The following is a 285,328-nucleotide window of genomic DNA, read 5'->3' as shown; positions in this document are numbered from 1 at the left end:
ATGGAGCGGCTGGAAATTGCAGAGTTCTCTGGTCGCCTTCCCTCATCCCGAGCTGTCACAGATATCACTCTTTGATATACTAGCGTCACCTCCAGCTCTCTCTCTCTCTCTCTCTCTCTTTCTCAGTGAAGTTCTGCTGCTCTGATAGTCTCTCGTTTCTGTTTAGCATGCCTTTATGTGTTTATCTCTTTACATGCTGTCATTTGTCATTTCATTCTGGCTTGTTTCACTTCCATACACTTAATGATTTTCTTCTTTCTGCATGGAAATGAATTGAGTGCATAAACATTGGACAATAAAATGCAACAGTCTGGTTTCGGATAAACAAATCCATTGATTTTCTCCCTAACAATAACATATAAAGCTTTCAGCACAGACCCACCGTGAGCTCTGAGGTGGTTAAATGATGAGATCCGGTCAGTGTGATTTTTAACTTGCAAAACATTCTACATGCTACACAATCCATCAGTCAGAATCACTAGCATCACAGAAATCACTGTAACTGATCTCAAAGTAAACCACTGCAAATGAGTCTCTCCAAACTCTCAAACAACTTACACAACTTTGTGTTTGATTTACAATATCCTTGAGTACATTACGGGACCACCCCACAGTGCCCAGACCCTCCATGCAACACTAGGCCGGTCCCAGGCCAGGCATTCAGAGCAACGTCAGGTTAAGTGGCCCTGCCGCTAATAAGGAAAATGAGTGGCATAAGTTTGATGAGAACATGGACCAGATCCTCCAAGTAACAGCTAGAGGAGATGCTGACCGGAGACTGCAGACAATGTGCTCAGTGATCATCAACATAGATGCTGAAAGATTTGGCTTGAAGGAGCAGCGCTCGACCAGCGGTACAGTGGAAACAAACTGTCGTGAGGAGAAGATCCGACAGTTGCGGCAGGAGCTCCGTGTGCTCAGAAATCAGTTCAAACAGGCAAAGGAGGAGGATAAGGCTGCCCTGGTTAGTTCAGAGTTAGTTCACTACCACCCGTCGAGCTGAGTGGCACAGAAAGAGGGGCAAGGAGAGAGCCCGCAAACGTGCAGTCTTCATCACAGATCCCTTCGGAGTCACTAGGAGACTCCTCGGGCAGAAGCATAGCAGTCGACTCACCAGCACTCTGAGCACCAGCACTGAGAGAGGTCCAAGGTCAAAGCACCTAAGACCAACTCAGCACCAGGTCCAAGTGGAGTGCCCTCTCTACAGGAGAGGTGGTCCCCAGACTCCTTCAGTGACTATGGAAAACCATCAAAGTCATCTGGAGGAGGGGAAAGTGGTGCAGCAGTGGAGACATGCAGATGTCTGGATTCCTAAGGAGGAGAACTCAAGCAAGATTGAACAGTTCAGGGTCATCTCACTCCTCAGTGTGGAGAAAAAGATATTTTTCAGTCTCGTTGCCCGACGCATGACAGAGTTCCTCCTGCAGAATGAGTACACTGACACCACTGTACAGAAAGATCGGATCCCAAAAGTGCCAGGCTGCATTGAGCACACAGCAGTCGAGAAGGCGACGGCGATCTGGACCTTGCCAACGCCTATGGGTCAATCCCGCACAAGCTGGTGGGAACATCACTGATCCGACACCATGTTCCAGACAAGATCAGGGACCTCATTCTGAACTATTATAACTGCTTTAGTTTGAGAGTCACCTCTGGATCAATAACATCTGCATTTCATAGGTTGGAGAAAGGAATAATCACAGGGTCTAAGTGATCTTGTTCGCCTTAGCCATGAATATGCTAGTTCAGTCAGCAGAGGAGGAATGCACTGACTGTGACCACAACATCTGTACCAGGCTGCAGATGGATCCTCCAAGGCCTTGAATGCCTCATCAGCTGGGCTCGAATGGACTTTAAACCAGCCAAGTCGCGATCTCTCGTGGTGAGGAAGGGAAACACAACCAACAAGTTCCGTTTCTCCCTGGGAGGAGTCCAAATTCCATCAATCACAGAGAAGCCAGTTAAGAGACCGGGAAAAGTCTTTAACAGCACACTTTGGGACACAGCCACACTTCATGAAACCGGAAAAGGGTTGCATACCTGGATTGCTGCAGTGGACAAGTCAGGGCTGACAGGAAAGTTTAAAGCCTGGATTTACCAGCATGGCATTCTGTCACGACTCCTCTGGCCACTGCTGGTTTACGTCGTCCCCCTAACCACCGTCGAGGGCTTTGAGAGGTAGATCAGCCACTCTCTGCGTAGGTGGTTGGGTCTCCCTCACAGCGTCAGCAGCACAGCTTTGTACGGGAGTAAGAACAAGCTACAACTCCCCTTCAGTAGCCTGTCGGAGGAGTTCATGGTTTCTTGAGCAAGAGATGTGCTGCTGTACAGAGAGGCCACTGACACCAAAGTCTCCTCGGCTGGTAGAGAGGTGAGGACGGGTAGGAAATGGAGAGCGCAGGAGGCAGTCGACCAGGCTGCGGCACAGTGTGCTGGTGGGGACAGTGGCGTCAGGACATGCAAGGCTTGGCTGTATCCAAAGACCTCAATACAACAAGGCCCAGGGAAAGGACAGGTGTCAACTGGTCCAAGAAGAAATCTGAGCAGGGTCGGAGGAAAGACGTATCAGTAGAATAGTGGGGATGCGACAACAAGGGGCGTGGACTTGATGGGAACAGGTGATGGACCGAAAGATCTCATTGTCTGGGTTGTGGAAAATGGAGCCACATCAGATCCAGTTCCTTATCCAGTCAGTCTACGCAGCTCAAACTCCCAGAAACCATCGCCATGACTACGCTTAGGCCTGACCTGGTCCTCCTTTCAGAATCATCAAGGCAGGTGATCCTACTGGAATTGACTGTGCCCTGGGAAGACTGAATGGAAGAGGTGTTTGAACAGAAGACAGAGTTGACAGATGAATGCCGTAGCAGGGGATGAAAGACCCGCTGCCTCCCCATCGAGGTTGGCTGCCGAGGGTTTGCCGGCCAGTTGCTCCGCAGGGCCTTAAGCTCCTGGGAATCAGGAACCAGAAAGCCATCAGGAACATCATGGATGCCACTGAGAAGGCATCTAGATGGCTGTGGATCAAAAGGGGTGATCCGTGGAAGCTACCTAGACACAAGTCGGGGACTGACCATCCCTGGCTGGGTCGCCTGGGCGAGGGTGTATGATGTCGAAAGACCTGGTTACATGGTTACATCATTTTATTTTATTTTTTTAAAAAGTCCCCTTGTGAAAAAGTGCTCTTAATTGTATTGAATCTGGCCAAAAAAAAAAAAACTGTACTTATAGATAATATAATATTAATGAAATAAAAGGCCACAAAAGTGTATCAGACTGTTTCTTAACACACTTAAGTAATTTTAAAAAGTGCACTTTGTAATAATTTCAAATTAAAGTTTTTACTTTAAATTTAGTTTAAAAATCCCTGAAGTTCAGTGAATTCCATTTAATATACATTTAAACATTACATTTTCATTTATTTGCAATTAACTGACTTTACATTCAGCACACACTCAAGTATATTCTTTTAGTATATTATTTAAGTATATTATTTTTACGTAATAAGTTCTATTTTTAAAAGTGAGCTTCTTTTTCACAAAGGTTGACAAATTTTCATAAAATCATTTTTATCTGAATCAGGTTGATTCGTCATTTATTCAGTAAACTATCATTAAACTAGTCTCTACACTGCAAGAAATTATGTTCTTCCTTACGTTTTTTTTGTTTGTTTTTTTTTGTCTCATTTTCCAGCACAAATGTCGAAACATTCTTAAATCAAGATACATTTACTGGAGAAGCAAAATGACTTCAAACAAGAACAAATATCTGTCACTAGGGTCAGAAAAATAATCGTAATTTAAAGGGAAAACAAAATTATTGTTCTGCATTGGCAAATATTTGTTCTTGTTTTAAGCACAAACTCACTTCATTTTGACACATTTAGGATATGTTCAGTCATTTCTCTTCTCCAGTAAATGTTTCTTGATTTAAGAATGTTTAGATATTTGTGGTGGAAAACAAGACAGAAACACTGAAGAAGAACATGATTATTTGCAGTGTGTTTCTGTACAGTGACACGTTTGAGAGTATTTTAGCATGACTGAATCTCTCTATTGTCCAATCAGCATCCAGGACTACAACTTTCCCTCATTAAAAGATCACTTCGCTTCAAATGTCTTTATAATGTTATTCATCCCAGAGTTGGTTGGTTTGGTCTCTCTCATGTTAAATGCCTATGGAGAAAGCAGGAGGCCGAAGCGCTGCAGAAGCTCGCTCACGTATTCATATTTGCTGGTTGTAGTCTCCCTAACCCTTAACCCTACATCCTCACATCCCGCTCTCAAACACTATCAGCCAGTCAAATGTCTGTGCCGTCCTCGCTTACTTCCCTAAACCTTCACCGCTCCCGGTCTCAGATCTTCTCTCGAGCCGAGTGCTAATCTGCTCATGTCTCATCATCGCTGACGGAGATTCGCCCCGTTTCTCTATTTCACGTCTTCAGTCCTGCTGGGATATTTATAATTCCTTTAACCACTCAAAGCTTTAAGCTCTTGAAACTTGAAATGGATTTCTTTAAAATCTTAATGTGTGAGTGCTGGAAAAACTTTCATGCCCTTATATTGTGTGTTATTCACTATGGTGTGCTTGACAGCTTGAGCGTTTGGATCAATTGTTTTTACCCATATAGATGGAGAGGCATTTTAGTTATAGTTACTGTATCCGAATCCATTTGTGTTCTGGGACTGGATGTGCTGCACCTTACCTCTTGAAGACCAGACTGCTTTCTCAACTACTATGTGTCTTAATCATTTAGTTGAAAATCTGAGATTTGTCTGACGAGCGTCATGGATCCTCACCTCCCTGCTCACAGAGCTGCTGAGCCAGAGCGTCCTTGAAGATGATCTGTCCTCGGTGCGTCGCTGTGGCCCTGAGGGACAACACACCCAGAGAAAGAGAGAAATATTAGGAGACGAGAGCCATAACCCCAAAGAAGATGAAGTGCTTCTGCTGGAAGTGGATTAAAGTTTTGAAATCGGGCCGTAGGTCTTCATGTCAGAGACGGCGATCAGAGGTCAAGAGGTCAGGAAGAGGACGAGGCTGATGGGAGCTGAATGTGCCGAGCATCTTTATACACGTGTCAAAAACGCAGTACAGGGATGATTTATACGTATGCGTCAAACCTACAGCGTTTGCTGTGTGTAGCTACGGCACTTCCTGATGGGCATCTTCTCAAAAGCATCACGTTATAGGGATGTTGCAGCCTTTTAAAGACCCTTTTTATTGCCTTTTTTCACCATCACATATTTTAGTAATCATCATAAATCATTCAAAAGCTTAAACATTCAAAATTCATCCTGTGAAACCGTTTTGAAATTGGACATTGCATTATCATGGCTCAATTTTTGTGATATTAACTTCAAATTTGGAACACAAATTGGTTAGACGTTTGACTTCGATTTTCTAGCAATTTTAGAGTCCAAATTATTTAGCAAAATACATATTTTGTAAAAATTAAAAAATGTTTTGTTCAGTGCATTTGCTTTACAGTAAACTTAAACTTCTATAACTTTTTTACATTTTAATTCTTTGAAGCTGTTTTCATTTCTGCAATAATCTGCTGAGAGCCTCTTGTAAAAGAGACCAACTTCAGGTCTGGATTTCGAAGCATTCGTGAACTACAACCATTTAAGTTCAGACCTGTGATCAAAAAGTGATGTGCTAAAAATTACAATAAAGGTGACTTTGAATGAATGTAATGGAGGCTGACTGCTGGAAGCTTCTAGAGAGAGAATCCTTTGGGTAAATATTTACACACACACACACACACACACACACACACACACACACACTTATCTATGTTTAATTATGTGTGACATGTGATGTATGTTTTTGAAGACGTATTTTGTGTAAGCATGGCTTTGACTGGGTGAAAATCATTTGATATCATAATCTTCTAATTGAACACAGCTCTGTTTATGAGAGATTCTTCCTCGAGCAAAAGTGTGTGAAATCAGTGTTAAAAGCACATGCACAAAAACACAAAGAGAGACAGGCTGGTGGACTTCATTTCATTCATCGTATTTCATTATTGTTTGAGAAAAAAATCAGAAATGCATTTAATTTTTTTTGAGTTTCCATCCGTCACTTTTCTTTCTCTGAGACGGCGGTCAGAATAAAGATGTGAATGTGTCTGGTGATGATTCTCTCCCCTTTATGTTTGTCATCAACCTTCATTTTTAATTTATTGCATTAAGCATTAATAAACAATAAATAGTTAGTAACAGAAGCTGGAGCGGAGCATGTGTATGTAATGCAGTCATATTAACAGCAGCTCTGGGCTTTAACATCATCTGTGATAAAGACCAGCTCTTACAGCTCAATCCTGTGACCCGCTGCTTTCTCCTCGGTCTGAAACTCTCGTCGAGAGACGCCGCGCCGCTGCTGATGGAGGTTTTGTGCTGCTTTCCTTTGCTTTTACACACATGAATAGCTGTTTGTTTTCAGGTCAAAGAGCTGCAAAGGTCGAGGTGTAGCTGCATTCACCCGCCTGCTGATCTGCCGTCTCCCACAGAACCTTATCTTACAGAAGGCTTGTGATTCAATTCAGTTCTGATCTCTATTCAGTTCAATTCAATATCGATTCATTTGGGTATATAACAGGTACAGTACATGTCCGTTTCTCTCAAGGAATAAAATGTCTCTCATCTGATGATGTAAACTATAGAGGAACCCTGTCAGTCACTGCATCATCACTGTAAAACATTATTTTCAGCTTTTTTCTTTTGTCAAATCAACTTAACATGATATTTTGAGTTTCTGTTGATTACACTGATCTCTTTCTTTGTATATCAATGAACTCAAAATTTTAAGGCAACTAGGTTATATATTTTAAGTTAAACCAACAATCATTTGTCATGTAATATTAAGGGTTAAATTTAACAACTGATTTGGATACGAAGATTTAAATTGCACATAAGGCCATTTTTTATAATAATAAAGTTATTATAACAACTTTTTATTAACATAATTTTGTTTCAACTCCAATTCATTGTTGAAATATAAACATTTAAACATGACTCTCAACTTGTTTTCATGGCGGATTTATTAAATATTACACATTAAATATTTAAGAATATTTAAAGTAAAAATATATGTAATCTAGTGCATATATTAATCAAAATGCTTATTTTTCTAGCTGACTATCGAGTTTACGATACATGATTGATCGATTACATGAGACGTGATTCATTTCAGGAAGTTCTTCTGTATCTTTCAACACCTTCTGATGTTCATTCATGTTTATCTACTGCTGTGACTGGCAGTACAGAGGAAGAGATGATCGGTTCAACAGCGATCCGTCACACCACAATAAAGAGACACTAAAACACATTATAAAATGAACAGAATTTGAAAGTTGAGACTTTGTTTTATATTACAAAGATTATTGTGAATATTGGCACAGCACAGACTAAAAGATCGATTCCTGGGATTTAAGAATCAATATCGGTTCATCAAAATGAGAATCGATTAAAATCAAGAAATCAATATTTTCACTCCAGCCCTAGTGAAATCTATAAAGAACATTCAAAATGCAAGACATGAACGAAAGGAAGTGAGGACAAGACTTCAAAATAAAGACACTTACAAATCGACAGTCTCATCAGCTCTAAGAATATGAAGTGCTTGAAACAATATAAATACTCATATGAAGTATTGCTTTAATCATAGTAAACCGTTAAAGAATGCAAATGTTTGAGTTTGAGTTTTGCTGGACTGTTGTTTCAGATTCAGTCTGACACCGAAAGCATTTATGGTTGTGAGGCATTTATGCTTCTGGTCTCATGAATAACCAAACAACATCTCATGAATAAATAACAAACTGCAAAAGGGGGAGATGAAGGACGCTGAAGGAAAAAAAAACAAAACAACAAAACCACATTCATCTTTCAGGGCTTGGTAAAGACAAATTTGGAAATGGGATTTATGAATAAAACATAGAGCATAATGAAGAGCAGGAGGTTACGTCGGAGTAAGGCACTTCAATATTTATGAAACGAGTCCCAGACGGCTTGTTCGCTAATATGGCAACATTAGAGGAAAACATGCAGTAATGTGGTTCATTTAATATGTTTAATGCTCTTACTCACGCTGCTCTGGTGTCAAGGAGGATTAAAATATGTTTAGTTATTTTCACGCATTCATGTTTGGTCTGGCATTAATAAACTGCCTCGCTTTTGTCATAGAAGCACTGCTGTAATACTGAAGAAGTGTGTTTATGATTTCAGGTGAGGACATTATTTCTATCAGCGATCGTTCAAACACCAGCTGACTCTGGCACTTAACTCATTTACAGGACTGACAACCAACTTCGCATCGAGTAAATCACTGAAGTGACTCAAGGACATCTGGGAGATCTGATGCGGTAGTTTACCGCGTCTTGCTGCAAATGTGATTTTCAAAGGCAGAGTGGAGAAAGTCAGTGGTGAATCAGTGTGCGTCTCTCCCAGATGGTTTATCATGGAGGACTTCATGTGTCAGTGAAGGAGTAGGTGTAGAGACAGAAACACAACCGTAGGAGTCAGAATCTGACCCTGTGAGTCCAGACAAAACCTGTATCTCCAGTTGCATTACTGTCTATTCCCACACTGTCTTAAAGAGGACCTATTGTCCATGTTCATCTTTCTCTAGTGTGTAATGTTGCTGTTTGAGCAGGAAAAAGGTGGGAGTTCTTCTCTATATCAGTGTCAGTGTTTCTGAAACACCTCCATTGTAGTCTTGAGTTTTCTTCACAATATTCCTCATTTAAATAATTCATACGCAGAATAAAGGGGCGGGGCCTGGTTGAGTTAGTTAGTAGTGTGTTGAAACTGGCGGTTACTGGTAAGGGGCGGGACATTTCCCAAACACCAATCACAACACACTGCTCCAGCCGACCAATCAGAGCACATTGTGCTTTTCAGAAGGAGGGGCTTCATAGAGACAGGAACTAAACAGAGCGTTACTGACAGACTGGGAAGAGAGGAGCTGAACAATGGAGAATATGAGGAAAATAATCAACATTCAAGCAGGAAAACCTGTTCTAGTAGAGCCCAAAAACTACATCAAGACTGTGTAAAAGGGTATAATATGGCGTCATATGGCACTGGAGCTTCTGTGTTTATAAATCAGTCATCACCGCCTTTAAACTTTACATCACATGACACTGCATTCAAGTTATACATTTAATCAGTTCATACATTCTCTGGATATTAAACCCATGATCTTGTCAGTACTAGTGCTCTAATATTTGAGCTACAGAAACTCATGATTAATAAGTGAACACCAGAACACTGACATATCCAGACATCCACAGCAAACATGAAGTGCTAAAGACCTGCGGACACACTGACACCTTCATTCACTCTCATATGGGTTAAACTAACCAGCGTGATCAGCCGTGCATGATGACTTCAGCGAGTCCACCGACCAAACACAGACAAGACTTCATTACATCTAATACTAGTCATTCAGATCTCAACCTCACGGAGACCTGGATCAGACCAGAGGACACGGACACACCTGCAGCTCACCTCACACCTAATTTCACTTTTTCACACACACCTCGTCTGACTGGAAGAAGTGCGGCTACTGGTCTGATTTGACCATCTCTGTGTGACAACAGCTCTTGAATCACATGCAATTTCTATCACCCGCCCTATTAAAATCTGTTTTGTAGGTGTTTATCGTCACCCAGGTCAGCTAGGTAACTTCTTGGAGGAGTTAGATGTGTTACACACACACACACACACACACACATATACACACATCAGCTGTTCCCATAAATAAGGCCACAGCATGTCAGTCGCTCACAGAAGCTTTTGGAAACAGGTTATTATGCTGAATGTTGTTATGTGATTACATGTTACTGTCGTCACGTCTGACAGCTAAACCATCCAAACCCCCTCTGACCTCACACACGATCACACACACGCGTGTGGAACGACACCTTATCACTCGTACATCCATGAAACATCTGCTGTTGAAAACCCTCAACATCGCACTGCTCTCTAATCGTGATTAATAACAGGAATTACATCCAGCGTCGGCGCCTGTTACACGTGCTCATTTTGCACATTTGGATTTAGCCTTTAAAATAATAGTTTAATTGCCTGATTGATTTCCTTTGTCGAGCTCCAGCTGCGACGGCTGACGAGTAATCAATCAGCAAGATGGAAAACAATATTTAGCCTCTTTTCCTCTCCTCTTATCTTATTTTGTCTGAAAGACATGAGAGTCTGAGCGCCTGCGTTGATCAAATTACAGCGTGTTGTCAAATGAATAGAGGGCGAGGAAGCGTTTGTTGTCGCGAGGAAGCGCTCCCTCGGCGCATGCTAATTTAATGAGCATTTAGAGGAGGCTTCCAGGGAGGTGTTGGCAAATTACCTGCTCATTATACCGGGTCATTGGAAGTCGTTTAAGTAAAGGTGAAAATGAAATGACCTTGACAACAGTTAAGAGCTAATTACAAACAAGAACATTAAGGCGGTCTGACTTCATTTGATGTCTGAAGTGACTGTTGTGTGTCTTTACAGCTGAACTAATGCTTTATATTGTACTGAAGCATGAACTCAGTGTAATGTTTTCAGACACTTAATTTCATGTTAATTGCAATTAAATGAAAATGTATTATAGTTTAAAATTATGCAATTAGCTGAACTTTAAGGTGCTTTTTTGACTCACTAAAGTACATCTTTATATGTAATTTCATAATAACTTCTATTGTCTTTGAAATATGGTTAAAGTTACTGCTGAATGTACTGACAAGCATTTATGGTCAACTACAATATATTTTAATGTGATTTCTATTGAAACTTGTATGTCATGTATATATTTGTAATTACGCATCTGTAATGGAGAAGTTTCAATTTAGTACATTTAAAGTGTATTAACTATAAACGTAACCATAAATTACAGTTTAACTAGTTAAAATTTTACATGTGATTTAGTATGTTAGTCAACACATCAACATAAGTGTACTTAAAGTATGACAAAAGATTATTAACTCTTTCCCCGCCAGTGTTTTTGATCATTTTCACAAAAGTTTCATATTTTGTTGCATGAATATTTGAATGGTCAATATATCAAAAGAAAGAACAGAGCCTCTGCTTTTAAACAAACAAACAAACAAACAAACAAACATTTTATTCTAGCTTCATGCATTCTTATTTTATCAACACTTGAATGTGGGTAAGTTTTTAAAAAGCAACATTCTGAACAAAAAGCTGAGAAAATCAAGTTTTTGTCAGTCTTCATCCGGATGGGATTCAGAGCGATGATCAAACACAGATGGAGCAGATCGAGTCCATAAACACCTCAAAGCTTCACAGTCGTTTCCTCTTCATAAAACAGTTTTGATTTATATACTGTTGAATGTTTGATGATCACATTATTTTACATGCTTTTATCACTTGTTTCTGCTTCTTCTTCGTCAGTGTTTTGATCTGGAGATTCTCTACTCTTTCAGCAGACGCGTGATAGCGCCCCCTACCGTATAACAGTGAAAATGTAGACTGAGAAAATTCAGTCAATGGCGGGGAAAGAGTTAAAACATAATGATTTAAAATGTACTTTAAAGTAAATATTTTAATTTGACATTATTACGAAGTGCACTTTTAAAAGTGTACTTAAGTGTGTTAAGAAACACTCGTTGAGTGTGCTCTCTTTAAGTGCACTTAAGTGCCCTTTTTGCCACTTTTCCATTTGCCACTTTTCAGTTGTTGACAGTGAATTTCACAGTTAAATGAATGTTCACTGGCTGTCGAGCTCATTGTGTCTTTGAACTTCCAGAATTAAACAATGGAAACTTTCGTTTGTTCAAACTGCCCTCCACCATTGTCTCTCGCCCCAGTTCACTCACATGGCATCTGGTATTTGTTTAAATAGTCAAAGACAGTATATATGATTGGCTCTTTCCAGGAAAGGGAAATAACAATACGCACACAGAACAAAACTGCTTTATATGATCCAGAAACACACAGCCTGCCCTGAACAGATGGTCCATCACAAACAGCCCGGACTCCATTCCATGTCAATTAATCGTAATAACAGAAATGCCTAAACACTCGCCGCCTCAGAAGCGACGTGGCTTTTTCCCATCATGGCTTCATGGCAGGGTAATGAATGACTGAACATTCGGCCTTGAATACTCAGAAATGCCCGACATATACTCTCAGAGTGACAAACGGCGGACAGACACGGACACACACGAGCACGGCACAGATCCTCTCCTGACCCGCGGCTGTCAACCCGCGGCCTCGCGCCACAGATTTGTGAGCGGCACGCCTGACGGGAAAAACTGTGAAGTGTGGCAGCGTACGGCCACATCATGAGTGCTGAAAAACGGCTCTTTAAATGAGTGTCTGTTCTCAAGGGTTTCGCTCTGAAAGCTTGTCCTGACAGAACAGCAGCAGAATTGACATGGTAGACGATCTGCGGCGCTGTTGCCATCTGTGTTCTCTGAGCACACCGCTATAGTTCACCGCTATAACGCCTGATTGTTGGCCTCCATATGAGCTCGCAATCGACATAGTTATCCTTGACATCAGGTTGTAGTGTATCTGCACAATCAGACATGAAGTGTTGAGTGCATCCATTCCTTAACATATTCATTTTCTTTGTGGATATTTTTGTACATCCCATTCATTGACAACCATAAAAACATATTAATCCTGCGATTCTGGAATTCCAGGCCAAAACATGCTGTTTTCACTGTGTAAATTAAACACAATTTGCATTAAAATGGTTATTTATATGCAGTATGTAAATATATATGACTGTATAGTTGTGGGGAAAACTAATACAGCGATAGTTCTTTCTTTCAGCATGTTTAGAGGTTATGGTCGGCCAACACAGAAACTTGTTGATTTGTGGAGCTTTTAGGCATGCTTTTGATAGGGTCTTTTTGTCTGCTTTGCATTTCTGAGAAGCAAGGACTTGCCCTTCTGTTGATCTGAAACTGATGCGTGTTTGGTTTCTGGAAGGTTTACATGTTTTATGCAAACACAATGAGGCGACCATTTCAGGACTCACTCACTCGTGAAGAATCTGCCTCGTGTCAGATGTGTTCCAGAGATTTCCTCATGCCTGAAATAGAGCCATGAGGTTTTGTTTTTCTCACATGCATGAGCTGTAGCTGTTGGAGGAGTGACTCACATGAAGTTGACGCAGCCTGTGCCGGGCGGAGGAGCGATCCAGATGAAGCTCAGGCTGGTGGAGGGCAGGTGACTGACGTGAGACGCCACCACACTGCACACGAACTGAGTCCCGAACTGTCTGTCCGACATCACGCCTGAGAAACACACACACACACACAACAATATCTGAGACATCAGCTCACCCTTAGTGAGAGAAAACCTCACAAATATTTGTGGAAATGGCATCAATACAATGCAGTATGGTTTACATGCAAACAAAAAGTAAGGTCAAGGTTTATTCAAGCTCAGCTGGAAGATTGGGAGAACTTATTATACCCTTTTACACACTCTTGATGTAGTTTTTGTGCTCTACTAGAACAGGTTTTCCTGCTTGAATGTTGATTATTTTCCTCATATTCTCCATTGTTCAGCTCCTCTCTTCCCAGTCTGTCAGTAACGCTCTGTTTAGTTCCTGTCTCTATGAAGCCCCTCCTTCTGAAAAGCACAATGTGCTCTGATTGGTCGGCTGGAGCAGTGAGTTGTGATTGGTGTTTGGGAAATGTCCCGCCCCTTACAATAACCGCCAGTTTCAACACACTACTAACTAACTCAACCAGGCCCTGCCCCTTTATTCTGCGTATGAATTATTTAAATGAGGAATATTGTGAAGAAAACTCAAGACTACAATGGAGGCGTTTCAGAAACACTGACACTGATATAGAGAAGAACTCCCGCCTTTTTCCTGCTCAAACAGCAACATTACACACTAGAGAAAGATGAACATGGGAAAAAGCAGAATAGGTTTTCTTTAACTACTGACCAATGCACAATTTGTACCAGCCAAATTTTGTCTATTTTAATAAAGTAACTCATTATGAATGTGAAACAAATGCACAAACCCTGCCAAGTACTTTTTTGAGTACTCAGACCAAAATGTGAGTAAAAAACATTGCAGTTCTCTTTGCATTCACACTGTCAGTGGTGTTTCTCTGCTACAGTTCCTTTCCTTTCCTTTCTGAAAAGTTTAAAAAGAAATATAGAATTTCAAAACACAACTGAGAATGAGAACATGCACTCGTAGAAGAAAATGTTCTATGCAGAATCTTAAAGGGTTCGTCAGGCACTTCATATAAAGAACCTTTCAGGTTCATTGTGTGAACAGCTTGTAATGACTTAAAAAACTAGACCTTCCCCAGCTTCCTAGTCCATATGAAAGCCTGTAGACTGATTTTGATGTGAAGACCTCGTGACGTTTTTGCCGAGAAAACTGAAAGAATGTGAATAGTGACAGTGCTCCCGAGAACCTCTCTAATGACACATGAAATGAATGCGTATACATTGTTAATGATAATGCTGAAAGAGCTGGGATGCGTTTCCCAAAGAGAACTATGGTCGCAAGTTCCGTCATTACAGATAGAGTTCAATGGGACTTACGACCATAGTTGGCTAACGATGCTCTCGAGAAACGCACCCCTGTTCTGTACTATAATGTCAGTGCAAAGAAAAGGGATTCATTCAATCTATAGTCTCACATAGCCAAATCTATAGTCTTGAATATACTTTATAATCAAACTATCATAACAGCGCAATTTTAATCACCTCATCTGTCGACATGATTACGGTGAATCTCAGAGCTGCTGCAAAAACATGTCCACATCGCTGTGATCAGACGCTTTAACTGCTGTTTTTTCATTTTTGTTGGGTGTTTAATGTTTATTTTGTTATTGAGAGCAAAGCGCACGCAGCACAGATTTACATATTCATCTCACCGTCGCTCTCAGCAGCGTTGACGGCGTCAGGATGTTCACTAACAGTAAACCACTGCAAAGGTATTTTCAACTTCTTTTTACTTCTAAGCAAACAATGAAAAAGAACTTCGTCATGAGTATATCAGGGTACACGTCTTTCGGTTCGGTACACATGTGAACCAACGAATACAGAGTTGTATAGCCAATTAACCACTATTAACCACCAATAATCGCAATAAGCTCTGTATTTTGTTACTTTCGATAAGAAACAAAGTCTCATCCCTCAAATTCTGTCCATTTTATCACGAAATTCAAACAATAAATGCCGTTTGACGCTCTTTGATGTGGCGTGACATGTCTGTAGAGGCGCCTCAGTTCAAACGGCAGCGCAGAGCGAGTGAACGCGAGCATCTCTTCCTCGTTAATACTAGTTACAGAATAAACATGAATGAACATCTGAAGGTATGTTGAAAGATACAGTACAACTTACTGAAACATCTCTCGTGTAATCGATCAATCAGTCACTGTGGAAAGACATCAATGAAACAGCTTGTAAACACTGTCATGAAGCATTTACCTCAGAAATGCCATTCAGAGTCACAGCTTGTTAGTTCGCCAGAGAAATTAACTCTTCCGCTACATATATGCACTATATTAGCTGATATATTCATTATATTTTACTTAACCTGTCTTGATTATTTAATGTATATGTTTAATGTATGTTTAAATAAATCTGTCATGAAAACAAGTTATGACGACCACTGTGTAAATGAATAGATTTTAACACTGAATTGGAGTAGAAACAGATTTTGAAGCTAATGCAAAAACTGCCTTATATGCAATTTACATGTCTGCATACAATTTTTATGTGAGTGTTGATTATTATATCTAAAAATAAATAGCAACTTAATTTAATAATCTGGGCTCTGGTGTTAACTATAATCTATAATATTACAGTAATGTGCAAGAAAGTATATATTATATAGCCTATATAGTTTACAGCATTAGCAGAGATAGATTTGTTATCCTTAAGAAAATTTTAATCATAATTTAATTTATTTAAAGACACAGTTTGTTCAGTAAACCACTGTTAAAAAAAAGAAGAAAAAGCAATTTTATGTTCAGTTTTATCTGAATCTGTACCGAAGTGTCATTTTTGTGTACCGTTACACCCCTAATATTCACTGAACGTTCTGCAATATAAGCCAGCTGGAAAACTTCCAGTGAAATGTCACTTGTTGGTGTATTGCGCATCAATAGTGTAATACTTAGTTTATAATCAGAATATAGTCACTTAAACAGTCATTAATTATTCAAACATAAGACAACATAAAACAAATGTACCTCAGTGTTCCTCGGCAAAATTCAATTCGACCATCAGTTTTCACACTTTTGTGTGAAAAAAAGCATCAACACTGTAAATAAAGGCTTTATTGTGCACTTTAGTTAGATTCATTGAATAAAATGTGAGTTTTCACAAATGTGCCAAAATCATTGATCTTGTGCTGCACCGACTGACAGCTTCAGTGATTATAGAGAGAGAGCGGTGCTCGCTTTCTGTGTAATTCATTCATGAGAAAAGTTATTGTTTTTCATTAGATTTTGTGAGAACTTCATACTTCACTTTGACAAAATGTATTTTTAAACCTAGAGATTTTATAATGTTTAATATTTATTCAAAAACGAAACTGAGTGAAAAACTATTACAGGAAATGGCTAATATGAGCCAATAAATGCTCCTCTGCTGCCATCTGATGGTTATTGTGGTAATTAATGTCTTTTTTTATTTTTATAAAAGATTTTCTATCAAATGTTGGATTTCCTACATCTTGAAACCTTCGGTTTTACAAATGGGGACAATCTCAGAAGGATGAACAAATAATGTTTTTGGTCATCACATTAAAATAACATTTGAAGAGCTGGAGAAATGTTGCGTGTCTATTTACAGACACTGTGTTTCTTATTCCAACGTTCCCATTAGCTTCGTCTTTATTGCAATCAATAAACTGGTTTATTGGCAAATTAAGTGTGATAACTGCATTAAAATATAAATACAACATTAACAAGGAAGTGGCCCTGTCGTGCCGCAAAATGAGAAAAAAACTAAAAAAAAATGTGTTTCTTAAATGCTAAAAGTTTGTATTTCTCATGTTGTGTAGGGTGGATGTGCTGTAGATGACTGATCTCGACAGGCGTTACTCACTTGAGGAGAAAAGTGATTGTTTCCATTTCATTGATGATGTTCAGAGTAAACTTCTCTCACAGGACTGAAATAATGGCACCAGTCAAAGGCATAAACAATGTGTGCATTTCCTTTCACATGCAGATAGAATACTAGAGAGCCGTCGGCCGTGATTAATGGCAGTCGGACGACCTGCGATCTCCCACGGCCACCCGCGCTCCAGCTGAAAGAGCGTTCTCCCTCACGTACACACAACATTACATGCTCTCCTCTCCGTTCTACAGACTCATATGAGATTTTCACTCCAAATGGCCTCTAAAACGAGAGGAAAGATGATTTGGCGCACAACAGATGGGCACGGGGTGGCACAGACTGGCACGCATGATGCTCACTGCTGCTCATTAAAATGCAGATTCATAATTTCAACTCAACACATATTAGTAGGATAAAGCACAATCTGACTGATCACCGTTAACCCGGACGACTCTGCCGTACATCAGGTCGAATCTATGTAACGAGACATTAACAAACATTTCACAGACTAGATTCCAACATGTGAAAATGAAACGCTTTCTGACACGTATGTGAGTGATCTCTAAACGGAAAGTGTTTAATAATATCAGTAGCATTATTTAGTGTGTTCGTAGTAATGGGACGTTTGGTCATCTATCAAGTGTCAGTTCAAGAAAAGAGTCTTTTCTCTCCATCTCTGACATATAGTTTCCACTCGCACAGTAGCGTCTCATCATCCATCTTAACAGCAGGGTATGAATATTTATTAATCAAACATACAGTATGTGAATGGGTGGGTTAGTGAGATCTAGACGTGTCTGGCCTAGACTTGCTTGCTAGAATCTGAGAAACACATATGAAGAGCACTTATGTTAAATAGTTGATATAGTGTTGCATTATATGGCCAAAAGTCACTTTGTTCCCCTGAGAAACTGACCTGAGGTCAGAAACTGGAGGTCCAGAAGCTTCTCAATCACTTGGCAACCTTTCCCTGCATTTCCATTGGTCCATTTCATAATCTGCCAATCATTCTATGCTGCCATTGTCATGGCGATGACAGAAGTGCTCTTTGTGTTGCCAGGAAGAAGCTGTGTGCCCGACTCTGAGACACAGGAGCCCGGGGCCGCGGGAGGGAGGAGGGCCGACACAATACACACACCATTACTGGCCAGAAGACAATTCGACCACCTGGGAGATCTGTGTGTGTGTGTGTGTGTGTGTGTGTGTGTGTGCGTCTATAATCACTGATCATATTCATTCGCTGCAGCATACATGACTGCTGACGCCCTTTACACTGCAGTTGTTTTGCTACTTTCTGAATGTTGAATTGTGGACTGGTTTGAAGGCCTTGGATCGGCACCAGACGCCCAGTGAGCGGCGATACTATAGAAATACAGCAGTCACTAACTACTGAAGCGCTTTCTGTGAAAGTCTTGTTGGCAGCAGCTCCAAAAAAAGCCTTTAATCTACAACACTGAACATTTACTTTCTCTGAACCTCGTAGTCTCTGATGCGTCATTAAGTACCATCACTGTTATTATTATTAATATACAAACAAACATAGACTAATCGCTGTACTACAGCTGTGACCCCTGACCCCTGACCCGAACCGGTGCTGGGTCAATCGTGATTTGTCTTTGCTTCAGAAATGATGTTGTGAAGCGTGTGGATCAATAGTTCATTATTCAACGATTAATTCGGGTCATCTAATGTCATTTGCTGATTTGTCTCGTTCTTTAAAGGTTCTTTATTGACATTGATGATTCCATGAAGAAGCTTTAAGGATTCATTCCACTAAAAGTTCTTTATATAGTGGGAAAAAAAAGGTTTCTTAGATTTTTTAAGTGTTCTTCACACTAAGAGAAATGGTTCTTTTGGAAACTGTTCACTGAAAGGCTCATTGAGGAATCGATGGTTCTGGTAGGTCAGCGGTCAGGAACCTGTGGCTCTTTGAGAAGAATCATGAGGTTCTCCAGGTCTCTCACACTTTACCAACAAACGATCGATAAAAAAAATTAACGTCTTTCCCAATCAGAGGCTCAAATACAAGTCAAGGTTCGAGTCGTTGCAAGTCAAGTCCTCTCTGATTATGTGATATCAAATTTGACTCGAGTCATGTGACTTTTAGACATCTTTTAGACATCATGACGTAAATGTAAAACTTTATTTTAGACAATCTACTTCAGTGTTTATTTCATTGACATTATTTTCATCATATTTTTCATCAACTACATTTTTTTCACTGATGAAAACGAGATGATAACTAAATAAAAACCAGGTTATGATGACAAAAACTATAATGAAAATCTATTGACCTTTTCGTCAACGAATAAGTAAAGAGCGAATTTAGTCGACTAAAACTAAAACAATTCAGATGACTAAAATATGACTAAAATGAAATCAAAATTAGGCAGCGTCTATTTACACTGAGTAAAAATAGCGATCTATTCTATTTGCACTATAAAAGTTGCAGTTCTTTGCAATAAGTGCAAATATTGTTAGATGATATTTATACTTGTAAACAGTGGCAGATACTCAGTGTTGTTGTACATTAACAGGATGCAATAATAACAAAGTGTAAATGATTATATTTATTAAAATTATTAAATGGATGCCGCCTTATTGGGACAATAAAGCCCTCCCTACTCCTACACCTAACCCTAACTGTGAAATACTTTATTATTAAACACTCGTTAGGCACTTTATTTCTTTTAAAATATTTTCTTCATTTTTATTGGAAATAAATGCCTTTCAGATCTGATATGTGATGGGGAAAGGGAGAAGAGCGAGTTTGACAAAAGGCGGATTCAAACTCGGGTTGAATGCGTCAAAAGCTGCTTCCCTGCACCATGCTCCCTACAGCCTACACCACTGCAGACACTGAGTAGTGAACGTCTTTTGTAATCTTGTGTGACCCAACCAGACATTAGTGGGCGGAGTTAGTGAATATAGCCTTTGCCAACAAGACAGGCTATTAACACTCAATGCAAACAGACACTCCGTCAAAAATGAACACTGTTCTACTAACTACAAGTAACTGTGCAACTACATGTAAACCAGCAGTCATTAGAGTTTTAGTAGACTGTTAGGTTAGGGTTAGTAGAATAAGTTGACATAGTTTCAAAGTTACTCAGCAGATATTAAGCAGACTGTGTACTAATACTCTAATGAGAGTTAGTTGACATGTAGTTGCAAAGTTACTTGTAGTTAGTAGAATGTCTGTGGACCATCGAAATAAAGTATAACCTAAATTTTCTCTCTTTACTACAAATCTTCTAAAAAATGTGGAAACTTTTAAATGGCTGGATACTTTGACGTCTAATTGATGACAGTAATATCTCAGTACTTCTTATGCTTGATTCTCTCTTCTTCTCTTTTCATTTCCACCTCTCGTCTCACTTTCATTCTCTCATTTCTCTCTCCATCATCTTTGTCTCTGCTTCAGAAACTGTGTTCTGCTTCTTTACGAGATTCAAGCCCTCCGTTAGTTTCCGTTCCCTCATATGCAGCTCAGAATGATCTTGCACTGGCGTTTCAGAAGGAATCACGAGCAGAATAAAGTTGAGATGAAAGACGGACGCAATGTCAAAAGTCTCCAGCGTGCCGGAGGGCCTGTTTCTCCACTGACGCAGCTGAAGCTCTTGTTCACGGGCTCTCCTGGGAGGCATTAGCACTAATTTGAAGTTTAATTTGACGTGACTCCTCGGCTAATCGTGCGAGCTTGAAATTAATTAATCTGACTTGACTTGTGCTAATTTGCGACGGCCACAACGCGGCGTTCCCTTCGGAGGCCGCAAACAAACACGAAGCGGCCTGGCTGGCGGAGACGTCCGAGGAGACGCAGAGCGGCGGAGACAGGTGGGACGCGGGCAGCCCTCGGAGAACGGCTCGCATCTGACGCTCGCTCGACACACATGCCCTCTGCACATGACAGCTTCATGCCAACAGCCGCCACTATATAATTAACAAATCAGGACGATGTTGCCAATAAGTGAAAAGTGTCTTTTTTCCAACAACATTTGGGTCAGTAGTGCCCCCATGGACGCCTTATATAAACTGGAGGACACGACTGCAACGGATGGGCTTTTAGAAGGAGAAATTTAAGGACGGTTTTGCTTTCAACAGAGCCTTTTAAAGCTCTCTGAGAGTGCACCTCATTCTCCTCTCCATTAGAAGCTGTTTTCAAGGGCTCTTCTTCTGTTATCCTCAGAGAACCTTTAAAAATTGATCAGAAAGTGAAAGTCCATCCTAGAAAACATGTAGGTCTTCACGACAATGAAAAATCACAAGAGAGGCGGAGGAGGGATAACTGTATTACCAGTGAACTGTGACCAGAACAAAACTGGAACCGACTCGAGCTGAATGTAGATCTGAATCAACTCATTTCATAATTGATGAACTTTACACAGTAACTGTGTAACTGAATTGAACTGAATAATGACACTACTGTCTTCTGTAGAGCTTTTGAATTTGTCTCATATTTGATGAAGTTTGATCGCTGATTCTGTCATTTTCCTGTATTCTGTTACTGTATAAAGTGCTATAGAAATAAAGCTTGACTTGATTTGACTGGATCAATACTGATTAACAGTGACTGCGTCTCGATCAACTCCCTAGTTCAGTAGATTAAGTCTCTAAATAGGGATCATTTGAATGCTGTCTCAATCACAAAATCCTTCACTTGCTCCCTAGAAAATCCCACAACGCACTGCAAAAACCAGGAAGCATCCATGTAAAAATTCTTGTCAGAGTATTGGCAAGGATTTTAAAATGAAGAGGTTATTGATATGACTGTGTGACACAGATGCAGTAGAACAGCAAAAATGAATAAATATCCACACTGAAGTAGTTGTATCATTAGTTTGTTCGGCATTATTGAGCTCAGAACATGACCTTTACTTCATAAACGTTATTTGAGGAGACAAAATGACTGGAGGACTATAGACCTTATTCACAGCAGCGCCATCTTTGATTTTTAACGTGAATGAAAGCGTTATAGACACACATCTCTTCAGTGCGTTGTACTGTTATTTAATGTGTTTTTGAATTGTTCTGCTGACGAAACATTGAAAAAATATCTTTCCAAGGAATTCCAGCAGACAAAAAAACTCCAGACAATATGAGCTGGACAATTTTAAGTGACCTAGAAGCTTTTTAGAAGCAGATTTTTACAGCTGATGCCATTGAAAACACAGTAAGTCTGTCCCTCACAGCCAAGCTTCATGACGCTGCTCTCAATAAGGTCTATAAGGGACTATAGAATCTAAAAATAATTCTGCATTTACACAAGAAATATGGAGCTGATACAAAAAATCTGGCTAAAACCGTAAAAGACAGGGTGATTGTTGGCTAAAAAGGGAGGCATTTGCATGAAAACACACCACAGCTGGTCTTTATACACATCTAGTTTATAAGCCCATTCCAGACGGCTCAACCTGGAAAAATATTCAGATAAACACTGCACAAATATGGGTGTGTTTAATAGGGTCACGACCTCTACATTCACAACATCTCTTAATAGTGGAAACATGAGATGCAGTGGAAATCAGATATATATCAGACAGCCTGTTCTACTGTGTTTCTTTAACTCCCAGCTGATCCCCGACTCAACATACAGCACTACAGTAATTACAGTACGTGTCAGATAACGGCTACACTAATGGACATGAGTATTATAGACTACAGTAGTGGCCAAAAGTGACGTCCAGAGGGTGTATTTGCTTTTAATGACCCTACGAGTTCAATTAAACCATCAAAATATGAGGAAAATATCCTATATATTTAAATATTCTAAATATGAGGGAAGAATAAAACACTTAAGTGTTTATCTGACAAAATTATTTGGCAAAAAAGGCAAACTACAGCTACAGGTTTTATTTTACTATTCAAAAAAACTGCACAGAAAAACAAAAATCTGAGAGAAAAAGCAAACATTGACTACAACATAATCAGTTATTAATATCTGGTTGCTTCTCTCTTGTTTTTGAACGTGTTCATAATTTCTCTGTATGACAGTCTGGACAAAAATTATGTCGCACAATTTGTTATGTTTCATTGTAATATTATCACAAATAAAACAATCGACTCTGAGCACAGCTACACAATATGACTACAACATCTTTAACACATTTATATTTGAATAAGTGTGAAGATGTCAGTTTTCCTCGGCTGGACGTCACTTTTGCCCACTACTGTATCTGTGTTTTACAGCGCTGTTACTGAGAGACATGTGTAAAATGTTCACCAGTGGGTGAGCGGTGGAGTGTGTGTGTGTGTGTGTGTGTGTGTGTGTGTGTGTGTGTGTGTGTAGCTGTCAGAGGAGTCAAAGAGCAGACTGATCACAGAGCTGCTGAGCTTTTGAAGTCTCTCAGGGACTGACAGCTCTTCAACCCCATGAGAGCACTAACACACACACACAAACTCACACACACACACACACACACACACACACACACACACACACACACACTCATACACACAATGTGAACTAAAAATGATGGCATAAAGCAGCATGCAAATGAAAGCAGCGCGAGAGAGTAAATACAGGAAACGGCACAAACACACACTCTGTTTTACTCCATTTTTTCTCCTTCATTTAATCCGCTCTATTAATACTTTTTTCCTCATTCTTTTGTTTCTTTTCACTGGATGTTATATTCATCCTTTCATAACAGATGGTGATTGGCTCGTTCATGATAATGACATTGAAACTACAGCCAAAGAAGCTGGAGTGTCTGAAACCTAAAGAGGAAATGTTGTGATTTCAAAAGCACAAAGTCCCTCCAGCGGGAGTTCTTCTCTATATCAGTGTCAGTGTTTCTGAAACACCTCCATTGTAGTCTTGAGTTTTCTTCACAATATTCCTCATTTAAATAATTCATACGCAGAATAAAGGGGCGGGGCCTGGTTGAGTTAGTTAGTAGTGTGTTGAAACTGGCGGTTACTGTAAGGGGCGGGACATTTCCCAAACACCAATCACAACACACTGCTCCAGCCGACCAATCAGAGCACATTGTGCTTTTCAGAAGGAGGGGCTTCATAGAGACAGGAACTAAACAGAGCGTTACTGACAGACTGGGAAGAGAGGAGCTGAACAATGGAGAATATGAGGAAAATAATCAACATTCAATCTAGTAGAGCCCAAAAACACAATCAAGAGTTTGAAGAGGGGCATAATAGGGCCTCTTTAACATTAATTTGGGTGTGAGGATCCACATATCAGACATTTTTATTCACATTTTATTTTATTTTATTTACATGTTTATTCAGTCAGTTACTCATTGGGCTCATTTGCATGAATGAATGAATGAATTAATCATTTAACACAACTAACTCATGACAGTCCAACTGCTTCATTCGATTAGTTCAATCTTTACGGTTAAAATCTTTTCACAATCATGCTTTTGGATAGCAATTCCTTCTGATGGATTTGAGTCATTACTAGTGAGTTGATCTTCACTTTAGAATTCATTATACATTATACATTATTCACATTAATTATGAACCTGTTATTCTAGTCTTCTGGGAGGTATGAAAAAAATAGTAGTTATTGATTAGGTAATAGTGAACAACTTCATTCAACTGAGTGCTATTACTTACTAATTTCGCAATGAGAGTTTCTTGTTAATTAATAGTAGTTATTAGAATGACAATATGGTGTTACTCATTAGTTTCTGTGTAGTTATTCATTAATGACGGGACAGTATTCTAAAGTGTCACCCAGAAAATATATGCAATTTTTTTAAAATGTCATCACAATAAACATTAAGGTCTTTCAAAGTTGTCTTTATTTATAGTAAGTAAACTAGTGAGTAATAAAATGTTTAAATGTTTGCTCTAAAATTTAAAATTCTTCTTTCATTTTATAGCTAATTTAGCTTTTGTTTATAGTGAAAAAGCCAAAAACAAAAAAATTTATTTTATCTACATTTTGGCTTATGTCTAAAGAAAATATTAAGTATATGGTCTTTATAATAAGTAATGCTTTTACTTTGTATTGATGTTTTTGTCTTTGGGAAAAAATATTTTTTGATTAATATTAAATCAAAATCCATAAATACAGTTTGAGCGGCTGGACTGGGATACAGCTCAACACATTCTGAAACCATTAACAACATACTGTCATTTGTCTCAAAAAAGCATAATTTACACTTCTTTTGAGAATTATAAACAAAAAAAGTGACACCAGGTTTAATTCTCCTGTTCTTGATGACTGCATGTGTCCATCTGACCTACATTAAAGTTAGGGTGAATCCAACCTCATCACATCACATCAGATGTCATTAATGAGGTATCAAAATATGACGTGTAAATGTAAAACTGAGTAAAAGTACGAGCACACAAACATCTGTTCCTTCAGTCCTGCGTTCATCAGACAGATGCAAACCGCTCTGACTTCTGTAATGAGCTTAATTTACATAGAAAGGAGGTGTATTTGCATGGAAACGAATGTCAATGATGTCATTTACATACTGAAGAGCAGATTCGCTCGTTGGCTTTCATTCACTCATTCAGTGGACGATTTCAGTGGCGTAATGTAGGGAACAGTCAATGAGGCGATTTCAGATAGTTCAGAAAAACACCAGGGTGTGAAATAATGACTTCATTTCCCTTTTTCCCTTTAAGTTTAGGAAACCCTAATAACAGAGAGTATACGGTCACTAAAAGATTTCTGAAGTGAAACTGAGAAATGGTTTGATGAGCTCAAGTTTAGTGTTTTGTTCTTCCCTCATATTAAGAATATTTAAAAAATATAAAATATTTTCCTCATATTTTAACGGCTTAATCAAACTTGTAGGGTCATTAAAAACAAAATTCCCTCCAGACATCACTTTTGGCCATGACTGTAACTCATACATTTGCATAAAATGCATGTTCTTCATTATAATTCATTAGATCATTATGGAATGCTGAGTTAAATGAACAGATTCCCTTTTGAGATTAATGAAATTTGGCATAAAAACTGCATTCAGTTAATTGATTTTTTGGTAAGTGGATGCTATAGTCACCTGGATGTCACCTACTACTGTTAATGCTCGGCTTATGAATATTAATAGATTACGTAGGCGGATGTTCCAGGAAGGTTACCTAACAACGTCACATAATCAATATTCATGAGTCCATGACATGATTTCATAACCAGCCCTCCGCTTTAAAACTCGCGTATTGAATGCTGGGTGTATTAATGTGCTGTTCTCAGTAAAAGAGATTGGGAAGAGTTTGCATTATGAAAAGCCAAGTGGAAAAGAAAGAAAATAAAACAGTGAGGAAGGCCTTTTAATTCTTTAAACTGCAAATAATCATCAGCCCATAACAAGATCCTGCAAGAATGTTTAAGCTCTTTAAGAAGTATTGTGAAATTGCAATAAAATACCTTTCTAAAATGTACATCCTCAATATGAGTTTTTTAGACTATCTGAAGCTGCTGAAGGTTCTTCTTCTCCCGCTCTAACCTCTCTCTTACCAAACAGACCCAGATTTAAGAATATAAAAGCCGATGTCATGTCCACATTACACAAGCTCTCTTTCAGACACAGAGGAGAATATCAGTCCTTCACGGATTCTCAGAAACATTAAGCAAGCTCTCAAACAATTCTCCAGTCCATCAAGCTGTCCTCCTCCCATGGATTCTGCACTTATCTAACAGATAATAAGACTCAAGTGGACTCGACCCCGGTTATGAGTATTCATTGATAGAATGTGACTTCTGTTAATCTATTCTTGCATATGTTAAATGCGTTCATTGAAGACTTACCGAAGCCGAAGGCTGGAGACGCGGGGATGGGAGACGACTGGACGGTGGTGGAGGTGTAGAGACCGGTGACCAGCAGCCCGTCGAAGTAGGTACTGGTCGAAATCGTCACTGCAGAGACACAGAGAGGAGAGACAAGTGTGAGAATTCACTGTTCAGTCAGATCTGACCACAAAACACTCATGAGATAATGAACGATCACAATTATGACAATCCCAGCTAACAGGGAACGTTCAGGCAAGGTTTTCTTAAAGTTATGATCCAGTAACATTATTAGAATGTTCGAGAACATAATAGAACCTAAATAGAATGTTCAGTTATCTTTAATAATGTTCTCAAAACATTAGCACAAAAACATTATTTATTCATCGTTCATAGAACGTTTTTTATCACAGAATAACAATTTTTAAATGCTACATGTTTCAGAACGTTCAGAGAACATTCAAAAAAACGATCCTTTAACGTTTGAAGAATGATAAAATAGAATGTTCCTTTAACATTCACATAACCAAGAAAAAACATCTACAAAACTGGACGTTTTGAACGTTCAGAGAACATTCAGAAATGACGTTTTCATAACTTAAAATGAATGTTTATAGAATATTTTTTTGTTAGCTGGGATGAAGTTAATTGTGAGTGGCTGATGGGAAAGAAGTGCTTGGCACTCATTGTAAGAAAACAATTTAACAGTTTTCCCATCTAAAAGATCAAACTCTATACAAGAGAATTAGATGATATTTGGACAAATTCACACACAGACAAAATGATGTTTTAAGATTCAACCAATGAAACATTTGGACTAGATGCTTCTCCACCAAATCACCAATGGGATCAATTTGGGTGAGAGAAAAAAAAAAAAAAATCTGAAAATGATTCTACTTTGATAAAAAAAAAAAAAAAAGTTTTGTCTGGGAAGGAAAGAGAAGCAGTGCCTCTGCCCCGGAAAATCCAGATTTGCACAAATAAACCAAGCAAAAATTACTAAAATTCTTCTAAACTAAGCAGTCCAACAGTCAAGAACAGCAGATGACGCTTCAGAGCAGCGCTGCATCTCTGTTCTCTGTCAGGTCCTATAGACAAAGAATACAGGATAATACATGAGAGAAAGCAACATCTCAATCACACTATGATTGGCTCATGAATGTGTTGATGTGATATGCCACCTATCATGCTCATAAATGGTCTGCAAAACAACACAAAAAGCATAAACTGGAAATGGAAGATGAATTTACATGTGTTCTTAAAAAGTCCACCATTCACCATTGTCATTGACCCTCCCACTCAGTCAGTCACAAGCGGATGGATGTGTAATCGCTCTGCACGGCAGACACACACACTTCCACTGTAAATGCATTACTCTATGTGTGTTTCTCATGGCTTTGTACAAACTGAGGAGCCAGACAAAATCATTGTCTGTAGTAATCAACAGGACGGCACAGATGTGGTCCAGAGACGCTGCATTGAAAATAACCCAGAATCTTCCTTGAGCAGTTTAGAGAGCAGATGTGAGTCCAGGCGGCGGCGGGGGCGAACGAACCAACGCAACACCTCACAGCACAGACGGCGGCTGTCAAAGAGCCACGTTAGAATGGTGAAGATGTCACCAAACACTGTGAGAAAACGCCTCTTAACTCTTTCCCCGTGAGCGTTTTATTTTGAAGTTGCCAGCATTTTTGATCATATTCACAAAACATTCATGGCCTCCAGAATATTTTGTTGAATGAATATGTAAACGGTCAATATATCAAAAGAAAGAACTCTGCTTTTGAACAACAACAAAACATTTATTGTAGCTTATTCATGCATTCTTTTTTTTTTATCAACACTTGAATGTAGGCAAGTTTCATTAAAAAATCTGGACTGGATTCAGAATGATGATCTAAACACAGATGGAGTAGATCAAATCCATCAACACCTCAAAGCTTCACAGTCGTTTCCTATTAATGGGTTCAACATTTCATTCAGTAACTTTAGGCAGTTTTGATTTATATGCTGTTTAATGTTTGATGATTGTGTTATTTTACATGAGCATCAGCAATGCTTCTATCGCTTGTTTCTGCTTCTTTCTAAAATTTGGGGGGTGGGGGGGCTATACGTCCCCAGCCATAGTGGCTGAGGCAAGCTCCCATTTCAAGGCCACAGAGGCCGATCTGCCCTGGTCCCGTGAACTGTCAGATCTGCCTTGGTCCCCTAAACCGCCGGCACTGCCCTGGTCACCTGCCTGTCCTACTACAACTCCAGGGCCTACCTTGACATTCTGCCTGAGTCTGTAGCAAACACACAACAGCAAATTAAAGAGCAGCTCGGTCTGTTTAGTTAAACTGAAAAGTTAAAAAGAGCTAATTATGCATTTTCACATTTTCACAACTTCATTTCTGTCAGAGTCTCAGTATTTCATGTTTTGTATTCTGTATGATTTAGTTTTCCTGTTCTAGTATCTGCTGTTAGTTTGTTAATTGGTTTTGTACTCCTCTGTTCCCTGCTTGCCAGTTTCCTTGATAACTAATTGATTGAGTATTCGTTTCAGGTGTTCATAATTTAGTTCCATTGTTTGAAATACGCTCAGTCTTAGTTCTCTCATTGTCTGGTGTTAGTCTAAGTTAGACATACAGTGGTTTCTTGTGATTCTCCTGTGCCTTCATCTTCCTTGGGGATTATATTAAAAAGTGTTTTGTTTGGACTCCCAGTCGATCAGTGACTTCTTACTACCACAGTACCGTGACAGAACACCAAACCAAGAAAGAGTAAGGATCTACATCAATGCCTTCTTTGATTATAGAGAAGCTGTGCTCTCCTTACCAACACGGCCGGAGGATTGAGGAGTATGTGCAAGAATTTGTTGATTTCTGCCATTTGTCATCATGCACTGAGGGTGAGTTAATGGACTTATTTTGGAGTGGACTGGACACAGAATTATGGCCATTCTTTCCTGTGGGAGATGCTAGCATGACGCTTGAGCAGTATCTTGATTTGGTGCTGAGGTGCTTTGGCTTGCATTACACGGTCGCCTTACACGTCATCCCAAGACCATTACAGCTCTCCTGGTACCAACCATCCTCACTCCAGAACCTGTCTCAGAATTCCTCCCAGATCTTCTTGAGTCCTTTTTAGAGTCCTCTCCAGATTCCACTCCAGCACATGAGCCCATTCCAGAATTAAATCCAGTTTGTGAGCCTTGTCCAGATCCTGCTCAACCCTCAGAGCTCAGTCAAAGATGTACATTAACCTCAGCCCAAAAGAGAAGGCTGAGGAAGAAGAAACAGTCTTCAGCACGTCCAGCCCATGAGCCCGCTCCAGTATGTTCTCCAGAGTCCACTCCAGAATGCTCTGCAGAGTCCGCTCCAGAAAGCTCTTCAGAAGCTGCCTCAGCCCCAGAGCTCAGCCCAGAAAGCGTTGCATTACACATAATGGCAATAGCATTTGTGTGTGTCTGGGCCACTCACACATCGGCTGCAGCCCCGGACCAGAGTCCAGTGATGGCTCCAGCCCCGGACCAGAGTCCAGTGATGGCTCCAGCCCCTGACCAGAGTCCAGTGATGGTTTCATCCCCGGACCAGAGTCCAGTGATGGCTCCAGCCCCTGACCAGAGTCCAGTGATGGCTCCAGCCCATGACCAGAGTCCAGTGATGGCTCCAGCCCCTGACCAGAGTCCAGTGATGGCTCCAGCCCCTGACCAGAGTCCAGTGATGGCTCCAGCCCCTGACCAGAGTCCAGTGATGGCTCCAGCCCCTGACCAGAGTCCAGTGATGGTTTCATCCCCGGACCAGAGTCCAGTGATGGCTCCAGCCCCTGACCACAGTCCAGTGATGGCTCCAGCCCCTGACCAGAGTCCAGTGATGGCTTCAGCCCCTGACCAGAGTCCAGTGATGGCTCCAGCCCCTGACCACAGTCCAGTGATGGCTCCAGCCCCTGACCAGAGTCCAGTGATGGCTTCAGCCCCTGACCAGAGTCCAGTGATGGCTCCAGCCCCTGACCACAGTCCAGTGATGGCTCCAGCCCCTGACCAGAGTCCAGTGATGGCTTCAGCCCCTGACCAGAGTCCAGTGATGGCTCCAGCCCCTGACCAGAGTCCAGTGATGGCTCCAGCCCCTGACCAGAGTCCAGTGATGGCTCCAGCCCCTGACCACAGTCCAGTGATGGCTTCAGCCCCTGACCAGAGTCCAGTGATGGCTCCAGCCCCTGACCACAGTCCAGTGATGGCTCCAGCCCCTGACCACAGTCCAGTGATGGTTTCAGCCCCTGACCACAGTCCAGTGATGGTTTCATCCCCGGACCACAGTCCAGTGATGGCTCCAGCCCCTGACCACACTCCAGTGATGGCTCCAGCCCCTGACCACAGTCCAGTGATGGCTCCAGCCCCTGACCAGAGTCCAGTGATGGCTTCAGCCCCTGACCAGTGTCCAGTGATGGCTCCAGCCCCTGACCAGAGTCCAGTGATGGCTCCAGCCCCTGACCACAGTCCAGTGATGGCTCCAGCCCCTGACCACAGTCCAGTGATGGCTCCAGCCCCTGACCACAGTCCAGTGATGGTTTCATCCCCTGACCAGAGTCCAGTGATGGCTCCAGCCCCGGACCAGAGTCCAGTGATGGCTCCAGCCCCTGATCAGAGTCCAGTGATGGTTTCATCCCCTGACCAGAGTCCAGTGATGGTTTCATCCCCTGACCAGAGTCCAGTGATGGCTCCAGCCCCTGACCAGAGTCCAGTGATGGCTTCAGCCCCTGACCAGAGTCCAGTGATGGCTCCAGCCCCAGCGCCCTGGTCACCTGCCTGTGTCCTACCACAACTCCAGGGGGTCACCCGCCCTCCCTCCCCGGTTGGACTTTAGGGTGTACTCACACTAGGCACGGTTGCCTTGAACCGAGCCCGAGCCCACTGTAAACCCAAATACGCCTGAATCAATTACATTAATTTAAAAGTGTACTATCCAAGTAGTAATAGAAGATGTATGCTGTTGTAATGATGACAGTAGCGCACACAAAAGTAGTAGCTGTTCCGTGCTCCGGCGCGGTTAGCGCTTACAGTGCATGCGAACCGTGCTCGAGCCCAACTGAACCGTGCTCTGGCCCACCTCTTCCAACCGCACACGGGCATAGAACGGAGCGCCTAGTGTGAGTACACCCTTATACAGCGCAAGGACGCGCCTTCCAGGAGGGGGGAGTACTGTAAGAGTCTCAGTCTGTATTTCATGTTTTGTATTCTGTATGATTTAGTTTTCCTGTTCTAGTATCTGCTGTTGGTTTGTTAATTGGTTTTGTACTCCTCTGTTCCCTGCTTGTCAGTTTTCTTGATAACTAATTGATTGAACATTCGTTTCAGGTGTTCATAATTTAGTTCCATTGTTTGGTCTCTCTACTTATACGCTCAGTCTTAGTTCTCTCATTGCCTGGTGTTAGTCTAAATTAGACATACAAAGTGGTTTCTTGTGATTCTCCTGTGTTTACCTTCATCTTCCTTGTGGATTATATTAAAAAGTGTTTTGTTTGGACTCCCAGTCGATCAGTGACTTCTTACTAACACAGTACCATGACAATTTCAATGTATGCAATGCATTTGATTTTATTTTGGCATTATAATGGCTTCACTGAAACCAGGCAGAGGATTTTTATTTTTGGATTGGGGGAGTAAATGATGAGTTATGTTATACTTTATTTATATGTGTTTTGAGCAACATGAACAAAAGAGCAGATGTGTTTGTGATTAATGTTCTGTAGGTTGGAGTCAAGAGCTCATGATTAGGTTGAAGATGGAGATTTTTGTGCAGTAAAAGATCTTTGTTCTCTGAAAAGATAGAGTACTTCATAACTGAGAGTGCACTCCTGAAGCTTGCTGGTAATTGTTGAGACAAGCATTTTTCTGACAAGAAATGTGGTACAAAACCACAAGCCAACAGCAGATCCGGTTGGAAAGCCTGCTGCTGGTTTAACCAACTGTTTGACACAATCCCAGGCAGACAGATCATGAAACAGTGAAAGAAAATCATCATCATTATTAATAATATTAGTTCTAGTATGATTATTTTATAAAAACAAATTACTAGAGACGCTCACCAATTTTTTCTTTATGAGTGCTTAAGGGAAAAGAGTGGTGTGCAAGTGTGTGTGTGTGAGCATGTGCGTGAGATAGTGTGTGTGAGTGTGTGTGTGTGTGTGTGAGTGAGAGAGAGAGAGAGAGAGAGAGAGAGAGAGAAAGAGAGTGAGAGAGAGAGAGATAGAAAGAGAGAGAGTGTGTGAGAGAATGTGTGTGTGTGTGTAGTTTGTCTAGACATGGATACACTCTGGATTAAAAACATATCCCTCGTTCCCGCCTCTCTTCCCACATGCCAGCTTCAATAATTCATCCTCTTACTGCCAGTGTAATATCTAGTCCTCTCACTCTCCATTTTTTTTTTTTTTTCCCTTTTTAACTACATTATTCCTTACCTCGCCTTCTGAACAAGTGCAACTCAGTATGTACAGATCAGCACAGAAGAGTACTGGCTTTATATTCAGTATACTCAGAATTATCAAGTCATGATATCAATGAAAGAAATACATAGTAAAGGCTGAAATAAACATTTTGTCATTGAAAGACAATTTCGTCCTTTTCAGAAGAAAAGAATATAGTGCACATAGTCGTATGGGCTGCTTTTAAGGTATTTTTATCCTTTATGGAGCTTAAAAGATGGAAAAGATTTATGCAAATGTAGTGAGTGAAAAACGAGGGAATCAATATTGGCAGAATCGGCAACTATTCAAGAAAACACAACAGCACGTTGACAAATTCAGAGCCCGAGTAGCATTTGCGCTCCTCACGAGACCCCTGAGGCTCAAAGCATCCGTCCCTCAAGAGCGCAGCGCTTTTCATGCAGGAGAAGCGTTTGAAGGCGGGTGGGAGTGCAACGCCAGCGATCGGGCCAAGAGGTTATTATGAGCAACAAACAGCGTGGTGGAGGAGGGAGAAAACAGGGATGGAGGGATGTCTGGAGAGGCCTGTGGAAAAAGAGTGATCGATGAAAATGAAAGACGTAAATAATTCAGAAATCCATCTGAAAGGGGAGCAGAAGCGGGGGAAGGGAGGAGAAAAGAGGAGAACCTGGTAAGAGTAACTCATAAAAACAGACGTATTCACCTGCGGGGGTTTGCATGCGCTTTGATGAGAACTCTTAACATTCACTCCACACCCGCACACACTCACACAACTCTCCCGATGAGCAATATTTGACTGTCTTTAGCAGAAAGAGACATGACGTGCCGTTGGGAGAGAGAGATGCGGAACATAGTAAATGAACTGAAACGTGCCTGCCATTTTCCTTCGCTCGCTCTTGTCCATGTCTTTGGTGCGATCTCTTTCGTCCATCCAGCCATTCTCTGCACATCATGCAATATAGATGGTGCGATGTGGTACGCCTCATTACCAACACTCACCGCAACGCTCCTATTCAAGTATTGATAAACCTTGGCTCTGGAAAGCATCCCTGGACATGCTGACATTAACAGAAGGGGCTGTTTTCTGTTGTAGAAGAATAACAAACAGAAGAGGAACGGCTGTATTGGGACGGCGTGAACACAGCGTTTCCTAAAAGCGTAGTACGAGAGGCCGTGAGTCGCTGAGGTTCAGCAGGTTCAGACTCCAGTGTGTGGTGCCGTCATCTGAGCAGCACCTGGTGGCACCCTGAACGGCAGACGTAGGAGCTGAAGAGCAGTTGGCAGGCCTGCGCATTACCTCACTCTTAGTTAACAGCATGGCAGTGGAACAACGCCTGCCAGTGTGCAATGAATATCAAACCTTCATGTGCATGGGCATTTGTATGCAACAGTCCAGTCCTTTTCATTTCAGCAAGTTTTACTTGTATGGCGCTAATAATATATTTAGATTCAAAGCAGGTACTTCCAGTGAGCAAGGCAATGGGACAGAAGAAGAAAAAAATGGAGCATGGGACAGAAACCTTGGGAGGAACCAGTCTACAGTCTTAGAAGAAGGGTTCCTTCATATATAGAACCTTCTAAGGGTTCCCATCATAGGATCATTTTATGGATTTAATTTAAGACATTCCTCCTTATATGGAATCTTTTTGGTATAAAGGGTTCTTTAAAATTGAGTCAAGAACCCTAGTACTAGCTCTATAGTTCTTGTTCTAGTTCGAGTTCTATAGAACCCCACTGAACCTTATTTTCTAAGAGTGTAGTCTGGAACCAGAGGATTTTGTCCAAAACCCAGATATCAGATCAGACTGGAGATGAGATGAAATGAAATGGCCATTTTGTTTCTGTATATCATAAAGATACACTCTTAAAAATAAAGGTTCTTTATTGGCATTGATGGTACCATGAAGAACCGTTAACATCCACAGAACCTTTCCATTGCACAAAATGTTCTTTATAATGGAAAAAGCTTATTTCGATTATTAAAATGTTCTTCACACTGAGAAAAAAAAAAAGGTTCTTCTATGTCAGTGTTTCCCAGCCCCACTCCTGGAGTCACACCAACGCTGCACATTTTCAAACTCTTTCCAATCAATCACACCTGATTCAACTCATCAGTTCATTAGACCTTAAATGAATGGGTCAGATAAGGGAGACATCTAATCTAGTGTTGGTGTGCCTCTAGGATCAGGGTTGTGAAAACCCCTTTTATTTCTAAGAGGTTCCTCCTCCACAGATTTAGTTCCAGCCATCAAAACCACAGTGCCGTACTTCCACCTCTGCGTAGGTCAGCAGGTACAGATGCTCGCACTATGAAAGAAGCGTAACCCTGTAGCCATCCGAGCCGCATTTGACATCCCACTGGAAACCTCATGTGCCCTTGAGAAGCCGGAAACGGCGAGAGGCCACCAGCAGCGGCTTGGGCCATCTGTTTCCCCGGCCGGGCCAGTATCAAAGAGACATTTCCCTGCCTCTCAGGCCGAACACTGCTGAACCGGCGCCGTGCGACCGAAGACACCGAGCTGCACCGTATCAATCAGCATCGGTGTGGAGTGTGTGACCGGTGTACGTGTGTCAGTGACAGCTGGATAGGACTTCTCAAACTGTGATGATTCTCTTGCGTAACCCTCTCGCGCCTCTCTGCCCTGCTGGCCGCGCCATCTGCTGTTGCGAGGCCCTGTTGCTGTCAAACACGCTCGATCGCTCTAACAAACATTAACAGGTCGGCTTCCTGATAACAGCTTCTTTTAATGATGCTCCTAACCTCTTGATAGAAGCTAACCTTTCTTTAAAATTCCCCCCAAAAATGCGGAACTGTAATTCTGATGTTTGCTGATTCCGTAAGGAAGCCTGATATAGATAAAACAGACTGCAGTTTTAAATTGTGCAACCTCTGATCTGGCTAATATCTCAGTTGAAACAGAGCAGGATTCTGCACATGTGACACTAATGAGAACGAGAATAAAACACTTCCTCAGATCCTTTGACCCAAGATAACAGCACTGAGTCTGAGACGGTTTCATTGGCTCTCTCACCACTGTGCGTCTTGTTATCTAATGGCTTGCAATAATATGTAAGCAACAAACTTGTTTTCCATTTCTTCAACTCTTGATGTACTACATGGCCAAAAGTACATGGAAACCCCCTTTGACTGTTCCAGTAAATTCATTCAATGACATTTTAGAGAATTTCGTGCTTCAGAATCTGTTAGTGGAGTCTATTCTTTTTGTTCTTTTCTAGCATATTAATGACCTTGTGCACAAAAAACATCCATAAAGAAACAGCGAGGAAGAACTTAACTGACCTGCACAAAGCATGAACCCCTACTGAAAACCTTTGATATGATCCAGGCCATCATCGAGTTTAACAGCACACACTGTTTCAGAGCAGCTTTGCAGAAATTCATAATGGTAATCTTTTCAATACATTTATGCCTTATAGTCCACACTGAGAATTTTATAGTGCTGGTCGAATGGATAGTCTACATTTAAGATACAATGTCAGAAAAAAATCAGCACCCTTAAATGCACACACTCTGGTGCATTTTAGTACCTTGTACTAAGTAACACGTACCTTTAGGGCACTACTATAAACCTTTATAAGGTACAAAGAGGCCTCAGTGACAGCTGTTGTGCCCCTGAAGGTACAATTTTTGCACATTTTTCCTAAAGGAGTGAACAGGTCGGTGCCTGACCCGACCGATGCTCTTGCTTCTTGAACATTTAATTTCAAAAGCACGACAAAAGCATGAATCCCTCCCTGTTCTCCAGGGAAAGCCTTCCACTATAAGATGAACACGAATGCAGGGATTTGCTCCCATTCATAGACAAGAGCTTCAGTGAGGTTTATTTTCTAAACTGAAAGGTCAAGAGTCAATAAGAAAAATTCTGACTAACATTTATTTGTGAAAGTGCACAGATGCACATTGGGAAATTAAAAACATGAACTGAGGGTGACCTGTGTTCTGTGTGGAATGTATGATAGCACAAAACACATTGATAGTTTTTCATCTATTCAAAAAGCAAGACGATCCGGTATGTGTGCTACTCGCATCAGTGACAGTTTTTAGTCACTGAAGTTTCATCCCTGTGAGATTTTCCATGTGTTTACGCTCCCACAGCGTGACACTGCGGGAAAGGGATTCTGGGACAGTGATAAGCAGAGAGCTCACTGCGTTCGAAATGAACTATGCAAATAAATCTACTCCAAGCCCTCTTTTAGAAAACCACCCAATCCATTTGCACCGCTATGTTGCTTTTCTCTTTTCTCGTGACTGAGAATGACAAAACTAACAACCATTTATGAGAGGGAAAAAATGACAGTTTTCAGGATTATTTGGTTCAGGATCTCTGCCAGCACAAGCTTGAATGCCTGAACTCAGCAAGATGACTGTAATCACTTCCATGTGCTGAAACACTGCAACAGATTACAGTCAAAACATTCAGAGCAATGACGCCTGACAGATGATAGATAGATAGATAGATAGATAGATAGATAGATAGATAGATAGATAGATAGAGTCATGTGAAAAAGAAAGGACACCCTTTAGAATTTATGTATCAGGTCATAATAAAAAATCATCTGGTCTTTAACAGGTCTTAAAATTAGGTAAATACAACCTCAGATGAACAACAACACATGATATATTACACTTTGTCGTTATTTATTTATTTAACAAATATAAAGCCAAGATGGAAAAGTCATGTATGACAAACTAAGTACACCCTATGATTCAGTTGCTTGTAGAGCCACTTTTAGCAGCAATAAGCTGAAGTAATCATTTTCTGTATGACTCTATCAGTCTCACATCATTCTGGAGGAATTTTGGCCCGCTCTTCTTTACAGCGATGCTTCAGTTCATTGAGGTTTGTGGGCATGTGTTTATGCACAGATCTCTGACGGTCCCGCCTAGGGCTGCAACAAACGATTATTTTGATAATCGATTAATCTAACGATTATTGGAACGATTAATTGACTAATCCTCAATTATTACACTGATTAATCAATATGCTTTGTTCGATTATTCAACTAGCAATTAGTTCAAATATTGAGTTATACTTTAACAAATAAATAAAATAAGGATATCTCTTCAGCTTTTAATGAATTTGTTAAAAAAAAATTCTGTTAAAATGACTGGTACTGTGTTTTATTAAGTCTGGGAATTGTAATAACTTTTTAATAAGTAAAAATATACAATATGTAATATTGTGCATATTTTTTTTGAAAATGCTCCTCTCTAGATTTCTTCTTTTTTATAACCATCGAGTTTATGGTCATTGAAAGGCTTTCCTGAGGTAAATGTAACTTTTTGTGACATATTTGTTTTCAAGCTGTTAATGACGTCTTTCTGCAGTAGAAACTCTGATTAAGTGATTATATTAGAGCTGGAATAATTTCAGTAAGTTGTACTGTATCTTTCAACATACTTTTTGATGTTCATTCATGTTTATTTCGTGCTGTAACAGCAGAAAAGAGGAAGAGATAATAGGTTCACGTGCTGCTTGACCTGAGGTGCTACAGCGATCTGTCACTCCACATTAAAGAGCGCCAAAACCACATGCATTGTTTGAATCCCGTAGTAAAATTGACAGAATTTAAAAGTTGAGACTTTGTTTTATATCAAAAGTCACCTGATCGGTCTCATCTGTCGGTGCGTTGTCTGTGTCCTCTTTGCTCTGCTATGTATCTTTCACCGTGTGAGAAAATGGATGTGTGGCGTGAGAACAGAGAACAGTGAGTTCAATGAGAGTTGGTGGCCCTGCATGACAGCATTTTTTGTAGTTATGCTAAACGTTATGTTTGTTATGTTTTATGCTATGTTAAACTCCCACATTTTACAGGTTAGCCTTCATTTGCACTATGCACTTCGAAGCACCGTGTCTTCTTCTATTGGATTCGGCCAGGGAGGGCTGCATTACAGTATTGCGCTACAGCGCCCCACTGGTCAAACCGCGTTATTGCAGGCCCTTAAATAGGTCATACGAGATCAAAAGACTATTCGACAACTAAAAAATATTTGTTGATAATTTTTTATTTTCGACGTTGTTGATAATGTCGACTAATCGTTTCAGCCCTAGTCCACAGCATTTCAGTCTGGATGAGGTCTGGACTTGGACAGCACCAATGCAACACCTTGATTCTTTTCTTTTTCAGCCATTCTGGTGTAGATTCGCTGGTGATCTTGTGATCACAAAATCATCAGCCCTCCACCAGCGTGATGGACAGTTGGGATGAGGTGTTTGTGCTGTGTTTGGTTTTCTGTGCATTATGGCCAAACATCTCCACTTTGGTCTTGTCTGTCCAAAGGACTTTGTTCCAGAAGTCTTATGGCTTGTTCCGATGCAACTTAGAAAAGCTTTCCCTTGGCAACCCTTCCAAACATGCCATACTTGTTCTGTCTTCTTCTAATTGTACTGCCATGAACTTTAACATTTAACATGTTAACTGAGGCCTGTAGAGTCTGAGATAGAGTGTTTTGTGAATTCTCTGAGCATTACATGGTCTGATCTTGGGGTGAATTTGCTGGGACGTCCACTCCTGGGAAGATTGGCAACTGTCTTGAATGTTTTCCACTTGTGAATAATCTTCCTCACTGTAGAATGATGGACTTCAAACTGTTTGGAAATGGGCATATAATCTTTCCCAGACTGATGGCAGCAACATTTGCTTCTCTAAGATCACTGCTGATGTCTTTCCTCCTTGGCATTGTGTTAACACACACCTGAAGGCTCCAGACCAGCAAACTGCCAGAACTTCTGCGTTTATAGAGGTGATCACGCTTGCTGATGATCAGTTAATCAAAGGCAAAGACTCCTAATGACTCTCTTCATCCCTATGGAAGCAGTGAAGGTGCCCTTAGTTTGTCACGCATGACTTCTCCATTTTGGCTTAGTTTTTTGTTAAATAAATAATGACACAGTGTAATATGTCATGTGGTGTTCTTGTTGTATTTACCTAATTTTAAGACCTGCCAAGGACCACATGAATTTTTATTATGTCCTGATACATAAAAGCATATCATTCAATATGGTGTACTTTATTTTTCACATGACTGTAGACAGACAGACAGATAAATGATAGATAGATTGATTTCATCCTACACCTGTTGATTAAACACTGTCTCTCACAGAAAACAGGAAATGTCTAGATGACGTCAGTCTCACTGTTCTCGACCCCGGACAGACCTCCACACACTGTGCCAGAACATTTCCTTCTCCAGAGCTTCAACTATTCCTCATGTACAGATAAAACTCACTAAACACCCAGAACACGTTTAAAATCTGTTCCATAAACACACTCAAAACCCACTGCGGAAACTACTGGGAATTTTATTGTGAAACATGAAGAAACTCAGCCCAGGGTTGTGTCATGCTTTTCTTTATCTTCGTGCCTGTTGAGCAGTCAGCACAAGGGACAACTGGAAACGTTCTCACATACGGTATGTGATCTGGACATGCTATGAAAGTCACCTGCATTACTTGACTGTAATACAATAACAAATTATACTTTAGGGAGAATTCTCAGTTATTTTCATAAAGCACCTGCGTGAACTCAACTTCCACTGACTGGTCAGCTATTTTCACAACTGGAAATGTTTAAAAAAAACTTGTTTCAGCGCAGTGGTTGACCAACAGATGAGTAGGCCGTTCTTCGCTGTTGATCGAATACATGGAGTAACGTGAACAGAAATGGCTTTCAGCTTCGCTCAGTGCACACAGACACCATTTACTCCTTTATTTTGTTCCATGGATCGCCCGAAATGGATGTTAAGACTAGGTGCAAACCAGATCTTTCAAATTACTAATTGGTTAATAACACATGCATCACTGATACAAACTATGTTAGGAATTTTCCAAAGGATCTACCTTGGGAAATATTCAGTTATAATATAAGTGCAGTGGAACATTTTCAGCGCATGCATCTCAAAAACGTGATTCCTGGGAGAGAAAAGATCTGTGTATGAAACAAAAGCACAAAGATGAAAGAGAATAGTAAATAGCTTTCACCTGCCTTGCTCTTGGCGCGGCCCTTCTTAGGTCTGATATTTCAAACTGCAGTTTTTATGAGCTCAACATTAGCACATTATCTATATTCTACTCATTCACAGAGATGCAAACATCAGCCACAGCTCAGTTATACCGACTGCTCTTCTCCAAAGAAGAAACTCTTTCTTTTGGTGTTTTGTAAGTAAGATCCACGAACACCAGGAGTTCTGCCACACTGTTCCCAAAAACCTCCAGCATATGGAAATAATGAGTTCTGTATGATTGATTGTTGTGTCACGATACAGAACGTCTGAAACACAGAGCTGAACTCAAGCGTTGAGTAATTCTTCATTAGGGGAGTTTGGAGGGACCCTCGAGTCGAAACACAAATCTGCCTTATTTATTTTATCTTGCCATTATTGTTTGACATCATTTCATTAATCCAGTTACTTATTTTTAAAGAAAATAGTCTTTATTAAAGACTATGTTATACTTTGACTACAATTTGTATAAATCTAATATGTTTAATCCTGTGTGTAACTAATTAATTACAATACACTTAATATGTAACATGTCTGCATCATATGTCATCTTTACTCATCAGTGACCTGTGTGTAAGTCGACTCATAACAATTAACAACGGTTTAAATGGATAATCTTGCACTAATACCTGAATTAATACTCAACACAAACAAATGATTAGTGAAGGCATGGACTAATCAAGAACCAACTACAACTGAAGTCTTATGGATTCATGTGTGAATAACATACATTTACATGCTATATCATTCATGCATTCAATAACATTTTGGAGTAAACTAAACCAAAAAGGCTCTATAAGAAAGAATTCAAATTATTTTGACATTGAATTGAACATGCATAATTTAATACTCACACACACACACACACACACAGTAAGCAAGCGGCCATCTGTCAGTCAGTCAGCACAGGTAGAGTCTCTCACACACTCATGTTAAATGATCCACACAGAAGCAGCAGCTCTTTGTTGCACTAATATAAATAATGTCAAAATCACACAATTACACTGCAGAATCTCTGACACATTACACCATCGCCATGGTATTTACAACATACCACCAGCCTTGTGAACACTGACCGGCTTGAAACGCGGTAATATCTGTTCAAAGTTAACTTGTGACACAAAACTCCCAGCTGTTCTGCTCTCTTACAGAGAAAATATGCATGAAAACACGGCATTTACTGAGTTCATATTTCAAAGCTTTGCACATAACTGAACCTTCACTAGGTATGTTCATTCATCAGTCTGAATGAATCTGATCTGACTTCAGTTTCTGATATCTCTGTTTATATGAACCCTAAACACTGAAATCAGATTCACAAATTATTGAGCATTATATGTCTAACCAACCCTAGACGATAACATCACCTATTGTGAGTATAACTGTCCTTTCCCTTGTAATCAATCTCATTATAAACAGATTATTTGGCTGTGTGTAAATGTAGCTACATATAACACAATAACAACACGTGACTTGAACTCACTATAAATCACAAACCAGATTTAATTACCATAACATGATCTGAGCTATTCTTGTCAATAAAGCAAACAAAGTAGAAGTGCAAATTACAATAACCACTCGCATTTCCTGCCATTGTTGTTTCACAAAGACTTTGGCCTCTTGGAGCGTCTTTTTGTCACTCGAGGTCAACAGCTCTCAGAGTAATGTTGACGACAGCTGTTTGAAGAGTTTGGATTGGTTTCGAGAGCTGGTTAAGGATGAGGATGATGGAGAGGCAGCAGAAGTTATTAGTGAGAAACGCAACTGTTGTCATTTGGCCACATTTGTCATGTAAACACATTTTCTGATCCCATCTTCTCTTCTTAAAGGATTAGTTCACTTTCAAATTAAAATTACCCCAAGCTTTACTCACCCTCAAGTCTTCCTATGTGTTTATGAATTGTAAAGTGTGGGGTAATTTTAATTTGAAAGGGAACTAATCCTTTAATGTCCTGTCACCTCCTCTCTGTCCTCTCAATAAAAGTGGCAAAAGCAGAAATAAAAGAAGAAAAAAGAAACGCATCTACTGATTTTAAACGGGTTGAAGCTTCAGCTTCACAGTTCTGTCTCTCGCTGTGGTTTAGTTGGCGTTGATCTGGCTGTGAAACGCGCTCAGATGCCTCTCAGCTGTGGTGAACGGCTGAATGTTATCAGCTGGAATGACAGGCTGCCCGAGGCTGCGATCACAGGACGAGGACGAGGAACATGTGAAATTACTGCACCAAATGAGAATCGCTGTTGTGCTTCTCCAGTCCCTCCCATTAAACTACACGTTTCTCTATGGCGACTCAACTCGTACATTCACAAACACTTCGACAACTGGGAGTTTTATAAAAGGCCCGTTCACACCAAGATCGATAACTATAACTGTTAGTACAGTTGTGCTGTGGATTCTTATATTATTTTAGAGTTAGAGCGACTAATAAAATTTTATAGTTATCGTCCTGGTCGAACCTTTAGTCTATTTTGTGTTAGGAAAAATCAATCAGGAAAACATACAGTGTTTTTAATGATTTTGATTGTGCTTTTCTAACTCGCTGGATTCAGTGAGATTTTGTCTTATATTTATATCATATGTTATAATTAAGCAATATTGCACAAGCAGGAGAGCTGTTTTCAGCTAATTGCAAATGTGAAATTGATTTCATACAACAGTTCAATAAACAAGAAGTTAATATTGTGAGATAATTTTAAACACAATATTGTACTATATTATTAATATTATATTAATACACATGCTCTATTTCTCAAATGAAAATAGTTCCAAACAAACCAGAACCACAGCAGAACAACAAACAGCCATGTTTCATCACTCAATGTATCCGCGGTTTTGAATGAATCAGATGAGTCAATGATCCAATTGCCCATTCAAAAAGACACTCACTTCTTTCCTGAATGAATCGGGTGAATGAATCAATCAGTGACTCACCAGCTCATTAATACTTGCACAGAGTAACTCACGGTGAACGACAGAGTTCATGTATTTCTATAGGTTTATAGGGGATTTTTGAAAGCAACTAAAAAGTAGTTAGTAACATGATTCATTTTCCATCAAATACTCAGTAATCTTTTTCGTCTACAATCACAATTGAGTATTTGTGTGAGTAACTTCCCCAACTTCACTCAAGCAAAAACAAATCAATAAAAACCAAAACAATCGCCCTGTGCTCAAGGACCCTCAAGAACATTTGCTCATTAGAGACTACTGGATCATTTAATTTCTAAATGCAAGAGTCTGAAATGGCTGCTTGGAAAAGCCGGGCACAGGCACTTACAGATGGCTTGCAGGTTTCTGTGCACACTGGCATCATTGTGGGCCATTTTGTATTGAGTTTAATGACTACCTGGCACAGCATTAGCATCTCTCTGGCATGTTAGACTGCCATCATCACTATCCAGGGTGAAGCCCATGGCCAGATGCAACGGATTAATTCTGAGCCGTGTTTCACTGTCACATTTGGAGCCAAACAGGCAGCCGTCAGCGCAGGCCCTGCCCATTAGCCAGCTATCACATTATGCAGAAAACCATCACAATGGGCTGCAAAACAATTCATGAATTATTGCTTCGTATTGGAAAGTATCTCGAGCGAATTCATTCGGTTCCACTGAGGAGAGTCATTTTTCTTTATCTAATGCCTCACAAATGTGCAGTCTGAACTTGTTCAATGTCAGAGAATGGGCTTTGTAATCTAAAATGCATTTTATAAAATTAAAACTGCTTTAACCTGGTATTAACATCCTCCTCAGGTGATCCAATCGCAAAATACGGATACACATGGTCCAAAACAATTTAAATGACGCACTTACGAAATCAGAGCCTCGTCCCTCAATTAAATCAGATCATGCTCGTCACATTTGAGACGCATGTTAAAGTTGGCATTAAAGGGAAGTTGCGCTGCTCTTTTCTTCTCTATTGTGCGGTATATCCGAGTGAAACGCTTCCCAAACAAGAACAAATGTAGGGCGGGGCTTGATTTTGTCTGTGGGGAGTTGATTGGATGGTTGTGGTTTGCTATTGGTGGATCTCATGTGAGTGACAGGTTACCCCGCCCTCATCAGAGAAGAGAAGAGATGCTGAAAGAGGGAGGAGAAGATATTCTGATTCAAAATTACCAGAAACATGAATTTAACACAATCATGATGTGCACCGATAAATCATTTAGAATAAACTCTGCAATATTCCATAAAAACAAGAATTCTCTTTTGATTTCATGGTGACTTTAATATTGTTTGTAAACAGGGCCTTGAACTTTACTGTTGACAGGTGGCAAACAAGCAATTCAAGAAGTTTTTTGTCTCAAGGATTTTCAATCTAACAAGTCAGCGCAAGACTTTTTAGTTATTTATTTATGGGGCTGCAAAAATTAATCTATAAAATCGATAATAGTCTATAATGTAAATAAACGGCAACAAATTTCATAATCGATTACTCGAGTCTGTGGAAAATGTCCGCCAGTCGAGTCACTTTAGTGAATAACGCATTTCTATGGACAGAACGCGTCTGAATTAAAGGACGCAGAGTGAGCTGCTGAGGGAAAACTGCGCAAACTCAGTTTTTCAAAACATGACAAAGTTTCATTCAAAGAAACTCATTACTAGCCCTGTCCGGTGCTTTAACCGTTGTGTGTGTGGTTTAAAGCGTTTGAGACATGTTTTACCCAGCATATAACTTACATTTGACGGTTATATCTTTACCTGTAAATGTCAGAAAGTCACTAGAGTGTTTTTCCATCTTCCTTTTTTCCATCGGCATGCGCATGCGCGTCAAACAGACCGAGCGCGAAAAAATGGGAGTCCGATTTAAAATGCTATGATTTAACACAAGTAATTGTTTTATCTGTTTAAAAGAACCCATAATCGATTACAGATTATCCAACTATCAAAATGATAAGTAGGCCTAGATGCAGCCCTAATAAAACACTATCAGTGTGTTTACAATAGTGAAAACAATCCAAATAAGATGGTCTATGGAGAGGTTACACTTAAAGGGATAGTTAACCCCCCCAAAAACGAAAATTCTGTCATCATTTAGGCCTTTCATCTTCAAACCACACATTAGGATATGAACAGATTTAATATGCTCTTATTCACATATAGAGCTCATTGAATATGGTAAATAGAAGCTCAAACTGCTTGGAAAAAAATGATGAAACAATATTATCTTCATTTGCAATCTTCATTTGCTTTCCAAACATGAAAAAAGACATACAGGTTTGGAACAGCATTTTTTAGATGAACTATCCCATCCAAAACACATGGCACCCTTGATACATTAAAAAAAACTTTATTTCTGCATGATTATAAACTAAGGAAAGTGTCTTGAATATGTGCCTGAAGTTATTGACTCCATCATTTGGATGTAAAGACAGTAATAAGTGCCTGATTAGAATGCAGTCAGTGCTTCATTAGACGTGTGGATGAACGGTGAAAAAGGAACGGAAATCACACTTTATCAGTTCACAAAAAGCATGTATCCTGCTGAAATGTAAATCTGATTTCCCATGGGACATTAGAGCATGTCAAACTGTGAGGTTATGGAGAGGCTCCACATCAGTGCTCTATTGTAAAGCTCATCAAAAAAAATGAGGTGCACATTAAAATCTCAGCATGCAAAGTGGACAGAGTGAACAATGGCAAGTTTTTCAGTATATTCAGAAGAGAGCTCAGTGATGATGACTTTAGTCCGACCGCTCAGAAACACAGCAGCAGCTCCGCTCCTTCTCATCTGTATGTGAGAAGAGCTGAAGTTTAACATGATTTTAATCTCATATAGATATAATACACATTGCCTTCTCTCACCTGCCAAGGATCTACCAAACCTCAGTTCACAACTGTGTTTTCAATAATAAGGCAATATTCTTGTTTACCTCTATTAACTGGCTTGTAGAGCAACATGTTTCACTGTGAACAAGCACTTCTGCTTTATTTGAGAAACAAACTCTGACTTTGATTTTGTCTCAAAACTCACGCGGATCACATGATTCAAGATGCAACTGGCCACAAGCCATGTGACCTCAGTCCTAATGAAATACAGCCTTCAGGGATAGGCTGTTTATATCAGAACTGAAGAGAAAACAACCAGCCACTCGTAGAGGGCAGATTCATGTCTTACGCCCTCAAACAGCTCTGTGTGATATCTTCTCATGTTTGGTGAATAAACTCTATAAAGATATTATCAATGTCTTTCACACTAATGCATGTTATTACAGTGTGTAATTGCATTTCTGTCTCTGTCTCAGTCTATCTTCTCAGCATGATTATTTCTGTATTTGTTTCCAGAATGTTGACACTCTATAAATTTGCAGCACTTTGGCTTTTTCTCTTTGTCTTTCAGCCCTTCCATCCCCATTAATCCCCCAGAATCCTCACGACCCCCGAACACACAAAGACGCCCGCGCACGGCTCGTGTGTGTGTTTGAGTGTGAACACGTCCCTGCAGATCTCACAGGTCTGGATAAGAAAGATAAAGCTGAGAACACAAGACCTCACGCTTCTGTTCTCACACAAAGAACAGAGGCTGGTCTTCAGAAGCATCAAAACAGGAGCAGAAACCAGAGTTGAGAGCGGATCAGGGCAGAAAGCAAGGCTCTCGAACGCTCTAAACAACTGCTTCAAGCACTGTGACAGTCTGCAGCAAAGACAGAAACACAGCTTTGTATTTACATTAGCAGAGTGTAATTGTTTTCTTTATAGGAATTCATTTGAGTTGCATGTAATTTGTTGAGTCTGATTTTCTCTCATATTCACATAAACTGTGTCTGTGCTGCACCTGTTGTGCTCTTGTGAGTTGTTTGTGTGAATCTTGCGGTTCTGGCCTCAGGATAAGCCACCCACACACGAGCGCCGGGATCACACAGACGGCACTGAAGAACCGAGAAAAGTGGAATAGAGCAGTTCGACTTCACGTCAATACTTGCACTCAGTTACATAAACACACACACAAGCATCTCACTCACATATACAGAGCTGGATCTATTTTCAAATGCAGCAACTGTGATTTTGCATCCATACCTATAATGAAATGCATTTTAAGCACTTTTTTCAGACACCTCTCCAGTGCAAAAAAGTGCAATTATTACCTTCACAAGCGATTATAAAAAAATGCTGTAGGATTTACTTTGAAACAATTTTCACGCAGCAACTGATAGTGAATTTCACAAGTAACAACAAAGTAACACATTAAGTTTAAGCTGAAATTTCAAAGTAGAAAGATTGAAATAGTTTTTTTTTTTTTTTTTTTTTTGTAAAGCATACTCCAGAAATAGTCCAGTGAACCCCTAAATTCCCTTTTGATTCAGTGATGTTATTTTTCGACTTCACATGAAGCACATATATTTCCCCTTTTATTCATGAAGTGCAAAGTATGACTGGCTATGGAGCGTAATGCATCATGATGGTTATTTGCCTCCTGTACTCACCCTGGTACTCCTGTCCCGGGACGTAGGCTGCGGGGCTCCCGTGGATCTGGAAGGTGAGCAGCACCTCTCCTCCTCCGTCGGCCCCCGCGGGCCCCTCCAGCTCACCGTGGTGAGTGCACAGGAAGAAGAAGGGATTGAAGCGCGGGTAGAAGCCGGCCGGAGCGCCTCCCAAATCCACGGCGCCGGCCGACACCAGCGCCAGCAGCAGGACGGCCTGAACCCTGAGCATCTCTGCTCCAGGTGCTCGAGGAGAGAGTGTGTGAGCGGGCAGGTGTGTGTGTGCGGTTCTCACAGGTGTGTGTGTGTCTGTCCTCCCTTCACACACGGGGAGTTCAGAGGCTGGTGTTCAGCCCCGCTCCGACACTTAAATAGCTCTCAACACTCCCTCCCTCCGCCTCACTCTCCTCCCACCTCCCCTCCCTCTCTCTCTCCCTCTCCCTCTCTCATACTCTATCAAAAAGCCTCTCGTCTGCTTCCTCCCTGCCTCGTTTCTGTCAATCATTCTAATATGTCTGTGTGTTAGTGATTTGTCTCTCTCTTTAGTGCTGTGTTTTGTCCAAGACAGCCTGCCTTTGTCTTTTTCTTCTCATCTCCCTCCATCCCCCAAAGCGGATTCCCTGCTTTTCCACCCAAAGATCACACCTCCTCCCTCCTCGCCTCCTCCTCGTCTCTCCCCCATCGTCTCTGATAGGACCCTCTCAAGCTCAGACGCCTCTTTGTGCTCAATTCACTCATTTTGTTTCTTTTTGTTTTGCGCTCTCTCAGCTCTCTTTCTCAATGTTTCCCTTAAAATCCGACCTTCTCATCTTGTCTGTGTCTCTCAAACACACACACACACTCAAACATACACACACACTCTCAAACACACACACACACACTCTCTCTCTCACACACACACACACTTCACACTTTCTCCATCTGTCTACTCTTGTCTACAACTAAATGATCCATCCATCTGAGACGTTGAAGATGAAAACGCTTGAATATGGATCAAAGATTTCATTGTGGAAAAGACAAATGCCATTACTTGTAACATTCATTATTTATTCATGCACTTGTCATGCAAAGTTCACAATAAGCAACTAAAATGACAAGGGAATTAAACTGAGAAACTCCCACTCTGCTGACCGAACACACCCAGACATCTGCTCAAGCTGAATACTCTATATTTCACCAAATAATTGTCAAGTAATAAAGATCAAAGTTTGCACAAAATTCTCCAGATTCATCCCATTCAGACAGTCGAGAGCTGCTGTTTATCAAACCTTTGATCTGTGACAAACAGAAACAAAAACCACAGGAAGACTTTTAAAGAATTCATTCATCTCTATTGTTTCCCAACAGACAAACACTAATGGAAAATATGGGTAGCCAGCCTGAAGTGTGCAACCACAGTGTTTAAGAAACGTTTTTTCTTTGTTATGCAAACTTTAAGGAAATATTCTATTTTGTCATTCTTCAAACATTATGGTATTACTAATAACCTTACTAATAACCTTACTAATAAAACTAACCTTACTAATGTTCTCTGAACGTTCTGAAACAAGTAGTAACATTTAAAAAATGTTGACTGCAGATATAGGGAGTGCTGATGATAGGATGTCAGTATTCAGGTGATTGTGAACGACAGGGTGAAGCTGGGTGACTCGGTGCTGATTGAGTGGCTGGTGATGTGGCAGATCCTGTGACAGTACCCCCCCTCCACCCCCCTCCACGGGTGGCTCCTGATGGCCGCAGGGTGCGACGACCTCTACAGGGACAACCTCGACCTCTGGGAGCAGGACGGTTGGGATGTTTGTTGTGGAACTGGGCTAGCAGAAAAGGATCCAGGATATCTTCACAGGCAACCCAGGAACGTTCCTCAGAGCCGTATCCTTCCCAGTCGATGAGATATTCCAGTCAGGCGCCCCGTCATTGGGAGTCAAGGATGGCATGAACTCGCTCTCTTCAAACCAATGGTTGACAGCTGGAACCTCTGAAGGTTCGCCAGACCAGGGGAACAGAGGTGGCTGGTAGCCAAGCATGCACTGAAAAGGTGTTAAACCCATGGTGGGTTGCCGTAGGGAGTTTTTGGCATACTCAGCCCAGGGGAGGAAACGGACCATGAAAGTCCTGGTGCTGGTGGCAGTAGGACCATAAGTATCTCCCAGTCTCCTGGATCTTGTGCTCAGTCTGGTCATTAGTTTGCGGATGGTATCCGGATGACAAGCTCACGGAAACTCTTGCCAAACTCGGGAAATGAATTGGGGACCTCTATCTGATACAATGTCATGGATCGTTGAGGTATAGGCAGTGGGACCAACTTTCTCTCCGGGAGCCTTTGCGGTGTGTTCGTTATGGTGCAGACTGAGCAATCCCTCACATATCGGGAGACATCCTGGGTCATGGATGGACCAGGATAGGGGGTGTGAGGAAGGCTTCTTTAAGGTGATGGAAGGCTTGTGTGGCTGGCTGGTTCCAGGACAGAGACTTGGGCTGATCTTTGAGTAGAGAAGTGAATGGTGAACTAATGAGGCTGAAATTATTGATGAAGCGTTGGTAGAAATTAACAAATCCGAGGAAGCGTTGTAACTCCTTAACTGAAGATGGTAAGGGCCAGTTTCAGATGGTCTCCACCTTCCTCTGGTCCATCTGGATCCCATACTGGTCCATGACATACCCCAGGAAAATGGATGGTGTCTGTGTGGAACTCGCATTTTTCTAGCTTGAGGTAGAAGTGGTGTTCTCTCAGCTTTTGGAGGACCTGCGTGACATATTGGCGATGTTCGGTCTGGTTCTGGGAGTAGATGAGAATATTGTTGATGTAGTTGATGACAAACTGGTGAAGGAACTCCCGGAACACCTCATTCATGTACCCCTGGAATACTGAGGGTGAGTTGGACAGTCCATACGGCATCACAAGATATTTATAGTGGCCTGAGGGTATTCAGAGGGCATCTCCACCTTGTGTTCGGTTTCAGGACGTTCCATGGAGGTAGCATTCAGGGAAATGATAGGAGGTGAAGTAGACATGCTCGGAACTGCAGGGCGAGATGGTCGCTTGGAGACATGAAGCAGGCAGTCCTGAAAACAGGAATCACCCCACTGAAGGATTTCCCCTGAATTCCACTTGACATGAGGAGTATGTTGAGACATGCACGGGCGTCCCAGGATGATGTCAGCAGTGGAACCTTCCAGCACCATGAACGTGACCCGTTCCTCATGGAGACATCCGATGCGGAGCATCACCGTGGGGGAGAAATGACGAATGCGACCACGACCCAGCGGTTTTCCGATGATGGTGCGTACTGTTAATTCCTGGGAGCAGAGTTTCCTCTTAAGGTTGAGCATCTGGAGTAATTGATGGGAGATGAAGTTCCCCGTGGAACCAGAATCAATGAGGGCTTGCGCTGAAACAGAGAGTTCAGGGGTTATAATTTGTACAGATGTGCATGAAAGAGGAGCAATCATGGGTGGAAGTTGAATCATACTCACCGCTGGGCATAATGGTGAATAGGGCAGTTGGTAATTATATGGCCTTCTCCCCCCGCAATACAGACAAAGCTGGTTGAAGACTCTTCTTTGACGCTCTGCATGAGTAAGATATTAAGAGTCGACCTGCAGAGGTTCAGGTGCTGGAAGGGCGACAGATGGAGCGGCGGGCAGAGGATGCAGAGCAGGTTCATCCAGAGAGCAGGCTGTCAGGCATTGGGAAATGCGAATGGCTTGTTGAATGAAACCCTCGCAACCCCTCTGCAATCCTCCGCCTCACCGGTGTATGTCGCTGGACGGGCCATGGGACCAGTCAGTGAAGAAGATGGTTTTGTGGGTTGAAATGATTGACAAACTGCATGGAGAATGGTTCGGAGTTCGGAGAATGGATCCGGCAGATGATCTCCGCTAGCTTCGGCGGTACGCTGCATCTCGTGGCTGGTCTTCTGTCACGGAACAGAAATAGGCAAGATAGGTAAGTAGCAGAACTGGTATCTTTATTAGCAGGTAGCGGAGAAGTAGCAAGAGAGAGGAATGGGTGAGTATATAGCAGTCTGGTAGTTTGGTCAAACTTAGCTTGCAGGTAACTGAGTTCTTTGTATTGCAGATGGAGCGGGTGAATGGAGATGGAGATGGCGTGGAACCGGACCATGGAAGATGACTGTGGGAGGCTGGTGAAGGACAACGGAAGACAGAGGACTGAAGAAGGCGAAGACAGGTCAGTATCTCAGGTAAGCAGAGCAGGTAGGTAGTCGGGTTAGTGTTGGGTAGCAACGACGAGACCAGACAACTGAGGTGTGGATAGTGACTGCAGATATAGAGTGCTGATGATAGGATGCAGGTGCAGCGTGTCAGTACTCAGGTGATTGTGAATGACAGGGTGGAGCTGAGTGATTCGGTGCTGATTGATTGGCTGGTGATGTGGCAGATCCTGTGACAGCCATCCAGTGTTAATAACTAATGGTAAATGAATCTGGCTCGATCCCACGACTCGGCTAAACCCCCATATAATGGCATAAACATGAATAGAATAGAAAAGAATAAAATAGAATAATAGAAAAGAAACAGAAATAGAAATAAAAATAAATAGAAATATAATAGAAATAGGAATATAATAGAAATAGAATAGAGTAGAGGGGAATGTGGAGGTGGAGGGATGCCTGAAGAATTGTCACATTGACAGCTGCTTATATAGTCTGGAGATGATGATTGACAGGACTGAATGATTAGGCTCCTCCCCAACCTACATTTATGATTTTACAGTAACATTTACATATGTGGCTTGAACAAACAGATCCATTAACCACCTGCTGAAGTGCTTTGCCTGATCGGATCTGTCTCGAATGCATTTCAGGAGGCATTTAAAAAAAAAATTCAGGATCAGGTTTTTTCATCCAGTCAGTGATAATGTGTGAAACGACCAAATGTAAACCGACCTGATGTCGAGTACTTGCAAATCACTCGTAAAAAACTGGCAGCCCATTAAACTGCTAATATTCTGCCTGAAGGTACACATTCACATTCAATGTCACCTCTTCAACATTGTGAGCAGACGTGATTATGCATGTCCTGTATTATGGAGACAGCACTAATACATAATCACAGACTATTGTCATCATTACAGAGAGGAAAAGAAAATGTTTAATCTGAATATTGTTCCAGAAGGAGCCGCCGTCTGACCCTCATGTGTCCAAGATCTAAATGAGGCCGGAACTAAACAACTGTGAGATGACAAACAATCAACAAGAGTTCGATTTTTCTGACTCTAGTGTTTTTATCTAGTCATCCATCCATATTAAAAGACAGTATGTCATTCTCGTCTAATTGTTATGAAGTTTCTCTCAGCCGAAGACAGCGCTATCGCTCTCCATTATGGAAACTAGGTCAGGGAGATCGAGATCTGGTCTTGGGAATGGAGAGGGGCGGTGGGGTGGACGAGGGCTTTGGGGCAGTAATTATTTTTATCTTCATTAAGTTCTACCTCAAGGTTGTAACAGAGCCTTTGACATCTGCAGTTTCCATCCGATCCCTCTGCCTCTGCTGCCATCTCTCTTCTGCCTGCCAAACGCCATCAGGAAGGAAAAGAGTTCGGGGGAAACGGAGAGATATGATTGTCAAGGACATGCAGTTACACACACACACACACACACACACACACACACACTCACACACACACACACACACACCCACACACACACACACACACTCACACACACACACACAGTTGTTAATTAATATGGTTCTGTCATTTATTTATGAAATTATAATTCAGTGTTAATGAATTGTTTACTGATATTACTATGATTAGCAATTTGTTGTGCAAAAATAAAATTAACCTGCAGTACAAAGTACAGATTTTAGCAGATCTTCAACCGATATGCAGTAACCAAGCAACACAAAATTGTGGCAAAAATGAATGAATAAATAGGTTTCACATGGTTGCTGAGGGCAACACTCGATGTTTAGCCTTGATTTCAGGTGTCCGAGCAGATAAAGAGTCTGAGGAAAGGTTAAACGGTTATTTGTAGACGGCTGTGGAAGTGTTAAATCACCTTTCCTGATCTGTGGCTCTTGTTCTGAAGGGCTCAAAGAAGAGTTCACATGCTTATTCACACAGAAAACCTTTCAAAAGGAAGGACCTTTTATCTGTCTTTTTCTTTTTATATCAGTGACATTGTAGAATATTTCAGGTTCAGTACAAGTTAAGCTCAATCAACAACATAAATGTTGATGATCGCATGTTAATATAAGAGGCAAAGGCATTGTTTTGGAATTAAATTGTCATGGTGACAACGTTGAAAAATTAGATATAATTTTAAAATTAGATATAACTACTTTTTTCACATTAAAATCATGTTAACACACATATTGTTCACATGGATGAACTATTGGATCAGTGAATGCTGACACTGGAATCGGCCACATTCACTTCTAATGTAAGTGTCTCACAACAAGTGGAAATTCGTGTTTGTGTTCAGCTGTCAATCATAAGCATGACGCCATCCTAAGACAAATATGGCCGCTTGTTGTTAATTAACATTACTCAGTGCTTACTTGTGGGATTAACTCTGTAACAAGGACACATTAAACAGGATCTATGACGCTTTTTCCCATCTTTCTCTAGTGTGTAATGTTGCTGTTTGAGCAGGAAAAAGGCGGGAGTTCTTCTCTATATCAGTGTCAGTGTTTCTGAAACGCCTCCATCTTGAGTTTTCTTCACAATATTCCTCATTTAAATAATTCATACGCAGAATAAAGGGGCGGGGCCTGGTTGAGTTAGTTAGTAGTGTGTTGAAACTGGCGGTTATGGTAAGGGGCGGGACATTTCCCAAACACCAATCACAACACACTGCTCCAGCCGACCAATCAGAGCACATTGTGCTTTTCAGAAGGAGGGGCTTCATAGAGACAGGAACTAAACAGAGCGTTACTGACAGACTGGGAAGAGAGGAGCTGAACAATGGAGAATATGAGGAAAATAACGTGGAGCTGCTGACTGATAGACTGACTGACGAAAGTGCCATTTATTTTCTCAGCAAGGACAAAATTAATGATTTATAAATTGATTTATCTTTATTGTCATTGTCAAAAAACAACGGAAATTAGCTAAGCAGCTCCATTAAATTAACAATAATAAATACAACATAAAAGCAATAAAAATAGCCCTAAAGACCTACTAGTAATAAAATAATAAAATACAAAAACGTGTAAATGTGTAAACGTGACTGATGACGCTGGCAATGCCATAAAGACGTTTCTGAAATCTGTTTTGTATAGCTTGATAAAACTCACACTCAGCAGTTTGTTGTCAGTAGGCCTATGATCAGGCTTGAAATCTGGAACAAATCAATTCAATGAAAAGACGCTCATTCATCGCCACCTACTGGTGTAAAGATGTAGACTATTGTAATGTATTATAACTGTTGTTAAAATGTTCTTCACACTAAGAAAAAAAATGGTTGTTTTAAGGAACTGTTCACTGAAAAAAAACTGTTCACACAAAAACTGTTCTTCTGTGGCATCGCTGTGAAAAACCCCTTTGGAACCTTTACTTTTGAGAGTGTAACCATAAATTTAGCCCAAGTCTTACAAATAATCATATAGATAGATAGATAGATAGAGATAGATAGATAGATAGATAGATAGATGATAGATAGATAGATAGATGATAGATAGATAGATAGATAGATAGATAGATAGATAGATAGATAGATAGATAGATAGATAGATAGATAGATAGATAGATAGATAGATAGATAGATAGATATGCATAATTTACCATTGATGACAGCCAATAAATGACAAAAACCCAAGGTGATATTGCGGCCAAGACACGAAGCAGAAGAACCATCACCAAGCGTTAATTTGCAAGCATCTCAAACTTCATCTCAGTTACTAAACAGATAATTAGATGGATTCTAGAGTCAGTGTGTTTCTGACTGTAATACAGCAGATGAAGAGCAATCAGAGCAGATCAGACTCACGGCCTCCTGCCATCTAGTGGCCGCTGAAGACACAGCAGTTTAACTGTATAATGAGTACAGAATCTGCTGTACATGCATGTAACTGCAGGCTAATAATATAAAGGTCGTGGGACAATTCAATATATGTTTGAGTTACAGTCGTGTCCAAAAGTGATGTCTGGAGGGAGTATTTGTTTTTAGTGATGTTACAAATCTGATTATATGAGGAAAATATTTGATATTTTTTAATATTCTAAATATGAGAGAAGAACAAAACACTGAACTTGGTTAAGATATTTATCTGACAAAATTATTTGGCAAAACAGGCAAACTACAGCTACAGGTTTATTTTACTATTCAAAAGAAATGCACAGAAAAACAAAAAGCTGAGAGGAAAAGCAAACATTGACTACAGCATAATCAGTTATTAATATTTGGTTGGTTCTCTCTTGTTTTTGCATGTGTTCATAATTTCTTTGTATGACAGCCTAGACAAAAATTATGTTGCACAATTTGTCATTATTATTACAAATAAAACAATCGACTCCAGGCACAGCTACACAACATCTTTAACACATTCTGAGTAAGGGTGCAGATGTCAGTTTCTCCACTGCTGTATAGAGCTGGAGTCTGTGGGGGTGTGTTGGGTCGAACACGCGCTGTTGGACGTGATGAACTCACACAGCTCTTGTTTTCTGCATCATTTGACAGAAGCAGTGAAATGGCTCTGGTCTGAATGGACTGACCACACATTCACTGGCCTGAAATCCTGCTAATCATCCCAGGGTTATCTGTCACCATCTGAAACTATAAATGTAAAGGTCAGCAGGTCAGATGCTACTGCCCCCTTCTGGAGTGCAAAAATCAATACATGATTAGAACCTCAATCCGGACCGAAAGAACTGCCAGCGATATTTCAATGATGATAGAGAAGGTTCACCATTGCCATATAGTTATAAATGTTGCCCCGATACTAAACCGACCAGCCATTCTTCATAGTTTTATTCCCATCTGACAGGCCATTATTTCAGAATCATAAAGAATAAATATTATTCATGTAAAAATGTCAGATTTTTTAATGTTCTAATGAGACGATGCTTCCATCATCAGAGGACTGAGTTATGATCGTGAACGTGAGCTTCTTCATTAGAAAACAAGGAACTGAGATCATGTTTTCAGACAGATGTTATTATAAAAGAGCCGGTTATGACTGTACCATCATAGAAGAGTACATATTAGGGATTTCATTTATGGTTCCATATATGGAAGGAAACTATACATTGATCTGGGAAATATACACACACTGATCAGCCACAACATTAAAACCACCTGCCTAATATCATCTGACCCAATATTTCACATTTCCTGACATTTATCCACCCGTTACACAACATTTTTACAATGCGACGTGTAACAGAGCGGATGTTTTAAGCTAATGAAGCCCATTACTAGCTGAAAAAAACAACATAGATTAACATTTAGGGATATATACATATATAATGTATGTAAGACTTTCATGTCCAGTATAAAGACACACAGCAGGGTGGACAGGTCATGTTTTACACTATTAGATATGTCTTCTAAAAATGAGAAAAGTTTATGATTGATTCTTACTTTGCTCTGAGTTGCTTTCCCTCCAAGGAAATGATGTCACTTCTAGTAAGTCATGTGATTTAGGGCATACACTTAAGATTTTAAAGGGCACGTAACACCAAAGTAACAGGGTGGACTGTAGGTTTGAGAAACTCATTACACATTTGAAAAAATAAATAAATAATAATAAATTGTGTTTTATGTCAAAGAGAATAAGTGAAAGTATACACTAATACTCAGAACTGCTAGTTTAGAAGTGCATGTAACCTTTATTTCAAAGTGAAGTTGAGAAAACATGACTGGGAACATGAGAATTTGCCTGTCAAGTGCTTCAAACAGTTGTTTAATTATATTTGGGTACTAATAATTATGAAGTTGTGTAAAACCATTTTGATGGTCCACTTCAGCCGTTCTACAAACTATGAGTAACTTTGCGACTACAACTCCGTATTAGTAGACTGTTAGTTTTGTGTTTGGGTTAGTAGAGTAAGTTGACTTGTAGTTGCAAAGTTACTTGTAGAACGTCAGAAGTGGACCATTGAAAGTGTGATACCTGAACTTGCATTAACTGGACATCCATTCATGGGAAAACCATGTGGCATGAAAGTTGATTAACATTGTTAATTATGCAGTATGTGTGCGTCCAGTCTCATGCTGAGAGACTCCAGTTCAGAGCAATGAGAGCCACACGAAAACACCCTTAAACAACAGATGACAGGGTTTAAGATCAACACATATTTAATGGGGCTCAGTTAAAAGAAGTGAACATTAAAACTTTCACACAGCGGTTTAAAGGCTCAGTAGCAGATGAGTGCCGTGTTTTGTCCATGTCTTTAGAAGATCACCACAGTCCGGCTGCAAACACACTCACAGCAATAGCAGTCACTGTGAGCAGAGCCGGATCGCCCGCGCCGCGCCCGCTGGAGTTACAGTAGTTCCGGCTGCAGCACGAGTACGTGAAGGTGACGTTGTTCCCGCGGACCACAGAAGTCTTGGATCGGGCGCAGTCGCTCCTGGTCATGCAGCCCTTGGAGAACAGGAGGGAGGCCCATCCGAAGCGTCCGTCGGCGGTGAAGCACAGCTGCTGCGGTGGACACTCGGACAGAGTGTGTTTACAGGTCTTGTTGAAGGACGTCAGAGGACAGAAGTAACACATGAGGTTTTCACAGAGAACGCCAGGCTGAAGACACAAAACCAAGAAAACCAGGCCTGAGATCCACTGAAAAACAGCTTTAGACTGCATTTTGTCCCGGAAAAACACACAAGTGCACTGCAGCAAACAGCTTCTCAAATGAGAATTCATGTGTGTGTGTTAAATAAGATAAACCAGGTGTGAGCTGTTGCCTTAATTGCTGCACAGATCAATCAGCTCAATCAGCACACGGCTCTGTGTAATCGGACGTGATGAAGGCTCTACACGAGCTGATCTCCAGAACATCTCAGTTCATCATGAGCTGGCTTATGTTCTCAGTTCTACAAAACATGATGTTTTGTTATTACCATCTGTAAACTGAAAGTGTGTGAACAATGCGATCGCTGTACAGATTTTACTTTCTGAAATCATGTCTGAATTCAACTACAATTGAATTTTGATTCTCATATCCACATTAGTGGCACCAACCAAATCAATCCAGTCTGACGGTTGTAACGCCATCAGATTAACAGTACGTTCACCAAACGAACGCATGCGCAGTCTTGGTTTAGAGTTAGGGACTTAAAAAAGAAAACAAAAGAGAGGAAATCCAATACAGAAAGTTTGCCAAAGTGTACAATTTTGAAACCTCTGATGAGGCGGAAGATCCAGGTCGTCCCGCACCGGCACTGGGGTTGGGAATCGAATTCCAATTCTGGAAACGGAAACTTGTTATAAAATTAAAATTTCTATTCCACTTGTTGACTGTGTGCACATTTGAATGTGATTTTAAACTATTCAAGCACAGGACTCGCCTCTCATATAGTGTGTGAATACTGAATTGAGTTCTCTTTAGCGTCTTCTTGTGCTTGAACGGACAAACACACAAAGATGTCAAAATATCTGAGTAAAGTCACTGATCTTGACTGAATAACTTTTGTCACTTTAAGGATTAATCTATATTTTATAAAAAGAATGGCGTTATTTTACATTTGATTATATATGATTTCTTGAACTTTTTTCAGTTGCTAATTTGTTTGTTCTTGTTTAATTGTCTTTAATAATGTTTAAAAAATATAGGCTATTAGTATTTGCAAAAACACACTAGATTGATATCTAAATGTTTGACTTTTGTAACTTTGTTTTACCTTATTGGAATCAATAAGAATGGGAATCACAAAAATTCAAATGATATGTACCCAACCCTAACGGCAGTGGTGCAACATTAGAATTTACCCAAAACTTTCACTTCTTAAACTAGAAATATCATGTGGGATCAGATGGAGAGATTAAAACACAATTTTACCCATTTACTAATTAAATATTGAACAAAAGGAACACTGTTACAGCAATTTGTAATCACTACATTTTGGTAAATTGGTGGTCAAGTCATCTGAATTTGTACGATCTGCTTAAACCGCACTGATGGTCAGGTTCAGAGTGGACCTTCATGCTTACTTAAAAAAAAAAAAAAAAAAAAAGTTTCCACAACTCATATTGTACAAATCCATATGAAATCACCTCTTAAAATACTTAGATTTTCTCATGAGATTGTCAGTGTAAAAGTAATTGTGAAAGTGTTTCCAATTTTCTTACCCACTTTAAAATGTTTAAAAGGAGTTGAAGACCGCATAGAAATTAACAAAACCAATTAAAATGTACAACATTTACACTGATGTCCCTCTGTGCTTCACATACAGAGTTTAGGGATGAGCTGTAGATGTCAAATCATTCATTTGTAGCAGATAAGTGGAAAAAAAATAATGTCAAACTCTGGATATTAATATTGCACAAACAGTTAAAACAACTGAAAAGTGGTAGTTAAATGAGAACAGCAAATATATTCCCAAATACTCCATCTTGAGAATTTCCCACATAATGGCAGTTTCAGCCTGAAGCACCAGCTGAACCAGACCACCATAACCAGTTTAAATGGTTTACCATTAAACCCAAGACATAGAGTGATAAAAATGGACTCAAACATGGTTTATTTTTTAACAAAGGTTCATCAGTTCCCTGACTGTAAACCAGCTGATAGAGGGAAGAAACGGCAGTCCGTTGCAGCCTTTCTGTATTAATAAAATCGTCACGTTATTAATACAAACCATCATGTGTGTGCGACATTGGTTTGTGTCTCACGCTCAATAAAACACACTTTCCAGTGTTTAGAGCATCACTCGTCCGGACAGTGAAGCGGGTCACCGGCAGTGATGTTGTCCGTCGGTCTGACGGTAACCCCGAACAGCTGCTTGAGACGGTTCCCCGGTGCGGGAGCTTCATTGCAGCGGTCGTGACAGCAGCACGCGTAGGTGATCTGATAGTCGAAGCCCATGAGAGTGACCGTGTGGTTGGAGCCGCACAGCTCCGGGGACACGCAGCCCTGGGCGGCCAGCACGGACACCGGACCGTAGCGCCTCCAGCCGGAGAAGCAGCGCTCGTGCGGCCTGCACTCCGTGGTCATGTTGGTGCAGCGGCCGCCTCTGGCCTGCAGGGGGCGATAGTAACACAGCAGGACGCCGCCGGAGCGACCCGACAGAACAAACACACCCACGAGACAGAGCGCGGAAGCCCGCAGGAGAGTCTGGAAGAAGCCGGACCTGGACGGAACACACAACAAATGTTTTATAGGTTTCTTTTAGTGCATTAAAATAAAAGTCAGTGAAGAATGAGGACTGAGACACTGGATCGAGGGAAACTAAAGGATGTTACAACAGTCACTTTAAAGTGAAATGACATGAGGAGGAAGTTGTGCTCGTCTTTTCTTCTCCATTGTGACATCTATGGAAGTTTGTTTCCGCCGCTGAATAAAAAAAGTACCGACGATTTTTAATCTCGCAATTGTGAGAGGAAAAAAAGTCAGAATTGTGAGATAAAAAGGTCGCAATTATCTTCTAAATTGTTTTATTTCGTGGTGGAATCAGTCTTTCAAATATATCCGACTGAAACGCTTCTCAAACAAGAACAAATGTAGGGCGGGGCTTGATTTTGTCTGTGGGGAATTGATTGGATGGTTTGACAGGTTGCCCCGCCCTCATCATCAGAGAAGAGAAGAGATGCTGAGGAGAAGATATTCTGATTCAAGATTACCAGAAACAAGAATTTAAAACAAGAATGATGTGCACCGATAAATCATTTAGAATAAACTCTGCAATATTCCATAAAAATAAGAATTGTCCAGTTTGATTTCATTTCAGCTGTAAAGAGAGTTACAGTTCACTGCACCTTAATTTCTGCTGCAGGAAGTAAATGGAAACACGTGATGATGATGATGATGAAATGACGCAGAACATGCAGACTTCACTGACTAGAAACTGATTAGTGAAGTTTTGATCAACACAGAGTTTAGACTGAGATTCACTGCATTTCTCATTTCTGAACACAATATTCACCTGCTGGGATGTGTTTCCATCGCCGCTGTGGGTCTGGGTCAGTCAGAGGAACAGAACAGCTGATTGATTCTTCAGTTTATTTGTAATTAGTTTAATTAATCATCAGGAAACCAGGTGCGGTAAATTGACTTGCTAGCAGAAATGTTCTTTGTTTTATGGCATGATAATTTGCGTTCAGTCTCATGTCATGTCCATGTTTTTTATTCGATCATGTGTGACATTTTTAATAGAAAGTGAGTTTATGTGATGGACAATCAAGAGAAGTAAGAGATGAAGAGCAGAAGCTGTTCTTACATTCACATCCGTTTAAAATGGTATAGAAATGCAATGCAAAGAATACACAGATCATATTTCTAACTGAAATGAATCTGGCTGGTTCTCAGAACTCGAAGCTCAGATCAGTGTGGATGAACACATTAAACTGTAACAAATAATACTTAGTAATTTATAGTTCATGTCAGGATGATTAATGAGCAATTTTAGCCCGAAACAATTGAACTGAACTGCAATAAAGTTCCGCGTTTAATATCAGGATGAATGTATTATTCTCATGATAGTCTCGTCTGAATTTGTAAGATCTTAATATATTAATGAATTTAGGCTGTCAGTGAAACAGAAGTTGGTCAGAATCAAGAGGAAAGCAGCATGTTGCTTTAAAGCTTCAGACCGGATGTGATGTTCTTCAGAGTCCATCTGAGGCTGAACCTGATCTAGAAATGAACTCTGACTCTGACTGACAGCTGTCTGCAGCTCCTCAGCCACTCTCTCATCACGGCCAGAGACTCACTTACAACAAAACAATTCTTCATCAACAAAACATGACCATCACCAAACAGTATTTGTGTTGCATTTCATGAATGAAATGGATGAGCTTCATTTCCCACCAATTTGTTTTCATGAATAGATTCACAACGGGTTTGAAATCCATTAAATCAATACACTATTTCATCACAGAGGTGTTTTATTAACATTAAATCAGAATCATCTTTGGTGACGAGTCTTTTCAGAGCGGCTCTTTTTTAATTATTGGAATGGCAATTTATCATATTTTAGCATTAAATAGGCAGAAATTGCTAAAGCAAGACATCGGAGAGCAAATAAAAGATTCAGGAAAAATCATGTTCATAAAGACTTATTTTTATTGGCAGTGGAAAATAAGTTTCAGTATTTTATTGAAATGAAAGAAATAAATAATACTGTGATAAAAATAGTTCATAAGTACTTAGACTGTACATTATTTCTATTACAGGACCAGAAGATTTGTTTAAATAAAGGACAATAAAAAGATAGTAACATGACTTTAATTGTACACAAGTGACTAAAGAATGTAAAATTACAAAATCGAGAAGACTGGGATATGATTCCAGCCTACGCCTCTGATATCATCCAAAAATGACAATTCCTACATAAAGGCCGATACATACGATATCAAAAAGGGTCACTGAAACAAAAGGAGTGGCTACAAATGTAAGGCTTGATTACAGTGAGAGAGATCAGGACTGAGCAGAGAGAGGCCACTGGAGGATTGGTCCGTCTGAGAATCACACACACACACGCATACACACACACACACTCTCTCTCACACACACACACACACACACACTCACTCACTCACAAACACCTATAATGCAGCACAAAGGGAATGAATAAACAGTGACTTTCAGCCAAATAGATGCTAGAGAATCCTGGCATCAGTATCACATCTGTAGAAAGATGTATTCAAAATAGCCCTCATAATTATTACAAAGTATGGCTTTTCCAAGGGTCTGATTTTGGTATCAGGATATAAAACACGTACCGACCCCGATATTCACACAATGCCATTGACACGGGCCACTTTCTCAGAATCAACAGGGAGAGAAGAGAAGATTAAGAGAGTTAAGATCAAACACACAAAGTACTTTTAGCTGGAAGATTTAAAACAAAATCAATAAGTAGCCAATACGATAAAAATACTCATGGAGAATGATAAAAATGAGATTATGCCTACAGACGTAAATGTACAAACTCTGGACTCGTGATATATAAATTACATCTAGAAGATTGAACTGGATTAGGACGCGTGAATTAAAAGGTGACCAAATAAAATCAAGCAAAAGTTGATATGAAACACTGCTGAATTAGTGAGACGTCCCTCTGGAGGAATAAATAGAAGAGTTGAAATCTAGAGTATAAACCCGCGGGACGCTAAGAGTTTGTGTTGATGGGATTACGGGTCTGTAACAGGGAAAATCCCAAAGGAATGCTGTGGAACTCCAGCCTGACGGGGCTCGTGCTCTTCTGCTGCGTCACCTGAGGAAGCAACGACAATCATCATCATCATCATCATCATCATCATCACAGGAAACAGACCCAGACAGGAAATACAGCAAGAATGAAACGCGGACTAACCAAAATCTTCTTAAAGAAACTTAAGATAAAGTCTAAGAATTTTGTTATTTATAGCAGATTCAACTTTCATGATTGAAGAATTCTGCAACATTGACGCAGTTATTGATCTATTTACATTATCGGTCACTTCAGAGTATTCCTGCACATCTCTAGTAATAGTATTAGAGCTGCACGATTAATCGCTAAAAGACCTCAATCTCGATTCAAACACACACGATCTTATTCCTAAATGACAGCGATTTGGCTCTGTCTATTAAAGCTTTGACAAGATCACAGCGAACATTCAGATCTGTGTTCTGATCCAGAGAGCCGTTGTCATGTAGAGATATGACACAGCTTCACAAACTGTTTTTTCAACCACTCAATGTCATTATTTCTGTCTTACAATAATTCAGATTATCACAGAAGCACCAGGATAAAAGTTTATAGATCAGATATAAACACTGATGTCTACGATAGTGATCAAAATAGAGTAAATCACCTTTCAAAAGTAAACTGATGCTTCACATAAAGATTGTTCAATGACATCGTTACACCAGTGTTTGAACCAAAATTGTGATTCTAAATTTACCCAGAATCGTGCAGCTCAATACATTATTTTTTATAATATCTGTCACGAGTGTTGTGCTGTAATGCTCAATATTAAAACTGGCATGAAATGGAAGTTGTGGTCCTCTTTTCTTCCCTATTGTGGCTTCTGAAACAAGATCAAATGTAGGGCGGAGCTTGATTCTGTCTGTGGGAAATTGATTGGATGGTTGGGGTTTGCTATTGGTGGATCTCGTGTGAGTGACAGGTAATCAGTAACCATGTTGTTGTTTATTGAGCAACACATTCTACACAGAGAACTGAAACTACATCGAGAAACAATCAGCTGTCATTAAAGCCTCAAACCTACAATCTGTGTTTGGTCAGTTGAATAACACTGAATGCAAAGCACTGAGCTCTGGGATATGGATCCACCAGTGGAATAATATGAAGAACTGGAGAACTCCATCATAGAAACGGGTCAGAATTCATGACTTTGAGTGCTGAGCAGAAAGAGCATGCAGCGCGTTTAAAGAGCATGTGTTGATGCTGAAGAGTACGGCCCGTTCATACAGCAACTGCACAGCTGGTGGTTTCTGGGCCACATAAGCAACAACATTCATTAGTGAAGTCAACTTTATGCAAATGAGCACCAACGAGACCAATGGGAGCTACCATGTATGCTGGCTTTAAATAATAATAATAAAAACAAAAGAGTTCCAGTTACTAGTGATGTGCCTGAAGCCAAATACTATGTTCGGAAAGGAAATGACGCATTCTACGGAGCCCCTAAAGGGACATGATGATGAGATGGGAGGAAAAAATATATTTCAATGCTTCTGCATTCTCTCGCAATTATATAGTTGGGTAATTATATTGTATTTAATTTGCAGGCATCAGGGAGCCGCTCTCAACATGTGGGGTATTGAAAACACTTGAATGTGTGCTTGCTTTTTTATTTTTAGCATTTACTGTGAATCGAAACTGAAAACGAACAGTGCTGCGATTTACTCTGAAACATGCAGCGCGTCAGACTATTAATTATAATAATTACATCACCACCGTTGAGATTTGATGATCGCTGTAAGCCATATCACATTCTCATAACCATTAACTGTCGAAATTCATAAAGTTACCGGGCAACTGGCGAATAACACCGTTTCAACAGCGCATTTTTAATCGCATTCGTCTGCGAGCTTGTGCAGCACTGACAGAAGTAATCAGTGCATGAAATAAATGTATTAGAAAACGTAATATTTTGCAGTTTATTTCATTTAGTATTTTGTTTAAGGCCATTTCACGATTTCAATCATCATACAGTAACCTCCCTGGTGTGACGTCATTTACAACAAAACCAAGTTTGTTTGGAGTTTGTTTTGGGAGTTAAACTACCATTGGTCTGTGGTGATGATGTAATAGGTGGGTGTGGCTGATGCTGAAGCTGTAATTCTAACAGAGCGACACAGACACTGTTTTTCATGTTTAATACTCCTTTAAAGCAGCAGCTTTACAATCTATTGTATAAAGTGCTGTATAAATAAACGTGATGTGATTGGAGTGCTGAACTGCAGAGCTGGTGCAAACTTCCACATGCTTTCTGAACTAATGTTTTCTTTTTGTTATTGAGAGGAAAGCGTGCAGCACATATTCATCTAAACGCCACTCTCAGCAGTGTGGGCAGCGTTAGGATGTTCGCTAACATAAAAGAACTTCGCTGTGAGTATATCAGGGCCTTCAGGCGTAGCATCATGAAGATGCTCTTGTGCTCAGATCATGAGAGTAATGGAGGCTCACCTGGTTGAGATCAGCAGGAGTATGTTCTGACTGCGGCCGAGTCCAGACGCTGAACTCCGCTCACACCGCCTGCAGCCGCCACACACACACACACACACACACACACACACACACACACACACACACACACACACGCATTAGTCACACGCACGGCAACATGTTAAACACACATATGCGCTGACGTAAACTACACACGTAACAAGCTGACTAGCAGAATCAAGCGCGCGGTGCATCGCTCACTCACGTACCGTCCAGCTGCGGTTTCTTGGCCAGCAGGGCGGTGTCTCCGGCGCTCACCCTGAAGCTCGCAGGCAGCGTGTCAGAGGCGCTCACGCTCATCCCACGCACGTCTTTGGGGCGAAACTTTTTCCTCCAGGACGGCGCGCGGCGGAAGTTCTTGTCGTCGTCCTGCGGAGGAACGGCTGTGATGTGAAGCGCTCAGATCTGATACGGCAGACTGATGAACCTGACTCAACTCACCTCTTCCAGTCTCCTCTCTGTTCCTGCGGCTATCAGGTGACCGTACTCGTGCTCCAGTAACGCTCTCGCCTGCGGACAGACAGCAGTCAACGGAGATTGAAAAACAATATATCGAAGGCAACAAGTCAAAGATTCTATTGTTTTGTCCGCTCTGACTGCACAGAACAGTCAACATAGAGCAAAACGAATGAGTTCAATGAATCAGTGAAACGGTGCACGTCTGACCTGTGTGCACTGCGTAGGGATCTGCAGAAGCAGAGCCAAGGCGTTGTGGTCGAAGGACTCGTCCAAGGCGATGAGCGCTCCATGAACACCGCTCTCCAGAAGGTTGCTGGAGTAGTCCTTTAAGCCGATGGCCTGAACCCAGCTGACCACGCGCTCGTTCGTCCACACCAGCACATCTGCACAGACACAAGCGTTAAAAGACACACACACGACCACACAGAGGGGGAAATAAAGGAGAAAACCAACATGCGCTCACCTTTGACTTCAACCTGTGACTCCTCACGTCTTCGCTCAAGGTCTTTTCTGTCGTAGTTCAGTCGTCTCAAACACATCACACCGCACTGAAAACTGTTCCTACAGAGAGAGAGAGAAACACAAACACACAGTGAGGACGAACCAGCCCTGAAAATACACCAGCAGGCTTCAGGAGGCAAATGCCATTCATTTTATAGATGCTTGTATGAATGGATGGATGGATAGATGGATGTATGGACAGATGTATGGATGGGTGCATGGATGTATGTAAGGATGTATGGATGCAAGCATGGGTGTATGCATGGATGGATGCATGAATGGATGCATGTATGGATGGATGGATGGATGGATGGATGTATGGATGGATGGATGGATGGATGGATGGATGCATGTATGGATGGATGCATGTATGGATGGATGAATGGATGATGTATGGATGAATGAATGCACGTATGGATGGATGGATGGATGAATGCATGGATGGATGCATGGATGCATGTATGGATGGATGAATGGATGTATGGATGCATGTATAGATGGATGGATGGATGTATGGATGTACGCATGGATGTATGGATGGACGGATGTATGCATGGATAGATGTATGCATGTATGGATGGATAGATGTATGCATGTATGAATGTATGGATGCATGTATAGATGGATGGATGGATGCATGGATGTATGGATGGACGGATGTATGCATGGATGGATGGATGCATGTATGGATGGATAGATGTATGCATGTATGGATGCATGTATAGATGGATGGATGGATGGATGGATGGATGGATGCATGGATGGACGTATGGATGGACGTATGGATGCATGTATAGATGTATGGATGGATGGATGGATGTATGGATGCATGTATAGATGTATGTATGGATGGATGGATGGATGTATAGATGTAATCAATGGATGCATGGATGTATGGATGGACGGATGTATGGATGCATGTATAGATGTATGGATGTATGCATGGATGGATGGATGGATGGATGAATGTATGGATGGATGCATGGATGGATGTATGTTTGAATGCATGTGTGTATGGATGAAACTACACTACTTACAATCCCATAGAGAGATCAACCAATCAGAAAAGCCACTGTTACCATGGAAACCACTCACTCTGACAAAGCACTGCAGAGCATGTAATGGAGTTGGTCCCCCTATATTCTCAAACTACTTGCATGTGTATAAAATATAGTATTAAAATATGGTAATAACTGCGGTTTTGGATTCAATTACAGCTGCTTTCACAAATTAAACTCATTACCATTCTCACATAAAACAGCTTCTTCCCCCGTTGTGTGGGGGTGGTTAAGGGTTGGGGTTTAATGTGTTTATGGCAAGGAGATATTGTTGTTGATCATCAGTGTATGTACCATTTATGTTGTCCTGACAAAATGGCAATAAAAAGATTGTGAGAAAACAGCTTCCTGTCTTTTTACCATTAAGATACTATTCATAAATCAGCACCCAAATACTGGAAACAACTGGAAAATTACCTTCATTTATCCTAGTTTTATTATACACGAGTAGTTCATCCTCTCATTAAAGGCATTAAGTCAATTAAATGTCATCTGGCTGGTTCGGTTCATGGCTTATAACACTTTATTAAAAAAAATTGAAAATTAAAGGGAAAAAAAGCAGCCCAGACTGGAAACTCTGACTGGAAAAATAAATGGACAGAGGCAAGAGACAACGAGCTGACCATGACTGACCTATGGAAACTGTCCACCATTTTGAGCTGACTGCGGAGGTCTTTTTTGGTCAGATGATCCAGCATACGAGCGTCTACCAGCGACTCCATGAAGTAACTGCGGTACTGAGGTAAGCCGAGGCTCGGCAGCCAGTCGTTACCAATCCATTCGTGGTTCATGTCGCCGTAGGCCAGAGTCTGAGAGCAAACAACACCCATTCAGTCCATTCAAGACCACAATGATGAAAATCAAATGCTACTTACCTAAAAGACACTTAATATTCAGTGATATTATTGATATGACTATCAGATGAGAAGAAAACTTGAACTGAATTGATCTAATAATGACTCTTGTCTTCTGTAGAGCTGCTTTATAGCTGAATTCAACTCATTTCATAAATGATAAACTTTACACAGTTATTGAACTGATCTGAAATATTGTATAAAGTGCTATAGAAATAAAGCTGACTTGACTAAAAATAAAAAATACATCAAGAACACCACCTCAGCACTGAATTCATACAGAAGCAGTGATGATGGATCAATCTCATGAGATTAGAGAAAGCTCCTCCTTTCCTAATATTAAACCATCATGAGATCCTGTTCTCAGTGTGATCCAGAAACACAGGCTGTTCAGAACGAGGGTTTCAAAGACCAAGACCAGCAAACGTTGCCTTAACATGATGAAGAACTGCAGTGAATCTCACGAAAGCCGTCGAGAGCACGTCCAGGTCACAAATCTCAGCAGATTCTCAAAGAGGCGCAAAAACAATTCTTTCATGTCAAAATGTAAGCTTAATTTTCCAAAAGCTAAATATTTCTGATTCATTTTGGTCCGATTGTGAAGTGAAACGTGACTTGAGCGTGTTCCTGACAGATCTCGAGATTCACCCGTTGTCCATTCCTGCATATGTGATTCATGTAAATAAAAATAAAGCCATCAAAAGAGAAAGGCAGAGATGTGTGTGTGTAAGAGGGTCAAACCTGGGCCCAGCCGCCCTCCTCGTCCTCCTGGTGTTAGCGGGTTAGCATGTGGAGCGAGGGGAGGCGAGTCATTATCAGAAGGTAAAATACAGTAAAACATCACTGCACACACACAACTATACCAGCTGACTGACCGTGAGCGGCGTGGCGGCCAAACTCTCCATCTCCTCATGCGTGAGCCAGACATTCCCAGAAGACTACATGATCCGTGAGTGAGGATGAGAAAACAAGTGAGGAAAGATGGAGTGAAAGAGGAAGAATGTGTTATTGAGCAGCAGAAACATTAGTGAAAGCGGTCACAAACATCCCATCAGGTGTTAATTTGTGAGGCATGCGAGAGAGAGAGAGAGAGAACAGACGTGTACTGCGGTGTGAACGTGTGTTCCAGTTCACAGCTACAGGAGGAGGTGTGAGTGTGAGTTTCCCTGACATCAGTGTGCTGCTGTAGCGCTTCAGATCAGATCATCTGTTCCTGTCTCACTCTTAACAGTAGCTCTTCTGCTGTTGGCGAATAACAGTGTCTACTCTAGTCCTCTGAAACCTGAGGAGTTCACATCAACATGCCTGAAACTCACTGAGGTAAAGAAAACCCAAATAACCCTTGACCAGGCAGCAGCTCCTCACTGCAGAACACGAGATCCAGATCCAGATCCAGGGGGTGGAGACGGGTAGGTTTAGGGATATGTAAAGTGGGAGGAGTTGGATCTGGATCTCGTGTTCTGCAGTGAGGACCATCTCCGACTAGGGCTGCTCGATTGAAAGAAAAATCCAACAGCATCTTTTCTTATAAAAACTGCGATTGCAATTTAAAATGAAACCAAAAAAAATTCCAGGTTTGCTGTGCTTGTTTGTAGGGATGCAGAATTTGGGCAAAATTTTGTCATTATATATCAATATGACTATAAAATAACAATAGTAACAATTCAAATAATAAAAAAAAATATATATATATATATATATATATAAATAAAAATTTCTTAATTTCTGTCTTAATTTCTCCACTTTCAAATGATAAACCAAAGTTTTATTTTGACATAAAACCGCAAGTCCTTAAAGCTTCTCTTTTGTTTTGTTTGTTTGTGAAGATGTTCGGCGCATGTTGTGTTTCCAGATGCACGTTAAATGACAAACTCAGAGCAAACGCAGATGCACTTCATGTGAATCGAGACGCTGAAAGCAGCAGATGCTGACGTGTAAGTGAACTCAGTGCCACGCTTCACTCTGAACACACAGCACTTATTTTATTTAACTTTTTTTTTTTTTTCCATCATGAAAATCCCTGTTATGCATCTCTTGAAAACACAGGTGAAGCAGCAGAAACAAGCGATAGAAGCATTGCTGACGCTCATGTAAAATAACACGATCATCAAACAAACTATTCAAAACTGCCTGACGTTACTGAATGAAATGAAGAGGAAACGACTGTGAAGCTTTGAGGTGTGGATGGACTCGATCTACTCCATCTGTGTTTGATCATCGCTCTGATGACAGTCTTTGTCTTTGACAAAAACATGATTTTCTCAGCTTCATGAGCGAAATGTTCCCCACATTCAAGTGTTGATAAAAAAAGAATGCATGAAGCTCAACTACATTTTTTTGTTTGTTTGTGATTATTTTTTGATTGTTTAAAAGCAGAGGCTCTGTTCTTTCTTTTGATATATTGACCATTCACATATTCACACAAAATATTCTGGGGGCCATGACAGTTTTGTGAATATGATCAAAAATGCTGTAATTTTTTTAGAATTTTTTTTCAGTCAATTGCAAATCGCAGTCATATCATATTATTTTCATTAATCGTGCAGCCCGACCCTCGACATTCGCCTACTTCAGTTTCTAAAAGCGCTAAGCTCGAGTGAGAAAGTTTTCATTGGTGTGTTGATGTCAGGCAGTATCTACTCTGATAATGCTGGAGGAACAAAACACTGACAGAATCATATTTAGCTTTAAAACCTGAGATGTGTTTGACAGTGTCAGATATCTGAACACCAGGCTGTTTCCTACCGTTCTGGAGGTAGGTGGCGCCGATGGGCTCGTGAGCGACATGATCTCCTGAATAGCAAGGCGTAGTTTGAGGCGGTGAAGAGGGTTGCTGATGCCAATCTCACGCTGAATCTCGGTGTCGGACAGGGCGGACATGATGGCACCGCTCTTCACATTGGCACGGCACGCTGCCACATACCATGCAGGCATCCCGACCCACAGCTGAGAGAAACACAACGACAGCGGTCGATGAGATCGACCAGACACACTCCATCATCTGGACAAGGGTGCTTTCCTTACTATCACACATCCTGTACTCGTCTCAGTTGTCATGCCAACACTAATCCATGATTTGTAAATGCACTGGAAATGTTTTCCGAACTGCTGTACCTCGAGCCACACGACGACGGTGGGTCCGTCCCACTGAGCGAACGGCAGACCCTGCCGACAGGCTTCCTCCAGCAGTTCATGTCTGAAAAAACAGAGGAAACATTATCAACATGCATGTAAGTGCAAAGAGCATGTTTTATGGGCCAAACATGGAAGAATGATAATATGCACTTATATGAAGCAGTTGTACGGTCAGCGAACAGCGCTTGTGAAGATGTGAGGAAACGGCAGCTGGATTAGCAGAAGAGTTTTGAGAGAAAGAATCCTTCATTTCCACCAACAAAACAACAATACATCGCCAGAACAACCAGGGATTCAACCATCTCAATGCCAATTCTGATCTCAAACGGTCAAAAAAAATGAAAATAAACACTGATTTGAACTGATTAACTACTTTATTTATATTATTTATTTATTTTTAATTCTAGAAGGGAGTGTAAATGAGATATTTTTGGGTGAATCAACCCTTTAAGGTTTCTTTCATGATAGAAGGTGAATCTTCAAACTGTTTGCACAAACAAACAAACAAATATATTCCTCTCACACACTCTGTAGTTCATTCTGTTCAGTTTCTGCTCCTCTAAATAATGTTTTCATCATGACAGAATGCAGAGAAAGTAGCATGATACCTGTGACACCTGACGATGTAAATGCTCTGAAAACAACACTATACTGCAGCAGGATTCCCATCCATACTGCACAGCATTACATTACACAGCTACTGAAGTGTTCAGATGAAAGGAGAATGCAGACAAACATGCATGACATCAAGCGTCTCACAGACATGCTGAAGAATGAAGAGAAGCTTTCGGTCCAGGACTCAACATGAATGAGGCTCTGACACCCTTCATAGTGAACTTCAACTAGTGTACTCAAACACAAGAGCCAGTTCCTCACTGTAAACGGGCCTTAAAGTCACCATGAAATCAAAAGAGAATCATGTTTTTATGGAATACTGCAGAGTTTATCCTAAATGATTTATCGGTGCACATCATGATTGTGTTAAATTCATGTTCCTGGTAATCTTGAATCAGAATCTCTTCTCTTCCTTGATGACGAGGGCGGAGCAACCTGTCACTCACATGAGATCCACCAATAGCAAACCACAACCATCCAATCAATTCCCCACAGACAAAATCAAGCCCCGCCCTACATTTGTTCTTGTTCCAGAAGCTTTTCACTCGGATATACGGCACAATAAAGGAAGAAAAGACTAGTGTAACTTCCATTTCATGACGACTATTTTTTTAGTGATACACTCTAGATACACTAGGCCAAAACTGAATCAGATTAACTTTCATTTTGAATAACTACAAATTTCTAAGAAAAAAAAGTGATTGCACCTCTTCCTTTGGCTGGCGTCAACACAATAAAAAATATATTCATAAAATACAGTATATCACAGGAGAGATTATTCCTTTTCTCGTGTCCTACATACACCTCACAGTCTCCACGTGAGCAGAGGAAACAGAGCGATTGTGTTTGTGTATGGAGACTGTTATGAAAGGTTTGAAGTTTTCTTCCTAACACTTCAGTGCTTTTGAGTTCAGATTTCTCTGCGAGAGAGTGATGCATAAATCTAGGAATTCTCCAATATAGTTATGAAACTTTTACCATCACCATCTGGACATCACCTCAACCAGCACCACAACCCACCCTGCGGTTAAAGGGCCAGACACAGCTGGAGAAACCATGTGTAATGTTGTAAAGGTCAGTATATGTTAGTAGTGCTGAAGCGCATCACAGCAAGCATGAGACGTGCAGGTGGTTTTCATGCTCCACACGGGTCCAAACATGATCAAGACGGTCTGCGGACACTTACCCTGAGTTTGGGCTATGAATGACATATGAAAGAGTGAATGAGGAGAGAGGAGGGAAAACAACCAGAATGAGCCACTGATGGGTAATGAGACATGAATCATAATGACATCAACACTCAAACAGATCGTCTGCTGCTGCGCCAGACACAAATGATCAAGGCCCCGATACACTTCAGGAGAGATCGAAGGAGGAACCGGTGTGATGTCATTTCGATAAAGTCAGGCTTTAATCATGTTTAATGCTGTAAAGCTGCTACTGTATAAAGTGCTGTATAAATAAACGAATCTCAGAGCTGGTGCAAACAGATCCACATCGCTCTGATCAGATGCTTTGATCAGATGAACTGCTGTTTTCTCATGTTTGTTGTGTTTATTTTGTTATTGATGGACGACATTGGGATGTTCCCTAACCCAAAAAAAAAACTTCACTGAGTATATCGGGGCCTTAACACCTCACATTCACATTTCATGGTGAGCAAAATTAAAGCGGTGTAGCGATGACTGAACGAATGCAGACATGATGGCAGGTCAGCGATGGTTTTGAGTGAAGATGATGAAGCACAATCTCAACCACTGAAGTAAAGCATCAGTTTTGTCTGGAGTCATTTCTATATGTGTTTTAAGTCATGTTTCCCTTCAGAAATGAATGATGAATGCTATTGACATGTCACTCACTTCTTCTGCAGTTTTCTGTTCTTCTCTGCAGGGCCGCCCAGTTTGCCGAGCGTCATGGCGTCCGGTGAGCCGCTTCCATCAGGTGTTCCTGCCGGCACTGATCAACACAAACACAAACCGACACAACTCGTCACATTCTCATGAGTGGAACGGCTCCACATGATTTATTTGTATCAGTGCAAGAACAGTGTGTGATTTGGTACAGAGTAATGAAGTCTGACTCTCTTGTTTTGCCGTTTTCTCACAACACGGCCCAGAAGGATCAAGTGTTGAGTGAGTGGCGGTGTGGGACGCATCAGGATGGATGAGTGTTTCATCTACACCTGATTTCTGACTAACTCCGTATGTGGTTTCCCTGATTCGATCACAAAACGTATTAGCCCAGTTTACGCCTGTTTTCAGTGCTGATTACAAACATGCATGTGAAAGCTACTATATAATGCTGAATATAATGTATGATAATTCTCATTTTACATTTACATTTTTATCAGTTCTTGCTTTCCCTGGGAATCGAACCCATGACCTCAGCGTTGTAATTAAGACTTTTCTTAAACCATTTAAGACTTTTTATGACCTTAAATTTGACAAAACTAAATGTAAGACGTTTTATGGACCCATGGGCCCTGATACGGATATGGCTGATGGCACACCTGGGACAGGAGACTCTTTTCCCACAGGATTGGGTCGACTCTTCTCCTTCTTTGCGAACAGACGGCCGATGGAGACCTTGATGCTTTTCTTCTTGGCGCCCTTGTTGAGCGAGTCCTGACTGCTGTTGCTGCTGCTGGGATTACTGCCCGCTCCGTCCTGCAGCCCGGCGCTGAACACACACACATACATTTCACACACATGTACACACAAACATGTCACACACACACACACACACACACGCACACACACGTCACACCTGACCCTGCATTAACACTGACTGTAACGATGATGAACGAGTGAGCATCACTGACCCGCGCACGTCTCTGATGTCCTCATGGCTGGCGGTGTGCAGCGCACCTTTATGGAGTCTGATGGAGGACGGGGTGGACGGAGGAGACGTCTCACATCTGATAGTGGCTTTATCGTCCTGAGCACACTGAACACACACACAAACATCAGTCAAATACGCAAACCTAAAACACTCAAACTAGGGCTGAATGAACTATCAATTTTGTAGCCAATTTTAAATTTGATGAAAATGTAAGGTATCAAATTTCTTTATAAAAGAAATGTAATGTATAAAACATGATTTGCTGTTATCTCAAACCAGTATGACTAAGTTTGTTGGGTTTTTTGGACCTTCAAAACATCTGTGTTGCACAGAACAAAGTTTGGAAACAAGTTTTGGGTCTGTCATTCTGGGTGAACTGTCCCTTTAAGGCCTCTGTGAGACACTGACGGTCATTCAGAATCATAATCTATGAATGTAACATGATACAGCTGTCAGATGATTATTTGAGTATGTATAGAACAGCTAAAACACCGTCTGATGGTGTGAATGTCAGATTTAGTACACAATCTCTTATTCATTACGTCCCATAATGGCCGTTCCTTATACAGTTGTGTATAATAACATTAATAAGCAGGGCTAGGTGTTATGATGATGCCATATCTGATTTATAATCACGTGTGTATCATTTGTTTGTATCATTCCTTTGATGTGATTCTGATCTTTTGCTTTATGTCCATCAAAAGTACATCAAATGAGTTGAAATACTGTACAAATGAAATACACATTTTCATCAGCACATGGATGTTTCAAGGAACAAATCTTATTGTGACGTACATCTAAGTAAAGTGAATTATCGGAAAAAAAAGTGGGGCGAGGCCTGATTCAATGCGTCGCATGCTGATTGGATGGAGGCGGATCTGGATGTGATATGGCAGTGTACTGTAAGAAAGGGGCGGAGCTTAAGCTGATCAAATAATTGTACCAGGTCAAAAAAATAAATAAACAAACATCGTTCACAATAAAATCTAAACATGCATATATCAAGTGGAAGATTCTGGTCATGGCACTCAGCCCTGCTTATGTGTGTCATGTGACGGGAGGATATCAATATCTCTCAGAGATGTTCATCTGTACATGTGTTGTGTGTGTGGTCACGCATGTTAACATGTCCAGAACCGCTCAGGTGCAGATGTTAGAGGAGGGTTACACATGCGGCAGAGTTTGTGGCAGAGCAGTTTCTCTAAATTACCTTCCTACGATGCTTCCGCAAATCGCTAGGCTGTTGGAAGCGCAAGCAAATGGAGAAAGAGAAGAAACAGGCAGTTAGCAGCAGTTCAGATAAAAGCACAGAAGCTGATGAGAAAAGATTTAGAGACACACAAACACACACAGAGAAAAGCATGAGAGGCATCAACGCTGGTTTCACACAGGGTCACTGCTGAGGACACACACACACACACACACAGGAACACCACAGACTGTTCACTCTGGAGGTCAGACACTGATCCTGAGGGGTCAAACTGGAGTAGGGACCACCAGTGAACCATCCTAAATATTTGACTGCATATCTGCAGCCTTTTGTCAGAAAATGGTTTCCTTTTATTTAGTGGTTTCACTTGAAATGAAGATGCGTCGCCCCATCAGCGTCCGGCACAGACCACAGGGAAGCGTGAAGCTTAACGTCATGAACGTTTGCTTTGAGCGAGAACACTGGTTAAATGGAAAAGAACGTGCCGTGGATGGGGACAATCACGCTGCCAATATTGTCTTTTTCCTTTTAAATCATTCCCAGTTTCACCCTTGATAACGCCAGTCTTCCTGCAGTCTGAACTCCATGTTCAGCTGTCTCTGCGCTCTCCTCATCACGGCCGAGTGTTTCTGGCACAAACGTTCAGCAACATTCATGGGAAATCAGACTTTTTCAGCTTTTTAGGGCAGTCAGTCAATTAAAACAAAGTTTGGCATGAATGTTGCTGGACTGGAATTTGCCTCCAAATATATTTTTCCAAATGAGCTCCTGAATAATAAATCGAACATTTTTAACCTGCATCTCTCAATGACGGCGGGTCCTAAAACAGTGAGCTTCAGTGAAATTCTACCATACGACTGCAATGTTATGTCTCTCATATAGACTGCATATACATGTGTGTGTGTTAAAAAAAAAAAAAAAAAGTTTATTTATTTTGACTAAATGACAGAAAAGAATATAGCTGCTATAATAGAGAAAAAAATTGAAATAAAGACGTTAATTTCTGTGAACTCGTGGTGAAGAGTGTTTTTGAACTGAGCACTGCAGCCAATCACTGACGAGTCTGTTGAGCACATGAACACGCAAAATGTGCTTCCAGTGTTTATCAGCCACTGCTTCCTCATATCGGCTTAGGCTGAATTACAGCTTTAAAAAAACATTTACCTCAGTGTATTTTGACAACAGTCATGTTCAGAACATTTCCTCTTCTGTCTCTGAATCTACACAGACTGTAAAATCATCTTCCGATCACTCGTTTTAAGTGGAGATTCAGGAACTAAGCAGCAAGGGCACATCATAAACACATACAACTGGAAACTATCGAGCCAGCTCAGGGCAAGGATTTCATTGGTAATACTCAATTACCCGAGCGCTGCAGTCAACACAGATGTTATCAAATTTAAGCTGCACGTCTATTACGAGTGCTTTCTGTCATCTATTCTTGGCTTGATTTACAAGCGTGTTTAAGTACTTTGATTTTGCATTTGATGATGTTGTCAATTTGTGCACGTCACTTGATGCTGCAGTAAAATGTGGAAATCTTGTACTTTGTGTCTTTCTAAAGTTCTTCGCTCTGTTGCTTATTATTTGTCTTTTAGTGCTGAACATTTAACATTAAGACTTGAAGGTGTTTGCCATCGTTTAGATTTATTCATATTTCTACTGAAATATTCTTCTGAAATTTCCTCTGTCCAGAGTAAACAGTCGTTTGGCTTTATCTTCTCAAGGTCTAATTGCTCATTTCCCCGTCGAGGGAACAAGCAGGAAGTGCTTCAGTAAACTTCCTCTAAAGCTCAAGCATTAACAGAGCAGGAAACGGTCAAGCGCTTTATTTCGGTCTGTAGTGAGTGATACCTGCACAAACACATGAGCACAGGTCAGCAGAGGCAGGACACACGGCTCACAGCGGTAATGCTGGGACACACACGCACGGATCTATTACTACATCACGCTCACGGAGCACACATGTGACTGACACGCTGAAGGGCAGCGGCTCACCAGGGTCATGACCCCCATGCGGTCCAGCTCTCGGCTGGGGCTGCGGGACGGCCGGCGGGGCGTGGAGTGACCCGATCCGGGCGGCGAGGCCTCGGCGTGAGACGAACCGTGGAAGGAGGGCGGGAGGGACGCCAGGGAGCGGAAGCGGCCGCCCAGATCGTCTCCGCTGCCCACACGGCTCTCGATCTCCTCGGCTCTCAGCGTGGTGTTCTCCTTCTCCTCCTGTATCATCCTGTCAGGACACACAATCACACACACGCACAGGGTCAGAGCGACACTGCAGCGCTGCTTACTGCACACAACAGGAGGAACATACAAACACAGAACCAGAAATACAACTACATCCAAGACAGAAATAGCAGTATTTCAGGACTTCGAGCAGGCAGTCACTAGATGTTTACATGCACTCACTTTCATCAGTCTGAATGAATTCAATATGATTTCAGATTTTATATGAAGCCAGCCAGATTCATACATTGGTTTATATACGCATCAGTATAGTAAAAGACATTTCAGCCCTAGTTAGCATGTCACACATCTCAGTACCGTATCTCGTTGTTAATAGCGTCCAGCTGCTCCTGCAGCATCAGGGCGAGAGTCTGAGCGTCTGCCTGTCCAGCAGGAGACAGAAGGTCCATGGAGCTGAAGACCGTTTCTCTGTCATCTTCCGCGTCTGACATGTCCATATCGCTCTCAAATGCGTGAGCCACGTTAGCCAGAACATTAGCCTGCTGCAGCCGATCCCATTCCTGCTCGTCCAGCGTCTGCACCTGACAACATCACAGCAGAAATCACATCAACCGCATCAAAACGCATGGGGTCATTTGAACATTTACAGCTAGTCTGTGATTTTATTGCCATCTGAATCCAGATTGTCATGGTTTTTCTCCCACTATCTGTGTGAAAAGTCCCAGCTGAATTACCTACTCCACAAGGAACACTGGAAGCCCCGCACACTCAACTTACACTCTCTTACGTTAAAAATTAGGTGTATAGGGCTTATGTTTTAGAGGAGAAACGGGTGTTTTGCAGGGCGTGCAGCAGACGGGACTTCACCTTGGAGGGTTCATCTCGGAGCGCAGACACACGGCCCTTCTGGGGTCGTCTGAGCACCAGCGCGCCGCTGTAGTGACTGTCCATCGCTGACGACACAGACACTGGGTACCTAAAATCAGGCGTGCCACTTGCATGAGAACGCCTGCGTGAAATAAAAGCCACCATCACAATGCAAAGCAAAGACAAACACCGCGGCTGATTCTCATTAGACGTCTTTGAGTTACCCATGATGCAGCAGAGAGTTGCTCCTGCTGCGGCCCCTCTCGTACTCCGCCCTCATGGTCTCGATCTGGATGAGCAGCTGCTCCTGCGGTCACAGACGAACACGTGTGAACAAACAGCGGCTGCGGCGGACCGTGAGCGAGAGAGCACGCGAGTCACTGACCTTCTCGTGATGAGCCTCCTCGATCAGCTTCTTCGTGTGTTCCAGGTCCCGGATCAGAGCGTTCTGCGTCGAACAGAAACACAAGCGTGAGGCGTGTGGGATGGTGGAATGTGATGTTGCGGTGCGGGAACCGAGACCGTACCTTGTCCTCCAGCGCAGACATGCGCTCCTTCAGGTGCAGCTGCAGCCTCTCGTTGGACTCGGACAGCAGCTTGTCGACAGTCTCCGACAGACGCTTGTTGTGCTCTTCGTTCATCTTCTCTCGCTGACGCGCCTTAAAAACATTGTGCAGAATATTAGCATTTGAAAACAGACGTCTGCATTTCGTGTATCGAATTTAGACTGCATATTATCCTGCAAATTGTCAAGCAAAGCGCACATTTCTCACAGCGCATGTTCTGTGCGGTGAAGCTGCGACTGCTTGTGTGTTTCGCTTCAATCATGAAACTTTATGCAAGTTCATACACTTGTTCCATGGTTTTGTGTGTGTGTGTGTGTGTGTGTGTGTAATTGGAACACGTCTGTCTCTAGTGCTCACAGGTGTCATTGCGTGTACGCAGGGAAAAAACCCAGAATCGATTCAGAATCGTTGAAGTTTTATCTGATGAACACGTACCCTGATCAGCTCCTGGTTCTTCTCCTCCAGCTGCGCCTCCATCTGTCTGAGACGCTCCTCCACGTTCCCATGACGCTCCTCCGCCTGCGAGAGACACACGCATGAGAAAACGGCAACAAATGCAAGAGATTCGTCATGCTGTGACAGAAAACAAGTCATTCGATCCGTCTGGAGTTAGTGAAGACGAACGGATGTGTGAGGATGACAGTCTCGATCCAGACATCAGTGTGGCGTTCCTGTGTTCGGATCACAGGTGAAATGATAAACATGAGCACGTGCAGCGGAACCAACCAGATCACAATGAGATGATGATCGTCAGGCACGATTAGGGACGTGCACAACCACCGACTAGTCGAGTACTCATTACACAACTAAAACAACTAGTAAAAGTGGCCAATTGCTCAGGACAGATGAGGATCCACTTTTAAGAAGGAAAGGAAACCTTGTTTCTCCACTGGTGTTAACAGGTTAAGATGTTAAAGAGGTGGTTAAAGTCCTGATGACATCAAAATATTTTATAGAATATTCCAGTGTTTATTCTAAATGATTTATCAGTTCATCATTGTTTTAAATTCATGTTTCTGGTAATCTTGAATCAGAATATCTTCTCCTCCCTCTTGCAGCATCTCTTCTCTGATGATGAGGGCGGGGCAACCTGTCACTCACATGAGATCCACCAATAGCAAACCACAACCATCCAATCAACTCCCCACAGACAAAATCAAGCCCCGCCCTACATTTGTTCTTGTTCCAGAAGCTTTTCACTTGGATATACGGCACAATAGGGAAGAAAAGAGGAGCGCAACTCCCCTTTCATGACGACTTTAACCAACTAAATGCATCACTCACTTTTAACTGATTTTTTCCCTTTCAAGTACTCGACTAGAAAATGACTTGAAATGTCCATCGACAGAATGACACCATGAGCTCGTGTACCTTCATCTGAGAGTGACTGTCCTGAGAGACACTGAACGCAGAGCGCTCACGCTACACACAGAGAGAGAGAAGGACAGACAGGTGCTGCGGTCATAGAGGAGAGGGAACATGGGAAAGATTTCAGCTCTTAGAACAGGAGGGACAGCAAAAACAACACACAATTAAAGAGAAAAAAGGAACTAGATGACAGGAAGTACAGATGCAAACAGAGCTGCGTTAAACACACATATCCTCTTGCTGTTCCTCTTACATTCATGGCCATCTCACATGTCTTACAAAACAAGCTAACACATCAGGACTGACACAATCGCCGGTTCACGTGTAAATTTAGTTAACAGATGAATGATCATAATTTCCCTTCATATTGATGTTCATTTTAGCAATTATTAAAGGGGCAATATGTAGAATTCAGAAGCCCTTGTTATTAGCGACACCGGTGGCCGTTAAGTGAACTGCAGCAGCAACTTCCTGCTCGTGCTCATGTAACGTACAAGAGACATGACTTGATTCAAGGCCCCGATATTCCCATGGCGAAGTTCTTTATCGTTTTTCGCTAAGAAGTAAAAAGATGTTGGATACCTTTGCAGTGATATACTGTTAACGAAGTCGTCCACGCTACTGAGAGCAACGCCTAGATGAATATGTAAATCTGTGCTCAGCTCTGAGATTCACCGTCATCATGTCAACAGATGAGGTGATTAAAATTATACTGTTATAATAGTTTGATTATAAAGTATATTTGAGACTATAAACTATAGATTTGGCTATGTGAGACTATAGATTGAATGAATCCCTTTTCTTTGCATTGACATTACAGCACAGAACAGCTCTTTCAGAATTATCATTAACATTGTACACGCATTCGTTTCACGTGTCATCAGAGAGGTTAACACATCCCCGCGTAAACACATCCCCTTTTCTCGGCAAAAAAGTCCAGAGTCCTTCACATATAAATCAGTCTACAGGCTTTCATAGACGACTTAAGAAGTTGGGGAAGGTCTCGCTTTTAAGTTTCGTTACAAGCTGTTCACACACTGGCAATTAAAAAGTGATTAATACATGACAATTCTTACACACAGCCCCTTTAAAGCTGCACTATGAACTTCGGCCTCTCTACTGCCATCTGTGGACAAAAAGTTTTACTTTGTAGTGTTTTTTTTTTTGTTTTTGTAGTTTGAAAAGGAAAAAAAAATATGGAAGCTTGTTTTGCAATTTTCCCATCACAGCTGAAGCTGGAGTCTTCTTTTCAGGAAGCTTCCTGTTATTAATGCTGTGCACACACAATAGAGGCAAAAGAGGCATGGGTGTTTCTCATGCACAAATCAAGAATTAAACTAAATAAAACCAACTACACCCGTCTGTGGCCTTCACAGCCCGTTTCCCTTGTCTCTTCCGGGGCCTGATCGTGTCTCCTCAGGCCCACCGCTGATTACCTTGGTCAAAGCGGCCCAACTGTGGTTTGAGTCACACTCAGCTTGATTTCGTCCCTGTCTCTCAGCATCATGAAGGCACATGTTCACGAGACGTACCTTAGAGAGAGCCACGACCCTCTGCGCCAGCTCTGCCTCCACCTCGGGCAGTGTCTCTGCCTTGCGTAGGGTCTGCTGCAGCTTCTGCTCGGCCAGCTCCAGTCGCTCCTGCAGCTGCCGGCTCTTCTCCTCCACCTGCACGAACACACCACACCACAACTCATCAGAGAACATGGATATCACTGGCTAATTACAGTCGATTCTCACTGATGACTCAAACTTTACAAAAGCATCGTTCAATTCAACTTTTTACTTAAATTGGTGATAATACAGTCTATAATAAATATCTGTTAAATTAGAAAGACGCCTCAGACTTTCAAAGCCCAGCAGGGGTTTTCAAACAGGGGTCCAGGGGGAAAAACAAACATGTAAAAATGAATAAATAATAAAAAAAGTTAATTTGAATTAAATAATTTTTTATAAAAATAAAAATACAAAAATAAATACAAAAATAAATAAATGAATACACCTTGATTTAAATAAATAAATTTGATAAAAAAAAAAAAAATAAAAAAAAATGAAATTCATTTAAATAAATCGATGAAAATAAATAAATAAATAATACATCTAACGGTGCAGTACTATAATGTGTAAAAACATAATAGAAACTAAATATTTTCCGGTCCCTTATTTATTTTAATATCATTGTGTTTTATTATTATTATTATTATTATTATTATTATTATTAATAATACATTTTATGTATTTATTTATTTATTTGTGGTTGTTGCTTTTTGGTTTATGGATGCTGTTCTTGTGGATATTGTATGTACTTTTATTCCCTCCTTTCACTTTATTTTTAGTTCATGTAGAATGCTGTTTGAACGTAATTTGCATCATATGACAGATCCATAATTGTATATAACCTTTTTATTATTTCTTAACTTAAAATGAACCTTGTTCTGTCTCTGTTTGCTGCATGGTCCTTTTTATTAACAAAAGAGACAGAATTCTTATACATATTAAGGATTACAAGTACATATATGTGATATTTCAATGGTATCCGTAATTGTGTGGTGTATTCTGTTCATGTGGAATAAATCAAAATAAAGTGAGGGGGAAAAAAGAAACTAAATATTTTCCAAATAATATTTTATACATATAAATAATATTAATTTTTTTACAGTGCTAAAGGAACACTCCACTTTTTTTGGCGCAATGATATTACGCAGCGTCTCTCACAAATGTCTCCATGGTTGCAAGGCACGCTCCCTGTGCAAGCATGGGGTCACAGGCGCTGCGTAATATCATTGCGCCTGCTGCAGCCATGGTACGGCAGCAAATTTCCTTGATTATTACGCCGAAATGAGAGTATAGTTCCTAGCCATATCGGCCCAGAAAATCGCAACTTTTCATTTTCCGTCGGTCTTAGTACACGATGTAGAGTCAAGTTTTAAATAGGAAAAATATCGAAACTCATTTTTGAGCGAGATGCCAGACCCGGAGTTTGGCTGAATGGATTCGAAAACGGTAAAACTCAACTGTTTAACTCTAGAGGAGTTGGAAAATTAGCCTATTTTCAAAAAAAGTGGAGTGTTCCTTTAATGTCTTTATACATGAAACTATAGAGCTGCAGTCTGAATGTCAGGACGGGGGTCTGTGACTAAATCTAAAATACTGAAAACCACTGCTCTAGAGAATGAGATGGTGCTTTTCAGCTGATTTGTGGGAAATTGAAGGACTTCATTTGCTTTGGGTGTTGTGTTTGTGAGGGGCGCTGGGAAAAGTGAACAACCGTAACAGCAACCTGACGATGAACTATTCTCTACAAGCGTGAAAACACATGAGACGCCGCAGACCTGGCAGAACAGAGAGTCCTTGTTGGCGATCTCGTTCTCCAGTTTGTCGTTGAGGTCGTGGACAGACGTGGCTTCCCGCTGAGCCGCCAGGTAACGCTTCTCTAGCGTGGTGATTCTCTCCTCCATGTCCTCCTTCTGAGCCAGAGACTGAGAGAAACAACAATAACAGCGTACAGTTACACACTCCGAAGATCCGCTACTCTGTGGAATCAAGGTTCGGTCGTACCTCGCGTATGTCTCTCTGCAGGCGGCTGTTGACGTCCTCTGACTTGATGAGGTCTTTGCGGGCCGTGTCCAGGTCCTCCTCCAGCTCAGCGACGCGGCTGCTCAGAGTCGCCACACGCTCCTTCATGTGCAGGAGCTCTTTACTCTGTCTGTCCATCGCCTCCTGCAGGTCCCCGTCCTTCCCACAATCCTCCTCTGGACCCAGAGAGACGTCTGACAAGCGCTGCTGTAAGCAAACACACACCACTCACTGTCCGGTTGTTTCATGAAGACTCTGGGAAACTTCAAACACTTTAATGTCAATTATTCTGATTGATTTTTTTGTGAGAATCCCTTTAATTGGGGGCATAAAAGTCAATTATTCATTAGAAATGATTATGGATTTGAATTCAGTGACACTATCAGGTAAGAACAAACTTTAACTGAACTGAGCTGGATTACTGATGACCTTTGCAACATGAACACTGCCTGAATGAGCTAAATAATCACACTACTGTCTGCTGTAGAACTGAATGTTTCGTAAACGATGACCTTCACAACTGTTTATTACTATGAAGCTGCTTTGAAACAATCGGTATTGTGTAAAGCGCTATAGAAATAAAGCTGACGTTAATTACTGGTACAGTCTACTGTATATTATCAGATATGAAGATTGGTTAGGGAAAAAGAAAGCCATTTCCAACCATGAATGAATTTGTAAATGAATTCCATTTCATTAAATATATCATTTGGATTATGGGATAAAGCTGCATTATTTTTCAGAGTTGGACAGATTCAGATTTGATCCACGTCAAACAAGTGCGGTTGAGCTTCTGTTGACCATATTTGATGAGCTCCATGTATGTGACGATCATGTTTATATGCAGATAAAACCCTAAATCAAATCTGTTCATCATATAAAGTGATCGTGTCTCTTCAGAAGACTTGGATAAAATGGCAACAGATCTCATTTTGAAGCGTGAAAGTTTTGGTTGCGTGGACTTTCAGTGGATGGACAGAAATGTTTACCTTGCCATTAGTGTTTGGTGCGTCATCAGAGCTGTGATTCACTTCTGCTGATCCGTCCATAAACACCTTTCTCTGACTGCTCTGCTCCTTAACAAACGCCAGCTACAACAAGCCAACAACAAACATTAACCCAGCTGTGACGATGACTGTGGTCAGTATAATCCTGCATGAGTGTGTGGTCTCACCTCTTTATGAGAGGCGGTCAGCTGTTCCTCCAGCACGCTGCATCTCTCCAGAGCCACGCGCAGACGCTCCCGCACCTGATGAAAACACACATGAAGCTCAGCTCAAACGTGCCACGGAACGACACACTTGTGAGTTTCCTGATGCGGTACCTTCTCATCCAGGGCTTTGTGGTGCTCAAAGAGAGATTTGAGGGCTTTGAGCACTTCCACCTCACTGGAGACGCCGGCGGGAGACTGCGCCTGACGCTTCACTACGGTCATTCTCAGGGAGCGCTCATGACGAGACACCAGACACTCCAGGTGCTCCAGCAACAACTGAGAATCAGAAAACAACACACCGATCAGCTTGATCTGAACGGCATTCTCACACGTTTTGACGACAGACATTTTGCTGCAGTGAATGGTAATTTGAGGAAAAAAGAAAATGTTATGGTGCTATGGTAAATTACTGTGATCCGCTGAATGAATAACTGTGAATGCAAAGAAGCTGATACTCCTAATGATGAAGAAAAAATGTTTAATTATATATATATAATTTGCATGTAACTTAAATAAACTTCTAAAGGTCTGAGAACTCACGCGTGTGTTGTTTCTTTCTGCTTTGAGCTCGGCGATCTCCTCCTCTCGCTCCAGCAGCTGCTCTCGACACATATTCACTTCCTTTGTAAGAGCAGCAAATTCCTTCAGCGCCATGAAACACAAAACAACATTAAATGGACTAATGATGATTCGACTTCAAGTGGCACACAGTGATCCTGTGCATCCATCAGACAAACGACACTTAGTGTCATCCGTCAGTCTGCGAGATGGTTTAGTTGACAGTAATGTCATCCATCAGGTTATCATCAAAGGAACAAAAGCCATTTCCGCAGGTATGATATGCTTGAGTTAGTCTGAAGTACTTAATATCAAGCATTTTGGTCCGCTCAGGTCATGCAGCACCTCACTGTGTGACTTCTGCTACCTTTCAAAAGTGTTTACCAATAGAAATGCATTATTCACTGATGTGATTTCATGAAACTGGCTGGAGTTTTCCATTCACAGACCTGATTAACTGATCTTTTGCTGTAAATTATCATTAATTATAGCACTTAGGTATTGCAGCAACGATCACAACGATAAACAGAACATTGTCGTTGGACTCGGCAGGCGTGAGCGGGTCTTAACAGACCCAGATGATGACGCTGTCTGACGTGTTACCTGTGGCAGTGCGCTGTTGAGCTGTCTCTGCAGCGAGTCTCTCTCATGGCTGATCTCGTGTAGTTTGCTCTGCGTCACACACAGGTTCTCCTGCGTCTCTCTGAGCGTGTCCAGCAGCCGGTCTCTCTCCTCCAGCATAGACACCATCAGAGACTCAAAGTGGCCCTCAGAGTCCGTCTGCACGGGAGAGCCGGAGCCCAGAGCGCTTCCGTTACCGCCGACCTCCGCCTCGCTGATGGTGGGCATCACCTCGCACATCATCTACACACAGACAGCAGAGCATTACCACACTCACGCTGGACTCTTTCTGAAGGTATAGCTGCTGTACAAAACAAGAGTTTAACAAGTGTATTGTTTCTTCAAAGATTGCATTTAGGATTCTGCTTCCTTCTGCATGCACTCAGCAAACCTGTCTGTCATGTTATGACTAATGCTGCTTAAACCTGTACTGCTGAAGGAACAGGCTCTGACTGAGAGCTGGAGAACACCATTCATCTCTGCTAGAGTCTCGCAGATTTATTGTAAGGAATAGACCGGAGTCGGCTTTTACCACAGTTACCAACCCTAACCCTAAAATACAGTCGGCATGTCGTGACTCGTTAAAAAGACTCTCTAAAGACTCTTGCTAATTTCGCTTCAGAACTAATAACAGAGGCATGAGCCATTACTGTCGGTGTAATATAAATACTTTTTTTTTTTTTTTTTTTTTTAAATGCCCAAATTGTTTTTCTATGGTTTGTTTGCTGTGGTAGCTGTATCGGATCAGTGACAGACAGAAGATCGGATCAGTAACAGACAGAAGATCAGATCAGTGACAGACAGAAGATCAGATCAGTGACAGACAGAAGATCGGATCAGTGACAGAAAGGAAGATCGGATCAGTGACAGAAAGGAAGTTCGGATCAGTGACAGAAAGGAAGTTCGGATCAGTGACAGACAGAAGATCGGATCAGTAACAGACAGAAGATCAGATCAGTGACAGAAAGCAAGACTGGATCAGTGACAGACAGAAGATCGGATCAGTAACAGACAGAAGATCGGATCAGTGACAGACAGAAGTTCGGATCAGTAACAGACAGAAGATCGGATCAGTGACAGACAGAAGATCAGATCAGTGACAGACAGAAGATCAGATCAGTGACAGACAGAAGATCGGATCAGTGACAGAAAGGAAGATCGGATCAGTGACAGAAAGGAAGATCGGATCAGTGACAGAAAGGAAGATCGGATCAGTGACAGAAAGGAAGTTCGGATCAGTGACAGAAAGGAAGTTCGGATCAGTGACAGACAGAAGATCGGATCAGTAACAGACAGAAGATCAGATCAGTGACAGAAAGCAAGACTGGATCAGTGACAGACAGAAGATCGGATCAGTGACAGACAGAAGTTCGGATCAGTAACAGACAGAAGATCGGATCAGTGACAAACAGAAGATCGGATCAGTAACAGACAGAAGATCGGATCAGTGACAGAAAGGAAGTTCGGATCAGTGACAGAAAGGAAGATCGGATCAGTGACAGACAGAAGTTCGGATCAGTGACAGACAGAAGATCGGATCAGTAACAGACAGAAGATCAGATCAGTGACAGACCGAAGTTCGGATCAGTGACAGAAAGCAAGACTGGATCAGTGACAGACAGAAGATCGGATCAGTAACAGACAGAAGATCGGATCAGTAACAGACAGAAGATCAGATCAGTGACAAACAGAAGATCGGATCAGTAACAGACAGAAGATCGGATCAGTGACAGAAAGGAAGTTCGGATCAGTGACAGAAAGGAAGATCGGATCAGTGACAGACAGAAGTTCGGATCAGTGACAGACAGAAGATCGGATCAGTAACAGACAGAAGATCGGATCAGTGACAGACCGAAGTTCGGATCAGTGACAGAAAGGAAGATCGGATCAGTAACAGCCAGAAGATCGGATCAGTGACAGACCGAAGTTCGGATCAGTGACAGACCGAAGTTCGGATCAGTGACAGACCGAAGTTCGGATCAGTGACAGACCGAAGTTCGGATCAGTGACAGACCGAAGTTCGGATCAGTCACAGAAAGGAAGATCGGATCAGTAACAGCCAGAAGATCGGATCAGTGACAGACCGAAGTTCGGATCAGTGACAGAAAGGAAGATCAGATCAGTAACAGCCAGAAGATCGGATCAGTGACAGACCGAAGATCGGATCAGTGACAGACCGAAGATCGGATCAGTGACAGACAGAAGATCGGATCAGTGACAGACCGAAGATCGGATCAGTGACAGACAGAAGATCGGATCAGTGACAGACAGAAGATCGGATCAGTGACAGACCGAAGATCGGATCAGTGACAGACCGAAGATCGGATCAGTGACAGACCGAAGATCGGATCAGTGACAGACAGAAGATCGGATCAATAACAGACAGAAGATCGGATCAATAACAGACAGAAGATCAGATCAGTGACAGACCGAAGATCAGATCAGTGACAGACCGAAGATCAGATCAGTGACAGACCGAAGATCAGATCAGTAACAGACCGAAGATCGGATCAGTAACAGACAGAAGATCAGATCAATAACAGACAGAAGATCAGATCAATAACAGACAGAAGATCAGATCAATAACAGACAGAAGATCAGATCAGTAACAGACAGAAGAACAGAAGATCAGATCAGTGACAGAAGATCAGATCAATAACAGACAGAAGATCAGATCAATGACAGACAGAAGATCAGATCAGTGACAGACAGAAGATCAGATCAGTAACAGACAGAAGTTTGGATCAGTAACAGAAGATCAGATCAATAACAGACAGAAGATCAGATCAGAACAAGTATTTAATTACCTTGATTCTCAGCAGGGTTTGTTTCTCCTCTTCTCTATTATGTCCAGTTCAATCACAGCTAATACATTTAAAAGATAAACTAAGACGCAAATTGTTCGTCAAGCCATCAAACTTTACGACATGAGTAAAATAAGTCACCGATCACTTTTAAAAAGATCGCAGAGTGAGCGAAAAAATAAAGAAAATAAACGAGGCCTTTATAATGAGTGAGAAACATCACTCATTCCTAGAGATCCGAGTCTGAAGTGATGGAGAAGACATCACTGATCAATCAAAGACTTCACAAAGACCATCAGATTCTCACTGCCATTCATATACACTCAAATACACCTATAAATCACATAAATACAAAAATATTCATATATAAATAAACTCCAACAGCGGCCTGCGCTAGTTAGCATTAGCAGCTAAAGTATGAGTAATCAAAATTATAATCATTTAAGCGCAGGAATAGAACAATTTTCGCGTTTAAAATCTACGCCCAAAACCGACGTTTAATGACGTGTTGTATTTTGAAAATATGAATTAATGAATCGCGTTTATTAGTGTCAATTATTCTGACGCGTCACCATCTGATCCATGAGGAAAAACACCGGGATAAAAGTACAAATCAACCACTTTAAAAGCACAACGCGCTCTTTAAACGACACTAGCCACAAACGAAGCCTTTCGTCGGCCAGTTTGGGTTCGAAAAACAACAATTAAAAGGGAAAAAAGAGTTAAAACAAAATTTAAAGCGAGAGTTTGTCGCTGCTCCAGTTTCCTGCGCTCGCGAGAGGTCAGGACGTGCTGACGTCACGACGCCAAATCCCATGGAAGATACAAAGACATCTATTTGAAAAAAAGAAAAGAAAAATATGATAAGCGCGACGAATCCAAGTTTTCAGGGATGTTATCAATTCATCATAAATGTACTGCTTTTATTTATTTCCTTTATGTAAATAATGTATAAACGTAGATGGTTTTGTGTGAATTAAATCGGAATAATTTTATTAAATCTAGAGGGCGCAGGGATCTCTGGACCCTTGAATGTCTATAATGTCTATCCAGTCCTTGCATTTAGTGATGTGTGTGAACTGTATGATTCCTTTTAGATTTAAATTAATCTTGCCTCTTTCTAAAAAGATCTCACTCTATATAAGTATAAAAAGATCTCACTCTATAAAGGCATAAAACTAGAGAGAGAGAGAGAGAGAGAGAGACCGACCACACTAATCAGATTAATCATCTTTTCTTATTTTTTGTATAAAAACATTTTCATTCGCAATAACTAAATGTATAAATATTGTTACAGAAAGGGGGAGAGGGAATGAACACAAGTGGGCGGAGCTTATATCAAACGGGCGGGATCTAGGCGAGTGGGCGTGGCTTCGTTGTGTGTCATGTCTGCTGTCTTTCTTTCTTCGGCTGCTGTTTTCTGTCGTGCCACGTTGATCGAGCGATCTTCAGACTGCAGGTAAGATCAAACATGATGGACTGCGAATACAAATATGGACAAAACACAGTCCACTGCAGCTCATAATCCGTCTGATTATATTTTTGCTTTCACGCTTTATGAACTTTAGGTGTTATTGTGTCTTAGCAATGCTAACTGTGCTTGTAAAGTGTGTAAACATGAATATCTGCGATAGATCGAGTGTTTATGGGCATTATTAAGCGTGTTTCTCCTGCTGTGTTTTTACAAATGTTCATTAGTAAGTCAGAGAAGTATATGGAGATCAAGTTCCTGAAAAACAACACGACACGTGTCACTAAAGACCTCATTTTATTAATATAGTTATTGTTGCTATTGTATTATTATTAAACTATTGTACTTTAAACAGTACCGCTGTTAGTCTGACATAGTCATAAAGTTCACTCATCTCTATATATGAGAAATGATGTGTGAAATGAGTCATATTTTAGCAGAAATGATACTAGATCTAATATATAATGGTATTCATATTGCCTGCTGAATTAAAGGGATTGTTCGCCCAAAATAAACATTGTGTTTTGACTTTCTTTGTTCTGTGGGACACAAAAAAAGATATTTCGAAGAATGGTGACCATTGAATTTCATTGTATGAATAAAAACTCAGAATATCTTCTTTTGTGTTCTACAGAAGTGAGACGGACATGAGGGTGAATTTACATCTCAGAAATATAGAAAGTGAAAATGTACAATCATTGAGTAACTCTTCAAATAGGGGAAGCTGGTAATAATGTTATTTACTATTACATTAACAGTTATAATATTAATATATGAGCTCACGCAGTACCTGAAGTGATGTTCTATTGTGTGCATGTTTTTAATTTCTCATTTAAAATGAAATAGTTTTAATATTTTTGGGGGGCAAAAAGTCAAAAATGTTACGGTGATAAAACTGTCAACTGAGATCATAACGAGGAAAAACAGCCTCATTAAAAAATAATTAAATTCCTGGTTGTTTGGCATAATCTATGAATACTAATTCTTAGGTAAAAATTAGTATTTAATAATAAAAAGGTAAAAAGTAAATAATAAAAAGTAATAAATCTGCTTCACTTCTTATTAATATTTGAAAAACATTTGTTTGGCTCCAAATTAAAGTCATGTGGTGCAACTGTCATGCAGAAACATGGAGGAAAAAATGATAAATTATATCATAGAATCAAGAGTGTGAAATAATCCTTTAAAATAGCAGATCATTAGACCTTTTTATGATAAGATGTCGTGTGGTGTGACTCCCCAAAAATGTAATAATATTCGTGAGTTAATAATTCATGCTTTTTACATTGAAAAATCTATTGTAAAAATAATTATGTGCGGGAAATAAGTTACTTTCTGGCTTTTGTCATTAAATCGAGGAGAGCGAGACGTGTGTTCTTTATTTTCTTTATCCTCACTCTTAATTGTCATCGATAAAAATACAGCATTTATTAGTTTTGGTTAATGTTAGTTTCTGCATGTATTTAAACATTCGTAACATTTTATGTTGTATGAATTAACATATGTACGTTAATAAATTAGCATGAACCGAGATTGAGATTTAGAATGTTCTAGTTTTAAAGGTTGCATCACAATAATGTTTTGTTGTTTTAAATCCCTTTTCCTAAAATAATAACAGAGGATTTTCCCTTGTTGTTGTGTTTAATCATATGGATCAGCTGGACTGACGTCACTTGTCTCTCTTCCGTCTCTCTGCATCTTTCTCTGGTTCAGTGTGTTGATTCATGTTCTCTCTTCCTGCGCGCGTGTGTGTGTGTGTGTGTGTGTGTGTGTGTGTGTGTGTGTGTGTGTGTGTGCTGTGATTGGTCGGTTCCTCCTCCATCATCAGCATCAGTCTGTCAGTCGGCCGTGTCTTGGCTCGTGACGTCATCCAGTGTTTGCTGGGCTTTTGTCTTGACCTGATCCGTGGCTCTGGTCCGCAGCGCTCGGGATCGGCCGGACAGCCGGAGGTGGAGAGCCAGCCGTCGGCCGCGGCGTTGATGCAGCAGGAGCCTGCGTGAGGACGGCAGCGCAGCATCTGGCGCGGTTGGTTGCATTGTGCGTTGATGACCCCTGCTGTTTAGCCGCCCGCCCGCCCGTCCGCTCACCCCCACCCCTCCCGTCTCCCCTCTCTCTTTCTCCATCACAGCTCCTGGATCAGCCATGTTTGGCACCGAATCCTCATGTAAGTAGCCCATCCTCCACCGCAGCTGTCTTTATCCTGCATGCATTGTGCGCTGCACATTAGCGCTGCTGCTCGTGGCTTGCTCTGCCTCGTCTGTCTGTGTGTTGTGTGGATTTGAAGGCCAGACTCTGTTCACCTTACATAAACAGAGTGATGCGCTCGAGTCGCACACCTGCGCGTTTGCTCTCTGCTGTGTGTGTGTGTGTGTGTGTGTGTGTGTGTGTGTGTTCGTCTGACCGAAGCGTTCTAGATTGCCTATGGCAGTGTTGATGATATTTGTTGCTACGGAGCCGAAGCGTCATATAAACACACGGATGCACAGCGTCGTGTTGCTCAGTCAGTGAGGGTTCGTGGGCCTGTGCTCTGAACGCTGTGTTTGTGTTGTTCATCACATCAGAAGTGCTCGATCTGTGTGTGTGTGTGTGTGTGTGTGTGTGAGGCTGATGCTGCTCACTTCATCGTTCCAAGAAGCTCTTATTTGAGTTCTGTGTTTTAGGATCATTGTTGGATCGATCCATTAGCAGAGCAGTTGCAGAGTCATGTGCTCTTCATCAGTAGTAAATTAGGATCATGTGATTTCAGATGGATCTTTTTTCATGATCTTTCATGTTCACAGTCACTGTTTGTGAGCCGTTGATGGATTGAGAAACTTCTGACTCAAACGTGTTTGAACTGTCAATCATCATGTGAACGAACACGAGTGATTGAGCCTCATGAACGTGATCCAATAAGAGCACTATAACCAATAACACAAACATAACAATCACATGCTTTCAGATGTATTTAACGTGAGGTTTTAGACCATATTGTTGCACGAGTGTGTCAGATGCTTTTACATGGGGTCGAAAAGATTATTTTAATGTTTTTGAAAGAGGCTCTTCCGCTCACTAATGCTGTGTTCATTTGATCAAAAATAGAGTACAATTGTGAAATATTATTCCAGTGTAAATCAGCTGTTTTCTATGTGAATATATAGTAAAGTGTAATTTATTCCTGTGATCAAAGCTGAATTTTCAGCATCATTACTCCAGTCTTCAGTGTCACATGATCCTTCAGAAATCATTCTAATATGATGATTTGATGATCAAGAAACATTTATGATTATTATCAGTGTTGAAAACAGTTCATATTTTTGTGGAAACTGTGATACATTTTATTTTTCAGGATTCTTTGATGAATAGGAAGTTCAAAAGAACAGCATTTATTTGAAATAGAATCTTTTGTAACATTATAAATGTCTTTACTGTCACTTTTGATCAATGTAATGTGTCCTTGATGAATAAAAGTATTAATTTTATTTAAGAAGTAAATCTTACTGACCCCAAACTTTTGAACGGTATTGAAAAGAGCTTTTCACACACACATTGTTTCAAAGCAGCTTCACGAGATTGTGATGTGAGTAGTTTGGTTGGCCTCTGCAGCTCATTTCCCAGTATTCAATGGTGTGAGAGTGTGTGCGTGAGAGTGTGTGCGTGTGTGAGTGAGAGTGAGAGTGTGTGTGTGTGTGTGTGTGTGTGTGTGTGTGTGTGTGTGTGTGGCCTGTAGTTTCAGTGTGTGATGAAAGGATCTTGTGTGTTGGAGAGTCTCTCCAGCTGAATGAATGGGCGCAGCTGCTATCGGACGGCCGCCGTGTGTTCGGCTGTTAATGGAGTGTGTCGCTCCTCTCAGACCGAACGCCCGTCACGTCTCTGTCAGTATTCACCTGTCGCTCTTCTTAGAACTCATAACAGTTAACGAGAAAGTTCACCTAAAAATAAACGTTCCATCATCATGCCTTTCCAAACCCACATGACTTGCATGACTTTTGTCTGTACAGTGAGAGTCAGTGGTGTTCATCTATTTAGCTGTATGGACAGAAAAGCAGGAAGTGATGTCATGCGTGGTTCATGAGGTGTGAATGAGCTCAGCATGAGTGAGATGATGGACGAGTATCAGATGAGTGAATGTGCAGGTCGTGTTCAGAGGAACATCATGAGCTGCTTCAGTTTTACTCTGATCGACCGGGGCGGTAAATAAATAAATATACACATAAAACACGTACGACGCGTCATGTGCTGTCAGAGCTTCATATACATGAATCAATAAGCTGGGTCAGCATAAGGATTGTTTCTCATTTGTTCTTGTGTCTGTTGGATCGTTTCTCTGTGTGTTTGATGTGTGGAGTCAGCAAGTCGCTCTGATTGGTCTCTTTTGGCCTGTTGTGTCTGCAGTGAGCATGTTCCTCAACACTTTGACCCCCAAGTTCTACGTGGCGTTGACGGGCACCTCATCCCTCATTTCAGGACTCATACTGGTGAGTTACGCTTACTTGTGTGAAGTGTACATGATACAAATGATGTGAAATCCACCCTGAAATCCTTTAGAAGACTGTAATTCCCAAGATTTGATCAAGTTTAGGACATTCAAGATGTATTTCTGCTGAAAGGCGAAGGTCCATATTAATGCATGTTCTGCAAGATCCACTTTCTATTAAACATATCATATTTTATTGGACTGTCCTGCTTTTAATGAAAGTAGATGACGTTTTTATTTGGTAAACTCTCCTAAGGACGTGTTTAAAAAGATCTTACCAGAAAAAATTTTTTGGCATATGAAAATGTAAAACATCTTATTTTAAACTGCTGTATTTTTCTATTTTTTTTCTCTATTTTATTTATTGTATTTATTATTTTACTGTACTTATTGTATTAATTCCTTAGTTTAATAACCACACTGATTCTGTCAAACAGCTCAGTAACAGCTTCAGTTAAAGTGGGTTTACTCAGTTATATTTATCCAGTTGGAATCACTGCAGAAATGACTTAATGAGCAGTTGAACATGTTCTTGATCAGAAAGCGCCTGTGATCATGATGCGTATGTTTGTATATAATATAATGTTTACGTGTTGTAGATCTTCGAGTGGTGGTACTTCCGGAAGTATGGGACGTCATTCATCGAGCAGGTGTCTGTCAGTCATCTGCGTCCTCTGTTAGGTGGAGTTGATAACAGTTCTCCCAGCAACACCAGCGCCAGCAACGGAGACGCCGACTCCAGCCGGCAGAGTGTGTCAGGTCAGACCTCCGCTTACACAGTACAACATGAACTGAAGCGTAGTGAAGTCAGGCTTACTAGCATTAGCACACAGTTACTAGGTATTGTCAGTTTGAGTTTGTGTTGATTTAATAATGTTTTCGTGTGTGTGTGTGTGTGTGTGTGTGTGTGTAGAATGTAAGGTGTGGAGAAATCCCCTCAATCTGTTCAGAGGAGCTGAATATAACCGGTGAGTGACCGTCAAACATTCTCTGTGTTGAAGTGCTTCATTTGATGCCAAAACAAGCCAAACTATCTTTAACTGTCTAGTAAGTCTGGCAAATACTGGCCAAAAACTTTGTGATTATATATCAATTTGACAACTATAAAAAAAAAAAAAAAAAAAAAAAAAAATATATATATATATATATATATATATATATATATATAAATTATTTTTATTATTATTACTAAATAAAAATATTAAACAAAATTAGAAATATTACTATTGTAATATTTCACTGTAAAATCAAATTGAGTATTCAAGAAAAATAATATAATAAAAATAAAAATAATAATAATCGTTTTCAACAATCGAAACATTAAAGCTTTTATTTTGGCAGAAACCTGCTTGAAGCTCTTACAGGGATTGTTCTGTTATCATTTACTCACTCACATGTCGTTCCAAACCCATGTGACTTTTGTTCATCTCTGGAACACAAATGATGATATTTTTAATGACATCTGAGACATTTGTCTATTCATCCAAAACACTGACGCTTCAAAACGTTCATAAAGAGAAAATATGGTAAACAGAAGCTCAAGCATGAGAACCAATGAAGTTCATTCTCACGAGTCACATGGCACGTTTGAGCTTCTGTTTATGTTCCCTGATCAATATTTATATGTGAATAGAAGCCTAATTTAAATCTGTTTATAAAGCGATCGTGTCTCATGGGTTTGTAATGACATGAGAGTAACTGATGACAGAATGTTTGTTTTTTGGTGAACGATCCCTTAAAGCTTCTCTTCTGTTGCACAGCTGGTTTATAAGCGCTACTCATTACACGTTTGGTAAGATAGTTGGCATGTGTTGCGTTTTCAAATGCATGTTATAAGTGATTAAACTGAGATGCAGAGATGAGTTTACTGTGAACCGAGTCGCTCTGAGATGCTGAAAACACTGGATCGTGAGCTGCTCGCGTGTAAATGAACACAGTGCCGCGCTTCACTCTGAAACACAGCGCTTCTGGTTACTGAATTAAATCACAGTCTTTGTGATCTGATAATCACAAGAAGTCATATTGTGATTTCTGTTTTATTTCCATTAATCGTGCAGCTCTAGCTGGAATGTCCAGTGTTCATTGCTGGATTACTTTGAATCATGATTTAATAGACACAAGCATGAAGAAGGCGTGTTGCTCGAGTGCCACGCTTCACACGGCTGCCGTACAGGCTTCAGCTGAAGACTTTGAGTTGTTGAGTTGCATTGAGACGCTGATGTGAATGTGTTTGCTGCAGATACACGTGGGTGACGGGTCGAGAGCCGCTCACATACTATGACATGAATCTGTCAGCACAGGATCATCAGACGTTCTTCACGTGTGATTCTGATCACCTGCGGCCTGCAGACGCCAGTAAGAGCGCATCATTTCCTACACTGATTCAACAGTGTCAATATCTGCAAGACCTTTGCATAAGTGTGTGTGTGTGTGTGTGTGTGTGTGTTGACAGTCATGCAGAAGGCCTGGAGAGAGAGGAATCCTCAGGCTCGGATCACGGCCGCTCATGAAGCCCTGGATCTGGAGGAGTGAGTGTTTCTCTGCTCGTCTGCTGTACTCACACTCCTGAACACTCGCACTAACTGATAGATGTACCCGTATTACTCCTTTAGATATCTTCTGTAGCTTGTGAGATATGCTGTAACATATTCCCAGCACGTTTAATCTGTACTCCTAACCAGACGCGACACGAGCAGATTCCAGCGACAAGCAGTTTGTCTGTCCACACCAGGCGCAACAAATCAATCACAAATCACAGCCAATCAGAAGAGCGTGTGGGTGGAGCCTCTCTGCAAACGCACTGCACTCACTACCAAATGAATAAATACACAATCAAATTCATAAATATTATTCCATTTTAACATTATTAAAAGTACATACTGACTGAATGAAATGATCATTGTCATAGAATACACTGGTTTGTTCACAGTTTGAATATTTCCTTTTATTTATTTTCAAGATCTGAGGTAAATTATTCATCGTCTCTTTCAGTACGGCTGTAAAGGTCACTAGACGCTTTTAACATTAAATAAAGCATATAATCAGTACCAGAGGTCATGCTGTGTATGTTGTTGTTCCAGCCATGATCAACGTCACAGAAATAGAAACGGTTTCTAAAACAGAATCACGTATAGCCGTCGCGGCCGGTTAGGGTGAAAACTCTGATTAACATGGAAAAGATGCTTTTTATCGCACATTGTGTCTGGTTAGGACACGGTGTAATACAAACTATCTCAGTTTAGAACGTTCTCTGTTGTCCCTCATAAAGGAAGTGAATTGCTATTATTGTTGTTGTTTAGTTACAGTGGTGAATCCATTGTGGCAGACAGAATGAAAGATTCAATCACAGAGTAAAATGTGAATTCCTGATCAACAAACCCTGATCCGCTCTGAACTCTTCTGTGTCATGATAGAGGGACTGTGTTTGTGTGTTTAATGGTCAGGAGTGTGCCCTGAGGACTGTTTGTGTTTGTTGTAGTTGTGCGACAGCTTATATTCTTCTGGCTGAGGAAGAGGCCACGACTATAGTGGAGGCGGAGAAACTCTTCAAACAGGCGCTGAAGGTCGGAGAGAGCTGCTACCGGCGCAGTCAGCAGCTGCAGCACCACGGCTCACAGTATGAAGCACAGCACAGTGAGTGCACTTCAACCTTCTGCTCAATACTTCATTTTTCTGTTGCAAAAATTTGTTTTGGCATGGAATTGACTCCATATTAGTCCACATTCTCAAGTGACGTGTAGCGTAACGTGTCAGTAAACATCTGACTGTTATAGGAGAAGTAGATGATTGAAATCCCTCTGTAAATTGTGTAAACGTGTGTGTGTGTGTGTGTAGGAAGAGACACAAATGTGTTAGTTTACATCAAGAGAAGACTCGCCATGTGCTCCAGAAAGCTCGGCCGCACGCGAGAAGCCGTCAAGATGATGCGAGACGTGAGTGACCTTTGACTCTTGACACACACTCTCTGATCCACACAGTCAGATTAATGATGGGCGGGTGAATTACTGAAAATAATGCACAGTTGAGGTTCAGCCATGATGCGATGGCCCGTTGTCAATTAAACCACACACACATATATACAGTATATATTAGTCAGCAGTGCTTGAGAATGTGAGCTGTTCCTGTGTTTCCTGCAGTTAATGAAGGAGTTTCCTCTGCTCAGCATGTTCAATATTCATGAGAACCTGCTGGAGTCTCTTCTGGAGCTGCAGAACTACGCAGACGTGCAGGCCGTGCTCGCCAAATACGACGGTACGAACACAGAACACACACACCTTTACGCAAGTCTGATATAACAGTGTCAGTTGCTTGGGAATATTTGGAGGAAACTTGAAGCCCTGAGAGGAGAGATGGGCTCTGTCCTGATCGTGATACATCTGTCTACATCTACAGCTACATCTACAGCTATCTTTGAGGGGAAATATAGTTAAACTTCAATTTTAATGTTCAATTTTAATGCACATTCAATGTTCAACTCGCATTAAAAGCATAATTTTATGCTTTAAGCTGAAGAAGCGTCTCTGAGGTGTTTGAATCATCAGGCTGTTTTGCTGTATATTTTGAGCCTCTTATGGATAATGATGTACTTCTCAATCGTCACATCATTGTTCTCTTCCACAGACATCAGTTTGCCAAAGTCTGCCACCATCTGCTACACAGCGGCGCTTCTGAAGGCCAGAGCCGTGTCCGATAAGTGAGTTCTGCACCACCTGCACTGTTATTTATTCATACCTGGCTTGAAAACGTTTTTAATTGCAAAGAAAAAAAAAAGAAGAATGCTACATAATATAAGGTTTTTTTCAGATGAATGCAGCAAATGCATTAATGTGAAATTCAGGTGGCGTCACAGGTCAGAAGTTAGAACTGTTTTGTTTTGCTGTAATGTTTCTGATGCGGTGTGTGCAGGTTTTCACCAGAGGCGGCGTCACGGAGAGGTCTGAGCACAGCAGAAATGAACGCAGTCGAAGCCATACACAGAGCAGTGGAGTTCAACCCACACGTACCGAAAGTGAGCCGCACACCATCACTGTCACACAGCAGATCTGTTGTGTGTGTGTGTGTGTGTGTGTGTGTGACTCTGACCGTGTCTCTCTGCAGTACCTCTTAGAGATGAAGAGTCTGATCCTGCCACCGGAGCACATCCTGAAGCGTGGCGACAGCGAAGCCATCGCCTACACCTTCTTCCACCTGCAGCACTGGAAGCGAGTGGAGGGCGCGCTCAACCTGCTGCACTGCACCTGGGAGGGAAGTGAGTCACGCCATGAGCACATGTCAAGTGAAGTCACCTTTATTTATATAGCGCTTTTACAGTGAAGATTGTTTCAAAGTAGCTTTACAACGATAGTTTTGGTTAGGCTGTACAGCAGCTCTAGCTTAAGTAAGTTCAGAATTGGTTCATTTCCGTTGTAAAGATCATTAGTTATTAACGTATTGTTCCAAATATAAGAAATTTTTTCTTTTCTTAGAAATACATCTGAAAAAACGGGTTTGACTTATATTCAGGGTCTAGACATTTACATGTCAATAATACACCCGCAACAATAGGTGGCGCCAAATATGCTTAAAACGAGTGTGTCAGAGTGTAATGCTAAAAGATCACAAGCGCAAAAACACCTTCTTAAAAACACTAACAGTCAAAGAAATGCGTACCGTCCAAGAGCCGCGTGATTCATGTTTGCATGCCTCGCTGACGGGACCAAACTTCCCCCATACGTGATTTTAAAATGTGACACGGTTCCCTGATTTCACTTCTACAGTTAATGAAATTTTGGTAGGCTACAGGATTTTCACTATGAGATGGATATCCTAATTGTTACAGGCCTATAATTCAGATGAGCCACAGGTTATTTTTATGGTATGCCAAAAAGTGTTTATTTATAAATGTGATCGTTGGTAAATTTTGCTAGTATTTACCATACTTTTCAATACAAAAAATAAAATATAAAAAATATGCAATATGAAAATTATTTTCAAATAAAAGCATTTTCTTTATAAAATACAAGATTTGGTCTTCAAAAAGCCTTTTTCTAAATGGTACATCTTGAAAAAGGGGGTCGTCTTATAATCAGGGTCGTCTTATATTCGGAACAATACGGTAATTTAGTTAAGTGTCCCCAGCTGATCAGGCCAGAGGTGACGGTGGCGGGAACACAAACTCCATCAGGTGACAGAATGGAGGAAACCCTTGTTTGAAACTCAGTAAAGCCTGATTAATGTGTGCTGATGTGTGTCACTGTCACATGACCAGATCCACTCTAAAACACACACATTTGTGCTGGTTACTGTGAGTTGCGTTTGTTACGGCCACAGCATCTGCATCTCAATATGGTTTCATATGTAGTTCTTGTGAGCAAGACGTGAACATGACATTAGGGTCATGAAAGACAGAATCTTTCCCGTTTTATTTTTATTTTTCCAGTATAAAACTCGTGTTGAAGTGTTCAAATGAAGATGCTCAGAAAAACTGTATTGATCTGTTAGAAGTACATTATATTTGTGACTGTGAGAGTCTGAGCTGTTTCTGATGGACTGATGCTTCAGCTTTCAGAATGATCCCGTATCCTCTGGAGAAAGGACACCTGTTTTATCCATATCCGGTCTGCACAGAGACGGCCGACAGAGAGCTGCTACCCAGTAAGAGATTTTCCTGCCTGTAGATTCAGCCGATGGATGTTAGGTCCAGCGCTCTCGTTCTGTTCTGACAGTGGTTCACATTTAACCAGTTCTGGTGTGATCGCTGACACACACTCGTTCTGAGCTCATTCTGTCAGATACTTTCTAATTTACTCTTAGGTCTGTGTCACATGTGCTTTTTAGTTTTTGTCATATTTAGACAACCTATCCTGTTTTTTAGTCAAGTTTTAGTTTGTGAATCTTAGTCTAGTTTTAGTCAATGAAAACTTAAGTCATATTTAGTCATGCTGCATAATGATTAAACTGATAATCACAATTATTTTACTCAAAATTGTAATCATGATTACTGTGAATGATTGTTGTCATTTGATGAATTTCTTTTTACGTTTCATCACTTTCACCCATAAGCACAAATCAAGAGAACGTCGACTCGTACGCATGCTTTAACTCATCTAGTTGTTGCATCTGTGTAGATAAAATCATGTGATTACTGACTGATGTTGCAGTAGTAGTTAACCCGGTGTGTGTGTGTGTGTGTGTGTGTGTGTGTGTAAGCAGTGTTCCACGAGGTGTCGGTGTATCCCAAGAAAGAGCTGCCGTTCTTCATCCTGTTCACGGCGGGTCTCTGCTCCTTCACAGCGATGCTGGCGCTGCTCACGCATCAGTTCCCAGAGCTCATGGGAGTGTTCGCTAAAGCCGTGAGTGTCACACACAAACACACCGCCATTAAAAGGGTTTAAAGAGAGAGTTCACCCAAAAATCATCATTCTGTCATCATTTACTCTCCCTCATGTCTTTCATAAGAGTTTCGTTCATCTTCAAAACGCAAATGGAGATATTTTGACAACACTTAAAGTCTTTATGTATAATTCATCATCAAGTTATTCATAATGCACATTGTAATGCATTATATGTTTTCATAAATAATTATAACCAAAGTTCACATGCATTATAATATTTGCAGATTCTGTACTGTAGCTTAAGCATACAACAGTGTAAGAAGATTCAAAGCGCACCGCCAATCTATGGGCATCTGAAGATGTCATTCTGAATAATTGGATATTGTTTTGTTTTGTGAATATTTTCATTATATTACTGAATGTGGTTTAATTTTGGGAGCAGCTTGACTGAGACTCCAGAGTTTTCTTCAGATCCCTGACTTGTTTCTGTCCGTTCCTCTCTCTCAGTTCCTGAGCACCCTGTTTGCCCCGCTGAACTTCATCATGGAGAAGGTGGAGAGCATCCTTCCCTCGAGTCTGTGGCACCAGCTCACACGGATCTGATCCCACGGACATATATCAGTTCATATTGACTGAGGTGCCAATTCTTCAGAAGTGCCCGATAGCCAGAACACAAGAGAAACTCAAACAACATCAAAGGCGAAAGGAATTCATTTCCCCCTTAATCTCATGTAAAACTTTTCTGTCTAAAACTTTTAAAGGCCATCCGTATATAAAAGAAAAAATAAAACAATTTCTGTACTGCTGCAAAACAGACGTCTCTATTTTTGAAGTCCATAAGAGAAAATTCTCCTCTGCTGCGACTTTCTGTTCTCAGGTTTGTCTGAAAAGAGCAGAATATGATTGATTGATTGATTGATCGGCAGGCAGGCAGGCAGGCGTGGGCTTCTTTTGCACACATAAACACAAAAGCCACATATGTAGATACAAACATGTTTATTTGTGGATGATTTTCTGTACATTTGTGCATCATGTGACACATTTGTGGATTTTGACACCAATAGTGATGGTGTCATGTTTACTCTCTGACTGTTCTAGCCAATCAGAACAGTTTATTGAATAACACCCACATTGCAGTTCAGTGCTGACGTGAACACGTAGCATTTTTGTTCTACATTCAAAGCAGCACCAGATGAAAGCAGAGTTCTGACTTTGACTTGAAAGTTCATGATTGTTTGTTTTATTTTATATTGTATTATTCTTTCACACTGTTGGTGCTCAGACCAGCCAGGATCTAGAGGAAGAATCGTGTAGTCGATCATCTGACAATGGGTGAAGGATGTTAAAAATGCACAGAGAGACACTGTACTGTGAAACGATGTCTGTGATCGCTTTTGCAGAATATATATTTGTTGTCAGTGAAATCAAACATTTTGAATCTGTGGCCTGCGAGATGTTTTAAACCGTTTGGCTCTCTATTGAGAGAGTGCATGAAATGTGTAGTCTGAGTTTTGGAGTATGGCATAAAAGACGCTGAATGGAAACATGCATAAATTCTAAAAAATGTGCATGCATAACTCAATTGAAGTGGATCATTTTCTATTTAAATCCCTCAAAACCTCATGTGACTTGGCCTCAGCGAAGGCTGTGATTGGACTGGAATAACCAGCGGACCAATCACATCGCAGCATCTTAAATGTTGGTTTGATGGTTCTGAAACGCCTGAGTCAAAGTCTGTCATCAGAATGATTTGGTTTAATTCCCTCCAGAAGCGTCTCACACGATTGTGTTCCTAAACACGAACGCAAGACCACGTGACAGCATTTATTGTTTCGTCTGACGCTCTGAGACCAACTCATTTATGATGGAGGAAAAAAGAGCAACTTCCACTTTTTCATTACTGATATTTTAGGCCAGTTTCCCAGGAAGATTTTGTTCTCTTGAACACATGGGATGGAAACTTTGCTTTATTTTCAAATGTTTTATGCCATATTCCAGTTAGATTCAGAACTTTGGATGGAAACACATGATTATTCTGTTTACTGTCTGTTGCTGAAATGTTCATGACACAGAACACAACTCTATCCATCTTACAGCTTCAGGTTTGCAGCGGAGAAGATCTGCAGTGTGTTGAATGTTGATGAGCAGAAGCTCGACTGTCTCCTGCTCTCATTATCCCTCCAACTGCCCGTGACTTTGACGAATTGTGTTTTGATAAGATGTCGATCAGCAGTAACCAGTTCTCTACACCAGCTCACGGATCTTCACATGCACTGCTCTGATCTGATGTTTTCCATCTTCTCTCACAGAGACTGATGTCTCAGCCTCTTTCTTGTGCTCTTTTCCTCTTTCATCAGCACTTCTCTCCATATGTAATCGGGCTCGGAGAACCTCACTGCCAGAGAAATGCTATCCTACACTGTCGAATGCTTAAGCTACAGTACAGACCGGAATCTCCAGATAAACATGTAACACAAAAGATCACAAACCCTGTGATCAGTATTGAGACTGATGCAGGTCACACACCTGGATGATGAAGATAAGCATGTCAAACACATTCACCACTGCAGTCGCATTCAGTCATTTATTCTTAAGCATAATGAATGATTCTTACTGATGAATTATGACAACACTAAAGACTTTTGTGTGCACAAACCAAATTCGGTTGAGCTACTTTACATTAATTTATTTAGCAGATGCTTTTATCCAAACTTACTTACAATAGAGGAACATATTAAGGAACCGAGCCAATGATATTCACAGTACACAGTGCAGGTTCATTAGAAAGAGACTAGGAAACAAGAACTGTGGAGGTTTGCTTCTGACACAGAATAAAAAAGGTAATTACAACTTTATATCACAATCCAGACTTTCTCACAATTGAGTGTATGACTTATAATTCTGACTTTTTTCTTTTCTTTTCAGAATTGTGCAAAAAAGAGTCACAATTACCTTTTATTATTTTCCATGGCGGAAACAAGCTTCCATATAGAGCAGAGGTGAAAATTCAAAGAAATATTTTTTGTGTGCGTAAGGTCCTTAGTTTGAGCTGGTGAAGTGCTTGTGAAAGAGGTTTTGTGATGTTCTCAGATGGTCGGAGGAGAACAGAGAGAGTGAAGGTGCTGGAAAACGACTCATGAAGGAACAGCTTCAGTTCTGTTACTGATCAACTGATTCCTGCAGCTACAGGTGAGATTATGAAAGAAGACTCATTCTTTTAAATGGTTTAATGTTTCCAAAATAGACACTGTCAATATAGAGAATTTCTATCCATATCAGCCACAAAACACTAGATGGGAAACAAGTCGACTAGGACCTTGAGTATCACAAACCGTTTTTTTTTTATTTATTTTTGTTTAAATGTGTGATACAAGGTCTTCTCGATATGAACTCCTCTTTATCTCTAGGTCACGTCCTGAAAACCTTCAAGCCGGCGGTTATTAAACATCAAAAATCACAACCTGATCCTTGTGAACTGGCAAATACAGGCATCTCAAATTTACTCAATATTACAACCTTATTCCAAACGTATGAATGGGGTCAATTGTGATAATTCAGATGTTATTTTGTCTTGTGCACTGCAAGTAAACATTTGTTCTGTGAAAAAGCTTATTCAAGGACTAATAAAAAAGACCCCTCTTATTTAATTATTACCATTTTGCAGATTCAGCAAAGTGTATATAAACTTATGACAACAACCGCACGTGTGTCCAGTTACGCTCCTGCTTGCAGAAAATGGCATCTATGAATAATTTGAGTCAGGTTTCAGAGACGCACTCGATTGAGCTGGTAATGAATGATGATCTGCATGGAAGTCCAAGACATTCGTTAAAGAAAATGAACTCCGAACATTTGAAGATAAATCATTTCAGTTTAAAAAGAGTAGACATGTGAGACCATTTTTATGTTTGCAAAGCATAAATAAGAGGAAAATGTTTTAAGCACTATCTGTGTTCTGTTCAGAAGTTACGACATTCAGTAAAGTTTATTCAGTAAAACGAACGTAGTTGTTGTTAGGAACAGTTCAGAAACTGCTCTACGTTCTTATGGAGCTCTATGACTAAAAAGTTCTTAATCCTCATATATATTAAATCAAGTCACTTTTATTAATTTAGCACTTCATATAATACAAATAACTTCAAAGCAGCTTTACAGTAAAATCAGTGTTTCACCAAGTTCAGTTTGAGGAATCAGGTGTTTCTAATACAACGTCAACAAGCAGCTCCACATGTGAGAAAACAGTGAGCGTGAATTCGGTCTACAGTCTTTAATGTGTCTTTATGAGCAGCAAGACAAAGAAACCAAAACTCCATCCGGTACGTTTTATGAGTTTTGTGAATACTGATCATCCTTTTTCCTCCATATTATATGATCTCTACCAGATCATTCTGTGAACTTTAACCTTCATGTTGGAGTGAAGCTGATCTTTAAACAGCAGAGAAGCCCAGAGGAAACCACTTCTCCTGGTCCAGAACTCTCTCTCCCAGAACCACGTTTGTAGCAGCAACAAAAGCCTTCCTGCTCTTCACCGTCACCTCCAGCACGTGGCCGTGGAGCTTCAGCACGTTCCTGTACTCGATCTGCAGAGAAAACGGCAGATCTGAGAGGAGAATGACGTACGGATGCGACACACGGATCCACACCAGCTGCTGTGACGGCAGTCTGAACTACCAATAACAGATGAAGATGTTTTTCTCTCACCAGTTCATTGAATGTGGGATTGTCATTGCTGCGGACCACTTTCGTCTTCCTCTTGGTCCTGTCTTGTGGGTCGGGTCTCAGTCGCGTGACCACATAAGCATCAGGACACGAGCCGTTAGACAACCTCTGAGAGAAACACAGTTAGTACACTCGCCAGAGAACTTTCTCTCACAGTAATGAACAAACGTTCTTCCAGTAACGTTAATAGAACGTTCATTCAATGTTATCTGGCCTTTAATAATGTTCTCAAAACGCACAAAAACATTATTTATATCATTCAATGAGCATTTTCTGGACATTCATCTAACATTTTTTAAAATGTTGCTACTTGTTTCAGAACGTTCAGAGAACATTCATAAGTAACGTTTTCATAACTTAATGAGATTGTTAGTAAATATGATTTTACTTAGTAGATATGATTAATAATTATGATTTTTTTTTTACAGTAAAACAGTAACATTGTAAAATATAATTTAAGGGTTTTAAATCATCATATCAGAATGATTTCTGAAGGATCATGTGACACTGAAGACTGGAGTAATGATGCTGAAAATTCAGCTTTGATCACAGGAATAAATTACATTTTACTATATATTCACATAGAAAACAGCTGATTTACACTGGAATAATATTTCAATATTTTTACTGTATTTTTGATCAAATAAACGTAGCTTTGGTGAGCAGAAGAGACTTCTACAAATCCTAATTCTTCCAAAAGGCCGGTAGTGTAAGTGTTGTTTACACTCATGAGTTAGTCAAGTGAACACATTAAACTCGTTCCTGTGCTGATCTGAGCGAAATACAGTAGAATATTTGATTTTGTCAAAAGCCAAACACAGTGCTGCCAATCCTCAAATCATACAGTCAAAAACTGCTTCTCTAACAGCAACAAAAAATTGTGTCAAAACTATTTTCAAATCAAGAACAATAATGGGTTGAGAAAATGACTCACAATATTTTTCAAATGCTTTATCATCACAGATAGTTTAAAGTCTTTATAAGACAGGTAGAGCTGGATCTGTGGTCGCAGATGTGCGTCTGATTCTGAAAGAAACGGAAAACAAAAGCATTTTGAGAATCATTAGGAGCCTCTTATTGATGCTGGAATATTGCAGAATCCTGTGAATCCCTAAAGCAAGTCAAAGCCAGGCGACAACAGATATGTGCAAAAACTAAAACCATGAAACTGAAAGGAAGAGCAGCGTTTCACTGTATTCATATGACAGCGAGTAACTATTATAACTCATGAGCAGCGGGTTTCAGTCTTTCAGATGATTTATGATCATCTTCATGCGAGGGACCCCCGTCCTGACAGCTCGACAGTTCATTTAAAAAGACATTAACACTGGGGGAAAAAATTATATTATAAATGTGTATAAAATATTATTTGGAAAATATTTAATTTCTGTTACGTTACATTATATTTTTACACAGAGTACTGCACTGTTAGATGTATTATTAATTTATTTTAATCTAATTTTATTTACTTTAATCAAATGCCTTTATTATTTATTTAAATCTAGGTTCATTTCTATTTATTTATTTTAATTAATGTATTTATTTATTTAAATCAAATTTATATATTTATTTTTTTATATCAAATTTGACTCATTTTAATCTTTATTTAAATTAAATGTATTATTTTTATTTTAATCAAATGTATTTATTATTTTTTATTTATTGTAATCAAATGTATATATTTATTTATTATTTATTTAAATAAAATTTTACTCATTTTCATTTTTTTTAATTAAATTCATTATTTTTATTTTAATCAAATGTATTCATTATTTATTTAAATTTTTGTATTTATTGTAATCAAATGCATACATTTATTTATTATTTATTTAAATAAAATGTTACTTGAAATAATACATTTGATTAAAATAAAAATAATGAATTTAAATAAAGATTTATTTAAATCAAGGTTTATTCATTTATTTATTTTAATCAGTTATTTAAATCAAATGTTACTCATTTTACTTTTTTCATTTAAATTAAATTAATTTATTTTAATCAAATGTATTTATTTTTCATTTAAATCAAGGTTTATTCAATTATTTATTTTAATCAATAATTTATTTAAATCAACTTTATTTATTTATTTATTTATTTAAATCAAATTTTACTTAATCTTTTTTTTATTTTAAATCAAATTCAGTAGGTTAGTTAATCTTATTTTTATTTATTATTTATTTATACTGTTTTTCCCATTTTTCCCATTTTTCCAGGTCTAGAGGATCCTTGGCAAACTAAGATGCCCAGCAGTGAATGTGTGAATCCTTCTCAAGCATCATCAATCATCGTCCAGGACGAGAATATGCCGAGAACGATGAAAACGTCACCTGATTTGGCAGCAGCGTTCGGTCCGTCCAGAAACAGGCTGCAGACGTATTCGTTCTGTCAGTGACACAATCAAATATCAGTGATAGTGCTGGGAAACACTGGGAAGCAGCACACAAACGTCATGCTTACTCCTCTGCAGGGCCCTTCGAACAGCTCCTTCAGGTACTTGTTCAACAGGATCATCTTCCTGCTCGGCGTAAAGGACATGTTAAACCAGCTGGGGAACCTGGAAGCAGGAGAAAGAGCGGATCAGTCCGGCTCTCGTGCGCTGTGGCATGATAACGCTACATGAGCTGGACGCTTACTTCGGCAGCGTGGACTCGATGAAGTGCTTCTGAAGCAGCTTATGGAGCGTCTCGAACTGAGAAAAGCTCTTCTGACTGATAACATACCCGTCCTCGATCATCACCTTCAGCTCGTACGTCTGACGGACACAGCAGTGGAAAAGCATGTCATGTGGACACTAGAGGGTTCATCTACTGTATCTATGAAGGCAGCTCTCTACGCTCCACTAAACAAACACAGCCTTCCTGTGGAAGTGTACTTCAGCTCATTTTTATTGGTAACACTTTACAGTAACATTTCATTTGTTAATATTAGCTAACTATATTATACAAACTAACAATGTTACTCTAAATGTGAACATGTACGTTAATCAGATGCTGGAGTACCTCAAAGAAGCCAATGATTCAGGTCTTCCTGAAGGAAACTCACCACGTCTTTGCCGCTGACGGTGTATTTCTGGATCACGGCTTCCTGAATGTTGGAGCTGGAGGAGATCCGGCTGTCAGCGAGCGGCTCGGACCGTCTGACGGAGGAAAACTGAACCATATTGTGGATGAGGAAGTTCAACTTGACAGGTAAACTCTCCATGCTCTCCTTAATTTTTCTGAAACAGAACATAAAAATCTAGTACTGCACAAAGAACTTCCATAAACCCATATTATCTGTCATATTGCAAAAGAAAGCAGAAAAAATTGTCAACGGCCTTTCTTTTTTGCACAGGAATAAAATTGTGGTGTGAGAAGAACATGATCGAGTCACTGCTGAAAGAGTCTTACAGATGCGTAAAGATCTACTGAAATCTTGATCAGATCTTTAAAATAAAAATATAAAATCCACATACCACAAACTCTGTTTCTGCTATATTCATATTTAAGGCCCTATAAACTTAGATGGGTGACACTTTACAATCACATTAGCTAATGCATTACATTTGTTAGAGTATTCATTGATCCCCGCAGTGATGTGCTGACCTGGTGAAATATGAAGTGGCTTCCAGCTCAGAGTCATGCGGCCGCAGGTTATTGTGAACATACCGCAGGTCCTGGACGTCCTTCATTTCAGGCATTCCGGCCGCCAGCATCTACAACCGGCCACACGCAGCGATGCAGACATCATTTGACAAGTTACAGAATAATTGAGTAAAATAAAGCCACGGACGGAGACTCACCAGCTGCAGCAGGCCGAGCAGCAGTGCAGAGCGTCTGCGCAGACTGTTGTAGGCGTCGCAGCACAGCTCGACGAACCGGTGGAAGCGCTGCGGGTTCTCGCCGCCGCCCGTGATGAAGCGCTGCATCTCTGGTGTAAAGATGAAAGGCGTCCGGTCTCTGTCCATTCACAAAGCCCACGCTTCATTTAGAAGGACTTCCTTTTGTTTACTCAAAGACTACGAGACAAGAAAAAAAAAAAAAAAATCACTCGCCTCTTGATGCTGCCGAACTTCTGCGCGTTGCCCATGATCTTGCCGAAATCGATGTGGAACATGTGGCCGCTGTGTTTGATCATGATGTTGTCGTTGTGGCGGTCACAGATGCCCAGAACAAACGTGGCGACGCACCAGCCGGCACACGAGTGAAGGAAGTTCATCACAGCCTGAAGGACAGACGGCAGAGAGCATGTTTGGTGTGTGTATAGAGTGATGTTTCTGTCTGTCAGGATCAGCTCTCTCTGTTTCAATGACAGCTGTCTGTTCAAGTTTATTTTGTGCATTCATTTAAGTTAAATATTATGTTAAATATTTTGGTATCAATATTTTTATGTGAGTATCGATCCTCTTGAAAACAACGGCAGTATCGCAACTTATTTTTGCACTTAAACAGAAAATATTTGGCAGGCCTGATATATGCTGATCTGTTACCTTCTCGTAGTCCTCTATAGTCTTGTTCCTCATATGGAACCACTTCTCTAAGGTGTCTTCCCTCAGCGCTCCAGACAAACCCCACTCCTGATGGATCTTGGCCAGAGTCACTGCGTCACGCACCACTTCCACCAACCCTGAAAACATCCTCATCAAACCAGTACTGCACACGGTCCAACTACAGCAGAACAATGTATTCAGTAAGCTTTAATGCAAATGTTGTGACTCCAAGAATCAATAATATTTTCCATTCTTCTCACTAAAACAAAGCTGTGACAGAAAGAGATCATGATTACTAGACGCTGTTGGCCAGTAGCAAACTTTCATGACCTAACAAACGTGTCTTCAACGTTTCAAAATCATCATGATCATGTCTAAAATTAACTGTAGTGTGTGAATCTGCAGTAGACGAGTGAAAGAGATGCGGCGTGTTCGTCAGATTCAGGCAGGTTTACTCTTATTACCTGCTTCTGCACCGACTGAACTGCAGGAAATTACATGATTGAACACAAAACTAAATTAAATATTTGACAAGAAACTAAAGTACTAGTGCCTTATGCTGAGTAAATGCTGCAATCACTTCGAACTGTATGATTATAACGGCACAGACCGGTCGGACTGACCTCGATCTCTTCCGGTAGAAATGCATCTGTACGTGACCATGCGCATGTCCATTCCCTCGTCCCTCCACACGCGGTCCAGGAGACGCACGATCTGCAGCACCAGCACGTCCTGCCGCAGGTTATCTCCAGTCTGACGTCAAACAACAACAAAAACAAAGAACTCAGTGAAGACTAACAAACTATGACCCCCGTAACTGGTGAAAGATCTTCATACTTTGCAGATGACGCTGTAGTTCTGTCCCAGTGGGTCGGCGGTGATGAAGGACACTTCCACAGGTGCTGCGTTTGAGTTATAAACCTTAAAAGCCTGAGAGACACACAGTGCTTGTTATGATTCTCATGCAGTCAAAAACAAACAGTGATGGTCATGATCATGTGTGACGCAACAGTGACAGATCTTCTAGTAACGACTGTACATTGACTCCTGATCAGATACAGCTGTCTGAAACGGTCAGATCCTCATATCTCTAGGTCACATCTAGGCTGGCGGTTATTAACCCAGCTAACAGAGAACGCTCTCTCAAAGTTATGAAAAAAAAAAAAAAAGTTCTTCCAGTAACATTAACGTTTGTTCAGTGTTATCTGGTCTTTAATAATGTTCTCAAAAGTTCAGCACAAAAACATTAAAACATAATTCTAGGGCATTTTCTGAAATGTTTCAGTTAGACGTTCTACTAACGTTATTTAAATGTTACTACTTGTTTCAGAACGTTCAGAGAATATTCAAAAGTAACGATCCCATAATGTTTAAAGAATGATAAAATGGAAAGTTCCCTTAGCGTTCATATAATCAAGAAAAAAATGTTTTTAAAGCATTTTAAAATCTCTTGTTTTGAACATTTAGAGACTTAGAACATGTTTTGGTTCACTTGGAAACCCCTTATTAAGAAATCCCAACTGGATCTTAGTGAACTGGCAAAGTACAGACCATCTCATATCTTCCTGCCTAAATTATTAGAAAATAAGTAATGTTTGCTCAGTGTTTGATCCCCATCATAGCACAGAGATTTGCTTTTAACTGATAGTTTCACAAGATCTGACACTACAGATCACGACATACTCTTAGATCTTAAATCTCACAAATGCATTTGCTGAATTTACCTCAACATTCACACCTTTGACCACAACCGCTGGGTCTAACGGAAGCCTGCAGGACAGTCCATCGGCAAAAAAGCTGGCAATCTTCCATCGCTCTCTGATAAACACATCCTGTACAAACACAACATTTCATAACGGTTTCATTTCAGACACCAATCTAAAGCTAAAATGGATGTGACTGTTGGGGTTAAAGCTCACCAGACCTTTCTCTTGGTTTTGTCAGCGGTGCGGACTCTCTGGGCCACTTGTGTGAGCAGATCCATCAGTCTGTTCTCCCGCTGCAGCTCGAGTCTCAGCGCGCGTCCGCAGCAGTGCTTCAGCGCCGACAGGACCTTACTGATCCAGCTCTTATAGAGCCAGTCCTCCAGAGCGTCCACCAGCAGCCTGCGCACACACACACACACACGCACACACACACATCAGCTGAACACACACACAGAGCAGTGGCAACAGGATCACGACTAAAATATGTGATAGGGGAGAAAGGCAAGTGTCCCGCTACCATTCAGTACAGTAAAAAAAATGACAAACTGTAGCTAATGTACAGTAAGTATGATGTATATATTCGCGCACCAGTACAGCTGCTGAGCGATACGGATGCAGCGCAAAGATCTGGAGAGCAGAAGCTTCACCAGCGGCCCGTCAACGTCCCACTCCATCTTCAGCGCCTGGAGGAGAGTTCACACATCATAATGCTCAGAAGAACAACACTGATCAGTACCTCTAGTAAATGAAAGATCATGAAGGTTAGCGCGTGTCGGGAGGTAATGCTGTGATCAGCCCACTTCAGATGGTGATGGTTTCTCATGGGGATGTAAAGTCATTTCAACATTTACAAGGGCTAGTCTGTGATTTTATTGCCGTCCGATTGCAGAATGTTTGTGCTTTTCTCCCACCACCAACGTAAAACTACCCAGACGAACTTCCTACTGTTTTTTGACAAACACCAAAAAAAACTTTAATTGCTATCCGAATCCACATCTCTGAGTTTACAACTGTGTACGCATTTTATTACTGAAAATGGACACTTTTTACTACTGAAATACTGGAAACTGTTTACAAAAATAATATTATGTCATCACTCTAGTACAGTGAGTGGCAGCTGTAAAGAATGAAACAGAAAAAAGAACAAAACTTTTGAAATGGGCCATTATTACGCTTTATAATATATAAATATAACAATAATTGAAATTACAATATAATAATTTATTATACACATAAATTAGGGCTTGCACATCTAGTCATTTTACTAGTCGAAAAAGTAACCGGGTCCAATATTTACATCACCGAATTAAGAGTAGTGTTTAACCCATTTCTGCTCATTTCCACATTTTTAAAATGACATCCATTACTTTGAGAGATAAAATGCAAGACGAATAACCATTCAAACTATAGCGTGTTAATTTTCCAATTTTAATGGAATATTTATGATGAATAGGATATTATATTCCTGTTATTAAATTAGATTTGAATTTATTAACTGTCCGAGCAATAACACACATTTTGTTTACAGTTGACAATCATGTGACAGGATCACAGAACTGCCAAGATTCAAGATGCAGTTTTTTGTCACATACAGGCCCAGTTTCACAGACAGGGCTTAGACTAAGCCAGGATTAGGCCTAAATTCAATTAGGCTATTTAAGTAGCTTTTATAAACGTACACTAGAAAAAAAAAAACTTTACTGGTGTGCATCTTGAGACAAAACAATAACACTGGCATATTTTAAAATATGTCAGTGCAAGTTTCTTTCATTTGAAACAGCTCAAACATGCATTTTAGTCTGGGACTAGCTTAAGCCTTGTCTGTGAAACCGGGGGGAAAAGTTATGCAGAATAAATCTTGTGAAATGTAGACGGGTCAGCTACTCAGACTGTGCATTAGATATATAAATAACAGATAAAATAGTAGTAGAGTAGTCAAATGTGCAAAAACAAGCAAAGACAACATTGCAGGGTGTGTTACAAGGTCATAAAAGTAATAAAAGCAATAGAAAGTGTTGTGTGTGTCAGTATGAATCAGAATACTGAGCATCCGAATGCATGAGTTTGATCACTGAGCTGACCTGAACACGTATTTTACAGACGTCCCCATGAGAAAGAATGACCGTGCGAATAGAGCTTAGGTGTGGTACTGCTTAGAAATACTTGCAGTATGTGATAAAGGCCCATTTGATCATTGTTTAGTAAAGGCAAATGGCCATTTAATGACAAGATCATTAGATTGCATCTCAAAGTCGCGTCTGACCTGCACCAGCTGTGGCAGAAACTCCTCCAGCTCACTGTCACACATCCGCTGAAACCGCTGCACAGCCACTGAACGCACATACTGGTCATGAAAGCTGAAAGATCAACACATCACACATATAACCGGTTCTCACGTCAGATGAACAGCAGAAATGCACTAATAGTTGTTGCAGAAGTATTGAGTCTCTGTGTTTGATCAGCATCAACTAAAGCCACACTGACTGTATTCATTAGACCAGAGTAAACATTGTTAATCACTGTGATAATGACGGATGCACTCAATCAGAAGAATCATTCACAATATTCTTCCATCTTTGGCAATAACATGACACATTTTTATGGAAACATAAACAGTCCAAAGTGATGATAGGCCTATCACAAATGTTACAATTTTACCTGTCTGAACCATCATGAGCATACAACTTTATTAATAAATAATTACTAAAACTACTGTTTTATATATCCTGACAGAAGTGAACAGAAACAGTGGTGCACGTACTCATGGCTCAAGAGGAACAGGGCTTCCTCGCAGCTCAGCCGGCCCCAGCGCTGCAGGATCCAGTAGATCTCAGGTAAGTTCTGTGGCCTCCACTGCGGCGCGCTGCCCAAAACCAGGTGCAGGTACGAGTTCCTCTCGCTGCAGATGTGCCTCTTACTCCACAGGAAGGCCTTTTCATTTTCAGTCATGCTGCAGGACGTTTAACAGAGGAAGTGACATTAGTGTCCACATTAACCACAGTGTCTGAATCACTCATGAGAGTTTATTTTGTACTAACAGAGACAGGCAGTGTTTCTGAGACACGTCTGCCATCCTCTTCTGCAGCTCTTCACAGAGAGTCGAGTCATGGACCGATCCGGGCCGAGCGGAGGCTCGCTCATACCGCCACTGCTTAGAGTCTGGGAAATCAATCTTCAGACAAAAATACAAATTTCACTTACAAACTGAGTGCTAACAGGAGTGTGTAGACTTTTTTTATCCACTATAAATGTGATGAGTGATGTTTTCAGAGCGTGTGTGTGTGTGTGTGTGTGTGTGTGTGTGTGCGCGTGTGTGTGTGTGTGCGTGTGTGTGCGTGTGTGTGTGTGCGTGTGTGTGCGTGTGTGTGCGAGGTATTGAAGAGCAGACCTGCAGAATGACTCCTGTGGGCTGCCGATGTCCGTCGGTCAGTGCCGCGGACGGAGGACACCTGGGCGGCACCTGCGTGGACATGCTGAGCAGAACCGTGCCGTGAACGAGAGTCCTGCAACAGCACAACATCAACCCATCAATCACAGCGTGCTCAGAGAAACACTGCTCTAAACAGATCCAAAACACACTCTATGAATGTAAGCACAGCCAATTGTCTTGCACAATTCATAACACACCGCAAATGTGTGTTACTCAATCAACTTCTGCCATGGCAGAGAGAGAGAGTCTGAAGACTAAAAGTTTGTTAAAGAAGAAGATATTTTTAGAAATGTCTCCGTGTTTTTTGTCCATATCATAAAAAGTCAATGGGGTCCAATGTTGTTTGGTTGGCAACATTCTTCAAAATATCTTCTTCTGTGCTCCACAGAAAAAAAAGGCTGATTATATTTCTATAATAATAATACTATTAATATAATACTATTAAACTAATATATAACACTGAATATACAATGCGGTAAATATTTGCTAGTCCTCATAATGCCTGCTCTCATCAGTAAATACATTATTTTATTGGATATGCACTTTTTTTAATATGTCAACTGAATAAATCCACTGATAATACTAAGTATAATACTAAAGTATAACTAAGTATAATAATTATAAGTTGGTTGTGTGTGTGACACAAATGACACAAATATTGCCACAATGTTTAAGAAGAGCAGCATATTCAGAAACAAAAAAAAACTCCCACAAAAATCCTGGTGGGACAGCTAATTGTTGACAAAATTCACTTTTAGTTGATATTTTCAGAAGTGTATTGTTTATATCTTTGACCATATTTTTTAATTAAAATTGTTTAATTATCCATATGATGTACATTTTTCATCTTTGTTATCATTGACAAAATCGAAAATCCTCTTTGTTAAACAATTTTGTTAGTAGTTTTTTCCGTGACAAGCACTGGAAAAACGCTGTCTTTAAATATGTGTTTGTGTGTGTGTGTGTGTGTGTGTGTGTGTGTGTGTGTGTGTGTGTGTGTGAGGAGCATCTGAGAAATAGCAGACATACAGAAGACAACTAATGAAATCCGTCTCTCTATGAGAGGTGTTTGATGTCATACTTGTTGTTAAAGAGAGGAAGGGCCGCCCAGCAGAGCAGCTCAGGGGTTTTGGCCTGTTTTGAGCCCAATAGATGAAAAGTCAACATTGATTCATATGGCAGCTCTCTTACTGGAACAGGAAACACCAATCTGAAACACAAACAGAAACAGAACTGTCACAATCAGTCAATCCCATGTTTCCCAGCAGTGAGTTACTAGATAACTGAATCACAGCATGTGTAACGTATACTGTCATTTTATTTATCCTAATGAATAATCTTACTCTTAACTCACACCCCATTTTGAGCATTTTTCAGCACACAAACACCCAGAGTACATCATTCAGCGAAGTTAGACGTTAATGAAAACTCTTTCTGACATTATATTAAAGAGTGCCTATTTTCCCTTTTACAGAGTCTTGATGTAGTTTTGGGGTTTTGGGTTTTCCTGCTTGAATGTTGATTATTTTCCTCATATTCTCCATTGTTCAGCTCCTCTCTTCCCAGTCTGTCAGTAACGCTCTGTTTAGTTCCTGTCTCTATGAAGCCCCTCCTTCTGAAAAGCACAATGTGCTCTGATTGGTCGGCTGGAGCGGTGTGTTGTGATTGGTGTTTGGGAAATGTCCCGCCCCTTACCATAACCGCCAGTTCCAACACACTACTAACTAACTCAACCAGGCCCCGCCCCTTTATTCTGCGTATGAATTATTTAAATGAGGAATATTGTGAAGAAAACTCAAGATGGAGGCGTTTCAGAAACACTGACACTGATATAGAGAAGAACTACATAGACTATAACTATATAGAGAATAATAACATATAGATGAAAATAAATATTGATAAAATCGATAGAGAAAATGACTGTGCCGTGGCCCTCTGTATGGAGCTGTAATTCAGGTATCTGAAGTGAAGCAGTTCTTACAGACGGCTGCACTGGATCTTGCAGTTCAGCTGCAGTGACGTGCTGATGTTCTCCGACAGCACAGGTTCAGTCAGATTCCTGCCGCAGTGTGTGAGAGAGCAGCTCATGCTGAAGTGATCATACCTGTAACACACACACACACACACAGCATATCTCATTCATCCATCAATGTTGTCAGTGTATTTAGCAGTGTTTGCAGTTTAATGCAAGTAAATAAATGCATGGCCCATTGTTGTCACAACACTCTTTTGTTTGTATTAACAACTTACAATTTTGAGTAAAACTTTTTTGATAAATTAAGGGCAATCTGTTTCCACATATTTGTCTAGTAATGTGAACAAGTAGGCTATTTGGTTGCACTTTATTTTACAGTATGTGCACTTATGTTCATTTATCTACTGGGTAATACAGGGTAACATGGGTTAATATTAGGTTTAGGGGTGGGTTCAGGGTTAGTATCTAGTTATTGTAATTACTATAACAAGTACATAGTATGTACATGGGGAACAAGACTGAAATAAAATGCTACCAAATGTTTTGTTTGAGTTCTTGTTCTTAAATCTTTAATTTGACTGAACTAAGTTTAAGTTGTAAAACTGAGTTACCAATACTCAAGTTCTCTGGTGACCTATACCAATACACACGTTACCTCTACAAAGTGGTGGCAAGTTTTATCAACTCAAAAATGATTAATTAATTTGCTTGATAAATTTGAAGCAATCAGTTTCCATGTTTTCTAAGTAAACGTATTACATTATAGTGTTCCATCCTCATGAATTTCTTTCTTTCGTTTTTTTCACTGGTTTTCACATCTCATAACCAATGACGGTTTTGAACCGAACGCAAGCACGAATGGGATTTGAGGGCAGATTTTGGGGTTGTTCTGCACACAAGGCTACGCTGCACACGTGTGACGTCACAGTGGTGTTAAACATCTGGCCGTACCCATTTATCCAGCCGGGCAGCAGTCTGTAGAGGCTCGTCAGGTTGAGCTGCAGCATGCAGCTGTTGTGCTCGACATCTGCCACAGACGGATCGGGAAAGTCCTCCGGTCCTCTGAAGTCCAAATCAAAGTTTGTGAAGAAAACGTGGAGCAGCTTCAGCAGAGCTTGATGGATCTTGACTACAGCTGAAACATGCAGACTTTACACTTACAAAGACATGCGCAAATCACCGACGAGTGTGTGCTTAGATATGTATATCTAAGCGTTTCAATCATGCACGTGGATTTCCCCTACAGATCAAACAGCATGTGTAAGTCAAAAGTGTCACTTTATTCAAAAGACTCACCAGTTTCACAGTCACTCATTTCAGCTGGAGTCTAGGGAAAAGAACATTATATTTAATAATATTCCTCGAAGTTAAATTCCTTTTTAAACACACACACAGTAACAGAGGAAGAGTGTGATCCATACCCATGTGAGCGGAGCGATGCGCTTGAGCTGCCCGACGGCCTCCTCTAGATCGGCTGTAGTGACGCCACACAGCTGCTCACACACACCGTGAACTCTCTCCATGACCTCACTCACACACACGCCACACTGACACAGAGAGCTTCATTCACTCATTACAGTCATTCATGTCTCGTAGAGTTCATTCTGAGCGCTTCAGCAGTTGTCAGGTCACTTAATATTCAGTAATAAAACAAAACTTCAACTGAATTGATCTGAATATTGACAATATTGTCTCCTGTAGAGCTGCTTTACAGCTGAATCGAATTAGTTTCATAATTACACACCATTATCTTGAAAACTTGACTACAGTCCACGGTTAAATGACGCCATCCATCAACTGATGAAGCCGCTCAGATGAGAGTTGAAACATCTTCAATAAATGACATGCAGATCATTCAGAATAAACTCTACAATATGTATTTCTAAGCATTTCAATCATGCATGTGGATTTCTTTCGTTCAGTGAAACACAAACCTGGCTTCTCATGAGCTTGTTTACTTCCTCGCTGTAGCTACTCAGTTTCTCCTGCAGACATGATCTAAGAGAACAAATGATGTTCAATACGGATCAGTAATTTTAAATGTAATATGTAAATAGTGGCAATGTATTTCTGTACATTTTCCATATGAATATATGCAACATTTGGAGCAAAACAAATGTTCAAATTCAGAAATGTAATTAATTATTTGAATTTGTCAGTTCCAGTTCTTGTTTTAATGTTAATTTTATTTAAATGCATTAATGTGAAAAATTTCAAATAAAACTGATGTTTTTCCCTTAAGGATATAAGGGCAGCAAAATTATTGGCATTTATTTGTCAAATGCATTCACACTTTGAAATTGTGTGTTTATTAATACTTTGCAATTAATTCAATGCTGGTTAGAAAATGCATTAATGTCATAGCTAACAACAATCAATTTAAATTTTTGCAAATCGTTTAAATTTAAAAATAAAATGCACTAAATGTTGCAGGCATACGTATAGGAAAAGTACACTAAATACAGGAATATCATTTCAAATGGAATTTTGTCAGCTTTATGCTTTCAGAGTACAGACGCAAACAAACCTTATTGTGTTGAATGAACAAGCAGAAACGAGGACTTGATTAAAATGAAACACCTGCCTGTCGTCTTCCTCCTACAGAAACATACAACCTCATAACAATATGACCTTCTTCAATTGAGAAATAATATTGGACATCTGAGCCACTGTAATTAAATGTCATACATCTCGCGTCAGGGTTCTGCCAACGGTGTCTCTGAGCACCATCCTCACTGGAACATCTGAAGCAAACTTATGATACACCTGGATGCGTTCATATAATCCCAACATTTCATCACTGGACGAGGCAAAACAAAGAGTCAAAACAACGGCATCTATATCTAAATGCACTTAAACAGCAGAGAGCAGTTCCATTTCCATTGGGCAACAACAACTACTTGCTGGTAAAATATGACAGGTGAAATTACCTTTTGAGAAACTCCTCTGAGTCACAGAGTTTCATCAGGTATTGTCCACTGACAGCAGCAGAATGATCTAGAGTCTCCAGAACCGCCTCCATCAGCTCCTGGGCTGTGCTGCTTACTAATCAAACAATGCAAATAATGTTTGCCAAAGTGTCCTAAAAGCTTCAACCTAAACTGGGTATGTGTGTCATCTGTAAGGCTTACGTCTCCATCTGAACGGTTGTTCCACAGGCAGCCAAGGCACGGACACATTGAAGAGGAGTTCGGCGGGCTCCAGGAGAGACACGTGCACAGGGGTCACGCGGCCCCACACCACACTCCAGCTGAACTCGTCACGACTGACGCCATGTTCTGAGAGCAGTCTGACATTAAACAGGAATACAGATGTGCATGAATGCAGCTCAGTTATTCATACTGGAGTAGTGAGCTTTATGAAAGTAGCCGTGTCTACTAAATACTGTGTGAATGAAATTTCATGTTATTGAAAATCTTCATGTGAATTCAGCACACATGGATGAAATCCGTCAGCTATATAGGTGCATTAATAGGTTGAAAAGGACTGATGCATCTTACTGAGAAGTTAATGTGCAGAGCGATGCAGTTCTGCTGTTGCTGCCTTGTGCTGAATCAATTAAATCGATGTTCCAAGAGTCCTGTGAACATAAGAAGAGATAGAGAGAGATCATAATATTTACAGTTTCAGAACGCTTGAAACAAAGTCTATAAACCTCTATTGCACAGTGATGCCCCTGGAAACAACGCAATCTTACACTTCAAGTCATGATGAATATAGAATGCAGTAAAACAACAACAACAAAAAAAAGAAAAAAAAAAAAAAAAGCCTTTTCTTGTTCACACCTGGGGCCCATTTCAATATAGAGGTTCAACCAACTCCGAGTTAAAACTTGAACTCTGATTTGACTTACTCTGAGATGGGAAACTCAGAGTTTTCGGTTTCAGAACAGCTGACTTAAGTTAGTTCAATCAACTCTGAGTAGGTTGACTCCGAGTTAAGCGTGTGCACCATGACTATGAAAAGCCATGATCAGTTGAGCTCTGATATTACGATTCACCATGGCAACAGCACCCGACAAAATGACATCTGCATACTTCCGAGTCAATGCAAGTTAAATTCTTATCACTGTTAAAATCAGACGTGACAACTGGCAGAACGGTAAGTTATTGAACTAATTATTCATTTTCATGGTATCCCACATGCAAAAAAATTAAATAAATAAAAAATAATAACAATTTAAAAATTATCTGCCAATGGGGTTAGAAAAATAAGGAAGCTGCTATTTACACTAAGTGGAAATAGCATATTTTCTTAGCGATAGATGCTATTTTCAGTAAGTGCAACTCTGTTGATGCTAAAAAAAATAGAAAATAGTGATATATTCTATTTACCATGTAAAAGTAGCAGTTCTTAATTAATAAGCATAATTAGATGCTATTTATACTTTATACTGCCAGATACATACAATTTGCACCTCAGTACTGATGTACATTAAAAGGAAGCAATAACAACATAGAGTGTAAATGATTATATTTATTAAAATGATAAATACTTTTATCAGTATTAAACACTCTGTTGTGATGTGCACCGATAAATCATTTAGAATAAACACTGTCTGCAATATAAGCATGGTTAATCAGAATTACAAATTATCTGTGGTAAATCTATTGCTTACACTAGCACTATGACCCAAAATCTGCCCCACCTAAATTTATAGCCAGGAGCAGTTGCTGGGCTTTATTTTATTCATTTAGGCCTATTGTTTGCTTGAAAATAATAAAGTATCTATTTTTTAGTAGCCTAGTACTAAACATAGAAGTAGTAGTAGTACTAAACAGTAAAGTAAAATTTAAGTAAAGGTTTATCTAGGAGCCAAAGTCTTTTCTGCCATGTAACTTCTGTGCCGCTAATGTTCAGTGCAGGTATTCAGACTGTGGTTTATGGTTTCACCAGCTGCCATCATCACCGTCACAGGGCTTGATTGTAATGTATGTATGAATGTATTGTCTGTAATGATGAGCTGTTTTACCTCTGGACCGCGCAGGTGTTGTGCAGGTGTTCCAGCAGGTGTCACAGCTGCTTCCTCATTCTTCATGTCCACATTCACCTGCTCTTTCCTCTGATCGGCTGCTATTAAACCAGAGACGGGTGTGTATAAATCCAAATAATCCTGCTCAGAAAAGACAGGAACATCCCATCCATGAAACACGTGATCCTCGGGTCTTCCAGCGGGATCTTCAGTACATGGATCCATTCGATCAGAGACGGTGAGCTGTAGGCAGTCCGGTTTAATGTCCATATTGACAGACCGGTGATAAATATTTATGCCATTAAGAAAAGGAATCAGGTTTTCCTTTCACTCTCTTACCGCAGAGGATCTTAGTCGTCTTGAGTGAGATTGAGTGGGTCTAAATCGGAATAAAATACTCTTTTAGACTGTTTTAGATTAAACTACTTCTGAGAAGGAATCCAAGCACCTATCCACAAGTATTTTCAGCGCGAAACTCTCGCGGACGCGGAATGATGCTCCTCCCACAGACACCTGTATGGAACGCCAAAAAGGTCATAATTCTGCATTTCGTCCAAACGACTTTCCTCTAAAGCAGGGCATTCCCAAACGTTTTTCTACCCATTATAGGACCTCCTCATAATTACAGGTGCTGGTCATATAATTAGAATATCGTGAAAAAGTTCATTTTTTTATTGTAAATTATTTTAAAAAATGAAACTTTCATATATTCTAGATTCCCTACATGTAAAGTAAAACATTTCAAAAGTTTTTTTTTGTAAATTTGTTGATTAGAGCGTACAGCTAATGAAAGTCCAAAATCCAGTATCTCAAAATATTAGAATATTTACATTTGAGTTTCATTAAATGACCATCCCTACAGTATAAAATCCGGGTATCTTTTGTTTTTTGAAACCACACTAATGGGGAAGACTGCTGACTTGGCAATGGTCCAGGAGACAATCATTGACACCCTCCACAAAGATAGTAAGTCACAGAAGGTCATTACTGAATGGGGTGGCTGTTTACAGAGTGATGTATCAAAGCATATTAAATGCAAAGTTGACTGGAAGGAAGAAATTGGGTAGGCAAAGGTGCACAAGCAACAGGGATGACCGCAAGCTTGAGAATACTGTCAAGTAAAGCCGATTCAAACACTTGGGAGAGCTTCACAATGAGTAGAATGAAGCCGGAGTCAGCGCATCAAGAGTCACCACACTCAGACATCTTCAGGAAAAGGACTACCAAACCACTTCTGAACCAGAGACAACGTCAGAAGCATCTTACCTGGGCTAAGGAGAAAAAGAACTGGACAGTGAACAGTGGTCGAAAGTCCTCTTTTCAGATAAAAGTAAATTTTGCATTTCATGTTGAAATCATGGTCCCAGAGTCTGAAGGAAGACTGGAGAGGCACAGAATCCAAGCTGCTTGAAGTCTAGTGTGAAGTTTCTGAAGTCAATAATGATTTGGGGGCCGTGACGTCTGCTGGTGTTGGTCCATTGTGTTTTATCAAGTGCAAAGTCAATGCAGCCATCTTCCGGGAGATTTTGAAGCACTTTATGCTTCCATCTGCTGACAAGCTTTATGGAGATGCTGATTTCCTTTTCCAGCAGAACTTTAGCACCTGCCCACAGTGCAAAAACCACTTCCAAGTGGTTTGCTGACCATGATATTACTGTGCTTTATTGGCCAGCCAATATGCCTGACATGAATCTATGGGATATTTTCAAGAGAAAGATGAGAAACAGTCGATCCAACAATATACAGATGATCTGAAGGCTCAATAGTGCCTCAGCAGTGCCACAGGCTGATCACTTCCATGCCACACTTCACTGATGCTGTAATTTGGGCTAGGAGCAAGTCATTTGCTGTAATATGTCCTGCCGATCAAGTATTGAGTGCACAAAAGAACATACTTTAAAGAACTTTAACTTTTCTGTTTTGCAAATCCATTTTTTGATTGATTTTAGGAAATATTCTAATATTTTGAAATACTGGATTTTGGACTTTCATGAGCTGTACGCTCTAATCATCAAAATTTAAAAAAAAAAACTTTTGAAATGTTTTACTTTACATGTAGGGAATCTAGAATATATGAAAGTTTCATTTTTAAAAATAATTTATAATAAAAAAATGAACTTTTTGATGATATTCTAATTATATGACCAGCACCTGTATAACAGTGATTAAACCCAGAGTTAATGTGGGTGGGAGTATAAACACAATGTGCTTGTTTTATTGGTGCAAATGGTTCCCATCTGTAAATATGCACTTTTTAATAATACAGCACAATTTTATAATTTATCTTATTTTTCAAAAAATAAATTTCACCCGAGTATGTCACACAGGGTAAAACTTGGGCTTCTCATTCAGCACATATCCAAATGTTTCCATATTCACATGTTTGAATGCTAAACTATTATTTATTATGTAAACAAGGCTTTGTACTTCATTCGTGTCACAATATCCACATAAAACAGCATAGTTCACATGCCCAAAAATGTGTTTGGAATAACATTAGCAGTGGCGCCTGCAGCTGTACAGCTGTACACACTGTGCGTACCATGAGAGGGCACTAAATAATGCAGTTTTCATTAATATTTTTACATAATTTTTAAATAGAGTGTTAAAATCTATCTGCACACACCCATGACATATTAAAAAGAAGCAAGAGAGAATGAGAATAAAAGTGTGCATTTGTGTGTTGTGGATATGGGTGAAAAGAAATCTGATTGGCTAGTTTAGTTTGTTGCTTTTTTTCACACATGAAAAATGACATTACAGATAGTTTAAAAACAGTCTTAAAATTAGTAAACACTCTCTAAAACAGCTAAATTTGATTGAAACATTTGCAAAATGGCCTAATACTATTGAGTAGGGATGGAGAAATGAAGCCTCTTAAATCTTTGACGCTTTTCTCTAAATGTTTCGGGAAAAGTTCCAAAGCATCAAGAGTTTTGAAAACAGCGCCATCTTGTGGCAGGAAAAATTTACAGCAGCCATAAACCTGAGTGCGCTGCTCCGTTGTTTTATCCATTAAGCACAAACAAAAGCCTGACGATGCTAAATGTGTTTAGTTTTCTGATAATATAATTCACATATTAAAGTGTGGCAATAAATTAAATGTAACAACAAAAACAATAATTATAATTATACTAATAATACCTACTGAGTTGTTTGAGGCAAGTAAATGTTGTGTGTGCATGCGTGAGATTAGATTTTTTCCTTACAGCAGCAGAAACAACTTAAAAATACTTTTTTGGTCATACAAGAGTATAAGAGTAAAGCATCATTCAAAACTGTAAAGGGTCTATTTTGTATACATTCAAAATAACAACTAAATGTTTTGCTTTTGTAAAATAAAGAAAGCAAACAGGATGTCTCCTTGAACTGCTTTCTGGATCACGTCACAAAATTGAACCAAAACACAGTGAATACTTGTAGCGCAGACATGAGAAATACGTTTATGAAAACCTTTGTCTACTTTAAAGTGTCTTATTTGATGTTACATGCATTATATAAGTTACTTTGGAATAGCCTATAAGTTGCAGCACGTTTCAGAAGATTTAAAAAAAAACAAAAAAAAAAAACATATATAGTATGGGAAATGTGGTAGGCCTATTTTCACCTATTGGTTACAGACACCACTTTGAGGGTTCCCAACCGCGTTTCTTTTGTTTAGGCTACTTCCATGTTAATTTTCCAACTTTAATGAGTGACGTGTTGTAATGAAAAATGCCCAACTTAGCAGCTGAAAGTATCTAGTTAACTAGAAGACCTAGATTAGCTGGTTCAGGTCTGTTTAATCATGAAAAGTACTGCAGAGCCAAGGTAAACTGTATACATTAGGTAGGAAAAGTGGATAACGTGCAAACCTGACCTCGACGTGATTTGAACACGCAACCTTCTGATCTGGAGTCAGATGATCTGTTGCTGAACTTGTTCTAGGGTCTAGCTATAAGGATTCCTGATTTTCACAAACAAACAACCTTCTGATCTGGAGTCAGACACGCTACCGTTGCTCTACGAGGTCCTGGTTGTCCAAAGTTTTGCTCAGCTAATTTTTTACAACTAGATTGTTTCCTGAACTGGAACAGCAAAGTAAATGTGAAAAGAAATCTGACCCCGATGTGATTTGAAAACACAACCTTCAGATCTGGAATCAGAGCGCTATACCATATCGCTGCACCATGAGGTCCTGGTTATCCAGATTTGAACACACAACCTTCTGATCTGAAGTCAGATGCGCTACTATTGTGCCACAAGGTCCTGGATGTCCAATGTTTTGCTCAGCTAATTTTTACAACTTGATAGTTTCATGAACGCAAACAGTAGAGTACAAGTGGAAAAAACTCTGACCCCGTCGTGATTTGAACACGCAACCTTCTGATCTGGAGTCAGACGCGCTACCATTGTGCCACGAGGTCCTAATTGTCCAAAGTTTTGCTCAGCTAATTTTTACAACTAGATTGTTTTCTGAACTGGAACAGCAGAGTAAATGTGAAAAGAAATCTGACCCCGACGTGATTTGAACACGCAACCTTCTGATCTGGAGTCAGACGCGCTACTGCTCCGCAACAAGGTCCTGGTTGTCCAATGTTTAGCTCAGCTAATTTTTACAACTTGATTGTTTCATGAACTTGAAAAGAAGAGGAAAGAACTCTGACCCCGACGTGATTTGAACACGCAACCTTCTGATCTGCAGTCAGACGCGCTACCATTGCGCCACGAGGTCCTGGCTAGCTCACATTTAGCTCAGCTAATTTTTACAACTTGATTGTTTCATGAACTTGAACAGCAGAGTAAACGTGGAAAGAAATCTGACCCTAAAGTGATTTGAACACGCAACCTTCTGATCTGGAGTCAGACGCGCTACTGCTCCGCAACAAGGTCCTGGTTGTCCAATGTTTAGATCAGCTAATTTTTACAACTTGATTGTTTCATGAACTTGAACAGCAGAGTAAATGTGAAAAGAAATCTGACCCCGATGTGATTCGAAAACGCAAACTTCTGATCTGGAATCAGAGCGCTATACCATATCGCTGCACCATGAGGTCCTGGTTATCCAGATTTGAACACACAACCTACTGATCTGAAGTCAGATGCGCTACTATTGCGCCACAAGGTCCTGGATGTCCAATGTTTTGCTCAGCTAATTTTTACAACTTGATTGTTTCATGAACGCAAACAGTAGAGTAAAAGTGGAAAAAACTCTGACCCCGACGTGATTTGAACACGCAACCTTCTGATCTGGAGTCTAACGCTCTATGAGGCCCTGGTTATGTCATATTTTGCTCAGTCAATTTTTACAACTAGGTTGTTTCCTGAACTGGAACAGCAGAGTAAATGTGAAAAGAAATCTGACCCCGACGTGACTTGAACACGCAACCTTCTGATCTGCAGTCAGACGCGCTACCATTGCGCCACGAGGTCCTGGCTAGCTCACATTTAGCTCAGCTAATTTTTACAACTTGATTGTTTCATGAACTTGAACAGCAGAGTAAACGTGGAAAGAAATCTGACCCTAAAGTGATTTGAACACGCAACCTTCTGATCTGGAGTCAGACGCGCTACCGTTGCACCACAAGGCCCAGGGTGTCAAATGATTTGCTCAGCTAATTTTTACAACTAGATTGTTTCATGAACTCGAAGAACAGAGTAAGAGTGGAAAGAAATCTGACCCCGACGTGATTTGAACACGCAACCTTCTGATCTGATTGATTCATGAACTCGAACAGCAGAGTAAGAGTGGAAAGATCTCTGACCCCGACGTGATTTGAACACGCAACCTTCTGATCGGGAGTCAGACGCGCTAATGCTCTGCAACAAGGTCCTGTTTATTTCACATTTTGCTCAGCTAATTTTTACAACTAGATTGTTTCCTGAACTGGAACAGCAAAGTAAATGTGGAAAGATCTCTGACCCCAACGTGATTTGAACACGCAACCTTCTGATCTGGACTCACACGCGCTACCGTTGCGCCACGAGGACCAGGTTTTCAAATGCTTTGCTCAGCTAATTTTTACAACTAGATTGTTTCCTGAACTTGAACAGCAGAGTAAATGTGAAAAGAAACCCGACCCCGACGTGATTTGAACACGCAACCTTCTGATCGGGAGTCAGACGCGCTAATGCTCCGCAACGAGGTCCTGGTTGTCCAATGTTTTGCTTAGCTAATTTTTACAACTAGATTGTGTCAAGAACTCGAACAGCAGAGTAAAAGTGTAAAAAAAAAAATCTTACCCCAGCGTGATTTGAACACGCAACCTTCTGATCTGATTGATTCATGAACTCGAACAGCAGAGTAAGAGTGGAAAGAAATCTGACCCCGACATGATTTGAACACAACCTTCTGATCTGGAGTTACTGCTCTGCAACGAGGTCCTGTTTATCTCATATTTAGCTCAGCTAATTTTTACAACTTGATTGTTTCATGAACTTGAAAAGTAGGGTAAATGTGAAAAGAAATCTGACCCCGACGTGACTTGAACACGCAACCTTCTGATCTGGAGTCAGACGCGCTACCGCCACAAGGTCCTGGTCATCTCATGCTTTGCTCAGCTAATTTTTACAACTACATTGGTTCCTGAACTGGAACAGCAGAGTAAATGTGAAAAGAAATCTGACCCCGATGTGATTTGAACACGCAACCTTCTGATCTGGAGTCAGACGCGCTACTGTTGCGCCACGAGGCCCAGGGTGTCAAATGATTTGCTCTGCTAATTTTTACAACTAGATTGTTTCATGAACTCGAAGAACAGAGTAAGAGTGGAAAGAAATCTGACCCCAATGTGATTTGAACATGCAACCTTCTGATCTGATTGTTTCATGAACTCGAACAGCAGAGTAAGAGTGGAAAGAACTCTGACCCCAATGTGATTTGAACATGCAACCTTCTGATCTGATTGTTTCATGAACTCGAACAGCAGAGTAAATGTGAAAAGAAATCTGACCCCGACGTGATTTGAACACGCAACCTTTTGATCTGGAGTCTAACGCTCTATGAGGTCCTGGTTATTTCATATTTTGCTCAGCTAATTTTTACAACTTGATTGTTTCCTGAACTGGAACAGCAGAATAAATGTGGAAAGAAATCTGACCCCGACGTGATTTGAACACGCAACCTTCTGATCTGGACTCAGACGCGCTACTGCTCCGCGACGAGGTCCTGGTTGTCCAATGTTTTGCTCAGCTAATTTTTACAACTAGATTGTGTCCAGAACTCGAACTACAGAGTAAAAGTGTAAAAAAAATCTTACCCCAACGTGATTTGAACACGCAACCTTCTGAACTTGATTGTTTCATGAACTCGAACAGTAGAGTAAAAGTGGAAAGAACTCTGACCCCAACGTGATTTGAACATACAACCTTCTCATCTGGAGACTGACGTGCTATGAGGTCCTGGTTATCTCATATTTTGCTCAGCTAATTTTTACAACTTAATTGTTTCCTGAACTTGAACAGCAGAGTAAATGTGAAAAGAAACCCGACCCCGATGTGATTTGAACACGCAACCTTCTGATCGGGAGTCAGACACGCTAATGCTCTGCAACGAGGTCCAGGTAATCTCACATTTTGCTCAGCTAATTTTTACAACTAGACTGTTTCCTGAACTGGAACAGCAGAGTAAATGTGAAAAGAAATCTGTTTGATATTTTGCTCAGCTAATTTTTACAACTTGATTGTTTCATGAACTTGAAAAGAAGAGGAAAGTGGAAAGAACTCTGACACCGACGTGATTTGAACACGCAACCTTCTGATCTGGAGTCAGACGCGCTACCGTTGCGCCACGAGGTCCTGGTTGTCTCACATTTAGCTCAGCTAATTTTTACAACTTGATTGTTTCATGAACTTGAACAGAAGAGTAAATGTGATAAGAAAGCTGACCCCAACGTGATTTGAACACGCAACCTTCTGATCTGGAGTCAGACGCGCTAATGCTCTGCAACGAGGTCCTGGTTATCTCAGTTTTAGCTCAGCTAATTTTTACAACTTGATTGTTTCCTGAACTGGAACAGCAGAATAAATGTGGAAAGAAATCTGACCCTGAAGTGATTTGAACACGCAACCTTCTGATCTGGAGTCAGACGCGCTACTGCTCCGCAACAAGGTCCTGGTTGTCCAATGTTTTGCTCAGCTAATTTTTACAACTTTTTTTTTTTCATGAACTGGAACAGCAGAGCAAATGTGGAAAGAAATCTGACCCCAACGTGATTTGAACACGCAACCTTCTGATCTGGAGTCAGACGCGCTACCGTTGCGCCACGAGGTCCCGGTTGTCCAATGTTTTGCTCAGTTAATTTTTACAACTAGATTGTTTCCTGAACTGGAACAGCAAAGTAAATGTGGAAAGATCTCTGACCCTGACGTGATTTGAACACGCAACCTTCTGATCTGGAGTCAGACGCGCTACCGTTGCGCCACGAGGTCCCGGTTGTCCAATGTTTTGCTCAGTTAATTTTTACAACTAGATTGTTTCCTGAACTGGAACAGCAAAGTAAATGTGGAAAGATCTCTGACCCCGACGTGATTTGAACACGCAACCTTCTGATCGGGAGTCAGACGCGCTAATGCTCTGCAACGAGGTCCTGGTTATCTCACGTTTTGCTCAGCTAATGTTTACAACTAGATCGTTTCCTGAACTGGAACAGCAAAGTAAATGTGAAAATGAATCTGTTTGATATTTTGCTCAGCTAATTTTTACACCTACATTGTTTCATGAACTCGAACAACAGAGTAAGAGTGGAAAGAAAACTGACCCCGACGTGATTTGAACACGCAATGATTTGAACAGCTAATTTTTACAACTAGATTGTTTCATGAACTCGAAGAACAGAGTAAGAGTGGAAAGAAATCTGACCCCGATGTGATTTGAACACGCAAACTTCTGATCTGGAGTCAGACGCGCTAATGCTCTGCAACGAGGTCCTGGTTATCTCGCATTTAGCTCAGCTAATTTTTACACCTACATTGTTTCATGAACTCGAACAACAGAGTAAGAGTGGAAAGAAATCTGACCCCGACGTGATTTGAACACGCAACCTTCTGATCTGGACTCAGACGCGCTACTGCTCCGCGACGAGGTCCTGGTTGTCCAATGTTTTGCTCAGCTAATTTTTACAACTAGATTGTGTCCAGAACTCGAACAACAGAGTAAAAGTGTAAAAAAAATCTTACCCCAACGTGATTTGAACACGCAACCTTCTGAACTTGATTGTTTCATGAACTCGAACAGTAGAGTAAAAGTGGAAAGAACTCTGACCCCAACGTGATTTGAACATACAACCTTCTCATCTGGAGACTGACGCGCTATGAGGTCCTGGTTATCTCATATTTTGCTCAGCTAATTTTTACAACTTAATTGTTTCCTGAACTTGAACAGCAGAGTAAATGTGAAAAGAAACCCGACCCCGATGTGATTTGAACACGCAACCTTCTGATCGGGAGTCAGACACGCTAATGCTCTGCAACGAGGTCCAGGTAATCTCACATTTTGCTCAGCTAATTTTTACAACTAGACTGTTTCCTGAACTGGAACAGAAGAGTAAATGTGATAAGAAAGCTGACCCCGATGTGATTTGAACACGCAACCTTCTGATCTGGAGTCAGACGCGCTACCGTTGCGCCACTAGGTCCTGGTTATCTCACATTTAGCTCAGCTAATTTTTACAACTTGATTGTTTCATGAACTTGAACAGAAGAGTAAATGTGATAAGAAAGCTGACCCTGACGTGATTTGAACACGCAACCTTCTGATCTGGAGTCAGACGCGCTACTGCTCCGCAACGAGGTCCTGGTTGTCCAATGTTTTGCTCAGCTAATTTTTACAACTTTTTTTTTTCATGAACTGGAACAGCAGAGCAAATGTGGAAAGAAATCTGACCCCGACGTGATTTGAACACGCAACCTTCTGATCTGGAGTCAGACGCGCTACCGTTGCGCCACGAGGTCCCGGTTGTCCAATGTTTTGCTCAGTTAATTTTTACAACTAGATTGTTTCCTGAACTGGAACAGCAAAGTAAATGTGGAAAGATCTCTGACCCCGACGTGATTTGAACAAGCAACCTTCTGATCTGGAGTCAGACGCGCTACCGTTGCGCCACGAGGTCCTGGTTATTTCATATTTAGCTCAGCTAATTTTTACAACTTGATTGTTTCATGAACTTGAAAAGAAGAGGAAAGTGGAAAGAACTCTGACACCGGCATGATTTGAACACGCAACCTTCTGATCTGGAGTCAGACGCGCTACCGTTGCGCCACGATGTCCTGGTTATCTCACGATTAGCTCAGCTAATTTTTACAACTTGATTGTTTCATGAACTTGAACAGCAGAGTAAATGTGGAAAGAAACCCGACCCCGACGTGATTTGAACACGCAACCTTCTGATCGGGAGTCAGACGCGCTAATGCTCTGCAACAAGGTCCTGCTTATTTCACATTTTGCTCAGCTAATTTTTACAACTAGATCGTTTCCTGAACTGGAACAGCAAAGTAAATGTGGAAAGAACTCTGACCCCGATGTGATTTGAACACGCAACCTTCTGATCTGGAGTCAGACGCGCTAATGCTCTGCAACGAGGTCCTGGTTATCTCAGTTTTAGCTCAGCTAATTTTTACAACTTGATTGTTTCCTGAACTGGAACAGCAGAATAAATGTGGAAAGAAATCTGACCCTGAAGTGATTTGAACACGCAACCTTCTGATCTGGAGTCAGACGCGCTACTGCTCCGCAACAAGGTCCTGGTTGTCCAATGTTTTGCTCAGCTAATTTTTACAACTTTTTTTTTTTCATGAACTGGAACAGCAGAGCAAATGTGGAAAGAAATCTGACCCCAACGTGATTTGAACACGCAACCTTCTGATCTGGAGTCAGACGCGCTACCGTTGCGCCACGAGGTCCCGGTTGTCCAATGTTTTGCTCAGTTAATTTTTACAACTAGATTGTTTCCTGAACTGGAACAGCAAAGTAAATGTGGAAAGATCTCTGACCCTGACGTGATTTGAACACGCAACCTTCTGATCTGGAGTCAGACGCGCTACCGTTGCGCCACGAGGTCCTGGTTATTTCATATTTAGCTCAGCTAATTTTTACAACTTGATTGTTTCATGAACTTGAAAAGAAGAGGAAAGTGGAAAGAACTCTGACACCGGCATGATTTGAACACGCAACCTTCTGATCTGGAATCAGACGCGCTACCGTTGCGCCACGATGTCCTGGTTATCTCACGATTAGCTCAGCTAATTTTTACAACTTGATTGTTTCATGAACTTGAACAGCAGAGTAAATGTGGAAAGAAACCCGACCCCGACGTGATTTGAACACGCAACCTTCTGATCGGGAGTCAGACGCGCTAATGCTCTGCAACAAGGTCCTGCTTATTTCACATTTTGCTCAGCTAATTTTTACAACTAGATCGTTTCCTGAACTGGAACAGCAAAGTAAATGTGGAAAGAACTCTGACCCCGATGTGATTTGAACATGCAACCTTCTGATCTGATTGTTTCATGAACTCGAACAGCAGAGTAAATGTGAAAAGAAATCTGACCCCGACGTGATTTGAACACGCAACCTTTTGATCTGGAGTCTAACGCTCTATGAGGTCCTGGTTATTTCATATTTTGCTCAGCTAATTTTTACAACTTGATTGTTTCCTGAACTAGAACAGCAGAATAAATGTGGAAAGAAATCTGACCCCGACGTGATTTGAACACGCAACCTTCTGATCTGGACTCAGACGCGCTACTGCTCCGCGACGAGGTCCTGGTTGTCCAATGTTTTGCTCAGCTAATTTTTACAACTAGATTGTGTCAAGAACTCGAACAGCAGAGTAAAAGTGTAAAAAAAAAAAATCTTACCCCAGCGTGATTTGAACACGCAACCTTCTGATCTGATTGATTCATGAACTCGAACAGCAGAGTAAAAGTGGAAAGAAATCTGACCCCGACGTGATTTGAACACGCAACCTTCTGATCTGGAGTCAGACGCGCTACCGTTGCGCCACGAGGTCCACTGAGCAATGCTTTGCTGAGTTAATTTTTACAACTAGATTGTTTCCTGAACTGTAACAGCAAAGTAAATGTGGAAAGATCTCTGACCCCGACGTGATTTGAACACGCAACCTTCTGATCTGGAGTCAGACGCGCTACTGCTCCGCTACGAGGTCCTGGTTGTCCAATGTTTTGCTCAGCTAATTTTTTTCATGAACTGGAACAGCAGAGCAAATTTGGAAAGAAATCTGACCCCGACGTGATGTGAACACGCAACCTTCTGATCTGGAGTCAGACGCGCTACCGTTGCGCCACGAGGTCCCGGTTACCTCAATTTTAGCTCAGCTAATTTTTACAACTTGATTGTTTCCTGAACTGGAACAGCAGAATAAATGTGGAATGAAATCTGACCCTGAAGTGATTTGAACACGCAACCTTCTGATCTGGAGTCAGACGCGCTACCGTTGCGCCACGAGGCCCAGGGTGTCAAACAATTTGCTCAGCTAATTTTTACAACTAGATTGTTTAATGAACTCGAAGAACAGAGTAAGAGTGGAAAGAAATCTGACCCCGACGTGATTTGAACACGCAACCTTCTGATCTGGACTCAGACGCGCTACTGCTCCGCGACGAGGTCCTGGTTGTCCAATGTTTTGCTCAGCTAATTTTTACAACTAGATTGTGTCAAGAACTCGAACAGCAGAGTAAAAGTGTAAAAAAAAAAAAATCTTACCCCAGCGTGATTTGAACACGCAACCTTCTGATCTGATTGATTCATGAACTCGAACAGCAGAGTAAGAGTGGAAAGAAATATGACCCCGACGTGATTTGAACACGCAACCTTTTGATCTGGAGTCTAACGCTCTATGAGGTCCTGGTTATTTCATATTTTGCTCAGCTAATTTTTACAACTTGATTGTTTCCTGAACTGGAACAGCAGAATAAATGTGGAAAGAAATCTGACCCCGACGTGATTTGAACACGCAACCTTCTGATCTGGACTCAGACGCGCTACTGCTCCGCGACGAGGTCCTGGTTGTCCAATGTTTTGCTCAGCTAATTTTTACAACTAGATTGTGTCAAGAACTCGAACAGCAGAGTAAAAGTGTAAAAAAAAAAAAATCTTACCCCAGCGTGATTTGAACACGCAACCTTCTGATCTGATTGATTCATGAACTCGAACAGCAGAGTAAGAGTGGAAAGAAATATGACCCCGACGTGATTTGAACACGCAACCTTCTGATCTGGAGTCAGACGCGCTACCGTTGCGCCACGAGGTCCACTGAGCAATGTTTTGCTGAGTTAATTTTTACAACTAGATTGTTTCCTGAACTGTAACAGCAAAGTAAATGTGGAAAGATCTCTGACCCCGACGTGATTTGAACACGCAACCTTCTGATCTGGAGTCAGACGCGCTACTGCTCCGCTACGAGGTCCTGGTTGTCCAATGTTTTGCTCAGCTAATTTTTTTCATGAACTGGAACAGCAGAGCAAATTTGGAAAGAAATCTGACCCCGACGTGATGTGAACACGCAACCTTCTGATCTGGAGTCAGACGCGCTACCGTTGCGCCACGAGGTCCCGGTTACCTCAATTTTAGCTCAGCTAATTTTTACAACTAGATTGTTTCATGAACTTGAACAGCAGAGTAAATGTGGAAAGAAATCTGACCCCAACGTGATTTGAACACGCAACCTTCTGATCTGGAGTCAGACGCGCTACCGTTGCGCCACGAGGTCCTGGTTGTCCAATATTTTGCTCAGCTAATTTTTATAACTTTTTTTTTTCATGAACTGGAACAGCAGAGCAAATGTGGAAAGAAATCTGACCCCGACGTGATTTGAACACGCAACCTTCTGATCTGGAGTCAGACGCGCTACCGTTGCGCCACGAGGTCCACTGAGCAATGCTTTGCTCAGTTAATTTTTACAACTTGATTGTTTCCTGAACTGGAACAGCAAAGCAAATGTGGAAAGATCTCTGACCCCGACGTGATTTGAACACGCAACCTTCTGATCTGATTGTTTCATGAACTCGAACAGAACTCGTAAACGTAGAAAGAAATCTGACCCGGATATGATTTGATCACACAACCTTCTGATCTGGAGTTACTGCTCTGCAACGAGGTCCTGTTTATCTCATATTTAACTCAGCTAATTTTTATAATTAGATTGGTTCCTGAACTGGAACAGCAGAGTAAATGTGAAAAGAAATCTGACCCCGACGTGATTTGAACACGCAACCTTCTGATCTGGAGTCAGCCGCGCTACCGTTGCGCCACGATGTCCTGGTTATCTCACGTTTAGCTCAGCTAATTTTTACAACTTGATTGTTTCATGAACTTGAACAGCAGAGTAAATGTGAAAAGAAATCTGACCCCGACGTGATTTGAACACGCAACCTTCTGATCTGGAGTCAGACGCGCTACCGTTGCGCCACGAGGTCCTGGTTATTTCATTTTTAGCTCAGCTAATTTTTACAACTTGATTGTTTCATGAACTTGAAAAGAAGAGGAAAGTGGAAAGAACTCTGACACCGGCGTGATTTGAACACGCAACCTTCTGATCTGGAGTCAGACGCGCTACCGTTGCGCCACGATGTCCTGGTTTTCTTACGTTTAGCTCAGCTAATTTTTACAACTTGATTGTTTCATGAACTTGAACAGCAGAGTAAATGTGGAAAGAAATCTGACCCGGACGTGATTTGAACATGCAACCTTCTGATCTGGAGTCAGACGCGCTACCGTTGCGCCACGAGGTCCTGGTTGTCCAATGTTTTGCTCAGCTAATTTTTATAACTTTTTTTTTTCATGAACTGGAACAGCAGAGCAAATGTGGAAAGAAATCTGACCCCGACGTGATTTGAACACGCAACCTTCTGATCTGGAGTCAGACGCGCTACCGTTGCGCCACGAGGTCCACTGAGCAATGTTTTGCTCAGTTAATTTTTATAATTAGATTGGTTCCTGAACTGGAACAGCAGAGTAAATGTGAAAAGAAATCTGACCCTGACGTGATTTGAACACGCAACCTTCTGATCTGGAGTCAGACGCGCTACCGTTGCGCCACGAGGCCCAGGGTGTCAAACAATTTGCTCAGCTAATTTTTACAACTTGATTGTTTCCTGAACTGGAACAGCAAAGCAAATGTGGAAAGATCTCTGACCCCGACGTGATTTGAACACGCAACCTTTTGATCTGGAGTTACTGCTCTGCAACGAGGTCCTGGTTACCTCATATTTTGCTCAGCTAATTTTTACAACTTAATTGTTTCCTGAAATTGAACAGCAGAGTAAATGTGATAAGAAATCTGACCCCGACGTGACTTGAACACGCAACCTTCTGATCTGGACTCAGACGCGCTCTCGACGAGGTCCTGGTTGTCTAATGTTTTGCTCAGCTAATTTTTACAACTAGATTGTGTCAAGAACTCGAACAGCAGAGTAAAAGTGTAAAAAAAAAAAAAACCCTTACCCCGGCATGATTTGAACACGCAACCTTCTGATCTGATTGTTTCATGAATGTTTTGCTCAGCTAATTTTTACAACTAGATTGTTTCCTGAACTGGCAACAGCAAAGTAAATGTGGAAAGATCTCTGACCCCGACGTGATTTGAACACGCAACCTTCTGATCTGGAGTCAGACGCGCTACCGTTGCGCCACGAGGTCCCGGTTGTCCAATGTTTTGCTCAGTTAATTTTTACAACTAGATTGTTTCCTGAACTGGAACAGCAAAGTAAATGTGGAAAGAACTCTGACCCCGATGTGATTTGAACATGCAACCTTCTGATCTGATTGTTTCATGAACTCGAACAGCAGAGTAAATGTGAAAAAAAATCTGACCCCGACGTGATTTGAACACGCAACCTTTTGATCTGGAGTCTAACGCTATATGAGGTCCTGGTTATTTCATATTTTGCTCAGCTAATTTTTACAACTTGATTGTTTCCTGAACTGGAACAGCAGAATAAATGTGGAAAGAAATCTGACCCCGACGTGATTTGAACACGCAACCTTCTGATCTGGACTCAGACGCGCTACTGCTCCGCGACGAGGTCCTGGTTGTCCAATGTTTTGCTCAGCTAATTTTTACAACTAGATTGTGTCAAGAACTCGAACAGCAGAGTAAAAGTGTAAAAAAAAAAAATCTTACCCCAGTGTGATTTGAACACGCAACCTTCTGATCTGATTGATTCATGAACTCGAACAGCAGAGTAAGAGTGGAAAGAAATCTGACCCCGACGTGATTTGAACACGCAACCTTCTGATCTGGAGTCAGACGCGCTACCGTTGCGCCACGAGGTCCACTGAGCAATGTTTTGCTCAGTTAATTTTTACAACTAGATTGTTTCCTGAACTGTAACAGCAAAGTAAATGTGGAAAGATCTCTGACCCCGACGAGATTTGAACACGCAACCTTCTGATCTGGAGTCAGACGCGCTACTGCTCCGCAACGAGGTCCTGGTTGTCCAATGTTTTGCTCAGCTAATTTTTACAACTTATTTTTTTCATGAACTGGAACAGCAGAGCAAATTTGGAAAGAAATCTGACCCCGACGTGATGTGAACACGCAACCTTCTGATCTGGAGTCAGACGCGCTACCGTTGCGCCACGAGGTCCCGGTTACCTCAATTTTAGCTCAGCTAATTTTTACAACTTGATTGTTTCCTGAACTGGAACAGCAGAATAAATGTGGAATGAAATCTGACCCTGAAGTGATTTGAACACGCAACCTTCTGATCTGGAGTCAGATGCGCTACCGCCACAAGGTCCTGGTTATCTCATGCTTTGCTCAGCTAATTTTTACAACTACATTGGTTCCTGAACTGGAACAGCAGAGTAAATGTGAAAAGAAATCTGACCCCGACGTGATTTGAACACGCAACCTTCTGATCTGGAGTCAGACGCGCTACCGTTGCGCCACGAGGCCCAGGGTGTCAAACAATTTGCTCAGCTAATTTTTACAACTAGATTGTTTCATGAACTCGAAGAACAGAGTAAGAGTGGAAAGAAATCTGACCCCGACGTGATTTGAACACGCAACCTTCTGATCTGATTGATTCATGAACTCGAACAGCAGAGTAAGAGTGGAAAGAAATCTGACCCCGACGTGATTTGATCACACAACCTTCTGATCTGGAGTTACTGCTCTGCAACGAGGTCCTGTTTATCTCATTTTTAACTCAGCTAATTTTTATAATTAGATTGGTTCCTGAACTGGAACAGCAGAGTAAATGTGAAAAGAAATCTGACCCCGACGTGATTTGAATACGCAACCTTCTGATCTGGAGTCAGACGCGCTACCGTTGCGCCACGATGTCCTGGTTATCTCACGTTTAGCTCAGCTAATTTTTACAACTTGATTGTTTCATGAACTTGAACAGCAGAGTAAATGTGAAAAGAAATCTGACCCCGACGTGATTTGAACACGCAACCTTCTGATCTGGAGTCAGACGCGCTACCGTTGCGCCACGAGGTCCTGGTTATTTCATTTTTAGCTCAGCTAATTTTTACAACTTGATTGTTTCATGAACTTGAAAAGAAGAGGAAAGTGGAAAGAACTCTGACACCGGCGTGATTTGAACACGCAACCTTCTGATCTGGAGTCAGACGCGCTACCGTTGCGCCACGATGTCCTGGTTTTCTTACGTTTAGCTCAGCTAATTTTTACAACTTGATTGTTTCATGAACTTGAACAGCAGAGTAAATGTGATAAGAAATCTGACCCCGACGTGATTTGAACACGCAACCTTCTGATCTGGAGTCAGACGCGCTAATGCTCTGCAACGAGGTCCTGGTTATCTCACATTTAGCTCAGCTAATTTTTACAACTTGATTGTTTCATGAACTTGAACAGCAGAGTAAATGTGGAAAGAAATCTGACCCCGACGTGATTTGAACATGCAACCTTCTGATCTGGAGTCAGACGCGCTACCGTTGCGCCACGAGGTCCTGGTTACCTCAATTTTAGCTCAGCTAATTTTTACAACTTGATTGTTTCCTGAACTGGAACAGCAAAGTAAATGTGGAAAGATCTCTGACCCCGACGTGATTTGAACACGCAACCTTTTGATCTGGAGTCTAACGCTCTATGAGGTCCTGGTTATTTCATATTTTGCTCAGCTAATTTTTACAACTTGATTGTTTCCTGAACTGGAACAGCAGAATAAATGTGGAATGAAATCTGACCCTGAAGTGATTTGAACACGCAACCTTCTGATCTGGAGTCAGACGCGCTACCGCCACAAGGTCCTGGTTATCTCATGCTTTGCTCAGCTAATTTTTACAACTACATTGGTTCCTGAACTGGAACAGCAGAGTAAATGTGAAAAGAAATCTGACCCCGACGTGATTTGAACACGCAACCTTCTGATCTGGAGTCAGACGCGCTACCGTTGCGCCACGAGGCCCAGGGTGTCAACAATTTGCTCAGCTAATTTTTACAACTAGATTGTTTCATGAACTCGAAGAACAGAGTAAGAGTGGAAAGAAATCTGACCCCGACGTGATTTCAACACGCAACCTTCTGATCTGATTGATTCATGAACTCGAACAGCAGAGTAAGAGTGGAAAGAAATCTGACCCCGACGTGATTTGATCACACAACCTTCTGATCTGGAGTCAGACGCGCTACCGTTGCGCCACGAGGTCCTGGTTACCTCAATTTTAGCTCAGCTAATTTTTACAACTTGATTGTTTCCTGAACTCGAACAGAACTCGTAAACGTAGAAAGAAATCTGACCCCGATGTGATTTGAACACGCAACCTTCTGATCGGGAGTCAGACACGCTAATGCTCTGCAACGAGGTCCTGGTTATCTCACATTTTGCTCAGCTCATTTTTACAACTAGATCGTTTCCTGAACTGGAACAGCAAAGTAAATGTGAAAAGAAATCTGTTTCATATTTTGCACAGCTAATTTTTACACCTACATTGTTTCATGAACTAGAACAACAGAGTAAGAGTGGAAAGAAATCTGACCCCGACGTGATTTGAACACGCAACCTTCTGATCTGGAGTCAGACGCGCTACCGTTGCGCCACGAGGTCCTGGTTACCTCAATTTTAGCTCAGCTAATTTTTACAACTTGATTGTTTCCTGAACTCGAACAGAACTCGTAAACGTAGAAAGAAATCTGACCCCGATGTGATTTGAACACGCAACCTTCTGATCGGGAGTCAGACACGCTAATGCTCTGCAACGAGGTCCTGGTTATCTCACATTTTGCTCAGCTCATTTTTACAACTAGATCGTTTCCTGAACTGGAACAGCAAAGTAAATGTGAAAAGAAATCTGTTTCATATTTTGCACAGCTAATTTTTACACCTACATTGTTTCATGAACTAGAACAACAGAGTAAGAGTGGAAAGAAATCTGACCCCGACGTGATTTGAACACGCAACCTTCTGATCTGGAGTTACTGCTCTGCAACGAGGTCCTGGTTACCTCATATTTTGCTCAGCTAATTTTTACAACTTAATTGTTTCCTGAACTTGAACAGCAGAGTAAATGTGATAAGAAATCTGACCCCGACGTGACTTGAACACGCAACCTTCTGATCTGGACTCAGATGCGCTCTCGACGAGGTCCTGGTTGTCTAATGTTTTGCTCAGCTAATTTTTACAACTAGATTGTGTCAAGAACTCGAAGAGCAGAGTAAAAGTGTAAAAAAAAAAAAAAAAACCTTGCCCCGGCATGATTTGAACACGCAACCTTCTGATCTGATTGTTTCATGAATGTTTTGCTCAGCTAATTTTTACAACTTTTTTTTTTCATGAACTGGAACAGCAGAGCAAATGTGGAAAGAAATCTGACCCCGACGTGATTTGAACACGCAACCTTCTGATCTGGAGTCAGACGCGCTACCGTTGCGCCACGAGGTCCCGGTTGTCCAATGTTTTGCTCAGTTAATTTTTACAACTAGATTGTTTCCTGAACTGGAACAGCAAAGTAAATGTGGAAAGAACTCTGACCCCGATGTGATTTGAACATGCAACCTTCTGATCTGATTGTTTCATGAACTCGAACAGCAGAGTAAATGTGAAAAGAAATCTGACCCCGACGTGATTTGAACACGCAACCTTTTGATCTGGAGTCTAACGCTCTATGAGGTCCTGGTTATTTCATATTTTGCTCAGCTAATTTTTACAACTTGATTGTTTCCTGAACTGGAACAGCAGAATAAATGTGGAAAGAAATCTGACCCCGACGTGATTTGAACACGCAACCTTCTGATCTGGACTCAGACGCGCTACTGCTCCGCGACGAGGTCCTGGTTGTCCAATGTTTTGCTCAGCTAATTTTTACAACTAGATTGTGTCAAGAACTCGAACAGCAGAGTAAAAGTGTAAAAAAAAAAAATCTTACCCCAGCGTGATTTGAACACGCAACCTTCTGATCTGATTGATTCATGAACTCGAACAGCAGAGTAAGAGTGGAAAGAAATCTGACCCCGACGTGATTTGAACACGCAACCTTCTGATCTGGAGTCAGACGCGCTACCGTTGCGCCACGAGGTCCCGGTTACCTCAATTTTAGCTCAGCTAATTTTTACAACTAGATTGTTTCCTGAACTGGAACAGCAGAATAAATGTGGAATGAAATCTGACCCTGAAGTGATTTGAACACGCAACCTTCTGATCTGGAGTCAGACGCGCTACCGTTGCGCCACGAGGTCCCGGTTGTCCAATGCTTTGCTCAGTTAATTTTTACAACTAGATTGTTTCCTGAACTGGAACAGCAAAGTAAATGTGGAAAGAACTCTGACCCCGATGTGATTTGAACATGCAACCTTCTGATCTGATTGTTTCATGAACTCGAACAGCAGAGTAAATGTGAAAAGAAATCTGACCCCGACGTGATTTGAACACGCAACCTTTTGATCTGGAGTCTAACGCTCTATGAGGTCCTGGTTATTTCATATTTTGCTCAGCTAATTTTTACAACTTGATTGTTTCCTGAACTGGAACAGCAGAATAAACGTGGAATGAAATCTGACCCTGAAGTGATTTGAACACGCAACCTTCTGATCTGGAGTCAGACGCGCTACCGCCACAAGGTCCTGGTTATCTCATGCTTTGCTCAGCTAATTTTTACAACTACATTGGTTCCTGAACTGGAACAGCAGAGTAAATGTGAAAAGAAATCTGACCCCGACGTGATTTGAACACGCAACCTTCTGATCTGGAGTCAGACGCGCTACCGTTGCGCCACGAGGCCCAGGGTGTCAAACAATTTGCTCAGCTAATTTTTACAACTAGATTGTTTCATGAACTCGAAGAACAGAGTAAGAGTGGAAAGAAATCTGACCCCGACGTGATTTGAACACGCAACCTTCTGATCTGATTGATTCATGAACTCGAACAGCAGAGTAAGAGTGGAAAGAAATCTGACCCCGACGTGATTTGATCACACAACCTTCTGATCTGGAGTTACTGCTCTGCAACGAGGTCCTGTTTATCTCATATTTAACTCAGCTAATTTTTATAATTAGATTGGTTCCTGAACTGGAACAGCAGAGTAAATGTGAAAAGAAATCTGACCCCCAACATGATTTGAACACGCAACCTTCTGATCTGGAGTCAGCAGCGCTACCGTTGCGCCACGATGTCCTGGTTATCTCACGTTTAGCTCAGCTAATTTTTACAACTTGATTGTTTCATGAACTTGAACAGCAGAGTAAATGTGAAAAGAAATCTGACCCCGACGTGATTTGAACACGCAACCTTCTGATCTGGAGTCAGACGCGCTACCGTTGCGCCACGAGGTCCTGGTTATTTCATTTTTAGCTCAGCTAATTTTTACAACTTGATTGTTTCATGAACTTGAAAAGAAGAGGAAAGTGGAAAGAACTCTGACACCGGCGTGATTTGAACACGCAACCTTCTGATCTGGAGTCAGACGCGCTAATGCTCTGCAACGAGGTCCTGGTTATCTCACATTTAGCTCAGCTAATTTTTACAACTTGATTGTTTCATGAACTTGAACAGCAGAGTAAATGTGGAAAGAAATCTGACCCCGACGTGATTTGAACACGCAACCTTCTGATCTGGAGTCAGACGCGCTACCGTTGCGCCACGAGGTCCTGGCTACCTCAATTTTAGCTCAGCTAATTTTTACAACTTGATTGTTTCCTGAACTGGAACAGCAAAGTAAATGTGGAAAGATCTCTGACCCCGACGTGATTTGAACACGCAACCTTCTGATCTGGAGTCAGACGCGCTACCGTTGCGCCACGAGGTCCTGGTTACCTCAATTTTAGCTCAGCTAATTTTTACAACTTGATTGTTTCCTGAACTCGAACAGAACTCGTAAACGTAGAAAGAAATCTGACCCCGATGTGATTTGAACACGCAACCTTCTGATCGGGAGTCAGACACGCTAATGCTCTGCAACGAGGTCCTGGTTATCTCACATTTTGCTCAGCTCATTTTTACAACAAGATCGTTTCCTGAACTGGAACAGCAAAGTAAATGTGAAAAGAAATCTGTTTCATATTTTGCACAGCTAATTTTTACACCTACATTGTTTCATGAACTCGAACAACAGAGTAAGAGTGGAAAGAAATCTGACCCCGACGTGATTTGAACACGCAACCTTCTGATCTGGAGTTACTGCTCTGCAACGAGGTCCTGGTTACCTCATATTTTGCTCAGCTAATTTTTACAACTTAATTGTTTCCTGAACTTGAACAGCAGAGTAAATGTGATAAGAAATCTGACCCCGACGTGACTTGAACACGCAACCTTCTGATCTGGACTCAGACGCGCTCTCGACGAGGTCCTGGTTGTCTAATGTTTTGCTCAGCTAATTTTTGCAACTAGATTGTGTCAAGAACTCGAAGAGCAGAGTAAAAGTGTAAAAAAAAAAAAAAAAACCTTACCCCGGCATGATTTGAACACGCAACCTTCTGATCTGATTGTTTCATGAATGTTTTGCTCAGCTAATTTTTACAACTTTTTTTTTTCATGAACTGGAACAGCAGAGCAAATGTGGAAAGAAATCTGACCCCGACGTGATTTGAACACGCAACCTTCTGATCTGGAGTCAGACGCGCTACCGTTGCGCCACGAGATCCCGGTTGTCCAATGTTTTGCTCAGTTAATTTTTACAACTAGATTGTTTCCTGAACTGGAACAGCAAAGTAAATGTGGAAAGATCTCTGACCCCGACGTGATTTGAACACGCAACCTTCTGATCTGGAGTCAGACGCGCTACCGTTGCGCCACGAGGTCCCGGTTGTCCAATGTTTTGCTCAGTTAATTTTTACAACTAGATTGTTTCCTGAACTGGAACAGCAAAGTAAATGGACATCTGGAGTCAGACGCGCTACTGTTGCGCCACGAGGCCCAGGGTGTCAAATGATTTGCTCTGCTAATTTTTACAACTAGATTGTTTCATGAACTCGAAGAACAGAGTAAGAGTGGAAAGAACTCTGACCCCGATGTGATTTGAACATGCAACCTTCTGATCTGATTGTTTCATGAACTCGAACAGCAGAGTAAATGTGAAAAGAAATCTGACCCCGACGTGATTTGAACACGCAACCTTTTGATCTGGAGTCTAACGCTCTATGAGGTCCTGGTTATTTCATATTTTGCTCAGCTAATTTTTACAACTAGATTGTGTCCAGAACTCGAACAACAGAGTAAAAGTGTAAAAAAAATCTTACCCCAACGTGACTTGAACACGCAACCTTCTGAATTTGATTGTTTCATGAACTCGAACAGTAGAGTAAAAGTGGAAAGAACTCTGACCCCAACGTGATTTGAACATACAACCTTCTCATCTGGAGACTGACGCGCTATGAGGTCCTGGTTATCTCATATTTTGCTCAGCTAATTTTTACAACTTAATTGTTTCCTGAACTTGAACAGCAGAGTAAATGTGAAAAGAAACCCGACCCCGATGTGATTTGAACACGCAACCTTCTGATCGGGAGTCAGACACGCTAATGCTCTGCAACGAGGTCCAGGTAATCTCACATTTTGCTCAGCTAATTTTTACAACTAGACTGTTTCCTGAACTGGAACAGCAGAGTAAATGTGAAAAGAAATCTGTTTGATATTTTGCTCAGCTAATTTTTACACCTACATTGTTTCATAAACTCGAACAACAGAGTAAGAGTGGAAAGAAATCTGACCCCGACGTGATTTGAACACGCAATGATTTGAACAGCTAATTTTTACAACTAGATTGTTTCCTGAACTGGAACAGCAGAGTAAATGTGAAAAGAAACCTGACGCTGACGTGATTTGAACACGCAACCTTCAGATCTGGAGTCAGACGCGCTACCGTTGCACCACGAGGCCTGGGGTGTCAAATGTTTTGCTCAGCTAATTTTTACAACTACATTGTTTCATGAACTCGAAGAACAGAGTAAGAGTGGAAAGAAATCTGACCCTTCTGAGCTGGAGTCAGACGCGCTACCGTTGCACCACAAGGCCCTGTGCAGATGTTCCGTTGCTGAACTTGTTGTAGGGTCTAGCTATAAGGATTCCTGATTTTCACAAAAGTCTTTCATACAAAGAAGGGGGTGTTTAACCCCGATGTGATTTGAACATACAACCTTCAGATCTGTACTCAGATGTGCTACTGTTGCACCACAAGGTCCTGGTTATCTCATATTTTGAGTCGTAAGTATTCCTGATTTTCACGAAAGCTTTGCACACAAAGAGAGTATTTGACCTCGACGTGATTTGAACACACAACCTTCTGACATGATTGTCCATGATTGTTTCTCTCCATCTTTGAATTCTGCTTTGAGCCATGTCTTTTTGAATTATTCTAAATTATTCCAAAAGTATATTGTTATCCCTTGTTATGTGTTATTTCTGAAAAGGGATAGGCTTCAATAAAAGGGTTATCAGGGCATTTTTCAATCATATGAGTAAATGCTAAATATATCTCTGAAATTAATTAATCCTTAAGTATTTTAATTATTGGATACAGATATAAAATATGAGTATACATTTTGTACTGAGCCCAACAATTTCTTACTGTGGGCCTGAGAAATGAATCATGCATAATAACACAAAGTAAGGTTAGAAGTTGACTCTAACAATGCTAAACACAGTTAAAGAAACCGATTTAACACCTGACTAGAAAGTCCTTATTCAATTCTGTCCGTTCAGTAAATACTCCAACTGACCTGTGGTTTATGGGGGGGGGAAAGCCCTGTCCTTGTTTTCAAAAAATCCTCTTGCAGCAGCAGTCTCATTTTGAGGGTGTTTTAGTGCTGAGCCGGTAATGAATTTGGAGTTTAACAGAAACGCAGCATTTTCTTGACAGAATCCACTACACAAAAGTATTTAACAAAATCAATGTATCCATTCAACGATTCAATGAAGATGATGAATCGAAGATACACTGTACTCCTTTCAGTATTTATCTGTCAGGTTTATACCATGCTGGCTCAGGTGAGTGATATTCATTGTGTTCCATAAATAACAGAACCTACAGTAGAAGTGTTGCTTTGAAAAAATAGTGCTTTGTTTTTGTATAATTTAAGATTTTGTAACCTGAAAAAGAGCAAAGAGTAGAAGTTCAGTATGATATTTACTGCAAGCCAACTAACAGACCTGTCTAATGACAAGAAACAGTTCTGCAGAAATCATGTTAAATTTGCTTAAATCATGTTTCAGTACAAAGAAGTTCATTCAGAGTAGTAGGTCAAGGGTTAAAGCTAAACGCCTGTGTACGTCATTGTATTTTGGTCACTCTCTTATTATTATTATAATACAGAACGAGATGATGATATCAAATTATTCATAAGCTATTGCAAAAGTATGTTTCAGTGTAAATGCATCTGATTTTATCTGAATTTATAGAAAGCCTAACAGCAGCACCAGTCAAGTTTTTTTTCCCATTATGATAAAATATACCGAAAAAAGGCCCTATATTTTTAAGTTCTTGTCTTTGAAATAGGGGAAATATAAAATCTTGAAACAAAATAGTGAAAAGTCTGACAGACTGTAGGGTTACTGTGTGACTGTTGCACATTTGTTTTTCTGTAGTACTGCACTAGTCTACACAACCACTCTATTCAGAGTATTCAGAGGGATTTGAAGATAAACAACATGGAATGTTCTGATGTGCCCTTAAAGAGAACACTGTTAAAATCAACATCAACAGCTTCTGTTACTGCCCCTCTCAACTAATGTGTCTCCAACACTGGTGCTCTATCAGTTAACCATGTGTTTTCACAGGAAGTTTAAATATTTATCCTGCTTCCATAAGACTTGCAGGATGAAAACATGAAATGAAAAAAGGAAAACATAGTGCCCGTCCCCTCAGTAACAGCCAATGAGAGGGAAGGATCATCTTACATTCAAGTTACAATTGATCATCATGAATAACAGATTAAGAATGAAATATTCACATGAGTGTGTTGATTATCAAAATAAAATACTGTATAAAATCCTTATGCTGCAGAACTCAAACCATAGAGGGTTTGGTAGGATCTCAAAGTAGCAAAATTCAAGGTCATATTGGATGACAATCCACAAGATCAAGAACCAGCCACATTTCTGTACTCTCCACTGTAATCTTTGTATACAAACTGGACATTTGAGCAGTCTGCATTTATGGCCATAATCCCATAATACACATTCAGAGCAGCAGGTCAGAGGTCACAGGCTCCAGATGACCTCATCAGAGTGGAACTCTGCGTGTGTGCCATATCTGTGTCACTACACTAAAAAAAGAAACTAGAAAAGGAAAGTTTGTCAAGACAATGTTTGACATTGGCTCGACATTTTTAAATGATTTTAGAAGCTTTTAGATTAAAAGAAATATTATACAGATTACACAGGTCATATTGATCAATGGATGGACAGACGGATCGGCAGATTGTGTGTGTTTACATTTGCAATGTTTGACAGTCTTCTTTAATATGCAATAACAGAAGTAACATCAATGTATTAGCATTTCAAAATGCAATTCACACATTACATCTGAGATGACTGTCTATTCTATTCATTTCATTACAATGATCTAACTATCATTTGAAACAACTGCTCAAAATGATAACTGTTGCGTCACTCTTATTGCATAGTTTTAATGAAACTGGAAAACAATATTCCATGCTTAGATCATGAAAGTTTCACAATAATGAGATCCATTGACACCAATTACTGTGGAACATGAACCAATTGGATGTCATTATCTAGGGATCTAATATTTCTTCATCATTGTTATTCAGGCACTCTTTCTAGGGTCCCATGTTCCACTTTTCCAGACCATGTTTTCAGATTTGTCATTACTCTGTGTATGCTGGCCCTTGTAAAGAGAACCCGTGGACGAAGCCACAAGACTAACCTAACAGTGTACTAATACTCTAATGAGAGTTAGTTGACATGTATTTGCAAAGTTAGTAGAATGTCTGAAGTGGACCATCAAAATAAAGTGTAACCAGGTTCTGAAATGAGTGCCAAAGTGATTATAAAACTAAACACTTAAACTATTATAACATATACGAACATGAATTAGCACTGTAAGATGGTTAAAGGTAAAATAGATTAGAGAATAAAAGCATGATTTTATGGCAAAATTTGGAATTTAGCAGATCAACAGCAGAACAAAATCATCAATTCTTTCATTTTAGCACATCTTAGTGAAAAGGGGTAGGTCATAAATTAATAAGACTAAGCTTGATACTTGCATGTCTCAAAAGAGATTGTCCTGCTGCAATTTATTGAGGCTTCAGTTGATCTTAGCTGGAAGTTGTATTGATGAGAGAGAGAACCAGACTGATGCTGAGGGTCTTTGATGAATGAAAAGATAAGCCGCATCCTGGCGCAAATCTGAACCTTTGTGTTCTTAGACAGTGATCTTTAAACAGGAGGTAAGAGAGCCAATCAGTTGTATTTTTGGAGGTTAAGAGTAAAACTTTCAATATTCTTATAATATTACTATGGGCAGAGTTACCGGAGTTAGTAATGCATTACAATTCTTTTCTTAATACATTACAAACTAACATATCATGAGATGGTGAAACCGAAATTTCCATTCATTCTCAAGTGCTTATATATGATGCATTGGAATAAAAAGGGCTTATTTGTCTGTTTAAGAGTGAATGAAGTTTAGTTTCCTTTGAGTCATAAAACAGTCTTATCTTGATGATGTTTCTTTGCTGCTATGATAACCAGAGGGCCGGTTCTGGGAGTGATTCCACAGATACCCTGGTGTCCGGTTCGCTTGTTGAGTGAGGGGTCTTGTGGATTCTTCATGAAATATAACAAAAAATTGTGTGTCATTTGTTTTAGGCACCACAGCCTGTTTTTACTGTACTGGATCCTACCGTATGGATCTGAACATATTATGCAAAAACAGTAAGTTGAGAGTAAATTCTGCGACCATGATGGTAGTACGCGTGTTTTCTCAGGACTGTCCCAGTAAGCAAGACCTACAGAACTCAATTCAACAGGCTCAGAAACTGCTTTCATCACAGGAAGCTTCATACATGCAGAGTCTTCGTACTTTGAGGAAGAAACTCAACCTACTGCATGACAGAGTCACACGTCTGCCCAATAAACCAAAGAACTGTAAGTAAATGACAGGTCTAACTGAATAACACATGGCACACATGCTTAATTTAATTTAAAGAAACTCTTAACATAACTCTTAATTTAAAGTGTCTACCCTTTTTTTTTTTATCTTCCACAGTCACTTGCCCTAACCTGGACACTCCTGTTAATGGCAGAAAGCTGGGGAAAACTCTGTTCCCTGGCCATGAAGTGCACTTCCTCTGTGACGTGGGCTATGAGCTGGTGGGCTCAGAGACGCGACAGTGTAAAGACTCACTCAGCTGGAGCGGTCAGCAGCCTGTCTGCAAAGGTGTCAGGAGCGAAACAGTCCTTTATTCTGTGTATCTAAATCCTCCTCAATCACATCTGTCTCTGAGGCCCTGTTTCCACCTGGTAATAAAATGCGTTTTGGTCGATTGGATCACAAGTAGATGAGGGAGACACATTCCCATTTCCACCTAGTATTGTAATCCGTCTCTTTTGACTACTTTCAACCACTTCTGTCCTGATTTCTTCGAAGGGAAGGTCTATGGGCGGGTAAATAAATTTTTGTTTTTTTTTAGATGTTTTGATCTAATGGACACAATAAGCTCTCGCAATTTACATATGAACGTGATGAGAATGGTGAGAAAACATTGTGCTTGGTACGTTTTTCGTCTTCAAACCAAACTTGGGTCTTCAGCCGACAAAGTTCAAATCCTGTCTGGTTAGAGCGTTTCCCACAGTGTTTACACATTAGGTCAGCAGGCGGAGAGTAGGCAGTCTTTTGCGCTGTTCGAATACATTTAACCACATGAGCGTTTACACTACGAAAGCAATCCGGTCTAATTCGTTTTCGACTACCTCTGGAAGTGGTCGAAAGTGGACAAGCTCAAAATGTTTTAGACCAAGTTTACACCTGTATTTAGCATCATCTACTTGTGATCCGATCGACCAAAACGCATCTTAATACCAGGTGGAAACAGGGCCAAAGAGTTCTGATGTACTCAACCTCATGCTGTTCCAAACCTGTATGCATTTTTTTCTTCTGTAAAACACAAAAGATGGGTTCTATTGTATGGTCAAAAAACTAAACAAAACAACAACTATATTTTTTAAAAATATATTATTTTGTGCTCCACAGAAGAAAAAAAGTCATGCAGGTTTGGAACGACATGTGGGTGAGTGCCAGAATTGTCATTTTTGAGTAATCTATTTAAATACCCTTTAAACTATGGAGTAGTAGTTTGTACGTCCCTTGTGTGAACCCTAGTTTGAATTTAAGATCTTACAAACGGCTGGTGGAAACCTACCATCTTCTCTGTCATCAGAACTAACTTTCTGTTCCACACTAGAGAAAACCTGTAAACGTCTCAAAATAAATAGTCCGTAGTTTTATATTATGTTGCGTTCAAGTCATGAAGAAAGATCGTATTTACAAGTTGAACGCACATGGACACTACCACATTGTCGTTTATACAAGCTGGAAGCTCGGGATATTCTTTAAGCCCCGAAGTTTATGAGATGGGGGTTGTGTCAGTGAGAAACATGGCAGAATACCACAATACTTAAAGGTATTTAGTAGTGATATTGTCAGGTTTTCTATTTACAACGAAGCAAGCTAACTGCCTGCACAAAATATGATAGCATTGTAATATAACAAAATAATATGCAACGATGAAGTGGCTTCATAAGTTAATTAAAAACATAAAAAAGCAAAACACACCTGATGCACATTCTTTGTTTTTTATTTTCTAGAAGAAGTATAAGTTAAAATCCTTGCTGTATTTTTGTGTACTTAATTAAGAGAAGGTACACCGCCATCTGATCTGACGAAAGTGACTTGAACACACCATTACTTTTACATTTGTATTTAAAGGGGTGGTTGATTATGATTTCACAATTTTTAACTTTAGTTAGTGTGTAATGTTGCTGTTTGAGCATAAACAACATCTACAAAGTTACGACACTCAAAGTTCAGTGCAAAGGGAGATATTTCTTTTACAGAATTCTCTGTTTAAGGACTACAACAAACGGCTGGTAGGGACTACAACAAGCTTCTTCCTGGGTAATCACTAACCCTAAAATTTACATAAACCCCGCCCCCGAGAATACGCAACAAAGGGGGCGGGGCCATGTTGGGCTGCTTTAGACAAGAGGAAGAGTTGTTGTAGTAGAGTGTTGTTGACATGCCAACATTTTACGCCGGACTGCTTCACAAACGAGAGTCAATTCAATGAAAAAAGATTAACATGACGGCACATGCTAGTGGATGAGTTGAATCAACTCCACAGCAACTACATAAATTTATCCACTAACCATTCAGAAACATCCAGTTTCATTCTAAAAGTTGTAACTTCTTCCTGAGTCTCTCCATCAGTGTCGACTCCGGTTTGAACAATGTAAGGCTGAACACCGTTATTGACAATCCTCATTTTGGCTGCGTGAGATTCTCCAGCTTTGTTGTTGTTGAGCGACCGAAGCGCGAGCTGTTATAGCTACGCCCTCTTCTGGATTTGCATTTAAAGGGACACACACAAAAACAGCGTGTTTTTGCTCACACCCAAATAGGGGCAAATTTGAGTATGTGGACACTCCCTTCTAAAAGTTTAGAGTTTTTGTTTGAATCTTTGTTGCAGCAGATTTTGGAGGGCCTTTGCTTTTCCGACATGTTAATACTACTGTGCACAAAACGAGGTCCATAACGAAAGGGTTTACTGGGGAAGAGCTTGACTGGCCTGCACAGCCCAGACCTGAACCCCTGCTGAACACCTCTGAGATGAGCGAGGCCTAATCACAAGAGACTGCCTCTTGTGTCTTGTCAAATATTTAATTTCAAAAGCATGAATTCCTCCCTTTACTGCTATAACAGCTTCCATTCTTCCAATAGACATTGAACATGTATTTGTTCCCATTCGAACACCATCAGTGAGGTCAAGGGCTCGCAGTTGGTTTTCCAGTTAATCCTGAAGGTGTTTGGTGAGATTCTCTGGGTTTTGTTCAGGCCAGCCAAGTTCTTCCACACCAGACTTAGTAAACCACATGTATATGAACTCTGCTTTGTGCACAGCAGCGTTGACATGCTGGAGCAGAAAACAACCTTCCCCAAACTGTTGAAGCACAGAATTGTCTAGAATGTCATCATAGGGACTTCCAGTGTCAACAGACTCTTGTCCATATAGTGTATCACTGAAGCAGTGAGAAAACGCACATCTCTGTGACAGCACTAGACTCAAGCAAAAAATAATCTGACTGGATTACATTGCTTACAGCAACTTTCCCTTCTCTGTAATGGTTTTGCTTCTAGAATTTGAATTCTCACTGACTTTCTCTCCTCTCTCAGATATCGACGAGTGTCTTTCATCACCTTGTGCCAACGGAGGAACTTGTACAGATGAAGTCAATGGATTCAGCTGTTTCTGTGCCAAGGGCTGGGCTGGACCTACCTGCCAGTCTCCAACACCGACATGTTGGTTTGCATTTGATCGGAAGCTTTTTGGAGCACATTTATAGGCTCTGTTCAGAAAAGTTTTACAAAACTTTAAAACGCTTTTATACCATCAAAAATCAATTTAAAGCTTATGTCCAATCTCCACATGCCGAAAAAAGCCTAAAGATATGTCTGCTGATCAATCAAAGATGAGATATGATCCTGTTACACATCACATATGGCTAACATCAGTTCATATTCCTCAGACAAACGCTGTTTGAGATTATTTTTGGGCGGATTCAGAAGTCTTTCATCTGGGATCAGGGGTGTCTGAGAACACAGTCTGGGAAGTTATAAATCTTCACCTTAGAGCACACATATTACATAACATTTAAAAAATCTCAATCCATTTCACAAGTGTATGCTTTTGCAAGTTCTTGTTTGTTTCAATACTTGCACAAAAACACATTTTAACTTAATTATTTAATTATTAATTATCATTCCCTCAAGTCAGACACTTGATTTAGTACATTTTTTAAACATCAGTGTATTGTTTGACTATTCCTCGTTGAGTACTTTTAACATTATTCTATTTAATGTTATTGATCATTGTTTCTATACATTTTTAGCATGTGCACTCAGATGTGTCAAGCATGAACCATAAATCTTAGGATTCATGCTGAAATCTTACGATTGTCTCTGTGGTGCAGAAATAACAATTTACCTGCTCTTGAAATCTGAATCTCTCTGCAGTTTTTGTCAATATAATGAACACGTCACCTGTCGTTGGCGGCGGAGCTGCGGCGGCCTCCTCCTTTCCTCTGACCCACACATCTGCTTTCCTCCGTCAGCCGAAATGCAGCCAGGTTCAGGGCACGACCCACTGCACCTGTGAGCCGGGGTTCACCATCTCCGGCCGCGAGAACAGCGTCTGCACAGGTACGTTTCTTCAATGATTACTGTAACCAAAAACACTCAAGTTATACACAATCACTGTTTATTAGCTGTCAAAGATCGAAATCTCAGCTAAAAAGACCCATGCTGGTCCAGGCTGATCTCCCATTTCTCCCATTAATTTTAGCAGCCAATGCAGCTGGTGGCGTTGCGAAGGGTCTTCGATGACAGATGGCTCATTTCTATCTTCCATGGCTACTCCCGCCACTTTATTCTTCGCCAGCTTGTGATGTTTTGGTCTATGTCTTTGGGACCAGCTATGCTGATCCTTTCAGTAGGGACAGAAATGTTGTTCTTCCATCCAATGACATGTTTGTTTCAACCTGCTCATTCCTGGATGTTTCTGTATGTTTTTTCCTAGACATTGATGAGTGTAAACTGTTCCACACTGGGCAGGCGGGCCGTTTGTGTTTACACGCGTGTGTTAACACTGCTGGCGGCTACCGATGCACCTGCCCTGTCGGTTACAACGTGACCCGTGATGGCCGGAACTGCAAAGGTCATTCATTAATAGCAAAAGATGCACTTGGAAAACACTATGGTCTGGATTTTATTCTGATCCTGTTCTTCTGTGTTTACTTTCAGATATTGACGAGTGTGGATCCAGGCAGAACAACTGCACGCGCGACCAGCTCTGCATCAACACCTACGGGGGTTTTCAGTGCGTTAAAGTGGAGTGTCCACAGATACGGAACGCCACCTATGTTAAAACCTCTCCAACGTAAGCAAGTGTACAAAGCACTTTTATTTAAAACAAAAAACAAAGAAACATGTGAAAAACGTGCTTTCTCCGAGCAGGCGCTGTGAGAGGAACCCCTGCCCCACGGACAGCCGGCCTTGCTCTCGGGCGCCGAACTCTGTGTCCTACCATCACATGTCTGTGGTGTCCAACCTCTCTGCTCCGCGGGTCATATTCCGCGTGTCGGCGGTGAGAATGATAGGAGACACGCTTCGGTTTGCATTACTGGGAGGCCGCGGTCGACGCTATTTTACTGTGCAGCGCTCCGATCGTCAGACGGGCGAACTGCTGCTGACCAGTCCGGTACAGGGTCCCGCCACACTGGACATAGAGGTGGAGATGAGCGAACTGGAGAGGAGAGAACTGCTGGGGCGTTACATAACCAAAATTACAATTTTTGTCTCACCATATGAGTTTTAGAGTTTGGTTAAAGAATTAATATCAACAAGAAATCTGGCATCCTTGCATTTGTTCTTCACCAAACAAATGTCCCAAAAGAAGTATCAAGCTTTGTTTGTCATCATACGACACAGAGATTGAAACAGAGTATGTGAGAAGAGAGTTTCTCACAGCATTTTGTGGTCAGTTTCACTCTGCACCGCTCACACTGCTTGACCAATCAAATCAGAGGATCAGAACCAGCAACAATCACTGGTACAGTCATAACCTATTTTTACTTTGCTTAAAGCCAAACGTGTGTCTGTAGTTGGACATATAATAATGAATATAGTTGTGTCATACAACATAATTAATATAAGTGGGACCATAATCCTCTGTAGTCTGTGTTGTAGTTTGAGTCATTGAGAGAGCAGTCCTCTAAACTGAGCTAATATTTATTTTTAGCCATTAGACCAATAAATGATAAGTATCTTCCTATAGATGTACCTTTTCATTTTAATGCTTGCATCTTTTTGTCATTAATCATGTTCATGTCTTCAGGGCTGTCCACAGATTAAAGTAATAAAAATTTGGAATTTGCTCAAAGTTGCCTCTGAATTATATTGTACTCACGCAGTTAATCTTGGCCATCTAAAAATGTAGGTGGAAAGCAGGAAATTCCTCACTGCTGAGTTTAAAACATTTCAGGCAGAAGCCAATCACCTGAACATAATGTCATGTGACTCCAAAATATACAGTTTAAGTCCATTTCACAGTTTTAAGTGACTTTTAAAAAAGAATCAGACACTAAAACAGAGCACAGTGGAGCACAGACTCACACACTAACAGACACACTCACACACACACACACACACACACCAAATGAGTCATTTCTTAATTTAAATTTTTATTCATGAAAATCAAACTTTTGTACAATATATGATATAAATACAAAGGCAAGATGGCCAGAAGGATCTTCTTTACTGTAGTCCGTTTCGGCCTGCTCTCTTTGTCTGACATTTAAAAAACACAATAGGTTCAAGCAAAGCGTAAGGTGCACATCCTCTCCTCAGCTGAATCTAACCCAAACCAATTTATTCCCATAGATCATTTGTTCTTAGATTCGCAAGCAACTACACAAAACCCTGTTACAAATAATGAATACATTCAAACAATTCTGTCTCACAGTCAAAGTTTTACACTCACACACACACACTCACACAGAGAGCGAAAGAAAGACAGCTAAAGGATGAGAACATTTAAATGTTTTAGTACATATTATTCAATATGGCTGGATAAACATTAGTGATTTATTTGTATTGTGTGTTTAAAAAAAAAAAAAAAAAAAAAAAAGACATACTTTACTCTTATTTCACCTCAAAATCAAAAGGAAAAAAATCAGAAGTTGATTCTGGGCTGAAATGTGACTGGAACATGTTTGTTATGAAATTCCCTCTTTCTCTAATCAGTGTTTGATGGTGTTTGTCGTCGTTCAAACACACACTGATCCTCACTGTGCAAAGATGCTTTTGATTTATAAAGGATATTCAATGTGCAATTCTTTGTGCATTTCTATATGAAAGTTTTTAAATAACCCTTTAAAATAGAATCGCACAGATGATGTAAATAATGTGCTGTCCAAACAATGAACATCTCAACAATATTTCAAATACATATCCATAACCAACTGATCAATAGAGGATCATAACGCCATACTGATGGACCCAGACGACAGCTTTCCTTTTGCACTATAAACGGAGTCATTACAAGAGACACACGCAACTAAACACTCGCAGTTCAAGACACAACGTACACTGACACAACACAAGACCAACTTCCTGTACTTCACTTCACACTGTGAAATGCTGCAAGGCACTTTATAAAAGCGTCGGTCGAGGCTCTGTTCTCTGTTCATTTTTCATTAACGTCATTAACATCTGCATGATCTCAGTGCCTCCTCATTTAGTATTGTACTTTTATTACAAAATAGTGTTGCACAAAGACTTAGAAAGACTTCTCCAGTTTTCACCAATTAAAAATCAATGATTCAAACGGACATTGATTGTCTCGTGGCAATCTGATATCCATATAAAATCCCTTTATATTAAACCATGTGACATGGAAAAAAGCCTCAGGGACACAGCCTATTGCTCAAGAACACATTACTGGACTATTAACAGACTATTAAAAAGACTTTCTTTCTAAAGTCAATTATACTTTCAAATAATGACAATGCCAAACCCAAACAAATCCCACTTTAGCTGTCAAAACTGGGGCAACTTCCGTAACACCATGTGGCTCCTTCATGACGCACATTTTTAGGTTTTAGAAATTCATTGACCAAATTCATCAACTCTTTCAAACAAAAACATATATATATATATATATATATATATACACACACACACACACACACACACATATACAGAGAGAGAGAGAGGTAAACGACACATAACAAACATGATGTGGTGTGTAAAGGACTTCAGGAGGTCCTACGGAGACTGTGCAAAACTCAGACATGCGGCACTACTGCCTCTGGCTCTCGATTCGCTTCGACCAACTACAGCGCAGCATCTTCACTTGCTCTGGAAGTTGCTGAGCTCCATGTCATCCTTGCGCCGTTTCTGTTGTGCAAACAGCGAGCTGAATGGGTAAAGCTTGGCTTTAGCTGGGAACTTCTGCCCAGCAATGTCCACCTCATAGTCGCCTCGGTTAATGAAATCAGGGGTGATCACGGCCGGAGAGCCGTCCGAGTTTGTGTGGCTTAAGAAGCCGAGACACACGTGGCGCTCTAATGTGTAGCTGTAGGCGCTGCTGGTGGTGACGCCGACCAGCTCGCCGCTGCGGTAAATGGGCTCGCCCCACCAGGGCCAGAGGTCCAGCTCTGTGTCGTGATCCTCCAGCACCAGCATTACAAAGCGCCGCGTCACTCCCTCCACACGCTGCCGCAACAGAGCGTCCCGGCCCAGAAAGTCTGTGTCCTACAAGAGCGAGGGATCAGTGAATGAGAAAATACAAAGTACAACATGTCATTGGCCACGGAGGGAAGGGAACACACAGACATTGGTCGTTTCAGAGTTCAGGTCCTTTACAGTCAAAGCAGATGATCCTCATGTTGTTCCGGTCACTTGTCATGTAGGACATTTGAGGGATATAATCAATGGTAAAGTATAAATCTGATATTTAATGTTAAAAAGTGAGATTATGTATAAAAATAACCCTCTGTTTTTTTTTTTTAGGTGAATAAGCTTGAGTGAACGTTTTTTCACTCAAAAACTGAGCATCAGCTCAGATCAATGAGGCCTACGAACAATGAGATAAGAAAAAAAGAGAAAAGAAAAAAAGAAATAAAACCTGTGCTAGTTGAAAGAAAATGAGTTGATAAAAATATTGAATCCAATAATATATTAATATGGCATAATGATAATAATGAGAGATTTACAGGCAATTTTTAAAAGGCTGGCCATTTTTGACCTGGAACAGCCAATTATGGCGCTTTTCCACTGCATGGAACGACTCGGCTCAGTTCAGTTCGGTTCGGCACCGCTCGCTTACTTTCGGATTGCTTTTCCACTGCAGTTTAGTACCACTTCAAAGTGGGTGGGATTATAGACTGATTGTTATAGTTGCGCCGCCTTTACTGCCGTGGATCCGCTAATCGGCCACCAACGAGTCACTTCGTCTACTGACCACGATACAGTCATTTCTTTTTTCAAGTTTCCTGCAATGGTTGTTTAAAGCAAGTCATTTAAAAAAAGTCGCGCGAACAAATGATACTGCGGTGGCTGTTACTGACTATTTAAATCTAGCGGGTTTAGTGTCCAACGATGCTGGTAGTGATGATTATCTCTGACCAATCTGTGATCTGCAATGTTTACACGTCACATTTAGTATCGGTTCGGCTCGCTTGGAACCTCAACCGAGGTGGTACTATTTAAGCGTTTATTCCTTACTGAGCCGTACCATGCAGTGGAAAAGCGCCATTAGGTGAAGGGTTTTCAGCACGGCACAAGGGTTAATCAGCGTTTTTGTCCACAGGCAGCACTTTTGAACGTGATGCCTGGATTACACCTGCAATACCAACCTTCATGTAAACACAGGTTAGTACATGTAAACAGGTCAAAAATATCCTTAGCTCTTGCAGTGTAAACGTCCTGTGCTGAACTGCGGCACCTATTTACCAAAAAGAACAGTAACCATAAACTAGATGTATTCTTTTAAGAACAGTATGCTGGGATGTTGCAGGTAGTTGCTAAGCTGTTCTGAGAGCTATTTTGCGTGTTGCTCAGTAGTTGTTAGAGCATTCTGGGTATGTGCCAAGTGGGTATCTGGTCCAAGTCAAAAGAGATTAACTCAAGAGTGTGAGAAACTGACCTTGTCAAATTTGACCCTGAACTCTCGTCCGCACTCCAGCGGGGTGGTGAAGGAGTCCAGATCCTGCCCCCAAAAGGCAAAAAACTTCTCTATGCGCAGACTCCGTAAAGCGTAATAGCCTGCGTTCCGGATCCCATATTTCTGCCCGACTGACATCACTTCATTATACACATGCAGTGCATACTGGGAAAAGGAGAGCAACATCTCAGATGAAATGACTGATAGAGTCAAAACAGTCAAAAACTACAGAGAAATCTGCAACAGTCAGTGTGACTTACCTCTATAGGGATATACAGCATGAAGCCCGGCTCTCCGGTGTGCGTCATACTCATGACTCTGATGCCATTGGCGTATCCCACACTCATTTCCTGCAAGACACCATCAGAGTGCGAGGAAACTCAGAAACTGTGTCCCAATTCAGAGGCTGCATCCTTTTTTTAACAGTACATGGTGTTGATAATGTTGTTCATTAGCTATGACTACATTAGTTCTGACTGTCAGAAGGAACACACCTCGCACCGCACACGGTTAGGGTTAGCAGTCACGACCCCAGTGGACGTGACGTAACCACACAAAGAACCACATTAATCATGCTAACCCTAACCACGCAAAGACAAACGACATGAAACGTGACTTCCCGCCCGGAAAGCTCAAACTATAAATACAGTGGGTACGGAAAGTATTCAGACCCCCTTAAATTTTTCACTCTTTGTTATATTGCAGCCATTTGCTAAAATCATTTAAGTTCATTTTTTTTCCTCATTAATGTACACACAGCACGCCCATATTGACAGAAAAACACAGAATTGTTGACATTTTTGCAGATTTATTAAAAAAGAAAAACTGAAATATCACATGATCCTAAGTATTCAGACCCTTTGCTGTGACACTCATATATTTAACTCAGGTGCTGTCCATTTCTTCTGATCATCCTTGAGATGGTTCTACACCTTCATTTGAGTCCAGCTGTGTTTGATTATACTGATTGGACTTGATTAGGAAAGCCACACACCTGTCTGTATAAGACCTTACAGCTCACAGTGCATGTCAGAGCAAATGAGAATCATGAGGTCAAAAGGAACTGCCTGAAGAGCTCAGAGACAGAATTGTGGCAAGGCACAGATCTGGCCAAGGTTACAAAAAAATTTCTGCTGCACTTAAGGTTCCTAAGAGCACAGTGGCCTCCATAATCCTTAAATGGAAGATGTTTGGGACGACCAGAACCCTTCCTAGAGCTGGCCGTCCGGCCAAACTGAGCTATCGGGGGAGAAGAGCCTTGATGAGAGAGGTAAAGAAGAACCCAAAGATCACTGTGGCTGAGCTCCAGAGAAGCAGTCGGGAGATGGGAGAAAGTTGTAGAAAGTCAACCATCACTGCAGCCCTCCACCAGTCGGGGCTTTATGGCAGAGTGGCCCGACGGAAGCCTCTCCTCAGTGCAAGACACATGAAAAAACACCTGAAGGACTCTAAGATGGTGAGAAATAAGATTCTCTGGTCTGATGAGACCAAGATAGAACTTTTTGGCCTTAACTCTAAGCGGTATGTGTGGAGAAAACCAGGCACTGCTCATCACCTGTCCAATACAGTCCCAACAGTGAAGCATGGTGGTGGCAGCATCATGCTGTGGGGGTGTTTTTCAGCTGCAGGGACAGGACGACTGGTTGCAATCGAGGGAAAGATGAATGCGGCCAAGTACAGGGATATCCTGGACGAAAACCTTCTCCAGAGTGCTCAGGACCTCAGACTGGGCCGAAGGTTTACCTTCCAACAAGACAATGACCCTAAGCACACAGCTAAAATAACGAAGGAGTGGCTTCACAACAACTCCGTGACTGTTCTTGAATGGCCCAGCCAGAGCCCTGACTTAAACCCAATTGAGCATCTCTGGAGAGACCTAAAAATGGCTGTCCACCAACGTTTACCATCCAACCTGACAGAACTGGAGAGGATCTGCAAGGAGGAATGGCAGAGGATCCCCAAATCCAGGTGTGAAAAACTTGTTGCATCTTTCCCAAAAAGACTCATGGCTGTATTAGATCAAAAGGGTGCTTCTACTAAATACTGAGCAAAGGGTCTGAATACTTAGGACCATGTGATATTTCAGTTTTTCTTTTTTAATAAATCTGCAAAAATGTCAACAATTCTGTGTTTTTCTGTCAATATGGGGTGCTGTGTGTACATCAATGAGGAAAAAAAATGAACTTAAATGATTTTAGCAAATGGCTGCAATATAACAAAGAGTGAAAAATTTAAGGGGGTCTGAATACTTTCCGTACCCACTGTAAATAAAATCATTATTGTCGTGAATGGGGCTTAGGCACACAGACTGTGTTGAACACTGATTTATTTTCATGTTCCTTAATAATTGACTTTTGTTTTTAACCCAAAGGTCTTTGAACAGATTGTTGAACAGAAGCACTGGACTCACCTTACAGAACAGAGAGGGGAAGTGCTCTGGAGTCATGGACACATATGACAGTTCAGACAACACGTCCATGGCACGCGGACCAATCAGATTCAGAGCTACAGAACACATGGCACAGATTACTGCATCACACTCAAGGGTATGCCATAAAGGCTCATTTCAGACATTTATTCTCTAGTTCACTTATAAGGCTAGTCTATTGTTTACTTTTCTAGCTTTGACGGAAAGTTTTCCTGATTTGAAAAACAATGTAAGTTGGGATCGTCTGATGTATTGATCTTACCTGTGTACTTCCAGCTGACGTCCTCCAGGTGGAGCTGCGGATCGTTGGGCATGTGCTTCTTAATCCAAGACCAGCAGTGAACTTGTTGATCAGTGGGTGAAATGATGAAGAAACTGTTGACAGAAGTTGATGATGTCAATATGATGAACTGATCTGGATTAGTGGAGAGTCTGCTTTTGTGGATCTGCTGTCCTGTTTATTTGGTTAATGCAGTTCTGCAGATCTCTGCTTTTTGCTCTTGTTTTTTTGTTCTCATAAGTAAAAAAAAAAGCCACCTCAGTCAAAAATGAGATAACGATACTTAATGAATGCTCTCCGCGCATAGTATATGTTCATCAAATTCTTTCACTTCAAACCCACTAAATCCCAGCGTCAGCCCATTCAGAAGTACCGTTACTTAGACAGAAACCAATACAGAGCCTGATAAAAATGCTAATTTTAAAGAAAAACGTCAGATGGACTTAGAGGCTTTTGCATCTGAAGTCTTCAAATATACAGTTATTGCAATATAGTATAATATAAATGTATTGTACTTTAAAACATAAACATTTAGCTTTCATGTCAAAAAGCCCTGCTTTATCGGAAGTGTCACTCTTTGCGAACCTGTTTTTGCTGAGGCGCACCACGCTGCAGTCGTTCTCGTATCCTCCTTTCTCGTTCAGCATGCCCGTGTGGACGATGTGCCCGACCGGCACGTCCAGGTCATTGGCACACAAACGCTGCAGCAGCCGCAGGGCCTGATCGCCTGCAGACTGAAACACACACATCAGTCACAAAAGAGCTGAAGACTGGAAACCTCACAGAAGATGATGTGTGGAAGCTTGTTTTCACCACGGAATAAAAAAGTAAAAAGGTAATTGCCACTATTTATCTCACAATTAAGACTTTTTCCCCTCAGAATTGTGGGGAAAAAAAGTCAAACATTTACTTTGTTTATTTTTATTTATTTCTTCCATAATGATACGACAGACTCATCACAATAAAGAGAATCAGGACTGAACGGACTCACTGTGAGCTCAAACTTGGTGAAGGAGGACATGTCAATGACACACACCGCCTCCTTACAGCACTTCACCTCCGCTCCCACGATATCAAACCAGTCGGGCTTGTAGAAGGTCTTACTCTGATCCAGTGCCAGTAAATCTGTGTGGATTGATGCAGACACACGAACACCTCAATGACAGGGACGCTGAAATATTACAGCTGGACATTTGTTTTCATATTTTAAAGTGATAAAGAGTGCTGATCATTCATCTGCTAAGCTGTGTCCATGCTAATCTGTTAAATGCTGACAAAGTACACTGCTGGTTAAAAGTTTGGACAATGAGTAAAATACTTTTGCCAGATTGAAGAGCCTCAAATATAAGAGAGTACATTTTTCTGGTCAATACATAATACCCATTTTCCATCTAAAATATGCAAAATAGTAATCTTGAGTAAACATTTGACTGGCTTTGTAGAATCAAACCCATCAGTCTGTACCGATAGTGACAGAAAATAACCTAAAGTAAGAACTCGGTCAGACTCGAATTCTCACCCTTCCCAGCCGGAACAAAGTATTTGGCTCGCTCAAAGCCGTGTTTCTCCATCCAGCGTGCTCCCTGCGTGTCCAAGCGGTCGTACAGAGGACTCGTGCGCAGCTGCCGGCCCGTCTGGAAGTCCCAGCGAGGAACCTTCAGTTCATACAGGAGTGCTGATGGAGCCACACACAAGAACTAAAGATTAAACACCCAAATAACAAGAACAAGCACAATAGCCAACAAATAAATACACACCTAATGCCTAGAGAGCGCTGTCATGTCTGCGCCACTAGTGGTACATTTGAGGTTGAGAGATCAGATAGCGCGAGGCGTTTCGCTGAAGGAAAACCCTTAAAGGGCCTGATATCCTCACAGCAATGTTCTTTTTCCTTCTTTGCTTATGGGTGGAAAGAAGCTTAAAATATATGACCAGCGGTATATTGTTAGCGAACATCCAGACACCGTCTACACTGAGAGCGACGTTTGTAAATATGTGCTGCACTTTCCTCTCAATAACAAAATGAACACACAACAAACATGAGGAAACAGCAGTTCAGAAAGCATTTGATCTCAGTGATGTGGATGTTTGCAGCAGCTCTGAGATTCACAGTGTCAGTGTCGCTTTCAATTACAATCACAACTTCAGTTCCCACTAAAGCGGCTCTCCGGTGTGCTCATGTTTTTCAGAGTTTGCTTAGGCGAGCTCTTTCAAACTCCTGAAACAAACTCCAAACTAACTTTGTTTTGCCTGATTTTGTTGAAAATGGCATCATAGTTTGTTCTTCAAATTCGCTTGAAGAATATCAGGGCCTTTACAGTCAACTGGCATGTTGTTAAACAACAGAACAATTCATAAACACTGTAATTCTGTCTCGCACAGCCTCGTTTTCATTCCTGTTGGATATGAAATATGGCGCTACCATGACTACAAATAAATATAGCTTCAGAGTTTGTGTTTTGAAGCTATATTTAGTTGAACAATGAAAATGACTTGACTACATATAATTGTTTTGATGTATTTGTTTTCTTATTTGATGAAAGTGTCATCGCGAAGCGTTGTTTCGGCCCGTTCAGCTCTACTCTCATTCTGAATCAAGTCTTTGTTAGTAACACTGTCTAATACTCACGCATCACTTCCATCACTCGATGGCGCAGGAAAGTGCGGCTGCTCTGCAGGTTACCGAAGCGCTTGATGTCCAGAGGCCAGACATTGGCACTGGGGTATCCGTATGTAATCCACTCCGCCAAATATCTGCGGAAAAAGAAGCTATTATGAACTTCTCAAACACTAAGCTGCAGAAACGTCCAGCTGTGTCGCTTCCTTACTTCCCAGCTCCGCCAGCAAATGAGAGGCCGGATGAGTTCATGCCCGCCAACACAAAGTATCCATATATCCCCGGCGTTTCTCCCATCAGGCAGCGCATGTCTGGAGTGAAGGATTCTGGGCAGTTGACCAGCTGCTGGATCTCACAGGCCTCCAGCCCGGGCATCCGGCGCAGCAGAGCGCTCAACATGGGCTCTGTGGGGAAACACACAACAAAACTCACAACGCCTTCATCGAGAAGACTGCAAGATCGTGACCGTATACATGTGTGTTTCCTGGCAAACACAGCTGGTATTAAGTAGCGATTCAGAGATTTATCTGCGATTATCTGCAAATCTCAAATAAATTATGCACTATTATAATCAAAACAAACAGAGGATGTGAATCCTTGTGAATCCAGGGAAGAGTTTTCGGGAAGGTCCATTTTATGTGCAAATTACAATTACTAACCCTACAAATGTTTATGTGTAATGCACACAAATTTAGTTTTTTGTTTTTAATAAATTGGCTATTAAGAAATCTGACCGGCTGGTAATTTTTCATCTATCAGCGATCTTTGCTCGTAGGCTAAAAAGTTTTATATCCTGCATCAGACTTATAACTTACAGGGTGATAAAGCCAATCTGGTTTGTGGGTCATTATGACAGAACAAACTGAAAGACGACCCGCCGGAGCGGACAATCACTCCGCTGCCCTCTCGACACCTAAAGTTAGCAGCCGATCTCAGCGGTTGAGCAACGACTATTACATCGCAGAAACTCACTCACAACACCCATTTAGATGAACAAACGTTAACAAGATCAGCAGTTTACAAGACAAATGCTTTCATGCTTTCAAGTGAAGGCAAGGAAAACATGTAGAAGAGTTCAAGTAGAAGACAAGGACAGACAGAGACAGAGGGAGAGGAGGGGTGATAATGAAGAATAAAGGTCAGCAAATGAGCTGGAAATATCCGCCTCTGTCCTCGACAGAAAACACAGCAGATCACATACTGAACAAGTCTCTGAGTTACAGTGAGACCCTGCAGGAGTTTCACACACAACAACAACGTCACCATATGATGGCACGTCTATAAACCTTCCTAAATCTGGGATGTGAAACTAACCCTAACCACAAATGTTCATAAACAACTAGTCATGAGTTGTGCGAACTAGTGGATGTTAAAACACTTTGTTGATAGATATGCATGTATTGCACATTGTTAAAAACAGTGAGGCATGTTATTTTGAATATTAATTAGCAAACTGGTTCTTGATTTTTTTGAGACATTTCCTTTCCCCGTTTAACACACGCAGAGTCTGCATAAGAGCGGTTTCTGAAATAATGTGCTACACAAATAAATGACTTGACTTCATCTAGATCAGTTCACTGTAGAGTGTGTCAGATATTCGTCCCAGCGGGAGTGTTTTTAATGTTTCACTTTCCTATTTCCATAGTGAAAAAAAATCAAATTTTGAATTTTTTTCCTCTTTATTCAATATATTTATAAGCTCGTCGGTCAGTAATAAGAGGCTCTTTTGGTGGGTGTGATCATACCGGGCCGCTCAAAGCGAACTGCGGTAAGTCTTCAAACATCCCCTGTGGGTGGATGTTTGAAGACTTACTGAGTTCAAACACTATGACCACTTGTCTAACAGGTATCCTCTGGTATCCTCAGGTACCTGCGGATGCCTGGGCTCCACCAGACCTCTGAAAATTATATCCGGAACCAAGATGTTTGCAGCAGATCCTTTAGGTCAATATTTCACTCTACTGAAGTGCTGTAACTCTTTATTATCACTGTATGTTCCAGTAAGCGTTTACCAGAAAAAAAAAACAGATGTTTGAGAAATACATACACCAAGATTCAGTGATATGTCATGTCTGGAAAGTTTTAGAGCTCAAGCAACATTCAAACGGAATGTTTGCACTACTGTTATCATACGTTTATGTTTGTTTTAGAGCCTGATACTGACACCTACATGTCCTGGATGACAGGCATAATTCAGAAATATCTGAAAACCACGATTGACCGATCAAGCATTACAGACAGTCGTGGAAACAGAGCTTGCACTGTATGGAAAAGAGCAGCGTGAACGACCTGCGAAACATGATGGCGAGTGAATTTAATTTCTGTCTGAGCGGTTGTATGTGCATGTGAGTTCAGCTCACCAAAGTGATCCCAATCCTCCTGCATGTTCTGGATCTCCAGCTGGTTGCGGCCCTCAGTAAAGATGGGTTTAGGGTTCTTCTCAAACCCTCCAGACAGGATTCCTCCATGCCAGGCCCGAGCATAGATCCGTCCGTCCATGTCTATCACCACTACAAACACACAAGACTACAGCTATTCACACCTGCTTTACCAGCACTTTCAAATGGCTTGTAACAGTTTTGAAACACAGATGACGAGTGATGACGCAGCCTTTAACCTCAGATACTGATTTTAAAATTAAGCGCATTGTTGGATGGGCGTCTGGCTAATGACAGGCGTGTGGAGGGAATGCTGTGTGATGCGTCACCTGGGCTCTCGGGCCGTGTGGGCTCAGACAGAGGTTTAGTGAGCAGGTAGAAATGTTCACAGCCATGTAACGGAACAGACACTTTGACCTCGCTGCTCTGACCCAGCTCATACGCCCACTGAAAACACATCAACACACCACAGAACAATCAGAGTAACCACGGCAACAATTACTGTACACCTAACGACACAAAAATTTACATAATAAAATAAAGTGTTACACTATTGTAGTATTCAAAACTTTGTCCAAGTGATGATAAAAATAATAAGTATTATAATTTTTATTAAAATATTATTTCATTTTAAAGGTACACTATGGCCCTCTAGCGGTCAAGAAGAACATTGTTTTGGTTGTGCTTCAGCTCTGCGACTTTACAGATGAAAATGGTTCTTTCTCATAACTAAAAAAAGAGATTCTCCAACTGCTCATAAAACACTCACTACTAGGCTTATAGAAAGGATCTCAATATGACTAGCTTAAGACTTTACTGTAGCTTTACCCATTGATAGACAAGGTACTTCCTTGAGAATAAATGACAGCACAACTGTTCACACAACCATAATGAAATTATCTTCACAACTCTGTTAGAGAGCTACACATGGCAGTTTATCTGTTCAATAAAACACCTTACTCACCTGATGAGTAATAAAAACACCATCATCTCCACGTCACTTTTAAACCATTTCAAATCCCTCAGTTCTCGTCATCTCCGAAAAGCCAAGGCGATGTTGATTCTGGTTTATTACGAGCTCTGTCACGTTCTCTTTACGCCCGCAGACTCTCCTCTGTTTGGCGTTTGTTTAAAACAGGTGATTCCCCGGAGGTTGGAGATTTAGCTGCTCCATGTCAACCTTTCTATAACTAACCTGTGCCACTCCCACACCAGACACATGTCAAAACAGCCGGAGCAACAGTTCTCTATTTACAGATATGATGAGACACACACGGGTGAGGGATGTGTATGTGTACGCAATTTCCCGCGAAAACCATTCTGTCAGGTCTAAAATATAAACACTTCTAACAGGCTTGCCATAGTGAATCAGGGTAAGACAAGAGCGCGTTTTGGAAGTAGCAATGATGACAAAAAAAAAAAAAAGTTACATAGTGTACCTTTAAAGAAATAGTAATAATACTATTATACTGTGAAACAAAACAATCAAGTCCAAATTTAAAAAATAGTAATAAAGACTTTCAGTTTATTTCAAGACCTACATTTGACTGAATCCTGGACATTTGGACACCTTTTGTGTGGAAGAGCACATGAAGAGACTGACCTGTCCAGCACAGTTCACAAAGTATTCACACTCAATGGATCCCCGGTCTGTCTCCACCGCCGTAACGTGACCCCTCTTCACCAGGACCTGATTCACACTCGTGTGTTCATAAATCTGCACTCCTGACATACGAAAAACCAATGAAACAACCAAGATAACGAACATCAGTAAAACTGGAACGGCTGCATTTTGGCCTTTGTCCTACCATGAGCTGCCGCCGCCACAGCGAGCGCGTGATTGACATCCGGTGGTGAAACGACACTGTCGCCTGGCAGGTGAAGAGCTCCTACAAGATCATGAATATTCACCAGTGGGTGGAGCTGCGCCACTTCTTTGGGTTTGATGACGTCACAGCTGACACCGAGAACCCTGGAGACAGAGACAGCAGATGAACCTGTTTTGTGATTTAAAGTCTCAAGTGCGGCCACATTTACTGTTGCTCAATAACTTTTAGGGTTAGGGTATTTCATTCGTCCTCTCTGCTACGCTCTGAAACACTCTTGATTCTTGAGTGTAAATAATCACGACAAAGTAAGTCTGAATATGTGAAACACAAATGAGTGTTTCAGTGAATAACGACAGTTCACTCAAAAATGAAAGATCATATTCTGTGTTTGTGTTCTGGAACAGAAAGTTTTGGATCGATATGAGGGTAAAGTTAGAGTAAAAGACGACAGGATGAATAGTAAGTCACTGTGTTGTGAACACATCTAGAGGTCAGGAGGTCAGCTCACTTCAGCCTCGACGCCAGACGCTTCAATGACAGGAACCGATCCTGATTCTGAGCCAAACACAGAGAGCCAGTCCGTACGAAACCTGGAAAACACACAAGCGCCTAAGTGAATTATTTTATAACATGGAGCACATGTGAAATGTTTTCTTTGATAATCAGGTAAGCGATCATTCATGGAGTGATGGCATGTTCTCACCCGTTTTAACGCCCGTCTCTTCTTCCAAACGCTCATAGAGTGCGTTCGAATAATCTGCCATTTTACTCTCAATAGAAAGAGGTTTGGCAACGCTGACTATTCCCGCACAAAACCGAGTTGTACCGGCTCCAAGTCTACAACAGATACAAACAAACAAACAAACAAACAAACAGGTAATGCCATTATATTAATGATAAATTATAGCTTATATGGGGTCAGATATTATTTACTTGTATGTATATATGTATAGATAGATAGATAGAAAAACACTCACCTGCCCTGCTCCAGCAGCACGATCTCCGTCCAGCCCAGCCGGGCCAAATGATACGCCACAGACGTGCCCACCACGCCGCCTCCGCAGATGACCACGCGGGCATGAGCGGGCAGGGCCGTGGGCGGTGGGTCCGTGCTCAAGAACCGCACTGATCTCTGTCCGCGCAGACGAGCAGGTCGGGCTCCGGCGTCACAGAACCAGCGGGGCAGAAGAACAGGGGACAGAGTCCGGACGCTCCACGCACCGCTGCGCATGGCTCTGCCGCCTCTACACACACACACACACACACACACACACTGAAACACAAGACTTCTTTACACCATGACAAAAATTAATATTCAGTAATATATGACTGCACTGACGCTATCAGATGAGAACAAAACTTGAACCAAATCGATCTGTCTTCTGTAGAGCAGCTTATAGCTGAAATTGAATTTGTCTCATATTTGATGAAGTTTGATCAGTGATTCTGTTATTCTCCTGTTTATTACTGTGAAACAATCTGTACTGTATAAAGCGCTGTAGAAATAAAGCTGACTTGACAACATATCAGCATCTATTGGCTACTTTCATGGTAAAATCCAGGTAAAAATACAGGTGCTGGTCATATAATTAGAATATCATCAAAAAGTTGATTTATTTCACTAATTCCATTCAAAATGGTGCCACACTCTAATCAGCTAATTAACTCAAAACACCTGCAAAGGCCTTTAAATGGTCTCTCTGTCTAGTTCTGTAGGCTACACAATCATGGGGAAGACTGCTGACTTGACAGTTGTCCAAAAGACGATCATTGACACCTTGCACAAGGAGGGCAAGACACAAAAGGTCATTGCAAAAGAGGCTGGCTGTTCACAGAGCTCTGTGTCCAAGCACATTAATAGAGAGGCGAAGGGAAGGAAAAGATGTGGTAGAAAAAAGTGTACAAGCAATAGGGATAACCGCACCCTGGAGAGGATTGTGAAACAAAACCCATTCAAAAATGTGGGGGAGATTCACAAAGAGTGAACTGCAGCTGGAGTCAGAGCTTCAAGAACCACTACGCACAGACGTATGCAAGACATGGGTTTCAGCTGTCGCATGCCTTGTGTCAAGCCACTCTTGAACAACAGACAGCGTCAGAAGCGTCTCGCCTGGGCTAAAGACAAAAAGGACTGGACTGCTGCTGAGTGGTCCAAAGTTATGTTCTCTGATGAAAGTAAACTTTGCATTTCCTTTGGAAATCAGGGTCCCAGAGTCTGGAGGAAGAGAGGCACACAATCCATGTTGCTTGAGGTCCAGTGTAAAGTTTCCACAGTCAGTGATGGTTTGGGGTGCAATGTCATCTGCTGGTGTTGGTCCACTGTGTTTTCTGAGGTCCAAGGTCAACGCAGCCGTATACCAGGAAGTTTTAGAGCACTTCATGCTTCCTGCTGCTGACCATTTTCATCATTTTCCAACAGGACTTGGCACCTGCACACAGTGCCAAAGCTACCAGTACCTGGTTTAAGGACCATGGTATCCCTGTTCTTAATTGGCCAGCAAACTCGCCTGACCTTAACCCCATAGAAAATCTATGGGGTATTGTGAAGAGGAAGATGCGATATGCCAGACCCAACAATGCAGAAGAGCTGAAGGCCACTATCAGAGCAACCTGGGCTCTTATAACACCTGAGCAGTGCCACAGACTGATCGACTCCATGCCACGCCGCATTGCTGCAGTAATTCAGGCAAAAGGAGCCCCAGCTAAGTATTGAGTGCTGTACATGCTCATACTTTTCATGTTCATACTTTTCAGTTGGCCAAGATTTCTAAAAATCCTTTCTTTGTATTGGTCTTAAGTAATATTCTAATTTTCTGAGATACTGAATTTGGGATTTTCCTTAGTTGTCAGTTATAATCATCAAAATTAAAAGAAATAAGCATTTGAAATCTATCAGTCTGTGTGTAATGAATGAATATAATATACAAGATTCACTTTTTGAATGGAATTAGTGAGATAAATCAACTTTTTGATGATATTCCAATTATATGACCAGCACCTGTATAATAGTTCAAAAAACTACTCACAAACTTAAAACTTTTAAGATCCAACTCTGAATTTAATTATGTTGCAAAAACTCAGTTCCTGCAGCATTTGTTGTATATTTTGTGATTTATGTAATTATAAGTGTCCGCTGTACATTAAAACCAGGCTTACAGACTCTTCTCACACACACACACACACACACACGAATGCTGTCAGGTGTCATGATACAGTGCTACTGCTTTCATTGATTTTGAGTGGATTGAGTGACTGAGAATTGAATTCATTTACATTAAAGCAGCTCTTTGTGTGTCTGCTCGGACTGCACACACACATTTCAAATGTATATTTAAGTAAACAAACGCTTTTTCACATACTGATGACGTAAACACTGTGTTTAAATATAACCTGCAAAACATTCACACGCATGTATGATAAATGGAGATCTGAAGGTCACATTATCACGAGCATTAACTTTACAGAGTTATACTAATTTATTATTTAATTTTCACCATCATTATTGATCTGTTCCTGTGTAACTTCTGCTACTTTCTACAAATACGAATTAATGAACAAAATAACAACACGAAAGACAGAGAAGATAAATAAAGAACTATTACTGTCTGATTAATATTAATGAGCATTTGACACAATTGTGCTCATACATGTCACTGTATATTACGTTTCATTATGTTTATGCTTATATTTTGTTATTTATTGACATGTAGCCGTTAGCTTGAGGCCTGTAAGGTGATTCTTCGAGGAAAAACACGATTAAACGCGTTCGTTTTTCTCTTTAAATGTCCTGACAGCTCTGTGTGTCCTGAAGTAAATTATATGAAATCATTTATTACAGGAAGGTGATTCTGCTGAACGTCAAACTGAAGATTTAGAGTCAAACTCAACAGCATTCGAGCTAAAACACGATCCCATCTCATAAAACATCAACGTGCATGTAAGCATTAATGCCGAGAGACACATACCTGATGAAAGGTGTTATATGAGCTCAGATCTGATCAGATTTATTAATTTAATTTGTGTGACAAAAGCCAAGAGTAACTTTACTACAGCTGCAGATCAGCGGAGTCTGACCATACTGCGCATGCGCGGAACAACCAGCCGAATGATTGACAGCTATGAGCTTCGCACACTTTATTATCGCCTCAGATAAAAAAACTAAAAAAACTTATCATGTTATAAAAGAAAAGCATATAAACTACAATAATCCATATCAAAAGAAAAAATAAAATAAAATACGTCTCGCAAACTACACAAATCGAAAAATTGTACAGCTCATATCCTGTATTTACACAGTTTACAAATGTTTAATTGTTTCTAACGTATTCACCTTCCATAAATAATTTAATATTTATTTAAAAAATAAAACCGCTTCTCAACAACATTCAACCAAAAATGGTCTATCATCAGCTCAAGTGTTTGCTGTTTTCATATTTCACATGGCTGACTGAATTCATACCGTTTGGTTCTCGGCGCTGCAGTGCTTCCTCCAGACCACAGGCAGCGCTGTCGCACAGACTCACTGACGCTGTGCTGCTGCTGATCTGAGCGCTCTTCAGCGGATTCATGCAACATATCTCGCTTTAAACACCGTTTCACTTCATTTCTGGCTGTTCGTGTGTTTTAAGTGAACGCCATGTCCTACAATTACGTGGTCACAGCGCAGAAACCCACGGCAGTGAACGCCTGTATCACGGGTGAGTGCGTGTTTATCTCCCGCGCGCAAGTGCGCGCATCAGGCCTCAGCAAATAAACATTGATCAACGGATTGTTTTGTTTGTTCAGATCTGTCACTGTTCAGAACACTGGTCGACTGCACTGTTATGACATGCATGTTGTTGAAATGGAGCTGTTGTTGTCTCTGTGACGCTTTAGTAAAAATGACAAACTTTAGTTTCCTGGTTTACTGCGCGTGTCACTATCAGACAGACACGATCATCTTTACTTTCTTTTAAAGCATCAACACAAACTGCTGCTAAACGCCACGTGATTACACTAATCAACACGGACACACGCATGGAGTTCAGCTCTCAGTAATAATAACACGACTGCAGATTCATGTGTGATTCAGCTGTTTTCAGTGATGGCTGGGTGATCATTAGTTAGATGAGTGAGGTGTTGACTGTGTTCTTCTCTGACTGCAGGTCACTTCACATCTGCTGAGGATCTGAACCTGCTCATCGCCAAGAACACCCGTCTGGAGATCTATGTGGTCACCGCTGAGGGTCTGCGGCCGGTCAAAGAAGTCGGCATGTACGGCAAGATCGCAGTCATGGAGCTCTTCAGACCCAAGGTGTGATGGAGCGACGCCTCGGTCCGCAGCTGCACATGAGAGAATCAGAAGCACCAGCTCTAAATCTACTGCCAATATTTTATGTTAATGGGGTTTCATTTCAGTGGCTTTAATCTAATTGCATTGGTCTATTGCACATGTATGAGTGTTATATCTAGATCTAACTGCAGACGTGTGTCTCTGCAGCATGTCGACGCTGGGACGAACAGACGTCTGCTGTCCGATTCTCATAATGTTGTTATAATCTGTGTGTTGTGTTTATGTGAAGGGTGAGAGCAAAGATCTTCTGTTCATTTTGACTGCCAAATACAACGCCTGTATCCTGGAGTACAAGCAGAACGGAGACAGCATTGACATCATCACCCGTGCTCACGGCAACGTCCAGGTACGACCCGAGGCATAATCAACATTTGTGCAAGCATATTTCACCAGGCCTCGTCTAAAAGCTGTGTGTTTGTCAGGATCGCATTGGCCGTCCGTCGGAAACCGGGATCATCGGGATCGTGGATCCGGAGTGCCGTATGATTGGCTTGCGGCTGTACGACGGGCTGTTTAAGGTCATCCCACTGGACCGCGACAACCGTGAGCTCAAAGCCTTCAACATTCGTCTGGAGGAGCTGCAGGTCATAGACGTCCAGTTCCTGTACGGCTGCCAGGCGCCGACCGTCTGCTTCATATATCAGGTATGAATCTTCCTTCTCTAGGATGGAGTCTGTGACGTCTCTCAGAGCGAGTCTCCTGACGGGTTCATGTGGTTTTTTTCTGTTGTCTAGGACCCTCAGGGTCGACACGTCAAGACATACGAGGTGTCTCTGAGGGAGAAGGAGTTCAACAAAGGTCCCTGGAAGCAGGAAAATGTGGAAGCTGAAGCATCAATGGTCATTCCAGGTGAGGTGACTGTTCAGATCCATTGAACTAGGGCTTGTCAACTTTTACAAGCACAGAGGGAAACCCTATCAATAAAAACGCTGGATAATAACTTAAAGGGCTAGTTCACCCTTAAATGAAAATTCTGTCATTAATTACTCACCCTCATGTCGTTCCACACCCGTAAGACTTTCGTTCGTCTTCAGAACACAAATGAAGATATTTTTGATGAAATCGGAGAGCTTTCTGTCCCTCCATTCACAGTCTCCGCAACTACCACTGCAAAACTTCTAAACGTTCATAAAGAGACCGTAAAACTAATCCATATGAATCGAGCAGTTTAGTCTAAAATTTCTGAAGAGACATGAACGACATGAGGGTGAGTAATTAATGACAGAATTTTCATTTTTGGGTGAACTAACCCTTTAACAGTATTAATAACAGTAACGAACATTACGTTAAACCAGGATTGACCTAGTTTTATATAATCATGTTGTGGATTTATCTCAGAGCTGTTTTTCCACAGCTGAGGTTCCCAAACATTTTGAACTCTAATAACACACTTTAAGCTAAAATTGGCAGCACAAATATTTCACGTAGTAATGAATTTCAGAAAGCATGTGGCCCGATCTGACCTTTTTAAAAATGTTTTCTTAACTGTTAATTAATCAGTCAGTCATTTACAATTGTAATTGACTGTTTTGAACCATTTATTTTCTTAGATGGTTTTGCAGGCCAAACTGATCCATATAACATTTTTAAAGCTCTTATAGTTGACTCTGTCATAGCCAGTTATGTCTAAGCCAGTCCTGACCAACCTTTTTGACTGCAAGGCCTCTAATTGTCCATAACAGTATTCAAAGATCTCCAGTTGTTAGTGATTTTACTAAACAAGGATTTTTAAAATTCTGTTTTACTCCCAATTTCTTCCGATAAAATATTTCAGAGGTCGGCATATTTTATTTATTTTTTTATAAAAATAATAAATTTTTTATTTTTATTTTTTAAGACTGTTCATAACTTTTTAAAGTCTTTTGTTTTGAATCTATCAGTAAGACTAGTTATCTTTGGTTAACTGCCCAGGATAATGTTTGTAAGGGAAACGAGTACGAGCCTCATCTGTCTGCCTAAAAACTGGCCAAAAGTTAAATGAAAAGCATCCAAATAGATTTCTGAAGGTGAACTCTCCTAATAGTAGAATATAAAGTTGACTGATCTTAGACCTGCTGCTAAAGTGTTGTTTGTTCATATCTTTTAGTCCCAGAGCCGTTTGGAGGTGCTATAATCATTGGACAGGAGTCCATCACGTATCACAACGGAGACAAATACTTGGCGATCGCACCTCCGACCATCAAGGTTTGACGTTCTCCATCTGTTTCAAGCTTTCAAGGTTTGTATGAGCGTGTGTGTGATGTGTGAAGTGTTTTGTGTTGTGAACATCTCAGCAAAGCACCATTGTGTGCCATAATCGCGTGGACCCGAACGGCTCGCGGTACCTGCTGGGAGACATGGAGGGCCGGCTGTTCATGCTGCTGCTGGAGAAAGAGGAGCTGATGGACGGCGCGGTGGTGCTCAAAGACCTGCGCGTGGAGCTGCTGGGAGAGGTGCGACTAAACAAACACTCCTTACTGCTAACGCTCTGTTCCTCTCAGTGGAAATACATCATGATGGGTGATTGACATCAGTATTGATGTAATCAGTGTCAGTGTGCAGATACAGACGTGACTAGAACCTTCTTCAGCAGACGTGTCTCTGTTTGTGTTCTCTAGACCTCCATCGCAGAGTGTCTGACGTATCTGGATAACGGTGTGGTGTTCGTGGGATCCAGACTGGGAGATTCTCAGCTAGTGAAGGTTGGTGACCTTGCAGATTAATTATTGTTCTATGTTGATGGCATGTTTGCTAAGGCCAGTTTATATGTTTGCAGTTGAATGTGGACAGTAATGACCAGGGCTCATATGTGGCTGTAATGGAGACCTTCACTAACCTGGGGCCAATAGTGGACATGTGTGTGGTGGACCTGGAGAGACAAGGACAGGGCCAGGTGAGACACATAGAATAAACAAGCCTATATGCTTCAGTGAGTGTGCAGTTGTTTCTCTTCAATTAGACTGCAGTTTTTTCCTTCAACTTGCACCTCTGCAGGTGTGCGTTTGCTGTGCCTCACTTGTATCATCATAAATCATGGAAAACATTAAAGGATTAGTTCACTTTCAAATGAAAATTAGCCCAAGCTTTACTCACCCTCAAGTCATCCTAGGTGTATATGACTTTCTTCTTTCTGATGAACACAATCAGAGAAATATTAATAAATATCCTGACGCATCCGAGCTTTATAATGGCAGTGAGCGGGACCAACGAGTATGAGCTGAAGAAAGTGCTTCCATCCACATCATCATAAATGTACTTCACACGGCTCCGGGGGGTTAATAAAGGCCTTTTGAAGTGAAGCGATGTGTTCCACATTTATAAAAATTTAACAAGTTATGAGGTAAAATACATAGCTTCCGCCAGATCGCCTTCCATGTTTTACTTACGAAGAAAGTCGCGTCAGTTAAGTTTTTATCGTAAGTTGAACAGGGAAGGCGTAGGACGTAGCATAAGCATTTTGAACTGCGAGTGTTTTACACTTTCTTCGTAAGTTGAATATGGAAGGCAGTCTGGCAGAAGCTAGATATTTTACTTCATAACTTGGTAAATATGTATTTTCTTTTTTTTTTTTTTTAAACAAACCCATTGCTTCGCTCAGAAGACCTTTATTAACCCCCGGAGCCGTGTGGAATATATTTAATAATGCGCCGTCAGGATATTAATTCATATTTCTCTGATTGTGTTCATCAGAAAGAAGGTAATTTTCATTTGAAAGTGAACTAATCCTTTAAGTTGCGACAGAGGTTTCACGGCTGAAGAGTATAATCTGATGCTCTGACGCTGTAAATCATGTTCAGAACGGCTGCTACTGCACATGCTGTTATTTCTGTTAGGACAGAATTAGATAAATGCCACATAAAACAGATGTTTAACAACATGACAATGACAGATGCTGCTACAGAAGTCAAATGTTAACTAGCAGCGTTTGTCAACTGTGAATGTCCAGTTAGTAGTAGTTAATGTCTTAAAAACAATGCGAGTCTGGGCCAAAAACGGACAAACTGGATAATTGTTCAGAGACATATTGTGAAGCTTTTGCAGTGCTAAACAAGCATTTAATCGATGTATTACGTAAACTCTGTCTAATAAAGGCTCTGCTTTTTGAAAACATCAGTCCCTTGATGTTAGTTTCATTTAGCCAGGCATCTTATGAGCATATATCCAGTTTAAAACTGATTAGTTTATGAAATAATCAACTGAACTGGGGAAACAAAGCAGAGTATAGAGTTCTGCTGGCGTATATCTAGTTTACTTGCTTCTAAGTGTCTCAAGCTAAACTCTTGATTAACTTGAGCATATTTGATGTCTAACCTGCAAACTTTGGAAAGTCCAGTTCTTTCACACAAGCGCTCATTTTATTAACATTGGTTTCCTTTTGTTTTACATTGGTTTCGATCCTTTAACTAGTTTTATCACATGGCAGAACAGTGTGTTTCATCTGTGTGTCTTGCTGCAGTTGGTGACATGCTCCGGGGCGTTTAAGGAAGGCTCTCTGAGGATCATCCGCAATGGCATAGGAATCCATGAACATGCCAGCATCGACCTGCCCGGAATTAAAGGTCCGTTTTTTGCTGTTAATCAATTTAACAAGTTAATTTCAAATTCACCTTCAGTAGTCTATGAAACTCTGCTAGGAGCTGATCTTCCCATCATGCAGAATCTACAGATTCATCACCATTTCCATGAAATGTTTGCATCTTGGCAGTTTGTATCTTGAATCAACAGCGTGCAGCATTTTTGTGAACCCTTTCTTTCCAGTGGTGTATATGGGAACCGTGTCCTCAGTGACACGAAACACCACTGTAATTCTCAACACTTCCTGAAGTTGTCTTTTATGTTTCCATCTGTATTCTTTTTTTCATCTTTTGGCAGATTGACAGTGTGTCTAACTATACCATTTGCTAGTATTTTTTAATATTATTCAAAACCTTTTTCTTTTGCTTTTTTTTTTTTTAAATAAAGAAAGTCATGTCAAAACGAAATAAATTTTTGCAGCCCTACCGTCACAATTGAGTTATAAATGGTATTTTTTTTTTAAAAATATAAAATATTGTGGATCCCTTGTATAAATGTGCTTTATTGTTTATTGTCAGGACTGTCAGTAATACTGTGTGTGTGTGTGTGTGTGTGTGTGTTTGTCAGGTCTGTGGCCACTTCGCTCCGAGTCAGGCAGAGACACTGATGACATGCTGGTTCTGTCTTTTGTCGGTCAAACCAGGTGAGTTGAGTTTACATCAAATTAGAGCTGATATGCGGCTCACTTGTACATCACCGTGTGTGTGTGTGTGTGTGTGTGTGTGTGCGCGCGTGCAGAGTGCTGATGCTGAGCGGAGAGGAGGTGGAGGAGACAGAGTTGCCGGGATTTGTGGATAATCAGCAGACGTTCTTCTGTGGGAATGTAGCGCATCAGCAGCTCATACAGGTGTGCTAACACACATCTGAACACACAGTATAAGGGTGGTGTTAGATGCCTGTGTTGATGTGTTGACACATGTGTGTGTGTGCAGATCACGTCGGTGTCTGTGCGGCTGGTCACTCAGGACAGCAAGGCTCTGGTGAGCGAGTGGAAGGAGCCGCAGGGCAGGAACATCAGTGTGGCGTCCTGTAACAGCACACAGGTGGTGCTGGCTGTGGGACGAGTCCTCTATTACCTTCAGATACTCACCGGAGAACTCAAACAGATCAGGTGATCACACTCCTGCATGTCTACAATCACCAGAACACACTGGACTAGCTTCTAATTGTCAACAATGTTTTACTAATTACTACACTGAAATCATCAGGGCGATGATTGAGGCGTAGACACGAGGCTGCAGGCGACCAGCTCAGCACTATATTTCGCTTTAATACAACACCTTAATAAACTTTTTACAGACTAAGGGCCATATATACTAAACAGGGCAAATTAGCGTGAGAGAGCAATTCCAAAAAAGTGGGAGTGGAAAGTTCTGCGTGTGATCTACTGACGACGTGCAAATTAAAGAACACAGACGCAGCCGGATCATTTCCATAATGACCAACGCAAATTTACCAAGAGCAGCGCATATTAGCCTCAGGTTTAAGACGTGCTTTTTCTGGGCGTTAAATAACCGTGCAAATACCAGTAAATTGACAGCGCAAACCTTAGTAAATGGTGTTGCATGATTCTTTTAAACAATTTTGCGTCTGAAAGGGAAACTCCTACAAATACATATGTAATAAGGTCAGCCACAAAAATAACTGTCCACACCTCTTCAGTGCTAATTTTTCACTGCGTGTCTTTAGTAAATCCTGACAGTAGTTTTTTAAGGCCAAAAGAGGGTTTGCGATGACGCAAGATGTTAGTAAATCTGGTCCTAAATTTTAGACATTATATTGTTATTTGTTTTGTAATATTACTCCACTAACAAAAGTGGATCCAGATGAAGTCAAAGCAGAATCAAGTGGAGCGAGACGTAGTCCTGCCTTTTCTGTCACTTAAACAGTAGAACAGTGTGATCGACAGAAAGCTTTAGGTTCAGTGTTCAGGGAATCTGAACGGAAAAACTGATCAGATGTTTACTTTGAATGAAATGTCTGCCGTATGCATAAATGTAAATTTCCTGAATTAATCTATGTTTCTGAATGAATATTTCACTGATGCTAATATAGTCATTTGTCTCTAACTGGCAAAGCAAGGTAAGTTTGTTTATATGTCACATTTCATACGTGATGGTAATTCAAAGTGCTTTGCATTTTTTTTAAATAATCATGAAAATAATCACAACAGATGCATAACAAATAAAATAACAATAAAAGCAAAGAACAAAACTACCTGCTGGAGTAACAATGAAAAATCTCCACCACTAATGCACAGACTGACGTCTGGATCAAACCTAGACCAGTGCCGCTCAGCCAATCAAACTACAGGACCAGAACTAACTGTTGTCATATAAACCGAGTTTAGTGCCAACCTGACTTTCATTCTGAACTCCTCTGATATGAAGTGTGAAACATGATGGCGGCGGTCATGTGTTCTGTGTCCTGCAGCTCTACAGAGATGGAGCATGAGGTGGCGTGTCTGGACATCACTCCTCTGGGCGAGAGCGCAGGAGAATCCAGCATCTGCGCTGTGGGACTCTGGACCGACATCTCGGCTCGCCTGCTGAAGTTGCCCTGCTTCAGCCCGCTGCACAAAGAGATGCTGGGCGGAGGTGAGACTCGCATGTGTTCGTCAGAGACATGAGCTTGCAGAACACACTTTATTTTACCAGGATTCATTCATCTTTGTAGAAGAAGCTTTTATAGAGAGCTTTTCCCAAGGTCATTGAAACATTACTCACATAAAATCAGCAATGTACAAAGAAACGCACTTCTTAGATCACACAGTCCCAGTGAGGCGTATCAGAGCTTATTTCTTCATATTTACTCTCTGTAGCCCTTGAGATGCATTTTATAAAGGTAACAGGGCACTTATTTATATTGCTCTTTTATTAATAATGAACTGTTCCTCTAGTCTATGCTGTGTATGTATAATGAATGACTGTATCTGGAGGAGCTTGAGCTGCAGACGTTCATTAAAATCTGCAGTATGAATGTATTTCTGCTCTGATCTGAGGAAATGCTGTATATATTTATTATATGTATATATAAAGGATTAGTCCACTTTCAAATAAAATTTTCCTGATAAATAATTAACTCATCCCCATGTCATCCAAGATGTCCATGTCCTTCTTTCTTCAGTCGAAAAGAAATTAAGGTTTTTGATGAAAACATTCCAGGATTATTCTCCTTATAGTGGACTTCAATGGACACCAAACGGTTCAAGGTCCAAAAGACAGTTTCAGTGCAGCTTCAAAGGGCTTTAAACGATACCAGATGAGGAATAAGGGTCTTATCTAGGGAAATGATCGGTCATTTTCTTAAAAAAACAAAAAAAAAACAAATGTATATGCTTTATAAACAAATGATCGCCTTGCAAGTGCTTCGCCATTCCTCCTTCCGTATTCAAAAAGCTTACGCTGTATGTCCTACGCCTTCCCTATTCCCTGAAAAAACGCAGCGGCAGTTCAGAATACGGAAGGAGGAATGGTGAAGCACTTGCAGGGCGATCATTTGTGTTTATAAAGCATATACAGTTGTATTTTTATTTATTTTTTTCTTTTTTTTTTTTTTTTTTTTTTTTTTTTTTTTTTTTTTTTTAGAAAATGACCGATCGTTTCGCTAGATAAGACCCTTATTCCTCATCTGGTATCGTTTAAAGCCCTTTGAAGCTGCACTAAAACTAATTTTGACCTTCAACCTTTTGCCGTCCTTTGAAGTATAGTATAAGAATAATAATCCTGGAATGTTTTCATCAAAAACCTTAATTTCTTTTCGACTGAAGAAAGAAGGACATGGAAATCTTAGATGACATGGGGGTGAGTTAATTATTTATCAGGAAAATTTTATTTGAAACTGGACTAATCCTTTAAGTGTGAAAGTGAGTCTTAAAATGTGCGTAATGTTAACATACCCAATTAATGCTGGTATCCCATTTCCTAAATAAGATTATGATTTCATACCCTAAAAGACTGTGCTGTTGTTGCTTCTACAGCATAAGTGTGTTGTTAGCTGAGCAGAAGGTGTTTTCTGTCTCACTGAGCGCTGATTGTGTGTCCTGTAGAGATCATTCCTCGATCCATCCTCATGACTACGTTTGAGGGCAGTCACTACCTGCTGTGCGCGCTGGGAGACGGGGCGCTCTTCTACTTCGGACTGGACATTCAGACAGGTTACACAGCACACATTCACTGCTAACAACCATCGACTTGCTTAACGTTTCTGGTCCTGCTATATTTTCACTGGCCCCACCACTAAAAATAGTTTAAGACCAATGTAAACTTGTATTGTAATGTAAGATTGCTATGTCACCAGATTCTTAGATACCAGCTGAAAATTCACAATTCACAATTTTAATTTTAATACCACAGCAAAAACATTTTTCTTTTTTGAGAACTAACCCTTGATGTGTTTGTGTTTGTCCAGGTGTTTTAAGTGAACGTAAGAAGGTCACTCTCGGCACTCAGCCGACGGTTCTGCGCACCTTCCGCTCGCTCTCCACATCCAATGTGTTCGCCTGCTCTGACAGACCGACCGTCATCTACTCCAGCAACCACAAACTGGTCTTCTCTAACGTCAACCTCAAGGAGGTGAACTACATGTGCCCACTCAACTCCGAGGGCTACCCTGACAGGTACGGCGGCACAAAGATTCGGCCTGAGCTGCATGTCATACAGTCACATCTTTGATTTTCTCTTCCTTCTGTTACAGTTTGGCTCTGGCCAATAACAGTACTCTGACCATCGGCACGATTGACGAGATCCAGAAGCTGCACATCCGAACCGTGCCGCTCTACGAGTCGCCCAAGTGAGTGTCTGTCAGCTGCAGCGTAAAACTGATTTCTGCCTCCGCTCCTCAGGACAATCAACGCGTATGGACTAGGGATGTCAATGATTAATGACTAATCGATTAGTCGACATTAAGCTTAATGAAATAAATCATTATCGATTGCAGATTGATCAACTTGAGCACAAATGCCTTCAGTTATCATGCGAGCAGATGCTGAAAACACTGCCTGTAAAATCATTGGTTTTAGATTGCGCTGCATTTGTTTATGCCGCTACACAAATGCGGTCAAGGTTGATGAGTACTGGAGCATTCACTTTTAAAATAAAGATTGTGTGCTGTAAAAACACATGACCGCATGTTAAAGGGATAGTTCACCCAAAAACGAAAATTTGATGTTTATCTGCTTGCCCCCAGGGCATCCAAGATGTAGGTGACTTTGTTTCTTCAGTAGAACACAAATGATGATTTTTAACTCCAACCGTTGCGGTCTGTCAGTCGTATAATGCATTGAAACAGTAACACCATCTATGAGAATTAAAAAAACACGCACAAACAAATCCAAATTAAACCCTGCGGCTCGTGACGACACATTGATGTCCTAAGACACGAAAGGATCGGTTTGTGTGAGAAACCGAACAGTATTTATATAATTTTTCACCTCTAAAACACCACTATGTCCAACTGCTTTGCGCATCCGGTTGGTGAGGTCTGAAACGGTGTTACTGTTTCAATGCATTATACAACTGACAGACGGCAACGGTTGGAGTTAAAAATCATCATTTGTGTTCTACTGAAGAAACAAAGTCACCTACATCTTGGATGCCCTGGGGGTAAGCAGATAAACATCAAATTTTTATTTTTGGGTGAACTATCCCTTTAAAGTGCAACACAACAAGTGCTGTTTTTATTGACAGTGATGTTTGTAATAAGCGATTCTCTGTGTGTTTGTATGAGCGCGGTGAGTGAGGCGTCAGAGCTGAGGCTGTGTCTGTCTGTAAGCACTTCTGCTCATGTTCACACGAGCAGAAGGAGAAAGAGACCCGTGCACTCGTTGTGCGGCACTCAATATCACCAATATCTTCAATATCACCAGTTGGTTTCACTTTATTTCAAGGTGTCCTTGTTACAGAGTAATTTTTACATTTATGTACTGAGTAATATTAAGTAACATGTACTTAGTATAGGGTTAGGTGCATGCAATTATGTATAATGTACTGTAGTAAGTAACCCTAACCTGTAAGAAGGACACTGTAAAATAGTGTTACCCAACATTCATTTCAGTAGCTCTGCTGTAGAAGCTTTAGTACAGCACACATGATGGATGTGCTGTGTGGATCTCTGAAGTTCATCACTGTGTTCTGCTAATGTTTCTGACTGAGTGCTCGTTTGTGTTGTTCACAGGCGGATCTGTTATCAGGAGGTGTCTCAGTGCTTCGGAGTTCTGTCCAGTAGAGTAGAAATGCAGGATGCTAGTGGAACGACAGCAGCCGTGCGGCCCAGTGCCAGCACACAGGTGTGTGTGCGTGAGTGTTTGTGTGTGCAGTGATGTTCATTAAAACATTTCAGTTTCCTTCTTTCGAAGAGGTGCGTCATAGATGCTCTGTGTTTGTGTGGCAGGCGTTGTCCAGCAGCGTGAGCTCCAGTAAGTTGTTTCCCAGCAGCACGTCACCTCATGAGACGTCGTTCGGAGAGGAGGTGGAGGTGCACAGTTTACTGGTGGTGGATCAGCACACGTTCGAGGGTAGGTGTGAAGGCGCCAACATGAGCTGAAGCATCTGTAGTGAATGTGTGAGGTCTAATGCGCTCCTCTTTCGCAGTGCTGCACGCGCATCAGTTCCTGCAGAACGAGTACGCCCTCAGCATGGTCTCCTGTAAGCTGGGCAGAGATCCGGCCGTCTACTTCATCGTCGGCACAGCAATGGTGTATCCGGAAGAGGCGGAGCCTAAGCAGGGCCGCATCATCGTCTTTCACTATACAGACGGTAACGTCCTATCAGAAACACCCTTGATTAACCTCTACAGTTATTAAATGTTTCTCTAAGGGCAAAATGTTTCTACAAATATTGTGCCTTTTTATTGTGGCATGTGTTTCCTCTGTACTCTCAGGTAAACTGCAGACGGTGGCAGAGAAGGAGGTTAAAGGTGCCGTTTACTCTATGGTGGAGTTTAACGGTAAACTGTTGGCCAGCATCAACAGCACCGTGAGTTCAGTCCCGTCACGTTCCTCAACACAGTTGCTTTCCTGCCCTGCCGCTAACGTCTCTGTCTCCGCAGGTGCGTTTGTACGAGTGGACGGCAGAGAAGGAGCTGCGGACCGAGTGCAATCACTATAATAACATCATGGCCCTGTATCTGAAAACTAAAGGCGACTTTATCCTGGTGGGCGACCTGATGCGCTCAGTGCTGCTGCTGGCCTACAAACCCATGGAGGGCAGCTTTGAGGAGGTGACCGCAGATCTGCATTCTGGGATTTCAGCTGCCTTTCTAGTCTGAAAAAAGCTTAATTTCCTTTTCCTATTTTCATTTCATTAGATTGCCCGTGATTTCAATCCAAACTGGATGAGTGCTGTCGAAATCCTGGACGATGACAACTTCCTTGGAGCGGAGAACGCTTTCAACCTGTTTGTCTGCCAGAAGGACAGGTAACGGGACCGACCGCATGAGAGAAACTGAGTGAACGATTGTTTGATGTAACTGACGGATTGCTGGAGACGAGCGATCGGGCGTCTGAAGGTGTGCTCACAGGACGAAACTTTTCCACGTGCAGATTTCGCGTCGGTTCAGCTCACTCAAATTCTCCGCATTGACCAACAGAACCACTGACCCTAAACTGACCCGAGCTTCATACATTGCTACACGATTGACAACAGATAATGTGAGCGCACCTTAAAGCCGTGTGTGAGGAAACCGTAAGTGATTGTTTAATGCTGTCTATCCTGCAGTGCGGCCACTACAGACGAGGAGCGGCAGCACCTACAGGAAGTGGGTCTGTTCCACCTGGGCGAATTTGTCAATGTGTTTTCACACGGTTCTCTGGTGCTGCAGAACCTGGGCGAGAGCTCCACTCCAACCCAAGGGTCTGTGCTGTTCGGCACAGTCAACGGCATGATCGGTAAGCTTCACACACATGCAGCACGTCCTGTGACGTCATCAGATTGCCATCGTACCTCAGCGTTTAGAGTTTGTGACGCTGCTGCCGTGCGTTTCTGATGATGATGAAATACCGAGCGAGATGTGAGAGGTCACGATGAGGAAGATCCGTGTGTAGCTCTCAATCATTATGAAGAATCTGAAGCACCTTTCATTTGTAAAGGATTTCCAATGATATACAGTTGGATTTAAAGAAAAAAGAACCACATCGTGATATATATACCTATATACCATTACCATGATGTTGGTCGTGTGTAAATGTGTTTCGATTGTTATTATTTCTTTCTTTCTTTGAGGTTTGGTGACGTCACTGTCAGAGGGCTGGTACAGTTTACTGCTGGATCTACAGAACCGACTGAACAAAGTCATCAAGAGCGTCGGCAAGATAGAGCACAGCTTATATCCTTTAAAACAGGATCTGTCAGAGAGACGTGCTGCGTTATCGTGTGTGTTCTTGTATATGGTTTATGAGTACACAAATGTGTATAATGACATGGGTATTCCAATGTAAACATGGTTTATGAGGACACTTCCTGTGTCCTCGTAAACCAAATAGCTTAAAAAAAAACAAAACTAAACGGTGTGTGGGTTTTTTTTTTTTTTTTAAATTCAAAAAATGCCGACAGTTTCCTGTGATGGGTAGGTTTAGGGGTAGTGTAGGGGGAGAGAATATACAGTTTGTACAGTATAAAAACATTATGCCTATGGAGAGTCCCCGTAAACCACATATACACGTGTGTGTGTGTGTGTGTGTGTGTGTGTGTGTGTGCGCTGAATTGACACTCTTTTGGCACAAACTGTGGATCTGTTGAAGTCCTTGACTAGCACCACCTGGAGGTCATTCCACACCGAGCGCAAGACCGAGCAGGCTACAGGATTCATTGATGGAGATCTTATCGAGAGCTTCCTGGATCTGGGTCGAGCCAAGATGCAGGAGGTGGTCAGCACACTGCAGGTGACCGCACCGCATTCACACTCACCGCAGCATCACCCTGACCCTTCTGATGAATGTATGAGGTCGTCATGGACCATGAACATGATTCACCCCCGTCCTACAGCGCCATGAAAAAGAAATATGTTTATTAGCTGTTAGTTTGAATTTAATGTAATGACAAAAAAACAAACAAAAAAATAAATGAATAACGGGGCCCCCAAAATAAAACAAAGACATTAGATGTGCAACACATCTTTCTTTTACGCTGTCCTGTGACCGCTGTAGACCGAACACTGAATCACTTGAAATCACATTCATCCATTCCAGTTCTTCTCTCCTGCTGATCTGATGAGTTGAATCAGGTGTGTTTGATTAGAAAGAGTTTGAGAAGCAGCTGATCTGTTCCCCCGCTGCGCTGTAGGCCAGACTTCAGACAGATGCTTCACGAAATATAATGATGTACAACAAAATAGAGCACTTTGGTGACCACCAAACAAATATTTATCTATCACAATACTGATTTCTTGATAGGAATTAAGATTGAAGTTGAAAAAATTGTGCAGAAACCAACATTTATTGCTGCCAACTGCAGTTCTGAGACGCCATTTTTTTTCTTCAGCTCCACTTTCATTGAACCACACGCACAGAATTGTGGAATATTATAAATAACATATCTATGAGTTGAACGCACACTAAAGTCGTAATTACGAATGCAAAACTCAGAACTTTCTTTGAGCCCCAGAAAACCTGCAGCATCTGCAGGAAACACTAGTGTGATTTGTGATGCATGCGATGCCTTTATATCCGTACAGACAGCAGGTCGCAGATGTTTTTCTGGTTACTTTAGTGCATTTGCGTAAACTACATCTGGAAAGCCTTCACGTTCACACGGCTTTATAAGAGTTCATGTGTTTTTGTGTGTTCTAGATCGACGACGGCAGCGGAATGAAGCGGGAAGCCACGGTGGATGAGGTTATTAAAATCGTGGAGGAGCTGACGCGGATCCACTAGCCAATCAGAGCGTCTCAGATCTGTACATAGCTATACATAAATCAGAGGGTGTGTGTGCGTGCGCTTCACTCCTGTAGATGAATTTGAGTCCCTCACAGCCTCGTGTACGCCGCACATCACTTCACAACTACACTCGCAGCGTTTGTCCTGAGAGCGTAGAGACGAGGAACGGAGGTTATTCTGCCATCACTGTCCAATACTGATCTGCAATAGTTTTAGTGAAGCGTTTGCCTTTGTGATGTTTTCTCTGTTCGTTCATTTATTTTAATAAAGTTTCCTTCAGTACTTTGGGCCTGTTGCGTTTTATGAAGTGTGTGGGGGGGCTTTTAATAAAAGCACATTACAAATAGAAGTGAGTCCAGTCATAATATTATATACTCTCTCCGGTGATGCTGGTATTGAATGCATAAAGCGCCGTCAGCCAGGCATTATTGTGCAATAAACCCAGACAGGCTGATATAAGACCTCAGAGCAGAGCCTGACTGTACATTATCCTGCGTATTACATGGCTACTTACTTCATAAATAAATAAATGGACATGAAATATTGATTGGCGTGTGCATGATTTTATTATGAGCAGAAAGAGAGCGTGGGTGATATGAGACGCATGAAACTTGAACCACTTCGTAGGAAATCAACAGTTTAGCATCTTTTGACTCCAGAAGGCCAGAACTGACCAATCACAATCTGTCTAGATGAACACAATATAATAACAGATGCATACCAGCTTAACTGGACAAATACAGCCCACACATCAGTACATTAAACTACTTACTGAGCTTGATGTCAGCGATTATGATTTAAGTGAACACTTTTTATTTTTATTAAATCATCTGCATAGGATCTGTTTTTGAGAAATGATTTTGTCAAAATTTGTATTTTGGCTTAAAGTTGATTCAATTAAGAAATGGGGGCAACACTTTATTTTGGTGGTCCACTCCAGACATTCTACTAACTATTGCCCGGTGTCAGACGAGGCTTAAGCTAGTCCCAGACTAAAAATGTTTTAACTGAAAGCAACTTGCGCTGAAATATCTTAAAATATGTCAGTGCCGTTATTTTGTCTCAAGATCAGTAATGTTTTTTTCTAAGACACATTTATAAAATCCACTTAAATGTCCTAATTGAACTAAGGACTAATCCTGTCTTAATCTAAGCCCTGTCTGTGAACGCTGGCCATTGAGTAACTTTGCTAGTAAGTTAGTTGACGTGTAGTCTAAAGTTGAACTATCGAAATCAAGTGTAACCAAAAAATTTCATTTTACGGATTACAACAAAGTTGTAAAATTGGATACAATTTAAACTAAAGGTCTGTAAGGTCACTGTAACCCAGATTTTTTTTTAAAAATCTGTCAATCCAGTGTTACCCTGATGGTAAATCACTATTTACCATGATCCTAACCTTAACCCTTTCCAGAATGAGGGATCTTGAGGACGAAGACTTTGTTCATGCAGAACAACTGTGTCCGGGTCAAAGCTGAGGTGAAGTGAAACGCCCAGCTTTAAATCAAACGGACATGCTAGTGTTCCCGGAAAGGAAGTCAATTGTCAAAGTTTGAGCGTCTTTGCCAAGGCAGAGGTTTGTGTAGGCAGATAAATCAGACTTAACCAATAAACACTAGTGTAGGTTATCTAGCAGCACACATATTTCTCTCTTATCTGACCCGATCATTTCAGGTCTTGGAGTCTGCTGACGAGTTGAATCAGGTGTGTTTGATTAGAAAGAGTTTGAACATGTTTACTACAGTCACACTACACAGAATGAAGTTTACACGCACCTCATTGTCCTACACAATGATCCATGGATTGGGCAAAACTCTTCAATAATACTGACAAATACTCATTTTCAACCAGCTTTGCTGAAAGTACCTGCAGTGGTGAAATAAAGGTTCTTTCCATCCTGGTCAGTAGTTTTGAGCATGAGCGTTGAATGTTGTTGATGTGGACCACCTTGGAAATCTTGAAGCTTCAGCAGGGAGTCTTGAGAAAAATCTGGATAATTTCTTCAGTTTGATGATGGATTCCTGTTCAAGATGGGGTGGGAAACAAGAGTGCACTAAACTTCTAGACACTGACTGGGATTTCAGTGTTTTCATCTCAGGAATCATCTCAAGCAACTCTTCTGTGATCTTCATGCAGAACATCAGCGGGCTTCAGACCAGGTAAACACGTTCATTATGTTATATAACACTGTAAATGTGTACAACACGCATCAACTATTTTCCTATAACGTTTAGTTCGTTCATCAGGACAGCTGATGCTCTGTGACACATTTAAACTTTAAATGTATGACACTCATTTCTATTTTTGACAGCGGTCTTACTTCAAAGACGTTTGTGAGTATTTGAACATCTCCATCACTTCCACTGCTGAGAGGACTGACCGTATCATTGGCTGTCGGCTTATGATGTCACTGACTCTCAGAAACCTTTGAAGCAACTCTGTGCTGATTCTCGTGTGAAGGAGAAGAAACAGACACACGTTCAGATGTTCACAGTGACCTCAGCAGGAAAAGGTACCGGACCTTTCTCATTCCTCTGTAAATTAACTAATAGACCTACATGTAGGCATGGACAAATTCATGTAAATAGTGTAAATAAAAGTATTTAGGCTGATTGGATAATATTTGAATAATATTTTCTTTGAGTTCAGGCAAAACTATAGTTAGTCTGTATGGTGTATATCATATTGTATGTATGTGTGGTGTCTCATACAGCAGTGGTTTTTTAACCCTTTAAATAATAGAGACATACAATATGTGCAGAGCGGTGGATTGAGAACCACTGATCTACTACAGTATATTGTAAACAGAGTTTTATATGTTGTTCTAGTCAAAACTCCAACTCTCCTCATTCTGTCGATCCAAACATGAAGGATCTAGAAAAACGAATGAAAAACGGATCTGGGTATCTTTCAAAAGGTGAATATAATTTATGCTGGGGTTGGTATTGTTAAGAGTTTCAGAGAAAACACTTCATATTTCATTCTGCATGATTTAAGACTGCTGTGGTGTTTGTTTCTCAAAGCGTCAGACAGTTTTACAGAAGCACCACTGATTTGATGAAAGGAGAGGTTTGATTATTCCAGCCGACACTCTTGATTCATCTTTCAATATTGCAATACAAAAGGAAGCTTTCACTTTCAGATGTTTCATATTGCAGCTAATGACGACATATTGCACTCATGGGTCTTTTTCTCTGAATATCATAACACTGTTTAGATTAAAGGGAGTGTCTTTTACACTGTCACTTTTTCCCATGAGAATGTGGCCATTTGCTCATGTTCAATCAAATCACTAAAATTCACAAAAATATCATGATCATGATCAACGCACTTCCGCTCAAACATGCTTACAAAGTCGTTGATCTGGCCTCGTACAATATTCATTATTCTGGAAAGACAGTGACCGAGGTGTTTTATTGCAGAGGAAGAGGAATCAGGATGAATTATTGATCAGTTGAGTGAATCTGTAATGGAAGAAAGACACATTTGATGCATATTGTATGGAGCCAAATCAGTATTCAAGTGCCTGTGGAGACCCACTTACCATATATTCATTCATATATAACAGTAGCAGCTATACATTCAGAAACATCACGACACAAAACAATGTGGTGCCAAAGCTGAACTACTTCTGCAGTCACTACAAATTCTGTCAGAAAATAGTGAGCACATAATCTAAAAGTGTGGAGTTTGAAAAGCAGCAAAATATGCAATAACTTTAACTGTGTTAAAACATCATGATAATGCTATAAGAACTGATTTTGATGGTAAGAAAGGGTGATAATAAGAGTCCACATATTTGTAAAAGATTTATTTATGTCTCACAGGTGTGCATGCTAGAGATGGTCACATGATTATAAGTTCTGTTCCTTGATAATCACATTTCATTCACAGTAAATGTTCAGAGTGGAATACTAACAAACTCCTTACTGAATACTGCTATTACAAATAAGAAAGAGCTGATGTTTGAAGTCGCCTCTGCGTCTTTTGCCATACTAATATGGAAGGTCCAGTCGAGCGCATTGCATTGAAGGATCCAGTATTGCATACAGACAATTTGCTTAAAATTACAACAATAGTGACAGTATGTTAGTGTCCTATTCTGAACTTTGACACAGTCCTTCTCTTTATTTTTATTCAGTCACATTATCTTTATTGACCAGGACCATTACACATCTCTAATCTTCACTGCACAGACTGTGCATTATAATTTAGTTTTTTGCATTACTATTACATGTTGTTGTGGTTCTCCTATTTGAACAGATCTGAACACACAGGCAGTCATCTGTAAACGTACAGAGGCCCCCAAAACATTAGGACACAATTCACACTTAAAATGTGAGAATGTCATTGCAGAAGATAATACAACATCAAAGCAAGTGTATTTATTTTAAAGAGAGCAAAGCACAAAAGTCATTTTGTTAGCAAAATTCAATTTGAATTACGCACAATGGCAAACGATGGCCAGAGAGTCTCTTTTCACTTTAGAAATCTTCAAATAAATCTCATGCTGCGTCTGAAAGCTGAGAAACGCCTCCTTCACAGGCAGCAGGTTCAGATGACAGGGCCGCGAGGCGACCAATCGGCTGCCTGAGCTCTGGGACGCCCTGATTCTCAAATGAACAGTATAACATCAGAAGAGTTAATCCAGCTGATTGGACTGATTGGATAATATTTGAATAATATTTTCTTTGAGTTCAGGCAAAACTATAGTTAGTCTGTATGGTGTATATCATATTGTATGTATGTGTGGTGTCTCATACAGCAGTGGTTTTTTTAACCCTTTAAATAATAGAGACATACCCAGATCTGGGTATCTTTCAAAGGGTGATTATGATTTGTGCTGGGGTTGGTATTGTTAAGAGTTTCAGAGAAAACACTTCATATTTCATTATTTGACAACCATCTATCCAGGGTGTTTCCCTGCCTTCGGCTCCAGCCTCCTCACAACCTACAGGACAAGCGCTTTACAGCAGTGGTTCCCAAACCTGTCCTGGAGGACCCCCAGCACTGCACATTTTGGATGTCTCTCTCATCTAACACACCTGATTCAACTCATCGGCTCATTAGTAGAGACTGCAAGACCTGAAGTAGGTGTGTCAGATAAGGGTGACATACAAAATGTGCAGTGCTGGGGGTCCTCCAGGACAGGTTTGGAAACCACTGCTTTAGAGAATGGATGCATGGATGGATGGATGTGTTATCTCATAATTCCTATACTAATTCAGACTAATCTGATCACAGCAAGGTGTGGCGAGTACCAAGTGAGTGAAACTGTTTAAATCAGTTGATTCAGTCTGTTCAGTATGTTCTTCTGTAGATACATTAGTACATCATTACACCAGTAGGTGGCGACCTTTCTTTTGTAGAACTTCTGGGTTTTATGTTTATCACACTATGGAAAAAAAACAGAAACAGCAATATCCTAAAAAAGTAAATGATGTGTTTCAGTTGCGTTTAATTGTGTATGGTCATCTTTCATAAGCGGGGGATTCACACCAATTCACTCCTCGTTGCACTGCTTCCACGCTCTTTCTCCTCGTGCTGAATGAGATCGGCTCCGTCTCAAATGGCACCCTGAACACTTTCTCTCATCTTTTGAGTCTGTACTATAGTGGCATAAAGCCGCATTGGCTTTCAGGTTGATCATTAATGCAGCAAAGGACTCGTTCATGAGCTCTATTCCTAAATCTACACGGACACATGGGACCTTAAGAGTGTAAATATTATGGGAAAATAACCAGCAGGTCCCTAATTTAACATTCAAAGTCCTTAACGAAAACAACACACTAGCAGACACACATTTCATCTGCTGACAGGGATTACAAAGTCAGTTGTTAAGTATTTAATAAATGCAACAACAGCAGAAACATTAAAATAATAACATTAACAGTGATGGCCGGATTTTAAATGAACTAGAGAGTTGGTTGGGTGACTTACAACAAAATGTTATCTACTAACATGTACTACAAATAAAATATTGCAAAAAAAAAAAAAAAAAAAAGTTAATTATAAAATGATAAACCTCACATTTCAGCCTTTAACCATTTTTAAGAAAAGGTAAACATGATAAATGATTATAGGTTTTTCATCAGCTCCAATAATAATTCTAGATGCCTTATTATCCGAATTGTTTAATAGACCGTTTGGTGACGCTGTGTTCCACTGTAAATGTAGTAAATTGTGCTTATATTTTGCTCTTTTACTGAATTGGTTTGTTGAACAGCATACAGAGCTGTGCTTCTTCCTACACCAGTACTTCATTTGCTCCACTAAAGTGTTGCTTCTGTTTTTTTACTGCTTTTGCTTTGAAGACTGTCTCAGATATACAAAAATGTGATCTTTATATCTTGCCTAAAATCTATTGAGAACCCACTCTGAATAAATATAAATTGCTGTTGTTCATATCATACGTAGGCTATTAATATGAAATTATACAAATATAAAATCATGACATTAGTTACTGGTCTCTGTTTAACATTGCTATAAGTGGACGAATTGTCCAGTAAATATTCACAATAAAGAGCAATTTGTAATTTTTTTTCATTCTTTTAGTTGAGTTGAATTATAAAATCATGTTGCAAATAGCAGTGTGTTAGCAAAATGTTGCAATTGATTGCTACAGCGATAAAGACTGACGTATGTGAAGAAAGCAGAAACAGGCTGAAATGGTTTGGTCCTGAACCGCGTCTCTATGCATAGAACGTGTCCACTTTTACCGCATGACAGAATATGGTCATGGAAAACACAAGCCCCAGGATCTGAAAACACACATAAATGCATGTAAATAATAATCAATAACTGAGCTCTTTATCATATATTGATTATTGTGATGTGTTTAGTACCTGTGTTAGAGCCGTGCAGAGAGCAAATATCCACAGTGCCACCAGATTCTCCTGCAGCCAGCCCTTCACTCGCTCGTAGCACGGCTGTCAACACACACAAACACCATCCGCTAGTCACACACAAGAGAAGGCGTAAAGTAACGTGTTCAGCATTTCTTGTAAAAGGTGGACACCCATGACAGTTTACAGAGACAAAACAAGGTTTCTGTCTGTCCTAATTCAATAGGAAAATACATGAACGCAGGAAAGAAAAGAGTGTTTGTCGAATCATTGTATGGGGTCTTTAACCCCTGCTTATGTTCTTATTAAGCTGTTGCTGTAGTCGATGTAACTCTATAATTCCTGCTCACATACAGTCATGTTATGTATGTGTTTGCCCAGATCAGAGGCTGAGCTGATCCGACTGATAATGGGAAGTCACTCGTGTTTCTTACGGCGGTCCACCAGGTGCCGGGATTCTCCAGACCGCAGTTATCACTGTACTCCAGACAGCAGGAGTCCGGCACACGCGTGGCATTGTACACGTGAAACCAGTCTGTGTGATTGGTCACTCCACAGCAGCGAAACTACAACACAGAGGCACTACCATCACACTCTGACCATGGCCATGTCTTGCAATGCTATGGGAAATAATAATAGGAAATGAATCCAGTAACTCACATCAGTTTGGACGATGCTCCAGGCGTTGGTCAAACCGATGTTGCCTTCAGTCCCGAAGAGCTGGAGACCCTTTTTCAGGTCACTTTGCGCATACAGATCAATCTAGAACACAGAGAAAAGCATATTGATGTGGCAATTAATTGTCATAAGAATGACAATTGTCCCTCACAATAATAAACTTCATGAGATCTTCTCTTTTTAGGATGCTAAATCAAGTCACCTTTATTTCTATAGCGCATTATACAATAAAGATTGTTTCAAAGCAGCTTTACAGTGATAAACTGGAAAATAATGATTCAATGATGCAAGCAGAGTTCAAATCTGCTGTAAAGCAGCTCTAAAAAGACAACAGTAAACTGTCATTATTCAGTTCACTTCAGTTCAGTGTTGATTTCGGTTCAATAACTGTGTAAATTTCATCAATTATTAAATTAGTTAATTTCATCTATGTCATCTTCTAGCTCAGTTCAGTTCTCATCCAATAGTGTCAGTGCAGTCAGATCAATAATATTTTGCATATTAAGTGTCCCTAACTAAGCAAGTCAGAGGCGACAGTGGCAAGAACCCAAAGTCCATTGTGGATTGATATGATTCAGAATATTTCATCCACTTCTTTCAGCCTGAAGATCGGAATACATTACACCAGCATTTGGTGGGAGGGAGTTGAAGCTGGCCATTGGGGTCTGAGCAGAGGACTTAGTGTTACTGGACCTTAGTGCTGCATTTGATGCTATCGACCAGAACATTCTTTTGAATAGACTCGAAAATTATGTTGGCATTAGTGTAATCAAATTGACATGGTTCAAATCGTACTTATCTGACCGTTATCAGTTTGTAGCAGTAAATGAAGACATATATCAATAACAAGTTCAATATGGAATACTGCAGGGCTCAGTACTAGGACCGTTGCTTTTCACTCTGTACATGCTACCCTTGGGAGATATCATTAGGAAGCATGGCATTAGTTTTCACTGTTACGCTGATGATACTCAGCTCTATATTCCTTCGTGGCCTGACGAAACATATCAATTCACAAAATTAACAGAATGCATAGTCGATTGAGTTTGAGTTTATTTGACATAAAAAGTAGCAATATAGCTGTGCTTCTTTGTCAAGGATAACACAATAAAGTTACATTAACTTATTTCCATTGTGGTCCTTGATTTTAGAGAGTCATTTTCATGAATATATATATATATATATATAAAATGCATGACTAGTGACTTCCTACTACTAAATTCTGGGGAAAAAAACAGGTTTTAATTATTGGACAAAAACCTCCGCACGTAAAAACATCGAATACTGTTTAACACTTGATGGCTGCTCTTCGTTGTCAGTTAGAAACCTGGGTGTTATTTACTATGAATCTTTTGAAATCCACATTTCGAACATTTGTGAAACCGCATATTTCCATATGCTCTCAATGTCGAATGCAGAAAAGTTCATTCATGCATTCATGACCTCATAAGACATTTTTTTAACTGGAGAACAAGACAAAAATTCTGATTAAGGTTTGTTTGTTTTTTTCTTGTTGCAGTGAACACTTCTGTATAAACACCCTCTTCACATGTGAAATAAGTTTGTTGACTCGCACCTATGATCCGCGTTTGCTGTAGAGTCTGACATACGGCCTTATTTTCATACCCACGTTTGATTGTGCTGCAGTCCTGCACAGATTATTCAGTTTTTCTAAACACACTAAATCTAATGACAGTGGAGCATAAAATAATATCCCTGAAAATGAGTTAACTAGCCATGATGCTATGTGTCAGTAAATCAATATAATTAATCATTTTAACAGAGGAATGTAACGTAATAACATAATTACACTGCTACCTGTTGTTACATAACTTACACAACCGATCCGAAGCCGCTGGTTTTTATGATTCTTCAGAGGATCTTCAGATCCACACAGACAGAAGCAGTACGAGCTTCAACACATTTGACTCTTATTGCTTGTGCTTCTGCAGTTTCAGAATAACAGTATCTGTTCTACTGTATTTCCTGCATATTAGCTCACTGTGACTACATTTCTTACCAATACATATGTGCTATTGACCTGTAAATGTAAATCTCCTGGTTTCAATCAACTGGGTCAGTAAGTTGCAGAATTTCACACAGATTTTTGTAGTTTAGTTTCAATAAATTATCTTGGACTGTGGATGAAGTTTTGAGTCCTAAAAGTTAGAATATATTTTCATAGTACAATGAATTCTAATATTAAACAACCGATGAAAACTTTGACTTTCACCTTTTTTCTATAGGTCTTCATACAATACAGATTGTTTCAAAGCAGCTTCACTTTTCTCGAACATCACACATTATTACAAACAGATGATGAGTAGAGAGAAGCACTTCAGTGATGCAGCATACTGATCCAAATAATAATAATAACAATAAAAAACATTAAAAGCAAATGAAGCACAAATGCACGACTGCTACACATATAGCTACACATACAAGCCATTCATTCATTAATTGCAAGCAAACCTAATTTCTGTGTATAAAAACTGTTGTATTCAATTCAGTGAAACAATTTACATAAGAATGGATTTATGAGTGATTTACACAGAAATTCATTCTGCTGGTGTTTCATGTATGCGTCCCACAGAGCGCTGAACATGAGCTGGTAAAGCGACCGAGTTGAATGAATGAATGAACAAAGCTGTGCTTGTCTGAAGTCATTCCTGCTGGCCAAGAGTAAAGTGTGCAAGAGCACGACAGGGAGAAAGATCCTCAGCATTACTTCTGAGAACTCAAACTACCGTCCCATATCCGCTGTATGTTCCTGATGATCAGTTCCTGGTTTCATCCTTTATCTCTGTCCCTGTTCCACCCGCCACTATAGCTGCGTTTCTGTGACCCGATCACACGTGTGACCATATTATAAGAAAGGTGCAAATCGCCCACCTTAACTTTCTCTTGATCATAGATGCCATAAAATCTCATCTCAACACATTTCATGAATGGCTATGCACTTCTTAATTTTAATATCAACATTTGTATAATTTAGTCACACAAAAGTTTTGAGGTTAAAATATCTAATTTTGTGTCTGGAAAATAGTGATCTGTGACATTATATTACATTGAGTATCAAAGTTTTTTGTGTCTATTTGTTAATGAGGGACAATTTTTTTTTTTTTTTTTAAATACTTACTGTATTTCATGGGGTTTTTATTCAATAATTCCAGTAATTAGATGTACATTTCAGACATCTTTGCTTCTCATTAAATCCTAACAGAATAATTGAGTGAAATCATTCAATGTAAATTCACAGTGTTTCTATTATGATGTTTTCAGTTAAAATATGGGCAATTAAATATGTTTAGTGTTATTAGAATGCAGTCATCAGTTTGCCTAAAAGAACATTCAGATGTTTTATGACGCGTGGTTATGGCCTAAACATCTTAACTATTCTTCACTGAATACATGAAGTTAGGTGAAGTGTTTATGGAATATTAGTCTTCTGAGATATCTAGCATGAGTAATAAATGAAGGTTTTGCAGCTTTTACTACAGAGGAACCGCACTTCCGTCATCAGTCGGCCAAACAGGCCGTCATCAATGAATTATTCAACACCACAAACAGCGAGGAAATAGGAAAACAGGAAAAAGGCAGAGAAAGACGGTGATCTATACTGTTAAAACCTGCCAATAAAAGCTGTCCTCAAAGGATTGGATTTCCCTACAGTCCTCCAGACAGGATTAGGGTGTAAGCATGAGGAGCTGTCATTTGAAACGTAAATGTGCATTAAATAAGCATTGAGGCAGGGTTTAGAACCGAGCGCTGCACCATTTCACACGTGTCTTCTCTTCTATATCTGCTCCTCCATTATTCCCTGTGATCCGTCTGCCATCATCGGCTACAAGCTCTATGCGCTTCACACACCCTTCCTGATAGATGTAATACAGTGATAAATCATAAATAATAAATATCAGTAGAGAGGAAGAAGCAGAGAGAGGTCAAGGAGGTCATTTCTAATCATATGTGTGGAACGGAAGAAGAAAAAGTATTTACAGATTAACACAATTTCAGCTTTATATTCCAGTTTATCAATGCAATCGCTCCCATTAGATCTGTGAGAGGCTGCAGTTTGGGTTGATGTTCTGCTGATGTGTGTTTAAATCTAACTTGAGTTTAAAGAGGACCGTCCACACATACTGTACACACTCACATTCACTTATTCAAATAAAGGTCATTTATAATCACTAACCCAAACCCAGACGATAACCCTAAATGGGAAACCTTTGCATTCTTAAAAAAACAACAAAAAAAAAAACATTATTGTTAAATTATGAATCGTATTTCTACACCCCAGATGTAAAACCTTCACCTGCTGTTTTCTAAGTAATAGTCACAGAAACACTAATCTCCAAAACTGTTTGTCAAGTTTACATTTCAATAACAGTAATATGTCAAATCAGTAATAAAGTCTGACAACAATGGTATCATATGTTTCTTTTGTTCAAATCATTAAAAATTGCATTTTTCAGGATATATATATATATATATATATATATATATACACACACACACCCTGGCTGTTGGTGATGGAGACTAGTGTTATCAACAGTACTGTGACTAAATATGCTTTCTTCTTTCTTCTTAAAGTCATCTTTGTCTCTGTTCTTTCACAGCCCAAGCTGTTAAATCACACCTATGGTGTTTGCTGTCATCAAAGATGACTCTGCACAGGAAGCTCATGTTCTTTATAACACCATTTTATCAATTCCTTACACTTCAATTATTCATTGTCCGTGTTTTAGTTATGGAAAAAACTGACAAACATGACTTCCACTTATCGACTAGCACGAATCTTAGTTCATGTGTAATTTTGTGTGGATGCAAGTTATGAAAAGTGTATTGTTTATATTGTATTTTTATAACATATTTTTGTATGTTGAAATAATTTAATTAGCTTCATGATGCAAATGTTTTGTCTAATCTGTGTCTTCACTGAAATAACAAAACCGTTGACAGTGAGAAGATCAGCACTGATGAAAGGTGAATTAATGGTGTGGTTTTCTGTCTCTGTGGTGAGTGTTGGAGGAATAGCAGACTGACATAGATAATTTCACAAAGAGCCATAGAGAGTCTGTCGCTGTAGGAAATCACGTTCCACCATCAAAATATGCTGCTATCACTGGAAGTGTCTTTGGAAAATGCCCATCACACTATGATGCCATATGTGCTTTGAGGAGAACGGCCAAGAAAATCGATGGCAAAAAATCTCTCACAGAGAGAGAAAGTGAAGACAGTTTGATTATTTTACACTGAGAAAGAAGCCATCATGTGTCCTTAGACAGCATCCTTAAGGATCAAAACATCTCTAACAGTTCTTTATTGATGCAAGACCTCAGGAATAATATATCTAATATCTCAACCCATGACCTTTGCACCAATGACCTTTGTATTGAGCTCAGTCTTGAGGTCCTGCAGTGTTGCAATGTTCATTTATATCCATGGCTCTGTCTAGATGATACTAACCCAATGAATATCTCTCTTACTTGCACTGCTCTCAGTGCTGTTCCTTTACCAAGAAAGGTAAAGACCGAAGTTTTGCAAAATAGTAAACAAGACAGAAAAGCATATTGCAACATTTAAAGAAGACTTTGATGTTTACAATAAGATTTAATGGTTCTTAAAGCCGTTATTGCTGTAACTGTTTGTACCAAGACCCTAGATAAAAAAAAAGGCTCCAAGATGATCTTTCATCAAAATCTAATTTTAAGATAAAGGTTCCCACACACTTTTAACCCTCATTTATAATATGTTTATTTATTTTATGATTAAGACTGACTCTACATTATGCCACTTACTACATGGCTACATAACAAATAAATACATGGTCATGAAATATTGATTTGGGTGTAAATTATTTTAGTGTGTGGAGTGATACCTCTGATAGCACATGTACATCACCTGCAAGACGTCTCTAAGACATTTCCTGTCAGATGTTAAATAGACATTTGGAAAATGTCTTTAAGATGTTTATGATTTAGAGTGTATATAACTGCTTTTTCTAAGATGTTTATCAGATGTACACAACAGATGTTTTCCAGATTAAGCGCTCTTTATCAGACATCTTAGAGACGCACCTGTGCTATCTGGGACGAGACTTGGAAATCACAGAGACAACGGCGAATTATACAATTTATTGTCATTATAATGAAATATGTGAGAGCTGAATGCCACTATTGACCAATCATAATCTGTGAAATAATATAAAATAATAAATTACGTAAAATGACAGATCCATTTTGCACGTACCTGATCTTGATATGCGAAGAACAGAATCAAGAACAGAATCTCCAACAATAATATCAGGAGCAACAGAATGAAGAACTGTAGAAACACAAGCAGAAGAGAGAGTGCGTTTATAATGGAGAGTGTTGAAATATGACTGAATCCATCTTCGACTGCAGAGCTGCGATCAGGTGTATTTACTGTTCAGTGTGGTCAGACATGATTTACACTGCATTACAGTTCTGTTGCATTTTTAAATTTAAAAAAGTTTATTAAATTTAAAAGTTTTAAAAATAGAAAATGATTTTAAAAAAATTGAAAAAAAATTGAAATGACAGAAATTTGAAATGGTAAAAAAAAAGCAATTGTATTTTAAAAAATGAAAAACTAAAACCAACAGTAAGTGGCAGCAAGAAACAGTCTTAACGAGAGACTCACTGAATCATTCATTCAACCGATTCGTTCAAACGACTGATTCATTCAGGAACGAAACTGGGTCATTGAGTTTTTCACTCAACCGATTCAAAACCATTAAAAATGTGGATTAATTCAGAAACGAAATGCTTGGAGACCAACAACTGTTCTATTATGGCTTTGTTTGGAACTATTTTCTTTCACAAAATAGAGCAAAAACAGACAATAACCCTACTGCAGTGGTCGGCAATAGGCGCCCCGCAGGCCAAAACTGGCCCGCCAGCAATAATGTCTGGTTCTGAAATAGATCTGTCGGGAGAGCGCAGTTCATGGTTGCATAGCAACGACAGACGCCACGGGAGCGCAAGCGCTTCGGAAAGGAAAGAGGCGCTGCCACGCTTTCCACGCGTTTTTAGACGTGACATGTTAACGGCCCCTAATATTGTATTCTTTGCAAACAGCGACAACTTCGTTGCAGATAAGACACACCGGCTTTGCATTCACAAAACCAGGTAGGATGAACGCATAGTTGTCTTTTCATTCTTCTCTTTGTATGCCCTATTTTCGCTGACAACTTTCCTCTTTGGACTCTTTGATACTGCCATTTTCTCTCACCAGCTAGCTTAAATGTTAAATGTCACTCTGCACATGACATAATAGCGTACCTCCAGCACGCAAACAATTAAAAATATAGCTGCAAGCAGCAATTATTGGGGCCAAGCACAAAGAAGGCACAACAAGTCATCCCAGCACAGCTCGGAGCATCAGACTTACTGCAACATTGAGCAATTAAAGACATACTTAGGCAAAATGACAGAGAAATCATAAATACCTTTAATAATAATGATTTAATGATTCATCACTTTCAACCAATAGGTGGCGCTGTGACCAAATTGTTGTGGTATGGTCAAAGTAAGGTGACAGTGACTCATGCAAAGTTTGGTGTCAATATGCCAAAGCATTGCAGAGATACAGCTTCAAGAGTCAGTTTTGCATCATGCTTCATATTCGTTGCTCCGGTATACGAAAACGGTTTGACGTATCGACTTGAAATCCATAACTTTTTGTCGGCATGATCTGAAGATGATACGGTTCGATTTTTGTGAAAATCGGAGCAACGGTCTAGGAAGAGTTCGAAAAAGTATGTTTTTAAAGAAAAACAATATGGTGGACAGGAAGTTCAGCCGACTATGGCAAATTTGATATCTATGTTCTCAGCATGACTGAAGGAATCTACTGAGACTATTTGTATTACAATAGGTTAAAATAGTCAAATGTTATTAGCATTTTTGTAAATTTTGTTATAACTTTTGACCACAAGGTGGCGCTGTGCCAAACTTTTTTGTGTACTGTCAGGGCATGGTGCTAAAGAGCCATACCGAGTTTTGTAATGATATGCTAATGCGTTCATAAAATATTTCATTTTAGCACAAAATTCAAAATATTCAAAAAATTCCGATATGTGCAAATTGGATATCCTTCGACTCGGCATGATGCCCCGAATCTAACGAGACCAAATTTATTTTGGACAAACCCATCAGAAGTTATAAGCAAAAATAGCCATTTTTCATATCTCAGGACCAGTAGGTGGCGCTGCGCCGAAACGCTGCATGTTGCCTCAGGTCATGCTTGTGATGACTTGTACCAAGTTTTGTCCAAATACGATAAAGCGTTGTGGAGATACAGCCTATTATATGTATATTATATGTATATATGTCTATTTTCACAAGCGCTACGTTAAATTCGTTCGCGTGTTTTTAGAAAATGGTTTGAGAAATCTATTTGAAATCCATAATTTTTTTCGGCATGGTCTGAAGATGATCTGGTTCAATTTTCCTGAAAATCGGAGTAACGGCTTGACCCCTCGTCTTGACCTAAGGAATCAGAGGAAAAAATAATTTTGTTTCTAACCCTTACGGTTCAAAAGTTATTAACATAAATGTGTGCAACTTTGGACAGCTGGTGGCGCTAGAAGGATTGAGTTAGAGACTCCAAATTTTCTATGGACACAGTTCAGACTGTCCCCTAACTGTGTGCCAAATTTCACAACTTTCCCGCAAGTGGTTCTATGGGCTGCCATAGACTTCCTGAGTGGAAGAAGACGGAAGAATAATAATAATAGTTAAAAAGAGCACCAACAATAGGTGCCTACGCACCTTCGGTGCTTGGCCCCTAAAAATGGAGTTTTAGTATGTGAGGATGCCAAGGAATAATTGTGTAAAAGTAGGCTACGTTGAATAATTATTACAATAAGTTAGGCTCCATTGTGTAACAAGCAAATTAAAATGATACTCATTTATTATTCACAATATGGAAATAAAACATAGTTTGTTAAGAGCATGACTCAAACATGCCATAAATGGGCTTATTCAAGTCCTCTTTTATTTTTATTTTTTTGTTATTTTTAACCATTCTGCATCTCCCACATATTAGCAAGGCGGTCTATGTTGCAAGTTGGTGAATGAAGATACTTGCCAGGTTATGTGTCACTACTCTGCTTTATTAATTAATCCAGTGTAAAACCTGGACACCGCCACACAAATGTGGCTTTTTGTTAATGACTGTCCTACTACAGGATTTAACACAGAGTAACATCTCACTGCCAGTTACAAAAGACACTGTAACAGTCTGTCACAGGCAATTCTAGTTGCATTTTTCATCAATTAGCCTAATTTCTTAAATTATCCTTTGACTATGTTCTGGCCCGCCATCTAGTGGCGAAATTTTTTTTTGGCCCGATGCCAAACTTAATTGCCGACCCCTGTCGTAGACAATACATATCGCACACCTAGTGTAGAGCTGAAATCCCCTGAATGATGTTATATGGGCCATAATACAGTGCAGAGAGGATTGAGCTTAGTCAAAGAACTTTTACTGACAAGAAGTGAAACTCAATAGAACGTTCCATTGCAACACCAGCGCCCAGCAGCAGCTCTACGCTTCCACCATTTTGGGGTGAAAGCGACTTGGCAGTCCACTAGTTTCTATGGCAATATCAGCTGCTTTGTAAAAAAAAAAAAAAGTACATTAAAGCTAAAATCCAACCTGAATGATGACAACACAGAATAAAATACTATCACTAGTGATCATCAAATCCTTTTAACAGTTTATTTTACAGACTTTGTGTTTAAGCGACTTTTTTCACAAAACCTTTGCTCTCTAGAAACCCAGTCAGTTTGGGTTAAAATTCTTTGAAGATCTAGTATTAGCATTATAAAGACTGAATTAATACCAACATATGAAATTAAATTAAGGAAATGCATCAGAAAAATTGGGAATGTTGAACAATAAATATATAACAGATATAACATCTTAACAGAAACTGTTTTTGCAGTGTTGTCTTATATTAATGTCCATTAAAGCAAGACTATGTAAACAAAAAACACAGCCACTGTGTCCAAAAGTGGCAATTATGCGATAACAGACACAGCAATGCATCATGTTCTATAAGATCATTATGTTTGTAGCGTGATCCAGGGGATTAAAACGTATTTCAGACCTAGTGGAGTAATTTACTATTACTATATTACTCCACTAGGTCTGCCTATACGTTTTAATCCCCTGGATCACGCTACAAACATGATGATCTTAACTTTATTAATTATTAATTTATTAATTTACTATTAATAGTAAATGTGTAAAGTTGCATAAAATGGAAATACTCAATAAAGTAGGCTAACTACGTTAACTTCAGATGTGTAATGGCTGGATTCCACAACTGATAACATAAAACATATATAGGTTAAGACAATGCAACATTTAATGTAGGTGTCATAAAATTTACTGAATTTGAGAAATTTTCTATTGCGTTTTTGATTTGGCTGTGAGATTCGCCGATCTTGGGTGCATAAGATGTGATGGATTCTATTGTCCAGTTAGCATTTTCACCCCAAAATGGCTGCCGAGTGGCTGTTACCCAAAAAGCATCAGAGTTTCGCCTCTTAGGTTCTATACTCTTTGGCTTAATTTACAGCTCCTTTAATCTTGCAGTCTTTTTCATGCTGGATCAACTCCTTCACTTCTTTGACAAGTTGCTTTTAGAAAAACTACATTGAAATATAGCAAGCCCAAATTACACTGATAGTTAATAGTATCTTACCAGTATCTTTCTTGACCAACTATTAATAATGTAATTACTCAGAAGATTGTATTCAGTGCCTAACATTTGGTGAAATTACCATAAAAGCATTTTTTATGTGTTTATCAGTACATCTTAATAAATCATCTCTAAAATTTCCACAAAGCACACTCTGAATTTGTTAGATTGCTCAAGCAAATTCATACTCTTTATTTTAGATCAAGACTATGTATAATATGGGCTGGGCTGGGCATTAAAGAGTATATAGAAGAGTGTTTTGTCGTGTAAAGATATTTTGGGTGTTTTGCTGCATGGAATCTGTATTTTATGCAGTTGTCATTTATGCACATTTCTTTAAAACAACATCCAACTTTCACTATTATCAGATAATGTAATGTAAAGCCATGCAAATGTAAAAAAAAAAAAAAAAAAAGGAGAAAAAATTATTCACTGGAGAATCCAAAATGTATTTTCTGGTACATCCTCTTTCTCTTTCTCATCGTGTATGAGGGAAATAAAGAAAGCCTGAATTCGGAACCGCATACTAGCATTAATTACTATTTTCACTATATCTTTCTATGGCAGGAACAGTAAGAGTAGCATACAAGTATGTGGCTCTGAATTTGGCAACAGTTTGAGTATGACTGGGCGTCATCATAACTGCTCGACCCACAGTAGATAAAGACTCGCAGGAGAGCCGAGGCTGTCATTAAAATGAGCCCATGACATAAATAGCAGCTTAAGCAGTAAACATCATCATCCCCCAAGTGGACATGAGAATATTTTATCATAAATCATCTTCAGGCTGTGATAGTCTCTGAGGTGACTGCAGCCCTGCTCAACAGCATTATATATTCACAGACGACTCGTGACATTGTACCGGAAACAGTGTGGAGGAACAGCTGGAGCAAATCAACAGCAGCTCACACCAACAATTAGGGTGGGGAATAAAGCTAAACATAATAATTCAGTATTTAATTCATGTATGTAATCAAATAAATTTGCAAAACAGGGTCTGCTGCAGACTTGCACGTTCAGATGAGGGATTTTGTTTGTATTCACAGCAGTTTTCCTTTAGCTTGTTTTATCCTATTGGCTGGTGGAAAAAATACAGTTTGGGATTTTTTCGCTTTATTTGAGGTGATTAAAAAAAAAGACATACAACAACTTTTATGTGTGTTTTTCATTTTAAAATATCTATAATTTTTGTTTTCCTTTCACTATAGGAATAAATGGATAACTGCGGAAAGCCCAGTATAGGGCGAACTGCAGATATTGTGTTTAAGCTCTTGAGCTGACCTGAGATGAGCTCTGCAGGTTTATCCTAACAAGTCATTTTGAAGAAGATTGTAGGATATGTATGTAGAGGTTCTTTCAGACCATTCAAAAATGCAGGGAATCTAAAGACAAAAATCATAATCCAAACTGTATCCTCGGTAAAATCACACCGATATAGCACTGTACTTTTCTTACTATTTTAGCAGTATGTGATTTTTGCTTGACATTCCTTTTCCAAACTGAGGAATGAAGAAAATGTGTTATCAGCTGTGAGCTCTTTCATGATTCCTTTGATAGGACTGGCAAAAACAAAGACATTTTTACAAGTTTTTACTGGATTAAAAACATTTCTTTTGAGAAGATAACTGGACGCCACTCAGTGAATTAAACATACAGCGTGAAATAAAAGCAGAGCAGAGCATGAATAACTGGAAGCTCTGGTGCTGACAGAGGGATGCACAGCTAATGCTGCTGAGATTGATCATGACTTTGGTTTTTCTCTTTGATTTCTCATCACTGTTGGATTACCAGTTTTACACCATTGAGTTATGATGATCTGATGAGAGAAAGAGGTTTGAATACAAAGGGCTATGATTAGACTGACCACCATTCTGCTTTCCCCTTCAGGATTTTTAGTATGCATACAGCTGAAATAAAACAATCCAGCTCAGCCCCTGTGAGGTTATGATGACAGACCGACATCTGCATCTGTCTCGGGACGCTCTCATACAGAATGTAGGTCTCTCTGGCCCCTGGAAACATGTCCTCTAAAACTATCCGCAGGTCTCTGGCTGATTTTTAAAAGATACACAAGTCAAGATACACTAGATTCAGAGAATTATAAAACAGTTTTTTGAATCTCACTATGCAAAACAGTTTTAAATGGCTTCTCCCAATGGAACAAATGGTTTAAACCTGGGACTGGGGAGACTTGAAAACCCCTGGTTTAAAATATTATTGATAAAATCTAATTCTAATTATAATTAAATTTAAATCAAATTATATCTAATATCTAGTGCACCTCAATTACTAAAGGCTTTCTGAGTGATCATAAAGAAGAGTAAGTACTTTGGCATGTATCGATAGTAGGGGTGATGCGATATACCGGTATTGACAATAATCGTGATATTTTAAAAAATGAAATATTGTTAACATGTTAATTAGAGGTGTCACAAGGTATTGGTGATAACCGTAATATTTCAAATGAATAGTACACACATGACAATATGGCACGTAAATTATCCAGCACCAGTATCTGGTTGATATCCCAACGTACAGTAGGTGGCGATATTGCACCTTAATGCTGGTTGCCATCTGTCATAAAACACAAGCAGTCATGGCGAGCAGCTGCTACCGCTGCGTAAAAGAATGTTGTCGGATGCGACAGACGAGACACTCTAGCCACACTCCAAGAAAGTTAGAGCTCGCCAGTGTGGACATTTTTTGGATTCTGCGAAAACGACTCGTTAATCACCCCGGTCTGCTATTGAAATGAGAAATATTACATTAACCTGTTAACTGCTGGCGCCTTTCTGTGTTTTATTATATTTACATCCCTCTGGGCTTTTAGTCCAAAAGTGTGCTCATTCGGATAAAAACATATGGATTATCGTATATTTACTTCTTACTTTTTACTAAAATCTTTAGAGTGCAGTATTTTTTTTCTATTTTTGCCTAAAATAGGGCAATATGAGCATTATAGAATGCAAAACGCTCACATGTAATGTCTGTTTCATTCATACTCGATGCCAGAGGGCGCCCTCGTGCAGAAACTCCACAAGTGAGACTCACAGGAGTAATAAAACTTATGACGTTCCAGGAAATCCCTAATATGGACAAAGACATCTAGCTGTGCTGCAGTTGAATAAAATAAGGGTGGTGATATTTTAATTAAACCTGAAGAGAATTAACACACCATTGCTTATCTGTGTTCTTCAAGCCATCTCGGGTATTTTCATGAGCATAATGTACATTTATAATGCAATGCCAACTTACAGCCTTTATCACTGTATATAATACTATAAAAATATATAATTTCTGCCTCATTATGTGATAAGAAGCCACATCAGTTCACAGAGGGAAGGTATTTCAAACTGGTTTGCAATTAAGTGAAATTGTTCCTTTTGTATGCAGTGGTGTTTTAAATAATTTTTTTTTTTTTATATTTTCGAGATTTCTAAATCTGGTATCGTGACAGCTCTAGTTGACAGATTGCTTCAGGTAAAACATCTTAACTGATGTGAGGGCAGAATGGTTTTGTATACTGTATATATACACACATACACACTAAGGCTGGGAAATATCACACATTAATTTCTGCAATTAATATGTGCATTTATTTGTTAAAAATAATTAACGCAATTAACAGCATCTGTTTCTTTTTCAATTCTTGAAGTATTTATGCTAATGTCTTTTTCTCCATATTCTATTGGTGCGTCAGGGTCGTTCAAATCAAGTACCTTTTCTACAAAACATTATTTTACAATTTAGTAAGGGTCTTTTGTGTTGACTGTTTTTTTATGGCATTTCCAAACTCTACTAACATATATAAATCTATGACAAAGAACATACTTTACAGTATGATCACATTCACATGATCTTTATTCTATAACAACTATGTTATAATACTATAAGCTATGCTGTCATGTACGCTGGTATAATTTGTTACCTGTTATAATCCATGAAAACACCAAGAATCAAGCTGATGTTAATTACCTTTTGTAAATAATCTTTCTACAGCCTCGTCTGTAACACTGTTGAAATGTTGATAGACAGACAGACAGCAGTCTGCTTCTCATTTCCTGCGTTTCACCCGCAGGTGATCATATGAATTCCTCCTAGTGTCTCTATATGGCAGCCATAAAAATCTACTCGATGTCAATTATTGGCACCACTCTGATTCCAGAGCCATATATTATCATGTGAGCAGTGAGCAGAAAGCCACATTTATGGTTCAAATGAATGTCAGACTGACTTATGTCACTTCAAGAAAAAATGCTATTTCTTATGCTGAGTTGCTACACACCTTTTATTTTAAGACATGCTTAGAGCCCTCACACATGCTCTGTTATGAACAGGATGTTTTAAGTGACATGCTAGTGTATGTAGTTTACTTACGCTCAGGAGTAATGGACGATTCTCTTTGACCGCACCCACACACCCCAGACAGCCAATCACCATGATGATGCTGCCCACAGCGATGAGCAGATTGGCAGCAGAGAGTGACGGTAGGGAGGATGAGAGGGTGGCGAAGTTTCCCTGGGTGATGGAAAGCCAAACTCCCACTCCGAGAATCCCACAACCACCCAGCTGAGAGAGAGAGAGAGAGAGAGAGATAGAGAGAGCATGTAAAACAACACTGAGCCGATGCAAATGCCAAAACTACAAACACAAGAATAGACTAGTACACACAAACATTTGTTATACAACTGGCATGAATTTGTTTTAGTGCCACTAATCTTAAAAGAATTTCAATGCACAGTGTCACATTTCTAATGATTAAACAGGGCATGTTGTGTCTCCACATTGGTGAGACGCAGATGTGCATGTATGTATAAAACAACAATGCAGTCTGCCAGTATGGTACATGTGAGAGTCTCTCAAAGTGCTGCAGAAGATCAACGGACAGCCAAGAGAATGTTACATAATGTCTGTTATCTTCTTTAAATTCTGCTTTCAAAAGGCTGTTTTGAGAATGCCTTTGTGAAATATTTCAGTCTTTTAAGATGCCCAATTCACCCTCACTCAAACACACGCTGTTGATTCACCCAAAACAAAAAATCAAATTCTTCTCAAATCAAAATGAGTTTAAATTGAAATTGATTCAACTGTCTCATGCATCTGTGCATCTGTCTTTTTCATTAACGTTAAAAGGTATTTGATGAGATGCTGGTGAATTAAGCACTAACCGTCACTACAGAGTTTCTGAACTCACGAGTCATGACTCATGGGTTAAATAATCTTTCCCTTTGTGAACACAGTTAGTGATCGAGTCACTAGATGTGTGTGCAAAACATCTTCAATAAAAAGCATGAATAGCATCTTCCAGAAAACAAATGCATAACAACATGCTACAAAGATGACTGAAAATCTATTAGAAGTTCTATTATTGAACTGAAAACCACGTGAACCAAAGTAAGCAGTTTTCAAGAAAACATGTTTGAGGCACTAGATAAAACAGACTGCCCTAAAAATACAGTAAGGTTTCTTTCTGGACTTCGAAAATTAAATGAGCTTCATCTCATTTGATATTTTCTATTTATTTGGAATTTGATGACCAGAAAGCAAAAGATCAGATCAGAACGATCAGTCTGACATCAGTGCAAAAACAGCTTCACATTCTGAAACACTATAGAGCTCAAAAGAAAAGACTTAAACACTCAAACATCTAAAGCTACATTCTGATCTGATGAGCCACAACTGAAGTCAGTTGTTTCTCTCTCACATGTAAATTATGTCAAGCTATTCTACCTCCACTGGTTGACCATTTCAACTGTGGCAGCGTTGTTTGCAGTCAGTGAATCACAGCAGGGAAACATTTGACTCGCCAGGCCCAAGAAACAGTCCATGTACCTGATGATGGAGAAGCCATGAGCTCCTGGTGCTGGATCTATTCCTATGCATCTTCTTTTCTCTCTTGCACCCTGCTGCTCATACACCTGTTCTTCTGGCTCTCTGTTTCTCTCTTCCTCTCTCACACTTCTGTCATCCCTTCATCTTCCGTTCACACAGACCCTCCTTTCTACACTCTCATGCCTTGTTAGTGGACAGTGCAGTGCATTGTGTCATCATTTGCGGCCGCTAACTTGTTTATGCAGGTGTGAAACGTGTTTGTCTTGCTGATTTGGGTCACCTCGTTCCCCAGGGTCCGACGCGCCGCACAATGCTGCCTGACTGCAATATTTATACGGAAGCATACAGTGCTGTTAGCTGAACGACAACACTGACGCCTGGATCTGATGTGCACAGTGCTGAAGGACAGTCTTGGCTCTTCTTTCTCAAGTCCTTTGTCTCTCAATTTCACCCTCTTCTGCAGTCCAGTCTACTGCGTGAGATGAAGAGTATATCTCTATACTCTATAGAGGCACTATTGCTGTGATCTTTCAGTAGTCTATTCAAAATCCATAAGCACATTAACATGATTTTGATTTTGAAGGCATTAATTTTTGATGACATAAACATGAAACATTTAGTTACACACACACACACACACACACACACACACACACACACACACACAGGTTTGTTTTGCTATCAAAGTGAGGACATTCCTTAGGCGTAATGGTTTTTATACTGTACAAACTGTGACTGTACCCATCACAGAAAACATTCTGCATTTTTACATTTTTAATAAAACATTGTTTAGAATGTTTTTAAAGCTATTTTAAATATGAGGACTCATGAAATGTCCTCATATTTCATGTTTACATCGTAATACCAGTGTAATACCCACGTCATTATACAAATTTGTGTACACACATGCACACACACACACACACACACACTCAAACAAACAAGGACAACAGAAAATACTCAATTCTTTATTTAGTACGACAAGCACACAGTTGTGTTATATGCTGAGTTGTGGTGATGAATACTAACATGTTTTAACTGTGGTCAGTCAGTCCAAAGTAAATTACTGTTAGACACCCCTGTTTACCTCTAAAAGCATTTGCTGAAACATATTAAGTGTTCATTCCCCCCCGCTGTGTGTAATTATACCTTGCTGTCTAACACTACATCTATCATTACCCTTAGTTTAAATAAATGTGATATAATGAACAATTAGTGTCAAAATACTAAAGTAAACAGGACAAATGTAATGTCATTACACAAATCTTAGCAGTGTAAAAATCCAGTCCAGTGATTTTACTGAAGCACACTGGCACAAAAACTACAAATTTTTATTTTATCATATTTCTATGGAGCTGTGTGACCTGTCCTCTCACTTTCTACAATTTTTAGATCCAGCAAATTTCTTAACATGGGTAAATATTTGTGTCTTATGGACTGCAGCAGATTATTGATGTGAGATACTTCTCCAACACAATCATTGGCTTTGGGACACGTGGTCTGCCACTGTCTCCCTGAAACACTGTCTAACACTGTCTCCCTCTAACACTGTCTAACACTGTCTCTCTGTAACACTGTCTAACACTGTCTCTCTGTAACTCTGTCTAACACTGTCTCTCTGTAACACTGTCTCTCTGTAACACTGTCTAACACTGTCTCCCTCTAACACTGTCTAACACTGTCTCCCTCTAACACTGTCTAACACTGTCTCTCTGAAACACAGTCTAACACTGTCTCTCTGTAACACTGTCTAACACTGTCTCTCTGTAACACTGTCTCTCTGTAACACTGTCTAACACTGTCTCCCTGTAACACTGTCTAACACTGTCTCCCTGTAACACTGTCTCTCTGTAACACTGTCTAACACTGTCTCCCTGTAACACTGTCTAACACTGTCTCCCTCTAACACTGTCTCTCTGTAACACTGTCTCCCTCTAACACAGTCTAACACTGTCTCCCTGTAACACTGTCTAACACTGTCTCCCTGTAACACTGTCTCTCTGTAACACTGTCTAACACTGTCTCCCTCTAACACTGTCTAACACTGTCTCCCTCTAACACTGTCTAACACTGTCTCCCTCTAACACTGTCTCTCTGTAACACTGTCTCTCTGTAACACTAACACTGTCTCCCTCTAACACTGTCTAACACTGTCTCTCTGTAACACTGTCTCTCTGTAACACTAACACTGTCTCCCTCTAACACTGTCTAACACTGTCTCCCTCTAACACTGTCTAACACTGTCTCCCTCTAACACTGTCTAACACTGTCTCTCTGTAACACTGTCTAACACTGTCTCTCTGTAACACGGTCTCCCTTTGTATTTCAGAGGCAGTAGAAAGTCTCTTTATTCTCCAAAGTTATTGTAACTGTGACCTTATTAACTGACTGTGAACTGTTAGTGTCTTAAAGACTTTTCCACATGTGCAATAAAACACTGTTTAAAGGGAACCCTTGGTGTTAAGACTTGTATGGCTTAATATAACATAAGTTATGTCTCTTACTGAAATATGTAGTAGAAAACCCATGAAAGATTTACGTTATTTAAAAAATCCATGACATATTTGGACCTATTTGGACAATGGGTGGCACCATTTTATTTAGCTGCACAGTGCGTTCTATGTCGATGACGTCAAATGGTTGCACTCACTGAGATACTGACACTGTCCTATTGCTATTTTTACAGCAACACAACTCGGAATATAATATACGATGCCACATTGTGCAGCTTTTGGTTGTAATTTTCAGTCGATGAGCCACAAGAGAAGCGATGTAATTCTTTACTGCTTTACTAGCAATAAGAGGAGAAAAGAATGGGAAATTGTGCAGAATGTGGACGAATGAAACTTCCTAAAGTTCCACGTCTTTGTTCTCTTCACTTTAGCCCTGATGACTTTGAGGCTTTTGGTAGACCACAGCTGAAAGAGCTTCCAGTTGCCGATGGATATAAATGTATGCTTTAACCAAATGCCGCGCGTCGTAGAGACTGACGAAGGTAAGACTATAACACATCTCAATTGAGGCCCTGTCCCAAATGGCACACTTCATGTGCACTTTCGGTCTTGTGGACTTACAATGGCCGCTGCGTGCGCGTGTCCGTTAAGTCCACAAGACCGTAGGGTGTCCCATTTGTCATTTAAGCTTAAAGAAGGGTGCTCGTGAGTGGCTTTGCGGCTGCTATGCGCCCTCGATGCGCACTTCCGCTGAGCCCGCAAGACTGTGAGCTACGCAGAGGACTTTACCCAGCAGTCAAAGCGGCATTACCTTGTGAAAGTGCGGACTCAGAGGAAGACCGTGAGGGTTTATGGTGCCATTTGGGACAGGGCCTGAGACAGACTGCCTCAAAGCTCGTGTGCGCTGATGCACGAGACATCTGTGATCGCATGAAACAGTAGCATCTTCTCAGCATGTTTAACTGTGTGTAATGCATTCAGGTGATCAGACGATTTTTACATGTCAATCATACAACAGTAGTTCGAATAGCCACAGAGACATTACACGTCTTCGATGTTTTCATCCTCACTAATTTTGTGCTCTGGCTCAAATTGAAAAGGCTGATCGGGTTTTAAAAGGAACCCCGCGGATATTAAAGGGTTAGTTCACCCAAAAATGAAATTTCTGTCATTAATTACTCATCCTCATGTCGTTCCACACCCGTAAGGCCTTCATTCACCTTCGGAACACAAATTAAGATATTTTTGATGAAATCCAGTGGTTCAGTGAGGCCTGCATTCACAGCAATGTCATTTTCTCTCTCATGATCCATAAAGGTACTAAAAACATATTTAAAACAGTTCATGCAAGTTCAGTAGTTCTACCTTAATATTATAAAGTGACAAGAATACTTTTTGTGCACCAAAAAAACAAAATAACGACTTTTCAACAATGTAGTGATTTGCCGATTTCAAAACACTGCTTCAGAGCTTTATGAATCTAATCAGTGAATGCAGGCCTCACTGAGCCATCGGATTTAATCAAAAATGTCTTAATTTGTGTACCGAAGGTGAATGAAGGCCTTACGGGTGTGGAACGACATGAGGGTGAGTAATTAATGATAGAATTTTCATTTTTGGGTGAACTAACCCTTTAAGACCTGTATGCGTTACTAGATTACCGTTGCACCAAAACATACAGATAAAAACTCTCAAAGGCATCAGGGCTAAAGTGAAGAGAACAAAGATGCAGTTAGGAAGTTTATTCGTCCACATTCTGCACAACTTCCCATTCTTTTCTCCTCTTATCGCTAGTAAAGCAGTAAAGAATTACATCACTTCTCTTGTGGCTCATCGACTGGAAATTCCAACCAAAAGCTGCACAATGTGGCATCGTATATTATATTTCGAGTAGTGTTGGGGTTAAAATAGCAATAGGACAGTGTCAGTATCTCATTCTATCGACATAGAACGCACTGTGCAGCTAAACAAAATGGCTCCGTCCATTGTCCAAATCGGTCCAAATATGTCATGTTTTTTTTAAATAACGTAAATCTTTAATGGGTTTTCTACTACATATTTCAGTAAGAGACATCATTTACGTTATGTTAAGCCATACAAGTCTTAACACCAGGGGTTCCCTTTGAACCCTTTCAAATAAAGATTTGTAAAGTTCATTTGGATTTTTCTAAATTAGCATTTTCATAAATTTATCATAAATCTTAAATAATATGAAATAGTACACAATATATGTTTTAAGGTGTAAAAATGAGAAGGAAAGAAAAGGGAAAAATACAAAAGAAGAACAAAACCACAACACTGAGACAGAGGCTCATTCTGCAGTCTAAATATAGTGATATAGCCTGGTGTATGGCCTAAAAATACAGCATCTTACATTTCTCTTACTCTTTAATAAGGCTGCTGCTGTCATTATTGCCATGGCAACTGTTTTTCATTCAAGTATTTCCCAGCAGCACTAGTATCGGCCTACAGCTCATCTGAGTATTGTTGGTGAGTACAAGTACAATAAAAAGTGTCTGTTGTGTTCTATACCAGCAACTGTTATGCCTTCTGACAGCAACTGGAAATGGTTTGATGGTAATATGAACAGCTGGAGATCCCAGCCTACATCCTCTAGATGCAATAAATGATTTTGACACCGTATTATTGGTCAGCACTTCAGCTGTGGGATTCTTATACATTCACAATAAGTCCAAAACAATTAAGCATGTCAAAAAGATAATTCCATTCAACCTTTTCAAAAGCTTTTTCTGCATCTAATTATAACAAATCAAAATCTACTAAAAATTCTGTCATCATTTACTCACCTTCATGATGTCATTCCAAACCCGTAAGACTTTTGTTCATCTTCAGAACACAAATGAAGATATTGTGATTTCTGTCCCTCCAATCTACCAAAACACTTCGAAATGCTCATTGTAATCCATAAGAATCAAGTGATTCTTCTGAAGAGACGTGATAGCTTTATATTGATGAACATTTAATTTACACAAACATTAATGAACGTATAAACATAATGAACATCAAATATGGTCATGGCAGATCAAATGTGCTTGTGTGTCATTCAAGAGCAATTAAATGTACTGATCTCTACTTGTGTGCGTTCGGGTCCATGAACATCTCTAGTACTGTTGAATCAAACACACATTTATTTTTGTTTTGCAACTCAAATCAAAAGATCATCCAGCTTCATGGTTGAACAGATGAAAGTCTGTTCATGAGAACAGTTCATGGCTAAAGTTCAGCTAAATGTTAAATTTCCCTTCCCCATTAAAATGTACTAATTAATATGTAATGTACTCATATCTGCACGAATAATGATTATGTTAATGGATTTGCAATGTGTATATATATATATATATATATATATATATATATATATATGTATGCATGCTTCAGTGCTGCTGGAGCTGTCTGAGGAACCAACAGGATTTTGGATGTTCTGTAATTTGCTTCGCTTTAGGAAAGTTATTTAAATAAATGGTCCTCTACTGGATGTCAATTGAGAAACACCCTCAATTGAGAAAATCCCTAGAAACATGGCAAAAAAAAAAACAGACTCAAAGCCTAGCTAAGCGGACTTTAAACTGCATTACAACCCTTCTATTCAAAGATTTAAAACGGAAGAATCTCTGCCCAACCCGCTGCAACACTGTGACTCTGTGGCGCTTCAAAGTTTTGCCGTGTGATTTGAGCATCCAGATCAGTCCGACACAGCAACATTAACTGGATAACAGGAGAGGGAAAACAGACCGGTGAACAGTTACCATGATGAAGCCACTGAGATGAAACATCTTTAATACATGCTCCAGAATACACTGAACAAAACATTCAGTGACCACAAAGGATGACATAGAAACATGACATATTCTGTCAATTAGCCTCCTTAATGTGTTTCATTGGCTGTCAAATAACTGCTCAGCTGATCAATCTGTGTCCAGTATAACAGGCGTGTCTCAGTCAACACACACGACATCATTCCCTGTGCAACCGAATGCAGGCTTTTCATCTTGGCTGTACAAAGATGGCATGTTGCATAGAATTCAAGCCAAGTGAAAAACCACGTGCTGTTTTTAATGTGGTTTTAATGTTGCTGCTTCTGAGCTCCAATGTAGGCAGCATTTTAAGGCATTTAAATTGTAAGCAGTATTTAAAGATGCCTTTTTTCGGCCACATGCCAGGGCAGCATCCCATATATTCTTTGCAGAGAAGTAAATCCCATACTGCATTGCGACAAGCTCAGTGAAAAAATCCTTCCAAGATGGATGTCAAGAGGAATGTTAAATATAAATATTCATTCAATGGCGAAAAGCTCATTAGAAAAAAAAAAAAAAAATTGTTAGAAAAAATGCTCTAGTTTACCCAATATTTTTATTTGCAGTTGCATCATCTAAACCCCTCCGCAGGATCATCATAAAGTCAAGAACTTTTTCTTGAGTGTTTTTTTTGTTTTGTTTTGTTTTTGGAGGGGATTTGGGGCTGAAAACCCATTGATAGTAGTTAATGACATCAGCACAGGATACAGATTGATTTTTCTCAATTTTAATCACATAGGAACTGAACTGATTCTTTTAGCCATTTAAAACCAGCAGGAATAAAAAATTCAAGTAAAATAGCTTGTATTCTGAACGCACTGTAACTCTCAGCGCGTTGTGCAATGCAACAATGCATGAAATCAAGTTTGTGTAGCTAGATGTTTTTTCCATTATTTCAGGCCTTAGTGTAGTGAGCAGGATCTGTGCCTGTTATACACAAACCATTTGACCGGTTGATGGGGGAAATTCCCTCACTGCTTGTCAGCTGTGCTAATAACAGCATCCCTTCATGTCTACACAGACATTTAACGGCAATTCAATCAGAGATCACAACTCACACTATCTGGGAGAGGATCCACTGTGAATCCATTTGCCTTGTCACCACCTTCACTCTTGAGTTTGGACGCAGTGGACGTTTGCATTGTTCAAGGGCAAGAAGAGCACTTACAGCACAGAACATGCACCGGACGTCAGGTTGAAATCTTTGAAAAGAAACACTTATAAAAAAGAAGTACACTTCAGCATACTTTTGAAAGAAAACTTATTACAGAAAAAATATATTTTAAAAGAATATACTTAAGTGCAAACTAAATGTAATGATGAATATGTCAAAGACAAAAAAGGGGAAACAAGAACATGAACATAAGAAGGCAAACTACAAAATATAAAAGACTATAAAACAAAAACCCTTTTCAAAAGTGTACTTAAAGGGTTAGTTCACCCAAAAATGAAATTTCTGTCATTAATTACTCACCCTCATGTCGTTCCACACCCGTAAGACCTTCGTTCATCTTCAGAACACAAATTAAGATATTTTTGATGAAATCCAAGAGGTGTTTTTATCCTCCATAGAAAGCAATGTAATTACTGTCATTCAAGGTCCAGAGAGTGAAGACATTTAATAGTAAAGACAGAGGAGAGACGAATTTGTTGAATAAAGTCATTATTGCGCACAAAAAGTATTCTCGTCGCTTCATAACATTAAGGTTGAACATGACTGTTTTAACAATGTCTTTACTACTTCTCTGGACCTTTAATGATGGTAATTACGTTGCTTTCTATGGGGGATAAAAACACCTCTTGGATTTCATCAAAAATAACTTAAGGTCTTACGGGTGTGGAACGACATGAGGGTTAGTATTTAATGACAGAAATTTCATTTTTGGGTGAACTAACCCTTTAAGTGTGTTGAAACATTGTGATGAAACTGAGAGACCACACTTTCATGACAATGTTTTAACACACTTAAGTACACTTTAAGTGTATTTATTTGATTAATATCATATCTACAGGTTACAAATATACTTTACAAGTATATTTTAAGTACTCTACATGTGCGCATTCAATACAATTAAGCACACTTCTTTGTCACAAGGGAATGCAGGGTTTAAAGTCCGCTTAGCTAGGCTTTGAGTCAATTTTCTTGCCATGTTTCTAGGGATTTCTGCTCAGTTAACATCCAGTGGAGGACCATTTATCTAAACAGCTTTCCCAAAGTGAAGAAAATCACAGAGCATCTAAAATCCTATTGGTTCCTCAGACAGCTTCAGCAGCACTGAAGCACGCACACACTGAACTTTAGATTTTTAACTTTGCCATTGGTGGAAGTTGACTTCATTTTACTTTATGTCTAAAAAAAGCTTTGGCAAATGTAGAGATGAAGAAAGAGTGTGTATTGTGTATATTCTACAGCAGCACTTGCTAGAGGTTCTGATCCTGACATTACCATACTAAAAAAAGAAGAGATTATTAAGTACTCTCTGTGTTTTGGAACAACACAGTGGCCCTGTCCCAAATGGCACACTTCATGTGCACTTTTCATATCTTGTGGACTTACAATGGTCGCTGTGTGCACATGTCCGTTAAGTCCACAAGACCGTAGGGTGTCCCATTTGTCATTTTAGCTTTCAGAAGGCCACGAAGCGCACTTCTGCTGAGCCCGCTAGCCTGCGAGATACGCGGAGCACTTCTACCCGGCAGTCAAAGTGGCATTACGTCACGAAAGTGCGGACTCAGAAGAAGAGCGTGAGGGTTTAGGGTGCCATTTGGGACAAGGCCAGTGAAGTTTGAATTGATTAAACTTTAGCACAAAGGATTGCTGTAGACTGACAGCTTTATGATCAATGATATCAAATACAACAATCAGTATTTTGACTTTTAAAGGCATTTATTTGTAATGCTCATTCAATGTTTTACTTATTTGCCAAATTAAGAATAATCTTCAAAAAAATGTGCCATATGACCCCTTTAAATGAGCTGTGATCCGGACCAAGCAGTGGTCACTTGATAAGAATAAAATAAGAATTCAGGTTATCCAACACAGATGTGGCTTATTATCAAAGAAACTAACTTCCCCTTCCAAACAGCAAAGACACTTCGCAGGCGTTCATGTTGAGCACTGGAGCACAGATGACGTCCAGAGAAGCAGTCAGCAGGGAGAAAAACACAGCAGCTCACCTGACAGACGCTATAACTGTACTGTCATTCTTCTTACACGGGAAGTGTTAGCACTGAAATATGTGTTCAGCCGCACTGTGTGACACAAGTGAGGAAATGACAGTGGCAGAAAACAATAAACACAGCTGATTCTAAATGCCAAGTAAAAAAAAAAAAATAACAACACAAGAGTATCGACCATAATGTAGAATATGAGCACCTCCACATTAACTCTTTCCCCACCATTGACTGAATTTTCTGTCAATCCATGTTTTCACTGTTAGGCGGTAGGGGGGCGCTATTACGCATCTTCTGAAGAGTACAGAATCTCCAGATCAAAACACAGATGAAGAAGAAGCAGAAACAAGTGACAGAAACATTGCTGACGCACATGTAAAATACTGCGCTCATCAAACAGTAAACTAATTTAAACTTCCTGATGTTATAGAAAGAAATGTTGAACCCATGAAGAGGAAACGACAGAGAAGCTTTGAGGTGTTGATGGACTCGATCTACTCCATCTGTTTGATCATCGTTCTGAATCCCATCTAGACAAAATCTTTGACAAAATCGTGAATTTCTCAGCTTTTTCTTTCTTTCTCAAAATGCCCCCATTCAAGTGTTGATAAAAAAAAAAAAAATGTGTGAAGCTAGAATTATTATTTTTTCTCGTTTTTTTTAAAAGCACAAGCTCTTTTCTTTCTTTTGATATATTGTCTGTTCAGGTACAACAGAACATATTCTGTTACACAACAAAATTTTCTGGGGACTATAAAATTTTTGTGAAAATGCTCAAAAATGCTTGTGCTGGCTGGCAACTTTTTTTTTTTTAACATGCGGGGAAAGAGTTAATGTTTTTATTAGACACACTCTTACCAAAGCAACTGTCATGAAATTGTTAATTGTAGAACAATAAGTTATTTAAGCCTGTTTTATTATGTGTTCACACAGAGCACAAATGACTGTGGGCCTACAGCAGAGAAACTCATCTGACTCCAGCCTGCACATTGACACTTCACAGTGACCAACGAAGGCCAGGTTCATGCCACCAAAATGCAATTGGTTCTCACACTGATCATAAAGCAACAGAAACACGCAGGATTTGAGAGCTGCAGCAGAGGGGAATAGCTATCTCTTCAGAATGACTTCAGAATATAGCGTATAAGTTGCATGGACTATGTTTATGAGAGTTTTATGGTGTTTTGGCCATTTTTGGAGCTTGAAAGAACATGTTCACTAGTGGTCGTTCTATGGGAAAGAGTAGCTCAAACATTCAGCTAAACATCTGCTGTGTTTCATGGAAGAAAGCAAGTCAGGTTTGAAACAACACAAGTAAGTACTGAGCATTTTCTTTTTATGTATGAGTGAACCATTCCTTTAACATTCTCTGATTTGAACAGAATAACAGAAGAGATGATCTGTATAGGAATCACACTCACCCAGAAGAGCAGATTGAAGAAAACCATCCCGTATCTCAGGGCCCTCAGGCAGCCCTCGGCCATCCTGCAGCGCCGCAGCTCTAGGAGGAAGATGAAGGACAGGTCCAGGTAAAACACCACATATTTCCTGCCCTGTGCTGTGGTGTAGCTGGCTTTAGCTTTCTTTGACCCTGGTGTCGTACGAATGCCAAAGACGAAAGGTGAGCTGTGGTACTCGTACTCGCCGCTGTAGCGCAGAGGTGGTGACCCCGGCTTGCTGTCCAAAGAGGGACTACGGCGGTACGGGGTTTCGTCTGTACTCGAGCGGCGCATTTTTGGGTCGGGGGCCGGGGCCGGGGCCGGAGCCCGGACCCCCAGAGGCCAAATGATCCCCACTTTTACAAGACAAGTCACAAAGTAGGAAACGTGACAAACTAGCAAGTTGGAAAGCACAAGCCCGCTGTCCTTAAAATATGGACATTATTTGTTTTTTTGATGAAAAGGAGTTCGCATTTTTTAATGTCAAGATGCAACCGTCTTTGGTCCACAAGCTAAACGTTACAAAGTGTAGACATTCGAGGAATAAAGTCCAACAAAGGTCCACCCACAGTCCTTATGAGTGTTATGAGTGTTTAATCACTTTTAACTGCTGATTCAGTGTCTTCCAGACGCACTTCAGTAATTTCCTGCAATGCAATTAATCCTTACTGGACCTTCAATCAATGGCACAGGTGCTCTAATGGTGCTCTAATGGCGCTTCATTGAGGAAGATGGCTTACCACAAACATCCATTGGACCAGACTCGTTTCAGCATGTACGTGACTCTGGCCTCCTGACAAATAAACACCCCTCGGCACACCTGAATGCTTAAGGCACGCCTACTGGAGAAACAAGAAGAAGTCCCACTCACGGCTGGACTGTGCAAAATATCCAGTATTTTCTTGACCTCCAAATCAGCTGAAGATTTCCCAGACAGCATGAATGGACAGATGAATACAAATGAACTGACACATATTTTAATACACAGAGGCTTGCACTGCTTTGCCAATCAAGGTTTCAATCTTCAATTTTGAACCAATGCATCATCTCTTCAACCTGTCCCTCATGCTGCTTCTCATTTTCTGCCAAACCTATTGTACGTTTCTTTCCTTAAAACCGACTTCCCTTTATCCACGCCACTTCTTTATCCTTCTATCTCAGCCTCTGTGTCTTTATCCCTCTCAGTTTGCTTCAGGATTCAGAAGTCCGGCAGAGCATTAATAGGTTCAGTGCATCGACCCTCTTCTGTCCTCTGCTCTTCACTCCAGGTATAAAGCAGAGACAGCAGCCTGAGCCGTAGTCCTTTCAGCATGCAAAACCCCAACAGCTACCGCAGAACAGATCTCCTATGTCTCTCCTGCGATTATTCCTGCGCTCCTACACCCCCTCACACACATGCACACACACACTCACAGTCTCTCGCCTCCTCTTTCTCTGGTAACTGTCGCACAAATCATTCAGGCTCTGGCCACGCCTCCTCACAGCTCGTCCAATCGTCTTCCGCTGCTCGCCATCTTCCTTCAACACACAGCTTCTCTTTATCTCACATCTCCTCTTCTCAATCCACACCAGCCCAAACTAGCTATTACAGCAGCGTGATGCAGAATATCTCCTCTGCAACACTTTTTTCATTTCTCATTCTTCATCTCTCCTCCTCCTCTTGCTGTCATTCTCTTCCCTTTTTCCACTTGTATTCATGAGCTGCTGGTGTGTATCAGCATGATACAGGCTCACTGACATTCATCACGATTAGAGTAAATGTCAGTGTGTGCCTTTGTTTTGACACTGTGATGCACAAATAACATTTTATAATTAAGATTCTTTTGGATGTAGGATCTGAGTTAATTAACCTGCTAACAACATGGTTCAGTTTACCAGAGTTTGATATTTGAATAAATTCCTTCAACATATTTCTTCTTCTGAAAGCACATTGTTATATCTTGTTGTGTTATTTTTATAAACATTGTCATCTGTGCATTAGGTCTTGCAGTGCAAAGGCAGCTTAAAGGTTTGTGATTGTTAGAAGTCTCGTCTGATCCTGCCTGACGCTTTTATTCCCAACTAACATTACTGCGGAGACCTCATTAACAGAGTCTCTCTAAAGCTTCATTATCAGTCTCTCTTTCTGCTCAGATCATTTGATCCACACCTCTGCAGTTTCACTATCATCCTGTCTAATCAATTCAATGGTGTATATATTATAGAGAGGACTATACATCCATCATATGCAACCAAATGCATGCCAACAATGTGTCTGATCACAGAAAATGAGGCAAAGCTCTTTACTTTCCTATTTCCTTTAATAAAGGAAGGTGCCGGGGCTCGACAATAAGCTTTACCATATACAAGGTTAAATCACAAGTTCAAAAACTCTTTGGTCTATTTGGTCTTTGGTATTAAAATTATTAGTAAAATGTTATTAAATTATAAAATAAGACAAGTCTTATTAGTGACCATATAGTGATTCAAAACTTATGCATCACATTTCATGAACTTATAAAATTGCCTCTGATTATAATATTGTGTTTCTACAAGTGCAATACTGTTGCTTTATGGTTAATATTCATTTATTGTTACATTTATTTATTAGGGCTGAAAGTTACAGTTACAGAAAATGATGATGTTCTATTCTATGTTGCAGATTTCTTTAGAGGTGAATAAGATTCACCCTGCGAAGAAAAATGTTAAATATCATCTTTATCTGGATGGATATACATTTTCGTTTTTTTTTTTTTTCGTTTTTTTTGAGGATATAGGGAAAAACCCTACTCTCTCTCTATATTTTTTCAGGGTTTAAAGTCACCATGATTTTTTTTTTATTGTGGAATATAGCAGTGTTTATCCTAAATGATTTATCGGTGCACATCATTATTGTGTTAATTTCGTGTTCCTCATAATCTTGAATCAGAATAACTTCTCTGATGACGAGGGCGGGGCAACCTGTCACTCACATGAGATCCACCAATAGCAAACCGCAACCATCCAATCAATTCCCCACAGACAAAATCAAGCTCCGCCCTACATTTGTTCTTGTTCCTGAAGCAACATATCGAGACCAATAGGGAAGAAAAGATCAGCACAACTTTGCCTGGTTTGGAGCCTCCCTGTTGGACAGCTCACACTTGTTAGTGTAAATGAGGAACTGTGAGACTCAACATCAGTGAGGGATGGAGCAGTGATGCAATATGTTTACATGCACACTAGAAAACAGGTTATTGCATGAATGCTATAAAATGCAAAAGCATGCATGAATTTATAAAACCTGCAGATATATAGAAAACTATTTACATTTTTAAAATTATTTAAAACATATCATTTATCCAAACCCTCACTGCACTAATGGCCATAAAAAGACTAAGATTTGACTTGCTGTAAAAACACTATAAAACCGCTGAGATTTTAAACAGGCCTGATATAAACTGAAACGTCACACAAGCTCCTCTAGGCAGGAATAGCAACAGAACATTAACAACAGCTCATAGTTCATAGCTGAATTACTTTAGACACAATGTTTTAATGTCTATTATCATCTACTTTTATTCACAATGGCCTGAAAATGAACTATTTAAACTGTAACAACCTAAACTCCATTTAATGAAACAGTGCATTCTGACTTCTTTTTTTAAAGCCTCTTTTTTTCACGTTTACCAGTAAATATACAGCAGAATGTAACAGGAAACTGACCCTCAGAGAAGTAATTCTACTGCACATTATCATTATATTCCTAATGAAAGACTATAATGTGATGAAAATAAGTGGTAATAAGTAATATTTCAGTGCAATGCATACTTTAAGTTAAGTTTTAATATTTTAAATTAATATTTAAGTTAGTTTACACTGTTTCCGGCTCCAAGCCTTCATTGGAGAATAACCCTAACCCATAATCTCACCAGCCGTTTATGAACAATATTCATTCATATCACATTAGGCTAAGTCATGGTGTAACTCATGGTGTACACTACAGTCTTTAGGGCTCACTGCATTCCGGACATTTTTTTAACAATTTATAAAAGATGAATCACTGTCTGGTCAACAGATAAAGTTAAGGTCATGATTGTAGAATAGTGGACATTAAGATAGTTTTACAGCACGCTGTCAGTGTCTATTAGCAGTAGCTCCACTTGCTGGGTTGCGTTTGGCATCTGACATCAGCGTTTGGATGGAAACAGTGATGCTTGATGTCAGACTTAACAAGTGGATTATTATAAAAAGCATTAGCAAAGAATTAGTAGTAATTAATCACAATTACTCCACTGTAACTGGAATAAAGTGTTTCACTGAGAAAAGCCAGAAGAAAATAGCAAGTGTAATCTATCTATCTATCTATCTATCTATCTATCTATCTGTCTTCTTGTGAAATTTGTCCAAATAGTGTCCACAGCAACATTTGGTTTTTTGAGCATCCAATTTCAAAAACACCTTATTTGTCCACTTTTTTTTTCTTTCTTTTTTTAGTTGCTCTAGAAACTCATGTTCAGATTTTTATAAATGGCGCATACAGTAATTGGTATTAACTTTTATATCACTCACCTCTGCCTTATTGCCTTATGATGCAGTTACTTCTGCTGTCCTTCTTCATTGCGTCTTTTCTTTTCTAAGTCCAGCTGCTGTTTTCTCTCCTAACCGGAGAGTGTTTTATTCACTCATTTCTGGTCAGGCTCAGGGAGGGACCGCCATCAGGCATCCCAGGAATGCTGTAATGTTATTCCTAACTGAGACTCTATTTTTATCTTCTCTGTAAGCTCTTTTTTCCCTCTCAGTCTTATCTACTTAAAAATTATCGAACATCTCTTACTGCAATAATAATAACAACTTGGGTATCAATGTCATTGCTAAAGTGACTTGAAATGAGGTTGTGGTAACAGTGTTGACGTTTGGTGTTCATATAGAGTAAACTACATAGGTGTGCAACACAGACACAGAACATCAGCTGTGTCCCTAATAAGATGATGAATTTAATTTGCACTAGTGATGAGACAAATAAGGCTTTCTGAATCTTTAAAACGTTTGAAATAATCGCTTTGAAACATGATTGACTGCATGGAAAGACTCGAAACACTAGCGCCATCTGCTGGTCAAAGGCAACAACGGCTAAGATTTCACACTACAAAATGTAGCTATACTTTAATTGCAGACTTTCATGAAAAAAAAAAAGAAGAAATTTTATAAAAGTGTATTTATGCTTCTATATAATAGTAATTTGTCTTTGAAATAGACAAATAAATGAATGATGATGAAAAGGGGGCGTAACAGGGCAGAAGTAACACCAACATTTCTTTCAAAATACAATTTAGCTATTTTGTTAGTTGTATATATCCTATATCAAATTTTGTTTAATAATAGTGTAAAAGCCTACAGATACATCTAGATTCACTCATTTACTCGTCAGATAAATTTAAATTCTCCAATAACAGCTCTGTCAGTTTTAACAGCAACAGAATAGACCCAAAACATGATGAACAATGAAACTGACTGACTGTCAATCAGCCCACACTTGCTTGAATCATTCTGATATTGTGGTGCTAAATCATTATGAAATGGCCTCATATCAGTTTCTCTCTGGAATCGACCAGCATTTCGAAAGCTTCATTTCTTAACAGTCTGGCGTAACCGTTGCGCTGATGACGTAACGATGCTGAAATCACGCGATGTACACATTTACAAGCAATGTATCGACCACTGATCCCTATTATACAGCTATATTATAAATCACTTATCTATATATAGATCTCTATTATATATTATAGATCAGTTTTGCAGACACAATATTCTAGTAACTTTTCACTGTTTATTAACAACATAACAATGTTATAAACTTATTTAATTGGAAATTAGAGTTGCCTGAAATTATGTTTACCTTAATTACTCCTGTCTCGAAGAGGGTTTCGATCTCTTTAATAAGTGAAATCTTCAGTCAAACTCATCTTGCTCTTCTCTCAGCGAGCATCTGTATTCCGTGAAGAGTGTCGATGTCTCCCCCTGGCGGTCACTGCAGCGGCCGCGCTTCTCTCTTCTTCTTCTTCAGTTTCTATTGCGGGTGACATACAACGACAGGTGCATTACCGCCACTTGCTGGTTAGGAGTGTGAGTCATGAACAAATTAAGGTATTCTTACAACTTGTATTGAAGTACTCATATTCTTGTGCTTAAAGGGTTAGTTCACCCCAAAATGAAATTTCTGTCATTAAGTCCTCACCCAAACCCGTAAGAGCTTTGTTTGTCTTCAGAACACAAATTAAGATATTTTTGATGAAATCCAAGGGTATCTAATCCACACATAGGCAGCAACGACATTGCACCTTTTGAGATCCAGAAATGTATTAAAGACATCGTTAAAACAGTCATGTGACTGCAGTGGTTCAACCTTAATGTTATGAAGCGACGAGAATACTTTTTGTGTGCAAAAAATTTGTCTGTCCCCTGTCATACTGCTACACTATTTTCGCTGCAGATCTTCATTGTTTACGTCCAAACGGCGGCTCAGTAACAACAGACGAATTTGTTAAATAAAGTCGTTATTTTTGTTTTGTTTTTGCGCACAAAAAGTATTCTTGTCTCTTCATAACATTAAGGTTGAACCACTGCAGTCACGTCGACTATTTTAATGATGTCTTTACTAATTTTCTGGACCTTGAATGATGGTAATTATGTTGCTTTCTATGGGGGATAAAAAAAAAATAAATAAATTAAAAAAAACTTGGATTTCATCAAAAATATCTTAATTTGTGTTCTGAAGATGAATGAAGGTCTTACGGGTGTGGAACGACATGAGGGAGAGTAATTAATGACAGAATTTTCATTTTTGGGTGAACTAACCCTTTAAGTTTGTTGTTATCAGATAGGCTATTAAGAATTTAAAACATCGTATGAATTTCTTTGCAGAATATACTTCAACTCAGACTTCATCTTAATTTTTCACAGAATCAGTATCTTTCTTTTATTACTATATGTTGGAGAGATCATTATGACATGCTCAGTTTCTTCTTGATTGAAGCTTCAATTCTTTGTATCATTTTCCCTTTATTCTATTTAGATTAAGTCTTAGACTTAGTGTTAACTTAGATTTGATCATAGAAGTCCACATTCAAGTCTAGAGATTATGGTTTCTTTACTTTTATTTTCCCCTGTTATTAGTTTTGAATGTTATAAAACCATTTTCCCATTCTATCTTCTTCCCATTGCTTCCTCCAACTTCTCATCTTGTTGTTTAATTAAACTCTTAATTTCCATTTTACTATACTTAACATTTATGTCTTTTTTCTTTGTTGCTTCCTTTGCTCTTTCGCATTCCATTTTAGTTCCTTTCACTCCCAGCTAACAAAAACATGTTCTAAGAACTTTTGCTAACGTTCTCATTTATAACCCAGTTATGAAAATGTTATTTCTGAATGTTCTCTGAACATTTACAATGTTTCTTTTGAATGTTCTAAAAATGTTCTGAAACAAGTAGTAACATATTAAAAATGTTAGACGAACGCCCAGATAAAACGTTTCTGAAAAACGTTCCATGAATGATTATAAATAAAGTTCTGAGGACGTTCTCTGTTCGCTGGACTCCTGCATGAACCAACGAAAGGTTAAACAGTCCTGATTATTGTCTGCAGGATCTCAATCAACATCTGCTCTGCTGTCAACAGTTTTTACTGTTGTTAATGAAGAACTTGAGTCAGATCGTAAAAGTATTTTCCCCAATCCACTGCGAAGCCATTAAGATAGGCTTCATTTATTTTGTAGTCAAGTCATTCTATTAATTAAATCCCCAACAAAACGGCAATGAATGTTGGTTATGAAATGAAAAACAGAGATAGAATCGTAAACAATTATCAAGAATTAAATTAATGTATTGGAACAAAATTATAGTACATATGCATAAATGTAGTGTACATTTGTCGATGATTTTATGCATATTATATGAAGAAATGTGAAGGGAACTTATTTGAGGGTATTTGATTCTGAACATTCTAATAAAACAGCATTGACAAGGGCATACATATTCATTGAAGGCACAAAACAGTCCGATGATCCTGATGTGTGACTGATCTTGCAGAATACCTACTTTGATATGAGTGACTGTGGCTCAATCCTTCGATCGTTGGTTGTTACGCAATGGCGTCATATGCCGTGGCTCCGCCCCCACGCAGGCGCGTGTCCGCTGCTCTCCCGTTCGCGCGCTCTCTTCATCAAGCTGCTGACAGTAGTGTCTCTGTTCAGGGCGCCGGTATAAAAGCTCTCTTTTTTTTCGGGGATCATGTCTGTGTCACCGGACAAACGGCGGAAGATGGAGTCTGCGCTGGAGCAGATCAAGAAATACACGGTGGTCGTCGCGGACACGGGCGACTTCAACGGTAAATGTCTTATAGATGTTTCCGTAACTGAATCTTGAGTCAGTTTGGTGCGTAATGAAGTGTTTACAACTGCTCGTGCGTTAATTCATTAATCCTTGAACCTGTTGACAGCTATCTAGTGGACACAACTAGTCAACACTCAAATCCGAGATCGTGCTGTCTGCTCACAGAAAACTACAAATGTCGCTTTCCTAATTTTCCCCTCAAGAAAAAAGTTCGGACGTTATTTGGTTAATGATTGCTAGTTAAAGTTAATCTGCATTGAGGAACTGACGCTTTCGTAATTTTGCTAGAGTTTTTTTCAGACCGTTGTCTTAATTAAGCGGAACTCATTGATAATGATATGCATGAGTGGTTAGGAACGTGTTGAGTTAGTCAGATCTGAGTAAAACATGTGATGCCTCCCAGTAATTGGTTTAATGTAAACCAAATCGACCGGGTCAGGAAAAAAACATCTCGTGTGGCATCATGCTGAGACCCGGAAGCGAAATTAGGAATCGCTGGACGAACACGGCTCATCTTATGAATATTAAGCATTCTACTTGACAGTCCTGATTGGACGAAAGGCAGATCTTAGTAATGGTCGTTAGTCACCTGGCGAATTACCGAATGCGTTGCTTTATTAATATTAATCATCTTACGCATCTTATGGGTTTGTCTGGCTTGTATTCTTGTGAGAAGGAAGGGTAGTTCTGAGAAACACGGATTGTGTTACCGCGGAAAACATGAAAACACATGAATAATGGAATCGGACCTCATTTAAAGTGATTAAAACGCGAGAATATTTAATCTTAGAATAAATGTATTGTAACTTTTACAGAAACGTAATGTAACTTTTTAATGACACAAATCCCCGAAATCAATTTCCAATCACTTATATTGACGTAAAGCCTTGTTTGCACTTACACATATCTCTGTACAAACGTGTTATTTAAAGCTGTTTTTCACAGATGTGAACACTATTAACAGGCAGACTGGACTTTCTCTGACAGTTCGTCCCTGTAACTTTGTCCAGAACACAGAAATGAGCTTTGGATGAGGTCCAAAGTCCAGCATCATTGTTGGTTGAATCGGATGGCTGTAACTTACATCAGATTTCATTGCCTAAGACTGTCTTGTGAAACTCACCACTGTCGATCAGTGATTTCAATGTTTGTTTTTACACAAGGAGGCGAAGGAGGATAAAACTCCCCTTTGCAGCTTTCTGCATTGTCATGATGATCAGGCAGTTGATCCCCATTGACAAGTTCCTGAGAGTTATGAATTTACCCACAACCAGACAAATAAACGAGACCGTGTTAAAGGGGTCATGAATTTAGAAATAAAATTTTCCTTGATCTTTTAACATGTAAGAGGTCATTGTACTATAAAAACATCCTGTAAGTTTCAGAACCCAAAACTAGTCCCAAAAACCACGTTTATTGAAACCAAGCTCTGAAAATGACTTGTTTTGGATTTTGTCCCATTATGATGTAATAGGGTAATTCTGTGTCAACTCAAACTGAGGTCCCCGGCTCAATTTTTTAAATTTTGTTAATATTTTTTTCTGTAGAAAGACAAACAAGTTAGAGGTGTAAAATTACTTAAGAAAGATGGCAGCATCATTATTCTATTTTTACATAGAGATTGGTAGGTCTGTTAGGAAAATCTCATGACTTTATCAATCTTTGTTTCATTATATGCCAACAGTGACCATTCAAAAATGACAAAAAGCACCTCTTGTGTTTTTTTTTTTTTTTTTTTTTTTGTCTCAAGTTTGCATGCCTGTAACTCAAGAAGTATTAAAGATATCTTAAAGGGTTAGATCACCCAAAAATAAAAATTCTGTCATTAATTACTCACCCTCATGTCTTTCCAAATTCACAAGACCGTCGTTCATCTTCGGAACACAAATTAAGATGACAGTTTTTTTTTTTTAATCTCCCATAGAAAGCAATGTAATTACCACATTTAAGGGCCAGAGAAGTAGTAAAGACAGTCGTTAAAAACAAAAAACAAAAAAACATCGTTAAAACAGTCGGCATGACTGCGGTGGTTCAACCTTAATGTTATGAAGCGACGAGAATACTTTTTTGTGCGCAAAAACAAAACAAAAACAATGACTCAAGGCTCGAAATTGCAACCATTTACTTTACATTACTTTTAAAATGCAACCAATTACTTTTCAGACAGAGTAATTAGAAAAGTATTTTAAATACAACATTGATGATGTAATTAGTAATTAGTAAATAATTACTTTTTTGAAGTAACTTACCCAACACTGTCAAGTCAAGTCAAGTCACCTTTATTTATATAGCGCTTTTTACAATGTAGATTGTGTCAAAGCAGCTTTACATTGATAACTGGTACATTGTTTGGCTGCACAGCAGCTCTTAAAGAATAGTGTCAATGCAGGCAGATCAAAGCACTGTTGAATATCAAATGATGTCGTTCGATTATTCTGACGATTACTTGAGTAATCGAACGCCCTCCTCCGGGGGCAGGTGCTGAGCCAGAGACAGATGCTCTCAGTGCTTGCCATTTATCACAACTATTCAGTCTTCAACCACATAATGTTTATTTTAGGTTTCAGACATTTAAATACATATAAGTGCTAGTAACAATACATTTAGAGTTTGTAAAATATACACTAATGTCTAAGGAAGCTGCAATAATAATCCTTTCCATTATAATTAGACAACACGTTATCTTCATATCAGATACATACTGTACATAAGGCAAGCAACTATAAAGTTTACCCTGTTCTTCTCCCTATTCACCGGACACTTACATCCATTCGTGTATTTCGAAAGAAGTGGATAAATTCACGTGTTGTAAATCCGACAGATCAGGGGCCGTATTCACAGAACGTTTTATGTTGCCACTAAGAGGCAGTAAACGTTCTTAGTTAAGAGTTTTCTCTTAAAACCTATTCACAAAGCTGCTGAGACAAACTTTTACCAAGGAATAGACAGAAGTCTTAAGCTAAGAGTAAGGGCGGGGTTGACCTCATTGCTATGGATGATGTCAACACTCTTACTAACTATGACCACAGTGATTGGCTGATAGGGGAGGAGTCTCTGTCAGTGATTTAATCACAGAAATATTGTAGAATGAGGTATCATGTTGCCATATTCAAATAAAGGTTTTAAAATGCAAATGTTGCGACAGTTTTCTGCATCTCTCCGCCACCCCTCCTCACTCTTGGCTGGACATACGGGGGAGAACTCTGGGTTTGGGCTAAATTCCAAGCTCGGAGGCCTCGATCCTCTTGGACAGCACAACAAATATTCTTATATATATATATATATATATATATATATATATATATATATATATATATATATATATTTTATATTTCTAGATCACACAATCATGCTGCTCTACTTATAAGTTATTAATAAAGAAAGTGAGATGTTATGATTTGGAAAGAGAAATTAGGTGACCAGGTTGAAAGACAGAATGCAAATGGCTTCATCCAAATTGAAAGGTTCACGTACCTGTTATTCAGCACAAACCCAAATGTTTCCATATTTTCAATGTAATATTTGGTTGCTAACCTATTATTTATTTTGTAAAGAATGGTTTGTACTTCACTCGTGTCCCAATCGTCCACATAAAACAGCAACCTACGGCCTGACCGTGATCATAAATACTACAGCTGAACTGTAAAAATGATTAAACTGCTGTATGAGTTAGAGCTGTGGTGTATTTTCATAAAGGCAGTTACAGGAGGAGGCTGTCAATTTTCTTTGTGTAAAATCCATTCTGTTCTGATGGTCTGTGGCCTCTTCTGTCTGCAGATGAACGGAAGTCTTTAAGAGCCCGATGAAAGGAAAAGTTAGCTTACAGACTCGGTCCCCCTGCTGGCAGAATATTGTTGTAACTAATTTAAATTATTTATAATTCCACTTATTGTTGGTATATAATTAACCTAGGGCTGGGCGATATGTAAAAAATATTTTATCGATAATCGCCTTAATATCGCGATATCCGATAATATCGCTTACTCGAGCCCCGCCCCGTCCGCCCCGCCCCCGTCGGAGACAACATAGCCGACAAGCACTGTAAACACACATCAGTTTGGTTGCACTTTATCTGACAATAGCCTGCAAATCAGTAGGCATAAACTTAATTTAATTAAAGGTTGAAGGTTTGTTTTTCTTTTCTTAGTTTGTGCTTTAATATAAAACATTAGCTTTGTTGTTATGTTAATCATTTCCACACTGATCAAGTGTTTGAAATGAATTTCGTTTCGTGAAGAGAACTGTTGAACTGATCAGAGTTTAACGGAGTTCACTGTGAAGGTGGACATTCTGGTGGTGATTGTAAGAATGATGCATGTTGATGTCAAATGTGTCTTGCCTATTTTTTCTTAAGGTCCGATGTTTCTCTTTCATTTTTGGAAGAGAAACATCGGACACATATCATGATGATAGGCTACGTTTAATTTATTTAATTTTAAATGCGTCGCGCTGTTTTTTAAACTTGTAGTTAAGCTATCATGTATTTGTTATTTGTCTAAACACTTTGATCAAATTGATTAAAAACAATTTGATTCGTTCTGCATGACCAAAAACGGAAAGGTTTTTTTTTTTTTTTTTTCTCATGTTTTAGAGCTCCGATGTGTCCTTACAGGCCTCTTATAACGAAATAATAGTAATAAAAAAATCATTATTTATTTGGAAAATAAGTAATAACAAATGTTGTTTGTGAATTTTATTTTTCATTTATTTTGATAATGAACAGGCTGCGATGTCAAGCAGTGCTATTGACGTGTGCGCGCGAGGCGCCGGCGTGATCACTTGAACTGCTTCCTTCCACCAGTGAAAACAACTTAAAATAGGCTACTCATTTTTGGTCATACATAAACTATAAAGAGTTTAATCATATCTGTGTACACTCACAACAAAAACAAAACATTTTGTTTTTGTAAAATAAAGAAAACAGGTAGCCTACCACTTTCTTCCGTCTTAGTTTCCTTTTGAACGTGTTTGTGTGGAGAGCGTCGCAAAAAAAATAAATTAAAACAGCATATGGCTTCAGTTTTTTTTTTTTTTTCTTTCGTTTTGTTAATCTGTTAATTGTTTAAGTGAATATATTTTGTGTATTTATTCGTTTTATTTAGGCTATATGAGTTTATTTTGCGTTGCAGAATCCTCCTTTTCTGTTGTTTGCGCGTGTAAAACGAAACCACTGGAAAACAAATGTGGTTATTTTTAACGAGTCATAGACACTTAGACTATCCATTCTAATTTAATTTAGCCTTTTAATTCTAATTTAACAATCTTGTCGGTTTAAACAGAAATATACATTATTAGCGCCGCGGGTATAGGAGGTTGATGTCAATACACAAATCCAGTATAGTCTGTTACACACACATGCGTGACAAAACTGTGTTTACGGGAATGCTTGAATGTTTTAAAAATAAAAATACATTGTTAATAAGCAAAATCAAAATGTTACTTTTATAAAGAGTAGCCTAGACCTATTCGATTCCTGGCCTTAAGTAAATGTGATTCCAGAATAGATTTTTTTTTTTATTCCTAATTAATTAGCTAGCTACTATAGGCTACACAATATTTCATTTATGCTATGTGAATAAATATGTGAATGGTAACTACGGGACTATGTTAAATGTTTTTTTTTTTCTTTTCTCGATATTGGCGATTATCGTCTGTAACTGACTTTTAATATCGACATCGTGATACTTGCAAGACATCGTAGATATACGATAATATCGTCATATCGCCCAGCCCTAAATTAACCGTTATAATCAAATAAGCGATTTTCATTGTAAATGCATGTTCATTTGCCAGACATCCCATATGAACAGTATGTAGTAGTTGACATACGAGTGTTGTATGTTAAAGCCATGACACACCAAACCAGCATCAATGAACTAGCGGCGATGAAAGCCGACTGTTTTGGCCTCGCGTCGCCTGTGTCTGGGCCAAAAGAATGTGCTTGAACTGCAAAGTCTACAGCCATTGGCCAACTGGCGTGTGTGTTCTGCACCTGCGTGTGAGGAAAGATGGTCTTCACTTTCTTCCTTCTAGACAGCCATGTCGTTATGAAAATATTTGCATATTGAAAGGCTCAGAAGAGATGGTTAAATAAGAACAGCCTTCCATCTGTGCCCTCCTGACTTTGTTGTTTGCTTACTTTTATCACTTTTGCTATTATTCTCATACATTAGTTTGCCAATCTGAACAGCCAATCAGAGCGATCTCTCTCACTGACTGTCTGAGGCAGATTAAACATCCTCAGTCGGCTGAAAATCCACAGACGGTGTGAAACACAAAGCAAAAACTGCTAGCTCCTTTCTTAATAAAACAGGCTGTGTGACTATGAGGAATGATTACCTCAAAATGTATGTCCGAATGCAAGTTCAAGGGACTACATGCACCTCTTTAGCTGTTGTCACATGGCAGTGATTATGCGGCATGCCGTAGGTTGCCGACTTCTGCCCTAATAAAGGACTGAAGACGCCTATTGTCTGTGTGTGTGTTTTATTACTCATCTCCTATTCATTGGCTCAGATTATGTTCAGGCAAAGCCTCATAAACCCGAATAACTAGATTTTAGGTTAACAGTACTCCAGAATCATCTTTGTTGGCAAAAATGCCAAACAGGACGGGAGTTATTATCAGTTACTAAAGATGTCAAGCTGTATGTAATTTTAAATGTACAGTTTTGAACCAGAAATCTTTTGTTGCACGAGCCATGATCACACTCCTTTTAATTAACAGACACTGATATCAGCTTCTAATCATTTCTGGTCTGTATATCATCAATTGTTAGTTGCTTTAATTTGCCATGTTTTCTCCTGGGCAGCTATTGAAGAGTACAAGCCGCAGGATGCCACGACCAATCCATCTCTCATTCTGGCTGCAGCTAAAATGTCCACTTACCAGCACCTCGTGGACCAGGCCATAAAATACGGCATAGCTAACGGCGGGTAAGAGTATCGCTGTCCTTTCCTCAGACCATGAGCAAAATTCACTCCGCTCACTTCGATCCTGTTAAAAGGTTGCTAGAAACAGGACTGTTGTGCACAAATATGCTCTGCTATATAGTTTCTTACTGCTCTAATGAACAATATTCAATTTCAGGAGTGAGGAGGAGCAGGTGACCAATGCCATGGACAAGCTGTTTGTCAGCTTTGGTCTGGAAATCTTAAAGAAGGTTCCTGGCCGCGTCTCCACTGAAGTCGATGCCAGGTAAGAGTCAGGTGACGTTACATGGTCTACACTAGTTCTGTCATGACGCCACATTTCAGTAGTCCAAATTTCACAGTTCTCAATACCGATGTTGATACCACAGTCAACTATAGGAACGTGCTCCTTTTGAATTTTTTTTTTTTTTTTTTTTTAATAATGTAAATTGATATGCTTTAGTGCATTAGGTAAATATATATAGTGTGACATTTGTTAGTATTCAAATGTACATTAACAAATAAGCTTTTAATCATTTTATAACATCTGTTAAAATCATTTGTAGATTTTTAAAGAGTGCCGTGATCAATGTGATGTGAATCAATAGTTTAATGACATTTGTAAGCATTTTAATTTATATTAAATAATGATCTGTTAATCATGTAATGTTTAATAAGTTCATTAGTAAACATTAACAAGCACATTATCTCATTTTTCTAGCTGTGAATATATTATCTACTGATCTGTTAAGCATTATATAATGTTATGTTATATAATAATGAATAATAAAAAAATGATAATAATGTTACATAATGTTGTTAATGGGTTATTAATGAAAGTTATTATAAAGTGTTACCGCACAAAAATCCATTTCATGATTTTTACGGTAACATTTGGTACCTGCTGGACTCTCTGCGTAATTGATGTTGTAATGCACACAATTATTTGTGTATGTGTTTGTAAGATGTTTAATGACATGTGATGTTTGATTTTCAGGCTGTCATTTGATAAAGACGCGATGGTGTCTCGTGCCCGGAGACTCATCTCTCTGTATGAAGAGGCGGGAGTCAGTAAAGAGCGCATTCTCATCAAACTCTCCTCCACATGGGAGGGCATTCAGGCCGGACAGTGAGTGTGTTCACTACAGCTTATAAGATGAAGGTGTTAATTCATCACAGTGTTGTCATGATGACCGCACACATGGTGTGAAAGCTAATTCATCAAATGCACCTGTATTATTAATTAACAGATGAGAGCTAGTCCGCTGACGTCTGTGTGTTTGACTGTTTGTCAGGGAGTTGGAGGAGAAACACGGGATCCATTGCAACATGACTCTGCTGTTTTCATTCGCCCAGGCGGTCGCATGTGCCGAGGCCCGCGTCACCCTCATCTCCCCGTTTGTGGGCCGAATCCTGGACTGGTACAAGGAAAACTCAGACCGCAAGAACTACGAGCCCCATGAAGACCCAGGCATGTTCTCAGATAATAGCTCAGGCGGAAACATTCAACATCTCATATTGTTAATGTCTAAATATCAGGGCAAAAGCACAAAAAGGCATAATCAGATCGAAACGTGCACCCTCATGTTCAACAGGATGAGCAAACACTAGCTGTTGTGACACATGCTGCCGGGGGACACTCTTTAAGGGTTATGTGAAGCGTCATGCGTAGGACAGATAACGCACCCCAGACGTGTCATTGTGTTTACCTACTCAGGGTCAAGGCAGTAGTCCAAAACACTCAATCTGTTCTCTACACGGGCAAGAGTTCAACAGCAGACAAAGTGACTGTAATGAGTTTGAAGTTTGGCTCATGAAAAAACAATGGTCCGACAGCATGAAAATGGAGAGATTAGAAAAAGCGATGGATGCTGTGATATTTCCTCATATATGGCATATGCTTTAGACACGTCCGGCATGTGACCCCAAGTTTCTGCAAAGATTTCTGCACTTTCATGTGCCGTTTCAGGGCTGTCCGGGCTAAAGTCTTGCGTAGTGTCCTACATGTGGGTCTCTTTTCACTCAGCTTCTGTCTTGACGTCACTGTCTTTCTCTCAGGTGTACAGAGTGTGACCAAGATCTACAACTACTATAAGAAGTTCAACTACAGCACGGTGGTGATGGGCGCCTCCTTCAGGAACACGGGGGAAGTGAAGGCGTTGGCCGGCTGTGATCTGCTCACCATCTCTCCTGGGCTGCTGGGCGAGCTCAGCCAGGACCACAGCGCAGTCACGTGTTCCCTCACGCCACAGGGAGGTGAGCATCCACACGGACACAGACACAACCTTAAACCACCCATTTGAAACGCTTTTAGCAAGCGTGATCTTTCTTTCAGCGAAGGAGTGTGATCTGGAGCAGATACACCTGGATGAAAAGAGCTTCCGCTGGCTGCACAATGAGGACCGCATGGCTGTGGAGAAACTCTCTGACGGGATCCGCAAATTTGCCGCCGACGCCATTAAACTTGAGGCCATGATTAAGGTGCAAAAAAAAACACGCATTCATCCTCTTTTTCCTGTTTTCCTCCATTTGAGCCTGACAGTGTTTTTGTTTGTGATCTTTAAAGTGGCCACATTTGCAGAATGCAGAAATAATGCATGTTTGTGAAATGTAAAGATTTGAATGCTTTTATGTTGGGTGATTTTTAAACCCGTTGATGAGGTTGAGTAATGAAACTGTCTTATTAAATATCTTGTGTTAGCGGATGAATGCTGCTCGCTAGTACGTTGCTTTGTTCGCTGCACTTCTGTTTACACTTTACTCAGGGTGGTGTGGGCCTCAGCACATGCAACATCATTTTTTTCCCCCTGTATGTTTCAGGAGAAGATGTTTAATGTGAAGAACGGACAGTAGTGAAGCAGAGAGATGCTTTAGAGGACCAAACCCTTCACTCCCGCTCTGATCTCTGATTGGCCGGTTTAGCTGCACTCTTGGTTGTGTCAGACGGTCAGCCTGCAGTCTTAAAAATTATAAGCCATGCACATTTTAATAGAAAACTGATCCTAATGGAGTGCTCAGATTAAACCCTAAACCCAGACTAACTCCCAGCAAACCAGCAGATTTTGTGTTTTTACTGTAGGACCAATGGCTTTGAAGTGTACTGTAGCTTCAATAGTTTGTAATCCACTAGCTCTATTCATTTCTACAAACTTCACATGGGAAAGTGCATCAGTATTTTCTATCCAGCGACCCATGTTCTGATGATGAGAAATGTCGATCTTGTATCTGTCATTAAAACATCTTTCCTCACCAGAGTGCTTCCTTTTTTTTTATTTTTATTTTTTTTTTTTTTTAAATAACTTGTTGGGTCAAATGGTCTATATCAGATCATATGCTCTGAAATCAATACTCTGTCCCTTGGAGTTATAAGGTTCTTTCTGTATTCCGAGAAGTTTTGCGATTATTGAGCTTCAAACTTTCTGCATTCCATTCGACTGTGTAGATAGAAAATTTGTGTTTTCTAAAAAAAAAAAAAAAAAAAAAAAAAAAAAGTCCCAAAATGTACACATTAAAAAAAAAAAAAAAAACCATCACATATTGTAAATAAGTGGTCACAGAATAATATGTGAATAACTCAATTTTGACAAATGTCAGATAGAACCTTATAATTCCAAGGGGACGACTTCTCTTCAGCTGATTTCAGCACACGTTTTTGAATGTAAATGATTTTGTAGACCACCATGCCAATTTCTAAGTGTTGGGTTGTCACCGTTTCCCTTGTCAAGTCACCTTTATTTATATAGCGCTTTTTACAATGCACATTGTGTCAAAGCAGCTTTACAGTGATAACTGGTAAATAATTTTGGCTGCACAGCAGCTCTAGAAGAAAATAGTGTCATTGTCCAGTTTAAGTAAATTCAGTATTGATTTATTCCGTTATAAGTATCAAGTTATTAATTTAGTTAATTTATCTATATCAGCACTGGAGTAAACAGTGATGTCGGCATCCAGCGCAGTTCAGGGGTCCGTTCTTCGTACCTTGCTTAATACTGAGATGATTTGACAGATGCTAGATCTTCTAATCGTGATAACTGAACTTTGGCTAATTTTGTTCTTCAAACGAATTTGCGGATTGGATTAAAATATCTGGATTAAGTTGTCTAAGACTACCGCGCGTTCTCGTGTTCCATGAAAAGGGCAGATGTATCGATACTCGAAATCACGATCAGCAATGCAGCGATTGGCTGGCGTCAAGACGGCAACGTAATGACATCATATATTTAAAAAAGACACCTGACGAAAAACTTGACGAGTTTCTAGACATTTATAAGGAAACAGCCAAGCGAATAAAATGACAGAAGAACGACATAAATGATATAATAGATAAATGAAATGTGCACTTTTTTTTTTTTTTTTTTTTTTTTTTTTTTTTACACATGATTACCCAATTACGTAGGCTATATTCACGATTTCTAGCATTTGTACAGGTACTTTTATTTCAGTGTTGTAATTAGCAACTAATTTACATTTGAAGCAGATTTGACAGCATTAATTAAAGTTTCTTAAGGGTCAAGATCAAGTTATCTGCATCTCCCGCGCTTCATCAAGCCACTCCCATAATAGCTGTCGCGGTTCAAATTAATGCACGGCACAGACTATCTGTGCATCATGTGTGTAAGACTCCAATAAAAATATTAGGTAATTATTCCCTCACTAATGAATCTCTCAATGAGTAAAACTGGCTGTGTCTATATTATGATATACTACACGACATTATATTATTTGCAAATTTATTTTTAAATCATTATTACTGTCCCTGGTTTACATTAGGGTACTCTTGTGTGAAAGTAGCAGTGGCTGGGACAAACTTTGAGCATCAAAAAGATGCAATCTAATCCTGTTTACATGAAAAAGCCTGCTCCCGAGCAGGTTTAAGCTTACGGACCTGTTGCTATGAAAGCAAGTCCAGGATGAGCATCGAAGAACCGAACAATCCAAGATCATGTCAAATCGTCATCAATCAAATCCAGCTAACTGAGTTAGCAACGTACGAAGAATGGACCCCAGTTCACACACAATGGTGTTGATGCAGGCAGATCAAAATGTTGTTGAATATCAAATGTCAAGTGTCCCCAACTAAACAAGCCAAAGGCAACGACGGCAAGGAACCCAAACTCCAACAGGTGACAAACAGGTGATTAAATGGAGAAAAAAACCTTGGGAGAAACCAGGCTCAGTCGGGCAGCCAGTTCTCTCCTGGCGAACAGTGCATGATTATGATTCAGGCAGCTTTCATAAGTCCGACTGGGATCGCAACAGTCAAAGTATTTAATCCAGTTCCATCTAGTTGAGGATCATATTCATCACGCCGGTATGGGATGGTTTGTTGGGGATCTGTGCTACTGGCTGTCGTGTCAGTGAAGCCTTCACAGGAGATGATCCAGTTGACACAATCTCTGCTGACACTTCAGGGCTGCATTGTCGTCGTGTCTAGGCGCAGGTCCTCGATCTCACCTGGATACGGCCCGGATCCGGCTGACTACGGTAAACCTCGGGATAAAGAGAAACTAACATTACTGTAGATGCCATTCTTCTTCGGATGTAACGAGTACATCTGGTGTTACAGGAAGTGTTCCCGGTTCCGGCTGACCTAATATATGCAGCCTAACAATCCTTTAATGTATTTGAAAACATATATTGATAATGTGTTATGTGTCTGCCCGGTTAAAGAGATGCGTTTTTAGTCTAGATTTAAACTGACAGAGTGCGTCTGCTTCCTGAACAATGCTAGGAAGACTGTTCCAGAGTTTAGGTGCCAAATAGGAGAAGGATCTACCACCTGCGGATCATTTTGACATTCTAGGTATTATCAGCTGGCCTGAATTCTGAGATCGCAATAGACATGAATGACTATAATGCGTTAACAGCTCGCTCAGGTACTGGGGAGCTAAACCATTTAGTGCTTTGTAAGTAATTAGCAAGATTTTAAAATCTATACAATGTTTAACAGGGAGCCAATGCAGTGTTGACAGAACCGGACTAATATGGTCATACTTCCTGGTTCTAGTAACAATTCTAGCTGCTACGTTTTGTACGAGCTGTAGTTTATTTATCAGGCAAGCAGAACAACCACCCAGTATATCATTACAGTAATCTAGCCTTGAGGTCATGAACTAACTGTTCCGCATTTGTCATTGAGAGCATATGTCGTAGTTTAGATATATTTTTAAGATGGAAGAATGCGGTTTTACAGACGCTAGAAATGTGGCTTTCAAATGAAAGATTGGTATCAAAGAGCACACCCAGGTTCCTAACTGACGACAAAGACTTAGAGCAGCCATCAAGTGTTAGACATTATTCTAAGTTATTACATGAAGAAGTCTTTGGTCCAATAATTAGAATCTCTGTTTTTTTTTTTTTATTATTAGTAGGAAATTACTGGTCATCCAGTTTTTTATATCAGCTATGCCAGGGGTCGGCAATTAAGTTTGGCATTGGGCCAAAAAAAAAATTTGCCACTAGATGGCGGGCCAGAACATAGTCAAAGGATAATTTAAGAAATTAGGCTAATTGATGAAAAATGCAACTAGAATTGCCTGTGACAGACTGTTACAGTGTCTTTTGTAACTGGTAGTGAGCTGTTACTCTATGTTAAATCCTGTAGTAGGACAGTCAGTGTCCAGGTTTTACACTGGATAAATTAATAAAGCAGAGTAGTGACACATAAACTGGCAAGTATCTTCATTCACCAACTTGCAACATAGACCGCCTTGCTAAAACACACACATGTGGGAGATGCGGAATGGTTAAAAATAACAAAAAATAAAAATAAAAGAGGACTTAAATAAGCCCATTTATGGCATGTTTGAGTCATGTGTGTCTTATCTGCAATGAAGTTGTCGCTGTTTGCAAAGAATATAACATTAGAGGCCGTTAACATGTCGCGTCTAAAAACGCATGGAAAGCGCGACCGCGCCTCTTTCTTTTTCCAAAGCGCTTGCGCTCCCGTTGCGTCTGTTGTTGCTATGCAACCATGAACTGCGCTCTCCAGACAGATCTATTTCAGAACCAGTCGCTATCAAAATAATCTGGCTGCGGGCGCGGGCCAGACATTATTGCTGGCGGGCCAGTTTTGGCCTGCGGGCTGCCTATTGCCGAACACTGAGCTATGCATTCCGTTAATTTTGTGAATTGGTAAGTTAAGTCAGGGCGCCATGCTTCCTAATTATATCTCCCAAGGGTAGCATGTACAGAGTGAACAGCAACGGTCCTAGTACTGAGCCTTGTGGTACTCTATACTGAACATGTGATCGATATGACATCTCTTCGTTTACTACTACAAAGTGATAACGGTCAGATAAGTATGATTTGAACCATGCCAATTCCACTAATGCCAACATAATTTTCGAGCCTATTTAAAAGAATGTTGTGATCGATAGTGTCAAATGCAGCACTAAGATAGAGTAACACTAATAGAGAGATACAACCACGATCTGATGAACTCTAATGAGAGCAGTCTCAGTACTACGGTATAGTCTAAATCCTGACTGGAAATCCTCACAGATACTATTTCTTTCTAAAAAGGAACATAGTTGTGATGATACTACCTTTTCTAGTATTTTTGACAGAAAAGGTAGATTCGAGATCGGCCTGCAATTGACTAATTCTGTAGGATCAAGTTGTGTTTTTTTAATAGGAGGTTTAATAATAGCCAGCTTAAAAGTTTTCAGTATGTATCCTAGTGATAAAGATGAATTAACGATATTAAGAAGAGGATCTATGACGTCTGGAAGCATCTTTTTCAATAGATTAGTCAGTATAGGGTCTAACATACATGTTGTTGATTTTAATGACTTAACAAGTTTAGAGAATTCTTTCTCTCCTATAGCAGCGAATAAATTGAATTTTTCCTCTGGGATACTACAATGCACTGTCTGATGCGATACTGTAGTAGACGGTTGCGTGGTTATAATTTTCTCTCTAATATAATTTTCTCTCTTAGAAATATCTAAGTAAATAATACAATATATATTGTGCAGACACCAATATCTTCATATTAGAAGTAACGCGGCACCTGAACACAGAGACCTCAATACTTGGTACACAATACACGATGACAGTAACATTCGATGGATCGGTTTTGAGTGTGAATGTGGCATTTTGAGTATAAAATGAACTCTAAATGTCACAAAATGGCAAGTTACTAAACATAACCACAAAAGCAATGATAAAACAGTGTAAAAACAGCGAAAAATCAACCTCATTAATTATTCAAGGCCCAGTGCATGATGGGAACACCAGTATCAGAAAAGTTGAGTAGTTTTACTTAATTTTATAATGTTGATATTTACGCGTTAATTTCTACAAGCTTAAATTGAGTACTAATATAGAATTTACTTAGTTTTTTAATTCTTGCCTGAACTAACTTTTTCATATAAAAATTACATTTGTTTTTTCTGTAGTATTTACTGCACCATAAAATCATTTTTTACAGTGTGGAAAAGAGAGAGTCAATAGTTTCTGTTGCAACATCGAGTTCTTCTAAGCTGTCTGGTATGCTAAGGCAATGAAACTGATCAGGAAGATTATTTATAAAGCAATCTTTATTGGTAGAAGTGATAGTTCTACCATATTTGTGGCAGGGAGGCAGTTTAGCAGCCTTGGCTAAATGTAGTATACACAAGACTAAATAATGATCTGAGATGTCATCGCTCTGCTGCAGATTTTCAACGGCATCAATATCAATTCCATGTGACAATATTAGATCTAAAGTATGATTACGACAATGAGTGGGGCCTGACACATGTTGTCTAACTCCAATAGAGTTTAGAATGTCTGTAAATGCCAATCCAATGCGTCTCTTTCATTATCTATATGGATATTAAAATCAACAATTAGGACTTTATCCGCATCCAGTACTAACTCCAATAGAAAATCAGCAAATTCTTTGATAAAGTCTGTAGGGTGCCCTGGTGGCCTGTATACAGTAGCCAGCACAAATTTTAAATGGGATTTGTTACTTACATTACATAATGTTACATAAAGCACCATCACTTCGAAGGAATTCTATTTGAAAGACTTTTGAGTAATACTAAAGATATTACTATAAATTACAGCAACACCTCCCCCTTTGCCTTTCTGACGCGGTTCGTGTTGATAATAATAACCTTGAGGGCTAGACTCATTTAAAGTAATGTAGTCGTCTGGTTTTAGCCAGGTTTCTGTTAAACATAGCACATCTAGATTATTGTCTGTGATAATATCATTTACAATAAGTGCTTTTGAAGAAAGGGGTCTAATATTCAGCAACCCAAGCTTTATAATTTGTTCTGCAGTATTATATCTGTTTTTTATTTGTTGAACATCAATTAAATTTTCACCCTTAAATGGGTTTGGGAGTTTTTTGTATTTACTAATTCGGGGTACAGACACAGTCTCTATGTGATGATATCTAGGTGAAAGCGTTTCTATGTGTTAGGATTTATCTGACTGACCAACTGGACTTCTAACGACATTCAGAAGATGAGGAAGAAGAAATTGTTTGAGTTTTCTGCATGACTCATCACAGGCAGGACCATCTGATTTATGGCCAAGATTTTTGGTGCTTTTGTTGGTAGATCTTTATGAACGAAATGACAGGCTGCCAATCTGTGCTCTACAGCCTTGTAGCGTCCCAGGACTGCTAAAATAGGCAATATCAGTGCAATCGCTTTGAGCTATTGAAGAAAGGTGGATTCAAGAACCCTCACACCGTCTCAAGGGCCAGCGAGGGCAGCCGAGGAAGGCCATGATGTGGAGGTTTGCCTAAGATAAGCTGCATTACTTCCCAGCTGTCAAGTTTTGATCCATTTGGAACAATTCATAGTTTTCACGTGACGTCACTCCCTTATAGGAACGCCCACCTGGAGGGCAAAACAAGGCTTTCCTCTATTGGCTGCCAGTGATTTTTACCAGGTTTGTACAAAGTACTAATGGATTAAGACAGTAATATTAAAAGACCAAATTCAATATACACCTTATTAATGATGCATACTATGTACAGGCAAGCAGATGAACCCAGAATATAAATGGAACACAGTTTCTCGTTAAGCATTTTTCCACAGAAAACCATTATTAAAAAAACAACCATTTAACACATTGCGTTCATATTCTGCAACCATTTAACACATTGCGTTCATATTTTAGAATGTCTCGCTGTTTTTAGTGACTGAAATACTGCAGCAGGTACTGGATATGGATCACAGGTGCCCAAAACTTGCATTTTATTCACACATTTTTGTTTTTCTTCTTTTGGAGATTGGAAATTGACAGGCCTTTAATGCAGTTCTATGGATGTTTTGCCCATCTGGTCTCCATGCCAGTCACATGACTGAAAACTATGAATGAGGAGGTAAGTTGGTCCTTCAAGGAATTTTTGGAAATTCACGAGGAGCAGATGCCATTCAACGAGGTAAGAGCTGCAAGTCTAGTTAGTGACATTTGTATTGAATTGGAAAAGCCTGTGTTTTCTGAGGCATGTTGAAAAATACAGCAAACAGTATGCCCTCATTTTCGCTGGTGAGGCTTCCAACCTAGTTTGGAGAAAAAGTGTAAAACTGGCCACCATTGTCAGCCATGTTGTGTGTTTATAGATGGTCTTATCATGGGGAATCTTCCATGGCTCTGCCATTGAAAAAAGTGTAATGGTCAAGTTGGATCACATGTGCCTTCACAACTAATTACATTATAGCCTTGACATCATTGAATTGTTCTCAGAGTTGTACAACAGTCAATTACTTTGATTTTGGTCTTAACCAGTCTGTAACCCTTAGTTTGTTAAATCCATTTGTTCTCCAAACTTGTCCCATGTAGGGAGGCAGTAATGCTGGAGCCAATCCCAGTGTCTTCTGCCATAAACACCTGCATGGATGGCCAGTCCATCACAGGGTGAACAGCTTGGACTCAAACCAGAGGAATGATAATCTGAATACGCTGATTTGATTCAAATTAAATGCCTTATTCAGATGGTAATTATAATATTACATAGTGCTTACAATACATGTTCATATATCAAATAATATAAATAGTAAATTGTAATATTCAAACCCCTGGCATTAAGTGAGAGGCACATAAGCAGAGTAAATAAACTATTATTCTATTAATTGCTCCTAATAGAGGTGTTGATTTAAATGGGAATTAAATTACCACACAACCCTGGAGTTTGTTTAGAAACAAGGTCATTCGGCCCAGCATTTTCTTGAAGGACAAGGGGGAAAAACACCAACAGCTTTGATCCAGATAGCAAATAATCACTACCGACAGTAAATGCTGAAATAGACATATAAACCATCCACTACAGAAAACACCTATAGCAAACTATAAATTTACCAAAACACTTATCTAAGATACTTGTAAGAAATACGATGATGTGTGTTCAGGTTTGTGTGACAGATGTAGTTTCACTGTGACAGAAACTAGCTGATTTGAAACATGAGCACATGTGAACTCACATGATCTGTGCAAAGAACAAATGGCCTTATAGCTGGTAAATGTTTTTTGCTCATACATGTTCTCTGTTTACTGGCCATAAGCAGGTGTGATTTTTGTCTCTACAAGATTCAATAAGGATATTGTTTTCTTCCTTGTTGAGCTTTATTCAACACGCAGTTTGTTCCTGGCATTCACACTCCTTGACGTGTAATCATTGAACAATGGACCTAAATGCCTTAACAATTCTCGCCAAGCCAGTTTGGCATCCTTTTTCATAACATTTTACTTTCACATTGATGCTAGGAAACAAGATGTTTCGCACATGAGTTCTGAACGTTGTCTAATCGATTAAAAATATCCAGGTTACTGATAAATCAGTGATAATAACAGTGGAGGGAAACATTCTGAAGGAAGCAAGAGACATCAGGAGGCATTTGGGTACGTCTGATTCTTTCACAATCATGGCAGAGATTTGTCTTAGAAGTACATAGGGTGAATTCAGGTAAACTGGGACAGTTTTTGACATTGAGATGACTGGGGGAAATTGTCCTAGTTATCCTGAATTTCAAAATAAAAATAACACCTTTGAACAAGCTATTGTGAAATTTGAAGAAACATTTGGGGTTTAGCATGTGCATATGTTTATCATGAGAATGAGATAAAATTCCATAGAGTAGCCTATGTTCATTAAAAGATCACAATAGACTGAATTAGTATCCTAAGTTTACAAATATTATTCTTAATGATTAACATCTTGAAGCTATTACAAAGTGTGTGACGATGATATGTACTGTGTGTGGAGCAGTGGAACCCGTGATGAGGCTGAATCTGTGGCTTCTGGCTGTCTGCCTGCTGTCACTGACTCGCACCACTGCGGGATCCATTTTGGGTGCAGCTGTCAATATTGAATTGCTTGATCAAGACAGATCACAGCAGGTGAGATTTATTACTAGAACAATTTAAATTTTTGTGTCAAGATTTAAAGCCTCTGATTCAGGCCTCATTTATTTCCTCTCTTTATGGTTTACAATGGAATGTGAGTGGAGGTCTATATGTGTCGTCTATGATAATATAGTTTTTACAATACAACTGATACATTTGTTTTTGCGACATGCAAGTAGATATTATGTTATATTGATTTTATATTAAATGACCAAGAAGTGAATGTTGTGAGTTAACATTTTAGACACAATATTCCATGTTTGCTTTATTTGCAAATCAAAAATATTTCCAAACAAACACACAGAACTGTTCAATGTCTCAGAGCCAAAAGCACCACCCAATTATAGTTTAATATTTAAAGCTGCAGTCCGTAACTTTTTTGGTTAAAAATGATCCAAAATCAAATTTTGAGCAAGTACATAACCTGCCAGTGTTTAAAACTATCTCCTTACCTTAGCCTGATAATAGTAAGCATATAGTAATATAATAGTAAACAATAGTAAGCTTGTAATAATGTTTTATAATAAAATCATTACTGGTGGGTTCCTGGGGGAAATTTGAGCATGCAGCCGTTCGTCTTTGCGTCATTACATCATGTCTGTAAACAGAAAGAAGGAGTCCCAGCTAGTAGGCTATATGGCATGTGAGGCAGATCATTTTCTCACAGCAGCTGCAATAATTAAACTATCATTTTGATGGCGGATTGTCATGCAATGCTGATGTTAACATTAACAGTTTGAGAACAAAGTATAACAATAATAATAATTTGCACGGTTTGACGTGATCCAAGCTAAGCGATCGTTAGATTTAATCACCATTGGCAGTGCGATTTATTGATTTTTTTCTCAGTTGATCAGAACAGAAGTGGCAGACATGTTACTTACTTGTTCAGATGACATAGACATAGAATCTGTTATTCCGAAGTACAGTACAGCAAACTTTAGATTCAATCGCAATGAGGAGCTGTGCCGATGCACAACCCACGTATAGATGATAATTCCGCAAATAACTGCAGGTTTCAAACAAAACTTATGGACTGCATCTTTAAAGTATCAGTTTTAACATACAGCAAAGTGGCCCTAACTCTTCACACACATTTTAATATTCATTTCATTTTTATCTCCCCAATCAGACTATTATTTGCTTGGTTTGTGATGCATTGTTAGAGGGTTTGCCTCTTCTCTGAAGGTTACTTTGTTGTGGCATTGCTGTGAATTTAGAGCAGCAAAAAATAATCGATTATATATATATATATATATATATATATATATATACACATATGAAAATGAGTCCATAGCTCCACCTAATGTCCAACCAGCACTTATACCTGTATTACGGTTTTGAACTGGTATTACCGGTATGAAAAGTCTACAAGCAAGTTCTGTTCTGTGCCAGTCGAGTCAGTCCCATTGAGATTTTATGGATAGGGTTACTGGACAGGTATTATAGACTTCCTTATTTTTTACCATGTTGGTGTTTGTTGCCACAGTGTGAATATGACCGTTGTGTTTGAGGCAGTGTGAACAGCCATTCAAGTTTAGATCCAGTCAAAACAATGTCATCTGGCTTTCCAAACATTTATTGATTCAAAACAATCAATTCTAGTTTAAGATGCTTGTTTTCTTGTAATGCCAGACTGTTGTATGCTTTTAAGAACAACTGAGCAGAACTTAACCCTGTAAAGCCTGAGATAAGTCAGAAGAATGACTTATCTTTTTTGCTCATATAGTCTGACATAGGAGATTATGTTGCTCATACTTGAGGCTGAAAAACATTTGTTGTTTTCAGAGGCACAAAATGGCTAAAAATATGGACTTGGTTGCAGATATTTATATGTATAAAAAGTCAGATGAAATTCTAATGCTTGTAATGTAAATCACTGAGATCTTTATAACAGTATAGCATAAAATACATATAAATATCAGAGAACAGTGAGACATGAATGGACACTGAACAGAAGAAACACAAGGTTTAAATACACAAGGCAATCTAACCAACGAAACAAGCCACAGGTGTATAACTTAATCAGTCAATGAAATATACACTGAACAAAATTATAAATGCAACACTTTTGTTTTTGCCCCCATTTTTCATGAGCTGAACTCAAAGAGCTAAGACTTTTTCTATGTACACAAAAGGCCTATTTCTCTCAAATATTGTTCACAAATCTGTCTAAATCTGTGTTAGTGAGCACTTCTCCTTTGCCGAGATAATCCAACTGGATTCTACTTCCGGGTTGAGAACGCTGTGCGCGTCTGTGCTGCCGCTTCGCACCTGGACTGTTTGTATGTTTTGTTACATGTTTTTCCACCGTTTTGTTTGGATTATTTTTTCAGTATTCTGTCTGGATTACTCCATTTCTCACTGCTGATCTTTGAACTGGACTATTATCATTTTTAAACTCCTGTTGTCTGTGAGCTTGCCACCGGGCTGCTGCGAGCCCTCTACCTGTTAACGCCTCCACCACGTTCGGCTCTTCTGATGGGTGAGTTACCGCTCTCTCAGTCAGTTGCGCTGTTCGTTTAATAGCTTGCTATCTGGGTGTGTTGTCTCCTATTTAATTCAATTCAATTCAATTCACATTTATTTGTATAGCGCTTTTCACGATACATATCGTTTCAAAGCAGCTTTACAGAGAATGCATATCAACATTACAATTTGGAGGCTGCAGTTAGCTAATAATGTAATAATTTAGGCGATTAACATACAATTACTGTTAGCAATTTAATTGGAGGTAGAAGCAAAGAGCTCCTGGAAAAATGAATTACATATTAACAATAATTAGGATTTATAGAATGTGAATGTGCGTGTTGATCCAGATGTTGCATCTTCTGAAGTCATCGCAGGAGTTGGCGCCGTCTCTTCCAAAGTTTTAGTCATCTGAGGTCTTCTTAAGAGGCTGGATCCAAACTGAAACTGATGTACTCTCTAGTCACCTCGGGACGGGCGTCCCGAGGTAAAACAGAAAAGCAAATGGAGAATAATTAGCATAGCTGCTGTTCATAACATTAAGCAAAGATAGTCATGTGCAATTGATCTGATATGAGATGGATTATGTGAATGCTTGGCTGAAGAGATGTGTCTTTAATCTAGATTTAAACTGGGTGAGCGAGTCTGAGCCCCGAACATTATCAGGAAGGCTATTCCAGAGTTTAGGAGCCAAATGTGAAAACGCTCTCCCTCCTTTAGAGGACTTAGCTATCCTAGGTACAACCAGAAGTCCAGAGTTTTGTGATCTTAAAGAGCTTGAAGGATTGTAGGGCGATAAAAGATCGTTTAAGTACACAGGAGCTAAACCATTTAGAGCCTTATAGGTCATTAGCAGTACTTTATAATCGATACGGAACTTAATAGGTAACCAGTGAAGAGATGATAAAATTGGTGTTATATGATCATATTTTCTTGACCTGGTAAGAACTCTAGCAGCTGCATTTTGTACCAATTGTAGCTTGTTTATTGAGGAAGCAGGGCAACCAGCTAGTAATGCATTACAGTAATCTAGTCTAGACGTCATGAAAGCATGAACTAACTTTTCTGCATCAGAAACAGATAACATATTCCGTATCTTAGCAATGTTTCTGAGGTGGAAGAAGGCTGTTTTTGTAACATATGAAATATGATTTTCAAAAGACAAGTTGCTGTCTAATATAACACCCAAGTCTTTAACTGTCAAGGATGGAGTAACAGTACATCCTTCTAAATGCAGATTGTAGTCTGAGAGATTCTGTGTACAGGTTTTTGGCCCAATAAGTAATACTTCAGTCTTATCTGAATTTAATAGAAGTAAATTACTAGTCATCCAATGTTTTACTTCTTTAACACACTCTGTCAGATTGGATAATTTAGAGTTTTCATCTGGTTGTGTTGAAATATATAATTGAGTATCATCGGCATAGCAGTGGAAACTAATTCCATGTCTTCTTATAATATTACCAAGTGGCAGCATGTATATTGAAAATAGCAGAGGGCCTAACACAGATCCTTGAGGCACTCCATAATTTACTATCGTTATCTTAGATTCTTCCCCGTTTAAATAAACAAAATTGTGACGGTCTGATAGATACGACCTAAACCACCGTAATGCCTGTCCCTGGATACCAGTGTAATTCTGTAGTCGATCTAGGAGTATTTTATGATCTATAGTGTCGAACGCAGCACTGAGATCAAGTAACACTAGTATTGAGATACAGCCTTGGTCAGAAGCTAGAAGTAAGTCATTTGTAATTTTAACGAGCGCAGTTTCTGTGCTATGATGAGGCCTGAATCCTGACTGAAATTTTTCATAGATAGCATTTTTTTGCAGGAAGGAGCACAATTGGACCGACACCACTTTTTCTAATATTTTCGATATAAATGGAAGATTTGAAATGGGTCTGTAATTTGCCAATACATTTGGATCTAATTGTGGTTTCTTAATGAGAGGCTTAATAACTGCTAACTTGAACGGTCTTGGAACATGACCTAGAGATAAAGACGAGTTAATAATATTGAGAAGAGGCTCTTCTGCTACAGGTAACAATTCTTTCAGTAGTTTAGTGGGTATTGGATCTAATAAACATGTTGTTGGTTTAGACGCTGTGATAAGTTTATTTAGCTCTTCCTGTCCTATAGTTGTAAAGCACTGCAACTGTTCTTGAGGGACGATAATTGAGGCTGAATCATAAAACTCTGTCAAGGGTTGTACATTTACAACCGTATTTCTGATGCTTTCGATTTTTTCAGTAAAGAAATTCATAAAGTCATCGCTACTAAACTGTAATGAAATGTTTTGTTCTGGTGATGTCTGTTTATTTGTTAATCTAGCCACTGTACTAAATAAGAACCTTGGATTGTTTTGGTTATTTTCTATGAGTTTGCGGAGATGCTCGGCCCTGGCTGCTTTTAGAGTCTTTCTATAATGGGACGAGCTGTCTTTCCACGCGATTCTAAAGACCTCTAAACGAGTTTGTCTCCATTTGCGTTCTAGATTACGAGTTTCTCTTTTTATAGCGTGAGTAATATTGTTGTACCATGGTACAGTATTTTTCTCTCTAACCTTTTTTAATCTCATCGGTACAACAGTATCTAATGTACTAGTGAAAGTGATGCACATACTGCTAGTAATTTTCTCAAGATCATTTGTGTGTTTGGGTACAATGAGCAGGTGAGACAGATCAGGCAGTTTATTTGTGAATTTATCTTTAGTTGTCGGGAGAATTGTTCTACCTAGTCGATATTGCGGTGCAATTTGACAAATATCAGCAGTATGCAGTACGCATGTTACAAGGTAATGATCAGTGATATCATCACTTTGCGGTAGAATTTCTATATCAGTAGGATTGATTCCATGTGATATAATTAAATTTAGTGTATGAGTAAGACGGTGAGTGGGTCCAGTGACGTTTTGTTTGACCCCAAACGAGTTTAGTAAATCTGTAAACGCAGCCCCTAACGCATCATTTGTATTATCTACATGAATATTAAAATCTCCAACAATCAGCGCTTTATCAACGTTGACCAATAGGTCTGAGAGAAAGTCTGCAAACTCTTTTAGGAAATCAACATAAGGCCCTGGAGGTCTATAAACAGTAGCCAAAGCAATAGATAGTAGCGACTTTTTATTTATATCTGAGAGTGTAACGTTTAGCACGAGAACTTCAAATGAATTAAACATGTAGTTTGTTTTCTGGGTAACGTTAAGAATCTCTCTATAGATTGTTGCAACACCACCGCCACGGCCAACCGGACGGCATTTATTTTTATAACAGTAGCCAGGTGGACAAGACTCATTAAGACCGAAATAATCATTTGGTTTAAGCCATGTTTCAGTAAGGCAAATTACATCAAGACTATTATCTGTGATCATTTCATTTATAATAACCGCCTTAGGTGTCAGCGATCTAATGTTTAGTAGCCCTAGCTTTAGAAATTGTTTTTGTTCGGTAATTTTGCGAATTTCTGGTTTGATCACGATCAGATTTTTTCTAGATCCTTTATTTTTATTGTTGAACCTCACTATTCGGGGAATAGACACAGTTTCTATAGACTGTATTACACTCACATTTCTATCAATTAAGTGGGTAGAACACAGACTGTGATTTGAGGTTTGACTTACTAGTCATACGGTGCGAAGCGTCTTGGAGATGTTCTCCGACAGAAGATCAGCTCCGATTCTGCTGGGGTGCAGGCCATCAGCACGGAAGAGCCTAGGTCGCTCCCAGAAAAGATTCCAATTATTTATAAAGAGCAGCTTCTGTTCAGTACACCAAGACATTAACCATTCATTTAAAGCAAATAATCTACTGAACCTTTCATGTCCACGTCGGTACGTCGGAAGTCCTCACGATGATCCTCGTCGCGGGCGATGTGGCTCGTACCGTCTCGATCAGGCTCCTGAAGTCCTGCTTCAGCACCTCCGTCTGCCGCAGCCTGGTGTCGTTCACCCCCACGTGCAGAACAACAGCTCCGATGCTCTCAGCGCCATTCAGGATCGCGGGAACCTGTGCAGAGACATCGAGGACACGAGCACCAGGAAAACAGTGACTGCGCACCTTACCTTTGGTTGTGGTAGCGTGGACGTGACGGACGATGGAGTCTCCGATGACCACGGCGTCTCGTTCTGCCTCGCGAAGAGGGGAGAAGCGGTTCCTCGTCGAGACCTCGAAGACCGGGGGCGGCGGAGGGGGAGAGGTCCTGGTCCGAGGCCTGGCTCGCGCCTTCCGTTGCTGAAGAACCCAAGGTCCCTGGTGTGACGGCACCGGAGTGAACGAGTCCCTGTGCCCTGTGCAGAGAAGCACACGGCGTAGAGGAAGCAGGAATGTTAATATCGCGCTGCAAACTTACCGAGGATTGGTGAGCGTCAGCACGGGATGTTTCCAGCGCTGTTCGCCGCTCCCGTAGCTCGGCCTGCTTCTCCAGAAGGGTCCGGATCTGTCGTTCCACGGCCTCCAGCTCCAACTGCACCGCATGCAGCTCGAACGTGTCCTCACCTGCACTCAAAGATAGAGACACATTCGGTACGCCCGCCATTAGTATAGATGAACAATAATATTGTGAGTGAGAAGAGTACAAATGCTAGTGTGACCACGCCGCTATTGCTAACGGGCTAAAGCTAGTAGCGAATGTTCGAGAAGTCGGATAAAACTAGCGATATCAAGGCAATCCGAGTGTTTTTTATAAAAAATAGTGTCGGGGATGTGTTCCCCCGCCGTAAAAGAGAATGATAGGTTATAAATTTGATTTTAAGAAAAAAACAAGCAATTAGGAATCAACTCGACGGAGCTCTAACTCAAACAGCGCGGCAGCAACAAACAAGAAGTGACGATATGTGGCTTGGAATTAGCCCGCTCACATATCTCACAGCTAGTGCGCAACGCAACTTTAGTATGCCCTTTTTGGTGAAGTATGCCCTTTTTGGTGAAGTGGCGTTCAGGTCCTGGCTAACGTGGTTTTCGCCTGTGATCGGCTCGCATTTGCTCAGTACTAACATGCCTCGGGCAAAAGTTTTTCTTTTTTCTTTTATCTGCCTCATTTTCTATCTCACTTTCATAATGGATATTGGATATTTACCATCACAGCTAAGGGCCTTGAACTGCCACCCACGTCTCGATTCTGTGACGTATGAATGCTGTCGGAGTCTAAGGATTCTCCGGCGCCCACGATACATTCACTGCTCACGGCGTGTCTTCAGGAGTACCTTTTGCTCTAAGCCTGATTCCCTTCCGTGCATCTGGACTAACCATAGATTGTCGTCCATGACCAGACAGTTACCCGCCGGCAATACTATACATCGCTCTTTAATTTATCTCACTGATGCCCAGCAACATACCGCTAACTTGAATTCCCTGCATCGTCACTTTGCGCTTCTGAACTGTCGATCAATATCAGACAAAGCCCCTTATCTCAATAAAATTATCACTGACAATAAGCTTGACATTTTTCTTCTCACTGAAACTTGGCAAGTTCCGGATGATTTTCTGCAGTTGAATCTGCTCGCACCTGAAGGATATAAGTATCTGTCCAGACCTCGTCTGCATGGTAAAGGGGGTGTTCTCGCTGTCATTTATAGAGACAATCTCCGACTCACGCAACTTAATTTTCATGATACCAATTCATTTGAATATATGGTATTGAAGGCTGACTCTCTTATAATTATCTTGCTCTATCGTCCTCCTAATGCCCTGTCCAACTTTTTTTCTGAACTCAGTGAACTGTTAACCCTTGCCTGTTCATTGACATTTCCCATTCTCCTGCTTGGTGACTTCAATATTCATGTCGATACTGTTTGCTCTAACACTAATCAATTACTATCTGTTTTTGAATGTTTTAATCTCACTCAGAATGTTCATTTTCCTACCCATACTCGTGGTCATATCCTTGATCTGATCTGTACATCAAGGGTTGATATCTGTTCCATCTCTTCCTCTGACACTGGTATCTCTGATCACAAACTTCTTGATTTTAGCTTAAATCTGCCTATGCGTAAAAAATGCCTTAAAACTGTTATTTCATACCGCAATCTGAAAGCTATTGATACTGCATCATTCTGTACCTCTATTGTTTCTTCGAACCTCTCTGATGTCTTTGATATATCTTCTCCCTCCATGATATTATCTAAATATCACTCCATAATTTCTGAAATCTTACAGCAGCATGCTCCTATTAAGACCAGAAGTGTCCCTTCTTCCCACTCTTCTCCTTGGTATACCCCTGAGCTCCGTATTCTTAAGGCTACTGGTAGATGGCTTGAGCGTCTCTACAGAAAAACCGGTCTTACTGCACATTATTTAGCTTTTCTTGATCATCTCAAAATATACAAATCTGCTCTCATCTCGGCTCGCTCTAGTTTTGTCTCTGCCACAATTAATAAATCAAGTAACAGGCCAAAAGCATTATTCAATACAACAAATAAGCTTACTAAACCTCCACCCCAAGATGCCATAGCTTCTAATGAGCTTTGCTGTTCTTTTCTGGATTATTTGCTTGAAAAGACTGATGCCGTCCACCAATGCTTCTCTACTGATACAAAGCTCAACTATCCACCAAATCTATCCAGTCAAACTCTGTCTTGTTTTTCTTTGACGACCCCATCTTCTGTCTCTAAGTTAATCTTGAAATCCAACTCCTCTTCCTGTCAACTTGATCCTGCTCCTACTTCTCTCCTGAAACTTTGCCATTCTTCCATCTCTGCACCTATCTCTCACTTCATCAATACATCTCTTACCTCTGCTTTATTTCTCAAAACTGCTGCAGTTACCCCTGTTCTCAAGAAACCCAACCTCGACCCCTCAGTTCTATCTAATTATCGTCCTATTTCAAATTTACCCTTTATAGCTAAATTACTGGAAAGCACTGTTGCCTCCCCACTCCAGTCTTTTCTAGGTGAAAATAATCTCTTTGATCCCTTTCAATCTGGTTTTCGCCCCCTCCATAGTACTGAAACTGCACTTGTAAAGGTAGTGAATGATCTACTGCTTTCTGGTGACTCTGGTTCTCTGTCTATACTTCTGCTACTTGACCTCAGCTCTGCCTTCGATACGGTCTCCCATGAATTACTTGTTTCTCGTCTCTCTGATTTGGGTATTTCTGGTACTGCTCTTTCTTGGTTTTCTTCCTATCTCTCTGACAGACAATTCTACATCTCAGTTAAGGATTTTCGATCACCTACTGTCCCCCTGAAGCGAGGTGTTCCCCAGGGATCCATTCTCGGGCCTTTATTATTCATAATTTACATCATACCACTAGGTCAGATTTTACAATATCATGGTCTTAACTATCACTTTTACGCTGATGACATTCAATTATACTCACTCTGCACACCTACTCTACCTCCCCAAACTGACAAAATCTCCGCTTGTGTGAGAGACATAAAAGATTGGCTTAATTCAAATTTTCTGAAACTCAACATGGACAAAACTGAGATTATTTTCATTGGAACTCCCTCACTTACCAGCAATATTTCTACCAATTTCACCTGTGAAATTGCTGGTTCTCACATCAAAACATCCAATACTGTTAAAAATTTAGGTGTAATCTTCGACTCCACCCTTTCCTTTCAGTCTCATATTACCTCCAAATCTGCATTCTTTCATCTACGTCGCATTGCCCAACTCCGTCCCTTCATCAGTAACAAAGACGCTGAAACTGTCATCCATGCATTTGTCTCATCACACCTTGATTACTGTAATGCCCTTTTCATTGGTCTACCTGCCAGCTCCATTTCCAAATTACAATACATTCAAAACTCTGCTGCTAGAATACTCACCCATACCAAGCGTTCTGCTCACATCACCCCAATTTTATATGATCTCCACTGGCTTCCAGTTGCCTACCGTATTAAATTCAAAATTCTCCTGCTCACTTTTAAATCTTTGCATGGCTTGGCTCCCTCTTATCTTTGTAATATGCTCATCCCCTACATACTGACTCGCTCACTACGTTCCTCTGACTCTGGCCTTCTCGCTGTCCCTCGGCATCGCCTCTCTTCAATGGGGGGCAGATCATTCAGTACTATCGCACCCAAACTCTGGAATTCTCTCCCCCGCTCACTCTGTTGTGTTAATAATATCTCTGAATTTAAATCATTACTCAAAACTCACCTGTTTTCTGAATGTTATACCTCTGATTTGATGAATTGATTGCTCTGCATTATTACTAATATTTCTCTGAATGTTATGTTATGTCTCTTAAGTCCTGTTTTGTATTTCTGTATTTGACTCTATTCTTCTGTATGCTTCCCTGTCCATTATTGTTTTCATCATTGTCTACTTGTATTATCTCTTCCTTGATAATTGTAAAGCGTCCTTGAGCCCTGGAAAGGCGCTATATAAATAAAACGTATTATTTTTATTATTATTATTATTATTATTATTATTATCCACCTCACAGGTGTGGCATATCAAGATGCTGCTTAGACAGCATCTTCATATGCCACACCTGTGTGGCCTGCCTAACCCACACCTGTGCAATAATCATGCTGTCTAATCAGCATCTTGATATGCCACACCTGTGAGGTGGATGGATTATCTCGGCAAAGGAGAAGTGCTCACTAACACAGATTTAGACAGATTTGTGAACAATATTTGAGAGAAATAGGCCTTTTGTGTACATAGAAAAAGTCTTAGATCTTTGAGTTCAGCTCATGAAAAATGGGGGCAAAAACAAAAGTGTTGCGTTTATAATTTTGTTCAGTGTAATTATACTAAAAGACATTTTAATTGCAAAACAAACAAACAAAAAAACCCCACAACTATTAATCAGAAGACAGAATGCATGTAGTAGATTGTGTGTGACAGGTTTTTCAGCAAAGTTTTGACCATGTTGATATTTGAGGCTTTAGAGATTTGTGAATATGATACAGTAGGCTTTACAGGGTTGAAATCTCATGTCTCTGCCTGCAGGTCAGGGCTCATTACAGTCTGGTGTCCAGCTTGCCCTGTCCAGCGCTGGATGAGCTGTGTAATGAAGTGAACTGCGTCGATCAGCTTAGCTCATCTCCAGTGAAAGGAGTTTTACCTTCACCAGGCTGGTGCCTCCGTCAGTGGCAGAAAAACATCCCCCAAAACCACACCTCTACTCTTCAGCTCAGGTGAGTGATTACAGATTCTGTCCAAGTAAATGACCTATCGAGTGACTACAATCTCATATTGTGTTTACTCTTTAGATCTGATGGAGCTGTTTCACTATATTCAAGAGCAGATCTCTCTGTCAGATCGGACACTAACGGTATTAACCAGCCTCCATATGTGTCGCTACCTCCTCCAGTCAGGTAAAGCCCTGCTAACACACTTCAGAAATGCCCATAGAAAACATATTGTATGTCTGTGTAGTAATGTTTGTTGATACGGGAAGAAGGAGGCGGGAACTGGCAAACATTCAACATAACTTTAATATATAAAATAAACAAATACCCACACAAACATAATAAAACAAAACTTAAAGTCCAGGCCTGGTCCTCTCTCATCCTTCACTGTCATCGCTCCCCTTTTATGCTTCCGGAGCTCCTCCGTGAGAGATTCGAGACCGGTGCAATGCGCAGCTGACGCTCATTAACACCCGGTCACCGGCCTTGCGCCGTTCCCTCACGGCTCTCGCCCACCCTGCTCGTCACAGTCTGAAACGTATATCTTTTTATATCAGGTTACAAGCTGGTTGTCCTCAAGAAATCCCGGTGAATGTGATGGATTTGGATGGAGATGAGATTCGCTGTCGTTATGAGAAGACTGGCCTTGGTGAATTTATGCAGCTTAATGAAGTCAGTCACCTTTTCCTTTAAATATTCAGTTCAATTTAATTGTTACATGTGTTTTTTCCCCAGTTACATTCAATATTTAATTTTCAAGTTATTATATTGTGTTTTGACCCTGAAAGGAGAAGTGTACACTGTTGTATGAAGGTGGAGCGTATTTGGGTCAGTATTCAATACAGATCATGGTGGAGGATTTTCCTTCATCTGTAAAGAACCAGATTCACAACGAGGCAAAGCCTTTCTCCACTGTATCTGTGCATCTCTTAATAACAGGTTAGCAATTCATCTCATTCTTCACAATGAACTAATGAATAACAATACAACTTTGAAGCCTTCAAAATAAACACATTAACAATATAAGTACTGAAAAATCTCAGTGCTATGAGAAAAACTAGTGCATATATACAGTATACCAATCAAGTATTTTATAATAATAGTACAAAATAATAGAAATAAGGCATGAAGTAATTCATTTTTTACCATAACACAAATTGAAGTATAGATATTGAATATTGATACAAATGAAATATATTCAAATTTAAATCAAATTAAAATTTTATATTCTTTTCCTAGATTCCATTCTCTCTACCAACTTCATTAAACAGTATTGAAGAAGTTCCTATATATGCTGGACATTTGCATTAGAGCTTAAGCCTTAAGATCGAAAGGCTTTTACATATTAAATATATAGGTATAACATCAGATAATACAGTTAGATTTGAGTATGTACACAAGTAAGAAGATAGATAAGATAGGGCTGTACCATGCACATTTGTAGGCAGTTTTACTGTGTGTTACTATAGAATTATTGGTGTTGGTGTTGCAGTTGAAAGTGGATCAGGCTGCTCCGCTGTGCCAGAGTTCACAGGTGAAAGTCCAGCAGGGGGCACCGTGATCCACGTCCTACCCTTTGAAGAAGTCCATGTCAACATTACTGTTGACTCAAGGTAAACAGACAGGACAGTTACATTATATTTGAGTTTTGCACTGTTTCCTGCTCAATTTAAGGTACCGAAAATTAAATTTGTAATTAGAAAGAAATGACATTCTTATTTTAAAATTCTTACCCAAAAATGAAAATTCAGTAATTTACTTGACCTCCTGTTGTTCCAAACCTGTATGAATATCTTTCTTCTGCAGAACACAAAAACATCAAAAGACATTTTGAAGTAAAGTTGGGGTGCAACCTACACTGTAAAAAATAAATACGTAAAATAACAGAAAAAGTGCTGGCAGCTCATTACCAGACATTATCCAGTAATTTTACGGACATTTCCGTGCATAGGCACCGATTTATGTTTCTGCTGGTGGGCGCCCAGAGCATATATACACAGACCCGTGCTAAATATTCATATTCCCATGTGGTTTAGTGGTAGAACTTTTGCTATGTGAGCCAGACGTTCTGGGTTCTAATTATCAGTGGTTCTAATCCGCCCTTGTTTAGTTTTTGATTTTCTCAATAAAACCAAAGATGTTCATTAATGATTGTATATAAAGAGGCAAGAGCAGGGACACTTTCGTGTGCATTTTGTTAATGATTTCGCTGGAAAGAACAGATAGCTGCCGCAACAACATTACTGATAGATTGACTCGCTCGTCTGTGTAAAGACTGTGCACAAGCCACAAGACAACGTTCCGCCACTGATAACAGCGGCATGATTTAAAAAACAACACATTCCAGTGCCAGATCGCTTCTTATTTAACACAAATTTACATCAAATGGATGTTTCATTTGCATTATAAGGTATTCGTGCAGCAAAATGTTTAAAAAAAGGGGTGGGGACATGTGCCACCCGCTAATTAAGCCTATGTTACCAACCAAACAAAAGCACATTCGTTCCATGAGTGTTGTTGCGAGTCGCGCTCTCAGTGATATCTGATGATCAGTAGCAGCTCACTAAATAAAATAATTCAATAAATACCTATTTACAATAAGCACTTACAATAAGAAGACCATTCTGGAGAAAGAGCAAGGAGAGTTTGAGCGCGCATCCAGTTGAGAGCGACATTGAAGGAAATCCGCCTGCGAGCTGAAAGATTTGTGCTCGCGCATCACCTGGAATGCGCTCTCGACATTTTTCATTAAAATAAAGCAATAAAAACAGCCTCAAATAAACTATAAAAAGGTGAAGATAATCGTGTCTGAAAGCTGCAATCGATTTTTCATTGGTTAAATCAATGGAGAATATCTCGTATTTTTCCATGGGTGCTCGAGCACCCACGGGATCGGCGCCTATGTTTCTGTTAACCCTACAACACAACTTAATGAAGTAAGAATTCTAAATACAGGTAAAACACCTGTAAAAAATAAATACGGAAAATTCTGTTAAATTAATACAGTACATTGTGCCCTATTTTTGTGGATTTTTTTTAGAGTGTAGAGGTCTTCTTAAGTTCTAAGATCTGTCCCATGATCCGGGACAGATCTCTTTTTCAGTGGAGGACACTGTGTCAGGTAATGGCGTCTTCACTCAGAATCCCTTTAAACCTCTTCAGATCAGACCGATCAGTTCACTCCTTCCAGAATGAACACATTTGTGCATCAGTGGTTGTACATTAGACATTGTAGTGTGTAGTTATTTATTTTTGCAATTCTGTTTAGTGAAGCCAGAAATGCCATGCTTCTGTTTGGTTATATGCACTTATCATTAGTACTGTTATGAGACGAGGAGAGAATTGAATCATCCCAACCTCTCACATCATTCACACATTGTGACCCCAAATATGAAGATATTTTCAAGCGCCATAATAGTTCATGATTGATTATTTTGTCATTCTATCAGTTGAAATCTCTGGTCTTTTCTCAATGCAGTGTGTCTGAAATAGCTGTGATTGGCCCACCGGGCCTCTTCATATCACCAATGGAAACAGGCATGAATTTGCAGAGCTCCATCACACTGTCCTGGGTCAGAGGTCCTAATCAGTTTGCCCATCTGCTGTCCATTTGTTTTGCTGCAAATACTCAGAGGTAGAAAGGAGCTCATGGAGTCAACCTGAATACTTCATAAAACAAATTCAAGGTTGACAGTTATAACTCTCTTCTGTTTGTTTCACAGCCTGCAGTCTCACATCAGGTGTATGTGGCTGAAACAAAGTAAGGCTGTTTTACTCCTTTTCCATGATTTCCTCTTTGTATTTGAAAAAAAAAAAAAAAAAACTAGCGATGGGAGGTCATATACCTATAATCTTTATTGAATCTAGTATCACTTTCTTTCAGCGCGAACAGACCCTTTGCCGCCAGGAACAGGTAATAATTCCATGGTTTGAGTGGCAGCACTATATTCCACAGTCATTTTCAGCCTGTACAGCTTAATGTGCAAGTCAAGTCACCTTTATTTATATAGCGCTTTATACAATACAGACTCTAGTTGTTTTGTAGATACTGTACACCTAAGGTGTTAATGTATTCCTTATCTAGTACGTAACACTGATAGACATCCATAATGAAACTGGCAACAAACTACACCTTCATTAAAGAGCACATGGACACTAAACTGTCACACAGCAGCACAGAGCAGAAAACATTAGAACCAAAACATATGCCAATTCACTGTCCTGCTTAACCAATAGTGCTATATTAATGCTATCAGTTTATCAGCACGGCTGTGATTCGGCCGTAGCTAATCACAGCCGTGCTGATTTAGGGCCATATCGCATGGCTACGAGTGTGATTTTGCGTTTATACAACAGTTCAACTGCACAAGTGTGTAAATAAATAAAAAACAACAACTTTTTTAAAAACATCTTTAAAAACTCTCTTTTGTGAGGAACTACTTCCTTCCGCCACAGATTCAAATCTCAAATTGACAGTTTAAAGGCCCGTTAACACCAAGAATGATAACTATAAAGATAACTATAACAATAACTATATTTGTGTCACAGTGGTTGCAGGAAGGCAGACACAGACGAAGATAATAAATCCTAAATGACAGGTTTAATGATAATTCCAACAGGCAAACGATCAGGTGCAACACACACTAACAAGACGGTGAACGGACAAGGAGTGACTGAACAGGAAAGACTTATATATGTAACACACACAAGATAATGAGCAACACAGCTGATACAAATGAACTAATGATGACGGTAACTCAGGAGACAGATGAGTGGCGAGAATACAAACAAAGGCAGGCATGATACTTGATATGTGAAAGCAAACTGAAAGTCCATACAAACAGAAACTGAACAGAACAGACTGTGACAATTTGTGACCACAACAACGAACGATAACAGTCTGTTTATTCTAAGCCATAGACGGTAAACAAATATGGACGACACACCTTCACTCTCTTCCACTGTAGCAAGTGAAGCCGCCAGTGTGTGGCGCTGACATCTTGAGTCTCGAGTCTGCGCAAAGTGAACTTGAAACCAGAGTCTGCGCAGTAGTGAGCACGAAGGGGAGCCGCGATATCAAGGTCCTGCCCAAACTCAGAACAACTTATGTCGGTGTGAAATAAACAGTTATGGAAATGTAGAAATTAAAGTTAAAGCTCCAGTCACCTCGCAAAGATCCAGAAAAAAGTCAGTTGGCGCCTCAATGACTACTTCACTCAGAGAAGCTGTCAACCTCAGCTGTCAATCATGACGTCACACCCCTGTTTTTATAACATCAAATAACTGACTAACACCAAACTTATTTAAAGAACGAACACTTGAACTAACTCCAGTGTGATAAAAACTGCCTAATATGACAGAAATTGTCTTTGGAAAAAAAGATTTTGAAGTGTAATTTAAATGTTTAGTTTGTCTCACGTCCCACTGGAATACACGGAGAGGGCAGGGTTTATGACCTATACTGCTTCCAGCCACCCGGGGGCGATCGAGACGCTTTGGCTTCACTTTTCAGGACTCGTGTGGCACACTTGATTCTAACAAAGAGTATAGAACCCAAGAGGCGAAACTCTGATGCTTTTTGGGTAACAGCCACGAGGTGGCGCTTCGGTAGCGCGGCAGCCAGTTTGGGGTGAAAATGCCAACTGGACAATAGAATCCATCACATCTTATGCACCCCAAATCGGCGAATCTCACAGCCAAATCAGAAACGCAATAGAAAATTTCTCAAATTCAGTAAATTTTATGACACCTACAGTAAATGTTCTATTGTCTTGACCTATATAAGTTTTATGTGATCAGTTGTGGAATCCAACCATTACACATCTGAGGTAACGTAGTTAGCCTACTTTATTGAGTATTTCCATTTTATGCAACTTTACATATTTACTATTAATAGTAAATTAATAAATTAATAATTAATAAAGTTAAGATCATCATGTTTGTAGCGTGATCCAGGGGATTCAAACGTCGGCGCCGGTGTTGCAATGGAACGTTCTATTAAGTTTCGCTTCTTGTCAGTGTATATTCTTTGACTCTAAGCTCCTGCGGTGCATTCCAAATGGGATATATATCCCTCTGAAGGGTACTTCGGAGTGAAAACAGTCATGGCCGCCATATTGAAGGGTCATTCCAAACCGAAGTGCTCAAAACTGGCCACTTCAAAGGGCCCTTCAGAATGAAGGATTTCGAAGGGTACAACTGATGGACACTTCGGGCCCCATGATCCTTTGCACAGGGAAGTTTGATGTCACAGAATAGGTACAGGAGGCTCGGAGTTCGATTTTACCTATAAATGTATGTATAGTATTTTTCTATACTACTGTAATATTTATACGAGTTAGATTTGGTACATTATTATGATCAAAATGACATTGTACTTCAATAAAAAATACTTTACAGCTACCTTTAACAGTCCATTCAAATGATTCAAATACATAGACACAATATACATTCTTTTTAACATAAAAGACTGCCAGTAGCTTGAATACGTATTAATACAAAGAGTAAACCGGGGAAAAAGACAAAGGCGCCTCCTTGATTGTCTCATTAAGATGACGCAGAAGTGCGTTCCAAAATAAGTTTTTTTTGACCCCTACACCCTTCATCCCTTCGAAGCTCTCACTCCGGAGTGTAAACCTTTTGAAGGGATTAGGGCATAGGGATGAGCCCTTCCGAATGGAACGCAGGGATGGTCTTTTTCACTGCAGCTTCAAAGGAAGCAAGACAATGTTGTCGAAACTAGCACTGGATACCTGAGGTAATTTTATGTTACACTGTTTGCTTGCCTGGCATAATGATCTCATTGTTAATACTTCTCACCATTTATTCAGAGGGTAAGACCGATTGTTTTCAATATATCCATTTTCTTATACTTGAAAAGGGGGTTTGACTTGTCAAACAGTGGTGGCTTTTTCTGGACCTCGGCAATTAACTTCTCGAGAGAGAGATCGACTTATAGTGAGTGTATTACCTGCATCTGATATTCTTCAGGTCAATCTTATATTCATAATCACAAAATCAATTTAAATGTCTGCTGAGGAAAGCAATATCTTTGTTTTTGTCCTTTTAACAGTTAAGAGGATTTCTCATGACAGCGCTAGTCAATGCATTTGTCAGTTGCATCTTGTAAGATGCGGTTTAAAGTAAAAACAACGTCCTTTTCAATATAAAAGTCTTGGCGACTGACTCACTCATACAGTCTTTGCCGACATATAATGGCGTATTAATGTAACTTTCACTGAAATCGAAATCACAATCACTAACGGACCCTTTCTCAATACCAAATACAGCATGTTATTTATATAAAATATTATTTATTGAACAGTAATAGTATAATAAGTTTGTACAATAGGAAATAAACACAAGCAAACAATTCAGTCAAACATATAAAAGCAGCGCTCTAGTTAGTGCAGGATTTAAGTTCAATGTAAATATAAAGTTAGGAAACTAAAAATAGCCCTTAAGCCAAATTGCTTATCTCTGCAAAAAGTAATAGATTAAGATTGCCCGTTTGATACACCCAAAACAAATTATATCTCATGTTTATATCTGTCAGCGGCCTGGAGCTCACATCTCCCAAAATGTCTAAACAAATTTTCAAATAGGCTTTATGTTTATATATAAGTTGCATATTTGAGGTCTAAATAACTACATTCTTGCCTAAAAAACTCTTAAAACTACAATCCATTACACAACAACAGTAGTATCTGTAAAAATATGGTGGACTTGCTTGTCTGCCATGACACTCACTGAAAGCGAGTGATACAGATGGTGAAACGGTTCCCATAGTGATACTGGTAGAATATCACATGGCTGAAAAGACCTCTCAGCCAATCAGATTTGAGAACCAGAAAGATCTGCTGTATAAATCAAAATACATTGCAGATGTGCAAATATATTTTTGATTTGTGATTCTGATTTTAAAAAAGTGACCTGCAGCAAATTATGTCCATTGTTTCCATAGTGGATTGATGATCTTTCTTAAATCTTCTGATTCTGATTTTTGTTTCCTTTTGCATTTTTCATTGATACTTGTGCACGGCTTTCTTTCTGTTGTATAAAAATTAAGTATTTTATTTGAAGAGAACAAGACTAAAAACTGACCTTATTGAAATCTATGACACCAAAAACTGTAAACTTACCTCTGCTCTAGCAAATCTACCTGTCTCATAAGCATTCTTTCAAAAACTGCATAACTAGTAAAAGCACAAGCCTGTCTTCAAAAGCGTCCACTCACTTGTCATAAGCCTGTCTCACCCTCATTTTGTTGCAAATGTAAGAACATTTCTCATGTCTGTTTGTCAGAGTTGAAATGTAATGAGCGAGAGCTTCAGATGTCTCTAGTGCTTCCCACTTCCTTCCTGGAGAATCTTCATTTCTCTAACCTCCAGCTAAATGATCCAGCCTGCCCTGTGTTTTACAACACAACCCATGTGACCACCACCTTCTCTCTGACAGGATGTGGAACCAAGAGAATGGTATGAAACGTTCTCACTTGGTAGATAGATGTAGTTATTAGTGTCTTTGTATTTCTAGCAATAACACCAGGTTATCCTGTATATTTTTTTCTTTGTACATTTATCTGTGTAATTACACCGAGCTGTTAGACGAACACGTTAGAGTTCTAAACCAGTATAACCCTTTTTTTTTGTTGTTTTTTTGTGGTTAACCCAAAAATGAAAAATCTGCCCTCATTTGCGCACTCCCATGTTGTTCCAAACATTTATTGTAGCAACTCATAATGTAATAAGTATTAAATGAATGTAATAAAATGTTCATTTAATGTTATGTTCTTCACATAACAATAGGTTATTCTAGGAGAACATTATTACATAATGTACAGACTGTAGCAACTTACAAAAGCATGTTGTGTATAAGCGAAAGATGTTTACAGTGTACCATTTTTCACAATCACTAGGACCAATTATAGGTCACTTTTTCAAAACTCTTCACAGAGTAAGCATAGCATCAGTCTATGTGGGATAAACTGTGGATCATTTATCACTGCTTTGGCACAAAATGCATTCAATGATGACATCTTTAAAATTACATGAATTATTTTCTCATTCAGGCACAATCACCACCAAAGTTTCCCTCCAGACCAGTCTGCACATTTACATAATATTTTCAAAACTGTTAAACTTAAGTTCAAACCCCAACATAATACTGTAGAAATGTAGCAAACTGCTGTCTTTGTAATACAATATTGAAATATTATCCAATTCTAAAAAATGAAATACTACCAAAACAATTGAATGTAAGCTGATCGCTTACACAGGTGTCAGTCTTTCAGTTTCATCACCACATATACAAATGGGGAAACTTAGGAATAATTTATTTACTATAATATAAAACAAATTTGTCCGCACACTGAAAAACACACAATTAGACCAAAGCAAGTGTCTATCACATATTACTTTAACAAATACAAAGTGAAAAAAGCGCAAAAAACAGACCAAAGAGCAGATGTTTCAGCTCATGCTTTCTTCAGTGCTCATGGAACAAACAGCAACAACACTCTTCTGTAGACACAATTACAATTTTTTACCAGCTAAGCTTAATCAAAAGGTGGTTACAAAAAAAATTAAATAAAAAATAAATAAATAACAAGGGGAAAAATGGGGGAAAAAATGAACAAATAAAATAAATGACAATAAAATAAATAACAAGGAGAAAAAATTGAAAAAAAAAAAAAAATAGAACACCTGAATGAATAAAATAAAGGGGAAAAAAAAGATAAGTAAAAAAAAAAAAAAAAGAATTACAAAAAACATGCAAGATGCAAGATCCATCTTTTCATTCAATCCAGTAAGGGTTAATAGTTTCAGCTCTAAAATCCAAAAAGCCTATCTTTATAATAGTTTTTTGTCACAGTTACCTCCTCTCATGTGGCAGAACCCTCTCAATGCCCAGGAACATGAAGTCAGAAAGAGAATGTTTTACGTACTCAAAATGGTGAAAAACTGGAGAAGTGAAATCTTGTCTCCTAATGACACTTATATGTTCTATAATTCTAGTGCGCAATGCACGTTTCGTTTTTCCAACGTACAGTAGGGAACGGAGACACATAATTATGTATATCACATGTGTAGTTTTGCATGTAATGAATTGTTTCATTCTACAGTTTTTGCCAAAAATTGAGTGTGTAAAAGATTTACATTTTATAAAATGAAAGCAAGCAGTACAATCTCTACATGGAAAATTTCCCTGGGCATCTGAGAGGGTCCCAGGAGTGGGGATATAGGTATCTGCATGCACCAGTTTGTCCCTTAGATTTGGGTTCCTGAGTAGACACAGAGAGTTGGATCAGTGAAAAAATCTGACAATTCACAATCACTTTGTATAATATGCTAGTGATTATTTACTACCTACTACCTATATTACTACCTACTACCTTTCTGGACTCAAAGGACTAAATGTAGATTTAAAAACACACTTCTTCTTTGTAGGGATCAAATTGGTGTTATCTGACAAAGAACAAACTTTATCTAATGCAGTGTCTAACCACTTTGTTGAATATCCCCGTGATTTAAAATCACTGTATAAAGTCTGGGCTTTAACTTCAAAATCATCCTTATTGGAGCAGATGCGAAAGAGTCTCATGAACTTGACTATACAGTAGACCACGTTTCGAAGACATAGGGTGAGCACTCTTAGCATGTAAAAGGCTATTTTAAGCTGTTTCTTTTCTATACAACGTAGAGACTAGTTGGCCATTAACAACACAAATGGTAGTATCCAAGAAGTTAATATCTGTTGTCCCCACATGATAACTTAATGGATGGTCTAAAGCACTTCATATACAAGGCAAACATTTCAAAGTCACTGGCAGAACCTTTATAAATCACAAAACAATCATCGATATATCTTTTGAACAAAACCAAATTTTCAATAAAAGTATTATTATTCCAGATGTATTGGTCTTCTAGATAACCAAGGTAAAGGTTTGCATAGTCAGGGGCCATAGTGGCACCCATGGCTGTGCCCTCGATTTGTAAATAGAAAATATTCTCAAAGAGAAAGTAATTCTTTGTCAAAAACAAGTTCAGCCATATCAACAATGAACTTTGTTGGCAGACCATCATCATCACTACGTAGATCAAGAAAATGTTTCAATTCCAGAAGACCCTCAGTATGGGGTTAGTAATAATATTAGTATATAAAGAGGTCACATCCATTGTGGCAAGTGTAATGTCTTTATTCAGATTTTTTTTTTTTATAGCTGACAGACATTGAAGGAAGTCACAAGTATCCCTAAGGTAACTGGGAAGAGATGTTACTAAAGGCCTCAAAACAAAGTCCACAAAATTAGAAATTGGCTCTGTCAGACTACTGATGCCTGCCACTATAGGTCGTCCAGGAGGGTTGGTTAAATCTTTATGGATTTTGGGTAAAATATAGAATATAGGCTTAGTCGGAGAATAACTGAAAAGATATTGTAATTCTTTTTCAGAGATCGAACCACCAAGGTGTGCTGTCTTAAGAAAATGTTCAGTTTCACTTTGGAATTGTCTTGTGGGGTCTGATGTCAAGGCTTTATAGTATCTGGTATTTTGTAGCTGTCGGAGAACCTCAGAATTGTAGAGAGCTGTAGGCAAAATTACTAAGCCACCCCCTTTATCAGCAGGTTTAACTACTGTGTCTTTGTCTCTACACAATTTATCGAAAGCATCTTTTTCAGACATTGACAAACTGAACTTATTCTTTACAGGAGAATCACAAAATAGCTTATCAACATCTCTTTCCACTAGTCTACAAACCGAAGTGTTTGTAACCTGAGGGCAAAAGGTGCTCTTAGTCTTGAATTTCAAACGACCACTATGGGTACACATTTTCGTGATCTATTCTTGTATGTCTATAGAAACATTTCAGGATCGAACAAACTGGTAATGACGTGCAGTTTTTTGATGATTGTCTGTGTCGCTCAAATGATCCGTTAAAAAATCCACATCACTGTCCCCACTGGAGGCTGAGGGATGAGAGATTTCTTCTTGAAAATAGACCTTGCGTGATGGCTTTGGTAGAAATACCAACTCGATTAAGCCAGGGATATACTTTGTTTTTTTGGTAGTTGATGATGTCCCTTTGAAACTTTCTTATCTTCTTCTGTTGTAGATCTTTCATAAATTCTAAGTTTCACTGTAAGAGGAGACAATTGAGGCTCTGGTTTTAGCAATCTCCTCTTTTATCTTCTTTAATTCCTTCTGTGTATATTTAACAACTAAGAGAATGAGATTTAGAGAGGCCTTATTCATAATTTTACAAAATCTTTTACAAAACTCTGGATATTCTCCCCCAATCGTTGGAGACTTCTGAATTCTCAGACCCCCGGGAATCCTGCTAACCTTCCAGTATTCACTGATAGTGGTGGCTTTTTTTTTTATTATTATTTATTTATTTATTTATTTTTAACTATAATGTAAACATGGACCATGTAACTGTTAGATTAAATAATTTGGAGATCAAGTATTTCCTTGACTAAACTGCAGTGAATTATGAACAGTAGAGAGAGTAATTCTTGTTTTGTAAAGAAATATAACAAAAGAAAATTATGTATAATTTGTGTTTTTGATCATTGTTTTATGAGTGACAAATTGTGCGTGTTGGGTGAAAATGAGTTGATTTGACACATGAATGAAGTGTTTTGGTAGTTTTAGTGCATTGTGAATGTGAAATTAACTTCTGTGCCAAGATGAATGTTTCTTAGGAGAACTGTGTAGTTTTGAAGAAGTCACCTGTTTCATGATTTTAAGTATTATCCTAGCAATTGTAAAAAACTAACAGTTTTCTCTCCGCATATATTTTTTTTTACACAAAATGGGAAGTTTTTTTTACTTTATTACATTAAAATAAATATAGGCTTATTTTCTGAAAAAGTGTGCGAAATTTTGTAATTATGACCTCCTTTATTTTGAGTCACATTGACGCAGAAAAACGTTTTCTTTCTAATTGTGTAATTATATTTTGAGAGAAATGTATTACATCATGAACATTTTATTACATAATTACCTTAATAATGTAATACTTATTACATTATATCACAAAAGTAGTCCATATGTGTACAAACAGTGTGTACAAAAAATATGTTTATATATTTCTTGGAGTACAACAGAGAAATTAAACTCTTTTAAAAAGGAATGTCTCTACAAAGAGGATGAGAGTTAAAGAAAGTATTGGAACAACATGAGGTGTGAGTGGTGCTTCTTTTAAACGTTTAATTTTAATTTCCTTTTATTTCATTGGTATCTCACCTTTAATATTTTCCAGCATTTAGGTTCAGAATTGCTGTACACCAACACTTTACGCAGCATCAATCCCAACTCCACTATAAGCCGTGTTGCCACTCTCATTCTCCCACTCGCCTGCCGGATTCCTGGCCAACAAGCCAAAGGTCCAATATTTAAAATCTCCATACCTGAAGAAGTGGAGACGTTTGGTGCAGTGTCCTTCTGGATTGAGTTCCATCTTCCCGGAGAGGGCCCTCTGGCTGCCGAGACGCGTGTGCCGCGCATGCGCAGTTCGCAGCCGGTGCGTGCAGCTCGAGAGATACGTGCTACGGGCAGGATGGAGATGCTGGACCTGCATGTGTTTTCCAACTGCTCACTGGACCGTGCTGAGCTCATGGTGGGCCGCTGTGTTGAGTCAGAGACACAAGACTTTGTAAACACACGGCCTTTGCTGAGCCACGGGTTAGTATCAACATTAGCCCTGTCAAAAACGTAGGACCCTATTTTAACGATCTAAGCACATGGTCTAAAGCGCACAGGGCAAGTGCACTTAGGGTCTGTCTGAATCCACTTTTGCTAGTTTAATGACGAGAAAAATGGTCGGTGCGCCTGGCGCATGGTCTAAAAGGTTTGTCCCTATTCTCTTAATGAGTCATGGGTGTGTTTTGGGGGTAACATGCAAAAAACCAATCAGAGTCTCATCTCCCATTCCCTTTAAAAGTCAGTTGCGCTCTTGCCATGGTATATTCGCTATTTACATGGTGAAATTTGCAAGTGGAAAAACTGAACGCTTCTCTAGAAAGGAAACAGATCTGCTCGTGTGTGAGGTTAAAGCAGACCATCTACAGGAAAAGCCGGATTCCACCAAAGCATTTTTATCTTTATGCACACAATAATAATCTTTTAAATTGTAATCCTTTTATTTTTTAATATTTGGCATGTTTGGGTGCTGCTGCGCGTCCCTGTGTGTGTTGTGCACCCGCCTATAGGCACATAATACTAACGCACTCTTTAAATGACAAAACAAATATTGCGCCATTGACTTTAGACCAGGTTTCAGTTGGTCAGTGGTGCAGTCTATTTCAGTTGCCTCAAAATAGTAACGTGCCAACATTGCACCTGAACACACCTCGTTTTCAGACCAGCACACCCATGGGCGAACAGATGGGCGTGAGTGCATTTGTTATTTAAACAACGTGGCGCAGTACGTGAAAATGATAACTGCGTCGGGCTGAAAGTAGCAAAAAACACTTGTGGCGCGCATTGCGCCGAGTGTATGATAGGGCTCTGAGTCTGTTACTCAAATTACTTCTACTGCTAATAGTTATTAGTGTTAGTTATTTTAACAAGTTCCCAGAAGGAGTGACCCAAAAATATCATAAAGACTTAATTTGGGCCTGTATGCAACCACCCAGAACACCCTAACTCTTTAGCAGCACACTAAAAAACACTCAAACCTTTTACAACTGCATAGCAACACCCTAGCAATCTGGCAGCACCTGGACCAGCAGAACTCACTCATTTTCTTCCACTGATGTGTTTCCTGTGTGCTATGTGTGCTATAGACATGAATATCAAACATATTGTGACTTGTTGAGAAGAGATAGATGTGCAGTTTTGATGATATTCCCCTGAATCTCATTTACATTGACTTATACTGATGGCTTCAGTCTCAGTCTTAATCTCTATGCACCACAATATCATAAACACATGATTGTATCATAGAGACTTTTGTACTATTAAAGTGTAATTGTAGAAAGCTAAATTATAGTTTATATTCTAGAAATAAATATTTTGAGCACCTTAGGGTTAGTTTTTTGTGATATAACAGGTGGAATCTCAAATAAAGATAATTCAGATTTAATAGCCTCTCCCTTAAATATCTCTCCTCTTGTTTCATGTACTTCAAGTTTTTTGACTACACCTTCCTCTTTTCTATCATAAATCTGTTCACCTGTCTCTCTGTATTTCAGCTGTTCAGCTGGAAATGGAACCTTGGAGATCTTGACATCAACTTCTACTGTTCGGATTTACCGCTTATATCTCGGTTCTCTGGGTGTAATGGGAGACACTGTATGTTTCATTATCTGTGTTCTCAATATGTACAGTACATTTTATTTACGGGTGGGTCCTTCTTGCATGTCTATTGTTAAACTCTGTTCATTTGTCTGTCTAGATGTATGTTGAGTGTCTAGTGCAGCTTTGTGTTACCACCAAACAATCCCAGAGATGTCCTGATCCATGTACGGAAACATCAGACAAGACTATAGTAAACAGCATTCTGACCCACAACTACACTGTCCGCTCAGGGCCTGTTCCCCTCATAAAAGCCACAGAAACCAGCACTACAACTGCTAAACCAACCCCAACTGTGAAACCAGTTGCTCAGCCCTCCACTAACCAGGTCACAACAGCCTCTGCCTCTCACGGTAAGTGTTTTACTGGTTAATATTAGTATAGTGCGCATGCCTGTGTACAGAGTCTGACACAGCACATATCAAAGTATGTTTGCTCTTCTCTATTTCAGCTCTAGATAGAGGTGCATTCTGGGTAGTTGCTGTGTCAATGGCTGTGCTGCTTCTTCAGCTCATGGAAAACTTTGTAGAGCGGTTCATTGCTGACTAATCAAATTCATCGTATTTTAACTTCTTTCTTAACAACCATTACGATGTTTCTTTATATACCCTTTAATCATGGAAAAAGCACATCTGGGCTGTGTTCCACTCCAGTTGTTTTTGCCCTTCACTCGCTAACTTCCCTCCATCTCGTGGACTCTGATGTACGTAATTTACTTTGGAGTTGATTTATTATTTAAACCCCTTTTTTACTTATGAATTTGTTTTATTCATCATTCTATATGTATATACGTTGTTGGAGAAAATATATAAAATCATTTAGGTATATGAGCTGTTTGAGTAATTTTATTTTTCTCCAACACACACACAAAAAAATCAATAGTATAAACTTTGACTGTGAACATAAGGTAGCTACAAGTATTATACAATTAAATCTCAACATAATATATTATAAACTATTATGCAATTAATTTTCCAAATAATTAATATACACTACAGTTAAGCGCGATCTGCTGTGACATCACAGTCGAGTTGCATTGTGGGAAATAGAGCTGCTTGGAGTGTACATCTGAGTAGACTTGCTCCCTCGCTCAAAATCGAGGGGACGAGGGCCTATCCACATAAACTTCCCTCGCCCACTTAACAAAGTGGAACTCATTCAAAATGGTGGCAGAGATTCCCCCGAGGGGAAGTGCTTAGGGAAGTTCGTGAGTGTATGTCTAAAAGCAAAGTGGAACACACCCCTGGTAGGAAAACGTACTTTATACTTTTACTGTCATTCACAACTTTTGGGAAAACATCAAGAAACACAACACCTCTTCCAATCTTTTAATTTTGACCACCTGTAATAACATCATGTAATTTCATAAAATGATACATTTTATTAACAAGAATAAAGAAATCAGATGTTCAGTAAAGAATGACATTTCTGGCATTTATTCACCCTCATGTTTTTCCAAACCCATATGAAGGAATAAAGATGGAGATGTTTATCAGAATGTTCACACTGGACCAAAATAGACCAAAACAAAAAAATCACCATAAAAATACCATAAAAGTAGTCCATATGACTTGTTTGCTATAGAATTTGTGTGAAGAACAGACCTAAATTTAGGCCACAATGCACTTCCAATAATGAGAATCAGATTCAATACATTTTTAAAGCAGTGTTAATGTATGTATATTTGTACCTGAGAAATCAATATTTGTGTTACAAATTTTTACACATGCAACATTAGAATTCATGACAAAATATGTGCATCTCAGCTAGTTCGTATCAGGGTATCTCAAAAGCTGCATGTGCTTCAGCCTGTCTGAGATCTGTGTCTGGAT

General features: G+C 40.0%; 12 protein-coding genes, 2 long non-coding RNA genes and 46 other non-coding genes across 91 annotated transcripts in view; 7 read left to right on the top strand and 53 right to left on the bottom strand.

Annotated features, from left to right (window-relative positions):
* The window catches only part of LOC127500005 (reelin-like), an 89,532-nt gene extending 40,522 nt beyond the window's left edge, over positions 1-49,010 (bottom strand). The window contains 4 exon segments of the mRNA XM_051870785.1: positions 4,800-4,870; positions 13,135-13,270; positions 26,812-26,919; positions 48,655-49,010. Of these exon segments, the coding sequence (XP_051726745.1) occupies positions 4,800-4,870; positions 13,135-13,270; positions 26,812-26,919; positions 48,655-48,883 (544 nt within the window). The 5' untranslated portion in view covers positions 48,884-49,010.
* A 9,891-nt stretch (positions 49,011-58,901) lies between these two features.
* On the bottom strand, positions 58,902-59,483 carry LOC127500004 (protein Bouncer-like). Its single transcript, XM_051870784.1, has one exon. It carries the CDS (start codon positions 59,422-59,424, stop codon positions 59,023-59,025), a length of 402 nt encoding a protein of 133 aa, XP_051726744.1. The 5' UTR covers positions 59,425-59,483; the 3' UTR covers positions 58,902-59,022.
* A 1,019-nt stretch (positions 59,484-60,502) lies between these two features.
* On the bottom strand, positions 60,503-62,808 carry LOC127500003 (protein Bouncer-like). Of its 2 annotated transcripts, none has more exons than XM_051870782.1 (2): positions 62,536-62,688; positions 60,503-61,910 (listed from the first exon to the last, which is right to left on the bottom strand). In XM_051870782.1, the coding sequence occupies exons 1-2, from the start codon at positions 62,601-62,603 to the stop codon at positions 61,487-61,489; spliced, it is 492 nt and encodes a 163-aa protein (XP_051726742.1). In that variant the 5' UTR covers positions 62,604-62,688; the 3' UTR covers positions 60,503-61,486. The 2 variants fall into 2 exon arrangements, with proteins under 2 accessions (XP_051726742.1, XP_051726743.1); XM_051870783.1 differs by lacking the exon at positions 62,536-62,688 and adding an exon at positions 62,703-62,808 and having other exon boundaries at positions 60,611-61,910.
* A 1,015-nt stretch (positions 62,809-63,823) lies between these two features.
* On the bottom strand, positions 63,824-92,704 carry ppfia1 (PTPRF interacting protein alpha 1). 17 transcript variants are annotated; one of them, XM_051870753.1, is made up of 33 exons: positions 91,890-92,704; positions 89,065-89,325; positions 88,444-88,545; positions 88,015-88,179; positions 87,865-87,939; positions 87,680-87,781; positions 86,673-86,897; positions 86,447-86,593; positions 84,648-84,782; positions 83,119-83,169; positions 82,183-82,266; positions 81,709-81,840; positions 81,567-81,629; positions 81,406-81,488; positions 81,182-81,323; positions 80,672-80,895; positions 80,126-80,357; positions 78,128-78,157; positions 76,898-77,022; positions 76,586-76,755; positions 75,936-76,032; positions 75,263-75,274; positions 73,441-73,522; positions 73,072-73,272; positions 71,202-71,264; positions 71,068-71,094; positions 70,106-70,281; positions 68,377-68,474; positions 68,121-68,296; positions 67,896-67,964; positions 67,664-67,823; positions 67,416-67,484; positions 63,824-64,994 (listed from the first exon to the last, which is right to left on the bottom strand). In XM_051870753.1, the coding sequence occupies exons 2-32, from the start codon at positions 89,323-89,325 to the stop codon at positions 67,426-67,428; spliced, it is 3,768 nt and encodes a 1,255-aa protein (XP_051726713.1). In that variant the 5' UTR covers positions 91,890-92,704; the 3' UTR covers positions 63,824-64,994; positions 67,416-67,425. The 17 variants fall into 17 exon arrangements, with proteins under 17 accessions (XP_051726713.1, XP_051726715.1, XP_051726718.1 ...); XM_051870755.1 differs by having other exon boundaries at positions 80,672-80,889; XM_051870758.1 differs by having other exon boundaries at positions 81,182-81,290.
* Positions 92,705-93,199: 495 nt separating this feature from the next.
* LOC127500000 (suppressor of tumorigenicity 7 protein homolog) lies at positions 93,200-105,938 on the top strand. 10 transcript variants are annotated; one of them, XM_051870779.1, is made up of 16 exons: positions 93,200-93,345; positions 95,280-95,382; positions 97,732-97,814; positions 98,413-98,572; positions 98,727-98,781; positions 100,053-100,168; positions 100,266-100,341; positions 101,292-101,446; positions 101,648-101,745; positions 101,950-102,064; positions 102,434-102,506; positions 102,719-102,821; positions 102,911-103,088; positions 104,354-104,446; positions 105,002-105,144; positions 105,634-105,938. In XM_051870779.1, the coding sequence occupies exons 3-16, from the start codon at positions 97,737-97,739 to the stop codon at positions 105,727-105,729; spliced, it is 1,539 nt and encodes a 512-aa protein (XP_051726739.1). In that variant the 5' UTR covers positions 93,200-93,345; positions 95,280-95,382; positions 97,732-97,736; the 3' UTR covers positions 105,730-105,938. The 10 variants fall into 10 exon arrangements, with proteins under 10 accessions (XP_051726739.1, XP_051726737.1, XP_051726734.1 ...); XM_051870777.1 differs by having other exon boundaries at positions 95,280-95,394; XM_051870774.1 differs by having other exon boundaries at positions 95,280-95,521; positions 105,005-105,144.
* A 3,275-nt stretch (positions 105,939-109,213) lies between these two features.
* On the bottom strand, positions 109,214-126,955 carry pik3c2g (phosphatidylinositol-4-phosphate 3-kinase catalytic subunit type 2 gamma). Of its 2 annotated transcripts, XM_051870751.1 has the most exons (34): positions 126,850-126,933; positions 126,736-126,776; positions 126,397-126,639; positions 124,925-125,004; positions 124,556-124,713; positions 124,355-124,469; positions 124,113-124,224; positions 123,952-124,022; positions 123,359-123,422; positions 122,846-122,971; positions 122,721-122,751; positions 122,376-122,559; positions 121,431-121,553; positions 120,531-120,659; positions 119,408-119,522; positions 119,058-119,191; positions 118,781-118,969; positions 118,283-118,376; positions 116,608-116,702; positions 116,238-116,418; positions 116,038-116,145; positions 115,151-115,243; positions 114,937-115,066; positions 114,314-114,450; positions 113,879-114,048; positions 113,627-113,783; positions 113,430-113,539; positions 112,888-113,062; positions 112,479-112,597; positions 112,303-112,399; positions 112,173-112,227; positions 110,780-110,871; positions 109,828-109,953; positions 109,214-109,706 (listed from the first exon to the last, which is right to left on the bottom strand). In XM_051870751.1, the coding sequence occupies exons 3-34, from the start codon at positions 126,619-126,621 to the stop codon at positions 109,554-109,556; spliced, it is 3,948 nt and encodes a 1,315-aa protein (XP_051726711.1). In that variant the 5' UTR covers positions 126,622-126,639; positions 126,736-126,776; positions 126,850-126,933; the 3' UTR covers positions 109,214-109,553. The 2 variants fall into 2 exon arrangements, with proteins under 2 accessions (XP_051726711.1, XP_051726712.1); XM_051870752.1 differs by having other exon boundaries at positions 126,397-126,955.
* Positions 112,527-113,305, top strand: LOC127500002 (uncharacterized). The gene is made up of 3 exons (XR_007926233.1): positions 112,527-112,735; positions 112,833-113,033; positions 113,179-113,305. It is a non-coding gene; the product is annotated as an uncharacterized LOC127500002 (long non-coding RNA).
* A 3,775-nt stretch (positions 126,956-130,730) lies between the features above and the next one.
* On the bottom strand, positions 130,731-130,802 carry trnaw-cca (transfer RNA tryptophan (anticodon CCA)). Its single transcript has one exon. It is a non-coding gene; the product is annotated as a tRNA-Trp (tRNA).
* Positions 130,803-131,894: 1,092 nt separating this feature from the next.
* trnaw-cca (transfer RNA tryptophan (anticodon CCA)) lies at positions 131,895-131,966 on the bottom strand. Its single transcript has one exon. It is a non-coding gene; the product is annotated as a tRNA-Trp (tRNA).
* Positions 131,967-132,998: 1,032 nt separating this feature from the next.
* Positions 132,999-133,070, bottom strand: trnaw-cca (transfer RNA tryptophan (anticodon CCA)). Its single transcript has one exon. It is a non-coding gene; the product is annotated as a tRNA-Trp (tRNA).
* Positions 133,071-134,100: 1,030 nt separating this feature from the next.
* trnaw-cca (transfer RNA tryptophan (anticodon CCA)) lies at positions 134,101-134,172 on the bottom strand. The gene has a single exon. It is a non-coding gene; the product is annotated as a tRNA-Trp (tRNA).
* A 403-nt stretch (positions 134,173-134,575) lies between these two features.
* trnaw-cca (transfer RNA tryptophan (anticodon CCA)) lies at positions 134,576-134,647 on the bottom strand. Its single transcript has one exon. It is a non-coding gene; the product is annotated as a tRNA-Trp (tRNA).
* Positions 134,648-134,733: 86 nt separating this feature from the next.
* Positions 134,734-134,805, bottom strand: trnaw-cca (transfer RNA tryptophan (anticodon CCA)). Its single transcript has one exon. It is a non-coding gene; the product is annotated as a tRNA-Trp (tRNA).
* A 1,133-nt stretch (positions 134,806-135,938) lies between these two features.
* Positions 135,939-136,010, bottom strand: trnaw-cca (transfer RNA tryptophan (anticodon CCA)). Its single transcript has one exon. It is a non-coding gene; the product is annotated as a tRNA-Trp (tRNA).
* A 244-nt stretch (positions 136,011-136,254) lies between these two features.
* Positions 136,255-136,326, bottom strand: trnaw-cca (transfer RNA tryptophan (anticodon CCA)). The gene has a single exon. It is a non-coding gene; the product is annotated as a tRNA-Trp (tRNA).
* Positions 136,327-136,412: 86 nt separating this feature from the next.
* On the bottom strand, positions 136,413-136,484 carry trnaw-cca (transfer RNA tryptophan (anticodon CCA)). The gene has a single exon. It is a non-coding gene; the product is annotated as a tRNA-Trp (tRNA).
* An 85-nt stretch (positions 136,485-136,569) lies between these two features.
* Positions 136,570-136,641, bottom strand: trnaw-cca (transfer RNA tryptophan (anticodon CCA)). Its single transcript has one exon. It is a non-coding gene; the product is annotated as a tRNA-Trp (tRNA).
* Positions 136,642-137,202: 561 nt separating this feature from the next.
* Positions 137,203-137,274, bottom strand: trnaw-cca (transfer RNA tryptophan (anticodon CCA)). Its single transcript has one exon. It is a non-coding gene; the product is annotated as a tRNA-Trp (tRNA).
* An 86-nt stretch (positions 137,275-137,360) lies between these two features.
* trnaw-cca (transfer RNA tryptophan (anticodon CCA)) lies at positions 137,361-137,432 on the bottom strand. Its single transcript has one exon. It is a non-coding gene; the product is annotated as a tRNA-Trp (tRNA).
* An 85-nt stretch (positions 137,433-137,517) lies between these two features.
* On the bottom strand, positions 137,518-137,589 carry trnaw-cca (transfer RNA tryptophan (anticodon CCA)). Its single transcript has one exon. It is a non-coding gene; the product is annotated as a tRNA-Trp (tRNA).
* A 722-nt stretch (positions 137,590-138,311) lies between these two features.
* trnaw-cca (transfer RNA tryptophan (anticodon CCA)) lies at positions 138,312-138,383 on the bottom strand. The gene has a single exon. It is a non-coding gene; the product is annotated as a tRNA-Trp (tRNA).
* An 84-nt stretch (positions 138,384-138,467) lies between these two features.
* trnaw-cca (transfer RNA tryptophan (anticodon CCA)) lies at positions 138,468-138,539 on the bottom strand. The gene has a single exon. It is a non-coding gene; the product is annotated as a tRNA-Trp (tRNA).
* A 73-nt stretch (positions 138,540-138,612) lies between these two features.
* trnaw-cca (transfer RNA tryptophan (anticodon CCA)) lies at positions 138,613-138,684 on the bottom strand. The gene has a single exon. It is a non-coding gene; the product is annotated as a tRNA-Trp (tRNA).
* Positions 138,685-138,770: 86 nt separating this feature from the next.
* On the bottom strand, positions 138,771-138,842 carry trnaw-cca (transfer RNA tryptophan (anticodon CCA)). The gene has a single exon. It is a non-coding gene; the product is annotated as a tRNA-Trp (tRNA).
* Positions 138,843-139,571: 729 nt separating this feature from the next.
* On the bottom strand, positions 139,572-139,643 carry trnaw-cca (transfer RNA tryptophan (anticodon CCA)). Its single transcript has one exon. It is a non-coding gene; the product is annotated as a tRNA-Trp (tRNA).
* Positions 139,644-139,727: 84 nt separating this feature from the next.
* trnaw-cca (transfer RNA tryptophan (anticodon CCA)) lies at positions 139,728-139,799 on the bottom strand. The gene has a single exon. It is a non-coding gene; the product is annotated as a tRNA-Trp (tRNA).
* Positions 139,800-139,872: 73 nt separating this feature from the next.
* Positions 139,873-139,944, bottom strand: trnaw-cca (transfer RNA tryptophan (anticodon CCA)). The gene has a single exon. It is a non-coding gene; the product is annotated as a tRNA-Trp (tRNA).
* An 86-nt stretch (positions 139,945-140,030) lies between these two features.
* trnaw-cca (transfer RNA tryptophan (anticodon CCA)) lies at positions 140,031-140,102 on the bottom strand. Its single transcript has one exon. It is a non-coding gene; the product is annotated as a tRNA-Trp (tRNA).
* Positions 140,103-140,188: 86 nt separating this feature from the next.
* trnaw-cca (transfer RNA tryptophan (anticodon CCA)) lies at positions 140,189-140,260 on the bottom strand. Its single transcript has one exon. It is a non-coding gene; the product is annotated as a tRNA-Trp (tRNA).
* A 476-nt stretch (positions 140,261-140,736) lies between these two features.
* On the bottom strand, positions 140,737-140,808 carry trnaw-cca (transfer RNA tryptophan (anticodon CCA)). Its single transcript has one exon. It is a non-coding gene; the product is annotated as a tRNA-Trp (tRNA).
* An 85-nt stretch (positions 140,809-140,893) lies between these two features.
* trnaw-cca (transfer RNA tryptophan (anticodon CCA)) lies at positions 140,894-140,965 on the bottom strand. The gene has a single exon. It is a non-coding gene; the product is annotated as a tRNA-Trp (tRNA).
* Positions 140,966-141,051: 86 nt separating this feature from the next.
* On the bottom strand, positions 141,052-141,123 carry trnaw-cca (transfer RNA tryptophan (anticodon CCA)). Its single transcript has one exon. It is a non-coding gene; the product is annotated as a tRNA-Trp (tRNA).
* Positions 141,124-141,209: 86 nt separating this feature from the next.
* On the bottom strand, positions 141,210-141,281 carry trnaw-cca (transfer RNA tryptophan (anticodon CCA)). The gene has a single exon. It is a non-coding gene; the product is annotated as a tRNA-Trp (tRNA).
* Positions 141,282-141,365: 84 nt separating this feature from the next.
* On the bottom strand, positions 141,366-141,437 carry trnaw-cca (transfer RNA tryptophan (anticodon CCA)). The gene has a single exon. It is a non-coding gene; the product is annotated as a tRNA-Trp (tRNA).
* A 68-nt stretch (positions 141,438-141,505) lies between these two features.
* On the top strand, positions 141,506-146,044 carry LOC127499851 (uncharacterized). The gene is made up of 2 exons (XR_007926207.1): positions 141,506-141,734; positions 145,948-146,044. It is a non-coding gene; the product is annotated as an uncharacterized LOC127499851 (long non-coding RNA).
* Positions 141,959-142,030, bottom strand: trnaw-cca (transfer RNA tryptophan (anticodon CCA)). Its single transcript has one exon. It is a non-coding gene; the product is annotated as a tRNA-Trp (tRNA).
* Positions 142,595-142,666, bottom strand: trnaw-cca (transfer RNA tryptophan (anticodon CCA)). Its single transcript has one exon. It is a non-coding gene; the product is annotated as a tRNA-Trp (tRNA).
* Positions 142,909-142,980, bottom strand: trnaw-cca (transfer RNA tryptophan (anticodon CCA)). Its single transcript has one exon. It is a non-coding gene; the product is annotated as a tRNA-Trp (tRNA).
* trnaw-cca (transfer RNA tryptophan (anticodon CCA)) lies at positions 143,220-143,291 on the bottom strand. Its single transcript has one exon. It is a non-coding gene; the product is annotated as a tRNA-Trp (tRNA).
* On the bottom strand, positions 143,769-143,840 carry trnaw-cca (transfer RNA tryptophan (anticodon CCA)). Its single transcript has one exon. It is a non-coding gene; the product is annotated as a tRNA-Trp (tRNA).
* Positions 143,926-143,997, bottom strand: trnaw-cca (transfer RNA tryptophan (anticodon CCA)). The gene has a single exon. It is a non-coding gene; the product is annotated as a tRNA-Trp (tRNA).
* On the bottom strand, positions 144,242-144,313 carry trnaw-cca (transfer RNA tryptophan (anticodon CCA)). The gene has a single exon. It is a non-coding gene; the product is annotated as a tRNA-Trp (tRNA).
* Positions 144,700-144,771, bottom strand: trnaw-cca (transfer RNA tryptophan (anticodon CCA)). Its single transcript has one exon. It is a non-coding gene; the product is annotated as a tRNA-Trp (tRNA).
* On the bottom strand, positions 144,941-145,012 carry trnaw-cca (transfer RNA tryptophan (anticodon CCA)). The gene has a single exon. It is a non-coding gene; the product is annotated as a tRNA-Trp (tRNA).
* trnaw-cca (transfer RNA tryptophan (anticodon CCA)) lies at positions 145,339-145,410 on the bottom strand. The gene has a single exon. It is a non-coding gene; the product is annotated as a tRNA-Trp (tRNA).
* Positions 146,045-146,172: 128 nt separating the features above from the next.
* On the bottom strand, positions 146,173-146,244 carry trnaw-cca (transfer RNA tryptophan (anticodon CCA)). The gene has a single exon. It is a non-coding gene; the product is annotated as a tRNA-Trp (tRNA).
* A 564-nt stretch (positions 146,245-146,808) lies between these two features.
* On the bottom strand, positions 146,809-146,880 carry trnaw-cca (transfer RNA tryptophan (anticodon CCA)). The gene has a single exon. It is a non-coding gene; the product is annotated as a tRNA-Trp (tRNA).
* Positions 146,881-146,966: 86 nt separating this feature from the next.
* trnaw-cca (transfer RNA tryptophan (anticodon CCA)) lies at positions 146,967-147,038 on the bottom strand. Its single transcript has one exon. It is a non-coding gene; the product is annotated as a tRNA-Trp (tRNA).
* Positions 147,039-147,508: 470 nt separating this feature from the next.
* trnaw-cca (transfer RNA tryptophan (anticodon CCA)) lies at positions 147,509-147,580 on the bottom strand. Its single transcript has one exon. It is a non-coding gene; the product is annotated as a tRNA-Trp (tRNA).
* Positions 147,581-148,058: 478 nt separating this feature from the next.
* trnaw-cca (transfer RNA tryptophan (anticodon CCA)) lies at positions 148,059-148,130 on the bottom strand. The gene has a single exon. It is a non-coding gene; the product is annotated as a tRNA-Trp (tRNA).
* Positions 148,131-148,373: 243 nt separating this feature from the next.
* trnaw-cca (transfer RNA tryptophan (anticodon CCA)) lies at positions 148,374-148,445 on the bottom strand. Its single transcript has one exon. It is a non-coding gene; the product is annotated as a tRNA-Trp (tRNA).
* An 86-nt stretch (positions 148,446-148,531) lies between these two features.
* trnaw-cca (transfer RNA tryptophan (anticodon CCA)) lies at positions 148,532-148,603 on the bottom strand. The gene has a single exon. It is a non-coding gene; the product is annotated as a tRNA-Trp (tRNA).
* A 762-nt stretch (positions 148,604-149,365) lies between these two features.
* On the bottom strand, positions 149,366-149,437 carry trnaw-cca (transfer RNA tryptophan (anticodon CCA)). Its single transcript has one exon. It is a non-coding gene; the product is annotated as a tRNA-Trp (tRNA).
* An 86-nt stretch (positions 149,438-149,523) lies between these two features.
* On the bottom strand, positions 149,524-149,595 carry trnaw-cca (transfer RNA tryptophan (anticodon CCA)). Its single transcript has one exon. It is a non-coding gene; the product is annotated as a tRNA-Trp (tRNA).
* A 2,041-nt stretch (positions 149,596-151,636) lies between these two features.
* Positions 151,637-161,047, top strand: LOC127499472 (fibulin-7). The gene is made up of 8 exons (XM_051869821.1): positions 151,637-151,779; positions 154,746-154,905; positions 155,027-155,197; positions 158,210-158,335; positions 159,050-159,235; positions 159,612-159,749; positions 159,836-159,971; positions 160,049-161,047. The coding sequence occupies exons 1-8, from the start codon at positions 151,684-151,686 to the stop codon at positions 160,407-160,409; spliced, it is 1,374 nt and encodes a 457-aa protein (XP_051725781.1). The 5' UTR covers positions 151,637-151,683; the 3' UTR covers positions 160,410-161,047.
* Positions 161,048-161,701: 654 nt separating this feature from the next.
* Positions 161,702-178,414, bottom strand: pdpr (pyruvate dehydrogenase phosphatase regulatory subunit). 2 transcript variants are annotated; one of them, XM_051869819.1, is made up of 18 exons: positions 178,257-178,414; positions 175,269-175,535; positions 174,995-175,128; positions 174,800-174,881; positions 174,271-174,434; positions 174,066-174,187; positions 172,792-172,909; positions 172,445-172,594; positions 170,296-170,488; positions 170,097-170,221; positions 168,987-169,142; positions 168,459-168,592; positions 168,053-168,201; positions 167,450-167,562; positions 167,170-167,264; positions 165,020-165,109; positions 164,742-164,924; positions 161,702-163,348 (listed from the first exon to the last, which is right to left on the bottom strand). In XM_051869819.1, exons 2-18 carry the CDS (start codon positions 175,520-175,522, stop codon positions 162,944-162,946), a joined length of 2,667 nt encoding a protein of 888 aa, XP_051725779.1. In that variant the 5' UTR covers positions 175,523-175,535; positions 178,257-178,414; the 3' UTR covers positions 161,702-162,943. The 2 variants fall into 2 exon arrangements, with proteins under 2 accessions (XP_051725779.1, XP_051725780.1); XM_051869820.1 differs by having other exon boundaries at positions 175,269-175,564; positions 178,257-178,411.
* Positions 178,415-178,763: 349 nt separating this feature from the next.
* Positions 178,764-194,330, top strand: ddb1 (damage-specific DNA binding protein 1). The gene is made up of 26 exons (XM_051869818.1): positions 178,764-178,988; positions 179,436-179,584; positions 179,853-179,969; positions 180,046-180,267; positions 180,358-180,472; positions 181,710-181,807; positions 181,897-182,055; positions 182,221-182,304; positions 182,379-182,495; positions 184,059-184,161; positions 184,745-184,820; positions 184,916-185,024; positions 185,110-185,288; positions 186,611-186,774; positions 188,226-188,333; positions 188,588-188,795; positions 188,873-188,968; positions 190,352-190,463; positions 190,568-190,691; positions 190,768-190,932; positions 191,057-191,151; positions 191,225-191,395; positions 191,483-191,592; positions 191,893-192,062; positions 192,397-193,055; positions 193,962-194,330. The coding sequence occupies exons 1-25, from the start codon at positions 178,928-178,930 to the stop codon at positions 192,609-192,611; spliced, it is 3,327 nt and encodes a 1,108-aa protein (XP_051725778.1). The 5' UTR covers positions 178,764-178,927; the 3' UTR covers positions 192,612-193,055; positions 193,962-194,330.
* Positions 194,331-199,851: 5,521 nt separating this feature from the next.
* tspan4a (tetraspanin 4a) lies at positions 199,852-235,047 on the bottom strand. 4 transcript variants are annotated; one of them, XM_051869901.1, is made up of 9 exons: positions 234,880-235,004; positions 233,553-233,641; positions 229,005-229,084; positions 216,687-216,878; positions 207,824-207,898; positions 201,554-201,655; positions 201,328-201,459; positions 200,894-200,977; positions 199,852-200,809 (listed from the first exon to the last, which is right to left on the bottom strand). In XM_051869901.1, the coding sequence occupies exons 3-9, from the start codon at positions 229,065-229,067 to the stop codon at positions 200,741-200,743; spliced, it is 717 nt and encodes a 238-aa protein (XP_051725861.1). In that variant the 5' UTR covers positions 229,068-229,084; positions 233,553-233,641; positions 234,880-235,004; the 3' UTR covers positions 199,852-200,740. The 4 variants fall into 4 exon arrangements, with proteins under 4 accessions (XP_051725861.1, XP_051725860.1, XP_051725862.1 ...); XM_051869900.1 differs by lacking the exon at positions 233,553-233,641 and having other exon boundaries at positions 234,880-235,047; XM_051869902.1 differs by lacking the exon at positions 234,880-235,004 and having other exon boundaries at positions 233,553-233,654.
* A 2,081-nt stretch (positions 235,048-237,128) lies between these two features.
* On the top strand, positions 237,129-247,535 carry taldo1 (transaldolase 1). Its single transcript, XM_051869898.1, has 8 exons — positions 237,129-237,367; positions 244,184-244,307; positions 244,462-244,569; positions 245,281-245,412; positions 245,579-245,754; positions 246,342-246,539; positions 246,619-246,764; positions 247,104-247,535. Exons 1-8 carry the CDS (start codon positions 237,271-237,273, stop codon positions 247,134-247,136), a joined length of 1,014 nt encoding a protein of 337 aa, XP_051725858.1. The 5' UTR covers positions 237,129-237,270; the 3' UTR covers positions 247,137-247,535.
* An 8,448-nt stretch (positions 247,536-255,983) lies between these two features.
* On the top strand, positions 255,984-284,916 carry LOC127500137 (uncharacterized). The gene is made up of 15 exons (XM_051871079.1): positions 255,984-256,130; positions 256,498-256,628; positions 268,013-268,200; positions 268,276-268,380; positions 268,752-268,866; positions 268,983-269,133; positions 269,687-269,807; positions 271,673-271,828; positions 271,917-271,954; positions 272,078-272,107; positions 276,499-276,671; positions 281,461-281,882; positions 283,394-283,493; positions 283,597-283,849; positions 283,948-284,916. The coding sequence occupies exons 2-15, from the start codon at positions 256,509-256,511 to the stop codon at positions 284,043-284,045; spliced, it is 2,070 nt and encodes a 689-aa protein (XP_051727039.1). The 5' UTR covers positions 255,984-256,130; positions 256,498-256,508; the 3' UTR covers positions 284,046-284,916.
* Positions 284,917-285,328: the final 412 nt, after the last annotated feature.

Source organism: Ctenopharyngodon idella, chromosome 18 (assembly GCF_019924925.1).
Source record: "Ctenopharyngodon idella isolate HZGC_01 chromosome 18, HZGC01, whole genome shotgun sequence".
Classification (NCBI taxonomy): domain Eukaryota; kingdom Metazoa; phylum Chordata; class Actinopteri; order Cypriniformes; family Xenocyprididae; genus Ctenopharyngodon; species Ctenopharyngodon idella.
Note: the sequence above shows the minus strand (reverse complement) of the source record. Positions and strands in the feature narration are given on the sequence as shown.

Excerpts from the sequence above, each read along its gene's own strand:
- LOC127499472 (XM_051869821.1), top strand. The coding sequence starts at position 151,684 with ATGTATCCATTCAACGATTCAATGAAGATGATGAATCGAAGATACACT. Across the intron at positions 154,906-155,026 it reads GCCCAATAAACCAAAGAACT|TCACTTGCCCTAACCTGGAC; the intron begins GTAAGTAAATGA and ends TATCTTCCACAG. Across the intron at positions 159,750-159,835 it reads TGATGGCCGGAACTGCAAAG|ATATTGACGAGTGTGGATCC; the intron begins GTCATTCATTAA and ends GTTTACTTTCAG.
- LOC127500003 (XM_051870782.1), bottom strand. The coding sequence starts at position 62,603 with ATGTTCTGCGTCATTTCATCATCATCATCATCACGTGTTTCCATTTAC. Across the intron at positions 61,911-62,535 it reads TTCCTGCAGCAGAAATTAAG|GTCCGGCTTCTTCCAGACTC; the intron begins GTGCAGTGAACT and ends TGTTCCGTCCAG.
- ppfia1 (XM_051870753.1), bottom strand. The coding sequence starts at position 89,325 with ATGATGTGCGAGGTGATGCCCACCATCAGCGAGGCGGAGGTCGGCGGT. Across the intron at positions 88,546-89,064 it reads TCAACAGCGCACTGCCACAG|GAATTTGCTGCTCTTACAAA; the intron begins GTAACACGTCAG and ends ATGGCGCTGAAG. Across the intron at positions 82,267-83,118 it reads ACAGTCACTCTCAGATGAAG|GCGGAGGAGCGTCATGGGAA; the intron begins GTACACGAGCTC and ends TGTCTCTCGCAG.
- pik3c2g (XM_051870752.1), bottom strand. The coding sequence starts at position 126,666 with ATGGACATTAAACCGGACTGCCTACAGCTCACCGTCTCTGATCGAATG. Across the intron at positions 124,023-124,112 it reads GCAGAACCCTGACGCGAGAT|GAGGAAGACGACAGGCAGGT; the intron begins GTATGACATTTA and ends ATGTTTCTGTAG. Across the intron at positions 120,660-121,430 it reads AAGATCCAGTGCAGCCGTCT|ATTGGTGTTTCCTGTTCCAG; the intron begins GTAAGAACTGCT and ends TTTGTGTTTCAG.
- tspan4a (XM_051869899.1), bottom strand. The coding sequence starts at position 229,316 with ATGCGCCGCTCGAGTACAGACGAAACCCCGTACCGCCGTAGTCCCTCT. Across the intron at positions 216,879-229,004 it reads TCTTCAATCTGCTCTTCTGG|CTGGGTGGTTGTGGGATTCT; the intron begins GTGAGTGTGATT and ends TCTCTCTCTCAG. Across the intron at positions 200,810-200,893 it reads TCTGCACGGCTCTAACACAG|ATCCTGGGGCTTGTGTTTTC; the intron begins GTACTAAACACA and ends GTGTGTTTTCAG.
- LOC127500004 (XM_051870784.1), bottom strand. The coding sequence starts at position 59,424 with ATGCAGTCTAAAGCTGTTTTTCAGTGGATCTCAGGCCTGGTTTTCTTG.
- LOC127500137 (XM_051871079.1), top strand. The coding sequence starts at position 256,509 with ATGAGGCTGAATCTGTGGCTTCTGGCTGTCTGCCTGCTGTCACTGACT. Across the intron at positions 256,629-268,012 it reads ATCAAGACAGATCACAGCAG|GTCAGGGCTCATTACAGTCT; the intron begins GTGAGATTTATT and ends CTCTGCCTGCAG. Across the intron at positions 268,201-268,275 it reads ACCTCTACTCTTCAGCTCAG|ATCTGATGGAGCTGTTTCAC; the intron begins GTGAGTGATTAC and ends TTTACTCTTTAG.
- pdpr (XM_051869819.1), bottom strand. The coding sequence starts at position 175,522 with ATGCGCAGCGGTGCGTGGAGCGTCCGGACTCTGTCCCCTGTTCTTCTG. Across the intron at positions 169,143-170,096 it reads TCGAGTGATGGAAGTGATGC|CACTCCTGTATGAACTGAAG; the intron begins GTGAGTATTAGA and ends TGGCTCCATCAG. Across the intron at positions 163,349-164,741 it reads TCAGGGTCAAATTTGACAAG|GACACAGACTTTCTGGGCCG; the intron begins GTCAGTTTCTCA and ends TCGCTCTTGTAG.
- LOC127500000 (XM_051870772.1), top strand. The coding sequence starts at position 95,500 with ATGTTTGGCACCGAATCCTCAT. Across the intron at positions 98,782-100,052 it reads AGAGGAGCTGAATATAACCG|ATACACGTGGGTGACGGGTC; the intron begins GTGAGTGACCGT and ends TGTTTGCTGCAG. Across the intron at positions 104,447-105,001 it reads CGACAGAGAGCTGCTACCCA|CAGTGTTCCACGAGGTGTCG; the intron begins GTAAGAGATTTT and ends TGTGTGTGTAAG.
- ddb1 (XM_051869818.1), top strand. The coding sequence starts at position 178,928 with ATGTCCTACAATTACGTGGTCACAGCGCAGAAACCCACGGCAGTGAAC. Across the intron at positions 184,162-184,744 it reads CGACCTGCCCGGAATTAAAG|GTCTGTGGCCACTTCGCTCC; the intron begins GTCCGTTTTTTG and ends TGTGTTTGTCAG. Across the intron at positions 186,775-188,225 it reads CAAAGAGATGCTGGGCGGAG|AGATCATTCCTCGATCCATC; the intron begins GTGAGACTCGCA and ends TGTGTCCTGTAG.
- taldo1 (XM_051869898.1), top strand. The coding sequence starts at position 237,271 with ATGTCTGTGTCACCGGACAAACGGCGGAAGATGGAGTCTGCGCTGGAG. Across the intron at positions 244,308-244,461 it reads TACGGCATAGCTAACGGCGG|GAGTGAGGAGGAGCAGGTGA; the intron begins GTAAGAGTATCG and ends ATTCAATTTCAG. Across the intron at positions 246,540-246,618 it reads TTCCCTCACGCCACAGGGAG|CGAAGGAGTGTGATCTGGAG; the intron begins GTGAGCATCCAC and ends TCTTTCTTTCAG.